This window comes from Mytilus galloprovincialis, chromosome 6 (assembly GCF_965363235.1).
Source record: "Mytilus galloprovincialis chromosome 6, xbMytGall1.hap1.1, whole genome shotgun sequence".
NCBI classification, from domain to species: Eukaryota; Metazoa; Mollusca; class Bivalvia; order Mytilida; family Mytilidae; genus Mytilus; species Mytilus galloprovincialis.
Window position 1 is genome coordinate 5,078,981 of NC_134843.1, and position 250,496 is coordinate 5,329,476.

The 250,496-nt window shown below is 32.3% G+C and overlaps 4 protein-coding genes and 2 long non-coding RNA genes across 12 annotated transcripts; 2 read left to right on the top strand and 4 right to left on the bottom strand.

Annotated features, from left to right (window-relative positions):
• Positions 1-7,724: 7,724 nt before the first annotated feature.
• On the top strand, positions 7,725-81,711 carry LOC143078774 (uncharacterized). The gene is made up of 7 exons (XM_076253736.1): positions 7,725-7,872; positions 17,542-17,786; positions 25,027-25,118; positions 40,736-40,797; positions 66,801-66,947; positions 73,181-73,387; positions 76,236-81,711. The coding sequence occupies exons 1-7, from the start codon at positions 7,776-7,778 to the stop codon at positions 76,553-76,555; spliced, it is 1,170 nt and encodes a 389-aa protein (XP_076109851.1). The 5' UTR covers positions 7,725-7,775; the 3' UTR covers positions 76,556-81,711.
• A 17,227-nt stretch (positions 81,712-98,938) lies between these two features.
• Positions 98,939-159,583, bottom strand: LOC143078775 (uncharacterized). Of its 6 annotated transcripts, XM_076253741.1 has the most exons (19): positions 156,590-156,649; positions 156,237-156,284; positions 154,151-154,265; positions 153,760-153,819; positions 148,230-148,324; positions 145,318-145,510; positions 142,577-143,193; positions 141,884-142,069; positions 141,237-141,515; positions 140,112-140,223; positions 134,900-135,081; positions 127,081-127,185; positions 126,177-126,307; positions 125,323-125,443; positions 124,018-124,147; positions 123,013-123,210; positions 122,165-122,313; positions 108,263-108,302; positions 101,183-101,319 (listed from the first exon to the last, which is right to left on the bottom strand). In XM_076253741.1, the coding sequence occupies exons 1-18, from the start codon at positions 156,632-156,634 to the stop codon at positions 108,267-108,269; spliced, it is 2,802 nt and encodes a 933-aa protein (XP_076109856.1). In that variant the 5' UTR covers positions 156,635-156,649; the 3' UTR covers positions 101,183-101,319; positions 108,263-108,266. The 6 variants fall into 6 exon arrangements, with proteins under 6 accessions (XP_076109854.1, XP_076109853.1, XP_076109855.1 ...); XM_076253739.1 differs by lacking the exons at positions 108,263-108,302; positions 156,590-156,649 and adding an exon at positions 159,475-159,583 and having other exon boundaries at positions 98,939-101,319; XM_076253738.1 differs by lacking the exons at positions 108,263-108,302; positions 156,590-156,649 and adding an exon at positions 159,464-159,583 and having other exon boundaries at positions 98,939-101,319.
• A 15,173-nt stretch (positions 159,584-174,756) lies between these two features.
• Positions 174,757-193,002, bottom strand: LOC143078777 (uncharacterized). Of its 2 annotated transcripts, XM_076253743.1 has the most exons (7): positions 192,852-193,002; positions 189,109-189,285; positions 187,887-187,964; positions 187,205-187,393; positions 186,563-186,624; positions 184,730-185,504; positions 174,757-174,958 (listed from the first exon to the last, which is right to left on the bottom strand). In XM_076253743.1, the coding sequence occupies exons 2-7, from the start codon at positions 189,281-189,283 to the stop codon at positions 174,879-174,881; spliced, it is 1,359 nt and encodes a 452-aa protein (XP_076109858.1). In that variant the 5' UTR covers positions 189,284-189,285; positions 192,852-193,002; the 3' UTR covers positions 174,757-174,878. The 2 variants fall into 2 exon arrangements, with proteins under 2 accessions (XP_076109858.1, XP_076109859.1); XM_076253744.1 differs by lacking the exon at positions 187,887-187,964.
• A 7,218-nt stretch (positions 193,003-200,220) lies between these two features.
• Positions 200,221-205,532, top strand: LOC143077961 (uncharacterized). The gene is made up of 2 exons (XR_012978965.1): positions 200,221-200,305; positions 205,162-205,532. It is a non-coding gene; the product is annotated as an uncharacterized LOC143077961 (long non-coding RNA).
• Positions 205,533-220,932: 15,400 nt separating this feature from the next.
• LOC143078778 (uncharacterized) lies at positions 220,933-222,623 on the bottom strand. Its single transcript, XR_012979267.1, has 2 exons — positions 221,996-222,623; positions 220,933-221,350 (listed from the first exon to the last, which is right to left on the bottom strand). It is a non-coding gene; the product is annotated as an uncharacterized LOC143078778 (long non-coding RNA).
• A 5,711-nt stretch (positions 222,624-228,334) lies between these two features.
• Positions 228,335-235,980, bottom strand: LOC143078779 (charged multivesicular body protein 4b-like). The gene is made up of 5 exons (XM_076253745.1): positions 235,694-235,980; positions 231,664-231,841; positions 230,228-230,342; positions 229,581-229,710; positions 228,335-228,597 (listed from the first exon to the last, which is right to left on the bottom strand). The coding sequence occupies exons 1-5, from the start codon at positions 235,878-235,880 to the stop codon at positions 228,542-228,544; spliced, it is 666 nt and encodes a 221-aa protein (XP_076109860.1). The 5' UTR covers positions 235,881-235,980; the 3' UTR covers positions 228,335-228,541.
• Positions 235,981-250,496: the final 14,516 nt, after the last annotated feature.

Below are 250,496 nucleotides of genomic sequence, written 5' to 3' on the forward strand. Positions count from 1 at the left end.
ATCGAATGAGACTCATCATCATTGAATGTGTACTTACCATAATTAACACGACGGGAGCCCTTAGTGGAGCATGATTCGCCCTTTCTTATGGTTTTTTTTCGATGTGCTTTCCCTTCCGGAACACATGCGATCACCCCAAATTGTGATGGAATTCGTGTTGCTTAGTCTTTATCTTTCTAAAGAGCAGATTTTTCTAAACAATGGACACTTAATGCTTAATCTGTAGTTACGTTTAAGTATATCTCTATTGTCATAGCTTTATATACTTCCTTTATGAACAAAAATGTTGATGTTCAGTTTAAAGGAAGGACGAAAACAAAGGTAACATCTCATTTATTTAGTTTATTAAAATATTAAATCTTTGTCCCGAACCGTGTTTTCATTTAATAAACAACCAACAATCCGCTCTTTGGTCGCCGGGTTGTTGTCTCTTCGACATATTCCCCATTCCCATTCTCAATTTTATTTAATAGCACCCAGGCACATGCCAGAGTCGACATATTTGATCATAGCGTAAAATAAAAAAATAAATGAGAGTTACGTACATGAAAGTTTAGGTTTCAAGAGAAATTGAATGTTTTAACGTCTGTATATGGGAGATGTGATGAGTTCCTAATATCACACATTCTCTCAAGTTCCTCATATATATCTTGCGCTCTCGTAAGTCCCTCGAGTCATATCACACCAGTGGCGGATCCAGAAATTTTCATAAGTGGGGGCTCACTGACTGACCTAAGAGGGGGCCCGCTCCAGTCACGCTTCAGTGATTCCCTATATAAGCAACCACATTTTTTCCCAAAAAGGGGGGGCCCGGGCCCCCTGGGCCCCCCTCTAAATCCGCCTCTGCACACTCTCTGAAGTTTGTCATAGCATGCACTCCGTGATCCCTTATACCACATGTGTACTCTTTAACGTTATAGTTACCACACTTTCCCAAGTTTCAATATAATTTAAAAAGCTAAAAAGATTATTATACCTTATAAATTCGAGTGAAATGAAACACATATAATTCCATACATTTACTAATGATGTTTAACTTGTTTTTACAAATGTAAGTGTATTTATAGGAATTATTGCATAAAATTGATGGATGCGGAACGCTTATCCCTTGGAGAAATATTTTTGGTCTATTTACACCGTGTCCTTCTGTACTTCCGTGAAATGTTAGAAGAATTTCCCCCTGGATGCAATATACCAGTTGGATTATCTAACAATACTAATCATTTAGACCGTGTTCGTTTTGTACTAGATAGATGAAACATACCAGTTGGATTATCTAACAATAATGATCACGATTTACCGTATATATATGTACAAGAACATTTATGTTTGAATTTTATTAATTATTTTTTATTGATTGTTGTTTGCTTAACCACCAGTTGCAAATATTTCAAAATACATAGAAAGGATACCAGAAATTACAAAAACAATGTCGGACAGTACAACAGACTGTTGTTTCAGACAACATTCAGCACGTCCGTTTCCTCCGAAAAACACAATAGCACTAACAAAAACATTTCAATGACCTATATTGAGAGTAATTATGAATTAAATATGTGTTTTCAGCCGTGTAACCTTCATTGGTTATTCAATCGTCAGCATAGTCTGTATTCACAATTAAGCGTGGTGAACTGCATTCATCTCTGTCGGAGTCCAGCGTTACTTTCTGTACAAGGGGTCGTTCGCTTTACACAATCAATGGGAATTATATAAAAAAAAACCAATGCTGACATAACACATCACTGGCTTACTCCTGCTTTTTCAAGGAAACTAGTGTCAGGTTTAGAAATGATGGTACACGGGAACTTTGCATAGCACTGCTTAAAGTTTTTCATATTCTCAGTTTTTAGTTTTTCAAAATTTCCAGAGACTTTCCATGTGTAAGATGTTCAAGACTTTTCGGAATACAAAATTCCTTGTGGCACTGTTCGAAGATGTTTCTATGAACAATATGTGGACTATGCAACCTCTACCTTTGGCTTGCAGAAACAAGCTTATTTTTGTCGTATAGTTTCTTTCCAACAACTATATATCCTTACATTAATTATAAGTAAGAAGATTTGGTATAAGTACCAACAAGACAACCCTGCATCCAAGTCACACGTAAAAGGTAAACAATTATAGGTAAAAGTACGACTTTCAACACGGAGAATTGGTGCGCACCGAACAGAAAGCTATGAAGGCCCACGAAAGTGACGAAATGACTAGTGTAAATCAATTCAAACAGGAAAAACAACGGTCTAAAATGTATATGAAGAAACGTGAAAACTATGAACTTCACTAACAAACAACAACCACAGTGCTGAACAACATATAGGCCTTAAGTAGGACATGTGCATACAGATGCAGCGGCTTCAAACGTTTTAACAGGCAACAATCTTCATCCTAACCCGAGACAGTAGTGTAACATTACACCTTAAAAAAGACACACCATAAAATTGCAATTGCAATTTCTCAACTTGATCAGATAGAAACAAGTATACTATAGGAAACTACACTGAACGACTAAGTTTGATCTATGACACCATATAAATACAAAATTGAAACTTAAGTGCCTATATAACATAGACGTTACAGGTATATATTAAGAAAAACACATTTCTAATAGCAAGTTATACCTAATTGTAATCAGGGATTTTACAAAATCCCTAGGTCTATTTTCAGTGATTTTGTAAAATCCCTAACAATTTCAGGGATTTTACAAAACCACTGAAACTGTTAGTGATTTTACAAAATCACTGATGTAAAATCACTGATTTCAGTGATTTTACAAATTCCCTGTTCACAAATGAGCATTTACCAACTTTCATGTGCCTAGGAAATTACATTATGAAAGGTTTAGAAATAAGATCCAGATGTAAAAAAAATATATGAAATAATATTTTATTGATATAAGATTTAATATAATAGTTACGTAAGACACATGTTGTGTTAGGCTCTGATCCTGTCCATAACGTTATAGTATGGTATTAGTTTCCTGTTTTGCTTTTTCCAATATAGCCTAGTCAATTTAGCTCTAATATGATGCCCTTTATGGGTTCTTGATTAGATTAATAAAATTCTTATCTTATCTTATCTTATTTGTGGAATACTGGAACAGGCGCTGGTCTCTAAAAAACAATTATCTATATTTTGTTAAGTATACAAGTATTTATTTTAGAGACATATTACTGAATATAGATAAAAAAAATCAGAGACAAGCTCATATTAAAGTAGAATGGTAAAAAACAATTAAAAATCTGAAATTTTTGGCACTTCCACTGCATTTAACTTTTTAAAAGAGTTCTGCATTTAGTTGGTGTCATGTACCTTTTTGTCTTTTCAAGCTTGTAATGTCTTTTCTGGTTTTTGTAGTTCTTGTTTGAAAGGTGGATCTGTTTTGAGGTTCATGGGTGCTTCGGGAATATTTGCTAGTTCTTCCTGATGTTTTCGGTTAAGAACTTCATGAAAATATTCCTTTCATCTTATGTATTCATCTCGTTCTGTTGTTAGTATATTGTCGTTTTTGTCTTTAATTGGCATCAAGCCATGTTGGTGGTTTTTTTTTAAATATTTTTCACCACTTTATTGTTTAGTTACTTGATAATTCCATTCTCCGATTTTGGAGCTGCACTTTCTGCTTCTCTTGCTCCGCTCAAGTTCGGTCTTTTATGAAATCCTCCTTGTTCTTGTATCGGGAAGTGTTGCTGTCTTCACCTTAATACTTCTGCATTATTCTGTATGTTTTAATTGTTCTAAATTTATCGTTAATTCTCTCAGAACTTGGGTTGGATATAATTTGTTGTTCACCCTTTTTCTTTCGTCTTTCAATTTTTATTTTTAAGTTTCTATGTGTACCTGTCTTCTAAATACTTGTACCTTTTTACCGACTTCAACGTAAATTGTATGTATGTTTACCAGTCTTCTAAATACTTGTACCTTTTTACCGACTTCAACGTAAATTGTATGTATGTGTACCTGTCTTCTAAATACTTGTACCTTATTACCGACTTCAACGTAACTTGTATGTATGTTTACCAGTCTTCTAAATACTTGTACCTTTTTACCGACTTCAACGTAAATTGTATGTATGTGTACCTGTCTTCTAAATACTTGTACCTTTTTACCGACTTCAACGTAAATTGTATGTATGTGTACCTGTCTTCTAAATACTTGTACCTGTTTACCGACGTCAACGTAAATTGTAGGTACGTGTACCTGTCTTCTAAATACTTGTACCTTTTTACCGACTTCAACGTAAATTGTATGTATGTGTACCTGTCTTCTAAATACTTGTACCTTTTTACCGACTTCAACGTAAATTGTAGGTATGTGTACCTGTCTTCTAAATACTTGTACCGTTTTACTGACGTCAACGTTATAAATTGTGTGCATGTGTACCTTTTTACCGACTTCAACGTAAATTGTAGGTATATATATGTGTACCTGTCTTCTAAATTCTTGTACCTTTTTACCGACTTCAACGTAAATTGTAGGTATGTGTACCTGTCTTCTAAAAACTTGTACCTTTTTACTGACGTCAACGTTATAAATTGTGTGCATGTGTACCTTTTTACCGACTTCAACGTAAATTGTATGTATGTGTACCTGTCTTCTAAATACTTGTACCTTTTTACCGACTTCAACGTAAATTGTAAGTACGTGTACCCGTCTTCTAAATACTTGTACCTTTTTACTGACGTCAACGTTATAAATTGTGTGCATGTGTACCTTTTTACCGACTTCAACGTAAATTGTATGTACGTGTACCTGTCTTCTAAATACTTGTACCTTTTTACCGACTTCAACGTAAATTGTATGTATGTTTACCAGTCTTCTAAATACTTGTACCTGTTTACCGACTTCAACGTAAATTGTAGGTGTGTGTACCTGTCTTCTAAATACTTGTACCTTTTTACTGACGTCAACGTTATAAATTGTGTGCATGTGTACCTTTTTACCGACTTCAACGTAAATTGTATGTACGTGTACCTGTCTTCTACATACTTGTACCTTTTTACCTACTTCAACGTAAATTGTATGTATGTGTACCTGTCTTCTAAATACTTGTACCTTTTTACCGACTTCAACGTAAATTGTAAGTACGTGTACCCGTCTTCTAAATACTTGTACCTTTTTACTGACGTCAACGTTATAAATTGTGTGCATGTGTACCTTTTTACCGACTTCAACGTAAATTGTATGTACGTGTACCTGTCTTCTAAATACTTGTACCTTTTTACCGACTTCAACGTAAATTGTATGTATGTTTACCAGTCTTCTAAATACTTGTACCTGTTTACCGACTTCAACGTAAATTGTAGGTGTGTGTACCTGTCTTCTAAATACTTGTACCGTTTTACTGACGTCAACGTTATAAATTGTGTGCATGTGTACCTTTTTACCGACTTCAACGTAAATTGTATGTACGTGTAACTGTCTTCTAAATACTTGTACCTTTTTACTGACGTCAACGTTATAAATTGTGTGCATGTGTACCTTTTTACCGACTTCAACGTAAATTGTATGTATGTTTACCAGTCTTCTAAATACTTGTACCTGTTTACCGACTTCAACGTAAATTGTAGGTGTGTGTACCTGTCTTCTAAATACTTTTACCTTTTTACCGACTTCAACGTAAATTGTATGCATTTGTACCTGTCTTCTAAATACTTGTACCTTTTTACCGACGTCAACGTAAATTGTAAGTACGTGTACCTGTCTTCTAAATACTTGTACCTTTTTACCGACTTCAACGTAAATTGTATGTATGTGTACCTGTCTTTAAAATACTTGTACCTTTTTACCGACTTCAACGTAAATTGTATGTATACATGTGCTGACATTTATCATCGACTGCATGATATTACATTTTTATCTGTGAGGTTTTTGTGTGAACGGAGATCCATGTGTATAAAAGTCTTTCGTGTCAGTATACAGCCTCTCCAATCCATTCATTCAATTCCACGTCTCAGTCATTACAGCTGAACGGACGTGCTGGGCCAGCTCTACTTTACCCGCTATCTTCGATGAGGGTTTACAGTTAGATATCAACGACTTACTACTTAAGATGACAGAAACCGATCCATGCCGTACAGATAGACGTAGCGGTTGGCGTACCCGCGTTAACATACACTCCAAAACCATTGTATTATGGGGAGTGTTATGCCGATTAACGTCCGAGGGCTGTATCCTAGGCTGTTGGGTGATACGACCTTCATTTCACTGCCTCACGGCTTTGGTCCTGATAATGCTTCCTGTCATCTTTCGAACTACGTCCGAGATCATCTACCAGTACTCCATCATCGAGGCTAGCGGGCTGCCAAGCTGACCAAACTGGCCCTGAAAGCAGCCGTTAGTGAAGAATAACAACAAAATAGTCAAAAACCAAAAACAACTCACCAAAACCAAGATGGCGGCCTCCATATTGCGACCTCCACTACTTGTTCCTGACCCATGGCTCCAGAATATTTAAAGCTCACCAAACGCCTTCGGGCACCGAGCCGACCGTGCGAGGGCTGAAAGGCCAGTCAAGGTCGTTAAACACCACCACATATATACAGCCTCTACATTACCAAGACTCCATCAGTAGCCTCCGAGTTGGAAACCCTGTATAAACTGACATCTCTCGAGGTCAGGCTGGACTTCTTGGGGATCTTGAAGCAAAAAGGGCCCTAGTGATGCAGTCTGAAGGCCTATCGATGTGTGGACAATATATTATAATTCCCTGAAAAATATGATGTTTACATTGAATCAAGTGCACCAGGTTAGTGTATTTTCACTATAAAAAAAAACCCAAGAGGCATTTATATATAATCTAGTAGTTTGAGCGGAGAAATCTTCAACAAAAAAAATTATTACGTAAAATTATATTGAAACCCTGGCCTTTACCAGGTGGACCCCCCTACACTGTGTAAGAATCCTAAAAAAAAATCACGTTAGTTGCACCGCAGCACCCTCCTGTTAGTGAAACATAACATGATATGATTCTAGTACTGCTTTTCCGAAGTTACTCCAATTATTATTGTTGGTTACTGTGAAGGTCCTGGTGGGCTTTCGCGTGAAGGAATGGAAAAAAATGAGCAAAACACAAGAAAAGGGGCAAAACAACTGAGTTCTAAATAGGCAACCAAAAAAAACAACAACAAAAAACTGGAGAATGAAGAGATGCTATAACGATGAGACTACTATAACACAAGCGAAACCGAATGATAAAGAAAAAACGAGGAAATTTCATAAAATTTAATTGAACAATATAGAATACTGATCAATACTCTTATTATCATGTTTAACTTCTTAAAAAACAATTAAAAATTTGTCGATTCTAGTTAACCTTTGACATCAAAATAAAAATTCAGTTAATATGAGATAGAAAAAAATTCATTGCATTTCATCTTTAAAAAAAACCAACATTTGACTAACATTTTTAAATAAAACTTCAAGAATTAATTTATTTAGTTTTGTTTAGTTTTTTTTCTTTTAAGAGAGCCCCATCCTCGTGCTAGTGCTATCTCAGTCAGCATATATTCCATCAATCAATACGATCAAGTCACTGAAAAAAATTATAAGCCTACAATCACAAAATCATTACAAATTGTAGAAAATGTTAATGAAGAAATTGTATTAAATATAGAACACCCAATCGCCCAATAATGCGTAATTGATAAGTCATGTGACGACAGGTACGAATATAACCCTATGATAGGCCTCACAGGTTGACTGTCGCACCTGTTGCATGTCCATTGTTTACAGATGGCGCTGTGCCCGGAAGTGGTTTGTTTCAGTGGTAACTCAACATGGCGTTAGGGCCAGACTGGATAAGTCAGTCATGGTTTTTAGTTTGGATTTTTACTTTACTTCTGAGTGAATCTCAAACGAAAAAAACTTCTGTCTGTAAGTACTAAACTATATCTTTATGACTGGCTAATAATTACCATTTTTTACGTTCACTGAAGCTATAATGAATTCGTTTAAATTATGCCTTATCTGACTCGAGTTTGACAATGGATGGCACATCTTTTATATCGATTTGCATTCATTAACAATGCACTGCATGTGTCATAGTGGTACCAAGCGTGTAATATGTATTATCACAAAATAGTCACAATTTTTAAAATTAAATATTTGTCATTTTAAAAAATGTGTTGATATTTATCATGTTATTTCTGTATTTTATTTTCTAAACTATATAAAAAAAAAGATGTTTTTAAAATTTTCTTTTTTATATTTTAGAAATGACAATCATTATACAGATTATTTTTTTTAGATGTAGTGGTGTTAAAAATTAGAAATTTGTATTTAAAAGAATACTCTTTTTATCATGTTTAACTTTTTCCATGAAGAAGCAATTTTAAATTTGATTCTAGCTACATGTACATGTAGTTGACCATTAACATCCAAATAAAATTTGAATAGATAGAAAAAAATGCATTGCATATATCTATTAAAATTTCACTTGACTGACATTTTTTTATATTAAAATAGAATTAATTTGTTTATTTTTGTTTTAACATTTTTATTCTTTGAAAATGTTGTGACAAAAAAGATATACAAAATGTATTTCTCTACATGCACATATATAAAGTAGGCCAAACTTATGACAAAAAAAATATTTATTTTGTATGATTTAAGGGGGAAAAAAATTGAAATTAATTTAACTTTTGTTGTAACAATGTATTATTATATGACATGTATGTTTTTTAAAAATTAAAATCTGTAATTTTGATATGCTGACAACAATTGGAAGTAAATCAATGTATTCCCCCCCCTAAAAACACTAAGTATGCATGGCTATGACAGCAGTCCCCCTAAAAACACTAAGTATGGCTATGACAGCAGTCCCCCTATAAACACTAAGTGTGGCTATGACAGCAGTCCCCCTAAAAACACCAAGTATGGCTATGACAGCAGTTCTATCAATGACAATGCTAAAACAGTATCAAAGTAAAACCAATGATAAGCTTTACATACATAAAATTCTCAATGAAAATTAAAGAATTTCATGGTTATAGCATCATTACAATTGTATGCTTTATTTTCAATTTAATAGGGTTGTATAAGCGTTTACTGTGCACACGGAAGCTCTTGATACCAAATGCACTTTTTTCCATGCTTTAACATGTACATGTACACCACAATATAATTACAATATAGCAGCCTTTAATTCTTTAAAAAATTCTTATCAAATAAACTCCGTGCACATGCATCTGGAAAACCAGAGATATATAAAACCATGAACATTGTATGTTTCTAAAAAACATAGATAATTCAAATTAAATTTTACATTGTATTATTTTGTCTACTTTTATTATCTAGAGTACTTTATGGTTCATATGATACAGTGAAAATTGAGTAATTGCATGTATAGAGATCATTATTTCACAATAAACAAGTTCCATTCAAATTCTTTGCATGTAACAATGTATATTGTAAATTAAATTAGCATCTTTTTAAATTCATTCACTATTTTCTTCAGGTTAATTAACAATGCTTTTATACCAACTGAAAACATCAAGCCCTTTAATAATAGATATATAACCTGAAAGTTTGCAGTGAGTGCTATAAAGCACAGCATCTTATAACCTGTAACTTGTTAATGAGCTTCAAATTAATACATCTGACATGGATAGAAAGTCTATTGGTGCTTAATGTGTAATTTATGTGGCATGCTTCTTTAATGTGATGTGCAAAAATAAAATGGAACACAGATGTTTTGTTGCTGACCACTGAAGCAAGCAGTTTTGTCCAATTAAATGTGTAAAACCCCAGGAAATTTGAGAAATTGTGTGACCATCATTCATTGAATAAAGGTTGGATTATGTTGTAAAGAGAACAAATTATCACATTTAACTCCCATCTTTTATGGGTATTTGGGAGGAGAAACTATTATGGAACAATCTTTTCATAAAGGAAAAATGAAGTGTCAGAATTTAAATGCTTGTAATCTGTATAAACCTTTATTTTTGTCCCCTGTAAGGTTGATTTCACAGATAATGAATAACACAAGCCTTTAAATTTTACATTCATAACTACTATGTGTGTATTAATACAAAAATGTATATAAACACATGCCAAAATAAGAAATGTTGAAGGGTGTTATACAAGTTGACTGTAGATTGTATAAATGTTAGATATCCATTGTACACATGCATAAAATGTAGTTTCACAATAAATGAACATTGCACAAACATAGTTTGGCACAGTACTATAATATTGAAAAGGGTCATTACCAATGTAATGCATTATGGTATACAAATGAACATGCATATATATACATGTATATGGGAGAAAACACACTTCCAGGCATTTGTAGGAAAAATAAATGAAATAATTAAGTAGAATAAACAAAATATGCAATCATTTATGATTTAATTATAATAATTAGAATTAAGGGGGCTCGTCGGTCTAAATCATTTTTTTTCCCTAATATAGGATTTCTCTATATTTTTTCATAAATGAACTTTATCATATTCAAATGAAATAGAAAAATGGGGTCACCGTTCATTTACATTCGTAAGCTCACAATCTGCCTCCGAAAGAAGCATATATTTTTGTTAGTGTCCTATTTCTCTGTTGAACTAATAGGTGAAATAAAGGTAAATTCGAAATAAAAAAAAACTAAATTACAGAAATCGCTAAAATTTTACAATTATTTAGTTTTTGTAAAGCTTATTTGAAAACAATAATAAAAAATATAGGTCACCGATGAGTTAAAAAAGATATTTCAATTTTAATGCCAAAAAATGGCATTTTTGCAACAAAGGGAGATAATTTGGAGCTTTTTCAATGATATAAACATTTTAAAAGTCATCTGGGGCCAAACCAAATCGATTTTTGTTGTTAATTTTTGTACCATATCATAAAGTAATAACTAATAGTGTTATAAATAAAATATGTAATGAAAAAACAAATGTTTAATTTTTTGCTGAAATTTTTGTACCTGTGAGCCTCCTTAATATAGTTTTAAATTGTTTGTCACTTGTATTAATATTAGGCAAAATTTAATATAATTTATATATTTTCATATATTTTCGAAAGAACACAATAAGTTAATTCTTATGTAAATTTTGGGTCTCCATGACATGTTTTTGACTTTAAGGTTATTCATGACTTTGACAAGTCCAAGGTCTTTACCTTTAGGAAGAAAATGAAATTCTTTAAATGTACATGTATGGTGGGAACAAAAAACAAAACTGTGGACTGGTCTAGATGTTTTCTGGTTTAAAGGTGTCCTTGATGATGACTTATCATCTTATTGTTGTCTATTCCACATCTCCTTTCTTCCACATATGTAAATTTGGTCTGTACACATGTTCCTATCACAAACAGAAATGATTGATGATTGTTGGTTGCTTAACGTCCAGTGGCAAATATTTCATGCATGTTCAGGACAAGCTAACAGAAATGAGGAATGAATAAAAGTTCATGTACATTTCTTCTTATATACAATGTATAATCAAATGTAGCAGTATTTTCTTGGGAACATTATTTTTCATGTACTGTGAATTCAGTCCACATATTCTTGGGATACAAATTTTAATGAAGTTGAATCTCTTATTTGGAAAAACCAGCTGGAAATTGAATATCTACTAAAATGCAAATATTGCTGAATCAATGAAAAATGGTACCTACAAAAATAAATGAATTCACAGTATATTCACCCCATATTCCTATTTTGTACATGCAGTTCCATAAATTGTTCTGGGGGGCCCATTATTTCTCAAGACATTTTACACCAGTGTGTTATAAAGTTAATGAATGTTATTAGGCATTGACACAGGTCTGAACAAATGTATGGGTGTACAGGGACAAAGATACTTCACCATTTTGAGGTCATTAGTGTTGTTTATGTTCCTTATTACATGTATAAAGATATCCAAAATTCATAGTTTGTTGAGGATATCACCATTAAAAATATACATGTACTTACACCTATATTTTTATAAGATCCAAACAAGTCTACATAATTATATATACAATCACAGTAGGTGACAATTGTATAATAAAGGAAAAAGATACAGACCCTTTACAGCTGGCTATGCTCATTGTTAAGGCCATATAATGACATACAGCATCATGAGTACATATGTCAATATACAGTTACTAATTATAAAACTGCAATATCATGCTACATCTTATTTTTATAAGAGCATTATACATGTAATGTGTCCTGTATCCATTCTTGTAAGTTTATGGTCAGAACTTATAAAAAAGAAGATGTGGTATGATTGCCAATGAGACAACTATCCACAAAAGACCAAAATGACACAGACATTAACAACTATAGGTCACTGTACGGCCTTCAACAATGAGCAAAGCCCATACCGCATAGTCAGCTATAAAAGGCCCCGATAAGACAATGTAAAACAATTCAAACGAGAAAACTAACTGTATGCTGTAAACTGGATTAATCATGTAAAAGTGGTTATAAATCAATAAGTACATGACCATATGCATATAAATATGTATCTGACACCAATGCTTATCACATACAGCATAATCATACATGTATACATGTCAATAATTTGGGTCTTAAAAACATAAAATAAATAAAATTGAGAATGGAAATATGTCAAAGAGACAACAACCCGACCAAAGAGCAGATAACAGTCGAAGGCTACTACTAATGGGTCTTCAATGCAGAAAGAAAATCCTGCACTCTGTGGTCACAACAGGTCCTTAGTTGGCCCCTTAATAAAATTGTGTAAATGACTAAAGATTTATGATAAAGTTATGATCAGCTGTTATAATTGTCAACCTCCACAGGTATATACAACATCTACAGTTTAATCTCATCACCAGCTTTCATCAGCATTGATTTTAAGCTCTATTGCCAATAACATGCCATGAAAGCTAATTACATGTAATACTATATTCACTGATTTGTCTTAAGAAGGTGAAATAAAGGTTGACAGAAATAAGTTTACAAGAATATTATATATTATATATAAATCAAGGACAGAACAGTTGTTTACAAGAATACTGAACATTATTGTTTTTGAATCGAGATTGCTGGATGTCAAACATGCTGAATTGGCTAAATGCATATTGTTTTTAACTAAAAGTCCATGTGTTAATTGAATAAATGTAAACTGATAATATTGGTCAATAAATCTTCTAACATTAAGGTCAATTCAGACTCAATTGCATTCAAACTTTTAGTGGGCACAATATTTGGGAGAGATCCGTTTTTGCTAAAAATGCATCCTTTTGCGCCACAAGATTTTTCCTCCAATGCTACGTTTGCGCCACCTGTTTTGAAATGACATGGCATCATTTGCGCCAAAAATAAAACATACGATTGCGCCAATTAGAAGAAAAATTACTTCCCTCCTCCTTTATTTGGACTTGGAACCGGCAGTTTACACGGCAAATGTTTCCTTTTCTAAAACATACTTTTTTCTTACTGCTGTTGCATGGGTACTTCCCCATCTAATGTATGTAGTAGCTTGTAACTTCACTTTATTGTCCAAAAAGACAAACATTGAAGGATGAATTGCATGAAACAGTTCATTATAATTCCTGTGGAATGGTTCTTATCCAATACTGGTAAGTCTTGCGGTAGGTATAGTTTCAGCCGAAACAAAGCACTGTGTCATCAACATATTGTGGCTAAAACATTACCAGCAAAAGCTTCCATTTCCTTCTCTTTTGGTATATCTTGTATTAAATATTCAGTACAGCAATAAGTTTTCTTCTCTCTCTCTGTACATGGACTGACTAACGCATCTCAAGTCATTTCTCTCCAGATGCTCATCTTCATGATGAAATATCTCCGAACATATGATACTGTTTAAGCCAAAAATAAGAAGGAATATTAATCATTAATATCTATGATGATAGATATGTGTACAGGTAAATTGGCGCAAATGAGTTCCGAATATTGGTGCAATTAATACATTTGGAAAACAAAATATGGCGCAAATGGTACCCCTGAAAAACAGTAATTGGCGCAAAAGGACTGCTGCCCAATATTTGACTACATGTACAAAGAATTTAAATATTGCTATATAGTATTAGTCCTAGACAGGTATTTGTTCAGGTCAACTTATTTATGAATATTACAGAAAATAATTATTGAATATTAGACCTAATCAGATAAAAGTAAAGAGTAGTGTCACATATGTCAACAAGAACATTAGATAAGGCCACCCTGGCTTAATGTAAACTGTCACTTATATTTGTATAGAAGTACAATTTAAACAATTATTATACATACAAAATGACATGTTAGACCTTTAAAATTCACTTAAATTACAGTTTGTATATATATATATAACAGTGGTTCAGGTCCTGATTTAAAAAAAAATGCTGTAAGACTTTTTTGAATGTATGTGTCTTTTATAAATGATTTATAAAAGGGACATGCATACATGTGCATAACGATTATTAAGTGGAAGGAACATATTGTTTTTTATCTTCAAGGGATTGGTTGCTTTTTTTTGCATTAGATCATTTGAATGAGAGCAGACAAATATACATTTATTTTTAAGTCATTGCAGTACATACACTCTGTGAAATAAAGATATTGAAAAATCAGACCTCAGTTGTTTACAAATATCATCTGCCAGGGAAATTTATAAACAATTTGAAAGTACCATTAGTATTGATATCAAACCAAAAGCAATCAAATCCAATGTTTCTCTTTGCTTCAGTACATTAACACATTACATTGAGTTTTACATCAAGGTCAACACTTTGCATTCATTCATTCCTGAAGTAATGTAACCAATTAAACTGATGTATTTATAATGAGTTAAACACAGTTAGGCAGAAGATGCACTATACAGATAGATACCCACGCTTACATTAGATCAAAGTTGATCGCAGCAATTCAACTTTTTATCAATTAAAGACCAAATTAAAACTCATTAACAAATTATTCATCTCAGCATGTGGTGTTTGAAAAAAAGATGTCTTGCAAGACATGCAAAAATAATTCTAGTACGGAATCAGAAAGCATATGGTTTATATGAAAGGAACAATTTATGATATACAAAGCTGCTTATAACAGTAGGAAAACATATTTGTAAGTTGAATAGAGAATGGAAATGGGGAATATGTTAAAGACAGCAACCCCTACCAAAGAGCAGATAACAACAGAAGCCCATAAATTGGTCTTTTATGCAGCAGGAAGTGCACATTTGGCTTTTTAACTTCTCTCCAACTGAATATATCAATGATGTCATATTATTATGTGATTATGGTTTCGCTTTTGTATGAATGCTTATGGGTTTTACTCATTGTTGAAGGTTATGTGTTGACCCATTGTTGTTAATTACGTTATACTGTGTCATTTCGTATCTTGTGGAGAGTTGTCTCATTTGTAATCATACCACAATCTTCTTAGTTTTCTATTTAAGCCCCTGTGCTGAAGATATAATCCCTTTACAAAACGTTATGTAAATTTAAAACTACCATAATACTGAACTGCCTTTTATCTCTGCAGGTGTCAGTATAATGGCTCACACAAAGGTATACATGTACATGTATATTTTATAGGGTTAATTTTACTTAATTATTATGTAAGAAAACTTGCATTCTCTTAAATTTGCTTTACCACAAAAACAACTAATGTATATTGTGTTAATCATTCTATTTTTATACGAACGCAAAGGTCCTATATTGGTATGATGTTGGCGTCGTCGTCATTGCTGTGGTCGTCGTTGTCGTCGTTGTCCGAAGACACATTGGTTTTCACACTATAACTTTAGTCATTAGGGGCCGAAAAAGGGCCCAAATAAACATTTTTCTTGGTTTTCGCACAATAACTTTAGTATCAGTAAATAGAAATCTATGAAATTTAAACACAAGGTTTATGAACACAAAAGGAAGGTTGGGATACATTTTGGGAGTTTTGGTCCCAACAGTTTAGGAATTAGGGGCCAAAAAAGGGCCCAAATAAGCATTTTTCTTGGTTTTCGCACAATAACTTTAGTATAAGTAAATAGAAATCTATGAAATTTAAACACAAGGTTTATGACCATAAAAGGAAGGTAGGGATTGATTTTTGGAGTTTTGGTCCCAACAGTTTAGGAATTAGGGTCCCAAAGGGTCAAAAATTAAACTTTGTTTGATTTCATCAAAAATTGAATAATTGGGGTTCTTTGATATGCTGAATCTAACTGTGTATGTAGATTCTTAATTGTTGGTCCCGTTTACAAATTGATCTACATTAAGGTCCAAAGGGTCCAAAATTAAACTTAGTTTGATTTTAACAAAAATTGAATTCTTTGGGTTCTTTGATATGCTGAATCTAAACATGTTCTTAGATTTTTTATTATGGGCCCAGTTTTCAAGTTGGTCTAAATCGGAGTCCAAAATTAAACTTTGTTTGATTTCAACAAAAATTGAATTCTTGGGGTTCTTTGATATGCTGAATCTAAACATGTATTTAGAATTTTGCTTATAGGCCCAGTTTTCATGTTGGTCCAAATCGGGGTCCAAAATTAAACTGTGTTTGATTTCAACAAAAATTGAATCCTTGGGGTTCTTTGATTGTTTGATTTCAACAAATATTGAATATATGGGGTTCTTTGATATATATATGCTGAATCTAACCATGTACTTAGATTTTTTATATTTGGGCCCGGTTATCAAATTGGTCCACATTGAGGTCTAAAGGGTTCAAAGTTGAACTTTATTTGATTTCATCAAAAATTGAATTCTTGGGGTTCTTTGATATGCTGAATCTAACCATGTATTTAGATTTTGGATATTGGACCATAATAGGTAAATGTCCAATTTAAAATTTTTAAGTTTAAGTTCTTAGACCACATTCAGTGTCAGAAATCTATGTTGTGTCAACTATTTAATCACAATCCAAATTCAGAGCTGTATCAAGCTTGAATGTTATATCCATACTTGCCCCAACTGTTCAAGGTTCGAACTCTGTGGTCTTATAAAGCTGTGCTCTGTTGAGCATCTGGTTACCTTAGCTCCATAGACATCTATATGAATTTCAAAGGATAAGGTGCAAGAATAATTTAACATTTATATGGTTTTGCTTGTTCAGTTTGTGTATTGTTTTTAGATAATTTGAAACTTCATTCCTTTACATATCATGCATTTAGTTTGTACATACATGGATGGAACAACACATTAAGAAAAAGTATCAAATTTAGTTCCCTTAACCCTGAGTTTGTATATACGTACATATATAGATATGAGAAGATGAGGTATGAGTGCCAAATGAGACAACTCTCTATCCAAGTCACAATTTATAAAGGTAAACCATTATAGGTCAAAGTACGGTCTTCAAGAGGGAGCCTTGGCTCACACCGAACAGCAAGCTATAAAGGGCTATATAAGACATATGTATATGGAAGGTGATGTCACCATCAATGCGTTATGAACCCCATATAAAATTACTAACCCTATGGTCTCATAGGGGGTCACGATGTGATAGCGTTAAACCAATCACAACATAATAATTTACCCACGGTGCTATTAACATGTTTATACTTGGAGTATGACTTGTTAGACTGCATGTTGCTGAACTTTATGCATCGAACAATAAAATTGTAAAAATTTGAAATACAGAATATAATTTTCTATTTTCAGATTATATGAAGAACCCAGAATGTGCAGAATTTAAATATTTAGGTGGTGCTACTGTATATTCTCACGATAAACAATACACAGAATATTACGAACATATGATCTCATGTCGAATGACTTTTAAAGCAGAAAATGAAGACTGGAAACTTGTGTTACGTTTTATCAGTCTAGATATTCCTGACAGGACAGATAGAATATGTAACGATGCTGTTTATGTTTTTGATAGTGATCAGATTTTACGTCCATTTGTAAGTATTCAAGCTACAAGTATTCATACTGTATGGGTATTAATTGAAGAAGAAAAAAGCCCAAAACAGACCTTTCAAACAAATTAGACATATAATATATTATTATTATCTTCTTGTTAAAATTTTGGGTGATAATGTAAGATTTATCTCCCCTAACAATAAAAAATATAATAGTGCTATAGGAGGCACATCATCCTATACATGTAACAGGCCTTCCATTTATTTAAATGCTAAATATGCCAATTTTGAAAAATCTCAAAAATAAAAAAAAGTATTCTCATAATGATCCTTAAATTACTTTACAAAAAGATATTGCCTTATTTATTGTAAGTGTTAAAGCCTTAAGATAAAGCACAAAAAAATATCTGCTGTGGTTTAAAGTAGAAGAAATTAGTAAGAGACCACTTAATGGAGAGAATAAAGAGAATGTATTGTGTCCTTATTACATGAATTCCTTACAGGCACAATCATTTTCTATGCTCAGAGGAGCATGCTATTGGGATGAAAACTATTATTTGGCATTTAATAAATAAGAAAGATTACATCACAGGGAACATGTGGTCTAAGTTTCAAATTGATTGGACTTCTACATCATCAAAATCTACCTTGTCCAAAAACTTTAACCTGAAGAGGGACAGAGGGAAAAAGAATTAATTGTCACTAATATTCACATATTTGAATGATCATGGTTATACATGTAAGGGTAGAATGTATAAAAGTGTATCAAAGGACGAAAGGTGTTTGCTGTGATTTAGTTGAAAGCCTGAATCTTGATAGTTCTTAATTTCATCAGTGGCGGATCCAGAACTTTTCCTAAGGGGGCCCGCTGACTGACCTAAGGGGATCCGCCTATGTTCATTCATACTTTCCCATGTTTGTTGTGTGATTCATAAATTTTTAGAATAAAATAAAGATGTAAGAGTAGAATGAAGAGCAGGAAATTTAGACCACATTTTGAAATAAGAATATGTTGGACAGGAAGAAAAACCTTGCATTGCAACAGGCCACCAGAGAAGACACAAGAGAGTTGTTTTAAAAGTTCTGTTCTGTGCTGCAGCACTCTCCCTATACATGCTATATAGAGCATAAGATTTAACATCTCTTTCCCACTGGACATGGCTGAATATTTATACATCATGCAGTCAGTACTACAGAAGACCCACTGATGTAAGTTTACTACTGGATGGGAAAAGTCCAGGGATGACCATATTTCTATACCCCAAGTCAATTGCAACCTAAAATAAGAGTTTAAAAAAAGAAGTACATGTATTAAAGAGGAATAAATAAAAAATGACATCAGTAACATATAATTTTTGTATATAGAAATGTAGTATAAGATATTCTTTAAAACATACATTGTATTTTTTTCTTCGAACCTGTCTCTGTTAACTGAAATTGACCATCAATGACCCTACATGAACATTTCTACATTTTAATTATGCATACATTAATTGTCTATGGCAGGACACATTTGAAATTCTTTAACTTTGTTAAAGTATTGTACTTTTTCAGAACAATAAACTTGTTTAAGAAAATAAATATGGATTCATTGGCTAAATGGCAATTTAAATAAATTTTTCTGTTGCATATTTATTATATAAAATGTCTTTTAGAAAGATGACAATTATCTTTTGATTATTAATCTCGTATTTTTATTCATCTTACCAAGCCTATTACAAATGAAATATGAACTTTTGTATGCTATTTGAGTTGTAAATTATACAGTGCAGTATGTGACAGGCGCTTGAGTAAACAGCTTATAAGTGTTGGTTTTATTTTTTATCTTTTATTCCAGACGTTCACTTGTCAAGCGGTGACAGCAAACTCTTGATATCGCCAATTATTGACACCATTATTGACTTTTATGTAAACTTATACAAGGTGACCTAGCACACAAAACCTCTTTCTAGTTATAAATTATAAGTTTTACATTATAAAAAGAAAAGGGAATCTTTGTCATGGAAAGTAGACAGTTTCTATTGGGTGGAAGCTAAAGAGTGTTCTTCAATTTAAAATTAAATTTTATGTTATATATATATGCTGACTCAATATTAGTAAATTATTTTTGTTAGGAATATGTAGTTTAAATATATTTATTTATAGGGGATTGGGAAACAAGTTATTACAACGTACATTTGTATATTAATCCCTTTCCACTTTGCGGGTGCGAGTGCTGCCTTGTAGCGGCATTAGCCTGCTCTTTTTCGAAATCTACAAGGGTGTCTTTTATGTGCAAGAGATATTGCTCTCTTTTTACACGCTATTCATCATCCCCTGAAATGTTCTCCCTGGAATGGGGATCTTATCAGGAACCTTTGTGTCTGTAGGTCTATGATTTAAACCACTGCACTATGGCTCTGCTCAAGGCTGTTAGGAGTATTTGGCCAAGAAAATGTAGTATTTTGCGTATTGTACAACATGCAGCAAGGCAGCATACATTTTTAGTGACCTTTACAATGAAGTTTTCAGAAATCTGGCATGTTTAGAAGAACTACCATCATTTTTCACTTTGTTTAATAGTCCTGTTAGCTAAGACAGACAGTATATATGCAGATTAGATAAACTTGAGAAATATGCACTAGCTTCACACGATAAAACATAATTTTTGAAATGATTAGACTCATTTGTTGTAAAAATCTGACATTTTTTGTTTAAAAAACTTATTAAACTTCTAAATGATAAGGTATAGCATGTGGATTTAGCTTGTAACCTGCTAAAAAAGGTGCATGCCAAAGTAAGAAAACATGATTTCATGTTGTGTAGCTAACTGTGAGGTCATTAGGTAGCAATATAAAACACACCAGATGCCAGGAGTTTTACATATTTTATTGCCAGCTGAAGGATATATGTTAAAGAGGAAGTAGTGGAATTGTTCAAGAAGGACAATAAACTTTCTGCAAGCACACTTTTAAAGTATATACATAAAATGTACACTCTCGCTGTGTTAAAGATACTGTGTTAAAGACCCATCAGTGACCTTTGGCTGTTTTCTGCTCTTTGGTCAGGTTGTTGTCTCTTTGACACACTCTAAACTAGCTAAGAAAGATGTTGCTTTTTCCACTTGCATATCAGTACCTATTAAAGATAAAGTTGAATCTTCAATGGCCATGTAGGTTGTATTTGCATTAAATAGCCAATTTGATTTTCCATGATAGGAACTGCTTTTATGCCTCTTTTACTATGAATTTTCATAAAACAATTCATACAATGCACTGTCCCTATGCCCAGGAATGCTCTAACCCCAACATTTGAAAGGCAGTGATGAATAGATCGGTTAAAATGTTAGGAGCTATATGTATAACCAAACGGTACATAAAATTAATAGATTAATACATTGAAAGTCAACCTGTCGTTTGTGACCTGTTGTGGCCACTCATTTTTTTTGTCAACTTTTTTTTACAGTGACTTGACTGTTAGTGTTGCTATCCACCAATTGCAACTCATTCAAAATTTTGACCAAATTGCAATTTGTTTTATAAAATCAAATTGTTCAACTGGTCAGAATATTGAACAAGTTGTTCAGTCAAAATGAGAAAGTGCAAGGTGATAAAATAAAATATACTTACAATCCTACAAGACTTTAACTCCACTTTAATGATGTTATAACTAGATTTGTCTATCAATCTGTATAGTTATATTATAGCCATTACCATACTAAAGGTAAAATGTTTTATTTTGAATTGCTATAAAAATGTCCAAACTAAGCTTTTATATAGTTTTTCTTTCGAAAAGGATTTTATCTTTATAAGAATCATAAATCATTTAAAATAATACATCATATATTCAGTAAAATACATGTGAAATAACAATATGCTATTGATAAGTTTCCTTGGGGAGATAACCTAAAATACTATTCTTTTGAATAAAGATTTTTTGAAACCAAAAAAGATTATCTCCCCTTCCTACAAACATATTGCAATTTCACAAATATTTTACTGAATATGAAATGTTTTTATTCACATAATGTGTGATTCTTATGAATATAGAATACTTTTCGAAAGAAAAACTATATAAAAGCTTAGTTTGGACATTTTTATAGCAATTAAAAATAAAACAGTTCACCTTTAGTATGGTAATGGCTATAATATAACTTGCACTTTCACGACTTGACTGTGGTTTTCTACAGCAGTTGGTTCAAATTTCTGACCAGTTGAACAATTTGGTTTATTAAAACAAATTGCAATTTGGTCAAAATTATGAATGAATTGCAATTGGTGGATAGCAACACTTACAGTCATGTCACTGTAAAGAATCTGGGATCCTCTAACTCTTTGAATAAAGGGTTGCATTTTGTTTTGTTGTTCAAACTTTAAATGTTTCATGTATATTGTTGTACTGAAAGATGATTACAAAATCTTTTAGGAGATTATTCACAGTTCATTACCTTATAAATTTCATATCATTACAATATGCAGGTTATCAATGAATGGGAACCTGTAAGTGTATTGTTTCAAGATACATGAAATTAGATTTGATAAATATATTGTCCAGCAAGCTAAAGTGGCCTGATACTATAATTTCTTTCATGCTATTTACATGTATAAGAATCTCTAGGCTGAGGGTACATAAACACTTTTGTACATACATGTATATAAATGTTTGCTTCAAGTATTTGTATGATAACATGTAGAGTTTATTGTTTTTTTCTGAATGTTGATACATACATCATCAGGAATCACATATTCACAACAAATAAAGGTACACTCATTAGCAATAGTAGTCAAAACATTTATGTTTGTGTTACAGGGGGGTAGCTGCCATTAGTCACTTTAGGCACGTGCCTACGCATAATTTTTTCACAAATATTTTTTTTTTATTAAAAAAATAACAAACAACATTATCTGTAGATGAAAGCCGGGGAAGTTGTCAAAACTCTAGTTATTGAATGTCATGTGTACACTAGTTTCTCATCCTTAGTGAATGGAATATTTGATAGAATTGAATGTTTTTACGATTTTACCTTATAAAGAAACTATAACCTATAACTTTGGTTCAGATCATTTAACTTCTATCAACAAAAACTTGAATGAATCTCAACTTGGAGACGCGTTTTTTAATTAGTTGTTGTAAGTTTTCAACTAGCTATCCACTTTGTCTTCACCCGACTCGCCAATGTTGGTTGTCAGTTTGGCTGTGCGGGATGTATAAATATGCAGTCACGTCTATAGTTGTAGAGAGAATGCAACTCTTTGAGTAGATCGTAGTTGGTCTACTGAAAGGCAAAATTTTTGCTCCTATCCAATCCCTCATTTTCTGATGTGTTGCATTTTTAAATTTCCAGACGGCCTTGGTCCTGGATGAGACCTATTACAGGTCCAGCTCCAAGTTGTATTTATCGTAATATTTTTTCAACGGTCCTGAACTTGCATAAATATTTGACACTGGATGTAAAAAAATCAATCAATCAACTGGCTTCCAGTAATTTGAGTACTCCCAAATCTGCGGGTAATGGCCACAATTATTCAAGATTCCTAAGCAGGTAGAAATTTTTATTTACCGTAGAGGATATAAAGAAATATGTATTTCTTGAACTTTGTTAGGCATCGACTATATCTGTATGTGTTTGTGTGGCTAGGGTGAAGGTTTATGATCAAAAGATTAATGGTTGATGTCTAGCCATAAGGATAGTTCTATTATATAGTAGTATCAGTGTTAACGGTCCTATTTTTTTTAATGAAGTATCGTCAATATGTACTATTAATTAAGTTAAACGTATATATCAATCAGAACGGAATAGATATGATAATACCAAATAGGGTGTAAGACTTTATTAAAAAGGGATACGCTGGGCAATGCATATTGTAATTTTTTTTATATTACGGATTGTACTGCACTATTTAATTCACAAGTCAGATGTTATGGTACATTATTCATAACTCTTCGAACATTTCATCATGTATATTATAATTATCATGATTTAATAACCAGTAAATTTAATATTTTTGTACATACAGTTTATAACGCTGACAACCATTTTCGTCAGGGAGCTTCGCCCCCTGAACCCCCTACCAGACCCTCTGCCGATTGGTGCCTACAGTTGACTGAATACCTAGCTACGCCCCTGGTGTATACAATTTATATGTATATGCAAACTCAAGAACTATTGCAAAAGAAAGAAAGAAAAAAAATGTAAAATATTAGAAATATCATTTCCACTAGCAAGCTCTATGAAAATTAAAAATTTTAAGATAATATTGTGCAAGTGCAAACTAATGCATATTTCATTGTGTCATCTTTTTTGTATGTTTTCCTTAATTTCTTCCTTTATTTTTCTTTCTAAATCTATTATAACCACGTCCATGATCTTTAAATAAGACCAACTTTTAACTTTGATCAGTCCTCTGACTGTTATATAATTATATCTGTTTTTTTCCAGGTTCTCTGACTGTTATATAATTATACCCCCGCTTTAAAAAAGGGGGGGTATACTGTTTTACCTCTGTCTGTCAGTCCGTCCGTCCATCAGTCCGTCCGTCAGTCAGTCAGTCAGTCCGTCCCATGAAACTTTCGTCACATTTTTCTCAGGAACTACACATCCACCCTTTCTGTAATTTGGTATCAACATTTATATATGTCAGCCATACCGTGTGATGCGTTTTCAGATTCATCACTTGACAACTTCCTGTTTACCGAACACTTGTCTGATTTTACACATGATAGCCAAGTTGAAAATTTTCGTTACATTTTTCTCAGGAACTACAATACAAGGATTTCTGAAATTTGGTTTCAGGATTTATATAAGTCAGCTATACCGTGTGATGCGTTTTCAGATTCATCACTCGACAACTTCCTGTTTACCGAACACTTGTATGATTTTACACATGATAGCCAAGTTGAAAATTTTCGTCACATTTTTCTCAGGAACTACAATACAAGGATTTCTGAAATTTGGTTTCAGGATTTATATAAGTCAGCTATACCGTGTGATGCGTTTTCAGATTCATCACTCGACTACTTCCTGTTTACCGAACACTTGTATGATTTTACACATGATCACCAAGTTAAAAATTTTCGTCACATTTTTCTCAGGAACTACAATACAAGGATTTCTGAAATTTGGTTTCAGGATTTTTATAAGTCAGCTATACCGTGTGATGCGTTTTCAGATTCATCACTCGACAACTTCCTGTTTACCGAACACTTGCATATTTTTACACTATTAATATTATCCACTTGCGGCGGGGGTATCATCAGTGAGCAGTAGCTCGCAGTTTCACTTGTTATATCTGTTTTTTTCCAGGATGAAGCAGGAGGAAACTTTGGTTTATGTGGAAATGAGGTACCAACAGAACCAATGCAGTCCAGTGGACCTTTTATAACAGTTCATTTCAGGTTAGTACCATATAGTACACAAAGTAAATATAGAAATAGTATACAAAGTAAATATAGAAATAGTATACAAAGTAAATATAGAAATAGTATACAAAGTAAATATAGAAATAGTATACAAAGTAAATATAGAAATAGTATACAAAGTAAATATAGAAATAGTATACAAAGTAAATATAGAAATAGTATACAAAGTAAATATAGAAATAGTATACAAAGTAAATATAGAAATAACACTCGCATGAATTCCACCTCAAACAAGGTTGTAAATGAAACTCCAAATCTTTTTCACTGATTTCACGTGAGTTTCATGTGAATATCAGGATTTTTTTCCACCTGACTTTTGAAATAAAGTAACATCTATTTTAAATCATGAATATAGCAATTTTTTTGTGTGATATTCATGTGTATCTCAATGACCAGAGATTCAATTATAAGCTTGTTTGAGGTTGATTTTTCATTATTTTCATGGTGAGTTTCATGTGAGCTAACTCACCATATAGTATTACTTGCAAAATGACTGTGTGTACTATGTAGGTAACATTATTGTTGAAAGTCAGTACCAGACTGTTGGTGCCAGACATGCTGCTAAAAGTATTCTTTAATTGAAATAACATGAAAATATGCATTATTTAATGTGTTCTAACCCAACAAAATAATGCATTGTAAAAAATGTACAAATTGGCCTAGAATCTTAAGTGCTGCTTTGAATCGTTATTAATAATTTGTTTAAATTTGAAAGAAATTGAAAAACATTTTACACATCAATATACAGAAACTGATTGTTTATATTTTAATTTTGCCAAATGGCTTATTTTAGCTTTGAAAATTTAATTGAAAATTTAATTGCAAAACCTAAGACAAAAACTTGATAGGAAGACACATTTTAAAAAACATGAGGATTAAATTTCCTTTGTTTTTAAAGATAGTAGAATAAAATGTTCAATAACTGTCACTTGTAGTTAGTCTTATCAACAGAATGTTATCTCGAGTGCATATTATTTGACATATAAAAATATGTGAAGATTAAGATGGGAATCTATTTTTTCTTGCTATCACCAGAAAACCAGAAAAAGATGATTTATGATATTTTTAATGCCATCATCCTGGTATTGTCAGACAAGATTTTTGAGAATTGAATTAAGTGAATCCTCTTACAGATTGTTTTGATCTTGTCAGTTGATATTTTACTGGAAACTTATGTTCTTCATGCTGCGCCCCATACAGATTACATAAACCTTAATGCATACTAATTATAAGAATGCCTTTATCTTATTCTGCAATCTCTTGCTGCAGATTTCAGTTGGGTATAGTATGTCATCACCTGTATTTTTGTCATCACTTAGTTATGATCTTTCAGCATGGATGATGCCCACCCATTGATAAGTAAGCAAAGTGCCAATCTTTCTAAAATAAAAAAAAACGGCAGATTATTAATAATAAGTTTGATACTGTTTAATGTAAAGTGATAGAGAAATCTCTCATCCTGAGTTAAAGTATTTGTATATTAACTTTTAAGTGGTTAAAAATCATAAAAATAGTATTATAGGCAACGGACCAAAAATCCTTTTAGTTCTTCTAGAATAGGATTATCTGCCCCTGTTTTCTGATTCTTCTTGAAATTTTAAAAAGATTTCATGGTGTCAAACCATATCATATGTAACCCCAAAGATATAAATTATGTTCTGACAGATAGATATTCCAAATCAAATCAAATACTGGTATTCATTGGATAAGACACATATTATAAATATGACAATGTGTAAGCCAAGAGTAATAAAGTTTTAATGTAATAACAAAGGAAAATATGAAAAATCTTATTGCTACCAATGGTTTTCCATATAGAGTTTGAGTTTGAAACTTTAAGGCTTAACTTTGAAATGAGTATATTAAACTCGTCAATAGCATTAACTGACCAGCTGAAGATCAGACAAGAGAATCGGAATTGATATTCCTAATATTCTTATTTTTTTATCTTAGCTCTCAAAGTACTTTACATATGGCACAAGTTTTGTTAATGATATAAAGTAAGCAGTACATAATAACAAGTAAATTACTTCTGACTTGTGACTAATTCTCCATGTGACATTAAGCTTGTTATAGGGCTTGCTGTCATAAATTCTACAGTAATTTGTGGTGACTTATAGCTGTCAGACTGCAGTAATGATAATGATTTTGATGGCAGATAAATTAGCAGTATAACAAGAAATCTCAATTCTTACTACTAATACTGTCAGGGTGGTATGTCAGTCTAGTATACTTTTATACCGAGTCAGTATATGTTGACACTGACAGGTATGTTAAGTCTGGCAAATGATGAATTATTAGCTAAATTTAAGTTTAGCCTTGGCTACTGTTTATACATGTGATTGCAAAAGTTATTTATATACCTGAACTGAATTTTGAAGTAAAATAGCATTTCAGAGTCCCTTATTTCTTTCAAATTTTGCTTATGTTGAAGATATCTGTTGTATATACAGGTACTGGTCTCAGAAAAAATAATTTCCTATATACCTTAATGTTATATAAAGGTATATAGGAGAACAATTCTGAGACAAGTGCCTGTGGTTGTATAGTACACTTTTATCTCAATTAAAAGGTCATATTAATCATAAATAAAATTTCGTTAATTTTCTTGGGTAGCTGGGTGACACATGTACTTATGTATGAATGGCATTTTAAAGAATGGAAATAGCAAGAATTCAGACAAGCAAAATAATTTAATGACCAGGATATAAGTTAAATCATGTATTTGTTTGTAGCCGATTGTAAATCAGAAAAATAATAAGATGTGGTATGATTGCCAATGAGATGACTATTCACCATGGACCAAAATGACGTAGTAGGTGTTGTATACTTTTTCCTTCCAATGTCCCAGACAATTCGCTAAATGTATTTCTATTTCCATTTTCGTAGATGATTCTGAAATGCATGTTGAAAAATCTAAACTTACTAATGGGAATACTATTAGAAAATGCAGGAAAACAAGGAACTGGAATGTTGAACTCTTTGCCTGATGTCTAGATTTATAAACTTTGACTCAATTCTGTGCTCCAATTAAGTTCTTATTCTATAAAGGGATATCATATTGATAGATGTATGACCCATCGATCAGTAACAAATGACCCAGAATGAAAAACTTAATGTGTTAAAGTCATGCAACATTTAATATAAATAGCAATACATGATATTAAGATCATCATTAATTAGATAGTATCACACCTCTTGTGGCTTAGTGTATGAAAACGGATGGGTCGTATTTGTTTTCTTGTCATTTGTATAAAAAATTAATTTAGTAGACCTTGATTTCGCCCATTAATTGTGATCTGATAATGAGAATAAGGTGAAATTGTTTGTTTTTGTCATTAGGGTATTGGGATAAATGTTTTTGTATAAATGAATTAGTGATTCTTGAAGATAAGCTAGAAAAACAAGTCATGTATGTGTTCTTCACATGAAAGCCATTACAATAATAATAGGAAAAAAGAAAGGATAACTAATACAGTTAAAGTAAAAGTGAGATAAACATGAAAGAGACAGCAATTAAACAACACAAAGAAACCCTAACATTTTAGTGTCCATAGACAATTGACAAGTTTCTACTCGACTATGTCAAGCTCTTAATTGTCCTGAACATAGAAATCTGGCAATAAACTTGGGTTGGGATCCCGCTAACATGTTTAACCCCGCCACATTATTTATGTATGTGCCTGTCCCAAGTCAGGAGCCTGTAATTCAGTGGTTGTCGTTTGTTTATGTGTTACATATTTGTTTTTCGTTCATTTTTAGCTCACCTGGCCCAAAGGGCCAAGTGAGCTTTTCTCAGCACTTGGCGTCCGGCGTCCGTCGTCCGTCGTCTGTCGTCCGTCGTCTGTCGTCCGTCGTCGTCTGGCGTCGTTAACTTTTACAAAAATCTTCTCCTCTGAAACTACTGGGCCAAATTTAACCAAACTTGGCCACAATCATCATTGGGGTATCTAGTTTAAAAAATGTGTCCGGTGACCCGGTCAACCAACCAAGATGGCCGCCATGGCTAAAAATAGAACATAGGGGTAAAATGCAGTTTTTGGCTTATAACTCAAAAACCAAAGCATTTAGAGCAAATCTGACATGGGGTAAAATTGTTCATCAGGTCAAGATCTATCTGCCCTGAAATTTTCAGATGAATCGGACAACCCGTTGTTGGGTTGCTGCCCCTGAATTGGTAATTTTAAGGAAATTTTACTGTTTTTGGTTATTATCTTGAATATTATTATAGATAGAGATAAACTGTAAACAGCAATAATGTTCAGCAAAGTAAGATTTACAAATAAGTCAACCTGACCCAAATGGTCAGTTGACCCCTTTAGGAGTTATTGCCCTTTATAGTCAATTTTTAACCATTTTTCGTAAATCTTAGTTATCTTTTAGAAAAATCTTCTCCTCTGAAACTACTGGGCCAAATTAAACCAAACTTGGCCACAATCATCATTGGGGTATCTAGTTTAAAAAATGTGTCCGGTGACCCGGCCAACTAAGCAAGATGGCCACCACGGCTAAAAATAGAACATAGGGGTAAAATGCAGTTTTTGGCTTATAACTCAAAAACCAAAGCATTTAGAGCAAATCTGACAGCGGAAAAATTGTTCATCAGGTCAACATCTATATGCCCTGAAATTTTCAGATGAATCGGACATTCCGTTGTTGGGTTGCTGCTCCTGAAATGGTAATTTTAAGGAAATTTTGCTGTTTTTGGTTATTATCTTGAATATTATTATAGATAGAGATAAACTGTAGACAGCAATAATGTTCAGCAAAGTAAGATCTACAAATAAGTCAACATGACCAAAATGGTCAGTTGACCACTTTAGGAGTTATTGCCCTTTATAGTCAATTTTTAACCATTTTTCGTAAATCTTAGTAATCTTTTACAAAAATCTTCTACTCTGAAACTACTGGGCCAAATTTAACCAAACTTGGCCATAATCATCATTGGGGTATCTTGTTTAAAAAATGTGTCCGGTGACCCGGCCAACCAACCAAGATGGCCGCCATGGCTAAAAATAGAACATAGGGATAAAATGCAGTTTTTGGCTTATAACTCAAAAACCAAAGCATTTAGAGCAAATCTGACAGGTAGTAAAATTGTTGATCAGGTCAAGATCTGTCTGCCCTGGAATTTTCAGATGAATCGGATAATCGGTTGTTGGGTTGTTGCCCCTGAAATGGTAATTTTAAGGAAATTTTGCTGTTTTTGGTTATTATCTTGAATATTATTATAGATAGAGATACTGTAAAAAGCAATAATGTTCAGCAAAGTAAGATCTACAAATAAGTCAACATGACCAAAATGGTCAGTTGACCACTTTAGGAGTTATTGCCCTTTATAGTCAATTTTTAACCATTTTTCGTAAATCTTAGTTATCTTTTAGAAAAATCTTCTCCTCTGAAACTACTAGGCCAAATTTAACCAAACTTAGCCATAATCATCATTGGGGTATTTTGTTAAAAAAATGTGTCCGGTAACTCGGCCAACAAACCAAGATGGCCGCCATGGCTAAAAATAGAACATGGGGGTAAAATGCAGTTTTTGGCTTATAACTCAAAAACCAAAGCATTAAGAGCAAATCTGACAGGGAGTAAAATTGTTGATCAGGTCACGATCTATCTGCCCTGGAATTTTCAGATGAATTGGATAATCGGTTGTTAGGTTGCTGCCCCTGAATTGGTAATTTTGAGGAAATTTGCTGTTTTTTTGTTATTATCTTGAATATTATTATAGATAGAGATAAACTGTAAACAGCAATAATGTACAGCAAAGTAAGAACTAAAAATAAGCCAGTATGACCAAAATAGTCAATTGACCCCCTAAGGAGTTATTACCCTTCATAGTCAATTTTTAACAATTTTCTTAAAATTTGAAGATTTTCAATAACATTTTCCACAGAAAGTACTGTTATAGATAGAGATAATTGTAAGCAGCAAGAATGTTTAGTAAAGTAAGATCTACAAACACATCACCATCACCAAAACACAATTTTGTCATGAATCCATCTGTGTCCATTGTTTAATATTCACATAGACCAAGGTGAGCGACACAGGCTCTTTAGAGCCTCTAGTTTTACATAAATAAGGCCATTAGTTTTCTCGTTTGAATTGTTTTACATTGTCTTATCAGGGCCTTTTATAGCTGACTATGCGGTATGGGCTTTGCTCATTGTTGAAGGCCGTACGGTGACCTATAGTTGTTAATGTCTGTGTCATTTTGGTCTTTTGTGGATAGTTGTCTCATTGGCAATCATACAACATCTTCTTTTTTTATATTAACAGCTCTTTAAAAAAAGCATATAAAAGATTAAAAAATCATGCTTTAACAAAATTTTCTCAATGACGATATGGGCTCTCTGCACCCTCTTAGACCACACCTTATATCAGTCTTAAAGTATATAACTAAAGAATTATTCTCAGTATTATGGGGTTACTTTTATAAAAAAAAATGAACTTAAGGGAAAAAAATGTTTTTTGTAAACAAAAATTACTGTAATTTCCAAATCTGCCATTGAAATACACCTGGTTTATAACTTTGTAATGTGTTCATCTTTTCACAAAAAGTAAATATAGATGTTGATTATATCAGTAGATTGATTTATGTGGAATCTGTACAGAATACCACCTATCCCTTCTAATAAAAGTGGATTTCAAAATAGAAATATCATGTAACAATTAACACCTTTATGTACAGGTGCTACAAATCAAAACTTTGATCAAACATCTGATATCTATTACCAGCTATAGTATAACATCAAATATAACTTAGCTGTTTATGACTGACAGACCTTTTAACCCATCATCAGACTATACAACATCATCATCACCTTATAATACTGATGAAAGTTGAGACAATTATATTAATAGATGTGATAAGGGCCAACATTAAAGTCAATCTCTGGTGATACAATAAATAAATAATTTTATTACTGTCGTTTAATGGTGCATTTTATAGATATATGTAGCTCCTGAGTAGTGCTTAATAAAATTGAAGCTTAAACAAGGGTCTGAACTCACCCTGAAGCATGAATCATAGCAGCTTCAGTGGCTGGTCACATCTACCTTTACAGATAATCAGATTGTAGTTGTTTCCTTGTTGAATAAATTTATTACATGACATTGGTGCTTACCAATTGAATATTTTGAAATCATGACAATTTGTCTTCTGAGTTTTGTCCAAGACTGGTCAAATGTCAATAGGGGTAAAACTTTGCATCACATTTCCCTTTAACGATAACATGAAAAGACATTAGACATGTAGAATTATACAAATCAGCACATAGTATTGGTACCATTTGTAACCCCCTAAAACTGAAAAATATTCCTAGCATGTACTACTAGAAAAAAATAGCGTCCTCAAAATAATTATAGGGTCACAAGAACAAAAAAGCGTCTCTAATCCATTATGGGGAGATCAATGTGTAGGTAACATTTTGTGCCCCCACCAGTTTGTGACAGGAACATACAGGTTATCCATGCTATTCCATCAATCTTTCTGAAATCAAACATTTGTCCCGAATCTTTTCATTTTGCCTGAAGTTACTTACATCAAATATTTGTTCCAAATCTTTCCTTTTGCCTGAAGATAATATAGTTGACCTGAATTTTGATACAATAGTGTCAAATGATGACATAATTATAGGTCAAATTCTTGTCACAAACAACTAATTGACAAAATTTTTGTAGAATTGTGGTTTTACAACTTTATTGAACACATTTATATTTTTTTTGCCAACATGTAATAATAATATGTTTTAGATAATTATTTATTTAAATAGAAAAGGGTCATATTTTTGTTTTACAATAAATTGATTTGAACATTGTTTTTCCATAAACTGTAGTAATCTGTGGTTAGCAAAAGCTTGTATGTACAAATTGATACGTTTGTAGATGTATGATGCTACAAAAAACTTACCTAGTTTTCCTAGGTATAAATGTAGTAAAAACATCAGGCAAATAGGAGAATATTCTGTCCTTCACTTCTTTTATAGTTTACACGCTTTTTGAAGTATAATTTGGAAATGTAGATCTATATTTTCCTAATTTATTTTTAAAAAGTACAAAGATATACGAAGAAAAAAAAAAAGAAGAAAACTCTATACAAGGAAGTAACGTGAAAGTAGACATTAAATTGGTCAGGCTAAATAAAGAAAAAAATGTTTGAATTCAATGTAAGGAAAAAGGAAAGAAATGGCAGGAAATGCTATGCCATCGACAAAAAATAATGAATGGTCTTATTTAAAAATAGTATCAATACTCTTACTGATCTCCATCTTGATGCCATTAATTTATTATGACTAAATACTAATTATAGTAATGGGCAAAATAGTGATGCATTTTTTGTACATGAAATATTGAACAGATTAATGGTGATCCATCTTTGATGAAGCTGTTTAAGTTTGCTTTGAACAGGGTTATAATAGTATGCAGCATGTTTGTAGGATCTTTTGTACTGAAAAGGAGGTTGAAGTGACCTATTTTTGTTGAGTTTGTTACAGATTCACTCAAAATTTTTAGTTTTCCAGTCTGTATGAAATCCTACCTTTATTTTATGTTCTTCCATGAGTGTTTCCCTACAGGGTTTAAGTGTGGTGGTGCTCCATTATATTTATTTAGACCTGGTCACCAATCATTTCAAATTTAAAATTTCATGTTACTATATATATAAAATTATAAACCCCAGAGTCATTCTTCAAAATTCATCATCAGCTCCCTCTAAGTCATCCCCATCTCAAAAAGAATTCTATTCCTTGTACACCTCATCTTACACTCTCTTTAGAACTTCAATCTGTATAAAAGACTATCTGTGAATGAAATGCAGTATAATTATAGAATAATGCAAGAACATTTATACTCTCATTGTTTTTTGAAAATTCAGTTCATGCAACAAGTTTTCACATGTTTAATGTGTTGCTTAGTTCTTATCAAGTGATCTCCTCAAGATGACAAATTCATCTTCAGTAGAGGTCAATGCTTCATTAACCTGGAATCTTCATCAAGTCATTACGATCTTAGATGTGAGAAATAAATGGAAGAGATAAGACATGGAAAAGAGGTTTTTTTTAACCATTTATAGCATAAACTTTTCATATTTGAACCAATTTCCTTGTACCCGTCAGATTTATCAGTCAAAGCTGTTTCAAAATTATTTTTTTTTTAAATGTTTTTTGACAATTCAGTGGTTGTCATTTGTTTAAGTGTTACATATTTCTTTTTCTTTCATTTTTAGCTCACCTGGCCCGAAGGGCCAAGTGAGCTTTTCTCATCACTTGGTGTCCGTCGTCCGTCGTCTGTCGTCGTCGTCGTCGTCGTCCGTCGTCGTTAACTTTTACAAAAATCTTCTCCTCTGAAACTACTGGGCCAAATTAAACTAAACTTGGCCACAATCATCATTGGGGTATCTAGTTTAAAAAATGTGTGGCGTGACCCGGCTAACCAACCAAGATGGCCGCCATGGCTAAAAATAGAACATAGGGGTAAAATGCAGTTTTCGGCTTATAACTCAAAAACCAAAGCATTTAGAGCAAATCTGACAGGGGTAAAATTGTTTATCAGGTCAAGATCTATCTGCCCTGAAATTTTCAGATGAATCCGACAACCCGTTGTTGTTGGGTTGCTGCCCCTGAATTGGTGATTTTAGGGAATTTTTGCTGTTTTTGGTTATTATCTTGAATATTATTATAGATAGAGATAAACTGTAAACAGCAATAATGTTCAGCAAAGTAAGATTTACAAATAAGTCAACATGACCAAAATGGTCAGTTGACCCCTTTAGGAGTTATTGCCCTTTATAGTCAATTTTTAACCATTTTTCGTAAATCTTAGTAATCTTTTACAAAAATCTTCTCCTCTGAAACTACTGGGCCAAATTAATCAAAACTTGGCCACAATCATCATTGGGGTATCTAGTTTAAAAAATGTGTCCGGTGACCCGGTCAACCAACCAAGATGGCCGCCATGGCCAAAAATAGAACATAGGGGTAAAATGCAGTATTTGGCTTATAACTCAAAAACCAAAGCATTTAGAGCAAATCTGACATTGGTAAAATTGTTTATCAGGTCAAGATCTATTTGTCCTTAAATTTTCAGATATATTGGACAACCCGTTGTTGGGTTGCTGCCCCTGAATTGATAATTTTAAGGAAATTTTGCTGTTTTTAGCTCACCTGGCCCGAAGGGCCAAGTGAGCTATTCCCATCACTTTGCGTCCGGCGTCCGTCGTCGTCGTCCGTCGTTGTCCGTCGTCGTTAACTTTTACAAAAATCTTCTCCTCTGAAACTACTGGGCCAAATCAAACCAAACTTGGCCACAATCATCATTGGGGTATCTAGTTTAAAAAATGTGTGGCGTGACCCGGTCAACCAACCAAGATGGCCGCCACGGCTAAAAATAGAACATAGGGGTAAAATGCAGTTTTTGGCTTATAACTCAAAAACCAAAGCATTTAGAGCAAATCTGACGTGGGGTAAAAATGTTTATCAGGTCAAGATCTATCTGCCCTGAAATTTTCAGATGAATCGGTCAATCGGTTGTTGGGTTACTGCCCCTGAATTGGTAATTTTGAGGAAATTTTGCTGTTTTTAAAGCAATTGCTTTTATGCCGTCGCGTATGGCCATCTTTGTGACCCAGATCAGAGACTCCGCCCAGATCAAGCCATAGTATTTTGTTTAACAGGCTCCTGGTCAGTCATTCTTTAACACCTATGTATGTTTTCTAATGCAATACATAGCTTGAAACTTTAAAAAAAAGTTAGTGGATTTAAGAAGTTTTAGAATATGTTCTTGTAGATGTATTTTTGTATTTAAAGGGTCAACCGTTTGACTATCAAATAACATAGAAGTCCGAGTGAAAAAAAAGTACATTTTTATAAATGCGATTCCGTTTTCCGCCGTTCGTACGATGTTTCAACAAAATATGGATTCATTTCAGTTGTTGATTTAGTATTGAAAATTTAACTGAATTATCTCCTAATAAATACGGTTTTTTATGTTTAATTTGTGTTTCTTTAAGAGGTCAGGTGCTCTTGTTCATTCATAAAATTATCGTTCATTCATACATTTATCGTAAAATCAAAATCACTACACAGGTTAATGCGTAGTGTCAAATTATTACCTGTAATCTAAAAATAGACAAATTTTATTGCGCAAATAATTTAGCGGAACGAAACCCTTGTTGAAAACACATAACAATAAGTTCGTTTTCCTTTTCTGTCAAAACTCCGTAATATTTATCGATCACCTTACTAATGAAATGGACCCGTCCAAACGTAGTAGATGCCAAGTCGGTCCAGATCAAGAGATATTTACAATTTGGACTTTTCTAGTTTATTAATACATAGATTGAAAAAAAGTACGTCTTTTTAAATATCATGATCAAAACTGGGTTTGCATAACAAATGTCAGATGAAACCATTATCCTCGTCTTTTCAGTGAACAAGTCTACTACGTTTGTTGACACTCGACGGTCCACCGTGTTAGCAATTTTATTTCACATGTTTTCGAAATATTGAAGATCATTTTTCGCAATGTTTCCTGAAAATTGATAAATATCAAAGCAACGTAGAGCTGTTTGTTCTTGTTCGTATAATAAAATTGAGAATGGAAATGGGGAATTTGTCAAAGAGACAACAACCCGACCATAGAAAAACATACAACAGCAGAATTAAGGTCACCAACAGGTCTTCAATGCAGCAAAAAATTCCCGCACCCGGTGGCGTCCTTCAGCTGGCCCCTATACAATATATATACTAGTTCAGTGATAACGATTTAATGTCATGTTTGTCTGTGATGACCCCCCTTTTCGGGATTGCAAGAGAATTGTAGTTATCTCGTACCCACATGCACTTGTTTCAATCCATAGGAAGGTCGACTATCCATATAAAACTATTTATATGGATAATCGACCTTCCTATGGATAGAAACAAGTGCCTGTGCTTGTACCGCATCAGAAGGACACATATCAACTGAGCAATAATGTTTGGAACTTAGTTTTAAAAATGATGACAAAGTAACATTATGAAAATATTTTTATTAAGCTGAAATATACATTTATTCTTTACATGTTTATGTCTTGTAAGATATTTTATTTCTTTCCCGTTTTTTAACATTTGCGTCTGGAAAGTTGAAATGTTTTAACTTAATCATTTGTGTTAATGGTTAAATATAAATTAATAATGAAAATTGTTAAAATTAAATCAATAAAGGAAATTATTGCCAAGGAAGTTACAAACACTACCAGGGGATAATCCATGATGATTTCTTTTTGAGTTATATGTTTCAGCACATGTATATTTGACCCCAACTTTAGCCTGGTAAACGTGTTGTCTCCTTGTGAAATATAAAACATATTAAAAATGACTTTCTGCTAAAGTCTTTTATTTATATAAAGTTAAAACCTTCTTACTTTTAACTAGACAACACTCATGTCAGGTTTAATTCTTGTATATATGTGGATGAAAAATAAAAGTCCCCAAACATTAACATGGCAGCAATTGCTTTTACAGCCTTTAAGGCTTTGATTGGTTATTATCTTGAATATTATTATAGATAGAGATAAACTGTAAAAAGCAATAATGTTCAGCAAAGTAAGATCTAAAGATCTACAAATAAGTCAACATGACCAAAATGGTCAGTTGACCCGTGTAGGAGTTATTGCCCTTTATAGTCAATTTTTAACCATTTTTTGTAAATTAAAGTAATCTTTTACAAAAATCTTCTCCTCTGAAACTACTGGGCCAAATTAATCCAAACTTGGCCACAATCATCTTTGGGGTATCTAGTTTAAAAAATGTGTGGCGTGACCTGGTCAACCAACTAAGATGGCCGCCACAGCTAAAAATAGAACATAGGGGTAAAATGCAGTTTTTGGCTTATAACTATGAAACCAAAGCATTTAGATCAAATCTGACAAGAAGTTAAATTGTTAATCAAGTCAATATCTATCTGCCCTGAAATTTTCAGTTGAATCAGTCAACCCGTTGTTGGGTTGCTGCCCCTGAATTGGTAATTTTGAGGAAATTTTGCTGTTTTTGGTTATTATCTTGAATATTATTATAGATAGAGATAAACTGTAAACAGCAATAATGTTCATCAAAGTAAGATCTACAAAAAGGTCAACATGACGAAAATGGTCAGTTGACCCGTTTAGGAGTTATTGCCCTTTATAGTAAATTTTTAACCATTTTTCGTAAGTTAAAGTAATCTTTTACAAAAATCTTCTCCTCTGAAACTACTGGGCCAAACTAATCCAAACTTGGCCACAATCATCTTTGGGGTATTTAGTTTAAAAAATGTGTGGCATGACTTGGTCAACCAACTAAGATGGCGGCCACAGCTAAAAATAAAACATAGGGGTAAAATGCAGTTTTTGGCTTATAACTATGAAACCAAAGCATTTAGAGCAAATCTGACAAGAAGTTAATTTGTTAATCAAGTCAATATCTATCTGCCCTGAATTTTTCAGATGAATTGGACAACTGGTTGTTGGGTTGCTGCCCTCCAAATGGTAATTTTTATAGAAATTTTGCCGTTTTTGGTTATCTTGAATACTATTATAGATAGCGATAAACTGTAAACAGCAATAATGTTCAGCAAAGTAAGATCTACAAATAAGTCAACATGACCTTAATGGTCAATTGACCCCTTAAGGAGTTATTGCCCTTTATAGTCAATTTTTAACAATTTTCATTAATTTGGTAAATTTATGTAAATTTTTACCAAATATAGTTCTCTGTTACTAATGGGCAAAGTTCATTGTAGATAATATTGTAAGAAGCAAAATCGTTCAGAAAGTAAGAACTTCAAACACATCACCATCACCAAAATACAATTTTGTCATGAATCCATTTGTGTCCTTTGTTTAATATGCACATAGACCAAGGTGAGCGACACAGGCTCTTTAGAGCCTCTAGTTGGTTATTATCTTGAATATTATTATAGATAGAGATAAACTGTAAAAAGCAATAAATGTCAGCAAAGTAAGATCTACAAATAAGTCAACATGACCGAAATGGTCAGTTGACCCCTTTAGGAGTTATTGCCCTTTATAGTCAATTTTTAACCATTTTTCGTAAATCTTAGTAATCTTTTACAATAATCTTCTCCTCTGAAACTACTGGGCCAAGTTCATTATAGATAGAGATAATTGTAAGCAGCAAGAATGTTCAGTAAAGTAAGATGTACAAACACATCACCATCACCAAAACAAAATTTTGTCATGAATCCATCTGCGTCCTTTGTTTAATATTCACATAGACCAATGTGAGCGACACAGGCTCTTTAGAGCCTCTAGTTTTATTTAAATAAGGCCATTTGTTTTCTTGTTTGAATTGTTTTACAATTGTCATATTGTGGTCTTTATAGCTGACTATGTGGTATGGGCCTTGCTCATTGTTGAAGGCCGTACAGTGACCTATGGTTGTTAATGTCTGTGTCATTTTTGTCTCTTGTGGACAGTTGTCTCATTGGCAATCATACCACATCTTCTTTTTTATAAAACAGCTTGATTCAGATAACTTAACATAAGATTTTCATATTCTCAGTTGATCAATTTGAGCATCTGGCATTTTTTTAAAAGTTCTTCTTTAGAATTGACCGCTTGCATGGAAATTTGCCTAACAGAAACGTGTAAAATTTCCAGAATTGTTTCAAAAGTTTGATTTATAGACTACACAGTGACACAATCATATTTCATGATACATAAGTTTATATTAAGTCTTTTTTATCAGCAAGATTATGTTTTATGACAAGGTGCCCTGAAAAGCTATATCTCATTTCCTGTGAAATATCTTTTAAAATCGGCAACTTTACAGAACAACATCAGATTTTTTTTCTCTTAAAACTTTTTGATGGAGATAAATGAAACTACAGAATGTTTGATGTTTTTCTTAATTAACTTTGTCTTTGAAATCAGTTTTTATTGATTGTGTGAATTGTGCTAAGTAAGCAGTATTTAAAATATGTGTAAAAACATTCCTTGCATTATAAATGGATGCAGGGTTAAATGGCAAAATATGAAATTGAATATATCTCAAATTATTTTAACGATTTCATCTCAATTGCAAAATAAGCAAAATTAACCCCTGATGAAAGTATACAACTTTACAGAAAGTACAGCAACCATACATTTATATACGACTTTCCTTCCAAATAACATTTTCTTGACCAAAAAGGTCACATGTTAGCATCACAAGTGTTGTCCAAAATGGCGACGGCCTATTTGTTTATTGACGCTACCGATCTTTGATTATATTGTAGTATATATAAGTATTAAATTCAGTCAGAATAGATATTCTTTAACTCTGATATGCAAGCTTCCTGAAAACCCATATATTTATTGACTTAAAGGTAGCTTTACTGGGGAAAATGTGTTCAAAGACGAAAATTATTTTTTATCACTTGATTGAAAATGCCTGAAGGCATTGTTCTGACTGGCTAAGTCGATGCCTTGAAGCATCATTAACCTTGAAAAGGATAAAATCTTTATTATTTAAGTCCTGTAGAAGGACTTATAATATAAAAATAGCACCCAAAGGAATATTTTTTCTTAAAACAGTCAACAAGATTAGTTTTATTTAAGGTATTTTATATTTCAGAACTGATGCTAAAGGACCAAGAGGGACAGGGTTTAAATTTATTGTTACAGCATTTAGTGAAGGTAGGTGTAGTAATTAACAGAACAAGGATCACACATACATGTATTTAATGTTCATTGATGCTTTGATATGCTAATTTATGGGACGTATGATGGTATACCATAATATTGGTCTGTCCATCATCAACACTTAGGACAACAATTAAAAACGCTTTCACCAATTTTCATGAAACTTTGATGAATATTTATATCTATTGATGCTTGCTCCTTTTGAAATTTTATGAATTTTGAATTTACATTATTAACATGGGAATTTGCATTTTTATGCCCTCACAGCTGTTTAGGGGGCATTAATTTATAACCATGTCTGTCCATACATCAGTACCACAGATCAAGTACAAGTTTGTATAGGGTATATACTTTATTCATAAAAAAGGGGGATTTCACAATAGCAGTTTGGGTTTAAACACTTTATATAATTTAAACAGCTATAAAAAGAAAATAATGCCGACTACACATGTTTACAGATGAGCATAATTTACTGTTAAATAAATCAGTTATTAACAGATTAGCAATTGCTTTTGTTTGTTTTGGAAACACTTGTACATGCTTACATTATGTATGATTGACAAATTTATTACAAGTAAAAAGAAGCTGGTTATCATTGATTTATATATATGTCTCTGAGGCTTATCATAAATAATAAGTTTGACATGGTTTACCGCTTTACCTGAATTTATTGGTTCACCTGAATTTATCGTGTGGTGAAAAACTCTTATTTGAATACTGGTGTCCTGTTTGTGTTTGCTGGTTTCCTATAGATCTGGCTAGTTTGGAGTGCATGGAAAACTTATTGAAATTTTTAAGTCTGAACACTGTAATTTGTCTTCTATCTAATGTTTACAATTTCAGTGCCATTGCTAGGAAAATCTCAAAATGAATCAATCCAAACTCATGTATAAGACTTTTCTAATTTTGAAGAGATGAGTGTAGAAATTCTTTTGTTGATTTAATCAGAAGAGAAGTGTACATTGCCATTGGTATTAAATGAGGCGGTATCAGGGCTCAAGCTAGCAGGTGACTGGGACAATAAAGTCATTTTCCCTTCTGTCACTTTGCTTTGCCTGACCGTCAAAAACAAAATCTAGTAGCCCTGTTGTTCACAATACTTACTAGCTGTCGCTTTCTTCATCAGCAATATTCAATATTTACCAAGTCGTTGAAACAGAAATTTTTCATTTAAGAGATCTGGTGGTATAATATATTTTACTGCTTAATACAGTTCGACAAATAAAACTATCAACATTGTTTTTAAGCTTCATTTTACTATATGGCTTAGGTCTTGAAATCTTCATTGTTTGATCTTCAAAGCAAAGAAAGGAAATCCTGAAATATATACTGATAGTAATGAACATAATAAAAGTTAAAGAACGTTACTCATCCAATAATGAAATTTATGTTATATTTTCATGATGGCAATGTTTTATTATTAGAAAAGCCCACTTTACTGATATCTTGTGAATTTTAATAGACTGTTTATAAGGTAGATGGTTGACTTCCTAATGCATTACATGTGACTATAAACAAATTCATTACCAGAAATACAATAAAATCAGTTAATTATGGAACATAGAACATAAAATGCAAATTAAACACTTTCACATTTAACCCTCATTTCAAATAATGTTTACTACTAAAAAGAACATTTGCTGGGGGTAAAACATTTTCAGATGTACATCAATCTTATGATGATAGAGAATCTTTGCTGCAGTGCTTTAGTTCTCTATTTATTCATTGAGACTTTGAGTTTTGCACTACATTATAACAGTTCAATAGAGTACACAGAAAAGTTCAAAGTGTTGAAGTTATTAAGAGGTGATATGGAAATGGGGAAAGACTGAAAAGAACTGAAAGATTGGGAAAAAACGAACAGCTTAAAGAGAAAAAAAATTGAATTAGAACCCTGCAAGTCATGATTGTTTCACAGTTTTAGCTGTTCATGTCACTCAAGTGTTACAAGTTAGGTGTATATTCATAAGCATTTTGCGTATTTGTATGTAAAAATGGAATGTCTTATTAAAAAGTGAAAACTAAATGTCAATTCTTATATCATTTCAACATTAACTTCTTCTACAATAACTACGCCCATAGACTACCCAACTCACTAATAAAAACCAAACTAAAGTTCAAATTGAATACCCACACGACAGTGCCATGTGCTGAATGTAACTGGTTCCTTTTTCTCAATTTGTGTAGCTAATCGCCGTTTTGCACCTTCTAAAACATTTTTCACAACTAAATTTTCAGTAGGAGACATTTGACCAATCATATGATGTGCCCATTGTATACTATAAAATGCTGAAATAACTGGACTAGCAGTGTGATTGTTCTGAACTATTGATGATAAATATAGTGCAACTTGCAAAGATTTTGCCGGTAAAATATCACAACGATTTATACCGTTATGAACAGCCCACTTTTTCCAACGGATAAATCCTGCATGAAAAGTTTTAACGGTACTGTCAGCTTTAGATTCGCAAAGTAAATCCATAAGAACATCAACATTGGTATGCAGAGCTGGTGGCAAAAAATTAATCTCAGATTCATAGGCCTGCAAAAACACATGTATTACAAAGCCAGTTTCTTTTGTGTGATGCTGCTGTCTTGTTGTTTTGGAAGGGGCAGTAAACTCTCCAGTGTTTGTACGACCCACAGTTGAAGCATGGTCCCCGTTGAGATTTTCCAGCGTACTGGTCCTGGTCATACGGGAAACCTCCATACCAAGACAGCTGGCCCCCTCGAAAGGGCTGTTGAGAGTTGAAGCTAGAGCTAGCGTTGGCAGAAATCTGCTGCTGTTAAGCTGCTGGTTTGCTCTTAGTCTTTTTCTTCCTAATGGTCCTGTTTTCAGCCCTGATAATCTTGGACTCATCTTCAGAATAGCTAGCAATTGGGTTTGCCTCGTACTCAGGCGAGCGGTATCCCACCCTCCATCAGAAGTATCCTCGATCTTTATGAGCTTATTTCTAAGGTTTAAGCCTATCTGTACAAGATGCAACAATGTCTCTAGCATAATCAACTTTGCCATTGTCAATAGCCCAAATAGCTTGGGTTATATCTTCAAGGTTTTCTGTATTATAATTGAACTGAATTTTGTTACCTTCTGAACGCCAATTGTACTGGGAGTCCGACTTCAACTTCTTAACTTGAGACTTCATACTCTGGTTTGTGCCATGAAATTCGTCGTGCAAACTATTTATCTTTTCACTTATCTTTGTGTCAACAAGAACTTCGATATCCTGCTTTTGATGATTAACTGCGTCTAAAACTGTCCGCAAAGATATTTCTTCATGGGGTGTATCTGAATCCATATTTACTATAGCTGAGAAACATGTCTAGTGGAGTCGGCCCTGTTGGCTGAATTTAATTTCAATCTAATTTAGTTCCTTCAAACCGTTGAAATTACATTTATTGTTATTTCATAGATATTTGCAAACATTCCAACCCCCCTCCCCCTCGAAAAAACTTTGGAAACTTTTAAGAAGGAGTGATATTAATTAATGTGGTTACATTTGTTTTATTATGAGAGGATAATGTGAGAAGCATTATACGGAGTAATTGGAAATGAAATATTGATGATACACTTGTTATAAATAAATCGTCAGGTCTAATTGTAGATTGAGCTTTCCTATACCAGTATATTGTAGGTACTTATTTCACACCTGCTGATACAAGCATCTCCTGAATCATAAAGTAATGAAAAACTAATTGGTCTCTGGACTTCACATTGATTAAATGCAATCTTTTTCATATCCATTCTCCATCATCATAATAATCTAATCTTTCTTTTATCCTTTTGTACCATCAAGTAATGACCATTCCATTAATTATTAATGGTCAGTTTTATTGTTTTTCCATGATATAACAGTATCTAGATATAAATTGGATCAGGAGGCTATCCATGAAAGGTGTCTCCATTGTTATCTGTCAGTCAATTTTTAGCCCACAGTCCTCAGAAATATATGCAGCTGAATGTTTTTAAATTGTTAAAATTAGATTTCTGTCTGACATTGAATTTTTTAGATTTGTCCAAATCTGATTATTCCTGAATCCTAAAGTCATAATTTTCATTTAAGATTCGTATACAATTTTCAATATTGTTTGTTTAGATTGACATTTACTAGACAAATTGAATTGTTTCAAGTTTCATTAAAGTAAAGTTGTAAATTTCAAATATACTATTGAAAAAAAAATCTATATTTGAGAGCAATTTAAGTTTGTTGTATAAAAACAAAACAGTGTTGGTTTTATTGGCTTAATTGTTAAAATATTGTTTTTGTTCTACAATATATACATGGAATGGGAAAATAACTCTTGTTGTATGAGAAATTAAAGAATCTGAAATCTATACAGAATCATAACAATATATATATATATATATATATATATATCCATATACAGAATCCAATCCCTAGATATATTGTATCTCTATAGCCTCTGTCGTTCAGGGAAGCCAGGCATGCTGCAGATTTAATGTCATTAATTTAGTAGATAATTAGGAGAAAATTGCTAGGTTTTATATTGTCTTTTGTTTTCATGTAAAGAATTAGCTTGGTCTGTAATAAATGTCCCCTAGAGGCTGTAAATCTATCGTTAATCAGGCCTTGTCTTATACGGTCAGGCCTTGTCTAATATGGTCAGACACTGTTTGATAGAGTTTTAATCCTAGATGTAGATGTTTTCCTTTAAAAGGCCTGTCTCAATGTAATGAGAAACATTCACAGACACAAAAAAAAAGTTAAATGAACATCTCTATATGTAAGAATGGATTTTCTCAGACTAATAAATCATCACATTTCAACTTAGACAAAAAGATTTCACTTTGTAGGCTTATTCTTTATTTAAAAGTACAAATGAAACAATCCTCTGATTTTATCATAGTGTTCTCACAACAGTAAAGTCGGTGAAATGATTTATTTTTTTCTCAGATATTCTAGGTGCTTTTTATTTCATTTCATATGAAGACTATGCAGATAACCTTTAATGCTAGATTATTAAAATTTTATAATTTATCATTACACCAATTCTGCCTTTTTATCAGATCTTATGGATTATTGGTACCATTTGAAAAAAAAAGAGCAAGGTAAAAATAGAAATTTTTGAAAATAAAAAGAAATCATTTTTTACATTGGAAAAAGTTTTATCCATTGTAACCCCTTTAATATACTACTCTTGCATATGAAATCTGTTCCTATCTAATTAAAAACTTCATTACAGAAAGTTTGATTAAATATCATAATCTTCATGACCCATTGCATGTTTTCAAGGATTTGAAATATTGACTATCTGCCATTTAGACATCATAGAGATATACATATATATATATTGAAGTTTTGTCAAGATATACCAAGAAACATGTCCTAATCTGTATAATGTCATGGTCTGATCTTGATGGGAATAATTATACCAATAATGAATATTCTTTGATCACATGATTCCCAATCATGTCTGTCAGTAGACTCAGTACTGTGAGAAAAAGTTAAAGACTTCAAACAATCAGAAAAATAGGTGGTAATCTTCTACCAGAAATTTTAGAGTTCAAACCGTCAGAAAAAAGACAGAGTAATCTTCTAGCATAGATTTTAGAGTGCAATGAAAGGACAGGCAGAAGAGCTACACAGTTATGAATTCTTGGTTTTGAAGTACAATATCCATAATTGAAAAAGGGGATATATATAGATTTGAATATTGACATTTTCTTGTTGGTTTTGTCTTTTTAATTGTTATAAATTTGTTTTCATGTCTGGGCCTTTTGTTACTTACTATATAGTATGGGTTTAAATGCTATCCTGTACTATATAGCTGTGAAACCCTTGTCCTTTGAACTCTTGTTGATAGTAGTCTTATATCAAACAGACTCATGAGTCTGATCAAAGTCAGTGGTTGTCTTGGAACTTAGCTATATATTTATACATGTGTCCTTTAGTATTTCTGATGAAAGATCTTTGATGACATTGTTTTGATTTCTTGGGTTTTTTTTGGTGCTTGGAGACTAAGTAAGTTTGTCCACTTGACTCTTTGATAAAAAGGTTATGTCATGTTTTCTAGTTTCTTTTCAATCTGTAGTGATTTAAATGCTAATTTGATGTATTTTGTTTGTGGGAGAAGATCTAAGGAAAAGGGATATGTAAACCTTTGTAGGGTTTGTTGTTTTAATTTTCTAGCATCTGTCATTCTTCACTTAGTATACCTTTGATTCTGTATTTTATCTGCCTACCTTAGAGTGATTGTTTGTTTGTGTTCAAGTTTTTTTGCACAGAAAACTTAACATGTTTATAGAAGTTATTATACAAGTTTATGATTCATTTGCAATTCTTTGATAAATTGACAGTTGATAGTTTTATTCTTTGAGGGTTTTAGTAATACAATATAGGTTAAAAGATTCTCACTAAAACCATCAATTTATCAAGAGAATTGCCTACAGCTTCCGACCAAAAAGAAAATCAGTTATTGAAAGCCATGTTAAAAGAGCTGATTCATTTCTCTACTAATACCTAATTGAGATATACTTCAAATGACTTTCTTCACTCTAGATTTAAGAATCTGAGGTTTTTTTCCTAATTAAGCCATACAAAAGAAAAGATCTATTTTATGAACTAATTGTATAGAAAAACATCTCCGCTTCCATTCCTTGTCAATTGAGTGGTTGAATTTTGATCATTAGTAAAGTGTGACTTTGCTGTAGTGAGAAAAACAACCTTAAATGTTAATGGTTTAATTTTTGTCATTTGTAACGTGTGACTTTGCTGTTGTGAGAAATCAACCTTGGCTGTTAATGGTTAAATTGTGATGATTACTGAAGTGTTAATTTGTTCTTGCTAGAAATCAACATTAGAGATTAATTGATATTAAATTTTTATTGACACTTCCAACAGATTATAAATTGTGGTTGGCAAGTAGGGGGAAATAACTGTGAATCTATTCAATAATTGGGTGTTTGTTTTGAGTTATAAGTCAAAACCTATTTAATTTAGGGTTTGCTTATTTTGTGCTCCAAACTGAATTTTAGTGATGATTTTTCAAGAAAATAATGTTCACCAAATATCAGTTGTAACCCCTAACTTATTAAACCACTTATGTATGACAATATCCTACAGCCTAGATCAAAACCATGTAAATAATTGTCACTAAAATAACAGTTGTACCCCTTAACTTATTTATGGCAATATGCTAGAGAATTGATTAAAACCTAAATAATTGTCACTTTATTGATAGATTTCAAATTGCAAAATGTATGTTAAGAGATCATAGATCTATTTTTATATGACCGCAAAAATTTTAATTTTTTGGTCGTATATTGCTATCACGTTGTCGTCGTCCTGCGTCGTCGTCGTCGTCCGAATACTTTTAGTTTTCGCACTCTAACTTTAGTAATAGTGAATAGAAATCAATGAAATTTTAACACAAGGTTTATGACCACAAAAGGAAGGTTGGGATTGATTTTGGGAGTTTTGGTCCCAACATTTTAGGAATTAGGGGCCAAAAAGGGCCCAAATAAGCATTTTCTTGGTTTTCGCACTATAACTTTAGTTTAAGTGAATAGAAATCTATGAAATTTTGACATAAGGTTTATGACCACAAAAGGACGGTTGGGATTGATTTTGGGAGTTTTGGTTCCAACAGTTTAGGAATTAAGGGCCAAAAAAGGGCCCAAATAACCATTATTCTTGGTTTTCGCACAATAACTTTAGTATAAGTAAATAGAAATCAATGAAATTTAAACACAAGGTTTATGACCACAAAAGGAAGGTTGGGATTGATTTTTGGAGTTGAGGTCACAACAGTTTATGAATTAGGGGCCAAAAAGGGGCCCAAATAAGCATTATTTTTGGTTTTTGCACCATAACTTTAGTATAAGTAAATAGAAATCTATGAAATTTAAACACAAGGTTTATGACCATAAAAGGAAGGTTGGGTTTGATTTTTGGAGTTTTGGTCCCAACAGTTTAGGAATAAGGGGCCCAAAGGGTCCAAAATTGAACTTTGTTTGATTTCATCAAAAATTGAATAAGTGGGGTTCTTTGATATGCCGAATCTAACTATGTATGTAGATTCTTAATTTTTGGTCCCGTTTTCAAATTGGTCTACATTAAGGTCCAAAGGGTCCAAAATTAAACTTAGTTTGATTTTAACAAAAATTGAATCCTTGGGGTTCTTTAATATGCTGAATTTAAAAATGTACTTAGATTTTTAATTATTGGCCTAGTTTTCAAGTTGGTCCAAATGGGGGTCCAAAATTAAACTTTGTTTGATTTCATCAAAAATTGAATAAATGGGTTCTTTGATATGCCAAATCTAACTGTGTATGTAGATTCTTAATTTTTGGTCCAGTTTTCAAATTGGTCTACATTAAGGTCCAAAGGGTCCAAAATTAAACTAAGTTTGATTTTAACAAAAATTAAATTCTTGGGCTTATTTGATATGCTTTATCTAAACATGTACTTTGATTTTTGATTATGGGCCCAGTTTTCAAGTTGGTCCAAATCAGGATTCCATATCAAGTATTGTGCAATAGCAAGAAATTTTCAATTGCACAGTATTGCACAATAGCAAGAAATATCTAATTGCACAATATTGTGCAATAGCAATTAATTTTCAATTGGAGTTATCTTTCTTTGTATAGAATAGTAGTTGATAATATATGTTGGAAATTTGCCAGACATGACTATGATGTCATTTTCTATTTTTATTTGCCAATAACTTTATGTAAATAACTTCATTGGAAATTTGCCAATATAAAATGTTGCTGATGAAGCTTTTTTCCTTATCTTATCTAAAATGTTTTTAGATAATGTATGTTGGACATTTGCCAGACATGACTATGATGTCATTTTCTATTTTTATTTGCCAATAACTTTATGTAAATAACTTCATTGGAAATTTGCCAATTAAAAATGTTGCTGATGAAGTTTTTTTTTATTGTTTTATACAGTTAGTTATTGTTGCAAACTCCATTAGAAATTTGAATTGATATCAGTTTTGGAAAAAGGGAAACGGGGATGTGAAAAAAAAAAATTGTGGGGGGGGGGTTAAATTTTTCTCATTTCAGATTTCATAAATAAAAAGAAAATTTCTTCAAACATTTTTTTGATAGGATTAATATTCAACAACATAGTGAATTGCTCAAAGGCAAAACAAATTTTTAAGTTCATTAGACCACATTCATTCTGTGTCAGAAACCTATGCTGTGTCAACTATTTAATTTTAGATTTAAATAAGTTTGAAGAAGAAATCTTTAATTGATTTGTAAAATCTTGACATTTGTTTTGTGTAAAAAAAACCATGTAATGTCAAAAATTTGATCACAATCCAAATTCAGAGCTGTATCACGCTTGAATGTTTTGTCCATACTTGCCCCAACTGTTCAGGGTTCGACCTCTGCGGTCGTATAAAGCTGCGCCCTGCGGAGCACCTGGTTAGAATATAGAAGCTGGACTTGGTAAAGACACATTGTTTTCTTAGGCTTTTGATAAAAAATTTAAAAAAAACAGCATACCAGCCATATAATTTGTTGGAACAAAACCATAAAAACAAATTTTTCCCACAGGTCTAAAGAAAATATTACATGTTGAAGATTGATCAGCTTTTAATTCATCTTGTATCAGAGGATTTGTTTCTTCCCTGTAAATATATCTGATAAATAGAGTAATATCAAAATAGATTTGGCTTCTTAATAGGATCTCACAATGTTATTTCTGTATAGCTTACTTCTAATGACTGAAATATTTTCTCTTGACACTTATCCCCTCAAATGGAGAATGTGGGAAGCAAGTGGAAATAATCCCCTCAAATAAGATATATTGGCAGCACTAAGTCATACCACGGGGGGAGGGGGGTAACTTCGATATTTTTTTGTAGGGGTGTGCCATTTTTGCTTCAAAAAACATACTCATTTTAATATAACATTCACTGAAATTCAGTACCTATAGTTATATAAATATTTAAGAAAGAATGGCCTATACTTATATACAATATTTAAAATATGACCCATGCTTATATAAGCACTAACTCATCATCACTCATAATTCATAAATATACCAGCTACCCTTAAGTTTTTATATATGAATTGACATTGTTTGGTGACTTATACCTTAGTAGAATTGCTCAGTTCATCACCTCTGCAGTGATAATCTAAAGTTGCCACAACTTTTATTTTTTCACTGTCACTGACAGATGTGACCCTTACACAGCTACTTTTGCATAGGTACTATTTCTGTACTAAAAATATGTAGTACTGGAAATTTACTTTTAATATTTAGTACTATTTCTTTACTTTAAAATTATTGTAATATTTAGGTACTTGTATTTTACAGTACTTGATTTGTACTAAATATATTGGTACAGAAATAATACAATATTCCATGTTTGAAAATCATAATTTTAAGAGATTTGAAATAGAAAAACTTTCAAAATGCTCAAAATGTAACGGTAGTAACCAAAAATCTGTTGTACCTAAATTTCAAGTACAAATTAAGTACTGTTAAATACAGGTACCTAAATATTACAATAACTTTAAAGTAACAAAATAGTACTGAATATTAAAAGTAAATTTCCAGTACTACATATTTTTAGGACAGAAATAGTACCTATGCAAAAGTAGCTGTGCAAGTGTTTTTCTTGCTTTCTTGAAATAATTCTTCCTTGCTTTGACACAAAATTGAAAAAATCCTGCACTTTTAATCCATCTTCAACAATGATTTGTCTTAATTCATATAAACAGCAATCCTCGTCAATGAATACTGCTTGGATGGGTTCACCAAACTGAATTCTGAACTCCATATTTATCTTTGTTTGTGTACTTGAACATTGATGTCATAGATTAAATGACGTCAAAACGTTATTGAAGATAAAATCAGGAGACAAATTTCCGATGTTCATTTGGGAACTTATTTCAAAGGGGAACTTTCAAATGAATTGATTTAATTTAATATAATAATTGACCATTAATAATGTAAGATTCTCAATAGCATATTTATATATGATATGTAGATCATACCCCAAATCAATATACAGTTATCAAAAGTAAATTTAGGATGTCATTAAAAAGAAAGGGTCATTTTTATATAAAATCTTGCAAAATTATGAGCCATTTTTTTGGGCACATCCCCGTACACATAATAGGAAGTTACCTCCCCCTCCCCCTGTGAGTCATCCTTCCATATGCCAGAGGCAATAAACTAAAATAACAATGAATAAAAAAAAAAAACCACATTCAACAGTTGCAGATCCAGAGTTTTTATAAGTGGGGTGCCACTGACTGCCTAAGTGGGGGACCGCTCCAGTCAAGCTTTAGTGATCCCATAAATAATCAACCAAATTTTCCCCACAAATGGGGGGGGGGGGGGGGGGCTCACCCCCTTAATCAGCCTATGATAAATACTAAGATCTAAATGTAAATGGGAATCAACTTCAGTATTTGCAGTCAAAGTGCCGGACAAGTGTTGAAAAAAGACCTGAAAATAAAACTAAAAGTTCAAATGATAAAGAGAAATGTGGAATTTCAAATGTGAACACACAAGAGATAGAATTTGGTCCACTTATCTCTTTGTATTAATGTATTAAAACAGGCAAACTTTCTTTACTGAAATTTGAGCAATAACATAATATCTGCCATTGCTATTAATACAGCCATCAGGTCAATTCTCATTCCAAAAAATTCGTTGATGACGAAATTATATGACACAGGATGACTAAACTGTTCATTTAAGACACTTTAAATTTCCGCATTATCTGAATCCAATAAAATATTGGAATTCCTCCATACTTTTTTTAAGAAAAACATGGAATGACAAACCCAGTGCATGATTGATTGTCAAATTCGTCTAATCATCAATTATAATTAAAGAAATCTGAATATTTCCCAGTGGCAATATTACACTTAATAAGATAATTGCAGACTAATTGTTTAAGCTAAAACTCCAATTTATTTAAACGCTAAAGACAGATCGGTGGTGAAGAATATTGTATTGCCTTTAATTTTGTTTAAACTTTCATGCTTTTCATCAGTACAAATCTTTTTATTTGTTGAAATATTCAGAAAAAAGAACCGGTATGGTAAAATTGATCTGTAGTCATTTTAATTGGCATATGTCTTATTATAATTTTCATCAATGCAGTCATACTTAGAATATAGTTACAAGAAAGAATTCAAATCAATTGGTAGTGTCACACTATTGTGTGTATGGATATGTGTTTGATTTTACACTAGCTGTGATTCCATGTGTCACATTTCAACCTAACCCAACTAGAATTCAACTTCAGTTGTGGAACTCATGTTGACATGCTATTACTTAACTTCAGTTTTGAAGCCTGCTCTGCTACTCATGTTTTATGCAACATACTTTTACAGTAAAATTAACATTTTGGAACTTATTTATTTTTAAAGTCTTTTCCCAAATTGATTAAATGCTGATGAGAAAAAATACTTTAAATCTTTGATTGTGTTTTGATACAATTTTTCCTGGGGAAAAACTTTTATTTACTGTAATTGCAGACTAGTATGAAAGTAATTTATCGGCTTCTACGTGAATAAAACTGGTATTGAAAGTATTTTCTTAGTAAAGTCATCAGACAGACTCATTTAGTAACAAAATAGATGAAGCCTTAAACATTTAAGTTCTCAATTGTTGAAAAATCTATCAGTAATTTCTTTTTTGTCTTTTTTGGTGAGAATGGATGTAATGAAGGTCTATAAGCATGGACTTATTCACCTATGTAGAATATCATGTAGTTCTTTGTTATTTTTGTCTTTTTATTTGGTCTAATACTGTCTTCCATCTGGTCATATTTTAACTGAGATTATAAAGTGCCTAGAAAATTAACCTAACTATGTTAGAGTAGATCTGATTCTTTACTTCCTCCCCGGGCATTTGCTGTAACCTGTACTTTTTATTTCTCACTCATACGAAAACACCCTCTAACATTGCAGAAACGCCTTATCCCCTTGTCTAACTTATATAATAGCTGATATTATATATATATTTTTTAGCTTACGCTATTTTAGTGAAGTGATCTGTTTTGTAAGCATTTTGTCTGCTTATTTGAATGTTTGTTTATGTGCAATTTGTATCCATAACTATTCCAGAGATAAAAGAATTTTTTAGAATTTTAAATATTATATTGTTTCTAGCACCTGCGTTTTAATGACTTATTATATTTTCTAACAGCAAAACATTGACTTTGTATGATTTAGAGTTTTTTCTGTCTGTTGTTTAAGGGTGTAGAAACTGTTGCCCTTCTGTTGTCTTTTGGTTAATTGTGTCTGTGAGTAACTGTATGATGATTGGCTACTTAATCTACATATCTTTTTACTTATGTGGACTTTGCTGTATCCACTTCCTTGAAGCAGTAAAACTTATATACGTTCTGACAATTTTCTGAATAATCACTTGTCCAAGATAAACATGGATTTTTAATTTTAGTTCATTTATATGTTTTGAAGTTTAGTATGAAGTCCATTATCCCTGTACCAGTACACGTTTTTGTGAACCAGCTGAAACACTTCTCAGAGTGCAGGATTGTATCACTGTATTGAAGACCCCTTAGTGGCTTTTGGTTGGTTTCCCCTCTTTGGCGGGGTGGTTGTGTCCTTGACACATTCTCAATTTTACCTTTAATAGGGCATGCAAAATTTATTACATGCTTATGGAAAGTACATTTACACTTAAACTGCAGTCTTTGGGAACTTCTGCCTTTTTTCATTTTGTATTTTAGATCTTAAACTATCAAAAAAAATTAAAATCACAAAAATACTAAACTCTCATGAAAATTCAAAACTGAAAGTCTCTAATCAAATGGCAAAATCAAAATCACAAACACATTAGAAGGTAATTTCTAGTTTCTCAATAGTTTTATTGAATTTACTTTTTTCTATAACTTTTTATCAGGCTTGTCAGGTAAAGTTATAGGTTATTTACAATTTTTATTGTGAATTGAGAGAATCCAGAAATTGTTTTTGATTTTTACAAGGATTTTAATGTACACATGGTCTTTTGGAACTTTCTATGAACCTAAAATACACATGAAGTTCCTTAAGGCATTTTCATTTACAAATTGTTATTATGAATGATAAGTTGGCAACATATGTTATTATTATTATTGTGTTATACTGATGATTGCTGATCAGAGATCCATCAGAATCTGTTCTTACTGATCAGTTAAAAGAATCTTTTATGTTGAATGCTATGTAAGAGTCTGTTCTATCTTCTTTAGAGCATAAATGTTCAGAGTATCCTACTATTTGTCACATTAAACGAAGAATTATATCTATAACATCTTAATGATTGTGAAAGGAAAAATGTCTACCAAGAAAAATAAAGAAACTGAAGAAGGCCAATGGCCGAAATGTCTTAAATAATGATTTATTACTACAATAATGTAATATATGTTCCTATTTGAATTTTTAAAACAAGAGTAATAGGTACTTTAAAATTGGAAATTATGTCTATATATATATATATATATATGATATAAATTGTACATTTCATAGTATCTATCCCTTTAGAAGAACGGTGAGAGATACCAGAGGGACATTCAAACTTACAGATCAAAAACAAACAGACATACCATGGCTTAAAAAAAAGGCAAACAGACAAATAAAAGTACACAAGACACAACATAGAAAACTAAAGACTTTAGCAACATGAACCCCTTCAAAACTTGGAGTTGATCATGATGTTTGGTGCTTCGGAAGGGTAAGCAGATCCTGCTCCACATGTCGCACCTGTCTTTGATTTAGAAATGCTGTAACCTTTTCATGCAGAAAATAAATATACATCTAGCAAGTAAAAATCATTCTTGTGTTGTTTGAATATTTGTGAAACAAGTTGATTTTGAGGTGATTTTACACCCTGATTTTTTAACTTTACATATAACATATATATTGTATGTTTATTATAGAAAGATATCCAGAGATTTTACTGTTAGGTCTAAGTCAGCACCAGAAGAGCTAAGTTGCAAATAGTGTGTCTCATCTGTCTTTTTAGTTTCCGAACATTTGAATAAACCAAGAGCTATCTTTATGTTATATATTACAACATACATAAAGACTAGCTTTTACTGTGAGGCATCAGCATTTAAAATGGTCTTTAACTGAATCACCCTGTGTGTACTGGATAACAGTTTCTGATCAACAAAGATTCACCATACTACATTACATTTGAATAATGTTTCTATAGATCAAGAAAAAAACCAGTCGTCCGACATTTATTAGAAATAAACAATTGACATCACATCTTGTTGTCTGTCTATGATAACTGCTTTAAGAATGCTCACATGTCAAATCGGCATTAATATTCATTTCTGGGTTTCAAATAAAAAGTTTCATCAAGACGAATGGATAGAAAGATTTTAGAAGACAGACATTACATAGAAAGTAAGACAAATGATACAAGAAACATGATCAATATATGTTTTTCCTGTCTTTTCACATTTTTTCATTGTTATAACTGACGCTTGTAATATGTAATTTCCTGTTAGAAAAATGATAGGTTCGCTCAATACAAAACATCCGATCTTCACTATATCACGATTTCTTAGTTCAAATAAGAACATCATGTTATTTGAAAGAAAAAAAATAGACTTTTTGTTTGATTTAGTAGGTGTTGAGCTGAGAGCAGATTGTTTAGAATAATTGAACTCAGGTAAAATGAATATAAAGGTGTCGATTCTATGTCAAAAAGTGCAAAATATGAAATGTACATAAAAGGTGTCATACAATAGTGCAAAGAAAATAGTTCTTTAATTTTTTTTCATTCATTAATTAAAATCAGGCAAATGATGCCATACTGTTGATAAAAGTGCAAAAATGAACACCAATATATTTCATGACTAACGGTACATTGCGTTGGTCAAATTGAATTTACTTAAATTTGAGATTCTAGAAAGTGTTTCAGAATGGATATTTAGTATTGATGTTTCCACATGTATAGACTAAATACAAATGTGGAGTGAAATTTCTAGCAGCTTTACTCATTTTGACTCAAACCAAGAAAAAGACATGAATAATAAAAAAAAAAAGAACTTTTTAGATTAAAATTTATGGTTGATAGGTTGTTCATTTGATTTGTCAGGGTACCCTTAAAATTGTCTTCTCCCACTTTTTTCCTAATTTACATTTTGAATGCATTTCAATTAAGCATTTTTCTAAGTCAAGTGCTGTATTTTCCTGTCAACATCTGAAAGAGTCTTTTGAAGTGTTGTTTTTATAAAAAACAAATTTTTGCTCATAATTTGCTTTTCATTAAAAAACGTTGCACAAATGATTCACATTAAAGATAACCCTCCTTTAAAATCTTCATTTACAGTATTCAATTTGAACAGGTTCTCATTATGTTATTATCAACATCTATGACTTACATCAACAAATCGATTGAAAAGTTGAACAATTTATTAAAAACTGCCGCAAGCAAGAATTGTGGTGTATTCAAATATGAACGAATGTGAATGCATTTCAAATCCCAATAGCTGCATCATGACATGTCTTAAAGATAAATTTGTGTAATTAGGAGAAAAGAGTTGATGTGATATCCTTGATGATGGTGCATGCTAACATCTATACTTCAGTCTTCCTTCGCAGCAGTTATCGTCTTTTCATTTAATTGAAATCGAAAAAATCGTGACCGCCAGCACAATACTGATTGAAAGTCTTAATTACACTTTTGATGCTTACAAAACTTTACAATCCATAAAGGTAATTAGAACAAAGTGTTCATAATCAGCTACTCAGTTAACATTGAGAATCAGCCATTAGAATTTCAAAGCTGTGTTGCTATGAAAGAGTTCACAAGAAGATACTTTGTCACTCTCTGCTTTTAGTTGTACATATTAATTTAAGCATTTGCATCATTTGGCAACAGCCATTGGTTTCATTTGAAGATAAATTCTCAGATGTATGATAATTGTCCAATATCTGTTTTATATATTTACATTATCTTTTCCATTATTTGATGGCTTTATTGTTTAAGGTTACTGAGCCATTTGGTACCATGACATATAATTTGTTTTACTGAAAGACCAAACTTTTTTTTAACTTACAAGCCATGCAAACCTAGGTTAATGATTTATTGGTTAATTTTTTTATAAGATTTATCCTAAGTGTCTGTCTAACCGTAATTCCTTAGGACCATATATACTTCTCAAAATTGGTTTCCATTCTCTAACGTTAGTTTGCCTCAACTAGATGTTATGAAACTTGTATGCAATGCTTATTTCCAGAAAACCGTGATCAAGTTTGAATTTTGGTCATCACTTTACTGTTATAGAGTTATGAACTTTTTGTTTCCATTCTCTTTCTTTAGCTTTCCTCAGCCAAATGTTATGAAACTTATACACAATGCTTATTAAAACAAAAGTGAAAATTAAATGTTGGTGGCATCATTTTTACTGTTCAAGAGTTAATGCCCCTTTACAGTTTTAAAAATACTTCACTTATCTTTAAAGTTTGATAGTAATTTTTTCTCAGCAAGGTTGACTGGAAATATCCCTTTTGTCAACAAAATTGAAGATACCTTGAGATGTTCTTTGATTAATTATTCTCATTTCTCACAATCAATTCTAATATATCAACGGTAATAAGTTATAAACAGTACTGCAAGCATATTGGTTACCTTTTGTCCTAATCAAAGGATTTTTTTTATTATAACCTTTTTATATTGAATATTAAAGGAAGATATAATCAAAGTGAATTATGATTGAAGTATAAAAGCATGTCAACAACAAGCAGAGATTTTAATAGACAATCTTGAGGTTGTCATGAAGGTTTCCTAACCACAGTAATATCTGATCATTGAAGCAATATCACTTGTAATAGAAAAGAACAGGCATGCTGAAGGCAAACAAATCTTGTTCCAGCGACACAAACATTAATGAGCTTGCATGGTAAATTAAGAACATGCAACCTGCATGGAAGTCATGCCATGTTTTCATAGTGATGAAAATATATGTAACAGTTAGTTGTTAAAATGATGTAACTGTATGTGAAATGGGAAATTAAGCATGGCGAAGGCTGTCTGCATGTCAATTATATTTCATCATTAATTTGTCATTCTCTGTGGAAAAAAAGAATCAGGTGTGAAAATAGAATTAAAACAGATCATATTTTTACAATTATATCATGTTTTTACACAGTAAAGTTTATGACCATAGAATTGTTTTTCTCCTGCATTTTTTGTCATTCTTTCGTTTATTTTAGAATTTAAATGTTTTTGCGATGTTTTTATTTGCAAAATCGGTGTCTGATAACTCCAAGCTGTTAGCTTTATTCATATATGCAGCATTTCCTGAAATTGCATTAATCAATCTCAAATTTTTGTTTTAATTGATCCATTTTTGCATAGATAAATAAATGCAATAGTTTTAAATGAGTTATAATGCATTACTTGGAGTATGTATAGAAAACAAGTTATGCATGTTCTGGGAAAAAAGAGAAATGTAAATGAATTAAAAACATCAATACAAGCAAAATTTAGAGGAAACTAGATTTTAGGCGGAAAATTGCTTTTTTTGCTATTTAGGGGTGCTGTTGTATTGATGTATATCAATAATTTTCTTCAATTTTAGTGTTGTGTATATGTAAATTAAAGGCTTCTATGCCAAAAAACTTTAACTTGTATGACTGTCTTTCAAGTATTTTGTTGAGGTAACAAAGCAAGAAAGCCACAATCTAGAACAGTGAATTAAAGCCAATTAAAATATGTTGTGCAATCAAAGATATTAAGCCAAGAGTGTCTGAGAAATTTGATTCATTGCTGTGAGCAAGCATGTTAAACTACTTGGGTGAAACATTCTGTAAATTTCGAGAGTTGGTCTATTCATGCTTTGGTCTTCCTCTAGATTGTACCCTGTGAGAACCAGAATCAATGTGTCAGTTCACCAGTACTCATTATGGTCTATCCATACTTTATCTTTACACGTTGTCATCCTGAATATAAAAGTTATATTTCCTGCTTCATGTGAATCTGTCATCATTAAGAGTATAATGTGACAAAGCACCAACAAACTGTAGCAAGTTTGATTTTTACTGGTACAAAGTAGTATGGTGTTCTAATGTGAGATTGCTAATGATCTAATTCTGTAACTATTTAGTGAAAGCACAAGACATTAGAAGTCTTCACTATCGAAGCCATACTTTTCATTTTTCTTTTCCTTTAGCTCTAATTTGATAAAAGCTTTACGCAACATGTTTCCTGCTTTAAGGGAAACATTTAACACGTTATAGTGCTCTCATATGTTTAACTTCTGTAGTTATAGCATGTTTAATAATCATAGGATTTAATATGATATTTTTAATATAGATTTTTGCAGTTCCGATTCTTAGGTAGAATTTTAATAAGGACAGAGGGTAATTTAAACTGCATGAGATGCAGTGTACATTATAACATAAAAAATTTTGTTCATAATATTTAGAACCAAAATAAACAAAGCATCCTTTGACATGATATAATCAAAGAAATTGATGAATAAATATTGCACATCTTTTATCTTTATAAACTTTAAGTGATTATCAGAGCGAAATTGAAGGATTTATCTTTAAAAAAAAAATGATTGATTGATGGGTAGTGAAGAGATTTTTATAACAACAGAAAAGTCAGGGTGATTGAGTAAGGCTTAAGACAAAAATGTACCTTGCTGTTGAGGCTACCAAAAGTTATTTCTAGCATTTTTATCTAATATTTAATAAAAAGTACAGAATGTGGAAAAATGAAAAATCACAAAAAAAACTATTTTCTGAGGAAAATTCAAAATGGAAAGTCAAAATCGATCAAACGAATGGACAACAACTGTCATATTCCTGACTTTGTACAGACTTTGGTTGTTGGTGGCAGATCTTGTCTTGTTTCAGTTGGGTTTGTTCACAGCTTGGTCAGATTACCTGTTGTAATGATGTCTGATACAGCAACCCAACAACACAAAAAGCTAAATACCACCTCATATGGATTCATTTTTCAAGTTGATTGTCCCAATGGTATTCTTCTGCCTCTTCTTTTAAAAAAAAATATTACTGACTTACTGTTAAGTGTCACTCCAAAATATAGTGATAGTTATAATTTTAAGCCAATATAAACAATATATCAAAGTAGCTTTAATTTGTATCATGCAATTATTTCTTTGATATTAGTTTGCATTTAGAATCCAGTGAAAGTTTTGTGGGAAAAACAATGAGAGATGCTTTTAAAAACTGTATGACTTCTGACGCCAGTGTATTTCTGTTGTAATTAAAGTTCTTAACCAAATAATTACTGTTACTAATTAGATTAAGCCGTCACATATTTATTCTGGATCATGTAGGGATCACACTGAGATGTAGGATTTCTTAATTTTTTAAAAGCAAAAAACTCCAAAGAAATAAGGTACAATTCCTAGATTATCATTTGATAATTGTAAGCATGATATACCATTCCTATAATTATTTTAGCATGACGGATGTAAGATTCCCCCTAACTCAGTACCCCATTTTAACACACCAATAGGTTTTGGTTTATTTGCTACTTAGAGGTCTTGAGTACAATACATTTGTAGAATAATTAACACTGATCTCTCAGCTGAGAAAACAACATAGTATCTATACAACATTATTTTCCAGCTTGCTGAAACAGATGTAGCTTATTTTTATGTAGAAAGTTAGTCAAAACAGTAATGAAGTTATAAGAAATAGGAGATTCAGAAAATTTTGTTGATGAATCGTTCAAAATTGTTTGACAGGAGTAATTTGCAACAATGGGAGCTAATGAGTTTATACAGTTGCTGGTTTTTCTCTTGTTTCAACTTTCAGTTTTCTATAGAAAGAGAGGTCATCTGTACTCTTCTACTTTATAATTACTGAAGAAGAAGGTTTGAAACTTGGAGAAACAGAACTTTTGGTTATTTGAAAAGATTGACACTCTTACTTGAAATTGCCAAGATGCCTTAATTAAGAATTTTCTGTATCTAAATATATGCCCATTGGTGGCCTTTGGCTGTTGCCTGCTCTTTGGTCGGGGTTGTTGTCTCTTTGACATGTTCCCCATTTCTATTCTCAATTTTATATGGTTAGAAAATCTCAAACATGCCATTGACGTCCTATCATTAGATGATAACCTTTTTCCATTCTTGATATCAATTTGTTGATTTGTATATTTCTATTATCTGTTAGTCTGGTTTTAGTCATGTAAGATTTTCAATGCAGTTCTATGAAAGTTTTAATAAAATTGTATTTCACTGTCTGACTATCATGTTTCTTGTTAAGGAACTAATCCTGTTATTTGTGTTATCAATAAATTGGCTGGATAGAAAGTTTCCAGACATACATTGGGTTTATATCTATAGACATATCAATGTTTCTTCTAGTCTTTTATTGTACACTATTGAGTAATACAAGCTCCAGGCTCTATAAAAGTATCAGAGGGATGCAAAAACATGAAGTTAACAGGGAAAATGATTGTAATGAATTGTATCTAAGGCCATCAGAGCATCAAAAGTTAGAGAGATGTAAGATAAAACTGGTTCTCTAAGCATATATTGACTTACTAATTCAATTGGCAGATAGACTATTTCTTCCAGTCTTGTTCTGCAAGATCAACTACATGAAAATCAATTAAATAGATCAACAATTAAATTGTTTATTCAATCATTGGAACCATATCAGTTGACAAACAAGAGAATTGTGTAAAAATGCCATTTAGACTACGATTACAGGATACAATTTTATATGTACCTTTTTCAAGTGTGATTGTACTTGTTAAATGTTCATGCCCTGCCTATGAATATGATACTAAAAAGGGCTTTATATTTTCTGGTCCCAATCAAGTTACATTTTTGGTTTAAGGTAGTTTGTTACTTAGTCCCAAAAGAGAGAAAACTTAGTACACATTATTAATTATCAGATCATTCAGATGTCAAATGTTTTAAATATATATATGTGAAAATAAGCTTTCAACCTGAATTTTTAGGTTCATTGAGCATGGAAATGTGATAATTTGAGTGGGGAGTGATGTTCTGTTTGAATGTTAAATCAAATTTCATAGTATGAATAAAGGAAGATATGAGTATACTTCAATGGAGCAGCATTACCAACACACAATAGATACACTCACTATACCATTGGTCAAGCTTTTAATTGTCCATATTAGGCAGACTCAAGTTTTGATACATTTTAATAAGAAAAGATCTGAACATGAAATTGGTTAAATACAAATCATTCCAGTAAATAAACAACTGTCATATATACTGTGGACCATTTTACTATTTTGACCTTGAGATTTTGTGACACTTGGAACCATTGACATCAATAATAATACAACACTTGTCTTTGCTTGAAGTGGCATCAGAGATAATCTCTAATAACATCTAAATATTGTATAGAAAACAAAGACATGGATTCAAGTTGACCATAAATGGATTTTTCTTTATTCGTCACTTCCATCCAATATTTGTACATCCTTGGCTGTCAAATTCTTTTGGCATGAGTTTTTCTGATAAAACCAAATCCAGATTAGCATTGAAGACGCTCCAAATTCATGATGTCTCTCTTTTTCATACAAGTACTAAAATAAAAAAAAAAACAAACAACCGTTTCAAATGATACTTCAGCAAAACCAAGTATTTTAGCAATTTGTCATAACGATACTTTAGATAAACTACATTCTAAGAAAAAAAAATGGATAAGCTAGCCACTGAATGAATAAGAAATCATTAATACTTAATGTAAAGCATTGTGATGTAAAGCAATGGATAAGCTAGCCACTCAATGAATAAGAGATCATTAAAACTTAATGTAAAGCATTGTAATGTAAAGCAACGGATAAGCTAGCCACTGAATGAATAAGAGATCATTAATACTTAATGTAAAGCATTGTAATGTAAAGCAATGGATAAGCTAGCCACTCAATGAATAAGAGATCATTAATACTTAATGTAAAGCATTGTAATGTAAAGCAATGGATAAGCTAGCCACTCAATGAATATGAGATCATTTATACTTAATGTAAAGCATTGTAATGTAAAGCAATGGATAAGCTAGCCACTGAATGAATAAGAGATCATTAATACTTAATGTAAAGCATTGTAATGTAAAGCAATGGATAAGCTAGCCACTCAATGAATATGAGATCATTTATACTTAATGTAAAGCATTGTAATGTAAAGCAATGGATAAGCTAGCCACTCAATGAATATGAGATCATTTATACTTAATGTAAAGCATTGTAATGTAAAGCAATGGATTAGCTAGCCACTCAATGAATAAGAGATCATTAATACTTAATGTAAAGCATTGTAATGTAAAGCAATGGATAAGCTAGCCACTCAATGAATATGAGATCATTTATACTTAATGTAAAGCATTGTAATGTAAAGCAATGGATTAGCTAGCCACTCAATGAATATGAGATCATTTATACTTAATGTAAAGCATTGTAATGTAAAGCAATGGATAAGCTAGCCACTGAATGAATAAGAGATCATTAATACTTAATGTAAAGCATTGTAATGTAAAGCAATGGATAAGCTAGCCACTCAATGAATAAGAGATCATTAATACTTAATGTAAAACATTGTAATGTAAAGCAATGGATAAGCTAGCCACTGAATGAATAAGAGATCATTAATACTTAATGTAAAGCATTGTAATTCAAATTTTGTTTTACTGCTGCCATAACAGATAAACTTTGAGATAAAATCTGTGTTTGGATGAGTGGAAAATATTTACACAAGGTTGCACTCCACGACTACCAATATCTAGACTGTTTTATAATCAATTGTAAATATTGCCAATTTATTTTCAAATCCAATTCCATAACATTGCATTAAATTTGCAACAAGTAAATAAACAGAAAGGATAGCCAAGTATTTTATCAATTTGTAATAATGTTTTGTTGGAATAAGTCATCTAATTGTGATTTAGAAGTTGTCATTTCATATTTGTATAGGATAAACAATTGTTTTAACGGCTGATGAATGGATTGCATTGTAAACAACATATGACCATTAAATTGAAGACTATGTCATGCATATTTCATAGTCCCTAATTGTTTAGTGAAAACTAGAGCAAATTTATGGTTAATAATATGGCATATAATATTGAAACAATCTGTTTTATTTGCCTTTCCATACTGACAGATCAATATTTGTCTTGTAATGGTTAATGGTAATTATATTCTTTGCACTAGAAGTCATGTGCAAATGAACTGAGCAGGTTTTTACATCTTAATAGAAACAGAATTATTAAAGGATTTTGAGTTATTATCAGCTATGAGTCACCATTTCTGTAATATTAGTAAAGTTTAGGTCCCAAAGATGTGGTATTACTCCTTCCTTAGGGAGTAGTGTTCACAGTTAGAGAATTATAAAGGTGCAAATTTGTATTAAACTGGATTTGTTTTCATGTTCTTCAGGTTAGAAGAATGCACCAGTCTTACAGCAATCTTTAATAGTTATCCCATGAGGACGCGGTGTGTCAGTGTAAGATCACCCTGATGGCCGGGGCCAGAGGGTGATCTAACACTGACACACCAAGTCCGAATGGATAACTATTTTACATCCCAGCTGTTTTAGATTAGACGAAAAACCATTTACAATTCATAAAATCTAGTTTAGAACGCCACACAACCATTATAATATACTTTATATATTACTATATGATGTATACCCTTAATGACCCCCGAACACGATGAGTAGATATCAAATAATGTCAACTCGCCCCACTGGCCAATCGGCCCACACTATATCAACACTTTATAAAAGAAATGCCCCACTCTTGTTTACCGACTTGCCCCAATTTGAAAAAATGTAAAATCAAATTGAACAATCAGTCTGACAACACGCTTATTAACGAAAAGGGTTAAAACCCCACTGAATACAGGTCTGCCAACTCGCCCCACTTATAAAAATATCTTGCTTCCTTCAAGTATGTTAAATTACTGATAGTTCGTATCCAGTCGTCCTGGTGTAGTGGATTGTGTCATGGCTTGATATGCTAAAGGTCTTGAGTTCGAAATCCCAGCATATACACTGGATTTTTTCTACAATGTATGTGAATTATGATAGATAGTCTTTTCCGTATGATTAATTATAAGTTTTATAGTGGATTTGGCATTCCCCCCAAAATGTTACAGAACAAAGGAAAGCATGCATAACAAAGAAACTCAAACTAGGGTGATCTGGTAGGGGTGATCCGGCTCAGATCACCCCTGTAAGAACAAAGGAGCTGGGATGTAATCTATGAAATAGATTAAACAGAATGAATATTGCATCATATAATGATAGGTCCCAGAAGATTATTTCACAAAATACACATCCATTGCCATTCTTGTAAAGCTTAAATAACTTTGTTAATGTTATATGTCCAGTTTGAATTGTTTTCATACACCGATGTACCGTAAAACCATTGTTGAATCCATTCCTTTGGGTATTGCACATGAATTTATAATACTTTAGAATATTATACAATAAAAGGATGTATTGTAAATTCAGATATTTTGCTTGGTTTATTTTTTGTGATTGTCAAACATTACAAAAATGTGACATTAGTTATTGTAATTCCAGGAAATACTACAGACATATAATGCTATCATAATTTCAAAAGGAAAGTTTTATTTTTTATGATACCTGTCGGGCAGTTAATTCTGTTGTAATTTCTGCATTCATTAATAAAACATCACAATATTTATTTACTGTACCAAATGTAATTTCTCTCTTGTCTCTCTGTTTGCATGAATTTAGATATACAAATATTTATTTATTTTTTGTGGGTGCCAATTTTCTTGGATTCAGATGAGGAAATATGATAATTTTGTGGATATTTTTCTTGGTGGTTATAAAAGTCTACATACAAACCTATAAAAAATATGCATTTTGTCATACATTCAAATTTGTGGTTTACCTGTATCCATGAATGTTTAGTGGCAAATATTACTCATATATTCAGTATGATTATGTATCTTTTATGAAGAAAATTTATGTTTATCAAAATGTAATGATCCTTTAATTAAATACTTAAACATGTATATTACAATTTTTAAATTTTTCTTTTTCAGATTATCAAAAGTTTAACTCATGTGCGAGTAGATTTACATGTAACAATAAATGGTGTATTGATGAAGATTTAGTGTGTGATGATATAGATCACTGCACAGATTCTAGTGATGAGTTAGATACTGGGCCGTCTAACTGTGGAGAAAAGGGTATGAGTTTATAAAAAGGATAGGGGCAATCATTTATTAGTATTACACTCTTTAAAAATGAATCTTGAACATAGGCATTAAATGAATAAAGTAATGTACAGCTATAATACTTTGTATACGCTTCATGCTTTTAAAAGAGGGGTTAAAGATACCAGAGGGAGAATAAAACTCATAGAGCGAAAATAAACTGACAGTGCCATGGCTAAAAAAAGAAAAAGACAGACAAATAATAATTGACAAGACACAACATAGAAAACTAAAGACTAAGCAACACAAACCCCACAAAAAACTGGGGATGATCTCAGGTGCACTGAAAGGATAAGCAGATAAGGAAGATAGTAATGACAATTAAGGGACGTGTATAATGGGATTTCAATATCTGATGGTAAAGTAACAAAATGAAAATTACAACAAAACATATATTGATCATAAATATAACACTTGTTGTGTACAATGTGCAATGATTTCACTGAAGGCTTTACTCACAATAAAATTGTTTCATAGGAAATGGTAAAAATGTATGATAAAAATTCTATTGAGATTATTTGATGAGAAATCTTTTGAGAATTGTGAATCTAAGATCAGATTTATATAGCATGAAGATCATTATATTTGCTGTTCACATGAAAACTTCAGCTTTGAAGCTTGGCTCCTGACAGCGGATATCAGCGCTTTCATCCTTCTATAGATACAATGTTATAGACCACGTCAATACAGCGATCGACTCCAGAGAAATCATGGAACTTGTTTTGTTAGATTATTAGAATGGACAAGGGATTTATAAATACACATCATATAATATCATATAGACATATTATTTTCTCTTTTTATAAGGATATTGGGAAGTGAGGCCCAGGATAGCTAGAATCAATATCGGGTGTTTGAAATTTTAAAATTAAAACAAATTAACTGTCGAGTCAGCAATTGTGAACAAGCTTTTTCAGTATGAAAACCACCCAAACTAAATATGAATAGACCTTGGACCATTCAATCTTAATTTCCCTAGGAAGTCCTTTATAATTATTGTTTTGTAAAACTAATGTTATATAGCTATAATTTGATATAATATTGTTTCCTACAATGATACAGTTATAGTTTTGATTATTGTAAGATAATGAGATTACAAGTAGTCTAGGGATTTCATTGCCAACATTAGATTCAGATTTTGTAGATAAATTGTAATATGTTGTAATTCCGTTTCCTTGCATGTAAGCTCTGATTAGTATGCACTAAAACATTTAGATGACTTTGAAGTTATACAAGGTTTCTTGATACAGATTTCAGATTTGTCAAGAATATCACTAATCTCTGTTGATTTTATTTCTCTACCTCTGAAATCTACACCTTTAATAAGGCAGATATTATGTAATTTCTTTTCAAGAAGGAAATAAATCGAAAAAAAAAAATAATGTCAAAGTTTTTCAAGTTATGGCATTTTAATTCAAATAAAAATCAAAAGTTTGGACTTGAAAACAATTACTAGTGATCATATTACACAATTTCACCAAATGCTTCCTGAATCATGCACCTTTATCTATAGACTTGAGAATAATTCACATTTAAATTATTACAGTTTTAAAGCATTAAAAGTAGATAAACACATCAATAAAATTGTCATCTTGATAAATGTGTAACTACAGTGAAGAACTCATTAAAGAAGTTGTTTGTAAAAAATCTCAACTTAACCCTTTGATATTATTGATATATTTTACTTAAAAACTTAAATAAGAAATTGAAAAAAATGATAAAAAAAAATACTGCCAATGACCTCACACTCTTAAACAGCTTACAAAAAAAAATGATAGATATTTGTACCACAAAGTGCACTAGCTAATGAGGGGCTTCAGTGTGTGTGTGTGTGTTTAGAAAGATAACAGTAAATAAAACATGAAGAAAATAAGAAATTTAAAAACTTTAAATGTTTTACATAAAAGTGTTGTTAGGATACTGATGAAAATTTTCATATTATGTAGATGTTGCTATTATTATTTTTTGAAATTGGCAAAGGAATTATGTAAAAAGATTTAGTTTTTGTTCAAAATGGACTTCAACGTAACTTAAAATATAAGTATGTTAACTCCCATTCCAATTGGAGTCCTATAGACAAAGTGAAACTTTATATTTAAGTACAACAAATCCTTGTGTCAAAATTTAAAAGATATGAATCCTGTGAAGATGTTTTACCTCGTTTGCATCAGTATCTGTGCCTCAAACAAAAAACGGGCAAGCCTGGCCCTTCCTGACATATTAGTTTTCTGGTTCATTGAACCTTGATTGAGGACACAGACAGGCAACAATAAGGAATACTATAACCATACATTATGCAACATCTTTAAGATTTTCAATTCTTTTTTTCTCTAAATTCTTATCATGAATTGACATTTGCTTGAGGACAAAGACCTATAACAGTGGGGGACACTGTAACCATGTCTGATGCCAACAATCTTTAGAGGGTGTCCTCTTTATTACACTTCCTCTTCATTCATTGAACTTTTATTGAGGACAAAAGAATAAAACACAAACTTCCAGGAGCGCAACTAGTCTTAATATCTGATGGAACTGACGTAATCTTTTATCAATAATAAAACCAGGTCTTAGAATCTTGAATAGTTATCAAAAGTTATGGTTTTTCTGAAGACTCTCAAGCAGAGAAAACAGTATTAATAAATCCTATCTGAAAATGATCTTTTGCTAATATTTTTAAAAAGATAAAAATATGTCATTTACCCAGCTTCAGTTTAAAACATATGTTTATAAAATCAATGTTTTTATCTGTTTATTGTGAAATATTGGGTAAATATTTATCTTAACTCACAACATTGCTCTTTATAAAGATTAAATTTAGCATCAATAAAAGAACTGTTTATTGTCAGTCTTCATAGCTCTTTTGTTGTTTTTGTTAGACATAAAAATGCAATTTTGTGCATTTAAAATAGATTTCTTTGATAGCATTGTTTAGGGATGTTCTTTCTCAAATCTAGACGTTCATTGTGTTTTTGACTGTGTACATGATCTAAGGAAGTAAGTTTAAAACTACTGCTAATACAGAAAACTACTGAATAATTTCATATAATGTAGACAATAGTTGGGTGTTCTAAACAATATTTGTAATTGTGATATTGTTGGAGAAGTTATAAGTGTGATCTTTATTATTGACTATTGACAAGATAATAAATATCATGTTTTATTAGCTCACCTGGACCGAAAGGCCAAGTGAGCTTTTCTCATCACTTTGTGTCTGTCGTCGTCGTCGTCGTCGTCGTCATCTGTTAACTTTTACAAAAATCTTCTCCTCTGAAACTACTGGGCCAAATTTAACCAAACTTAGCCACAATAATTATTGGGGTATCTAGTTTAAAAAATGTGTCCGGTGACCCAGCCAACCAACCAAGATGGCCGCCATGGCTAGAAATAGAACATAGGGGTAAAATGCAGTTTTTGGCTTATAACTCAAAAACCAAAGCATTGAGAGCAAATTTGACTGGCAGTGAAATTGTTTATCAGGTAAAGATCTATCTGCCCTGACATTTTCAGATGAATCGGACAACCCGTTGTTAGGTTGCTGCCCCTGAATTAGTAATTTTAAGGAAATTTTGCTGTTTTTGGTTATTATCTTGAATATTATTATTGATAGAGATAAACTGTAAACAGCAATAATGTTCAGCAAAGTAAGATTTACAAATAAGTCAACATGACGAAAATGGTCAGTTGACCCCTTTAGGAGTTATTGCCCTTTATAGTCAATCATTAACCATTTTTCCTAAATTTTAGTAATCTTTTACAAAAATCTTCTCCTCTAAAACTACTGGGCCGAATTAAACCAAACTTGGCCATAATCAACATTGGGGTATCTACATTTGTAGTATAAAAAATGTGTCAGGTAACTCAGCCAACCAACCAAGATGGCCGCCATTGCTGAAAATAGAACATAGGGGTAAAATGCAGTTTTTGGCTTATTACTCAAAAACCAAAGCATTTAGAGCAAATCTGACTGGATGTAAATTTGTTAATCAGGTAAAGATCTACCTGCCCTGGAATTTTCAGATGAATCGGATAATCAATTGTTAGGTTGCTGCCCCTAAATTGGTAATTTTAAGGAAATTTTGGTGTTTTTGGTTATTACTTTCAATACTATAATAGAGATAAACTGTAAACAACAATAATGTACAGCAAAATAAGACCTAAAAATAAGTCAACTTGACCAAAATGGTCAATTGACCCCCTAAGGAGTTATTGCCCTTCATAGTTAATTTTTAACAATTTTCATAAAATTTGTAGATTTTCACTAACATTTTCCACTGAAACTACTGGGCCAAGTTCATTATAGATAAAGATAATTGTAAGCAGCAAGAATGTTAAGTAAAGTAAGATCTAAAAACACATCACTATCACCAAAACACAATTTTGTCATGAATCCATCTGTGTCCTTTGTTGACCAAGGTGGGTGACACAGGCTCTTTAGAGCCTCTAGTTGACAAACTTTATGACCTTCAAATTGTAAAATCCATCTATTGAGCTTTTGGTTCAGGTAAAACAGTGCATCCTCATTTGAGAGATTTTTTCTAGTTACTGACCTGAGAATTTGCATATATTTAGAAAAAAATGTGGGGAGTTGGTCCTTAAATCAGGATAAAAATTCCTAAATTCCTACGAGCAACTGTGCAATATTTCAAGAAACAAAAGCTTAAATTTCACCAGAAGAATGACAAAGCAAAAAACAATTAATGAGCACATATTTATGTTTCTTTTATGAATGTAGAAGTCATTTGAATTCAAATTAATGGTACCCATATAAATGTTGATAAATTATACTACAAATAAACATTGACACCTTTGAAATAGAAATTCTGCTATTAACCAGGAATATATATTTGATGACTTTTCCTTATATGCCAGTTTATATTCTGCAATCACAAGAAAACTTTGAAATATTTTGTTAGCATAATTAAAATGTTGCTCCTATTTGTATTTCTTTTTTTTCTCAATTAAATTATCTGTCTACTTTTATTTCAGAATAAAAAGGAAAGACTAAAATTACTTTTAATTTGTATTTTACTTCCAGATCACATACATTACGTTAGTTATAAACAGAGCTATTACGGAAACATGATTTTACCTCGTAAATTGTACCGTGAATCAATTGAAATGTTAACATCTAGAAATGATTTGTCCTGCCGCTATAGATGTCTATTATATCCTCGTAGATATTCTTTAATCACATTTTCGTGCTATTGTATATTAACTTAGTTATCCTTTTATGTCGTTAATTATCTCGCCATAATTGACATGTTGAAATCGATGAAAAACAAAAACTATCTACCAGTAATCTGGTAAACGAGATAGTTTGGTAATGTTTCGGAATTTACTCAAATTCTTTTGATGATATATTTTTTCATCAGATAAATGATTTGTGATAAATTAATTAATTTCTTCTGCTTTGATTTTGAGTCTAGAATAGTCTGGATCAATAGAAACATATGATATAATGAAAAATAGTCATGCCATTACAGAGGAAAAAAATTGTTACTTTATCAGCTTGAAGACCTTTAAGTAATACCAAAGTTAATGGTGTTTTTCTCTAAGTTAGATAATTTAGTTAATTGACTAAGGTTCAGATATTTACAACAGTTAAGACATACCCTTTCATGTCTGTTTCATAGTGAACTTTCATTTCCTAGTTGTTTGTTTTTTATGAATATGATTTTCAACTTTCACACTTTGGCTTAGGGTAGAGTGTCATAATCTTATAAAAATCATATATTTTTGAACAAATTTGCAAGAGCTTTTTTCCCCTGTTTGTAAAGTTTCTCTTGATCGGGATTAGGGTCAAGTCACTTTTGCAACAGATTTTGCATGATTTCTATATCCACATATATGTGGGCTAAAAAAGTGAAAAATTTGACATTTTATACATGATATATAGAAACAAATCACTGAATATTTTGGTATGAATGCCAATGAAACAACTGTCAATCACAATTTGTAAAATAAACCATTCAATTCATTTTTTACAAGCCTATAGAGAATTTGTACTTTGTTGGTCACCTACAGGTTTACCAACAAAATTGAAAAAAAATTGGTATCATATGAATAATAATGTCTCCACTGTACAACTGTGACAATCACAATTCCATGTACACTTTTGATATACACAATGTTGCAGTGAAACCTTAAATACATTCAGAGTTTCATTTTATCTATTTAAACTTTATGGTATTTTCTATCTTTTTCAGAGAGTCATTTCCTAGAAAAGTTTTTCTCCCTCGGAATAACAGCATCAGTGACAATAACTGTTGGAAGTTTAATTGTAATTATTGTGTTTACTGTGGTAATAGCGTGTTGTTGTCGTAGAACTTTTTGTAAACCACATCAGGAAACAAGTGGCACAACTTCAACTGCCACTTCTATTGTGGCTAATGGTACACCCATACCAAATCAAGGTAAGGTTAATTATTGGTACACCTATACCAAACCAAGGTAATGTTATTTTGTAAACCTATACAAAAAAAAAGTTAACTATTGGTACACCTATACTAAACATAACTAAGGTTAACTATTGGTACACCTATACTAAACATAAATAAGGTAACTATTGGTATACCTATACTAAACATAAATAAGGTTAACATTGGTACACCTTTACTAAACATAAATAAGGTTAACTATTGGTACACCTATACTAAACATAAATAAGGTTAACTATTGATACACCTATACTAAACCAAGATAATGTTGATTATTGATACACCTATACCAAATCAAGGTAAGGTTAATTATTGATACACCTATATATACCAAATCAAGGTTTAAAAGGTTCAATGCTCTTCATTTTCGTACTTGTTTGGCTTGATAAATATTTTGATATGAGCGTCACTGATGAGTCTTATGTAGATACTGGCGTACTAAATTATAATCCTGGTACCTTTGATAGCTATTGAGTATTGGTATACCAAACTAACATAAGGTTAGCTATTGGTACACCTATACAAAATCAAGGTAAGGTTAACTATTGATACACCTATACCAAACCAAGGTAAGGTTATTTATTGGAACACTTATACCAAATCAAGGTTAGGTTAAGTATTGTTACACCTATACCAAACCAAGGTAAGGTTATTTATTGGAACACTTATACCAAATCAAGGTTAGGTTAAGTATTGGTATACCTATACCAAACAAACATAAGGTTAACTATTGGTACACCTATACCAAACAAATATTCGGTTAACTATTTGCGCACTTGAAATGGGTATTGCTAGGTATCTCACAAATAAGTTGCTTTACTTAGTCTTAGATAGGTACAAATGTATATCAAAATTAAGTTTTTATAACAAATCCAGGTAAATTCAACAAATATTACATTGACATGAATTTGTCTTGCAGTAATCCTTACACTGTAACACTGACAGTCATAGGCTTAACACAGGGTTCTGCAGCTTTAAAACAATAAATAAATCGTGCAACCCAACATGCACCAACAGAGTATTGATTTAGAGATAAGAAGATGTGGTATGAGTGCCAATGCGACAACTCTCCTTTAAAATCACAATTTGTAAAAAAAAAAACATTATAAGTCAAAGTACGGTCTTCAACATTGAGCTTTCGGTCACACCAAACAGCAAGTAAAACCATTCAAAGGAGAAAACCAACAGTCTAATCTTTATAAAAAATGGGAAACAGAAACATTTATGAACCACATCAACAGTACCTTGTAGACAACCTTATAATGACAGGATTCAGACATGCTGAAATTTGTAATATTGAAAAGAATGGCAACACAAAAATTATGTAACACATTAAAAATGTAATTGTGAGTGCCATGTAACTATCTGCCAATCTATCTCGTGAGATTTACATTGAAAAATACATCTCCTTTTATTCATATTTTCTGAAGAAAAATAGCATAATCATAAATTTTGAATTGAATAAGCTAATGAATTTGTATAAATGCATCTTGTGAGTGAAGTAGACCGATGTACAGTAGACTTTATTTGTATTTAAATACACTTGAGTATTACTTGTGTATTTGTTACATAATATCGAGAATATGTAATAAGGTACCTTTTTTTAACATTTATTAAGAATTGAATGGACTTTTTGTGTTTTATTGGCATGTAAAACCATAATCCAAGTACATTTTGTATGAAGGGTTCAAGCCAGAATTATTTGATTTTTTTTTTTTTTTTTTTTTATCTTTAATCATTATTAAAGATTAGAAAGAAAAGTAACCATTTCAAAATTCTCATGGCAATAATTTTTTTTAACAAAAATATACAAAAAATAAGAATTTCTGAACTCATTAAAAAGGTTAAGAATATAGTAAATTGGAGAATATTGAATTAATTGGAAACTTCAAAATAATTAAAAATGTACAATTTTTATTACGTTTTATTAAGAACAGATTGCAAGATATCAATAGAGTAATTACATCTACAAGGGCAGATAAATAAAAAATACTTTCTGACTTTTTAATTGATTATAAATCTGTAGTTTTACATTAAATTGAAAATGAATATTCAAAAATCTAATGAGAATTTGGTAAAATATGATCGCTATAACATATTTATGCTCGTTTTACTTTATGTACTATAAGTACCTGTAGTAAATTAAAGGTTCAAGTTTTTGATTGCCTTGATGAATTCATAGTTGATTTAATGACTTTAAAAAACATTAACCTAATTTAAAGTTTGTGATTAGGACACTAAAGGTAACCACTAATAATATGTAGATACACTTATCATAGATACCAGGACTAAATTTTACATATACGCCAGACGCGCGTTTCGTCTACAAAAGACTCAAAGTAGTATGCAGTTGTATTAGCTTTAGCACATCTCATTACATTAAGTTATACTCCCCTCCCATCAGCCATGGTTCTATGACTTTTGAATCGATGCACTCCTTAATTACATGTTTAAGTTTGTGATAAGGTTAGGTCAGTTTAAAGGGAACCACTGATGATTCATAAGTCAATGAGATTGATATGCAGTTTTGTATGTATCAAAATTTCATACTGACAAGGCATATCTCTGTGTCAACAATTTATTTAGTCAGTTTATTAATGAAATTGAGAATGGAACTGGGGAAAGTGTCAAAGAGACAACCAAAGAGCAGAAAACAGCTGAAGGCCATCAATGGGTCTTCAATACAGCGAGAAAATCCAGCACTCTGAATCGTGTTTCAGCTGGACTAAACAAAAATGTGTTCTAGTTCAGTGATAACGGACGGCAAACCAAACTCCAAAATATATAAAAGAAACTAAAACTAAAAGTCTGTTGTTTTTTTCAGGTCACCAATATCCAATACAACACCCTTATCCCCAGCAGTACCAACATACTCATCAAGGATATTTCCCGATGCAGCCAGTATATCCTACAAACAATCATACATCAATGTACACACCTTATATGAGGGAAGGAGGAGGAGGATATATAAATGCTCCTAGTGTTTACTCTTCAAATTCTCAGACTCATTCACAACCTACATCGTATCATCGGTCATACACACCGACAAGTTCCCGATCGGGGAAATCAAATAAATCTAATAATAGTACATCAGTGACGTACAGTCAAGGAACAGACAAAGTGACGTTACCTGTTAATCTGTAGCCGCCATTTCTTACATTGTTTGTTTATTCATCTGTCTCTCTCACATTTTTTAAAGTTTTTCATTAAGAAAAAAGGATAGAATAAGAAAGGTACAAAATGTATGAGTGGGATTGATAATTTCTTGTATGTAACAAATCCCAGGACATTTTAAAACATAATTAGATCTAAACTGAAGTTTCCTGTCTGCTCAAAAGGTGGATTGGGAGTTATTTGTTTTATCTTTTTGATATGGTGCTAATGATAATGTTTAGAAAAAATGACTGAGTTTCAAAATTTACAACCTAATAAAACACTTTTATTTTGCTTCTAATTTGTTATTATCTCTTACTTTTCTACAAATGTAAGGAAAAAAGAAAAGAAGGCATAAAATATATCTATAATTTATCATTAATTATACAAAAAACTGTGAGAGATTTTAATTTGAGGAGACATGCTTTTATATATATATCATACTGGTTGTGAATATTTTGAAAACTGTTATTTATTACATTTTTATAATCATATGTTTTATTGACTAAAGTACTTTAAATAATCACTTAATTATACCTTTATCAAATGTTAACTGGTTTGAGAAAAAGTTATATCAGAACTAAACAGCCAAAGAGAGATAATTCAGAATAACTGATGATAGATTTTGGCCTCAGAATACTATTTACAATTTGTTGTAATGTTCAACAACAAGAATTTAAAATTTTGGTTAAACTCTTTGATCAATTTCACAAAAATTCTTAAAAAGAACGAAAATACTCTTAAGTCATTTCAGTATAACTTATGGTCAAATTTTGTCTTAAGATTTTTTTGTGAAAATAACCCCCTATCCTTATTAAGTTTTGTATACACATGGAGTAAATTTTTTCGCTACCGTTTGATTTTAACATGTATCCATAGAATTGTATTGATAGGGTCGTATTACACACAAGTTGACAATTCCCTTGGTGGCATTTTATTATAACTTTTACCTTGAGTATTTTAGTTATTGTTATATTTTGTTGAAGGTGCAGACAATCATGTTTTATTTTATTGTTTTACAATATTTTATGTGTTATTATTATTAGCCTCACTAGGACTAGTTTTGTTGTTATTATTATACGTCTCATAAATACTGATGAAAAAAATTAATGTTGTAACCAAATACTGTTTATTCAAAAATTAATCATGTGCATTTATTATTCTGAGTCCCTGATCAATAACATGATTGAGATCTTGATTAATGCAATTCAAGTGCACGTTGTAATTAACATACTCGAGAATGTCAGTGTGATTGTTTATTAATGAAATTCTCTTTTTGTTGCATGTTTCACATTGACAAAAATTTCATGACAATTTATAAGTTTAATAGCAGTATCTATTTCAAAGTCAAATTTATTTTTATTTTTAATTTAATTCTTATGAAGTATACCTTTGAAGAAGCACTTAAATATAATTAAACAAATAATTATTAAACATATATTCTACTGTGATACAGGTATGAGAAATTCAAATAGCAAAATTAATTATTAATATAGTTTGCATTTATCAGGGTACAATTATTTTGTGAAAATATTAGTACAATATAGTTATTTATTTTATAAAGCATTCTTTTTCGATTTTTATACTTCGACAATTGATCATAATATTTTTTTTACAAATTGTTAGAATTAATGATTTCAATGTATATTTTACAATTGGTTAGAATTTAATCTTATATCTATGCCATTAGAGATTGGTTAGAATTTAATATTATATCTATGCCATTAGATATCCATAATATGGAAAGACTAGCATAACTGAAATAATTAAAGATCTCATCATCTCCAATTCTCTCCAGCTAACGACAAACTTCTTGTTGTGAAGTAATTATAAGAGGGTGGTAATGGGGGGTACCTTCATTACAAATAACAGTAAGAATTATTGCCAAATGACGTCAATGGTTATTTTCGGTGCATGACCATAAAATTTGCACTTTCTTTTGGACGATGAAAAATTTAATAATTTTGACAAATCACGTTAAACTTTTTCCAAAAATAACTGTAACGATAATTATTTGAGACCTCTGACAACGCAGGATAAGGATATTTTGACGAATCACAGTAAAATTTTAATCAATTTGACGTAAATGTTAGCCTTAACTTACCGTTTGACGCCTCATAGTAAAGGGCATTACTACCCTCACTTAACAACTTCATTATTTCGATTAGGAGTAGTTGTACTAGTATAGTTCATTGAATGAATAGAAGTGGCTTTGAAATTGCTTATCTTGCCTAAGACATCGTATATATAGCTTGACGATTATGTAATCCCACCGACATCAAACAATCTACCTCAACTTTGTAAATTAACATGATATTGTCGTTTTGTCCTTTCTATATGGATTTGTCCTGTGTAAATTCAGCTGAAACTTTGTTTATTTAATCATTTAGGTTTATATTTTTCAAAAATGAGTTTTTGTACTGACATCACAATTCCAAATTCATCAAGCAAATACTGTTATTTTATATTGCATTATAAAAAAAATTGAAGGAAAGGCATGTACTGGTTCATATATAAGTCTGTCTGTCGCAATCTGTCAATTTTCATTCTTCACATTTTCCTCAGGAACTACAAATTCCTATAAAAATCACATCGCAATTCCAAAATCATTCAGCAAATACTGTATTTTTTAATGGCATTATGCATCATATAAAACAAACAGATATACTGGTTTGCAACCTGTCTGTCTGTCACAACCTGTCAGTATCGTGAATTTTTTCACACTTTCATCAGGAACAACAAATCAGAGATTCCTTAAATCAGATATATCTAGCTTCATATGAGTATGTATTACATCTTCCTGTTTACAGAATAATTCTATATTATTACACATAATGGTTATGTATTAAATTATCTTTGCATCTTTCTTAAGGAACCCCAAATCAGGATTTTTTTTAATTCTGAATAATGCTTTATGTGAACATGCTTTATGTGTGATATATAATTTTAACACTTCCATTATGGAACAAATTATATTTACTACATTGAAATAAAAGAAGTTAAAAAGGATACAATGCCTAAAATAAACAATGTAATATATTCATCTATGTGCGTCCGTCTGTCCACTTTGATTGTTAATTCAGGAGATATTTCTTTTTGAGGATTCAATTCTAGCTTTTATCAATGCTAAGCATTGGCTTGAGTCGTGTTTCATTCGATCTATATATGATTATTTTTCTAAAATGGCTTATAAACTATTTTAAAAACATCCTTGGCATTCTAGTGTTTTGTTTTCAACATTTTTGATAAAGCTAGAAAATATAAAATAGGGGTTTAGGCATATTCAGTTTATGAAACTTTATGGTCATTTTAAAGGACACATCACATTTTATTTATTATAGTGTATCTGTTATGCTTTGTTGTAATTCCATATGTTCATATTCTTAAAGCAAAACCTCTGCTTTCAAAAATTTTTAGCATAGAAATATTTACTTAAATTCTGCAAGTCATGATTAAAAATGGTGGTAATCATTTCTTAGAATTATTGTCATATAATAAGTCCATCCATTTATATTAGCCAGGTGCTACAGTATCCATGGAAACCAAATGAGAATTGTATCATTTACTTTTTTTACCAACATATAAGATGCCAGTAGTTATCTATACAACCAAATATGTATGAATAGACCAAAAATTTCAATTTATGTCCTTCACCGAAAAAAATCATCAATTATGCGTGCCTTTATGACGTTATTTACCAGATAGAGGGGATCAGCTGCATCCCTGTACTATGAATGTTTATCTAGCGTCTAAGTGATTGTCATCATGGAGGATAAACTAGAAAGAATGTTTCTTCTGTAGGTACTTAATGACATTTACCTAATGACAGCAGTGCTGATGACAATTATAAGAATTTAATTTACCCAATAATTTGTGCAGTCGAGCATCATCTTTTTCCAACCATTTGTTCAATTGAAGTAATGATGCCCCTTAATGCATGAATGATGTTCACTAAAACCAAAGTTTTTGACAGAAATGCATGGAACTAGAAAGTTGTTTTTTGCAACAGTTTTTTGTTCAAACCACCAAGTGTCAAAGTACTTATTTTGTATGTATTTGAGGGTTAGTCAAAGGCTGGAACAATCAAAACTAAGACTTTGCTGTTTAAAAGTCTTAAACCAATGTATTCATAACCATTGCTTATTACAAGCTATAAATAAAGCACTTATTTTGTATCTATTTGAGGGTAAGTCAAAGGCTTGACAAATTGACAAATATAAGACTTTGCTGTTAACTCTTAAACCATGTATTCAAAACTATTGCTTTTTTACAAGCTATAACTTATGTACTTGTACAGTAATATACGAATGCTTTGTAGATCTGGTTAACTAATTAATCTGCAGTATGTCTTAATCATAGCTTTAAACATGCATTTTAATTATTTTAACGACGATATTTTTATAGTTGTATAAGTGAACATTGCATGTTAGGAGTGTATGTATGTATATGTTATCATTATAAAGTTAAGTTAAATGTGCAATATAACATCCTCTCTTCCCTTTTTCCCTATAATCGTGATAGCATAATTAAGATTGTGTAATAATTGTTCAGTTTCAATTGTTTTCAATGAGTTGTAAAATAGACCATTTATACACCACTCAGACTCAGATACTGTACACTATATAATGATAAGATCTGTCATGGAGTCTGGCTATGAGCAGATTTAAAATAAAAGTCACTGTGGATTCAGTTATTTTTGTGGGTTCAAATTCGCGTGGATTAAGGAAAACTTGTATGTTCGTGGATATTTAATTTCGTGGTTTTGCGGAAGTCTACATACAAGCCTATATAAAATTTTGTTTTCGTTGAACATTTAATTTCGTGGTTAACATGTTCCCACAAAATCCACAAAAATTAGTATCCACGGAATAATAATGAATCCACAGTTTGTTGTGTGAATGGTCTGTTGCAACTTAATAATGATTGAATATGTCTAAAAATAATAAATATGATCATCTCAGTGGCTAATTTCATTATGTTGGAGCTGTTTACAAATGACAAATCATGTTCACATATACTCAACTAGAAGTTTTGTATAGATAATATTGACTATTTCCATTATCATCAGATTGAATGTGCGTTGTTAAATATTTATGTAACATCAGCAATTTATTGTTTTGACTGGTAAAATAAAATTATAAAACACATGTATTGTATTGTATTTGTAAAAATGCCGTAAGATACATCTGACTGAAAAATCTTACAGGGATCAGGGATTAGGTTTGACCTTGATGACTTATCATCTTATAAATTGCAAATATCTGTTCCTCATTTACAAATAACAGTTATTTAAAAATGGATATTGAATTTTCTGTTAACACTTTTGTATTAAGATTTACAATTTTATCTCCTGCTATTACTAGATTTATTTCACTTGACTGGGCAGTGTCCAGTTATTCGTCCCATATCATACACTCAGTTCTTTTGTATATGCGTTTGGTGACACTGATAGGTGATTAGAATTCAATATTAATTATAAGGGCAATCATTCTTATCACACACATCTTCAAATAGATTGTCCTTATGCAAATTAAAACATAAGCTCCACCCGATCAGTTGAAATAACATAGGTAATAACTTTTCAAAACTTGTTTAATTGCTTTGCAAGAAATAACTTTTAAATCGTCCTAAATACGATAAACATGTATATTTTAAAAATTTCAATGCTAAGGTTAAATTCCACATCATTCCATAATTACTGCCTTTACACCAATATTGTTGCTTTCCACAATCCAATTACACGGGAGATATTTTGGAACATTATATGTGTTTGCCAATAAGCAAAAATAACCAACAGGAAATAAAGCAATGGAATCAATCCAAAGTATCACAGGTGTATCATAGTGTTTTTCAGTCAACCATTTTAACTTTGCACAACTGTTTATTAAATCTAATGTTTGCTGCACTACATTCAAGCCTGTCATAGGGACATCATTATGCCCCCGCCATGGTGGAGGAGGCATAAAGTTTTACCGTTGTCAGTATGTCCCAAAATTTGTTTCCATTCTTTAACTTAAGTTTGCCTCTACCAAATGTTATGAAACTTATACACAGTGCTTATTACCACAAAACACAGACCATATTTGAATTTTTGTGGCATCACTTTTAATGTTCTAGAGTTATGCCCTTTTACAAATGGAAAAATTGCATCTTGTTGACAAATTTTTTTATTTTAAATTTTTTTTGGTGTTAAAATGCTTTTATTTGAAGTTTTTTTGGTGTGTATATGTTTGAAAAATCCTGCAGTCAACCCTAAGTTTCAATTTTAGTTGAGGATGTGACTTTTGCTGCAGAAAGTTGGACATAGGAAGAGTTATCTGGCGTCTGCTTTAACTACTTAGTAACTTCATAAAAGATTTATATTTTAAAAAGTTGAAGACCTGAATCCTTCATACTTTGTTTAGAGATGCCTTATGTTACGAAGTTTGTCTTTCACATGTCCATTGTTCTTGACCTCATTTTTATGCAGTTAAGCTGCATTATGCGAGCACCCTAGATTTGTGTTCTACCCAATAAATGCTGAAATACTTGCCATTGTTATTATCTAGCTTGCTACTATGTTATATATAACTAATTGAACACTTTTTTAATACTTTTTATTCTGGATTACAAAAAATATGACCAGAAAAACCTTAAATGATCGTCGATTTATCCAAAAGTTTTGAAGTTACACATAGGAAGTAGTGCTTATTAAGAATCCTTGTGTAGTTCATTATGACTTGTGCTTTTGGCCAAGATGTCAAAGAACAATTGTATGAAATATTTAATCGCCGAAAATCTCTTAAGACAAGTAGTTTAGATTTCCCAAATGGCAAAAGTTGTAGGAATATTGTTTGTCATCAATACGTAGTACAACTACGTCAGTAGTCTATTATATAATAAGTTCAACTGTTCATGCTGTTGGCGGCAATTTCAAATTAGAAAAAGAAATTTTCGTATCTTTTCAATTTGGAGGCAGGTGTGCAAATTAGCGGTGGTCCGAGGTCCGCGACCTTCCACTATTGCAAGCGGAATTTCGACTAGGATAGTTAGTTTCTAGCTACGCTCGACGTAGTCACCTTCCACTGAAAGAAAATAAGAATTAACTTTGCAAACCTGACACCTTTTCACCATGTTCACAAAAGTCTCCAATTGAACGAGATAAAAACTTATTTTTATCAATATTATTCATGACAGCGATGTTCATTTTGTTCAACCGCCAGCTTTATACAGAAAATCGCCGAAAAATATTGTATAAATTCGAGTAAAATCGTATCTGATTGACAAAAACAACATTGTAAACACATAACTTCTTCTTCTCTGTATTAGCTTCCTTTAAATAGGAACACCTCTAATATATATATTATTAGAGTATTTGGGGTAAATTTTGAAAGATTTTTTTTGGTTGTATGTAGATAACTATGTACAGCACACTATGTAGGAGGTTTTCTTTCATTTATAAGTTGTTTTTATATATATATACAGACTGTTTTATTTTGTATTTATTTTTTTATTTTTTTATTATAATAAAGGAAACGTGCACTATAGCAGTATTTACATGTGAGGGTCTTATATACATGTTTTTGTTTTTTTTGTGTTTTAAAACTTAAACATACAATATTTAAAAGTTGTACAAAAACAAAATAAGTGTCTATAGTGATAGTAGTTATATATATATAATTCTATTTTTTATAAAAGGATAGAGTTATAGATTAATTTTCTAAAATGAGGTTACTTAATTATTTTAAAAGGAACAAGTATGTATTTTAAAAAGTAAAAATATATTTTGCATCAATTTTAAGATGATAAAATATCTCATAATAGTGAACATCAATTTTCTTGACTGGCGATGTGGAATTTCATTGATAAAAACTAGAATCTTTTATCTAATTAAAAAGCTAAAAATAAAAATAAGACAGTCATTAAAAACAAAGTTCTTATTCTTAGTTTCAGTATCATGTAATAAATTTACTTTGTTTTAAGTGGAAAATGTGGTTAAAAATATTTTGGCATCGTATAAAATTATCATTTATAATACAGGAGCTTGTCATTAATTTTAATTATTTTAATTATATAATAACATTTCTCATTTTATAGAAATTTTAAATTTGAATTATACTCATAATTTAGAGCTGAACTCGCATTCGGGTGATTATCAATTCAACTTGATGAATATCCTCCTTTTGTCTCCTTTACTAACACATTTATTTGAATCGTCTATCTCTAGTCCATGTAATGAGAATTTGAATATATTTGTTTCTCCATGTTTAACATTTTTAATAAAACAGTTCTTATATGTATAAACATTTATCCGTTTTTGCTTCTTCACTAACCACTAAATATTGAATATTAATACACAGTATAATTGTTCATATACCTGTACACTTTGGTTTTACACAATGTTATTTGATGTTCCGTGCATCTAATATTTCAATTCTCTTGATATGTAGTTGGAATAGTAGGTTTCTAGCTTTCTGCTCTAACTTTTCTGCCAGTTCCATTCCTATACTAAGGGATTCTTTAAAATTGCTCCAGTCTAATATCAGACGTGTAATTTCCATCTTATTGTTGCAGTATGTATTCCATTTTGCAGGACCACAGCTATCCAGAATGACTTTTTTTATATCTATAAAATATTTCTCTCTTATAGTGCTTAGTACAGGACAGGTGGTTATCATGTGTACTATGTCTTCACTTTCTGTATGGCACAGTTGACTTGTTGCTTCTGTTGAGAAATGTGTGAACTTATGTTTGTCTGATTGCAATATATAAGTTCCAGTCATCATTCTGGATTTCACAATGGATTTTCTTATCTCAATTCTGGGTTGATTTTTTAGCTTCCATACATGTGCTGTTTTTCCTATTTCCAAATTATCTATGCAGACATATTTAAGGCTGGTTTTATTGAAAGCATCAGATTTTAATTTATCATTCCAAAATTTGTGAATTTGTCTATTGATTTCTTCCTTCCATGCATTTTTTTTGGGTGTGCTATTTTGAAGTATGTTGATTGAAGGTAGACTGTATAACTCTAAAATGTTCAGTATTTTGCTGAAGAAACTTTTCTTGTTATCGAAATTGGTAGCTATCTGTCTGTTCATGACATCTTTGATTTTGGTATTGTCACATGTTATAATGGAATATAGTAGTGATAGTTGTCTCTTATGTATTTCAGCTTCTATCGGCAAGGCTCCCAAAAACAGTAGGACAGCAGCATTTGATGTCCTTTCTGGTAAGGACTGTAGGTGTCTCAAATTCTTCCTGTGAAATTTCTCTAGATCTTCAAGATTAGATTTTGTTAATGGAAGTACCTCTAATCCATATATTAATCTTGGTATAACATATGTTCTATAAATTTGGTAGGAGATTTCTGGGTTGAGTCCATTGGTGCCATGTACTCCAGATCCCATAAGAGCATACCTTGTTCTTCTTGCTGTTTGAATTCTGTCTTTTACGTTGAAGTTATTTTCTGAACCATCTGTTCTTTTTACTCCTAGATGTTCACTGCAATCAGTGGTTTTTACTTTTTTACCATCCATAGTCCAGTTGTAATCAGTTTTAACTTTTGAGCAATCGATTATTTCTGTTTTTGTAGGATGTATTTTGTAATGATGTTCCTTTGCATACCTGTCTATAACATTCAACATTATTTGGAGCTCATGCTCATTATTTGAGATGAAGGCGATATCATCGGCACAGGTTGGTGCTCCTATATAGATGTCTCCTAGATGATAACCCAAGGAATTCTGCTCTAGCTCAACTAACAAATCCTGCACAAATATTTTATATAGATGAGTAGAGAGTATCCTACCTTGTCTAACTCCTTGTTTTATTGTGAAGGATTCGCTTACCCCATCTAGCCATTTTACTTTGGAGCTAAGCCCATTATATAGTTCTGTTAGGATCTTCCAATAGGTGGGGTGAATATTCTGATCAATGGCCTTGTCCATAAGAATTATATGCTGGACAACATCAAATGCTGACTGAACATCTAGAACAGATATATAAAATTTTTCAGTTGACTTTTTGATTTCATAGCGGGCTTCAGATATAAGCAGACTTGACATTATTGGTGACAATCCTTCTGTAAATCCAAACTGTAGCAATGTTTTTGATTTTAGATTTAGTTTTCCTATAAAAGCATATTCAAAGGTTTTTCCAATAGTAGCTGTGACTGTTATACCACGATAGTTCCCCATGATAGTTGGATCTTTTTGTTTTTTCAGTACTGGAGTAAGTAGGCCAAAAGTAAATGCTGTTGGTACTGCTTTATTCAGTAGGATGTTGTTAAAAATTGATGTTAATGCAGGGGTAATAGTAGTTTTGGAGTACTTTAGATGTTCAGCTGATATCCCAAATTCATCAGCACCTTTTTTGGTATTAAGCTCATCTATTGCTTTCATGACTTCTGTATCTGTAAAAAGTTCTGGTTCCACAATACTTTGGTCCATTGCTTGTTCATATAGCTGCTGTCTGATTTTACATAGGTTGAGATAGTTATTGTCAAATAACTCTTCCTTTGGGACACTCAGGTCCTCGTAGTAGGATGCAAAACTTCTTCTTTGATCTTCTGGTATGAAATTCAATTCCCCATTGATTTTTAAGCAGTTTGTAGAAGTTTGTTGGCTGCTACGGTTCCTATTGATTAGTCTATAGAAAAGCTGGGTATTTGGGTTGTCCATTATCTGTTGATATAAACTTTGTCTACTGACAGCTTGTTCCATTCTTACTTTGCTACGCAATTTTCTCTTCTCCAGCTTAAGTGTTGTAGCTAATGGATGTTCTTTCTGTTTACCAGCTTCTTGCCACTGTTTGTATATATTTCTGCAAGATTTTATAAGTATTTGAACTTCTGGGGATGCTTTCCATTTTGGACCCTTAAGTTGCAGGAGTTTTGTTGGAATTGTAATATTTCCTGCTCTTACAAGGCTATTTGTTAGAATATCAACCTGTGTGTTAATGTTATTTTCATCCACTATTGCAGTTATATCCTGTTGTATGAGCCTGTTGTATTGGTTTGTATCCATTTGGTCCCATTGTAACTTATACTTAGCTTTTCTGTTTTTATTTGCAGATTTCACTTTTGCTGGTATGTCTATTGTTGTAATGACTCTGACTGAGGTATGCGCTGACAGATTGATACTTGATTTTTCATCTATAGTGTAGTTTAGTACTAGTTTTTTGTCTTGGACTAGTATATAGTCAATTTGTGATGAAGATGACCAAGCATGATGGAAAAATGTGTGCTTTTCGCATATATCTTGTCCTGTTGATAAACCCATTTCTGCCACAAAGTTCTTCAGCATCTTGTCATGTTTGTTACTTCTCGTAGATAGGAGTGTCCCATTCAAATCTCCACAAAGTATAACTTTATGAGTCTCCTGATACTTTTGTATGATATCATATATTATATCCAAACATTCTGTATATTCAAATTGGGAGTCTGTATTGCAAGTTGGCATGTATGCATTTATAATACATAATTCTTGTGAGGCTGTTATTAGTATTGCAATTACTCTTTCATTGCCATCTTTTAGCTTTTTAATGCTGTTAGTCCATGCATTTGGCCATAATATGGAGACTCCAGCTTTGCCTTTAGGAAGTTTAAAACTGTCTATTGGGTCATTGGTATCCGAACATCTTGTATGATTTTCCATATCTGGCAGTATGTTTTTAATTTCTCTAATTTGAAAATCCCATAGGAAGTGCTCTTGAAGACATACTATTGATTTTGACAGGTCTAAAGAATGTAAGAATGTAATATTTGTTTTTAATCCTTCAATGTTGTTTGTGATAATCTCTATTGTTGGATTAGAATCTTTACCTTTCCTGCAGCTTGTTCCTGATCTGGCGGGCGGCTTTCTTGGGCTAGTACACGAACATTTCCCTGCTCTTTATCTGTTTCACTGGTGTCATTGATTGTCTGTACTTTTAGGTTGTCAGATGTTGGATGTGTACAAGACAAGTGTTCTGTCAGGGTATTTTGATGTTTTTCAATATCCTGTGATGGTATATTTATTTCATTATGTGTATCCATCCTCTGGCTTTGGTCGAGCGTGCCAGTCAATCCTTGATTGTGTGCTCTCCTGTCAAGGGTTGTTATTTTGCTTTTTATAGAGATATCCCTATCTCTCTCTCTTTGAGTATTGATGTTCTGCTGCTTTTGTATTGTGTTAGCTCTTACTGCATTTTTTTGGTTTTGTTGACCTGTATGATTCATATTCTTGTTGAAATTTTGAGGATGTGGCAAGAGTCCTGGTTTTGTTGTCTGTTGTATAGGCTCAGGATCCAATGGATGGCTTGTTGCATTCATTCTTCGTTGATTCTGTTGCCCTATGTTTGGATTGACATGTGTATTTGACAAGTTGTGGTGTTGATATTGCCCTTGTTGTCTTTGCAGTACTTCAAATGGAGCAGTTGGTATATAAACTCCTGATGTCTGTTGCTGATTTATATATGTTGGTATAGTATATGAACTTTGCATCTGCCTCCCAGTTGGCATAGTATATGGACCTTGCATCTGCATCCCAGTTGGCATAGTATATGGATTATGCATCTCAGTTGGCATAGTATATTGATTGTACATTCCAATTGGCATATGCATTGGTATGTTTGTCGTTGGCACATATTGGTTTGTGTATGCTGTATGTGTATATTGTGGTATCCCATGATTCATCAAGTGTGGGTGAGATGGAAAATTTCCTGTACACATATATGGATTTGTAGGAGGATGGTTTTTGACCTGTAGCGCAATTTGAGTTGTGAGTGCTGTTTGAATACACATATTTTGCGTCATTTGGGCTTCAATTGCTCTTAAACGATGTTCAAGCAGCATTTCTCTCATGTTGTTATGCGCCATCCATTCTTGTTGGTTATTATCAATCCTGGTTGTATTATCAGTTCTTGTCTGGTTTTGATTTGGTTGATCATTTTGCGTTTTGATTGTCTCTATAACAGTTCTCATGTGTTTAATTTCATTTTCAAGATTCAGTATCCTGGTCTTTTGGGAGACTATAATTTCATCTTTATCTGATCTTTTTGTCCCAGTTGATGATTTGGACCCCTTTTTCTTGTCTGTGGATTGCATTGATGTTTTGTCGATGTTCTGACTATTCTCATATGATTGTCCTGATGCTTTCTTCTCTTGGGATTTTGTATTCATTTTTATTATGGGTTGAATTGGTGATATTACCCTTTTGACCAGAGTCTCATCTTCTGTTGCTTCTGGTAGCATTTTCTGATCTTCATTTTGGTCATCAGGATTCAAAGTTTTTATGGCTTCCTTTTCTTCTATCAATATTTCCTTGATGTTCTCTGTATTATTATTTTCTAGGCTCTGATCTTGAATTTCCTGTATACTCTCTATATTATGTATTTGATAAGTCTCTACATCTGTGCTTGAATCTTCTGGAGGATTATGTTGTTCTTCATCGCACTCCATGTAATTTCTGCTCTCATATAGCATGTCGTCATTGCAGAATCTGCATATGTATTCTATATGTTTTAGCTCTTCACTGCCTATATCCTTCGAGATGTTTTCACACTCATAATGGTACCAGTAGTCACACCTATCGCAGCCTATCCCATCTTCTACATATTTTCTGCAGGATGGACATATACTTGTGTCTGATTCAGCTCCTTGTACCTCTACATTCTGGTTGTTTCTATTGTATATATTCAAACTAGTTTCATTGTCTTTTTGATGACTACCCTGCCTATTGTCGCTGTTTGTTATAGACTTTTGTATCACTTTTGAAGAGTACTTCTTCATTTGAGATATGCAGGTATGAATACTGTTGTTAAGTAATTGTACCTCGCAATATTCCTTTCTAATTTTTTCACAAAGTTTATCAAAAATGTCATTGATAAATATATCTACTCTCTTTCCATTAACGTTCATTGAACAGCTGGTATGGTATAGATTAATGGAGAATTTCAATACGCTGCCGGCTTGTCCATTTTGTTTCCTGTTATATACTCGGTAGCATGAGTCAACTGTTAAACCTGCCTCCTCGACTCCATCTTGTTTTTGTACTACGGCAAGGATGTTTTCATCTGTAGAGTTCAGTATTTTGTGTATTTCTCCTTTTAGTATTTCATATGCTCCTGCACTCATTTCTACAACAAAATTATTTCCTGCCTTAAGTTCGTATTTTAAATGTTGTCTCTGGCAGGCATCTGATTTTTTTTGGAGGGATTTCTCTTTATTTAAGGTATACAGCCTGGTGTTAATTGTTGATGGTTGAAGATCTCCTGTTGAGGCTGTTTTCCTAAATTTCCTTAATTCCATACTTTCTGATATTTTTTTTGTCTATTTTATCAATATATTGTTTTGTTGTTGGATATATATTGGATTTTTTTTTATTCTCTTTAACTAATCAGTAACTCATAGAATTCAGTCTACTTTTAAAATCTATATATGGTTATCCACAGGGGTATAGTGGTGTAGCGCGGAATCCCACGCTGACCTAACCCTGATTGTGGATGGTAAGCTACTATGTATGGTGTAGCAAATTTTTAAATATTGTTATGTTCTCTGAATCCTATATCCTGACTTTTTAAATATATATTCGGATATGCTGGTTATTGCAATGGACTTTTTATTATAGGTTTCAGGACAGAGATCTAAACCAAGTTATCCAGTTGAGCCAAATGGTATAGCGCGGAGTCCCACACTGACCTGATACTCAGTTCTGGGAAACTGTAATTGTGGTATAGCGCGGAGTCCCACGCTGACCTTAAATTTTGTTGTCCTGATCACTATAATAAAATGTTATGATTTTGTTGTTTTTTTTGTTTTTTTTTATCCTCTAGTTGTTATTCAGATCCTTTTCTTTTTCTTCCCCTTGTTTTTCTGTTATCCAGCAATCTTTGATAGTCTGAAGAGTGAACTTCATTAACCAAGCACGGGCTAGATGGTAGTTAGGATGAATCCCGTCATATAACAAACTGATGTTGTAAAGGCGCCTGCTTTTGACGTCGCCGGCGTGTCTGCTACTTTCTCCTTCACCTTTATATTTTCTTGCTTGCCTGTTAGACGTTCTATACAGGTCACTGTTAAGACTAGAAGGATGATGTTGACTTTCTAAATTTATATTTTTGATGGCTTTGTTGACCTCTATGATTTGATGTTCTAATGTATGGTCTTCGTCTTGTTGTTCTTTTTCCTCCGTATCTTTCAATTTGTAATTTTGGTCCTTTTTCTTTGACTTCTGAATTTTATTCTACTCAACAATGGAAAAGAATGGGATTTCAAGGATAGTATATTTACTATGTGGAGAGAGCTTTTCGAGTTGTTTTATTATTTCCCTGTATTTTGTAGTAAGATGTTCAACAATATCCTGTGTATCTTGGTACCGTATTTTGATCTGTCTTGTTCTTTTATTCAGTTCAGTAAAATCACAGGTACCAATAAGAATGTATAACCAGATATTCCTATCTATGAGTTGTAGCTCTGTTTCTAAGTTGTCTTCTAGCCAAGACACTGCTGAGTTAACGTTGCGACCTCCTTCACACCAAAAACTAATTTCTCTATGCTGCTGATGAAATTCTTGTTTTTGTATTTTGGCCCCAATGCTGTCACTCAAAAGAACTGGTTTGTATTTTTGTGGCCCTTCTGGTGTTGGAATTGGCCTGCTAGCGCTCTTTTTCAGTTTTATCAATGACATACAGGTATGTTGTTTTCTTTTAAAGACTTTGTAATAATAATAAGCTTCCGGATTATCACCCGAAATGCGAGCCCAAACGTTTATTTTATAAATATGAAACAAGACAAAGGAAAAAATATTAATATGAACAACGGGGAAAATAAATAAGACAGAATGAAAAAAAAAATTCAAGACAAAAATCAAAAATGGCGGTCAATATGAAATATATTTATGTTTTTTTTTTGTTTTGGGAAAAACTGGAATAATACAAGTTTTGTTTTGTTTGTCTCAATGTGTATGTATGTGTGCTGTACAAGTTTTATACAATGTGCATTAAACAAGATGCCAAACTTAAAACAATTTCTCTAAATTTCTCTCGTAAAATTTTTCACTTCCACTTCTTTCAAGTCTCACTTTCACTTCAACAACATAACAATGGCGGCCGTGAAGACAAAATTTTACAATACAGGATCAGATTCCGGAAGCGGATAAGGGTAATTCCGGGTTTGGCGATCGATTACAAAATAAATCCAAGCAGGTGAAAAAATACATCTATGCATGGTAAATGAATATGAACACTAGAATTGTAAACCAAAAGATATATGTAAAAGAAAGAAAAAGCAGAAAAATATTTTATACAGAAACTCAAAATTCTTTTTGACAAATTTTAATTTAAAAATCCAATACAACGTGACAGCTGGGAATAGTATAATCTAACAATATACATGTTCATGGTCACAGTATAAATTTTCTTTATCAGTGATAAATGATGATAATGCATGTGAGATGCTTTTAAAGTGTAAACATATTACTGCAATTTCGAAGGTTTTTTTTTTTTTTTTTTTTTTATCTCAATCCTTTGGGCCACTCTACCCCTCCTGTTTAATAACTTGGAAAAGGTCGAGCTCCCCACCCTAAACCATATGAGGCGCAGATTCAGGATTTTAGGTTAGGAGGGGCCGGGTGCAAACTTAAATTTTCTCCGAGCAGGGCGAGGCTAAAAAAAATTTGAGGTAAAATTATCGGAATATTCTTTATTAAGCTGAGAACAACCCATGCTCTGCAAATTTAAGGGGGTGCACGCCCCCCCCCCCCCCTTTTTCCGACTGAATCCGCCCTGCATATATTCAAGTATAGGACAATATAATAAATAAAATGAAATATAGGGGGAGTCCCTGGAGTTACCCTACCCCTCCTGTTTGAGAATTTGGAAACGGTCGAGATCCACACCCCTTAACCATATATATTCATGTTTATGACAATACTACAGTAAAAAATCAACGAAATATAGGAAGAGTCGCTGGGGGTCACCCCAACCCCCTCCTGTTAGAGAATTTGAAACCCGTTGAGATCCCCACCCTTTAACCATATATATTCATGTACGGGACAATATAACAATTCAAATGAAAGATAGGGAAGCCCCTTGGGTCACTGTACACCCTCCTGTTTGAGAACTTGGAAATGGTCAAGATCCTCACCCCTAAACCATATATACTCATGTATGGGACAATATAAGCAAATCAAATGAAATATAGGGGAAGTCCCTGTAGTCACCCCAACCCTCCTGTTTGAGAACTTGGAAACGGTCGAGATCCCCACACCAAAACAATTTGTATTCATATATGGGCCAATATAACTAATTAAATGAAATATAGGGGGAGTGAGTCCCTGGGGTCACCCTACCCCTCCTGTTTGAGAACTTGGAAACCAATGAGATCCCCACCCCTAAACCATATATATTTATGTATGGGACAATATAACAAATAAAATGAAATGTAGTGGAAGTCCCTAGGGTCACCCTACCCCCAATGGGGGATCCAGAAATTTTCATAAGTGGGGGCCCACTGACTGACCTAAGAGGGGACCCGCTCCAGATACGCTTCAGTGATTCCCTATATAAGGTAGCACTCCACAGTTAGAAAATAAAATTAAAAATGAGCCCCAAAATGTTTTATCATCTCCTATTCCTGGATTTCTAATACATTAACCTAACTGTTTGTGTTGTACATGTGCATATGTATGTAATCAGTATCTTCCATAGATTCAATTTTCAAAGGGTAAAAGGATGAAAATTAATTCCTTTTATGTGTATCCATGGCAACATTCTGCATTTATTTACCATAAAATATTGCAAAAAGGGGGGTGAACATGTCATATATCCCCCCAAAATTTGGATCAAACTAGAATTTCAATGCCTTTGAGTGATACCTTTTTAGAAACTGTTTTCTTAAATCTTCCTAATGATCAAATAAAAAATGGGTGTCTTTCGCCTCATTTTTTTGTAAAGTCCAATCACAAAGTTCGTGCGATAAAAAGTTGGAAAAAAACATTACAAAAATTGCCGGACCAATGTATGGTATGGACATGCAAATACGGACTGTCATACAGAAAACAGCCTATATTACATACATTACATAACCTTGATGTTCATATAAACCCAATACAAAGGCTATTTTAATACTCAGCTATCCAAAAATGAATTTTATTGCACACTAGCTCTCATATTTGAAAAATCCACAGGGGCCAAAATGCGAAACTACACACCTAACTGTGGAGTGCTACCTAAGCAACCAATTTTTTTCCCAAAATCCTCTGCCTACCCCTACCTGTTTGAGAACTTGAAAACGGTTGAGATCCCCACCCCTAAATTATATATATTTATATGTATGGGACAAAATAACAAATCATTTACATTTACTATGGGTAAGTCAGTCAGACCTCACCTTTGATCCCTGTTGTAGTGAACATTTGTCTGATTCGTGTCTCATAACTTTTGTACTATAGAACACAAATTCAGTTTTCTTTCCAGGGAAACCAGTCCATTCATAGTATTACATGTTCATACTAAGTCAACTTGAACTTCTAGCATTCAAATAAAACCAAGGTTAACTACCAAGTAGAACAACTGCAATCATTGGGAACTTGTACCACTGCAGACTCACCATAAAAAATATACATTGCTATATGCATTGCTTTTGAAACCTTGATTAGATATATATTATTTGCCTTAATAAATAAATCATTAGATAAACATAAATGTACTATATATGAATGTTTAATGTTGAGGCAACTTTGCCACAGTTTTCATAATTACGGTTGCCTTGGTTTTTGGTTAACTGTCTTCAGCGCTTACAGCGCTTTGATTATGGTTCAGTGACTACTTGAATAAAAAGTTAAGATTTTTTGTAATGTTCATAATAGTCAACTATATTTGGTATGTGCATATCTAGCAAGGTCCTCATGCCAGTTAGACAGTTTTTATTTGACCTTGACCTCATTTCATGGATCAGGGAACAAGGTGTCGAGAAGACCGCGGGACCGGCAACTTCTCGGAAAAAACATTGTAACCAAGGTCGACGTCACAAGGGCGACATCACCTTATCTTTTTCTTAGTAACTAGTAAACGTCAAACTACAAAGCTGTTGTTTATTTTATCAGAGTTATATTATAAGATATCGTCCCCACATTTATGTTGCCGTGACTAATGGAGCTACCAAAGCTGAAATCAATAAGAACGGACAATCATAGTGCTGTTACCAGACTTTTAAGAAAATTTGCAGACGCAAAAGAAAGTTCGACAGAGAGGAGCTGTTAGCCACATACTAAAATTTACAACAAAAGAACAAGTTACTGGACACACTGAATGAACAAATTGTGAACGCATCGGAAACAGAGGATATAGTGACGGAAATTGTAGACACAGATGAGTATACTACAAATTTTGTTACTAAACTGAGACATTTTAGAATATTCATAGATAAACATCACAACCTATTTCCAATCAAACATCACATTCATCTTATCAAGTTTTAAATGTAGACAGTCCACCGTTCATCCCTTCTAGTTCACCTGAAATTGTTCAAACAAGTTATGCCAAGCCGTCATTACCACAGTCAAATGATGCCGCTCGAATTTTAACAGAGACAAGCCAAATTGCCGCAGACCAGAGAAGTGAAAACTGTTTCACTGACACGAAAGATTCCGCTCACAGTTGTACAAACGAAAGTACGACATCTACACCGACTGTAGTTAATCTTGTGAAGGATACCGAGATACAAGAAGACTCAACTTTATTACACTCGTCAGCACAATTTCACTCAAATCTAGTGTTGAAAACTGCTGTGGCCCATTTGGTTAGATCATTGCACAGATACTAATATTTTGTTTGATGAAGGTGCTCAAAGGTCTTTTGTAATGGAGAGTCTTGCGCGAGAATTAAACCTGCAGAGAGAAGGAGCTGAAAAAATTCAACTCTCATCATTAGGAGAAACCAACACTAATGCAAGGCGACTCAATAAAGCCACAGTTTATGTTGAAACTGAAACTGGACATAAAATCCCAATACATGCATTAATTGTTCCTATGATAGCTATGCCATTACAGAACCACATTCTTTTCATTGACAGGAACAGTAACTATTTACAAGATCTAAAGCTCGCACATCAAGTTATGCAACAGGAAACCTTCCAAATTTCACTATTAATTGGAGCTGATTTCTATTGAGAAATAGTTGCAGATAAAGTTATAGGCGGGAACAGACCCACCGCAGTCAAATCGAAACTAGGGTACTTACTTTCAGGACTGTTACATTCAGAAAAATAACACTTATCAACACTTATCAACAGCTTCAAGTATTTTCAATATACTTATTTCACATAAAACAGAGGAACACAACTTAGAAGCGTTTAGGAAGCTCGAGAAACAGAATCTACAGAAGTACATGAAAAAGATTATGCAAAGTTACCATGGAAACACGACAACGATTAAAAAGAACATTAAACTTTTTTTATGGACTTTCGAATTAAAGTGATCAAGCATATTTATTTAAAAATGTGTTACACGATGAATATGGACTGTAATGCAATTTTGTTTTATGAACTACGTTAGTTCAACTGTGAAAGAACTGTGATCTGTTTTTAATTTGAGAGACTTTAATCTTGATTTAATGTAATTTATATTTTGTATTTCAATTTTCTTTTCTAAGTAAAGTAATTTTTTTTGAGGCCCCGAGAATGTTGAGAAGACCCGGGACCGGCAATGTCTCGGAAAAAACATTGTAACCTAGGTCGACGTCACAATGGCGATGTCACCTTATCTGTTTCTTAGTAACTAGTAAGCGGCAAACAACAAACTGTTGTTTATTTTATCAGTTATATTATAAGATATCGTCCCACAGAAGGTTAAGTTTTGGTGGTCAAGTACATATTTCAGATACTATAAGCAATAGGTCTAGTATAGTTGATGTATGGGAGGATTGTAAGGTGTACATGTCCAACTTGTAGGTGTCATCTAACCTTGACCTCATTTTCATGGTTCAGTGGTTATAGTTAAGTTTTTGTGTTTTGGGTCAGTTTAATTTTATACTGTATGTAATATGTCAACTATATTTGGTATATGGAATGATTGTAAGGTGTACAACTGTTTGGTGTCATCAGACCTTTGCCTCATTTTCGTGGTTCAGTGGTTAAAGTTAAGTTTTTGAGTTTTTGTCTTTTTTCGAATACTAAATTTGGTATACAGAAATATTTTCTGATGTACATTTCAGTCTGGCAGGTTTTATTTGACTTTGCCTTAATTTTCACTGTTCATTGAACTGTTAAGTTTTTGTGTTTTGGTTGGGTTTTCTTAAACTATAAACAATAGCTAAAGGTCAACTATATTTGTTGAATGGAAGGATTGTAAGCTGCATATGTCTGTCTGGCAGGTATCATCTGATCTTGACTTCATTTTGGTCAATGTTAAGTTTGTTTCTTAGATACTATAAGCAATAGATCAACTATATTTAATGCATAGATTTATTGTAAGGTGTGCAAGTCTGTCTGGCATGGTTCATCTGACATTGACCTCATTTTCATGGTTATTTGGTCAATGTTTAGTTTTCTTGGTTACGTCCGTTTCTTAGAAACTATAAGCTGTATTTAGTGTATTGAGTGATTGTTAGGTTTATATGTACTTCTTGTTTTGTTTTAATATCGGACCTTCACCTCATTTCTTAATTCATGTTGAGTTTATATAATAGTTGTAGTAAAGCTTCATATTTAGGAATTTCAGTGGGTCTTGTTCTGTTGTTCATACCATTCTGCAATGTGCATTACTTCCCCACTTTCATCCAAAAATATACGTGATAATCCGAATATTTTATGTCAACTTATATTTCTGGTTAACCTCGATCCAATCATTAAAATTTAGTGTTGTTATAAATATGAAAATAGTTTGGAGAAACTGTCTACATACTTTGTTTTGTTCAGGGATGACTCATTGATCATAAACATAGAGCCCCATGGTGTGATTGTAATCAAGTATCCTTAAAGAGCCCCATGGTGTGATTGTAATCAAGACAAGTATCCTTAAACATAGGGCCCCATGGTGTGATTGTTATCAAGACAAGTATCCTTATTAAAGACCAAAGGACAAAGATGTCAGATATCATACAATACAAAGGAGCTGTCAGATTTCTATGAAAGATGTGTTGTTTCCATTACATTTTACAATCAATATATTTTATATTACCTCCATTAATGGGTAAAACATTGCCATGCTTTCATAGTGAAAGTGAAAAGTGTTCTGCTTAAGTGGCATTTGGTTTCTGGTAGAGTGTTGTCTCAAAGGCAATCATACTATATCTTCTTTTATTCTTATATATAGAATGGTGAATTGTACGCTACTACTATTGCTAGTTTGACAAAGTGTTTTTGGCTTTCTTCCTCTTTTTTTCTTGTCAGGTGGCATAAATACATTCACCAAAATATACCAAACATTCATTTATTTTTAAATACTCAAAATCAGCAGTATCAAGGATTGCACATTTTTCCAATAAAGGTAGTCCTATTTGTATAGCCAAAAGTTCAAGGGTTTAAATTGTGAATTAAAAAAAATGTAAAAAGAAACTAAACAAATTTTGATATTTTCTTCAAATTAATTTGAAAAATGCAAAAACATCAAACTGAATTGGACTGAAAGACCTTTATTACTTCTTTTGAAAGGTTTTTGAAACATGTACATGACCTGTTTGTACAAAGTATCAATAATCACAATTCTTGTATTCAATACTGATTTCATTCATATCACATAAGAATATACTAAACAAGAATGTGTCCCCAGTACACGAATGCCCCACTCGCACTATCATTTTCTATGTTCAGTGGACCGTGAAATTGGGTTAAACCCTCTAATTTGGTATTAAAATTAGAAAGATCATATCATAGGGAACATGTATACTAAGTTTGAAGTCGATTGGACTTCAACTTCATCAAAAACTACCTTGACCAAAAACTTTAACCTGAAGCGGGACAGACGGATGAACGGACGAACGAACGAACAGACGGACGGACGCACAGACCAGAAAACATAATGCCCCTCTACTATCGTAGGTGGGGCATAAAAATAACAATCTTGCTTGGAACTCACCTGTCCAGTACTTTAAGCCAAATAATATGTTTTATTTTCATTTGAATAATGATGTACTGTGGGATGGCAGGAGATTTGTCCCTATATTTGATTAATTGTTGAAAATTTCAATTTGTGAATCATTCTTTGATTCAAGAGTTATCTTTCTTTGCAGTTCTATTAATTTAAGACAGTTAAAAATAATGACAGTTCTCTACCATACAGCATCAATCAGCATTGATTTGTTTTCAGATGTTTTATTGAAATGGATTGACACTCACAAAATAATCATGAAAAAAGGAAATGTTATCGTCTTGTAATGAGAAAGTGAGAAAAAATCAGAAAGGCAAGAAATATTCTAATAGGTCAGTTTAAATAAAATGAGTCTTCTGTAGATGACACCCGCATCTGGCATATCAAATCATATGCCTGGTACCTTTGATAACTAGTAAATACTCTTGATATTGATAAAGAGAAAAGAAATACTAACAAGCAATAGTTTCAAAATGCACAAATTTTCTTCTTTTCCTCAAAACTAACATGAATTAAAAAAAATCAAATTCCATTGCTGACATTCAAAAAAAATCTAAGATCTACCTGTAACTACATTGTATGTAACAACTCCTTATGTTGACTAGACCCATTTTCTCCGACTAGGGTTTTATGGCAAATATTTTCATCAAGAAACATAGCTATACACTAAGTATCTTAGAAACCTTATAAAAAAATATCTACAACTAAAGTATTACATTACTTTGAAATGATAAATTTAAAAAAAAAAAATTTACACTCAAGATCAGCAAGGTAAAAAAGAATTTGTAAATCTCGTTCCTTAATTTTTGGAACTTGGCAAGTAAAGATGTGTGAACTAAATATAATGAAAGGTTCACTCCACCAAAAACAAAAACTTTAATTTTTTTGAACTCTATCATATCACAAGATTCATAACATTGTTAAAGACATCACATCACTCATAACAAAGTCACTTCGTAAATAAAAGCTTTATACATTGGTCATATCACTATTTGTTTCAATACAAGGCACATATTCATAAAGCACTAAGCACATCATTACTAATCTATCTATTTCAAGATATACATATCTTTTGTCCATATTTTGATCAACATACTTTTGTTAACGTGAAAAATAATGAAAACAAGGCAATTACAATATTCTTCAGAAAATTTGTGATAGTCTATGAAATATGAAATGACATTAAATTCTAGAAAAAAAGCAAATTTTCCAGTTAAAATGAGGATTTCTTTATCTAAATCATTGTCAACTTGATAAATATACTTTCTTTCACAGAAATTTACAAACTATACACTATATGTTTAAAATAAGGGGAATGGATTAACTGTCATAAAATTTGAAGAACTAACTTAGCTCATGAGAAAAAAAATAACAGTATATAAAAAATGAAAACAAAACGAATGTATACATCCAAATTGAACACAATATTAGTAGCTTAACCTCCACATGGAAATTTAACTGAGATTATCTTTTCTTGCAGATTAAGTGATTATAAATCAATCACTTTCTTCTAGGATATTTAGAGGCAACTGGTGTCCCCCCTTTATTTGGTGTTGACTGGTTAGGTGTGGTACTTCCTATAGGTGTACCAGTATAATTTCGAAGTGTTGGTGTACTGCTGCTATTTTTGATTGGTGTATAGGATGAACCACCGATGTTCTGCTTCAATGGAGTAGATGATTTACTTGGTGTACTGCTTCCCATATCCATCTATAAAAAAAAAATTAGATTAAATTAAATAATAGCATAAGATTGAATTTGACAGTTCTTAAATATCTTTGATTGATTGAATGCTACTTTAATAATATCCTGTGACAAATTTTACATGAATATTGGAGACATACTAATGAGATATTAATATCAATTCAACTATGTAGTAAGTTGATTTTGAATATGTTAGCTCTCAAGTTGTTTGTCTGAAGACATATCCTACTACTCTAACACAGTATTCTGACTCAGAGCTCACCAATGTAAGCTGAAACATTGCCCACGTAAAATATTGTGTGTTTTCTTCATAACGTAAACAAAGTAACCTTGATGGAAAAACTTCTCTTTGGATCATCCATTCTAGCTTCATGGTACTGAAATCACAACTTTCTTTGTTAAAAGAAAGAATTCATTTCAAGGGAATGACAAAAATACAAATCTTCTTCATAATTGTAACTGTAAGCATAACATGGAACATGTCTACTTGGTAGGACTCACAAGAACTATTCACCTTTAATACTGATGTCTTGATAACTGAATATAGATCATAACTCACAAGAATTGGCACTATCATGAAGTTTGGAATCATGAAAAGTATGATTTTGTTTTTGGTATACATGAATATTATGAAATATAAGTGAACACCCATAGAAAAAAACTCATGTCTTTAATTCAGCATGCAAACTAAACTCTATTTTTATGCAATTCAACAAATGCATGATATAATCCAAAGCAAGCATCCCACTATATATGTTTCTCTATGTTAACTAATCACATATGTACTTTCTTGGGAACTATTATAATCATTCACTTTCCAAACAAATATTGTAGTCTTAGAAATTTTGCACTTTGTTTCAACATATTTAACTAGAGGCTCTAAAGAGCCTGTGTCGCTCACCTTGGTCTATGTGAATATTAAAGGAAGCAGATGGATTCTTGACAAAATTGTGTTTTGGTGATGGTGATGTGTTTGTACATCTTACTTTACTGAACATTCTTGCTGCTTAAAATTATCTCTATCTATAATGAACTTGGCCCATTAGTTTCAGTGGAAAATGTTAGTAAAAATTTACAAATTTTATGAAAATTGTTAAAAATTGACTATAAAGAACAATAACTCCTAAGGGGGTCAATTGACCATTTCGGTCATGTTGACTTATTTGTAAATCTTACTTTGCTGAACATTATTGTTGTTTACAGTTTATCTCTATCAATAATAATATTCAAGATAATGACCAAAAACAGCAAAATTTCCTTAAAACTAACAATTCAGGGTCAGCAACCCAACAACGGGTTGTCCGATTCATCTAAAAATTTCAGAGCAGATAAATGTTGACCTGATAAACAATTTTACCCCATGTCAGATTTGCTCTAAATGCTTTGGGTTTTGAGTTATAAGCCAAAAACTGCATTTTACCCCTATGTTCTATTTTTAGCCATGGCGGCCATCTTGGTTGGATGGCCGGGTCACCGGACACATTTTTCAAACTACTAACCCAAAAGATGATTGTGGCAAAGTTTGGATTAATTTGGCCAAGCAGTTTCAGAGGAGAAGATTTTTGTAAAAGATTACTAAGATTTACGAAAAATGGTTAAAAATTGACTATAAAGGGCAATAACTCCTAAAGGGGTCAACTGACCATTTCAGTCATGTTGACTTATTTGTAAATCTTACTTTGCTGAACATAATTGCTGTTTATAGTTTATCTTTATCTATAATAATATTCAAGATAATAACCAAAAAGAGCAAAATTTCCTTAAAATGACTAATTCAGGGCCAGCAACCCAACAACGGGTTGTCCGATTCATCTGAAAATGTCAGGGCAGATAGATCTTTACCTGATAAACAATTTCACTTCGTCAGATTTGCTCTAAATGCTTTGGGTTTTGAGTTATAAGCCAAAAACTGCATTTTACCCCATGTTCTATTTTTAGCCATGGCGGCCATCTTGGTTTGATGGCCGGGTCACCGACACATTTTTCAAACTACTAACCAAAAAGATGATTGTGGCCAAGTTTGGATTAATTTGGCCCAGTAGTTTCAGAGGAGAAGATTTTTGTAAAATATTACTAAGATTTACGAAAAATGGTTAAAAATTTACTATAAAGGGCAATAACTCCTAAAGGGGTCTTCTGACCATTTCAGTCATGTTGACTTATTTGTAAATCTTACTTTGCTGAACATTATTGCTGTTTACTGTTTATCTCTATCTATAATAATATTCAAGATAATAACCAAAAAAACAGCAAAAATTCCCTAAAATTACCAATTCAGGGGCAGCAACCAAACAACGGGTTATCAGATTCATCTGAAAATTTCAGGGCAGATAGATCTTCACCTGTTTAACAATTCTACTCCTGTCAGATTTGCTCTAAATGCTTTGGTTTTTGAGTTATAAGCCAAAAACTGCATTTTACCCCTATGTTCTATTTTTAGCCATGGCGGCCATCTTGGATGGTTGGCCGGGTCACCGGACACATTTTTAAACTAGATACCCCAATGATGATTGTGGCCAAGTTTGGTTAAATTTGGCCCAGTAGTTTCAGAGGAGAAGATTTTTGTAAAAGTTAACGACGATGCCGGACGCCGGACGCTAAGTGATGAGAAAAGCTCACTTGGCCTTTTAGGCCAGGTGAGCTAAAAACTACATGAGATTTAGATGTACACAGAAACTAAACCACTCAAAGTTGTACAGGATATGTAACAGCAGAAAACACTATAGAAGTTGAAAGAAAAACCATAAAATACAAATGAATATATAAAAGAATGAGAAAATTTAACTGAAGGTTCCTTGCAAAACAGTTGTAGTTATGATAGATTGTTTGGCAAAACCATGAGGGCAAATCAACAAAAGTTCTGAACAAATTTATATACATCTGCAAAGGTAAAATCTTCCACTAAAAAAGCACAACATAAACTTGAGGCTCTAAAGAGCCTGTGTCGCTCACCTTGGTCTATGTGAATATTAAACAATGGACACAGATGGATTCATGACAAAATTGTGTTTTGGTGATGGTGATGTGTTTGTAGATCTTACTTTAGTAAACATTCTTGCTGCTTACAACTATCTCTATCTATAACAGTACTTTCTGTGGAAAATGTTATTGAAAATCTTCAAATTTTAAAAAAATTGTTAAAAATTGACTATGAAGGGCAATAACTCCTTAGGGGGTCAATTGACTATTTTGGTCATACTGACTTATTTTTAGTTCTTACTTTGCTGTACATTATTGCTGTTTACAGTTTATCTCTATCTATAATAATATTCAAGATAATAACAAAACTAGAGGCTCTAAAGAGCCTGTGTCGCTCACCTTGGTCTATGTGAATATTAAACAATGGACACAGATGGATTCATGACAAAATTGTGTTTTGGTGATGGTGATGTGTTTGTAGATCTTACTTTACTAAACATTCTTGCTGCTTACAATTATCTCTATCTATAACAGTACTTTCTGTGGAAAATGTTATTGAAAATCTTCAAATTCTAAGAAAATTGTTAAAAATTGACTATGAAGGGCAATAACTCCTTAGGGGGTCAATTGACTATTTTGGTCATAGTGACTTATTTTTAGTTCTTACTTTGCTGTACATTATTGCTGTTTACAGTTTATCTCTATCTATAATAATATTCAAGATATGACCAGATCAACAATTTTACTTCCTGTCAGATTTGCTCTTAATGCTTTGGTTTTTGAGTTATAAGCCAAAAACTACATTTTACCCCCATGTTTTATTTTTAGCCATGGCGGCCATCTTGGTTTGTTGGCCGATTTACCGGACACATTTTTTTAACTAGATACCCCAATGATGATTATGGCTAAGTTTGGTTAAATTTGGCCCAGTAGTTTCAGAGGAGAAGATTTTTCTAAAAGATTACTAAGATTTACGAAAAATGGTTAAAAATTGACTATAAAGGGCAATAACTCCTAAAGTGGTCAACTGACCATTTTGGTCTTGTTGACTTATTTGTAGATCTTACTTTGCTGAACATTATTGCTGTTTACAGTTTATCTCTATCTATAATAATATTCAAGATAATAACCATAAACAGCAAAATTTCCTTAAAATTACCATTTCAGGGGCAGCAACCCAACAACAGAATGTCCGATTCATCTGAAAATTTCAGGGCAGATAGATCTTAACCTGATGAACAATTTTACTCATCTCAGATTTGCTCTAAATGCTTTGGTTTTTGAGTTATAAGCCAAAAACTGCATTTTACCCCTATGTTCTATTTTTAGCCATGGCAGCCATCTTGGTTGGTTGGCCGGGTCACCGGACACATTTTTTAAACTAGATACCCCAATGATGATTATGGCCAAGTTTGATTAAATTTGGCCCAGTAGTTTCAGAGGAGAAGATTTTTCTACAAGATTACTAAGATTTACGAAAAATGGTTAAAAATTGACTATAAAGGGCAATAACTCCTAAAGGGGTCAACTGACCATTTCGGTCATGTTGACTTATTTGTAAATCTTACTTTGCTGAACATTATTGCTGTTTACAGTTTATCTTTATCTATAACAATATTCAAGATAATAACCAAAAACAGCAAAATTTCCTTAAAATGACATATTCAGGGGCAGCAACCCAACAACGGGTTGTCTGATTCATCTGAAAATTTCAGGGCAGATAGATCTTGAACTGATAAACAATTTTACCCCCATGTCAGATTTGCTCTAAATGCTTTGGTTTTTGAGTTATAAGCCAAAAACTGCATTTTACCCCTATGTTCTATTTTTAGCCATGGCGGCCATCTTGGTTGGTTGGCGGGGTCACGCCACACATTTTTTAAACTAGATACCCCAATGATGATTGTGGCCAAGTTTGGTTTAATTTGGCCCAGCAGTTTCAGAGGAGAAGATTTTTGTAAAAGTTAACGACGACGGACGACGGACGACGGACGACAGACGACGGACGACGACGGACGCCGGACGCAAAGTGATGGGAAAAGCTCACTTGGCCCTTCGGGCCAGGTGAGCTAAAAACAGCAAAATTTCCTCAAAATTACCAATTCAGGGGCAGCAACCTAACAACCGATTATCCGATTCATCTGAAAATTCCAGGGCAGATAGATCGTGACCTGATCAACAATTTTACTTCCTGTCAGATTTGCTCTAAATGCTTTGGTTTTTGAGTTATAAGCCAAAAACTGCATTTTACCCCCATGTTCTATTTTTAGCCATGGCGGCCATCTTGGTTTGTTGGACGAGTTACCGGACACATTTTTTTAACTAAATACCCCAATGATGATTATGGCTAAGTTTGGTTAAATTTGGCCAAGTAGTTTCGGAGGAGAAGATTTTTCTAAAAGATTACTAAGATTTACGAAAAATGGTTAAAAATTGACTATAAAGGGCAATAACTCCTAAAGTGGTCAACTGACCATTTTGGTCATGTTTGACTTATTTGTAGATCTTACTTTGCTGAACATTATTGCTGTTTACATTTTATCTCTATCTATAATAATATTCAAGATAATAACCAAAAACAGCAAAATTTCCTTAAAATTACCATTTCAGGGGCAGCAACCCAACAACGGAATGTCCGATTCATCTGAAAATTTCAGGGCAGATAGATCTTGACCTGATGAATAATTTTACCCCTGTCAGATTTGCTCTTAATGCTTTGGTTTTTGAGTTATAAGCCAAAAACTGCATTTTACCCCTATGTTCTATTTTTAGCCATGGTGGCCATCTTGGTTGGTTGGGCTGGTCACCGGACACATTTTTAAAACTACATACTCCAATTATGATTATGGCTAAGTTTGGTTAAATTTGGCCCAGTAGTTTCAGAGGAGAAGATTTTTCCAAAAGATTACTAAGATTTACAAAAAATGGTTAAAAATTGACTATAAAGGGCAATAACTCCTAAAGTGGTCAACTGACCATTTTGGTCATGTTGACTTATTTGTAGATCTTACTTTGCTGAACATTATTGCTGTTTACAGTTTATCTCTATCTATAATAATATTCAAGATAATAACCAAAAACAGCAAAATTTCCTTAAAATTACCATTTCAGGGGCAGCAACCCAACAACGAAATGTCCGATTCATCTGAAAATTTCAGGGCAGATAGATCTGGACCTGATGAACAATATATTACCGTCAGATTTGCTCTAAATGCTTTGGTTTTTGAGTTATAAGCCAAAAACTGCATTTTACCCCTATGTTCTATTTTTAGCCATGGCGGCCATATTGGTTGGTTGGCCGGGTCACCGGACACATTTTTTAAACTAGATACCCCAATGATGATTGTGGCCAAGTTTGGTTAAATTTGGCCCAGTAGTTTCAGAGGAGAAGATTTTTGTAAAAGTTAACGCAGGACGACAACGACGACGCCGGACGACGCCGGACGCCGGACGCCGGACGCCAAGTGATGAGAAAAGCTCACTTGGCCTTTCGGCCAGGTGAGCTAAAAAGGAAATGAAACACACTAAAAATCTTTTATTTTAAAGATGGAAGCCATCTCCTCAGGACCCTGCTTATATACTTCTGATTTGTAAGTTTTCGAGTTCTTTCTTCAGATACAGTGGATTCATTTATTTTTTCGTGGATTGAGAAAAAATTGTGTTACGTGGATATTTAAATTTCTGGTTTTACGAGTCTACCAACTATACTATAGAAATTTGTACTTCTTTGATCTTCAAATTTGTGTTTCTTCTGCAACTACAAAATCAACGAAATATGTATCCCAGAATAATAATCAATCCACTGTCCTAAATTTTGTTACTTAGGTCATAAGAACTGATACAAATAAAAACATTCAAATTAATTTACCATTCCATGTAAATAAAATGAAGCAAACTATATCATGACAAATATGTTTTGATAATCTATAAAAAATATCAAAATAGGAGAAAAGTTTAGATCTAAGCTACATATAAACTACAATTGGTTAAAACTAAAGCTTGCAGACAAAATCACAATGAAGTCATTCACCTGTCTATGGACTGGGGCGATATGTCCGAGATTTAACTGTCTGAAATTAAATTACACCATAACTTGTTAAATAATGTTAGTAACAAAAACCTGTGAAAATACTGAAATTATGGGCTGTGGGGATCTGGATTTATTTGAGCAAAACCAAAACTAGAGGCTCTAAAGAGCCTGTGTCGCTCACCTTGGTATATGTGAATATTTAACAAAAGAAGCAGATAGATTCATGACAAAATTGTGTTTTGGTGATGGTGATGTGTTTGTACATCTTACTTTACTGAACATTCTTGCTGCTTACAATTATCTCTATCTATAATGAACTTGGCCCAGTAGTTTCAGTGGAAAATATTAGTAAAAATTTACAAATTTTATGAAAATTGTTAAAAATTTACTATAAAGGACAATAACTCCTTAGGGGGTCAATTGACCAGTTCAGTCATGTTGACTTATTTGTAAATCTTACTTTTCTGAACATTATTGCTGTATACAGGTTATCTCTATCTATAATAGTATTCAAGATAATAACCAAAAACCGCAAAATTTCCTTAAAAATTACCAATTTAGGGGCAGCAACCCAACAATGGGTTGTCCGATTCATCTGAAAATTTAAGGGCAGATAGATCTTGACCTAATGAACAATTTTACTCCAGTCAGATTTGCTCTAAATGCTTTGGTTTTTGAGTTATAAGCAAAAAACTGCATTTTACCCCTATGTTCTATTTTTAGTCGTGGCGGCCATCTTGGTTGGATGACCGGGTCATCGGATACATTTTTTAAACTAGATACCCCAATGATGATTGTGGCCAAGTTTGGATTAATTTGGCCCGGTAGTTTCAGAGGAGAAGATTTTTGTAAAAGATTACTAAGATTTATGAACTAGAGGCTCTCAAGAGCCTGTGTCGCTCACCTTGGTCTATGTGCATATTAAACAATGGACACAGATAAATTCATGACATAATTGTGTTTTGGTGATGGTTATGTGTTTGTAGATCTTACTTTACTGAACATTCTTGTTGCTACAATTATCTTTATCTATAATGAACTTGGCCCAGTAATTACAGTGGAAATATTTTCTAAAAATTTACAAAAATTTATGAAAAATGCTAACCAGGTGCTCCGCAGGGCGCAGCTTTATACGACCGCAGAGGTCGAACCCTGAACAGTTGGGGCAAGTATGGACAAAACATTCAAGCGTGATACAGCTCTGAATTTGGATTGTGATCAAATTTTTGACATTACATGGTTTTTTTTACACAAAACAAATGTCAAGATTTTACAAATCAATTAAAGATTTCTTCTTATTTAAATCTAAAATTAAATAGTTGACACAGCATAGGTTTCTGACACAGAATGAATGTGGTCTAATGAACTTAAAAGTTTTTTTTTGCCTTTGAGCAATTGACTATGCTGTTGAATATTAATCCTCTCAAAAAAATGTTTGAAGAAATTTTCTTTTTATTTATGAAATCTGAAATGAGAAAAATTTACCCCCCCCCCTTTTTTCACATCCCCGTTTCCCTTTTTCCAAAACTGATATCAATTCAAATTTCTAATGGAGTTTGCAACAATAACTACTCTTTTAAATACATCATAAAATATTAAAATGTAAAATAAAGTGCTTGTTATCACTGAATGGTAAAGATTGGTTGGTAGTAAAAGTGAATATACATTGTTTATTGTATAAAACAATAAAAAAAACTTCATCAGCAACATTTTATATTGGCAAATTTCCAATGAAGTTATTTACATAAAGTTATTGGCAAATAAAAATAGAAAATGACATCATAGTCATGTCTGGCAAATTTCCAACATACATTATCTAAAACATTTTAGATAAGATAAGGAAAAAAAGCTTCATCAGCAACATTTTATATTGGCAAATTTCCAATGAAGTTATTTACATAAAGTTATTGGCAAATAAAAATAGAAAATGACATCATAGTCATGTCTGGCAAATTTCCAACATATATTATCAACTACTATTCTATACAAAGAAAGATAACTCCAATTGAAAATTAATTGCTATTGCACAATATTGTGCAATTAGATATTTCTTGCTATTGTGCAATACTGTGCAATTGAAAATTTCTTGCTATTGCACAATACTTGATATGGAATCCTGATTTGGACCAACTTGAAAACTGGGCCCATAATCAAAAATCAAAGTACATATTTAGATAAAGCATATCAAATAAGCCCAAGAATTTAATTTTTGTTAAAATCAAACTTAGTTTAATTTGGACCCTTTGGACCTTAATGTAGACCAATTTGAAAACTGGACCAAAAATTAAGAATCTACATACACAGTTAGATTTGGCATATCAAAGAACCCATTTATTCAATATTTGAAGAAATCAAACAAAGTTTAATTTTGGACCCCCATTTGGACCAACTTGAAAACTAGGCCAATAATTAAAAATCTAAGTACATTTTTAAATTCAGCATATCAAAGAACCCCAAGGATTCAATTTTTGTTAAAATCAAACTAAGTTTAATTTTGGACCCTTTGGACCTTAATGTAGACCAATTTGAAAACGGGACCAAAAATTAAGAATCTACATACATAGTTAGATTCGGCATATCAAAGAACCCCAATTATTCAATTTTTGATGAAATCACACAAAGTTCAATTTTGGACCCTTTGGGCCCCTTATTCCTAAACTGTTAGGACCAAAACTCCCAAAATCAAACCCAACCTTCCTTTTATGGTCATAAACCTTGTGTTTAAATTTCATAGATTTCTATTTACTTATACTAAAGTTATGGTGCAAAAACCAAAAATAATGCTTAATAGGGCCCCTTTTTGGCCCCTAATTCATAAACTGTTGTGACCTCAACTCCAAAAATCAATCCCAACCTTCCTTTTGTGGTCATAAACCTTGTGCTAAAATTTCATTGATTTCTATTTACTTATACTAAAGTTATTGTGCGAAAACCAAGAATAATGCTTATTTGGGCCCTTTTTTGGCCCTTAATTCCTAAACTGTTGGAACCAAAACCCCCAAAATCAATCCCAACCTTCCTTTTGTGGTCATAAACCTTGTGTCAAAATTTCATAGATTTCTATTCACTTAAACTAAAGTTATAGTGCGAAAACCAAGAAAATGCTTATTTGGGCCCTTTTTGGCCCCTAATTCCTAAAATGTTGGGACCAAAACTCCCAAAATCAATACCAACCTTCCTTTTGTGGTCATAAACCTTGTGTTAAAATTTCATAGATTTCCATTCACTTTTACTAAAGTTAGAGTGCGAAAACTAAAAGTATTCGGACGACGGACGACGACGCCGACGCCAACGTGATAGCAATATACGACGAAAAATTTTTCAAATTTTGCGGTCGTATAAAAATTAACTATAAAGGGCAATAACTCCTTAAGGGGTCAATTGACTATTTTGGTCATGTTGACTTATTTGTAAATCTAACTTTGCTGAACATTATTGCTTTTTACAGTTTATCTCTATCTATAATAATATTCAAGATAATAACCAAAAAACAGGAAAATTTCCTTAAAAATACCAATTCAGGGCAGCAACCCAACAACAGGTTGTCCGATTCATCTGAAAATTTCAGGACAGATAGATCTTGACCTGATAAACACTTTTAACCCATGTCAGATTTGCTCTAAATGCTTTGGTTTTTGAGTTATAAGCTAAAAACTGCATTTTACCCCTATGTTCTAATTCTAGCCATGGCAGCCATCTTGGTTGGTTGGCCGGGTCACGCCACACATTTTTTTAAACAAGATACCCCAATGATGATTGTGGCCAAGTATGGATTAATTTGGTCCAGTAGTTTCAGAGGAGAAGATTTTTGTAAAAGATTACTTAGGTTTACGAAAAAATGGTTAAAATTTGACTATAAAGGGCAATAACTCCTAAAGGGGTCAACTGACCATTTTGGTCGAGGAGAACATTTTTGTAAAAGTTAACGATGACGACGACGACGGAAGACGGATGACGGACGCCAGATGACGGACGCCAAGTGATGGGAAAAGCTCATTTGGCCCTTCGGGTCAGGTGAGCTAAAAATAGTTAAAAATTTACTATAAAGGGCAATAACTCCTAAAGGGGTCAACTGACCATTTCAGTTATGTTGACTTACTTGTAAATCTTACTTTGCTGAACATTATTGCTGTTTACAGTTTATCTCTATCTATGATAATATTCAAGATAATAAACCAAAACAGTAAAATTTCCATAAAATTACCAATTCAGGGGCAGCAACCCAACAACGGGTTGTCCGATTCATCTGAAAATTTCAGGGCAGATAGATCTTGACCTGATGAACAATTTAACCCCTGTCAGATTTGCTCTAAATGCTTTGGTTTTTGAGTTATAAGCCAATAACCGCATTTTACCCCTATGTTCTATTTTCAGCCATGGCGGCCATCTTGGTTGGTTGACCGGGTCACCGGACACATTTTTTAAACTAGATACCCCAATGATGATTGTGGCCAAGTTTGGTAAAATTTGGCATGGTAGTTTCAGAGGAGAAGATTTTTGTAAAAGTTAACAACGAAGGACGCAGAACGACGACGCCGGACGCCGGACGCCAAGTGATGGGGAAAGCTCACTTGGCCCTTTGGGCCATGTGAGCTAAAAAATGAAAATCTATAATATTTTGTCTGGCATTTTAGATCAGGATTTTGGTAAAATATAAAAATAAGTGTTTCATAATTTGCTAGACTTTCACAGTTGTACCTTATTAAGAATTTCATACATCATTACCATGTATATTAATTTTTTTTCTGAACATTGTCTCACTGTTTTAATGCCCTCAATATCTTTTGAAAGAAATGGCAACTTTTAAGAAAAGACATCTAGATTTCAATGTGTTAGCTTTAGAAAAATAATTGCCAGCCCTCAAATCCTCATTTTATAAACACATATACATGCAACTAGCAGTAATTCATTTATATGAGAGCAAAAGCAAGCTTTATGTTCAGCCTTTAAGTACAGCTATTTATAAGAACCAGGCAGAGTGCCATATACATGTGATATATGGGGGGGTTCCAGATTTTATCTTTAATTGGACTAATAGAAGCAATAAATGAATAAAGCTAAAAAAATAATTTTGAGTGTGAAAATATGAGTGGTTGCCATGGTAACGGACACACTATTTTTGGGTTGTTAAGCATTGTAAAATCATTAAAAAATCAGCTAAATCACCACATTTTAGAGCCTGATTATGAATGGAATCATTCATTTTTCATTAATGTTCATATGTAACATTTAAACCACTTGGTTTAAGCTTCATTTTAATGAAGATTGCATGTCAACCAAGTTTGTATATTTTTTGAAAAATTTTGCGAAAAAATGCATATTTTCAACATTTCTGAAATTGGGATTTTTTCGAAATTATCAAATTTTCTCAGGTGTTCTTAAAAAAAGTGCAAATGTGTACAGCATAGTTAGCACTGTAGTAATGAAGTTTGGATACTACTTTACCAAATTAAATAGAAAAATGCGTGGGATTTTTTTTAGTTTTATCACCATAGCAACCGATTTTTCCCTTGGAAACAGAGTTTTTATTTGCAGAATATTGCAGTTTTAGAGCTTAAATGTCCTGAATTGTTTTATAACCAATAAGAAAATACATAAAAGCCAACTCAAACTTTAAATTACTATCGTTAAGTGTTGTTGACTTCAATTATTACCACGGAAACACATATTATCCATAGCAACATCCACTTAAAAACTGCAAAAATAGAAATTTATGTAAAAAAATACATAAATAGAGGGTGTTTATTTTCAAATTGGAATATGGCTTCATTCTTTGCTTCACTCACAGTCTTGTCTGGTTTTTTTGAATAAAGCTCAAAAAATAATTTTGAGTGTGAAAATATGAGTGGTTGCCATGGTAACGGACACACTATTTTTGGGTTGTTAAGCATTGTAAAATCATTAAAAAATCAGCTAAATCACCACATTTTAGAGCCTGATTATGAATGGAATCATTCATTTTTCATTAATGTTCATATGTAACATTTAAACCACTTGGTTTAAGCTTCATTTTAATGAAGATTGCATGTCAACCAAGTTTGTACATTTTTTGAAAAATTTTGCGAAAAAATGCATATTTTCAACATTTCTGAAATTGGGATTTTTTCGAAATTATCAAATTTTCTCAGGTGTTCTTAAAAAAAGTGCAAATGTGTACAGCATAGTTAGCACTGTAGTAATGAAGTTTGGATACTACTTTACCAAATTAAATAGAAAAATGCGTGGGATTTTTTTTAGTTTTATCACCATAGCAACCGATTTTTCCCTTGGAAACAGAGTTTTTATTTGCAGAATATTGCAGTTTTAGAGCTTAAATGTCCTGAATTGTTTTATAACCAATAAGAAAATACATAAAAGCCAACTCAAACTTTAAATTACTATCGTTAAGTGTTGTTGACTTCAATTATTACCACGGAAACACATATTATCCATAGCAACATCCACTTAAAAACTGCAAAAATAGAAATTTATGTAAAAAAATACATAAATAGAGGGTGTTTATTTTCAAATTGGAATATGGCTTCATTCTTTGCTTCACTCACAGTCTTGTCTGGTTTTTTTGAATAAAGCTCAAAAAATAATTTTGAGTGTGAAAATATGAGTGGTTGCCATGGTAACGGACACACTATTTTTGGGTTGTTAAGCATTGTAAAATCATTAAAAAATCAGCTAAATCACCACATTTTAGAGCCTGATTATGAATGGAATCATTCATTTTTCATTAATGTTCATATGTAACATTTAAACCACTTGGTTTAAGCTTCATTTTAATGAAGATTGCATGTCAACCAAGTTTGTATATTTTTTGAAAAATTTTGCGAAAAAATGCATATTTTCAACATTTCTGAAATTGGGATTTTTTCGAAATTATCAAATTTTCTCAGGTGTTCTTAAAAAAAGTGCAAATGTGTACAGCATAGTTAGCACTGTAGTAATGAAGTTTGGATACTACTTTACCAAATTAAATAGAAAAATGCGTGGGATTTTTTTTAGTTTATCACCATAGCAACCGATTTTTCCCTTGGAAACAGAGTTTTTATTTGCAGAATATTGCAGTTTTAGAGCTTAAATGTCCTGAATTGTTTTATAACCAATAAGAGAATACATAAAAGCCAACTCAAACTTTAAATTACTATCGTTAAGTGTTGTTGACTTCAATTATTACCACGGAAACACATATTATCCATAGCAACATCCACTTAAAAACTGCAAAAATAGAAATTTATGTAAAAAAATACATAAATAGAGGGTGTTTATTTTCAAATTGGAATATGGCTTCATTCTTTGCTTCACTCACAGTCTTGTCTGGTTTTTTTTCCTTCAGATTGTTCAATAAATGTAATATATAATGTAACATTGGGGTTGGAGAGGGGGGAGGGGGTAGGGGGGTATGTTGATTTTTTTAAATGTTGCATACAAGTAGATACTTAAAAAGATAATTGCATTTGGTCGGACTTTGTTCCAAGTTCATCATCTGATTATCAATTTTTGGAAGTTAGCAGATGATGAACTTCATGGGTTTACAATAACTGGGCCAACCTGGCTTATGGCAAGCCAAGATAAATATGGCCCTAACAATTGTAAGAAAATTCTTAATTTCTTATGGCACACACCCGTCTAAGATGTTATTCCAGCATAAATCACAAAATTGACCTGTAACATAATATTAACAAACCAATAATAGATTCATTTGGTCAAAGCATTTCTAAACTGAAACTTAAGTGTGATGGACGGACAGATAGACGGACAGGCTAATTGAACACATTTTAAGTTGGTGGTGACAAAAAAAAAAAAATAATAGTCAATTGTTGATCGCTAATATCAGAAGTCCAGTATAATGGAATCATGTAGCTATTAACATATCATTAATAACTCCTTTCTTGTATTACTATCCCGCAATTAAAATTCAGGATCTCAGAGATAGACAAATAGAATACATCTGCTAAGTTGGAATTGTGCTAATCCCGGTAAAATAATTATGCTATTACCGGCAAGATTATCATATCAAAATTATCAAGCAAAATAATTGTATCAATTATGAATTATTCCTTACTATGCGTCGTTCTACATACATCTCATAAGTTCAAGATTCCGATAACATTATATCTTGTTTTGTGTGTGTGTGTCAAAAGGAAGGTTGGGATTGATTTTTGGAGTGTTGGTCACAACAGTTTAGGAATTAGGGGCCAACAAGAGCCTAAATAAGTATTTTCTTGGTTTTCGCACTATAACTTTAGTTTAAGTAAATCGAAATCTATGAAATTTTTACACAAGGTTTGTGACCACAAAATGAAGGTTGGGATTGATTTAGGGAGTTTTAGTTCCAACAGTTTAGGAATTAGGGGCCAAAAAAGGGCCCAAATAAGCATTATTCTTGGTTTTCGCATAATAATATTAGTATAAGTGAATAGAAATCAATAAAACTTAAACACAAGGTTTATGACCACAAAAGGAAGGTTGGGATTGATTTTGGGAGTTGAGGTCACAACAGTTTAGGAATAAGGGGCCAAAGAGGGGCCCAAACAAGCATTTTTCTTGGTTTTCGCACCCTAACTTCAGTATAAGTAAATAGAAATCTATGAAATTTAAACATAAAGTTTATGACCATAAAAGGAAGGTTGGGATTGATTTTGGGAGTTTTGGTCCAAACGGTTTAGGAAAAAGGGGCCCAAAGGGTCCAAAATTAAACTTTGTTTGATTTCATCAAAAATTGAATAATTGGGGTTCTTTGATATGCCGAATCTAACTGTGTATGTAGATTCTTAATTTTTGGTCCCGTTTTCAAATTGATCTACATTAAGGTCCAAAGGGTCCAAAATTAAACTAAGTTTGATTTTAACAAAAATTGAATCCTTGGGGTTCTTTGATAATTATGCTGAATCTAAACATGTACTTAGATTTTTCATTATGGGCCCATTTTTCAAGTTTGTCCAAATTGTGGTCCAAAATTTAACTTTGTTTGATATCAACAAAAATTGAATCCTTGTGGTTCTTTGATATGCTGAATCTAAACATGTACTTAGATTTTTGATTATAGGCCCAGTTTTCAAGTTGGTCCAAATTGGGGTTCAAAATTAAACTTTGTTTGATTTCAACAAAATTGTATATTTGGGGTTCTTTGATATATGCTTAATCTAATCATGTATTTAGAATTTTGATGTTTGGGACCGGTTATCAAATTGGTCCACATTGAGGTCTAAAGGGTCCAAAATTGAATTTTATTTGATTTCATAAAAAAATGAATTCTTGTGGTTCTTTGATATGCTGAATCTAACCATGTATTTTGATTTTGGATATTGGACCATAATAGGTAATGTCCAATTTAAAATTTAAAGCTTTTTAAACAAGTTTAAGTTCTGAGACCACTTTCATTATGTGTCAGAAACCTTTGTTATGTCAACTATTTAATCGCAATCCAAATTCAGAGCTGTATCAAGCTTGAATGTTGTGTCCATACTTGCCCCAATGTTCAGGGTTCGAATTCTGCGGTCGTATAAAGCTGATCCCTGCGGAGCATATTGTTTTAGGTTCAAATTTAAGAAAAAATATTTTGCTATTCTTAACGTTTTTTTAACCTTTACATGAATTACGCCCCTATTTTCTGTATCTGTCTCTGTAACCTTTATAAAAGATTGCATTAATCCCGAGATTTGGAATGAAACCACTAAGCTGAGAATATTTGCATAAATACAAGATTAATAACAGTAATAATTTGAAGACAAATTCCACACATGGTCTTATTTAATTAAATGCAACACTTGAAACAACGCAGTACATACCAATGTTATTTTTCTTTGTAATTATCAATGTTTTCTAGTCCCAACAAGTTGTAATCATTCATGAATACAAGACTTTAGTGTCCCATGTGTAAAAAAAGAATAAATTTCCAATGTCCCACGCGTTGTGCACACATTTGATCGATTCAAGGTACAATGGCAAAAACTAAAATAAACACTTTTATGGCCGCACCGCAATTTGGGAGGGGGGAGGGGGCGTTGTAGTAGGTTTAATCCATGTCCGTCAGTACATTAGTCGTCACAAAGTTGGTTTCTATTTTGCAATTATAGTTTGCCTCAATCAAATCTTATGAAACATGTATACACAATGCTTATTACCACAAAACAGAGAGCAAGTTTGAATGTTGTTGGTTAACTATAAAGAAATTTCTAAAAGTGACCATTTGATCTTAAGATGTGGTATAATTGTTAATAAGACAACTCTCTACAAGATACCAATGATCATAAGATAGTATCCAGAAGTAAATTTTGTAAAAACAAAATTCTATTTTTTTCCCGTATTTTACTTATAAATGGACTTATTTTTTTCTGCGGGGAAACATTACATTTACTCTGTGGTTAAAGTTTTTAGAATTATTAACTTTCTCAAACTATCCTGGGCATGCTGGGTTTGTATCAAACTTGGACAGAAGCTTATTTATGATCATAAGATAGTATCAAGAAGTAAATTTTGTAAAAAGATAAATCCATTTTTTCCGTATTTTACTTTTAAATGGACTTAGATTTTCTTTCAGTTAACATGACATACAGTCTGCAGTAAAAGTTTTTAAAACATTTATTAGATTCATAAACTATCCTGGATTTTTACCAAACTTGGACAGAAGCTTCTTACAATCAAAAGATGGTATTAAGAGGAATATTTTTACCGATTTGTTTCCTCATTTCTGTTGAGCCTGCGATTTACAGTAAAAGTAGGCAAGACACTGGGTTCCGCAGAACGGTTCCGCAGAACCCTTACAAATGTATTCTTGAGGTTTCCCAAAATCTGACAAAAATCCAAAAACTACAATGTACCTTAACTTAGATCTGAAGCTAAAACCAAGTTATATCAATGTTATATAAGAAATTTCTGAGAGAAAAAAATGATTCTACTTATAATCAGGCTCGCCGACCAAACGTTATCTTTTCAAAAATCTTCATGTATGATATCTTTAAACTAGAGGCTCTAAAGAGCCTGTGTCGCTCACCTTGGTCTATGTGAATATTAAACAAAGGAAGCAGATGGATTCATGACAAAATTGTGTTTTGGTGATGGTGATGTGTTTGTACATCTTACTTTACTGAACATTCTTGCTGCTTACAATTATCTCTATCTATAATGAACTTGGCCCAGTAGTTTCAGAGGAGAAGATTTTTGTAAAAGATAACTAAGATTTACGAAAAATGGTTAAAAATTGACTATAAAGGGCAATAACTCCTAAAGGGGTCAACTGACCATTTCGGTCATGTTGACTTATTTGTAGATCTTACTTTGCCGACATTTATTGCTTTTTACAGTTTATCTCTATCTATAAAAATCTTCAAGATAATAACCAAAAACAGCAAAATTTCCTTAAAATTACCAATTCAGGGGCAGCAACCCAACAACGGGTTGTCCGATTCATCTGAAAATTGCAGGGCAGATAGATCTTGACCTGATAAACAATTTTACTTCGTGTCAGATTTACTTTAAATGCTTTGGTTTTTGAGTTATATGCCAAAAACTGCATTTTACCACTATGTTCTATTTTTAGCCGTGGCGGCCATCTTGGTTGTTTGGCCGGGTCACGCCACACATTTTTTAAACTAGATATCCCAATGATGATTGTGGCCAAGTTTAGTTTAATTTGGCCCAGTAGTTTCAGAGGAGAAGATTTTTGTAAAAGATTACTAAGATTTACGAAAAATGGTTAAAAATTGACTATAAAGGGCAATAACTCCTAAAGGGGTCAACTGACCATTTCAGTCATGTTGACTTATTTGTAAATCTTACTTTGCTGAACATTATTGCTGTTTACAGTTTATCTCTATCTATACTAATATTCAAGATAATAACCAAAAACAGCAAAATTTCCTTAAAATTACCGATTCAGGGGCAGCAACCCAACAACAGGTTGTCCGATTCATCTGAAAATTTCAGGGCAGATAGATCTTGACCTGATAAACAATTTTACCCAGTGTCAGATTTGCTCTAAATGCTTTGGTTTTTGAGTTATAAGCCAAAAACTGAATTTTACCCCTATGTTCTATTTTTAGCTGTGGCGGCCATCTTGGTTGGTTGGCCGGGTCACGCCACACATTTTTTAAACTATCTATCCCAATGATGATTGTGGCCAAGTTTGGTTTAATTTGGCCCAGTAGTTTCAGAGGAGAAGATTTTTGTAAAAGATTACTAAGATTTACGAAAAATGGTTAAAAATTGACTATAAAGGGCAATAACTCCTAAAGGGGTCAACTGACCATTTCGGTCATGTTGACTTATTTGTAAATCTTACTTTGCTGAACATTATTGCTGTTTACAGTTTATCTCTATCTATAATAATATTCAAGATAATAACCAAAAACAGCAAAAATTGCCTAAAATTACCAATTCAGGGGCAGCAACCCAACAACGGGTTGTCGGATTCATCTGAAAATTTGAGGGCAGATAGATTTTGACCTGATAAACAATTTTACCCCTGTCAGATTTGCCCTAAATGCTTTGGTTTTTGAGTTATAAGCCAAAAACTGCATTTTACCCCTATGTTCTATTTTTAGCCATGGCGGCCATCTTGGTTGGTTGGCGGGGTCACGCCACACATTTTTTAAACTAAATACCCCAATGATGATTGTGGCCAAGTTTGGTTTAATTTGGCCCAGTAGTTTCAGAGGAGAAGATTTTTGTAAAAGTTAACGACGACGGACGACGACGACGACGACGACGACGGACGACGGACGACGGACGCCAAGTGATGGGAAAAGCTCACTTGGCCCTTCGGGCCAGGTGAGCTAAAAATGAACCTACCCCCCCCCTTTTTACCTTCTAACCCCAATATTACATTATATATTACATTTATTGAAAAATCTGAAGTAAAAAAATCAGACAAGACTGTGAGTGAAGCAAAGCATGCAGTCATGTTCCAATTTGAAAATAAACACCCTCTATTTATTAGTTAGATTTGAACATTAATGAAAAATGCATGATTCTATTCATAAGCAGGCTCTGAATTGTGGTGATTTAGCTGTTTTTTGAAAGATTTTACCAAGCTTAACGACCAAAAAATAGAGTGTCCGTTACCATGACAACCACTCATATTTTCCCACTTAAATTTTTTTTTTGAGCAATATTCATTTACTGCTTCTATAAAATGGTTAGGAAACAATAAATATAGCATACTAATTTGTAAAAAAAAACACTATTTTGTAATCCAAATAAATATTTCTGTATCAGAAATCTTATCATTTAACTAAGAAATAAATAGCAATTAGTAAAATATTAACAGTGATTATTGGTGAATTGAAATGAAAATGATAAAAAATGCATCTGTTTACTGCAGAAATATGAAATGGTTTAATGAAAAAGTTACATGAATGATATGATGAAAATAAATACAGAAAAAATGCAGTGTCAGTGATATATAGAATGTTTCTATTGGTACTTGAATACTGTACACATATGAATCAACAGTACTACAACAATGTGAAATATGTCCTCTTGTGTGAGGAATTTATACACAAGTAACTTTATTTACAAATATTTATCAAATTCTAACATTAAAAGTAATGTACACTTGTAATTTTTTTAAAGATCAAAGCATAAATTGCAATAGAATGAGTCATATACTGAAATAGCAGAACTTTTTGTGGAGGATTTAATTTCGTTTGATTTGTGGAAAAAATATATCCATGAAATTAAAACCATTGAAAATTTAACATACAAATAATATTTCATTCATTTTCTGGAAACTACGAAATTAAATCGCAATGTAATCTTATGTAGAGATAAAATCACGAAATATTAATCCCACGAAAATGAATGTTTCTACAGTATTTCTTAAACTACTGCAAATTTTAAGAAACAGACTTTCATTGTATAAGCATTCAAGTACATTACAGTTATGAGAAGTTTGTGTAATGACTTATATACCTCAACGTCTCCTGATTCCATCTTCTTACTAGCTTGACCTAATTCCACAGTTCTGACCCGTTGAGCAAAGTTCAAACTACATATAGTTTCAGCCACATTTTTTTCCACAGGAGCGACCTGTACTATCATTAAAGTCTTGCTATCACCACCTGTATCATAAAACAATGAGGTCATTTATAAATCAGTAAGAAGTTGCAATAAAATACATTAAGTTTGCTTTTCACTGAATAATATTCAAAACTGCATTTTTTTGCAATAACATAAACATCACAATAATTTCTAATCCTACTGTATTCAGAAATTATTTCATTTCATAATAAAATGTGAAAAACGCAACAGAATCTGATTTGCCAAAATAAAAACTTGGTCATAATTACAGTAGTGATTTCCTTCCGAAATGTTTTTGCAATTGCATTACTTTGATCTTGCAATTTACCAAATTGGCAATCATAAATGTGCACATTACTTTCTGAATTTATGCAGTATGTCATGTGAAAATTCTGGAAACTTTGCCACAATGTATGTGCAATGTAAGTATACAATTTTTAAAATTATTTTTGTGGAGTAAAATGTTGTATATTGATTTGGTCTACTGTACTGTGTAATGTTTTTGATAATTCCTGTTATTTTTACATGTATTAGGTACATTTCTTTAAAGCCCTGGATTTCTTTAATATGATTCTTTCAAAATAATGCTGCCAGTGAAACCAACACACTGTTTACATAGGTATCAAAAGAAGTTAAACCAGGTCTATCAAAGTGTAAACAAAGGTAAGCAATTCTACCAGACTAGTCACATCAAAATACTTGTATATATGTATATAATAAAAGAATTAAACACTGCCTACCTAAACTATCTTGTAACAAATATGTGAGCTTTGAGTTTCTGTAGGGTACAAAATTCTGTTTAGATCTCAAGGCATGTATAACATCTCCCAGAGAAGACAGAGATTTATTGATATTCTGAGCCTCCTTCAGTCGGGTACCATCAGCTCCTGATTTACTCACTCTCTCTGAGCCAGCTAAATCTACCAGGTTCAGTTTACCTATAATATAACAAAACATTGATATTACCTCCTGATTTACTCACTCTCTCTGAGCCTGCTAAATCTACCAGGTTCAGTTTACCTATAATATAACAAAACATTGATATTTTTGTGGTCAAATCTGAGCATAGGCTTAGCATTGTGTATGAGTTTCATAAACTCTAAATGAGACAAACTTAAGTTAGAGTACTGAAACAAACAAATAAATAGCAATTTTCAATAGAACAGTACTTAACTCACTGCTCAAATTCATAGTCTGAGAGTTTTGGTTTGTGTTTCAGTTTCGTGAAATTTGCATGAGGAAAACTTAAGTGAATAGTAAAATCACAAAAATACTAAACTCCAAGGAAAATTCAAAACGGAAAATCCATAATCAAATGGCAAAATTAAAAGCTTTTAACACATCAAACAAATGGATAACAACTATCATATTCCTGACATGGTACAGGCATTTTTTTATATAAGATTGCACCTAATGTTTCCTTCACCAAGAGTGTGTGTGTGAATTGGAAAAGGGGGGAGGGGAGACAAAAGTGTCAAAATAAGTATAAATGAAATTCAAACTGATAGAATATTAGTTAATAACCATGTAAGTTAAAGTTCAAGCATATTCCGATTTAGAAATGAGCAGGTTTACTTCATTTGGTATTTAAATAGTGAGGGTGAATTAAAATGTTGAAATTAGATTTTGAATTTTAGAGTTGTGTTTCTCAAAAGTCCTATGGTACATGTATAACTAGAATTCTTATCTTTTCATGAAAATTACAACACATATTGTCATGCACCATCATTTAACTAAAAGTTTACCAATAGTTTTAGTGTTTGTTGTCCTATTGACCCCTGTCACAGTAACACATAGTAATGCATGTGATCTGGATGAATGTTCATTCATGTTTGTTGTTGCTGTGGCTCTGTTCTTCTGACCAATAGAAAATACCTGTCAAATGTAAAGTATTGGATGAATTCTGGGTAATATTTTAATGTAGAGAAACACAGTTATAAATAATATCTGAATGCATTCATCAGTCTAATAAGAAAATAAATGAGGAATGTGTCCATGGGACACAGAAAATGCCCTTGCTTTCATATAACATTATAAAGGGACTTAACTTAAGAACTGTTAAAGTGACACTATCCAAACTTGTACTTGATCTGAGTTTTATGGTAATAAGCATTGTTTATAAGTTTAACATTTAGTTGAGGCAAACTTAAATTAGAGAACGGACGTGAAAAAAAAATCACCATTTTTTCCATTTGTAAAGGGGAATAACTCTAGAATGGTAAAAGTGACGCCACCAAAATTCAAACTTGATCTGTGTTTTGTGGTAATAAGCATTGAACATAAATTACATAACATTTGGTTGAGGAAAACTCAAGTTAGAAAAAGGAAACAAAAAATCACCATTTTTTCCATTTGTAAAGGAGCATAACTCTATAACAGTAAAAGTGAAGCCACAAAAATTAAAACATGAACTTTAGCGGTGATAAGCATGGTGGATAAGTTTCATAACATTTGGTTGAGGCAAACTTAAGTTAGAGTTCAGAAACCATTTCTGGGGTGTATGGATGTACATACGTATGTACAGAGGGACAAGGGTAAAACTTAATGCCCCCTCCACTACGGCAGGAGCATAAAAACAAAGGACTACCTTAAAATTTCAAACATTGTATCATCTTATTCTCATTTCACAATTATTTGACCATTACTTTTCTCAAGTGAGTTGTTTCATATTTTTTCATGTTGGGGCATTTAATAGCCAACCATATGGTATGGGTTATTTCTTATTGTGGAAGGTCATACATGTAAGTTGCCTATAATTTGTTACTTCCACTTCATTTGACATATGGTGGTGTCTCATTTGCAATCATTTCACATCCCTTTTATGTTTATATTAACTTTAACCCTACTTTTATAAGCAATATCAACTGTGCAGGTTATAAGAAAATGGACTCACTTAGACATAGTATGCCAATAAATACATTTCTTTTTTAATTACAAAACATAGCATATCTTATATAAAAGTGGAACTGAAGTTTTTATATGGAGTTGTATGAAAATGTACAGGATACTTTTTGGACAATACTCATTGAGTTTTATAATACATGTATTACCTCATTGACATGTGCTACTGTACTGACTTCAACAAAGGACAGACCAGGAACATATAGCCCACCTCCGTCGGGATTCATCTTCACTTCCATCTTATAGGACGGATCATCACTTAACAGATCTCTAAAAAACAAATAAAAAATATTTGATTCACATTTTTTTTCTGAGTGATCAAAATAAACTAAATTGATGCAATTTTTTTTTTGCTTTAAACCTGTAGAGAAGATTTCGATAAGTCTTCTAATAATTCAACTTGAGCTGTTCCATAAAAAACATTTGACCAATATAAGGCTATTTAAATTTTCAATTATAGGTGAATGTCATCTACAGCGGAATTCTAAATTTGCCTGTATGGTTATCGAGATTTAAAGTACCTTCTCTACGTACCATGTACCTTGTTTAAATGACACATCCTTTACTACTTTACCAGTAGAAATGCAATAAATCAAAACCTACTAACAAGATGGGTGCCACTTGTGGAGCACAAATTGCTTTCATTTTTGGGACTCAACCCTTTTTAGTAGCCTTTATAGCAGTTGATATAAAGTTATCAGTCAAATGTTTTGTTGTCAGCTACAAGTCTTCTTTTTTTTTTAAACTTTTGATTGTGATGTCTTTTGGTGTTCTGGAATTATACCTTTCATATGTTCAAAACTTAATTCACTACTAAATTTCAAATCTTTCCAAAATGCAATAAATTCAGGAGTTTATTGGCAAGTCATAAGACTTATTTAGTCAAAATGTGACATATAATGGTAAACAATTGCAGTATTCATTCAGAACTCGTGTAAGGTACATTTCAATCACAAACAGATAAAAGTGTTTTGTGGAATAAGAAAGACAAGATCTGTTTTACCTGATCATTTCATTATAGATTTCTATAGCACTGACAGTAATTGTAAACTGCCAGTCGCCTCCCCTGGTTGACGTTTCACTGAATAATTCCTTCAATGCTCGTTGATTTATACCTGGATCACTTTGTGGTCCCTACAGTGGGAAAAAATGAATTACAAAAAATTGTAATACTGTGCAAGAAAAAACACAAACAAGTTTAGGAATTGTCCTTTAATTTTTTCTTTTTGACCCAAAATAAAGTAATATATAAAGTTTATAATTATTTCCTTGTTATTTATTATTGGTTCTGGTATGTTGGGGGATTAACATCAATTCCCAAATATATATATAGCTTCAAACTAAAACTTACTCTCTTTTGATTTCAATACATAGATTTTTGTAGAGATTTACTCTAAGAATTGCACAAGATCTTCACTTCTTGTGATATTTCTATATGAAATGAACTCATTGATAGTCCAGTATCGGATGTCATGGTACTATCGAGCCTTTTTTTTTAATCTAGAATACCAGTTTTATATATGGAATGTTAATGACCTTTGGGGGCCATATTTGGGCCCATAATTGGAAACACAATCTTCTTCTATAGAGTAAAGTGCTTTTCTGTCTTTTTTTTGCATTAGTTGATGTATTCTTTTAGATTTTAAGATTGAAACAAAACATCTAAATGCATCTTGTTTTAACCTTGCCACAATTTTATGTGATTATATTATGTCAGGAGCTTTGGGGTTGTCCTTAATAACATCTTGACAGTTGTTTTAATTCTACATCACAATTATGTACATCTTATTCTTAAGTCTTCAGAGATTTTGCTTGACACATTGTATAGATATTTGTATACATGTTGAACACTGTATGTTAACCTCTAATTATCTTTTCATTTTTGTTTTTCAAGTCACATGTCTTACCTCCATAGTAAATGTTTTCCCTGAGCCTGTCTGACCATAGGCAAAGATACACACATTGTAACCATCAATGCAGGATGTTACTAAAGCCTTCACTTCATCAAACACCTAAAAACAGAACAATACATGTACAATTAAAAAACCTTGGTGACCCTACACTCTCACCAGATTCTTAAAGACTCATTACTACTACAAAAGTCAAGTTATAAATTTCTTGACGATATGCACATCTACATATTATGTCTTTCTTTATTATCTATAAAGTTTCATAAAATTCTGTTGTGTGGTTTTAGAGGAGTTGTGATAACAATCTTTTGCAGTGGTATATATGGATCAAAGTTACAAGTTCAACAGGGTATAAATTCTAGACAACAGGTTGAATTTCCCATCGGTATGAACATCTCCATACTATATCCATATAATCTACAAAGTTTCATGAAATTCTGAAATGTGGTTTCAGAGGCATTGCTATTACAACAACAGGACTGACGGACTGAACCACAGACGGACTAAACCACTGACTGACAAATAGACAGGTAAATTCATTATACCTTACACAACTTTGTTTTGGTTGTGTATAGAAATTTTTCAAACCATAAAAAGAACATTTTTACTTGATTGATTGTCCTATTAAATTTTGTGACTTTTAAGTAATAAAATCATTAATTGTCCAGTGAAAAGTTTTTAAAATGGACTAATATTTCTATTATCTTTATATGAAACAATACCCATAAGGTAATAATACAATCCCATTTCTACATAGGTTCATTAAAAGACATTTTCACTAGCCTGGAAGGGAGGGGACTGGATCATTGCTAGCCAAGATGCTTTTAACAATGGGGCCCATTTAAATAATGGACTTTTATCTAGAAAACTGTCGTAGATGCATTCCAATTTCATTTTGATAAAGAGAAAAGACCAAAAGAAACAGGATTTTTTGGGGGGATGTGGTGATGGGTAGAGATGATAAAGGAGCTATCTCATTTCTCATTTTTTATATAGATTAGACCTTCGGTTGTCCGTTTGAATGGTTTCACACTAGTAATTTTTAAGGCCTTTTATAGCTTGCTGTTTGATGTGAACCAAGACTCTGTGTTGAATATGATACTTTGACCTATAATAGTTTTCTTTTACAAATTGTGACTTGGATCTATAGAGTTGTCTCATAGGCACTCATACCACATATATCTATTTTCTATGTTACAGTAAATAACAAAGAGTTTGGATGAATTACAATTGCACTTTACAAATCAAAACAAATAAAATAACTTGATAACAGTGTTTAAGTACACTTCATTAATGTCAGGTGTACAATATAGGTCTTTTATTATCTAGATGTATTTTGAATACTTTGAACTGTATACTAAAATACTTGTACTACAATGTGAAAATTAATCATCAAATTACTAAATAAACAAATATTAATTTGAAATGATAAAATTATATCTCTTAAAATAGATATTACTAACAACTGACATCTGTTTAAGGATAGACATATTTCACCAATCTGAAGCATGGCTTTACGACAGGAACAATGTCCTATTCTTTGTCAGCTCTGTGAGGTAGATGTCAGAGTCAAATAGAAGTGTCAAAACTGTGACTTGTTGCTGTGTACAAAGTGTAAAGATACAGTGCATTCTAAATCAAAACTGAGAAAGAACACACAATCATAATTATCAACCAAGTAGTTAAACAAACTGAGAAGGTTTCCAGTAACATTGACCCCGAGAAGCAAGAAGGTCAAGCCGTAATGCAGTCATTTGGAGACCAATTTAATGTGCCACCTAAAGTTACAATAACCAATGTAACTAAATACAACACCAGACACGAGGGAAGAATTAACAAGTTAGCGATATCCTCGGATAATTCACTATGGATTGCGCAACTAGGAAAATTAGAGAAAGTCAAAATACAAGGACAAAAACTAGAGGTGCAATGTAGTTTCAGTTGTTCAAGCGATGCAATCATAGGCAGTTTAGTTGACATTACTATTACTACTAGTAATTCAAATGATCTCCTTTTATCTACACAAGATGACAAAATAAAGCAAATTAGGTGTAAAAGATTTTTTGGAAAGGTAGTTGGCACCTCGAATGAAATAGTTGACACTGACTACTATGTAGAATCAGCAAAGCTAATGCATGTTCATGCAACTAAAGATGATAAAGTTATAGTATCGGGACGCGAATCCTTTCCTGGAAAAAAGAGGTTTATAATGGTCATGGATAGGAGTTGCAAAATTCATTATAAATTGGTTGGATCTTATACATCTATAACAAGTACCAGTAATGGTAACATCTTTGTGCTGGAAGTAAATGGGGATAAAGTCAGTGTGTTGGTGTTAGGAAACACTGGTGTCATTTGGTATTATAAAGGACATCCAAGTGTCAACAATGACAAATCTCCATTTGATCCACGAGAACTAGTAACAACACCATTAGACAATGTTATTGTTGCTGACTGTTCTAACCACACCCTACATGTTCTTAACAACACCGGCAATCTACTTACCCTCATCAATACTAGGGATATAGGAATAGAATGTCCTTACTCTTTAGCTTGCACTACAGAAGGAGAATTAAGTGTGCTCTATGTGGGATGCAATTCCTGGCTTACAAGTACAATGAAGCATAATCTGTTCAAGATCAACATTACAATTTGAACTTTTTTGTGGTCAATAATATTAAACATATATCGCATAAAAATGATAAAACAATTATTCAAAGCAAAACATACATAATTGAGTGATGTTATATTAATGTATTCTTCATTTTAAAAGAAAGCTATATGGTCAGAAAGTGACATTATATTTCCTCAAAATTAAGAGGCTGACAAACTTGGACTTCGAAAATTGCATATTTTCCCTTTATAAACGAATTAAAGTGAATCAATTTCAGCTCTGAATTAGTATTTCAAATGCAATAATGGAATTCACATAGTTTGAAAGAACAGAAAATGAAGAAAAATATGTCTCACAAACTGAAACATTTTGTATCTCTCTGTGCCAAGTTTTCTTTGAAATTTAATGAAATCCGTTATTGAAGTACAGCACAACAATTCTCAATCAAAGAGCTGAAGAGCTCTGAGGGGAAAGATGGCAATTTTTTCTTCTTTTTTTTGGAGAGGGGTGTATCTTTTGATAGTCTACATACAAAGAATGAACAAAAGAACAGCTAAAACATGTAGAAAGGTTGACAATAGTGCAATCAATTGTTGTTTGATGTGATTTCCTTTCCTTAGTTAAGAATTCATCATGGAGTCAATTTGGACCAATGGAACTGAGATCTGCACCTTCTCAATCAAAACATTTTATTAAAGTTAATTATATAAAATCAACTGAATTCTACCATTTAACAACATTTTAATTGTGTACCACTAAACAGCAGGCTAGGGTCATTCTCCATTTTTTGTGACAGTACTTTAAGATTTATTATCTTTTTTCTCAAGAAAGTGAGGACTGAAAATTCTATTCAGTTTTAAATTTCCATTGATAAAGTTCCAGTTACAACTCTCATCACGGGGATACATGTACTTATAAAAACCAATATGATTGATATAAGCTGTGTGAAGCTTGTTTCCAGATCCTACATTTTGATATATTTGTAAATTTCATGAATAAATAGGTGAAAACTACACAGTAAAACATTTTTAATTTCTTATATAAACACTGATGTCATTACAATATAACAGGTTGGATATATCATGGGCCTACTTCCATTCGTCCAACTCGGGTTAGTAGAGTCTATCGACTTTACCCGACTGACAACCGAACCCCCGGAGTTTGTCCTTTTGAACCTACCTGAGTTAACTCGACATCAACCCTGGGTCGGGGCAGGTTTAATCGAGTTTCAAGATGGCGTCAAGTAGTTGCAACAAATAAAAGTGATACAAATAAACTGGTATTTGACAAAATACAGCCGAAGAATAAAGCTGACAAGGGGAATTTATTATTGCCTGTATTTCGGAATCAGCAAATATTGTTCATGTGTATATTTGGTCCTCAAATCTCTTCAACTTCGTACTTTATTTGACCTTTTATAACATTTTTAATTCGAGCGTCACTGATGAGTCTTTTGTAGACGATACGCGTGTCTGGTGTAAATGTTAAATTTTATTCCTGGTATCAATATGATGAGTTTATTATCAGCTGTCGGTGGTGGTTGGAAATAAAATAGAAATTAATTATTTTTCTTTGAACGATTTTTCAAAGTTTCATTTTTTTTTAACTCACTAACAAACTATTTTTCAAAAGCAAACAGGATCAGGACTTTTCTTTGTGAAACACTATGTAATATTATTTTTTATTTTAATGCTCAGCAAAAAACATTTTTTTTTCACCTCCATTATAATAGTCAACTCGATGGAAGAGTTTTGACTTCGATTCGGAACGGTTGCGCACATGCGCATTAGCACTGACCTTTCAACTAGAGTTAACCCGAGTTGGACGAATCGAAGTAGGCCTATGATGTAATCTATGGATATATTTAGAATATTTCGAAATATATATTTTTCCGGAGTGTAAGGGAGAGCTCAAAATACGACAATTTCACAAGAAACAGAATGGAAATGTGTGAAAAAGTGTTTAAATTCAATCTATTCATTTTTGTGTCTCATTAATCTCAGTAAGATTTTTTTTGGGGGGGGGGGTTCCAAACTATTAAAACAAAACGATTGACGTGAGGGCTTGTCACTCTGGCCAACCACATACGGGACTGGCGGCTTGAAGCCGTCTTTCCCCAAAAACCCTTACAAATTTCTGTATGTAGTCATGTATGTCGTGGTCTACACTGTCAGCAAACATGGACATTTAAAAGTGGAAGTTTTGATAAATTTTGGTAACCTTAATGGTGTCTACTTAAATTAAAGTAAAATATCACTACAAAATGTGAAAATCTAAAGTAAAAGGACTAAAAATTATTTGAAAAGCTTGACCTTGAAAAAAAGTCTAGACAAACAGAGGACATACATATCATAATGAACAAGTGTATGAGGTTTCAAGTTGATGTGACCACAACAACTTCAAAAAACCTTGAACAAAAACTGTATCTTGAAAATGCAGTGAGTTCACTTCCATAATCATTGAACCATGAAATCAAGGTCAGTACCATATTTTGGCTAATAATCTTACAGTGAGTTGCTTGTAGGTGTTATGGTAAAATTTTACCTATAGCTCAACCTGTTTTTAAAATTGTCAACACAATAGGGACATTTAAATTGACCAGTTGGTATTGTTAGATTTAAATCAACCTTGATTCTACCTGTACAGATTTTTATTCACCTAACCCAAAGTTTCAGCATGCTTTTTTCCTGAAGATTTTCTTACCTAGGATTATTCTATTAAAAATTGATAGGGAAGAAAATAATTTGGTTTTCATTGTTTTAAATCCCTGATATATTTGATTTATCTATTTTTTACCTAAAATTCTAAATCAGTAAAAGATTAAAATAAATATGTATTACTATGTTTGAAAATTTAAACTGTTTTTACACCAAAATGCTTCTTTAAAATTCGAACCCTTATACATAGTATTGTCCAGCTGCCAGTGAAACAAGAAATAGCTGTTCAGGGTGTTTACAGTTTAAATTTTCAGAGGGATATGTTGTTTTTTTCTTCACATGACCCTTCAAGATTCTCATTTTGGATTATTATTTGCAATGTTTTAAATCTTTTGGTGTCATTGTGCATACAATATTGGATTTATTTTATTTGAATTCACTACTCAGACTTTTTATAGCAATTTTGCTTCTTAAAATGTGATGTGTTTCTTTCAAGATTTTATTGTCATGAAGGACATCAAGGAGGAAATAATTCATTCAAACTGTTTTGTGGGGCTTACATATGATGTTGTACATATAAAATTCGAAATAATTTTGGAGTATACCTTGCTGTGTTTTTTCTTTGAAATCTATTATATTAGTGGGAGTTTTGTGCATAAAATGCTGTGTTCACTAAAGGAATTCAATTTTTCATACGATGGGATTTAGTTATGTCAAAGATTTAAAGATTTCAAAACTGGAATTCAAGTAGGAGATATAGTGTGAGTTCATCCAACATGTTTCTGTGGCTTTAAATGTGATTTTTGAAATATTCATTATTAATTTTGGGATCTATTACAAATTTAAGATGATTCCCTATTTAAATGGGATCTTGGAAATGAAATAAAATGTTAAAGTAATGCAGTGGATATAGTCTAATCTAGTGATAAAGTGAAAAATAAAAGTAAAATATTCTAAAATATTCCTAACGTGAGGAAATGTTTTTTAAAAGTGAATGTGAAATTGGAAATAGTCATTATAAAATTCTGAATCAAATATTGTTTGATTTGGAAATTATTATAGGAAATGAAATAAAATGTTGAAGTAATGCAGTGGATATAGTCTAATCTAGTGATAAAGTGAAAAATGAAAGTAAAATATTCTAAAATATTCCTAACATGAGGAAATGTTTTAAGTGAATGTGAAATTGGAAATAGTCATTATAAAATTCTGAATCAAATATTGTTTGATTTGGAAATTTATTATAGGAAATGAAATATAATGTTTACTGTGAATATATTAAAATCAGGTGATATATAGTAAAAATATAAATAAAATATTACAAAATATAAGTGAGGATAACTATTTGGAATATAGTAATGGAAATGATTCTGAATTATGTATAGATTCTGCACCTGTTAAATTAGGATGTATATAATTGGAAGTTAATCAGAATTTATACTATGGATTTAGAAAAAAATCTAGTGAAGTAGTGAAAAATGAATAAAATTGGGAATTATTTAAAATCATTGGAATTCTGGATGAGATGTCAAATATTAGTGTAAATAAATTAATGAAATTGTTTATTCAAATATGATTTTGAGGTTTCATTAAAGTGAGTGAAATATTACGACTGGATTATTTAGGGTATTAAACACTGCTAGTAGTGGCTATGCAAACATTTAGATGAAATGTAGTGCATTTTAGGTCATGCAATTTTAAATTACATGTAACTGCAAGAAAATAAAATATATGATATAGTCATTCTTGTTTGGCTTGATCACTCATTAGATTTTGAATGACAGTAAAATAAAGATTTCTCAATAGAATAATCCTAGGTAAGAAAAAGTTCAGGAAAAAAGCATGCTGAAACTTTTGGTTAGGTGAATAAATTTTTTTACAGGTAGCATCAAGGTAGATTTAAATCTAACAATACCAACTGGTCAATTTAAATGTCCCTATTGTGTTGACAATTTTAAAAACAGGTTGAGCTATAGGTAAAATTTTACCATAACACCTACAAGCAACTCACTGTAAAGAAGACATCATTATGAACATCAACGATTACACTGTTAACAACTATGACAAAAATCTTTCACCTGTAAAGTTGAAATATGGAATTTCAGACAAACAGATGAATGGACAAACCAGAAAAACTTAATGCCTCTCAACTATGATAGGTAGGTAACAAACTCTGTAGAATATAAGTACTGCAGTACATATGGTCATTTTGCATATATAGAATATTTCTAACGAGAACACAGTAGCAGTGTAATGTGGTTAATATTTGTATTACAAGTGGAAATACTGTAAACCAACTAATTTCACAAGTAATTTCTTTTCTCAACTTTTGCAAGTAGAAAAATAATGCAAAGAAAAATTGTCGCGAAAATTTAAAACTTAGATCTTTCCTTATCTTACTACAAGTGAATTTGAAAATTTCGAAATAAAATTTCCACAAATTGGGATAAAAAAAGTTAAAAGCCGAATAATGTGTATGCGAAAATAATTTGGTTTACAGTAAGGTGAAGGATGATTAAACTAATCCCTGTAACCTTTACATTACCTCTGGTTGAGTGCTTGTTTGTGTGAAGACTTTATCTACTTCAAATGTCTGAGTCCTGGCTTTATTGGCCACATACAGCAACCCATCATCATCTCTATCGTAATCTATGACATTATTTGCCGTAGCGCCACTACCATCCTCCTTGATTTTTGGCCTTACTCTACAGAACACTCTAATATTACCTAAAATGAAAACAATAATTCCATCAGCCTTTTTCCATGTAAATTCAAACATTACTACAAAAAGTCATCTAAGAACTTTTTTTTTGTCTGCTTCTGGTATCACAATAAACAATCCTGGTCTCAAAAGTTTTATATTCTATGAATCAAATATCAAGTACTTTTTTTATCATGAAAATATTATCAAATTTCCAAATTCAAATGAATTTTCAAGAAAAATTCCAAAAGGGAACATAGTCATTCTTTATATTAAGAAATAATTCATGGGGGCTTGAATTCCTAATGATTTAACCATGGCCCTTTATGCTAAATATATTACCTCGAGCAATAGTAAGGGGTAAAATATCAACACATTGGGCCAACCTGTGGTGAAATCAATACAAACTCAATCCCCATGAATTATTTCTATTCTAGTAGTACATAGACAGCAATCTTTTTTGATTGGAGCCCTCTAGGTGAAGTGATATGTTTGCTGTTCCCATTATTGAACACTCTATTAAACACTTTAATGACATTTCAGGCACTGGCCATCTACAGTCTATCTCTGATCTCTAAAACTACATATGAAAAACCATAAACAGATATACAGAGACATATGTGGGTAACTGAAGGTCAGTGGCCAAAATGTCTTAATCAAAGTTAAAAGATAAAAATTGTTTTAATTTATCAGCTGGAAATAAAACTAAATATTAATTGAATAAATCTTTGAATTACAATTCTGGACAAAGGGAGATAACTCAAATTTTTCAAGTTGACTTTAACAACTTCATTGATATTTTTAGAACAGGAAAAAGTCATTTTCTTGACAAGTGTAACAAAATTTTATGACTTATATATATCTGAATAAAAATTTCTTGAGATGTTCATAGATAGGATGTATAGAATGTGAAGATAAATGCACTATATTTTGTGTATCTCAATGTTAATGATAAACCTTTGAAGATTTAGATATGAAGTCAGCTCCATAGGGTTTTGATTGCATTCCATGCACCTTTACCTGAAAACCTTTTAAATGAACTTGTGGTTAAGTAAAAGACTTCTGATGATCAAATATACACATACATCTATACATTGTATAACCCACGTGTACCACTCACCTTTAAGTTCTACAAGTTCATTATGGTATTTCTTCCTTAAAAACATCTCCCTGTGACATACATCTATACATTGTATAACCCATGTGTACCACTCACCTTTAAGTTCTACAAGTTCATTATGGTATTTCTTCCTTAAAAACATCTCCCTGTGATATACATCTATACATTGTATAACCCATGTGTACCGCTCACCTTTAAGTTCTACAAGTTCATTATGGTATTTCTTCCTTAAAAACATCTCCCTGTGACATACATCTATACATTGTATAACCCACGTGTACCACTCACCTTTAAGTTCTACAAGTTCATTATGGTATTTCTTCCTTAAAAACATCTCCCTGTGATATACATCTATACATTGTATAACCCACGTGTACCACTCACCTTTAAGTTCTACAAGTTCATTATGGTATTTCTTCCTTAAAAACATCTCCCTGTGATATACATCTATACATTGTATAACCCACGTGTACCACTCACCTTTAAGTTCTACAAGTTCATTATGGTATTTCTTCCTTAAATACATCTCCCTGTGACATACATCTATACATTGTATAACCCATGTGTACCACTCACCTTTAAGTTCTACAAGTTCATTATGGTATTTCTTCCTTAAATACATCTCCCTGTGACATACATCTATACATTGTATAACCTATGTTTTTTACTCACCTTTAAGTTCTACAAGTTCATTATGGTATTTCTTCCTTAAAAACATCTCCCTGTGACATACATCTATACATTGTATAACCCATGTGTACCACTCACCTTTAAGTTCTACAAGTTCATTATGGTATTTCTTCCTTAAATACATCTCCCTGTGACATACATCTATACATTGTATAACCCACGTGTACCACTCACCTTTAAGTTCTACAAGTTCATTATGGTATTTCTTCCTTAAATACATCTCCCTGTGACATACATCTATACATTGTATAACCCACGTGTACCACTCACCTTTAAGTTCTACAAGTTCATTATGGTATTTCTTCCTTAAAAACATCTCCCTGTGACATACATCTATACATTGTATAACCCACGTGTACCACTCACCTTTAAGTTCTACAAGTTCATTATGGTATTTCTTCCTTAAAAACATCTCCCTGTGACATACATCTATACATTGTATAACCCACGTGTACCACTCACCTTTAAGTTCTACAAGTTCATTATGTTATTTCTTCCTTAAAAACATTTCCCTGTGACATACATCTATACATTGTATAACCCATGTGTACCACTCACCTTTAAGTTCTACAAGTTCATTATGGTATTTCTTCCTTAAAAACATCTCCCTGTGACATACATCTATACATTGTATAACCCATGTGTACCACTCACCTTTAAGTTCTACAAGTTCATTATGGTATTTCTTCCTTAAAAACATTTCCCTGTGATATACATCTATACATTGTATAACCCATGTGTACCGCTCACCTTTAAGTTCTACAAGTTCATTATGGTATTTCTTCCTTAAAAACATTTCCCTGTGACATACATCTATACATTGTATAACCCATGTGTACCACTCACCTTTAAGTTCTACAAGTTCATTATGGTATTTCTTCCTTAAATACATCTCCCTGTGACATACATCTATACATTGTATAACCCATGTGTACCACTCACCTTTAAGTTCTACAAGTTCATTATGGTATTTCTTCCTTAAATACATCTCCCTGTGACATACATCTATACATTGTATAACCCATGTGTACCACTCACCTTTAAGTTCTACAAGTTCATTATGGTATTTCTTCCTTAAATACATCTCCCTGTGACATACATCTATACATTGTATAACCCATGTGTACCACTCACCTTTAAGTTCTACAAGTTCATTATGGTATTTCTTCCTTAAAAACATCTCCCTGTGACATACATCTATACATTGTATAACCCATGTGTACCACTCACCTTTAAGTTCTACAAGTTCATTATGGTATTTCTTCCTTAAATACATCTCCCTGTGACATACATCTATACATTGTATAACCCATGTGTACCACTCACCTTTAAGTTCTACAAGTTCATTATGGTATTTCTTCCTTAAAAACATCTCCCTGTGACATACATCTATACATTGTATAACCCATGTGTACCACTCACCTTTAAGTTCTACAAGTTCATTATGGTATTTCTTCCTTAAATACATCTCCCTGTGACATACATCTATACATTGTATAACCCATGTGTACCACTCACCTTTAAGTTCTACAAGTTCATTATGGTATTTCTTCCTTAAAAACATTTCCCTGTGATATACATCTATACATTGTATAACCCATGTGTACCGCTCACCTTTAAGTTCTACAAGTTCATTATGGTATTTCTTCCTTAAAAACATTTCCCTGTGACATACATCTATACATTGTATAACCCATGTGTACCACTCACCTTTAAGTTCTACAAGTTCATTATGGTATTTCTTCCTTAAATACATCTCCCTGTGACATACATCTATACATTGTATAACCCATGTGTACCACTCACCTTTAAGTTCTACAAGTTCATTATGGTATTTCTTCCTTAAATACATCTCCCTGTGACATACATCTATACATTGTATAACCCATGTGTACCACTCACCTTTAAGTTCTACAAGTTCATTATGGTATTTCTTCCTTAAAAACATCTCCCTGTGACATACATCTATACATTGTATAACCCATGTGTACCACTCACCTTTAAGTTCTACAAGTTCATTATGGTATTTCTTCCTTAAATACATCTCCCTGTGACATACATCTATACATTGTATAACCCATGTGTACCACTCACCTTTAAGTTCTACAAGTTCATTATGGTATTTCTTCCTTAAAAACATCTCCCTGTGACATACATCTATACATTGTATAACCCATGTGTACCACTCACCTTTAAGTTCTACAAGTTCATTATGGTATTTCTTCCTTAAATACATCTCCCTGTGACATACATCTATACATTGTATAACCCATGTGTACCACTCACCTTTAAGTTCTACAAGTTCATTATGGTATTTCTTCCTTAAATACATCTCCCTGTGACATACATCTATACATTGTATAACCCATGTGTACCACTCACCTTTAAGTTCTACAAGTTCATTATGGTATTTCTTCCTTAAAGACATCTCCCTGTGACATACATCTATACATTGTATAACCTATGTTTTTTACTCACCTTTAAGTTCTACAAGTTCATTATGGTATTTCTTCCTTAAATACATCTCCCTGTGACATACATCTATACATTGTATAACCCATGTGTACCACTCACCTTTAAGTTCTACAAGTTCATTATGGTATTTCTTCCTTAAATACATCTCCCTGTGACATACATCTATACATTGTATAACCCACGTGTACCACTCACCTTTAAGTTCTACAAGTTCATTATGGTATTTCTTCCTTAAACACATCTCCCTGTGACATACATCTATACATTGTATAACCCACGTGTACCACTCACCTTTAAGTTCTACAAGTTCATTATGGTATTTCTTCCTTAAAGACATCTCCCTGTGACATACATCTATACATTGTATAACCTATGTTTTTTACTCACCTTTAAGTTCTACAAGTTCATTATGGTATTTCTTCCTTAAAAACATCTCCCTGTGACATACATCTATACATTGTATAACCCATGTGTACCACTCACCTTTAAGTTCTACAAGTTCATTATGGTATTTCTTCCTTAAAAACATTTCCCTGTGACATACATCTATACATTGTATAACCCATGTGTACCACTCACCTTTAAGTTCTACAAGTTCATTATGGTATTTCTTCCTTAAAAACATCTCCCTGTGACATACATCTATACATTGTATAACCCATGTGTACCACTCACCTTTAAGTTCTACAAGTTCATTATGGTATTTCTTCCTTAAAAACATCTCCCTGTGACATACATCTATACATTGTATAACCCATGTGTACCACTCACCTTTAAGTTCTACAAGTTCATTATGGTATTTCTTCCTTAAAAACATCTCCCTGTGGTATTTCTTCACCAATTCTTTATTGTATTCATTTATTTCACTTATGGCTTTTGTTGTCTGTTATATAAAAACATTACCAGTATAGCATTAGTTTTAATTATATTGTATACAGTTTTAAAAGTTTAGTAAAATATGTCAAGTTATGTAAAACAAGAGCTGTCAAAATGACAGTAAACCGTATTCTTTAACATTTATTTGTGTTCTGGCATTTATCAATATTACAAGGACCAAAACTCCTAATAGGAAATTTTAAAAGGTTTGGTTGAACGGTTCATGAGTAAATGCACGGACACAACATTTTTCAAACTTTCAAGAACCGTAACTCCTGAACGGTAAAAGTCAAAATCGTAATTATTGAACTTGACCTCCATTTTGTTGTCAGTAACAACATATTAAAATTTTAAAAGGTTTGGTTGACTGGTTCATGAGTAAATGCACAGACACAACATTTTTTAAACTTTCAAGAACAGTAACTCCTGAACGGTAAAAGTCAAAATCGTCACTATTGAACTTGACCTCCATTTTGTTGTCAGTAACAAAATTTTTTTTAAAAGGTTTGGTTGAACGCTTCATGAGTAAATGCACGGACAACATTTGGTTGTACATCCCCAAATCAATAACCGACATTTTTGACACAAAAATCTGGTTAAAAATCATCTGGACTTAAAAACAAGTAATGAAGCCGCCATATATCATCCAAAACACCAGATAAAATTATTTTTCTATCTTCTTTGACATATTTCAGATGTTCTGAACTTTCGTTTGTGTTTTAACTAGTATTAGTGCCTCAATATTCCATTTTCCATGTATATTGTATGGATTTCTAACTACAATGTATAACTATCTATTTTTCATCTTACATGTTGATGTTTTTTGTCTTAAAAAGTTAGGCAACAGGTCAAGAAAGAGATTATGATGAGTGCTTTGTTTAAAAAAATAAGCAAGAAATTATCAATGAATAAAAATTTGTTTCGACTTCCCTTCCCCTACTCTTCTATATTCATTTCTGGAAAAGCCTTGAATGAACTGTCTTATACTGTACATACTTAAAATCATATTTGGAAACATACCTGTTTTGTTACGTCAGTGACAGTTTTCTTTATGATTTTAGGAAACTGTTTAGCTTGTTTTTCTATCAGTATATATGACTCCGTCAGATCAGAATACAATGACCCTAATACACCAACTTTTTGACACATGACATCATACTGGTTCTGTAGGTTATGCATGGATGATTTCATGGCTTCTCTGACGTCTGCTACTGTCCTCTCCTTGTCTTCTGCTGCTGCCTGAAGGGCTACTTCTGATTCTGACTCTAGACTGGAATACTGATTCTGCCAATGTTGTACCTGAGGGTTTAAAACATTTATTATGAAAGTACAGCCATCAACAGTTATCAATTCAATACATGGAAACAACTTCAAATGATGTTTTCCAATGAATCAAGAAGGATATTCTTGCATTCACTGAAATTTTCAACAGTTTGTATTACTAAGGAATAAAAATAAACTATCATAAATTTGGCATGTCCACAGCAATTTTCTTCATTAACCATAACCATTAATGTTCACACCTAATACTTTTGTTCCAATACAAAATTATTATTAGCAATTTTCAAGATGTACTTACTGAACATTATATTTTTTTTAAAATTTACTAAGTATGTTTGTTTATATTTAATCCTTGGATATATATTGGTCAGATTTTTTAATTATACCTGTTCAAGTAATTGAGTATTATTGCTGTGAGACAATGTCAATTTTTGTTTACACTCTTCAATCTCTAACTGGACACTGGTCAGTTTGGACTGTAAGACATCTTTGTCTTGTTGACAGGAGATGTAAGAACTTTTTAACTGCTCTGATTCTATCTGGACTTCTACCTTCTTTATTTTTGTCACTACCTAAAAATAGAAGATAAAAAATAAGAAGATGTTGTATGATTGGTAATGAGACAAATCTACACCAGAGACCAAATGACATTGACACCATTTGAGAGTATGGTCTAGAGAAAACGATGATAGTCCTTCGGAGGGGACCATAAATGGCTGACCCGTGTTAGGAGAGAGCTATATCTCTTGCACGTTAAAGACACCCTTGTAGATTTCGAAAAAGAGCAGGCTAATGCCGCTACAAGAGAGCACTCGCACCCGCAAAGTGGAAAGAGGTTATTATAAGTTACAAAACTTGTTTCCCAATCCACTATAAATAAATATGTTTAAACTAAGACATTGAAGATAGCAACTACAGATCACTGTTAACCCTTCAACAATAAGCAAAACTTTTACCACATATAAAGCATTTGGTCCAAGTACAAAAATATACAAAAGGCAAAGAAATGACTTTATGAATAGTTTACTAAGCAACTTAATTCTGAAGAAGATTTGCAAAAATGATTTGTATAAACTTACTTCTGGACTTTTTGCCTGCAGTGACATAATCTCTGCCTGATGGTTCCTGACTTTCTGTGACAGTTCCTGATTTTGATTTTTTAAATCACTGACTTCCTCCCTGTGTCTTGCCTGTAATTTATGTAATTCACTATTCTTTTTTGTTATTTTTTCATCAAATATTTTGATTTCTGAACTAAGTTTAACAAGATCGTCCTGTAATTGTTGTTGTTCCTGAGTACTCAACTTAAACAGATCTGATGTCCGACTGTTTGTCCGTTTTAAATCCTCTATTTCTTCGTGTAACTTATCATTATCAGTCTGTAATTTGTCCACTTGTTTTTCGGTGTCAGTATGACACGGCCCTGTATTATCATTTTCATGAATTTTATATAATTTCAATTCCTGCTCTAATTTACAATTTTTATCTTCCAATCTTTCTATAACTTGTTGCAAGTCATTAATGTCGCTTGAGTTATCTCCCTTAGAAGAACAAGAATGATTTTCCATTTCTGATGTAATTGTTTCAAGTTTTGTTGTGAGTGATGTTTTCTCTATCTGAAGTCTCTTGATGTCTTCTATAAGTTTAACAGATGAAGGTTGTTTATAACTACCTGGAGGTATGGTATTCATATTACCTACAAAATCAAAACAGTGTAATCACTATCCATCTATCTCATTATAAAATTATTGCATATAGGTTTTTGAATGTATTTCATATTTTGTAATTCATTTCAAATCTACCCTATATCACAAACCTCATAAAGTATATGAATCCAGTCATATTTCATTCATACTTCTATGGAATGTTTAACAACCTTGACAACCCATTCATTATTACCATGTTTTTATATTCATCTATTTATATGAGATGTCTTTTCTCTGAATTTTATCACAAATATATACATAATGCACCTTTTTAAGATTATTTTTTGTAAAAATAGCTAATTATAAAGATTCTTTGCATTAAAACTATTGTGACCCCTGAAATTAGGGTCCAATAATAGGCTCATGCGTTCTGGTAAAAATACATCAGTGACATAAGTTGGTTATAATTTTGAAACAAATTACAATAAACTGTTTTTACTCTTAGTTTGTAAAGTTGTTATATAATTATTTCATCATAAATTCAATGATATACATACACTTTGAAATTGCAGTCCTATTTATAATAATATATAATTGAAAAAAGATTTTTTTATGTACCTATAAGAATTTTCTTACCAATCTGTAGTGTGTTTTGTTCCACAATGAAAGATATACATTCATATTTTAAAACTAACCTACCCCAAACTCTACAAACCAGTAATTATACAATAACATTTATATAGCAAGAGATTAGTACCCTTGAATCTCATTTGAAATACTAAAGCATCATTTAAATCTATATTTTATTTAACAAATAGTTCAAGTGTTTATAAAGAATGTATACTATTTTGTTAGTGAAGAATATTGTAAATACTTGGAGCACTGTTTTCATAAACTTTTCATAAATAAATATAATTAATAGTTAAACAAGAATGTCTCCATAGTACACGGATGCCCCACTCGCACTATCATTTTCTATGTTCAGTGGACTGTGAAATTGGGGTCAAAACTTTAATTAGGAATTAAAAAGATCATATCATAGGGAACATGTGTACTAAGTTTCAAGTTGATGTAACTTTAACTTCATCAAAAACTACCTTGACCAAAAACTTTAACCTGAACTTCGCACTATCATTTTCTATGTTCAGTGGACTATGAAATTGGGGTCAAAACTGTAATTTGACATTAAAATTAGAAAGATCAAATCATGGGGAACATGTGTACTAAGTTTCAAGTTGATTGGACTGGACTTCAACTTCATCAAAAACTACCTTGACCAAAAACTTTAACCTGAAGCGAACGGATGCACGGATGGACAGACGAACGAGCGGACGCAGACCAGAAAACATAATGCCCCTCTACTATCGTAGGTGGGGCATCAAAATAGATTTTCTCACAATTTATTTGTTAAAACAGCAATATTATTACTTAACCCTGTATTAATATCTTCTGCCATTTTCAGTGCTCGTCTCTAATAGAATCCCTATTAATTTTAGTGAGTTGTCTAAATACTCAGTATTCCGATTGTATCTCTCTAAATAGTATAATAAATAGGATATGATCATTATATTTTCCCCTATAGATTTTTAATCATACTCAGCATTTGCCTACATTCATAGTCTGCTGTATTCTAAAATAAGTACCAAATAACAAAGAACACTGATGAAAGATTTTATGCTAGTATACATCTACCTGAAGAATTTCTGCTTCATTTTGAAGATTTTACTTTGATGTACCATATAAATTTGGGATACTAATCAGATAAGCATTGGCTTATCATTTATTTACTTTTCAAGTAATTTCCTCTTTTTCAATAATTTGTTCCTCATGTTCCCCTATTGCTATTCAAGACTATAAAACTGAATTATTTCCCCTTAATTTTTCTACAAACCAGTAATTTTCTGTTCCATGTCAATGAGCATACAACAAATGGAAGTTTTTAATGACCTTGACTTGCTGTACAGCCCTTGCACGGTTGGTATGTCAATGAGTTATTTTTCATGTACATTTTATACTACTCAGACTATTCCATTTTAATTTCCCCCCTCCTACCATCAATTTTCTGTTCCATGTCAATCAATGAGTCGTTTTTCATTTACACTTACTACTCAGACTATTCCATTTTAATTCCCCCCCCCCCCCCCCCCCCCTTTGGCTTTTTTTATTTTACCTACCATTGATTTTGTGTTCCATGTCAATGAGTTGTTCCTCGTGTTCCTCGATAATACTTTGTAGATTACCAATGAGGTTGTCCTTCTCTTGGAGTTGTGTCTCCTGACTTTTACACAGGATCTTCATTTGTTGTCGTTTTGTCAGCTCCTCCTTCTCAAGACGTGATTTATAATGCTTGTTCTTATCTGTCAGAGTCTAGAACAAATGAAAATTAGGTAAGAGAACAGAAACTAAAATTCAGCCATTTTTCCTTTTATAAAGGGGCATAACTCATAACAGTTAAAATGACTCTACCAAAATTTACACATCTATTTGCTATATATATATCAATCTAATTAAAAACCGATCTCTCATCGCTCCTGTTTCTGATATGTCGCGTGGGAGATCTAACGAAACCCGCTTTGAGGTCACATGTGAGTGACCTCGTAGGTGTGTCTTTTTCGACCAATGAAATTGAGTCTTCCACGATCTTGGAAGTTTAACGTAAGGCAAAGGGATGTAACTCATTTTATTTACGACGAAATCGTCAGTCATAATAATTCATAAACTTTTTTGATTGGCTTATTAATAGGTCGTCAAATCATTTGCATATCTTTATAAATTCATGACTTTTAGTTCACTCGCATGTGACCTCAAAGCGGGTTTCGTTAGATCTCCCACGCGACATATCAGAAACAGGAGCGATGAGAGATCGGTTTTTAATTAGATTGTATATATATATGATATTTATATAATGTAGGAGTAACTTGCCAACTTATATTCATCAAAGTTATCAGAATATGAAAATGATGGCAGAGTGAAAGAAAATTTCAAAACATTTATAATATTTATAATTAGACTTGTCATCCAAGCCTGAGCTGAATGAAAAATCCTGAGGGGATCCGTAATTCCTTTTCCTCCTATTACACTGATGCATTTTTTCGTTATGGGTCAGACTGTTTCTCATATCAACATATTAATAACAACATCTCATAAGGAGGCTACTTAGGCATGTCCCCCACCCCCCAAACACACTGTTTTTAAAATGCCAGAAGTGTGTAGGACTAAAGCAAATTTTTGAAATAAATTCAAAAATACAAATATTGCAAACTAACAAATTTCTTTCTAAGAATATTTGATGGATGTTATTTGTTCTTTATCTATGATTTACTTTTCAAAAAACTGGTCTAAAAATGTAGAACTCTAGTTCAAGCTTAATTGTTTACTTTTTTTTATCATATATATTACCAAATACTTTCACAGTAAAACAAATAAATTAAGTCAATGTTTAAGAACAGTTGTGACAACACACCAGCCTTCATATTGTTATAAAGGGGGCCTAAAACACTCACATGATATTTTTTATTTACAATTGATGCATGAAATAATGCAACCGTTATACTTTTTCTCTAGTTTCAGAGATACAAGTCAAAAACTGCATTGCCCCCTATGCTCTATTTTTACCCATGTCTGCCATGTTGGTTGGCAGGCAGGTCATCGGACACATTTTTAACCAGGTGCTCCGCAGGGCACAGCTTTATACAACCTCAGAAGTCAACCCTGAACAGTTTGGGCCAGTATGGACACAATATTCAAGCTTGATACAGCTCTGAATTTGGATTGCCATCAAATTTTTGACATAATATGAGTTTCTGACACACAACAAATGTCAAGAGATTACAAATCTATTGCACAATATTGTGCAATTAAAGATTTCTTCTTTTAACTTTTCAAAAATTTGGAATTTGAGAAATTTGAAAGAAAAAAAATTTGAAAACAACTTCCATCCCCCTTTTTTGCAATTAGTCCAAAACCTGACATTTCTTTATACATAATATACAAGTAGTGTAAGGGAGGTAAATCAGAAACATACCCAACATTGTATGTTAAATGTTTTAGAATTACCTCCCTTACACTGCTTTTAAATTGTCTTAATTGTCAATTGACCAGAAATACTTAGTTTTCCCCTTTTTTGCCCCTAATTCTGAAACATTTTGAGCCAAAAGTCAATACTAATCATCCCTTCATGGTATGGAAACTTGTGGTTTAATTTCAGAGAGATTCATACACTTAAACATAAGTTATTGTTTGAAAACTACAAAAATAATTATGTTAGATCCCTTTTTTGGCCCCTAATTCCTAAACTGTTGGGACAATAACCCCCCAAAACCAATCCCAACCTTCCTTTAGTGGTATTGAACCTTTTTGTAAAAATTTTAAGAGATCCATGCACTTAAACACAAGTAATTGTCTGTAAATAGAAAAATGCTTCTTTTTGGCCCCTTATTCCTACATATTCGGGATAATTAACCCCAAACAGAATCCCAGCCTTCCCTGTGTTATATGGAAACTTTCGGTACAATGTCAGAGAGATCCATAGTTACACACAATTTATTGTCTTCGAACTAGAAAATGCCTGTTTTGGCCCCTTTTTGCCCCTTTATTCCCAGACTATTTGCCCAATAACCCCTTAAAATAAATCCCAACCTTCTACTTATGGTATTAAACATTGTAGTACAATTTCAGAACAATTGAAATATTAATACACAACTTTTTGTCCTGAAAATAGATATATGCTGTTTTGGCCCCTTTGAGCCCCTAATTCCTAAACCTTCGGGACCATAACCCCCAAAATCAATCCCAAGCTTCCTTTTGTGGTTATAAACATTGTGTTAAAATTTTATTGATTTCTTTTAACTTAAAGATAATAACCAAAAACTGCAAAATTTCCTCAAAACTACTAACAATGGGTTGTCCGATTCGTCTGAAAATTTCAGGACAAGTAGATCTTGACCTGATAAACTATTTTACGATGGACAAAAACACCAAGTGATGAAAAAAGTGCACTTAGCACTTTGGGTCATGTGAGCTAAAAATTATGTCACACCAGTTCATCAATGTTTTGTTTCCCATATTTTCAATGTGTGTATATTACCTTTATTTTAAACAACAGTTCATCCCTCTGTGTATTCCTTTCGTCTAATTCTTTCTGCAGTGCATGGTATTCCACTACAGAGAAATTTTCATTCTCTGCAATTAAAAAGAAGAAATATATATATATATATCTTAAAATAAAATTGAGAAAGGAAATGTATCAAATAAGGGAAAACATCAGTTATAATTGTCAAGTAGTCTTTTTCAAGATGAAAATCATTACAGAGATACATTTAAGCAAGTCTCATACTCTGCAATTAGAGGAGATAAATGTACTATCTTCAACATCAGTAATTATGTGATGGATGTACTGTTCTCAAAACCTCTCAAAAGAAATCACACTTTCAATGTTTTCTTTTTTCAAAGTTTAAAGTTATAAGACGATATGAAAAGAAAAGGAACTGGTTTCTAGGCAACAATAGTCATGACAGATGGGTAGATGTGTCAAAACATTATATTTCATCACAACTTCATAAACAAATAAGCTATTTTAATTAAATTATTCCCAAATAATTTCTGCTCCCAGATAGAGGAGAAAGTTCTTCTTGAGATAGTTTAAGATTTGATGCTTGAAGTGTGTAATTATTTTTTTTTAATATATGTCAGGCGACAAAGTTCAGGTATATGGTAAGGATAGACCTTTTAAAATACTAGTCAAGTGACGGTCAACTTATGGAATATGGTCAGTCTCAATGAAACATTTTTTAATATATATATAGCAATTTTTCAAGATCATATTTTTAAATATCAGTCAAGTGACCATTATCTTGTGGCATAAGGTCAGTATCTAAAATACATCTGCTACAATTAACAAATAAATTACTGTGGACACATACACATATATGAATGCTTGGACAACTCCAATAGCCCCTCAACTGCTTTGAAACAAATTAAAATATTAAATTTTACAACTGGAGAATCTAAAACATCATTAATCATTGGTTTTGTACATAATATGTAATACAACATAGTTATAAATATTCCAGTGGGAAATTAATGCATCATATTTCGTTTATTTATCAAGTTTTTCAAATTAAAACATGAACAGATATCTCAAAGGCACTTAAATCTTATCATGAAATTAGACGTATTGGTCCAACTAAAAACCCCCAGTAATAAGCAAGTTGAAGACAAGGGCATTGATTCAGTCATACAATAAACAGATGAAGGAATCTCAACGTTGCAGTCAAAACAAATAAATAGGGCTAGTAAAAGTGCTATTTTCATGAGAGTCCAAGACCTTTGTAAGTCTCTTGTGTAGCAGGTTAAGAAAAAGGAAACAAATGTTACTCATTCTCATACAAAAAAAACCCTAACTAAATCTGATGTTCAGTGGTTGTCGTTTGTTTATGTGGTTCATAAGTGTTTCTCATTTCTCCTTTTTTATAAAGATTAGACCATCGGTTTTCCTGTTTGAATGGTTTTACACTAGTAATTTTTGGGGCCCTTTATAGTTTGCTGTTCAGTGTGAGCCTAGTCTTTGTGTTGAAGGCCCTACCTTGACCTATAATGGTTTACTTTTATAAATTGTGACTTGGACGCAGAGTTGTCTCATTGGCACTCATACCACATCTTCCTATATCTAAATATCTGCATTCATCACACAATATATAATGATGTTATGGTAGAATGGTGGCATAACCAAAGAAATTTTATGACAATTGTGAAACCACTATTGCATTATAATTGATCACTTTCTTGTTATTTTAGAATATATTCAAATGTATACTTCAGCTGGTCATCAATTCAATTATCTATATACAGACATCCAACTTCACCATTCCTAGACTTATTTATAAGACATGATTAGAATTAGACCTGTCAATTATTAGAAACAATTCTGCTAGTAACAGAACTGAAAATTTGGTAATAAAACCTTCAATTTGCAGAAAAATCAATAACAGAATTATGTAATGGAAGTCTGATAGATAAAGAAAGCTTTGCTGTTGAACTTACAGAATTAAAAACAACATCAAAGTCACATGATTATTAGCAAAACATTTCAAAATATAAATTGATATTCTTGCATGAACACCATAGATATCATTACAGTGTTTCACGAAAAACAGTTTTAATGCCTTCTAATAGAATCCATTGTGTAATAAGAATTATACATTGTTGCTAAATATTAAAAAAAAAAAATTATATCAAAATCATACATTGGTTAACCATTTTGTTTGCAAGTTGTCTCTTTCATTTCATATCAATCAAAAGATAGTATAAAGTATTTCTGGAATTGAAGTCAAAGTTGCTAAGGTGCTTGCACAGACACCTACGAAAAGCCACCTAAATCAACTATTTTACATCTTGGCCATCCTATTTTCTATACCATACATTTTTTTTAAAAAGCACTAGGATATTTTAAGCAGTAGCAAGAAAACTGTTTAACACACAAACGAATTCATTTATAAAAAAAAATTTGTTGAAAAGATCCTTTCTCTCACCTTTTTTACACGAACATTTTGACGGGGAAATGTAAACTTTTCGTAATGTTGTTACATCTTGGTGACAACAACTATATCTAGCCGTGACAAACATAGTGTGTTTACATTCGGTGTGACTTTATTACTAAACTTTTCCATACATATAGTTTACTTTGACTTTGTACATTATTGTCCACAATCAAATACTGTGTCAAATGTTTAAAGCCACTGTTTGTTAAAACCACAAGGTCAATGAACACATCCTGAGGCTATTTAATTTCATTTTCTCTCTTTTCAATAAAAATCACAAATAAGTGTTAGCTGTGAATGGACATAAAATATTTTAACCTAATATTATCCGTCAATCCACTGAATATTGTACGTCTCAATTAGAAATTCAACAGATGTAATCCTAATTTTCTTCTCTAGATACAACATTTACACTTTAATTCCTTTTTTACTTGTTTGAATATTAATCATTTCTTTACATTTTTTACACACCACAGTAATAATCCATCATTTAATAACCACAATTAACGCTATATATTGTAGACTTGTAGACATATTAGTCGCAATGGACAGCTATTACGTAACTGAACTTTATTCACAACCATAAAAGATGCACAAATTCCAATATGCAATTATCTGGGTTTTTTTTAGAAAATCAGAGTGCAGCACTCAACCTCCATTGATTACTTATCAATAAGGATATGTTCTCAATTGTGAAATTTACATTATTTTCCATTTCCTTATTTTACTGCAAATGTTTTTGTTCCAAGGCATCTGTATAACAATCCTATTATCTAATAGCTACTAAAATATTTATTCCTTTCAGATATATGTTGAACATAAATAAAACTGGTGTAAGTTTCCTTTCAAACTGATGACTTCAAAAATGTGACTATGAAAATTGCTGAATGAATTATATACTTGTTTTATTCCAGTTAGTAAAATGTTTTAACATCATCAATATAACAGTACTCAACACTCCAGCAATTTTCAAAAGACTGTCATTGATAAAAGTTTCAAAGTTTACAACACATAATTACAAATTACATGCTTCAGGTATTAAACACAGATTATCTCCCATGAAAATCATTAAATGTCTTTTAGATTTATTTTTTTTTATCTCTTCTTCATATATGATCAGATGCTTTGATGATTAAGATCACACACATTTACATTAAAATTAGTCAAAATCTTCTAAAACTTTATATCAAGCCCGAAAATTTACAATTTGTATTTGTGACATACTGTAAGGAGGCACAGACAGAATTAATGTATTTAAGTCCAACTCTAAAATGCAGTTTAATCCCCTAGTCTATGGCAGACTTAATTCAGATTAGCTTTTCTGCACTTTTTCTAACGCCAACTGATCACAATATTCTTGATGATTTTTGACCAATTCATAAGCATACCTATATTGTGAGATAAAAACCTATTACATTTTGTACTTCTGTTCTTAAAATGATCTTTTTTAAATTAAATATTAAATTGTGTGGGTTGTTAGTTGTGGGTGGCTACCTAGCATATCTTGATTGCATTTCTAAACTGTTAAAACTATCTTTTTGTTTGAAAGGAAATATTTTGATCTCGGTAAAGGGTAGCCAATTTTTATTGATCTATTGTCACTTTTTAGATAAAATAAATCTCCATGTACACTCATTATACCCCAATATAAACAAGGGTGTGACTGTACTCCTGACAGGTGATTTATTGTTGCCAAAGTCAGCATAAAGACAGGAATAAATCTGCTGATCTCTATTAAATACAGGACATATTATTTCAAGTTATAAGTATTTATGATCATTTATTGCGGCAGCATTTTAGATTTATAATTTGAAGATTGTGTGTGAATATGCAATCAGAACAATAAAAAGCAGTTTCTAAAAACCAACTAAAAAAAATCAAAAAAATCTGTAGACTTTTTCAAATGAACTATTTTTTTTTAAATTCTATGAAAAGAATCTAGACAGCCTGTACAAGAAAGACAATGCACATTTATAGTAATGCAGCTTTTGTTACAAAATCAATCTTTGAACATTGAAGTGTATTGGATTGATTCCAAGAACTGTCTAGACCAATCATTTATTAACATTTTATTGAACGTCCAAAGAAAATGTTGCTAGTGTTTATAAGTGCATCAATCTCTTGTTGATATCACTAAGGACATACAAGTTAAACTTCATCCCCATTAAAGTAGTGAGGAAAGAATAAGCTCTGCTGCATCACTAAAAATTAATTGTCATATCATATTTGATCTCTTAGAACAATCTTCAATAGGTTACAGTCTACTGGCATCTTTCAGCAAAGACTTAGACTTAAAGGATTTTGGTGTTGCGTGTGGCCTGCATTTTTACACAACATTTACCATTATGTTTGTGAAAGGTGTAAAGTTAATACACATCCCAATGAACCATTTTTTTAAAATAATAAACCATTTTAAACATAACTTCAAGGGCTGGATACAGACATTTTAAAACAGGGAGTGTTCCCAAGCCAGGATGGATAAAAAGGGGGGGGGGGGGGTTCCAACCATAGGCCAAATACATTGATTGTCCAAAAAAAAAGGGGAGTTATGATCACAATACTCATTGGGAAAGAAGAACTGGATCCACAAGAGAAAAGGCAATATGTCAAAAAATATTTAGTTAGTATGCATCTGCTAATTATTTGGAAGAACTAAGTTATCTCACTTATTTCAAAAATAAACAACATTTGTTGAACAGTGCGCTAGTGTTTGCTGGAATCTTGAACTTTCTGTAAAAATGTCTTGTAGTTCAGGGGTTGAAGTCATAAAACTTTGCTCAGTGCTTGGAGCACAAAAATCATGCTCGAAACATGAAATCCAGTATTTTGATTGGTTGATTCTTGAGTCTGAGTACAAAAATCGTGCTTGAAAGTTTTATGACCGCAAGGCCAGAAATTTCAACCCACTTAATATTAAAAATCAAAAATATTTTTTTCAATTTCAAATTATACAAAATACAAAATAATTGTTATTCTGCTAAACAATGATTTTTACAATTCATATCTTAAAAGAAAGAAATTCTTATCTAATTAATTTCATGACAAAATTTCAAAGTATTAAAATTAAGAAGTTTTTACCTTTGTTACGTGTTTCATCTTCTGATTCTGAATCGGTTGTCTCCCCTTCTTCTGGATCAACTAAAACAAAAATTGTTAAAGTCATTACACTTTAAATTAAAAGACTATTCAATCTTTCAAAATATTTTTTTCTGACACCAATAATTTATGGTATAAAAAAATAGGCATGGAGACTTTGGCATGTCTAATACTTCTGAATGTCTAATTTGTGAGCTAAGCTATCACGTTCTGAAGGCGGCTTGACAAAGGGCAGTAACTGTTCAGAAGTTTAAAAATAACTGCTACTGTTGTAGAAAATACAGCTTAACAACCTAATATTCAATTCTAATGGATACTCTAGATTTGGGTGGTGAATGTCATCAAACTTTTTTAATCAATGTTAAGTATTTACCATCAAATCCTAACTGTTGCTTCCATATCTCTGCCCTTGATGGTGAAGGAACTGGCTTGTTGCCAACAATCCTAGGGCTGTAAGTCATGGGAGTCTTAAACACAGGCTCTGCTCTCTGTCAAAGTATTTAATAAAAATATAAGTAACAATTCTTATACATAATCAAAATACTACCGTAGTTATAATTTAGAAAATAATATAAAAAAGCAACTAACACAACTATTTGTGTTTTTTTTTCAATAAAAAAACACTTATTATCTATTCTGCTTTAAACATTATTATGAACTTAATCTGTAAATGAGTAACATTGATTTACATGTAAATTCAGAAATTTTATAGAATCAGTACAAGGGAAATAACTCTATCTTTACAATTGGTAATTCAAGGTATGAAAGAATTCAGTCTCGCTTCATATAACTCTTCCTTTGTTAAAAGTTTTATCATGTAATTATGGAAATTTCTTTCAGAAAATTATTGTCCCAAAATGCATTCATATACATCTATCTGGGATATCTATCATTGGAATTGCATTTGACTGCAGGGAAGTTTAAAAAGAAATAGTATTTAGCTGGTGTTAACATTAAGAAAACATTTTTAATCTGTTTGTAACAACCAGGAAAGTACATAATTATATACATAACAAAATTATTACTAATTTTTTTGGGGCAATCTAAGAAACTTTAATTTAACAAGAGTGCACACACTGAAATGTCTCGCCATCTTTACTAATCATTGATATTATGTTGATAGTCCTAAGTATAAAGCGTTATTACAACTGTCACATAAACTTAACATTAAACAAGATAGTTAAATAAAGACCAATGAACCATGAAAATGAGGTCAAGGTCAGATGAACCATGCCAGGCAGACATGTACAGCTAACAATGCTTCCATACAACAAATATAGTTGACCTATTACTTATAGTTTAAGAAAAATAGACCAAAACACAAAAACTTAACACTGTCCAATGAACCGTGCAATTGAGGTCATGGTCAAATAAAACCTGCGGGACTGACATATAGATCATAATATATTTCCATACACCAAATATAGTTGACCTTTGGCATATAATATTAGATAAAAAGATCAAAACTTAAAAACTTAACTTTGACCACTGAACCATGAAAATGAGGTCAAGGTCAGATGACATCTGCCCGTTAGACATGTACACCTTACAATCATTCCATACAACAAATATAGTAGACCTATTGCATAAAGTATGAGAAAAATAGACCAAAACACAAAAACTTAACTATAACCACTGAACCATGAAAATGAGGTCAAGGTCAGATGACACCTGCCAGTTAGACATGTACACCTTCCAGTCCTTCCATACACCAAATATACTAGCCCTATTGCTTATAGTATATGAGATATGGACTTGACCACCAAAACTTAACCTTGTTCACTGATCCATGAAATGAGGTCGAGGTCAAGTGAAAACTGTCTGACAGGCATGAGGACCTTGCAAGGTACGCACATACCAAATATAGTTATCCTATTACTTATAATAAGAGAGAATTCAACGTTACAAAAATTCTGAACTTTTTTTTCAAGTGGTCACTGAACCATGAAAATGAGGTCAAGGACATTGAACATGTGACTGACGGAAACTTCGTAACATGAGGCATCTATATACAAAATATGAAGCATCCAGGTCTTCCACCTTCTAAAATATATAGCTTTTAAGAAGTGAGCTAACACCGCCGCCGCCGCCGCCGTAGCCGCCGGATCACTATCCCTATGTCGAGCTTTCTGCAACAAAAGTTGCAGGCTCGACAAAAATTACATTACAAATTCGAAGATCTGTAAACAAAATAATATCAATATTTTTTACAAAACAGGTCTTGATATCCCAACAAACTTTACAGCAAAATGCATTCATTGTGTAGGCAAAGGTAATATCTTTGACTAGCTTGCTTGCTAGCTGAACTTGAACTGTGAAGTCAATACTAGGTTAGGTATACTACCCTCCTTTTGGAGTAGTCTATTCCTACAGACAGATAGATTAGTTATCTCTCAGACAAGTCTACCTACATACTCAATACATTTTGCTGTAACTTGTGAATAAACTAATTTTCTTACCTTAATCTTAGGTGTTTTATTCATCTTCAAAACTGTGTCTTTTTCGAACTGTAAGAAACATTATGTAAATATAAACAAAATTAAATGGGTGTGTTTATCACTCTATATACCATTCTCTTAACATTTACAATATATACTTCAGTTTAAAAAATAAAGGCCTTGGAAAATAAATCTGGAAAGAAGATTTGATTTAATATTCTTAAATATTTTTTCTAAGAGAAAACTGGGAAACTGGTCTGCCACACTTGACCCATGATAAGCATAAGGTGTATTCATTTCATATAATAAAGCTAGAGATTTATTTCAAAATGTCATATTATAAATTCTTGTGTCTCTTAAACAAGTGCACAAACCTTGATATATTTTTCTGATATTTGGATGTGTTGTTTATAATACATGTATATCAACTGAAAAAGATGTTTTTATCTGGAAATGTTATTATTTTTAATGTCAGAATTGTACATCCTTAAGTAAGCCAACAATAGTTTATATTCTAGTGCCTGAAATATGCCATTTGTTTGTTTGTAAGAGAAGTTTTGAATTATTTCATTGATTTCCAATAATATAATCATTGTTACTCAGGATCAACTTAAGAACTAAACTTGTTTAGAAAATTTCTACTGATAATAAAATGAAGAAAGAATTTGTTTTAACAAAGTTTTTATACAAGTTTTGTTTTCGAAAAAACAAAAGAAAATTCTTCATCTATAAAATTTTGGGAACAAATATCAATTTGAAATATTTCATAAATGATGAGATTTAACTGACATAAAATAAAAATTCATTTACCACAAACTAATCTGATTCATTATTCATGTAACTGTATCCTTTTCATTATAACTTGACGGAATATTTTAGATCAGAGAAAATTATAAGGAAGTTTTATGTCAATTGGACATGTTGACAAGAAAAGGTTACAATGTGACAAGAAAAACATATTAACATACAAAAGAATGAACAATTATATTATTAACAGAAAACCCCAGGAGAACTTAGTCTTTGTAATTTTCAGAAACAGGCTAAACAAATTATGGACTTGACAATGGTATAATAACTGTGTATAACAAGACACTAGTACGACGTAGTTGTAATAAAGTAAAACCTATTGTATATACCCATCAAATCAATATAACAAATAAAGCTAGTTAAATACACTTCTCCAGTTGTTTAAATAAACATAATTTATATTGTTTGACATAGAATTGAGATTTTAAATATATGTACCCTATGATGTTACTTAGTAATTCACAAATCTTAAATTTCCTTTGATGTTTTTTTGACATTTTGATACTAATGTGTTAATCTTAATTACTAGACACTCTAGATTTGGCAATATTTATATATCGTAAACAATCTTGATTTCACCATTTTTGCTAATAGAAAAATCATGCAAAAATAAATCATCCTGAATATCATAAATATGAAAAACTCAGATCTTTTCACAAAGTTAATTAGAAAAACACGAAATAAAATAGCGGTGAAGGGGATTGTATACTGTTAACTATTCTTTATTTCTTGAAATAATTTGGTTTACAGTATACTGTACAAGTACACATTTTTGTTAAGGGCCAGCTGGAGCCTACCTCCAAGTGCAGAATTTTCTTGCTGTATTGAAGACTCATTGGTGACCTTGGGCTTTTTTCAGCTCTTTTTCTTTGGGTAGTTATCTCTTTAAAACATTCCCCATTTCCATTATTAATTTAATGTAACATCTTAATTAATTTATAAATAACCATAATTCCCGGATATTTAAACACATTTTTTTAACAGAAAGATGTGCTTACTCCTCAGCAATCTTCTATATTAACATGTGCAGATAGATGGACATCATACCAGGAATCAATGAATGGGACAGCAACACAACAACTCAATGGTCAACAAAGTACTTACAAAAATAAATGAATCCAAGGTAAATAAATAGTTGCACCATGAGTGCATGATAATCCTGACGTCTTGTGTGGAAGTTTTATGCAATAACCATAAGGAGTTTCTGAGAAAGTTTTAAGCAATAACCATATCTTGTTTTTTAGACACAGCGGGACATGTGAAACCCCCAACCCTGTTTTTTTTACAAAAAACTAAATATCACTACAATAAAATTTTGAATCAAAACCAAAAATTATACATATCTTTAGATTAATATAACAAAGAAGTGTGTAAAGTTTTTAAGCAAAAATTATAAATTATTTTTGAGATACGGCGTGACATGTAAAAAAATCCTCCCCTGTTTAACAAAATACTCAATAACTCAAAAATAAAAATTTTGAATCATCACCAAAAAGTATACAGATCTTTAGATTAATATAACAAAGAAGTGTGTAAAGTTTTAAGCAATAATCATAAACTGTTTTTGAGAAACGGCACAACATTTAAAAAAACCCTCCCCCTTTTTTACAAAACACTGAATAACTCAAAAATGAAAATTTGAATCATCACCAAAAAGTATACAGATCTTTAGATTAATTTAACAAAGACATGTGTAAACTTTTAAGTAGTAATCATAAATCATTTTTGAGATATGGTGTGACATGTAAAAAAAACCCTCCCCTTTTTTACAAAATACTCAATAACTCAAAAATGAAATTTTGAATCATCACCAAAAAGTATACAGATATTAAGATTGATCTAACTAAGAAGTCTTTAAAGTTTTAAGCCATAATCAAAAATCGTTTTTGAGATACGGTGCGACATGTGAAAAAAACACACCCCTGTTTTAGTTACAAAGTGCCGTAACTCAAAAAGTTTAAATCATATTTTCACCAAAAAGTATACAGATCATTTGACCATCATAAGAAACAACTATATGAAGTTTCATGAAATTTGGATAAGTCGTTCTCAAGTTACGGTGCAACATGTTTACGCCAGCCAGACAGACGGACGGACACCGAACATTTGTATACCATAATACGTCCCGTCAAAATTTTGACGGGCATATAAAAATTACATTGAATGTAACAATAAACATGAAGGGTTTCAGTGTGTGTCCCCAAGGTCTTTTAGAACAATGGTTATGACCATGTTTACCAATCACCACAACCACCTTAAACCAAAACTATAACTTAATTAAGGTCAGAGAAACAAATGGTCTGATGCGTAGTCAGGAAAACATAAACACAGTAAAACTATTGTAATGCATTAAATCATTTGTTTTGCAAAAAAAAAAAAAACATACCCAGGTCATAATACTTAGCATATAAACTAATTTATAAATAGAAATATATATATACCTTTTACTTACTGGAAAACAATAATCCAAAAAAACCTCACAGTTAATCCAGAAAGCCACAAGTTAATCTGGATATTAATCTCTTTCTACCTTAATCTTCTTAACGCATATCCCTGTTGTTGAAATTGAAATTGAAGAGATTGAAATAAATACATATTGTACATATACAGTGTAACCTGCCTAATCTGACACCTGAGTATTCCAACATCCTGCTTTAACGACATATTTTCATGGTCCCAAAATAAGACTATCCTACAGAAAATAAACTTGGGTATTTCGACACCCTGCTTAATCTGGCATTTTTTTCTGGTCCACCAGTGTGTCGGATAGCACAGGTTACACTATAATACCAAGGTGACACAATACTGCAGTTCTGTGTCTGATAGCACTGGTTACACTGTAGTGTCAAGGTGAGACAATAATGTCAATAAGACAATAGAATGCTTACTTGCATAAGATTCTGATGTATAAGCTTTACAAGATATATATCCCTATCATAATTGTGCAATAATTTCAAGGCATCTATTGTTTTGAGGTAAATGCTTAAAAAGTGACATGCATTTATTTATTGACACATATAATTTTATTATAGTAAAGTTAACTCTAATGTCCTCAATTTTATATTCACATATGTATTAATGCTAGCACTCTGTCATATTCAGAAATTATGTGGTTCTTGATTGGTGTGTGACGCCACTTCCAATACTACATGTATAGTGCTGTTTGGTTGCAGGCAGTTTTTATTTGTGGAGGAAGCCAAAGTGTCCAGAGAGAACCAGAGACCTTTGGTAGGAACTCTGATAATACTAGTCCATAAATAAAGGAGTTGAGTGCACCTGCCCTGTGTGGGGATGCACAAATTAATGAAATATTTGCGACTGAGCATTAAGAAAATGAAGATAAATTAACTCATCAATCAATCAAATCTTACAAAATATACATGGTACACTATCATTCATATACATGTCTAATATATATATACAGAAATAGTTCTGACATTTGCGCAAAAATATAAACACAAACTTTGGAAGACAAAACTAAGGAAACACACAATAATAAGCAAAAAATCTAAAAAAATACATTATAAGCTTCTTTAAACTCAACCAGTCCCTATCCTTAGATTTTTTTTATTTTGTAATTCTCAACAATTAAATTCCTAAGTTGTTCGAGTCAGTATGTGTCCCAATATGTATGTTTTGTAAAACTAGCTCAATCTTTTAACAACTTCAAATTTTTATTGTTGGAACAATCTTTATTTTAGCTTACCTTTAAAAGAATAAGTAATGTTCCAAGTCAAATAAATCAATTTTCTGCTAGCACTTACCAGATTTAAACAAATTAGGATTTTTTCCATAGATTGTCCTCACTTATATATATCACCTAGACAAGTATAATAAAGAAGAATTACCTCTATTCTAATGGAGACATAATCCATATACCACCTAATTTTCCATTTATCACTTAATATTCCATTTACCACCTAATAAATTTCACCTTCTTCCTAAAATTGGCTTCAACCATAAATATACCCTATTTTATTAACATATATATACAATTAAAATATGATAAAACCAACCCCATTTAACATGTCAATTCATTCTACTGGGTTAAAATCTACACCTCATTCTAGATTGATTAAATAAATAAATTGACATATTAAACAGTAATTTAATAACTTTATTTTAGATCTTTATCATTTTACACTCATGAATGTAAATAAACCACAATGAAGACCACATTACTTCAGAAATTCTAAGTTAAAAAAGGTAATTTAATAGATGAGTGTTGAAAAAATCAAACTTTAAAAATCTTTAGTTCTTAAATAGACGAGTTTAAGTAAAGGTCCTTGAAAGCTTTTGAGTCAAAAATCACTAGAAAGGTTGCATTCATTATTTAAATATAATTGATGATAAAAAAATAATCCCCCAAAGTACTCTCATTCAATTTATGTGGGATGGCACTTTGAAATTCCTAACAAAAATATTTTAAATCTATCATCAAGACAATACAAAGAATGTAGTATATTTTTTTAAAGATGGTCCAAGGACACAGTTATCGTCCTTTGGTTTTCGTTGTCTATGAATATAGTCCCTGGTGTAAACAGTGTATAACTTGCATGTTTTATTTGATACACTTTTTTATTTCTTGATATTAAATGCATAAAATATTTAGTAGGGGGGATGTTATTACATGTTAAAACAATTTGGGTGCTGAATCTTTGTGTTGAGTAGTGATTTAGTCCAGTTCAAAAAGGTCAAATTTTATCACGTATGAAGCTGTCAAACTGAATTTTACACCCCTTAACACAGAATTGTCAATATTTTGAGTTAGAGCTGGTAGAAGTTTCTATAATTTGAATATTATTTGTCTCACTGGTAGTACACTACGCTGTAAAATCTTTTTGAGAAAGAGCAGGTGCGAGTTTTTTAATTTGAATTTATTGTCTAAAAGAAATGTACTACGAAATAACTGTGTTCTCGGGCCAGATTGCACTACCAATTGTTACTATAAAACAAGATGTCTGACAAATCATTTCAGATGGCATAATGCTGAAGACAATACATCTAGGCTTATTTTGCTATTTTTGAGTTGTAGTGTTGCTGTCCCCATTCATTGATAGTGATACCCCATTTTTATACAAAAAGTACCTGGCCTGATATTGTATTCATATGGTACACTTAACATCTGTCAATGGTTCAAGATGCCAATCCTTTTTTGCTAATATTCTAGTCATTTTACACTGAAGCCAAAATAGGCAAATCAATGAGAGAAGTAAAGTAACCACAGCAATAGGGTGCCTATTACAGATGTATATCCTAATTTATTGTTTTACACACAAACATCTGATAATCTTATCTATGATGATGTTTACGCTGTCCGTGAAGATCTTTTTTTTTTTGTTCTGCATTCATTTCACCTGCACTGATTTGTTAATTATCAAGATGTATTCAACTTGATAAAGTAGATAATTATTATACTGTACTATTTGTTTGATATGTTCTTTTTGTTATTATTTTGCTTTCTGTTTTCATTTATATTATGTCGCTTACTATACTATATATGTTGTTGATGCTATAGCATTATTTTATATGTTGAGTTGCAATAAACTTATTACGATTACAACTAAAGCTAAGCTTTACCATATGTAAGAAAAGTCATGACATTAGTAATAATATTTCTATAGATTTTTGACTGATAGATATAAGAAGATGTGGTATGAGTGCCAATGAGACAACTCTCCGTCCAAGTCACAATTTATAAAAGTAAACCATTTTAGGTTTCAACAAGCCTATTTTTTACAAGGAGCCTAGGCTCACACCAAACAGCAAATTATAAAGGGCCCCAAAATGAGCTTGTTTGCCACTGTTTACCACCAAAAAAATCTGGATTTAAAATCATAAATCCAAATCATGTGCCACCAAAGTTTTTGTCCAACAAATAGTTTCTTTGGTAAAATATTTGTATGGTTTACAAATAATGTTTGAGTGTATCAAAATATTTTGTTCAGACATCATTTTCCTTAAGCATAAAACTGGCTTGAAAAATTTGCTTAAAACATTCATCTTGTAAAATTAAATTGCAGTTGATACCGAATATTTACTATGTGGACATAAATACAATTAAAAAAAAACAGTCCTTCATATTATGCAAAATACATCTATTTGAACAAACAAAATGTATCTACAAACATGTATAATGTATTTAAGTTTAAGGTTTTAGAGGATAAAGTATGTACAAATGGAATTTTACTAAACAAAACAAAGACCATTTTACAATTCATGTAATTATATTCAAACAACGAATACCTTACTTGAATAATATCTCCCAAACAACCACTTAAGAATCCTGTTTCCCTTCTTTCTATACAAATCACAATTTGACAGATTTAAACTTATTCTGATATTGATCTGCAGATTAGCCCTGATCCAATAGATAAATTTTTACCTACGTTTTCTTGTGAATTTGTAAATCCTTGTCATATGCACTCAAACAATTATGTCAACTCATTCCATATTATTCCTCATGGGATCTGTGTTGATATTACAAAACCTACAATGAAACAATAGATTGTATATGAACCATGAAATATTTAAATATCTTATCATTTTAACATTGATTATACCTTTTTTAAAACACAATGCGTGCAGATTGTCAACATTAAACCATGAGTCAGGCTTTTGCAACAAATTCTAACATGTGCAAATATATAATATAAACATTCTATATATATTATAATATAAACATTCAAATAACTTTTCTGATTTAATCTAAAATGTACATGTATACAATATGTTGATCTATTAAAAAATTCAAACATCAAATAAAATTACACCTATTTAATAAATAAATATAAAGCATATATGATTAAAATGCAATTATATTTTTATATAAAATATTTTAAGCACAATCATAAATGTACTATAAGCTAAAGCAAAATATACCTGGTAAGAACTTTAAGACAGGCTATAGTATACATCGTATAAATGCAAAATCTGAGTAGAAAATCCGCTTTAAAACTTGACAATCCACGTTCAATGAATATAAAGACAATTAAACCAAATGAAAACAAAAACACAGATGGTAACCTAATCTAAAAGTTTAATTACTTCCAACAACTTACGATCAATAAAAAATCGACAATATTGACATTTACGTAAGTCTATCTTACCTATATGTCCAGCAAAAGTTCATCTAAATACCAATAAAATCCTACATTTTTGTGCCATATCAAAAATATTGAATTATCCATGCATAGAGATTTTAAATGATATTAAGTAACACAATACAAAGTATTTAAACAAGATTTACAACACCACATGCTTTTAATGGTTACATTAAATCTTATTTATTTTAGAACTTTAATTCAACAATGACAGGAAATGTTCTGATTTAATAGACATTAGAGTTGTTGATCTGCTCGTGAAAAAATAAGAGTAAACAAAGGTAAATTTCAAACAAGCAGGACCAGTACCAATCCTAATAACTACTTTGTAGATGACTGTAGTCCTAAGAATGATCTTTGTACATATTAATTTCAAAATTAGTTTTTCGAACACTGAGTCAAGACACTGAATCTCAAAGATCCATATACAATGTTACTATATATAATTTAGTCAAGTTTGTCAATATACAAGTAATAAAATGGGCCATATATTTTAATGTTCAACCCCTTAAAAAAGTGATCAGTTTATAAGCAAAAAAAGTTATACATTTTTTCTACAGGGAGTTTAATATAAATTCATTGGGTCGACATACACCAAAGAATGTGATGGGATATACATTGTTCATAGATATACAATTTGGCTTATAGAAAGCCACTTATAAATATTTACGAGAGAGAAAAAAAACTCAGTTCAAAGTACATGTACAGAAAGCTTAAACATTACTTACCTTGAAAGAAATATTATGTAGCCTTTATTTTTAATGTTAACTGTATCTGACAATCATGTTAACCAGAATCAATATCTTCTCCTTAGAGACAGTTTACAAATTCAGGTAAAACACATTAAAGTAAACGGGAGAAATCAGATAGTGTTTCCCTAACATCAATACATTAATTAAAGTAGCATAATTGACTTGTATTCTTTGGCTATAAAATTTTCAATTATAAAACTTTCAATCAAAATTATGCAATAAAAACTGAATGTGTATTGAAACTGGATTGTATTATTGTTGCATAATCTTGATTTTGAATAGCATTTGATTACAAATCACTAAACGTTTTATGCATTGCTAAATTCTATAATGTGGGATTATATCAAATCTACCCTGATCATGAATAAAACAAAATGACTCCTCCTAGAAACTTTTTAGATGATGAAATTTATTCACACGGCCAGTAAACATATTTAAATTCCTTTCAAGTTTTATAGAGATTTTACCAATTCACAATGTTGGTGTTTGCATAAATATTTAGCAAAAATTCAATTTATTTGAAACTTTATTCAACATATGCTATTGGGGTAAATTCAGTAAATAAATATACGTCATCAGGGACCGCCCATTTGGGGGAGAGCTTTCTGTCTAAAAGTGAAGTCATGTGCTCTTCTGATTGGTAGATAATGTTTGTAATAAATATTTTTTGGTAGATGGATCAAAACTAGAGTTGAAAAAAAATAAAAAATAAATGCTGAATGTACTAATTTTTTTCCCTACAGGGTTGAAAAGTAATGGGGGTCAGTATAGGAATTCAGTGTGAATCTACATTGTTTGTAAACAAGGCCATGTGAATGCCCAAAAATGCCGCATGACCCTATGTTTTTATTGTTGCAAAAGATAGGGCTACATTTGTACTTTCATGAATGATATATGAAAGTTTTTAATTTCTAAAGGTAAATCAGGTATAAATTTATTTCCACACATAGATTAGCAATGGGAGATTTTTTACTGAATTTACCCCTATTATGATTGAAAATGAGGTGCTTTTCAGATGTTTAATGTATACAACTAAAGGACTTTAGAACTTTGATAACATTTTGAATATACCAGAAAGGTACAGCAATTACTATTTATTCTAACAGTAAGAGATTTATGTCACTATAATTATCTGAGAACAAATGACATAAAGTTAAAGGGAGAGAAGTCATGCTACCTTTAGGAAACCTGACAGTACAGAGAAATTAAAAAAATATATAAAACAGCTAAAAATAACCAATTTGCATTCCTGTTTTAAAAAAATACCCACTGTTTCTAAAGAAAATTCTATAGGTTTTTACAACAACAAAAACAGGGGACTTGAATGTGCAATAGCCACTTTAAACATTGTACAGCATCAGATTTGATTGTCAACAAATGATCTACATTATAAAACAAAAACATAAAAAAAACAGCCCCACTTGCTCAATAGATAAGCTAACAATTAAGATTTTAAATACATGCTTGTTTATGTAATAATTTGGTGATTTAGTATTCATAAGCAACTCAATGCTCAAATTCAAATAAAATATTGATGAGTTCAGATCTCAAATAATCATGATAATCTGACTATATATTAAATGGCAGGATACAACATGTATTTCTTTGTATTGAGCTGATAACAAAAAATAGAAACAATAAATCTTCTTCAGAATATACATTTGTAAATACATAATCAGTATCCAATAGAAAATGTTATCACACTGGCTAGACATAATGACATATGATTCTCATACAGTACTATCTCCAATCTGATTGTATTAAGTATCCTATGTCCCTGATTCAAGAAAAAAGGATCTGTCTAGGCTTCACTAGTTCTACATTTTGTACTAATAATTATCATGTCAATCAATGAAATTTAATTACATCAGGGGGATTCAGGCCTTTTAATAAAAAAATATGTACACACAAGTATAAGGATGAAAATATAATTTTATCAAGAAGGCACACACTGAAATGTGTCACTTTCTTTAATAACAATTGATATTATGTTGATAGTCCTTAATAGAAAGCTTTACTTTAACTATCACATAAACTTAACATAAAAAGAGGTAGCTAGTCCACACTCCAAAGGTTTTCAACTTTTGTCCATCAAAATTTTGCAAGGACCAACACAATATCGGAATTTTGCGATCAAAACTATGGTATTTAGGACATGCAGGTTTTCTTCAAAGACCCGTAATAAGATTTCAATAAATCTACTTGTAGAAGTAAAGGAGTATGTCCGGTAAGGGCAGATTTTGGCCTCAATTTTCAAGATCATCTAACGAAAGATTTTAGACACTTTATAAACACTTAAGTGTCTATTTCGATTGATTTGATTAGTTTAGTGAAAGATTTTAACTGATTTAGTCATTAAAAAGCTTGGATTCAAGTTTAAATATGAAAAATCTACCAAATATATGTCAAAAAACTTCACTTTTCAAATTTTTTTTTTGTAGAAAATGAAAGTGACCGCATCTGTGTTCATCCTCAACTTTATATATATTATGTATTATCATCAAATACAACTTGCATTTCAATATTATGAATGAACACGAATGCGGCCACTTTCATTTCAGACGGACACCATCTAAAATTTAACTAAAATGCTAAAATTGTGAAGATTTCAGTAATTAAGCATGACTTACTGATGCTACTAACTGATATATGTGCATTGTATTGTCAAAAACAGCCCATATTTATCTAGCTGAAGCATTCTACTTTCTATTAAATAGCTTAAAGATTACATTTTCACAATATTGTAAAACTGCTATATTTTGGGGCCAATAAGGGGTCTTACTGAACCTACTCCTTTGTATGATTTTCATGTTCATCTCAAGATTTGATTTATCTCCCTTTTACCTTCTCCAAAAGTATACATTGTACTTTACAAGTAATTTATATTCACAACTTAAATTCTCAACTTTTTTTTAGGTCAATACATATACCTATATTATGTCCTATATATTTTTTCTGGTTTATTATTGTATCACTAAAACTTTTTTAATGAGAGTTCAACTTTAACTCATGATCAAGGAAAAATAAAGATATATATTTATGGATGTAAAGTTGCTGTGCAAGGCCTTCAAAATTTGCTCCTTGGGTGTTTGGAAATGATATCATAAGTGTACATATAGAAGACAAGTATGTTCTTTGTCCATGAAATTATACATTTATGAATAGTATATTGACATCTACATGTGTATTACGGTAATTACAGAAAATCACTCTGACATTTACAGCAATGCAGTCAAAAGAAATTGAAACAAGAAGAAAATATGATTTTTTTTTACTTATATGACAAAACAGCCCTTTTTCCAAACTGATTATAGACTATTTAAAGAGAACAAGGTGATTTCTAGATCTAGCAAGCCTGAATCCCAATCCCGGACGTTAAAAATATATACCAAAGGACTGTGAGAAATACATAAGCACCAGATTAAGATGAAATCAATACATTGTAGTACTATATGACAAGTTTTAACTGAAGGAATTCACCTGTAAAGGTAAATATTTACCACTTGCATAAGTATTATGCCTGACTTTGTCTGAGATACATGTATATCAGAGACATATAAACTTGTGCATGATGTGTTCATATGCCTCTGGGTAAGAGAGGATTGCTTGATTTCCAGACGCAATAGTCACATTTAAATGACATTCATAGGATGTGTAGGCAATACAGCCACAACATGTGACTTCATTCTAAATATCACATAAAATGCATACCAATGCAAGGATACAGTGTCTATTTCATCATACCTATTTTTAGATATTTTGCTATTTTGTTACCAAACAGAATATATATATTGTGTAAGTTTTGCATTTCTTTATCAGCCACAAGAATGTGTCTCTGTAAAAAAATACATTTGGATAGTCGACCTGTCCTTCTCATGGATATCATAGAAACAAGTACCTCTAGTTTATTGTAGTAGTGTATACAGTCAAATAATTTATAGACATTTACATGACAAGAAACAAGTGTCTGTTCACACCCATCTGAAGTACAGTATACTTCTTTCGACAGCACCCAATAGGTGTTCTCATCTTATCGAAACATTATTTAGTATTATCGTAAACTGACAGTCTTACCAAGATATTATTCAAAATTGCTTGCAAACCAGATATCAAATTTCCCGGAAATTTTAAAACTTTTACGTCACCAAATATTGTGTACAAAGAAATCTTCCGCTCGTATCGGTAAAGATTAGAATAAAATGCGGGAATTGGATTTTGGGGATTTTTAGAGTTATTCTTCGTAGTCCACACTTTTGTTCAGTTTAAACCAGGGACTTTCTATACTATATCTATAGATGATATATTAGTATAGAAAAGTCCAACGTTTGGTAGAATATATAAATCTGATTGATGTTTCGAAATTTTGAAATATGTTATTGATGCCCTACATCATGAAGAAAAAAATGATTGTTTCTGATGCTGATCTGGGAACAGTATAAAGTTAATATGTTCCTGTGCTGATATAGAAACAAATTTAAGTCATCTCTATAGTAGTGGAGACGTATCTAATCTATACATATCTCTAAAATCAAAAGTAAGGGAGCTACCGTTTGATTTTTATAAAGGGAGGTTTGGGGTTGGGGGTTGAGGGGGTTCTAGGGTGAAATTTGAAAATGTCAGGCTAATTATGCCCTCAAAAACGGAAGAATGCCGATGATAATTTATGTTACAAAAATGTCAGGATAAACCAAGGACCCTCACTATACAAATCCTTGGATAAACTAATAAAAAAAAAGAAGGCAGGACAAAATCATGAGAATGAAAAATGAAAACGGGCTTGAAAGAGATTACAACTATAAAAAAAAAAAATGCAGGACAAAATTTATCACCCACTTGCGCATATTGTCTTTATCCTGAAATTTGCATCCAACATCGAAGTCATTGTCTCTAATTCTAACAGAAATCGACATAGTTTAAATCCGTGAAATCTAATTGAAATATACATCTCTGATTTCGTTATGCTACATATGAAATCAAATATCTTTATTCCAAATTAAAGGTAAAAAAAAAGAAGATGTGGTATGATTGCCAATGAGACAATTTTACTCTCCACAAGAGACCAAAATGACACAGAAATTAACAACTATAGGTCACCGTACGGCCTTCAACAATAAGCAAAGCCCATACCTCATAGTCGGCTATAAAATGCCCCGAAATGACAATGTAAAACAGTAGGCCCATATATAGCATATAAATGAACACAAATCACATATCATACAATATCCGAACAAACAACACATGTATTATTACATACATACTGATTGTTAATAATTAAATATGATTTAGAACAAATATGAACTGTGACATGATTATATATAAAATATATAAAAAAGAAGATGTGGTATGATTGCCAATGAGACAACTGTCCACGAGAGACCAAAATGACAGACATTAACAACTATAGGTCACCGTGCGGCCCTCAACAATGAGCAAAGCCCATACCGCATAGTCAGCTATAAAAGGCCCCGATATGATAATGTAAAACAATTCAAACGAGAAAACTAACGGCCTTATTTATATTAAAAAAAATGAACATGATTGGAGAGAGGCAGTACAAAAAATTAAAGGAATAACTCCATTTCTTTTTTTGACTTTTGTCTCTCAAGATTTTTCCTGTCTGATCTTGCATTTTTAAGTTTAGGTACAAACTAAAATCTGTATCAAAAACTAAATCTTCATTTGTCATTATCCAGATAAAGAGATTTTCTAAATTTATTTTTCTCAGATTTGGAAACTTTCGAAATAAATTGTGTAAGAATTTTAATCCTTGTGATCGAACTATAAAGTGAGCAATATATAAAAAATTACAGCCTGTTTCTATCAAGTTTAAATGAACAGTGTTGACAGAGCCTTTCACATCTGGACAAAATTTCAAGATTTCTTGAAATTATTCACGTTTTAGTTTTCGTTCAATCTTCCATTTTCTATTCTCAAACTGTGGTTACTCAGTCTAAATGACAGTTATTCTGCTGTTATTTTTATGCCCCATTTATGGGCATTATGTTTTCTGGTCTGTACGACCGTTCGTCCGTCCGTCTGTCTGTTCGTCCGTTCGTCTGTCCCTCTTCAGGTTAAAGTTTTTGGTCGAGGTAGTTTTTGATGAAGTTGAAGTCCAATCAAATTGAAACTTAGTACATATGTTTCCTATGATATGATCTTTCTAATTTTATTGCTAAATTAGAGATTTTCCCTCATTTTCACGGTCCACTGAACATAGAAAATGAGTAATGCGGATGGGGCATCCGTGTACTGGGAACACATTCTTGTTTTTTCATATTTAAGTAACTTTCGAATTTAACGTGAAAGGCAATTCGAATCTAAAATATGTGCTCAGTTTCCCAGTATCTTTTGAATGACTATTTCTTATGTCTAGCAATGTCTGAATAAAGTTCTTCTGGAGACATTTTTTCAAATACAATTTGATTTCATCAAGGATTTTTTAATACTATACATATCCTTGAATTCATTTTTAGTAAGTTTTTTTGAAGATAGATAGATTAATATCCACTTTTTCACTGAAAAACAGTATACAGTGCATGTATTAGAATACAATAGGGTTATTGCATGAATAATGGGGAATATTGTCCCGAGTACAATTTTATATTGCACGAGCTTGCATGTGCAATATATGTTCTACGATGGACAATATTCCCCAATATTCATGCAATAACCCTTTTATTATATGGCAATATAATATAATTGAAAGTAAAAATTGGGTTTAAATATTTTGTCGTTGATGACGTCATGAATTTTGAAGATTTATTGCACGCTACATTTTGGTTACTTTCTGTGGGAAATATTATATTGCTATGCAATACCATGAGTTATTTGACAGGTTCTTGTTAAATGTATATTAATTATATGCTCTGTTCAACAGATCAGATGGAGAGTGGTCAGGCCTATACCATAGTGAAAACGCGGACCGCAAACAGGACCCAAAAATGAACTGTTACGCAAAAAGAAATATCCACATTACCGCTTGCTCCGACCGTTGACAAATAAAGCAAAAATTATGTGTGTACCTGCATGTTCACTCGTTATTCGAAGAATAGTTGGCTGATTGCAGGATAAATATGTGAAGGTAATTTACATATTGATTTAGAAAAGTTTGTTTTCAATCAGTTTCATGATGCCGATCAGCATGTCGTTCCGGTACTATAGGACGACCCGGTCAATACTTTAAGTCGATCTCTATTAGAAATTATACACATATGCGAATAACAATCAAAAAGAGGGTCGAAATATACCAGAGGGACATACAAACTCATATGTCGAAAATAAACAGACAAACGGTTGTGATGTTACACTATTATTTCAGATAAGGTTGAAGGTTCGGTTCCATGGAGAATTGTCTCATACCACATCTTCTTATATCTAACGACATGGCTAAAAAAACAATATAAAAACAATGGTACACAATAACAACATAGAAAACTAAGACTGAGCAACACGAACTCCACCAAAAAACTGGGGGTGTTCTTAGGTGCTCTGGAAGATTAAGCAGATCCTGCTCCACATGCGACACCCAACGAAGATTTCCACCGAATGATCGGTGGATTCTCTCTATAATCACGACGGCTTCCTCCACCAACCCGACAAAGCAGTGACCGCCATAATAATACTTAAACAATCAAGTGGTAAATTCTATAGAAGTTAATTATGATCAAGACATACAAAACATTTACAAATTATAAATTCCCGTAAAAAGCAGGAGCCACTCCTAAAAGAGTTATGAAGTACATTTGTACTATATATACCTTTGGAAGAACCTATATTTAATGAACCATATTGAAAATATTGACGATACTTAAAATACTGTATACTGTGCTATCATCGATCATGTAATATAGCAAACGTGTCACTTACGAGGACATCAAAACCGGGATTTAAGCCAATTTCTACATGAAAAAATGCCTGTACCAAATCAGGAATATGACATTTGTTATTTATTCGTTTGATATGTTTGAGCTTTTGATTTGCCGTAAGCTTATGGACTTTCATTTTGAATTTTCCGCGGAGTTTGGTATTTTTTTTATTTTACTTTTTTTTTAAATTTGGAATTTTTTTAATTGTTGTTTTTAGATTCCAGATCATTTAATTTAAACTGAATCAAATATCAAAATCCGAAGTTTTTCAAAACAACTTTCCGTATCATTATATTTACCCACTGATGTCAAATGAAATGAAAATGTACTGTGATGTCCATGCATTAGAAAATGTACTGTGATGTCCCATTAGAAAATGTACTGTGATGTCCCCATCCCATTAGAAAATGTACTGTGATGTCCCATTAGAAAATGTACTGTGATATCCCATTAGAAAATGTACTGTGATGTCCCCATCCCATTAGAAAATGTACTGTGATGTCCCATTAGAAAATGTACTGTGATGTCCTCATCCCATTAGAAAATGTACTGTGATGTCCTGTGATATCCCATTAGAAAATGTACTGTGATGTCCCATTAGAAAATGCACTGTGATATCCCATTAGAAAATGTACTGTGATGTCCCCATCCCATTAGAAAATGTACTGTGATATCCCATCAGAAAATGTACTGTGATATCCCATTAGAAAATGTACTATGATGTCCCATTAGAAAATGTACTGTGATGTCCCATTAGAAAAAGTACTGCGATTAGAAAATGTACTGTGATGTCCCATTAGAAAATGTACTGTGATGTCCCATTAGAAAAAGTACTGTGATGTCCCATTAGAAAATGTACTGTGATATCCCATTAGAAAATGTACTGTGATGTCCCATTAGAAAATGTACTGTGATGTCCCATTAGAACATGTACTGTGATATCCCATTAGAACATGTACTGTGATATCCCATTAGAAGATGTACTGTGATGTCCCATTAGAAAATGTACTGTGATGTCCCATTAGAAAATGTACTGTGATATCCCATTAGAAAATGTACTGTGATATCCCATTAGAAATGTACTGTGATTTCCCATTAGAACATGTACTGTGATATCCCATTAGAACATGTAATGTGATGTACCATTAGAAAATGTACTGTGATATCTCATTAGAAAATGTACTGTGATATCCCATTAGAAAATGTACTGTGATATCCCATTAGAAAAAGTACTGTGATGTCCCCATCCCATTAGAAAATGTACTGTGATGTCCCATTAGAAAAGGTACTGTGATGTCCCATTAGAAAATGTACTGTGATATCCCATTAGAAAATGTACTGTGATATCCCATTAGAAAAAGTACTGTGATATCCCATTTGAAAATGTACTGTGATATCCCATTAGAAAACGTAGTTTCATCATTTTTAATCATCACCAACCAATAAAAAAATATATACCTTGAAGGCCAAACAAAAGGCATTTCTATAGTTGCCTCGAAAGAGCAAGTATTTAAAATAGTAATCAACTGGCAATGATGGTCGAGATTTTAAATGTCACCATACAATGTCAAATCAAATATTTCTTGTCTATAGGTATATATATATATATATAACTCGTCTAAACATCAACCCAACAATGTAAGATCTGTAAATTTGCTTTCGCATTTTTTTTTTATTCTTCCCTCGCCAGGATTCGAACCCATGCTACTGAGATATCGTGACACCAAATCTCCTGCACTGTAGCCGTCCTGCTAGACCACACGACCACCTGGGCTTCACAACAAAAAAAACTTTCGGTGGCCATGTGTTACCTTTCCTATATCAGGTAAACATGAGAGCATGCCAATGTGGATTGCCTATACTCCAAACTCAATTGGACTTGGCGCAGATTAAAGCATCTCAGATTCACCTATTATAAACGCAAAACATTTATTAAACAAAAATCTCATAGGAAAAAACAAAATCATAAAAAAAAACCAAAGGCCAGAAATATATAATCATAAACAAACAAAAAAAGCAAGAAATAATTATTCATAAATAAACAAAGGCAAAAAATAAAAATATTCATAAATAAACAATAAAAAATAAATGTAACTGTTCAACAAATATAATTGGGGCAGGGTTTGACTGAAGTTTTTAATATCTGTTCCGAATGAATCCAACAAGGCTTCTGACAAAATCCATCAGCTTAGGTTTATTCACTGGTTTTGCCTCCCCTACAAAATAAATATATAAAAATAAGTATTAATAGCAACGTAGTCAAATGTTTTCTTAATTATCACAAAAATTTCCTGAATATTTGAAACGAGCTATTCATATTACTATATTTCGTTTGAAGTCGATTTGAAAATAGCGATAATTGGCAGCAATGTTGTCAATAAATGTTGTTCAAAGTCACAACTATTTCAAAAAATACAATTTACAGCCGATTGCATTGAGTGTGTAATCAAAATTATTGTCTTTAGATAGCTTGCTTGTGAAGTCATTATTAGTAGTGCGGTGACAGAAGTGTAAAAAGTCGTCTAGATCGCGAGTTTAATCTCCCCAAATAACACACGGCTAAAAATGGTCTTAACTTAAAGACAAATATGTCTTCTTTAGTTTTTTCCCTGTCGTCAGAATTTCGTACGGTCACTTTTTTTTAAAAAGTCGTTTTAATGACTGGTAGTATATTGGAGAGTTTCAACCCCCCTTTTTCAAAATGAAAAAAATGGGTACGTTTGCTTACATTTAATTGAAATAGTTTTTCCTGAAGCTATTTTTACATGTCAAAATATGCTATTCAGTATTTTATTTTCTTCTAATCTATAAAATTTGTGAAGTTTAGACTATTTAAAATTGAGGTAATTTTAATTGCAAATTCAGACTCAAACTTTAGTTTCTTCTTCATAGTAGTAATAAAAATTATCCCATAATATTTTAAGCATATAGTATTTAATAAAACTAATAAGTGATTAAAATTTCGGAACCAAAATATGAAAAAAACCTTAAGAAATCAATGGAAAAAGAATGGAGTAAAAATCTTCAATTTCAACACGGAACTCAATCACTTGCCTTCCGTCCCATTTTGTGTATTAGTCAATAATTTGCTCTCAAATGATATATGAAATTACTACCTTTTTCGCTATTATATACACATATTTTCAATCAAAGTGCACTGATATATGCCACATACTTTGTTTGTATATGTTTATATTCTATGTTTTTCCGTTATAAAACATCAAATGTACTTTGTCAGAAAAGTCTTATTGTAAAATGAAAATAATTGACGGATAGTTTCAGTAAATATTCCGTGATATGTCAAGTCCTTTGCAACTTGCTCGATTAAGTCCAAAGAACAGACAAAAGTCTTTAAATTTTACTCAGTGAATAAAAAATATGCTAAAAAAACCTCGATTGAAATTTTGAGTCAATTTACCAGTTTAGGGAAGTCGACTTTTGTATCTGCATTGCATAACAGATTGGATGAGGGGAACATCAAGATGTTTCATGCGATAGCTGTTAATTTGAAGAACTCCGTGCAGGAAGTTTGACGACATACAATTATCTGACTGTTGTCCCTCAGTTTCGGGTATTCAGTGTACACGTTCTAGAATGCAGTCGTTCATCTGGAGCGCTTGTATATTTTGTTGCAACAAAATATTTTAGAAAGATAAAAAATTTCCCCCACCTTAGTAGCAACATACCAACTTCACCTGCATATGGAATATACATTTCCCAACTTATTCGGTATTCAAGAGCTTGCAGCTCCTACTCAGACTTTGTAAAACGTCACCAGTGTCTGAGCAGAAAGTTGATGAACCAGGGGTATGTCAAAGAACGTCTCGTCCTTTTTCTAAAAAAGTTCATCGGAAGGTACCCAGAACTTGTTGATAAATATTCCGTATCAACTTCACAAATAATACACGATGGTCTTGAAGTATAGATTTTGCGTACTGACGTTGTTTATCATCTTAATTACGTGTTATATTATTCTTTTATTTGTCTTTATTAATTATATTACTTTTACTGTTGTCTGTTTTTTGAGATATCCTTTTGACGTAACTCTGTGCTTATGTATCCCATCATACTTTGAACGACAAAATTATTTTATGATGTGACTCTGTACCTATGTATCTTGTCATACTTTAAATGACAAAATTATTTTATGATGTGACTCTGTACCTATGTATCTTGTCATACTTTGAATGACAAAATTATTTTATTCATTAATATTACTTTTACTGTTAACCAACTTTTTTTGTGATATACATTTTACATGACTCTGTACTTATGTATCCCGTCATACTTTGAACCACACTATTATTTTATCTATTATTATTACTTTAACTGCTAAGTCAGTGTTTGTTATATCTATTTTGCGTGACTGTATTTATGCATCCCGACATACTTTGAACGACAAAATTATTTCATGTCTACCTGTGCGAATTTCAAACGCGCAATTTTACACCAGTACCCATACCCTCCTTCCTTGATGGGTGCATTTTACATAGACAAATATAATCATATAATATAATCAAAATGAGGATGTTAATTTGATGTATGCCTTTTTGTGCTTCTTCGTTACATTTGTTGTTTTTATAGTGATTAAGATGATAACACAATGTTGACTGCTGTACCCCTATTTTTGACATTTTTACCTATTATGTCTGTTTGTTTTGTTCACGCATCGGTGACTATATAATGGAATTTGATGCGACTGTCATACAAGTGAGAGGTTTAGCTAGCTATAAAACCAGGTTCAATCCACCATTTTCTACATTTGAAAATGCCTGTACCAAGTCAGGAATATGACAGTTCTTGTCCATTCGTTTTTGATGCGTTTTGTTATTTGATTTTGCCATGTGATTATGGACTTTCCGAATTGATTTTCCTCTTAGTTCAGTATTTTTGTGATTTTACTTTTTACTACAACCAAGTCGATGTCAAGTTTCTTCACAGAAGAAACTTTACTGCTGGTGGATTATTCCCCGAGGGCATCATTAACTTGGTAGCTTTATGCATGATGAATACAAATAATACGAAGAACAAACCGGCTGGGACGTCGCCCGGGTTACCAAGGTCCTCTTTTGCTGCACGGAACACTGTAGCATTTGATTTGTGTGTTCCACGAAATATCCTCCGGGATACCCCTGATTTGACATATGTTCAGCCAGAAGGTAATTACTATTTCAAAAATTCAGATACCTTTCATAAGTTAAAGCCATGTTGTGTCAATATTTTTGACTGTTTAAAGACACCTGCTACAAGTGAATCAGCACCTATTATTTCTTCTTGTAAACATAAAAAAGGAAAAAGGAGCACATGTAAGACATGTGATATGTTAATCACGACTCCTGATTTCACTAGTAATTTAACATCTAAAACTTATTATACTAAATCTTTCGAGCCTCTGGACTGTTCCACGGACAATGTCGTGTACGGAATCGAATGTACTTTGTGTGGACTACTTTATGTTGGTGAAACTCGTCAAACTTTGCGTAAAAGAATGAATCAACACCGGTCTGATAATAAAGATCCTCAATTTAGAGTTCTTTATAACCATTTTAATCAACCGGACCATGATCCTTCTTTATCTATGAAAGTACGCATCATTGAGAAAATTTATCACCACACAAATAGCCCTGTACTAAGTACTCCTTTCCGCAAAGATAGAGAACATTTCTGGATAAGGGAGTTAGGGACTGCAATGCCATATGGTTGCAATGACAATATTAAAGGAGTAGGAAATTTATCAAGTCCTGCCTGCAGTGATATTAATGTAATGAGTTTATTTAATACTACCTTACGACAACAACGTAGTCATGGGCAAAAACATTACCATCGGCTTAATGTTAAAAAGTCTTCCAAATCTAGATCACTCTCTGGGAGCTTTGATGACCTTCTTTCACATCTTCATCATCCACTAGGGTTACATTACATAAGAACTATTCTCTTTTCACTGCCAGTTAATTTTCTAAAACGTTTGAGAGATTATGCACTTGACAAAGGAGGCACCAATACATTTTCTGCAATATACAGACTAGTCAGTATTATTTGTGATGTAGCTCTTTTCCGACTTTTCAAACCAGTAAGATCGGAACCTTTACATGAGGAAAAGAGGAAATTCCTTCCTGTTGATTTTGCCAATAGAGGAATTGATGCAATCAATCTCGGCAACGTTCTACATCACAAGGAGGTAACATCTAAGATTCCTATTTATTTTCAAAATCAATCTGTTCCTATTGTATCCTACAGTTACACCAAAACCATTGCACCTAAAATATTTAACTATAAACAAGCATTGCAGGACCTTGACTTAGAACAATACTTAAAAAGCCCTCCAACATGTAACTGTTCCCACTCGCCTTATAATTACAGCCCCTCTGGTCATGTTATAACTGGAGATCTAAACATAATTCAACATGAAAATCTCCGAAAGGTGATTTCTCATGGTCCTAAGTTTAGAGAACCCCAACACATCAATTGGAACCATAACTTCAAAATAATTATGGATTCCATTGAGGACTACGCCAGAGCATGGGCTAAACGAGAAGAAGTTGAACTGGACACTTTGTCAGAATGGGTTAAAACCATCAGGTCTCTGATAAAACGTCGCATTCACAAGTTAAAAAACTGTGTTAACGATCGACCAAAGTCCATTTTCAGAGACAAAGAGGCCATGAAATGTCTATCATCTCTTCATGATACGTATGTTGTTGTTCCTGCGGACAAAGCTTCAAATAATATTGTCTTTGTATGTAAATCGTATTACTACGAATGTCTTGTAAAAGAATTGGGTATAAATGAGCACTCAGGTAATCCCACATACAAAGACATATCATTTGACAAGGATGAGATTTTAGCAAATCATAAGTCCTTCATGGCTTCCATAAACATTACATTGAACACCAAATCGGAGGACTTACCTTGTTTGTATTGGATACCAAAGCTTCATAAAATTCCGTACAAACAACGGTATATTGCTGGCTCATCTTCATGTTCCACTAAAGAATTGTCCATTAGATTGACTAAAATTTTATCCGCAGTGAAAGAGGGTCTTCAGAAATACTGTGAAACTGTTTACTCGCGTAGTGGTATTAACCATATGTGGATTCTTAAAAATTCTAAAGAACTTCTAGACAATTTTAAATCTCGGTCTATTTCTGAAATTAGTTCTATCAAAACTTTTGATTTTTCAACCCTGTATACCACCATTCCCCATGTGAAATTGAAAAATCGCCTAAAAGAAATAATCCACAATGCCTTTCAACATAAAAATGGTAGCATACGCTATAAATTTATTACTTTGGGATTTCATAAGGCATATTTCGTTAATAGTGACAAACAAAAAGGTAAAACCTGCTACACAAAAGAACAAGTGGTCAGTATGCTGGAGTTTCTTATCGACAACATATTTGTTGAGTTTGGAGGTAGACTTTTTCAACAAACTGTCGGCATTCCTATGGGAACGAACTGCGCGCCTCTCCTTGCTGACCTCTTCTTGTTTTCATATGAATCGGAGTTCCTTCAGACACTTGTCAAAAACAAGAAGATCAAAGAAGCCAGGTTATTTAATTTCACTTTCAGATATATTGATGATGTTCTTTCCATTAACAATCCTAACTTTTCTGATTGGGTTCCATTAATATATCCACCAGAACTAGAAATTAAAGAGACAACAGACACGGCTTCATCCGCCTCATTTTTAGACTTATACCTCGAATTTGACATACACAGTCATCTTAGTACCAGAATCTATGACAAACGAGACGATTTTGATTTTGAAATTATCAATTTCCCCCACCTTAGTAGCAACATACCAACTTCACCTGCATATGGAATATACATTTCCCAACTTATTCGGTATTCAAGAGCTTGCAGCTCCTACTCAGACTTTGTAAAACGTCACCAGTGTCTGAGCAGAAAGTTGATGAACCAGGGGTATGTCAAAGAACGTCTCGTCCTTTTTCTAAAAAAGTTCATCGGAAGGTACCCAGAACTTGTTGATAAATATTCCGTATCAACTTCACAAATAATACACGATGGTCTTGAAGTATAGATTTTGCGTACTGACGTTGTTTATCATCTTAATTACGTGTTATATTATTCTTTTATTTGTCTTTATTAATTATATTACTTTTACTGTTGTCTGTTTTTTGAGATATCCTTTTGACGTAACTCTGTGCTTATGTATCCCATCATACTTTGAACGACAAAATTATTTTATGATGTGACTCTGTACCTATGTATCTTGTCATACTTTAAATGACAAAATTATTTTATGATGTGACTCTGTACCTATGTATCTTGTCATACTTTGAATGACAAAATTATTTTATTCATTAATATTACTTTTACTGTTAACCAACTTTTTTTGTGATATACATTTTACATGACTCTGTACTTATGTATCCCGTCATACTTTGAACCACACTATTATTTTATCTATTATTATTACTTTAACTGCTAAGTCAGTGTTTGTTATATCTATTTTGCGTGACTGTATTTATGCATCCCGACATACTTTGAACGACAAAATTATTTCATGTCTACCTGTGCGAATTTCAAACGCGCAATTTTACACCAGTACCCATACCCTCCTTCCTTGATGGGTGCATTTTACATAGACAAATATAATCATATAATATAATCAAAATGAGGATGTTAATTTGATGTATGCCTTTTTGTGCTTCTTCGTTACATTTGTTGTTTTTATAGTGATTAAGATGATAACACAATGTTGACTGCTGTACCCCTATTTTTGACATTTTTACCTATTATGTCTGTTTGTTTTGTTCACGCATCGGTGACTATATAATGGAATTTGATGCGACTGTCATACAAGTGAGAGGTTTAGCTAGCTATAAAACCAGGTTCAATCCACCATTTTCTACATTTGAAAATGCCTGTACCAAGTCAGGAATATGACAGTTCTTGTCCATTCGTTTTTGATGCGTTTTGTTATTTGATTTTGCCATGTGATTATGGACTTTCCGAATTGATTTTCCTCTTAGTTCAGTATTTTTGTGATTTTACTTTTTACTCAAGTTTGAATCAGATGAGCGCATTAAAAATGTTTTATCCGTGTCAGATAAAGTTAAAGTTGAAATAGTTTCCCGTCCATCTTTTAAACTTCAAGCACTCTGTCATTTTGGTTGCATTACAAAATATTTGCTAAAAACGAAAAAAAAGAAATCCAAACCCGTGGAAGCAGATATTTCAGAACACGATACTGCTTTTACTAATTCTATTTTGGCTATGGACAACGATTTAATGGTCATTCCTCATGGCACCGTTACTTGATAAATATAGATCATTTCTTCAGGCTGATTCTAATTTAAAATAGTCTACATGTAAAATGCATTCTAAACTCATTTATTTCTGTAGAAATTCAGTTGTCAAACAACTTTAACAAGTTCAAGGCAAATATAACATATTATTTAGTAGCAAATTAACTATTTTAGATGCCATATAAGCTTTTAGTCAATTGAAAACTGACCTCAAAATCTCAATGTCAACTGTAATAGACACAAAAAACAGACAGATATTTAATTCCGCTGCAAGTTTACTTAGAAAAGACATCGAAACTCTAAAGAAGACTACCCAACTTTGGATGAATTGTTTCTTCCTTCTTAATACAGTCAATGCCTTCGTATTTATGGCAATTCATTCTATAGTTACTCAATGAAACTGCATACAGCCAAGACTATTCTCAGGAAATGGCACCAGAGAAATTGTGGAAATGCTAAGCAATTGTTGAGGCAATCATTTTTGTTTTACTCCTTTTCATTTAGGATTGGCTTTACAAATGTACCGTGAGTTTGGTTCAAAACACCTTGTTGAAACATTGAATGCCAATGGATTTTATGCTTCTTAAAATAAAGTGCGACGCTATATAAAGTGTTACCATGAAATTGAGCGAATTCAAGAGAGTGTGTACTTCTCGTATGATGTTTCCCCAGCATCTTTGCAGACAAGCATGTGGATGTCATCACACCTTCCTAAACCCCCTTATAGATCTCTGTTAAATCTTGGATGAATTGATAGAGTAAAGGGGGAGGGTTGAGATCTCACAAACATGTTAAACCCCGCCGCATTTTTGCGCCTGTCCCAAGTCAGGAGCCTCTGGCCTTTGTAAGTCTTGTATTATTTTAATTTCAGTTTCTTGTGTACAATTTGGAAATTAGTATGGCGTTCATTATCACTGATGAACTAGTATATATTTATTTAGGGGCCAGTTGAAGGACGCCTCCGGGTGCGGGAATTTCTCGCTACATTGAAGACCTGTTGGTGACCTTCTGCTGTTGTTTTTTTCTATGGTCGGGATGTGGTCTCTTTGGCACATTCCCCATTTCCATTCTCAATTTTATAGGAATGGTTTGAAGCTGGTATTTTTTAGGAACAAATGTCTTCGGACTCCTACAATACCTTGTCTGTACTTGTAAAGAAAAACTCAAAGTAACGTGTTTGCTTTGAGCAGAACCTTTCATGTGCAGACCTGTGGCCATGAGTGAAATGTGTAGAAATATTAAAACATGTCAAAATGTTAGAAATTATCATAAATTAAGGAATGTATCTCCCTCATGCAAAGCTCTGATTCATTTCACGGATTTGGCTATACTTTTTGGAACTTTTGGATTATAGCTCTTCATCTTTAATATAAGCTTTGGATTTCACATATTTTGGCCACGAGCATCACTGAAGAGACATGTATTGTCGAAATGCGCATCTGGTGCAGAAAAAATGGTACCGTTATTGTTATTGTGACAGTTGATGAAAATGAACATGATGGAGATTGTTGTTGTTTGTTTTACATTATTCGTTTCGGGAATTGAAGACTTTGCAGTATGACTTTTACTCATTGTTGAAACCCGTACGGGACCTATAATTGTTTTGTGTCTCATTTGGTCTCATTTGGAGAGTTGTCTCATTTGTAATCATATCACATCTTCTTTTTTTATATGGAATACTTTTGAAGTTTGTGGTACGTTGCAAGGGAAAAAAGGGGGGATAAAGTTACAAAACCTATAATGTAATAGATATTAACCAGAGTTAAATACACAACAAAAGATAATACTATGGTAGCAGTAATAATTGTGAAACAAAAACAAAAAGCAACGAGTAGTCTATAAAAAACCTGAAGTATCCGCAAATTCAATTTGAGGTCATATTTGACTGTAGTATTCTATGGCTTTGGTTTGATACCTCACCCAATATGATAGTTTAAAAAATAATTTTAAAGTATTGTCCTGCATGACACTTGATTTTTACCTGAAATTGATATTTTTCATAAGGTTAAGGTGCTCTTAACATTTTATAGGTTGAAAACTTGATTTTTGAAGTTTTGTTTATATAACGTCGTTTTAGGATTTTTTTTGATAAAAAAAATCTCAATGATTAAGGTTTATGTATAATAACAAACGTTACTAAAGCAAAAACAGTATCATTTGTATTTAGGTAGAGTTTAGAAATAGAAATAAATGTCAAAATTGAAACCCACCCAAATTTTCACAAATTTTTACAAATGACCTTTGACCTCAATTTAAAAAAAATGTGACCATATCAAGTCCTGACGACAGGCATATTATTATAGTACACGATTTCCTCTTTCCAATGATATATTATGTAGGTGTGTGTTCGTTGGGGAGATTAAATTCCAAAAAATCTGCCTTCAGTCACCGCACTATAGGTAACGTATACTACTCTCCTTTCAAAGTAGCCTAGTTCTACAGACATATATTTATATATATAGATAAGTTATCTGTTGGACTAGTCTATTCTTAAAGGAGAGTAGTTCACCTAACTTCACGGTTCAGTGATGTCACCTAGAAAACGTAGTTTCATCATTTCTAATCATCACCAACCAATAAAAAAAATATATATCTTGAAGATATATATATATCTTTTTTTGATATATATCTTTTTTTGTCCAAAAATATTACCTTTGCCTACACACTCAACACAATCTGCTGTAAAATACTGTATTTCACAGTTTTATATATTACCTGTAACAATTTTCTCTTTAAATTCCTTTGATTTACGTTTTTCGTTTAGCTTAGTTTCTTTTGCTCCAGATTTGCCCTTCCCATCAAATTCACTGGCTTCAGCTAATCTTTTCTCATGTAATTTGTTTGTTTTCATCTTTCCTTTCTCTGTGGATATTTGAGACTTCAGTTCTTTTTTCTCCTTTACTACCTTGCCATTTCGTTCCTTTATTTCAATTATAAGTTTATCTCGAATAGATTTATGTTCTTCTTTTTCTTTTTTATCGTTTGTTTCTGGTTTTCTTTTTTCTTTAGATTCATTTTGTCCAATTTTCTTTTTCAACTTAGATTGCTTAGCCTCTGATATAATTTTTTCCTGTGACGATTTTGCTTCTTCTTTTTTTCTTTGCTTTGAGTCGTATTCTTCTCCCTTTGATACACATTTTTCGTATTTCTTCTGGTTCTTAGCTTTCTTTTTTTCCATCTTTCTTTTTTTCTTAATTTCCTTTTCTTCTCGTGTTTTTTTCTCCTTAGATTCCTGAGCCTCCATTTTCATTTTCCTTTTTGATTCAATTTCTTCTAGTTTTCTTTTCCTTTCAGTCTCCCGGGCTTCAATTTTTCGTTTCTTCTTCAATTCTTTTTCTTTCAGTTTTCTTTTCTTCTCAGATTCCTTTGCTTCCATTTTTGCTGTTTTCTTTGCTGCTTTGAAGAGAGCGCTAATTCCAACCTTGTAACCATTTTCAGAAGATACGTTTTTGGGATCAGTTTCATTTATTTCAAGTTTTTCTTCTGTCAACTGAAACCAATAAAGCATCACTGAATTGTTACTAACAGTATGCTGTATCAAACATAATGCAACTTACATAAAAAGTTAAAAACGTTTTCATAATAGACTAAAATGCAAATACAAATCCTGAACAGTTGTTTTATAATTTGTCTGTGTTCAATTAATTGACAAGGAATGACATACAAGCATAGAGAAACTAGAATAATGTCAACATGTTCATATGAAAGCACTAAAACATGTGTTAGGATAAAGTATATGAAAGTAAAAAAAATCCCAGTATTGGCATCATTTTCTTCAACATGAACATAGACTGAACACTTCTTTAAAGTAGTTTGGGAGTTGAGGACAGATCTTTGGTAGTCTCTATAAATTATGAAAAAGGAGATGTGGTATGATTACCAATGAGACGTAATATGATTGCACATGAGACAACTCTCAACAAGAGATCAAATGACACAGAAATTAACAACTATAGGTCCCCGTACGGCCTTCAACAATGAGTAAAGCCCATACCGCATAGTTATCTATAAAAGGCCCCGAAATGACACATGTTAAACAATTCAAACAAGAAAACTAACGGCCTAATTTTCGTACAAAAAAATGATCGAAAAAACAAATGTGTAACACATCAACAAACGACAACCCCTGAATTACAGGCTCCTGACTTTGGACAGGCAGATACATAATACAGAATGTGGCGGGGTTAAACATTAGCGGGATCCCAATCCCTCCCCTTTTAACCGGGGACAATGGTGTTACAGAACAAGATAAGATTAAGAACGAACTATAACAACCGAAGAAAAAAGGCTGAACTAATCAGAGGAGTCCATACCTATCTATCATGACCGAAGACGAATAAGACACACATTTTATCAATTGTAAATATTAGTCCCTATTGAAGATTGCTTCTTATAGATATGTGACAACTATCGATCAGAGATAAAAGAGCAAAGATGTAAACAATTATAAGGCACTGTATTGATTTCAATAATGAGCAACCCATTTGGTTTTTTAATGTGTTGTGGGGACCTTCAGCTCACATCTCAGTTTATAACCATATTACATACCTGTAAAGCTCCCAGTCCATTGTCATCTTCATTTTCAAATAAATTGATCAGGGATTCACATTCTTTAAAAAAAGATACAACTATATTAAGAAAGACGATTGTACATGGATTTTTTAACATTAAGGTTAAATTATCACTTATAAATAATAGCATACCATTCGACACTCACAGAAATATAATGATATGCTCTTCAAATTGTTATGATAATATAGTATTAATGAATGGGTATTTTAATAATGGCCCTGTTATATGTCCAAGGTCTGTAATAATGGTCGAGGAAGTCTGTAATGGCCCGAGGCAACGCCGAGTGCCATTACAGACATCCGAGGCCATTATAACTGACCAAGGACAAATAACAGGGCCATTATAAAAACACCCATTTTTTGATACATTTATTAACCAACTGAAAAAAGTGTATGTGTTGCTGCCAACTTGATGCTCTTACTCTTTTAATGACAGTTTAGTTTGAAAAAAAATAATTTGTACTTCACCATGATCAAGCTTTAAATATACCAAATATCCAAGATATTAAGTTGAAAGAAGTTATGTGTTGAAAAACAGGATGAACAGTGATGTTTGTTATTCCAGTTATTTTCTGTATCAGTATTACATAAATTGTTATCGTTTGTTTCTATAACTTACTGGTAGCGTTATGATTGAAGTCATGCTCCATGCCATCATTCTGGAATATAAAATCCTTTTGAGGCAAAGGTTTATCATCCCCTGCTCCATGTTCCATCTCAGGTATTTGGAATGTAACTGCATGTTCTTTTAAACTCTTTTCTTCGTCTGCTCTTTCGCCGGCAGCTGACTTCTCTTGTTTTGTTTCTTCTAAATATAAAACAAATGTTTATGATACTTATACTGAACAGAAAACAAACAAAAGAACACAAAATTCTGGCAACCAGTAATTTGTTTTTATAGTTATTTATACACTGTCTTTCTGTCGTTTTTTTCCATGATGTTGTTTGATTGTCTTCAAATTAAACGAATTCGTATTTCCTTGTTTGTGTCTTCAGAAACCTATTTCAAAAAAATAAGACTTTTGAGTAATGGGAGAAAATTGTTTTACAACCCATAAAATATAAAAGAAACGGTCAACATTCTAAATATTATATATATATACATGATCATAAACATTCAACTGGTCATTCAAGCTTTTCAATACCTGCACTTTTATCGAAAACAACGGATTTGATGTACATGTATTATTCAGGACACAAAATTACTACATGTACATAAAAAGAAAAAAAAGAAAAACAATTCATTGCCGCTCTTCATCTGAAAATCACGCATTTCTCTTAATGAATTATTGTGTACATACCATCTGAAGCTGTATCTGGTACCTTTTCATCTGTTTTCTTGTCTTTATTCAGATTCTCTCCGTCGACTTGCTCTTCGTCTGTAAATATTTTTGACATAACAATAATAAGGTTAAGTAATACCTACTTATCTGTGCGTTTGAAATTAATATTAGTTCATTTAAAATATATATATGTTCCGGACCATATGAGTATCTGGACCATACGCGTATGGTCATGGCCATATGGTATTGGGTATATACTCATATGGTCTGACACACAGTTAATTTTACTTACTTGTCAAAACTATAATAAACACATTTTATACCGATGGTCATTACTGATGGTCATTATCGATTTGTTATTACGAGTGAATGGCAACATGTCGACTTAAAAAAAAAATCGAAAAATTTCTTAATGAACTGTTACACAAGAAGTCATTGGAAAGTAACATAGTCTATTCAAGTTATCTTGTGAGTATGGGGTATTGCAGTTGTGCTACGATATTTGAGATCTAGAGCTTCTTAAAAACACCGTAGACACATTGGAATGGCCCAAGACCTCGGTATCCCTGTACGCAACTACAAAAAGGCTAGCTTTTCACTCGCAAACAAAAGGTGTAAATGAAAAGGATCGTGCACAACCAAGACTTGCAAATGCAAAAAAGCTATGATACCGTGTGGAAGTAAATGTCACCCCAAGCCTACATGCAAGAATGTAATTAACGGTGAAAACTAACTATGGCATCAATATTTGATTTTTACGTAGTATTTGAATTATAAAAATAATACATTGTCATGTAACCCTCATTGTTTTTTTAGAAAAAGTTTTTGCATTATTGAAACTTTTATAATGTAATTTAAAAAAAATACCTATATGGTCCAATACTCATGTAGTCCGGCCCGTCAATAACCAAACGAGTATTATACTCATATGATTCGACCATATGAGTATACGCATATGGTCATGACCATACGCGTATGGTCCAAATACTCATATGGTCCGGAACATATATATTTAATAAAATAAAATAAAAGAAGGAAATACAAATAATACTGGTACAATTACAAGTACGCCTGAACAACCAAGTACGACATTTTTGTGAGTAACGGTTGTATTAATTGCCCTTTTTGTATTCCATTTATGAAAAATTAAAAAAAAAAGTGGTAAAATTACCATTAAGTTACCAAAGACTATTAACAAAGACCTCTACTCCATGTACTTTGTTTTCTTTACTCAACACACCTGTCGTATCTCCTGATGAACTGTCCTCTTGTAAATTTGGATAATTATCTCTTACAATTTCCATTCTATTCCAAAATTCTAATTCTTGGGCGGACTTTGCATTTTCTTTAAATTCCATAATAAGCTGCTTTTTGGCAGCCTCTAACTGCTGGAACGGATTATCCACGTCACCCATAGCTACAATAAAGGTTTAGCACGTGTGAATTATTAAAGGAGATGAATAATACATACAAGTGGAACAAGATTCCCTTTTCTTTTTTGTTTTTAAGTTCCGTTGTTATTGTTTGAAAACGTGTAGGCTTTATACAACGAATGCGCACGCTGAATCACGTATATATATATATATATAACGCGATGAATTCGAACAACGTTGAAATCAATTCGTATAGTTTCAATGTTTAACAACTATTGCTTTACTTTCTTATTGTCTTCTGATGTAATGCAATTAGTATCGAATTCATAACAGTGTGGCTATGGACATTGATTGGCGCACTTTAATATCCCACTGACTGGGACAGATTAGGTGAACGTTCGTCTATAACGCCCATTGCTCACGACGTCCTTAATATAAACATTTTAAACCGTGGGGTCACCAAAGGTTCTCAACGCCTATATAAAATAATTCGAAATACTAATCAGGAATTTGTGTTTTGATTTATATTGATTGATTAAACGTCCTTTACTTGTGTTTTTGTTATGTTTCGACAATCAATTTTCATAATAAGATATCGCAAAGCCATGTTCTTTCAGAAAAAAGAATGACTTACTGAATGCATGTATTGATTGATTATCTTTTTCGGATTTAACAATTGCGATTGTCGAGTTATGTAATCTTTTAACTTTTATCTGGTCTAATTTTATTTTAGAACGAATGCATAATCCACTTTCAAAAGTTGTGCAAATACGAAACATAAAGACAAAATATACTTCTGCCCTGTCTTTTTCGTACTTGAAAGTTATTGGATAGTAAGAAAGCTATTTGGATTAAACCTTGTGAAATTTGCATGCATTTACGTTATTGTATTGGCAAAATGTATCATTTGGTGTATATAGGAAACTTAAACCGTTCTGCTATACTGCTACTATACTTGTGAAAAACACTTGGCAACAGAAACGCATTCATCTTATCTATATAAAAAAATCGACCCAATTTACATAGAAATGGACGTATTCGTGCATTTGTGATCGCAAATAAAATATGTTCCGGACCTTATGAGTATTTGGACCATACGTGTATGGTTGGACCATATTAGTATACCCTTATGGTCATGATATATGCGTATGGTCCAAATACTCATATGGTCCGGAACACATACATGATATTCTGTGCGTTGTCGGTCGTCTATTAATTTTTTTCTTTTATTGATGGATTTGACGTCTTTCTGTGAGTGATTATTTGTTCATGACTTAAAACTTACTTGCAAATAATTTAAAAACAAGACTTGATTTATAAAAATGTCCAAACAAACCATGATTTTTTTTTAAACATACATCACATCCATTGCAAAAGGCTAAAATTCGCCAGGTCTTTAATTTCAACTAAGTGAGTTGACTAAATTAATGTTGCGGACCATTTTCCAATTTCCATGCGGTATCCCTATTTTTTTTCTCGCTCATCTTTTATGTTTGTTTTTTTCATCCCAAGACCTCTTGGAGCTTTCATTCTATAAAGTGTGTATTTTGCTAATGGTCGAAGGCCATACGGGGACCTATAGCTTGATAACGCCTGTTGGTCCCTGGAAAGAATGTGTCTGATTGTCTATCACACTTCATATTCTTATTTTAACATGCAGTTATATCTATGATAAGAATGAAAATTGAATTGTCATTGAGACAAAAACCCAACCAAAGAGCAAAAAAAAAGAAAAAAAAAAAGCCCAAGGCAACATGTAGATCTTTCGTATCAAGGGAATTGCTATAAATATATTTATTTCAGGTTAATAGTATTAGGCCATACTCAAGTTATAAAATAGATCTTGTCGTCAACTTTTGCAACCAGCTTCTATGTTTCTATAATGCACTGTTCATCTTTTTTGGGCTTCGACTTTTCCATTGGACAGACAATTTTGTTTTCGACTGTTTTAAAAAGATGCATTTTTTTACAAAATCATACAAGTAAGGAGTCTCTGGCCTTTGGTAGTGTTGTATGTTAATTAATTAATGTTTGTTTATTTATTTGTTTAGGAAATAAGTATGACGTACATTTTCACTGAACTAGGACACTTTTTATAATAGTTTTTCGATATCGCTCGGGCAAAAATAATCACGAATATAATGCCTACCCATGTTAAAACTACAATAAAGTATAGTTTGCATCAATTATTTCTTGAACCTACCATTTTTTTGTCTGTGTTGGATTTGTGTGGCATTGAAAAAAAAACGGGTATAAACTACACAGTGCAGCTTCCAACAAGAATACAAGATTTATTGATTTTCAAAATGCGACCAAAATTAAAAATTTGCTCGCAGCGGAAAAAATTCAACAGTTTGATTTTCATTGAAATAAAATAATTGTTATGATTTACACACCGTTACTTTTTCCAATATAAATATTCGAACTATTTTGTTTGTTGTTTCCTTTATAAATTTACATCATTTTTAAAAAGACCACGCGTCTTCGATATTTAGAAGACTATAAAAGCGATGTTCATTATCGTCATTATCTTTCTTCTGCTGTAAGTTTAATTTAGTTATTTTGTGTCATAATTGCCATCTCGTATGTTTTAAATTTGAATAAAGAAGATTCAGGTTGTCTTATACGTCAATGATACACACAAAAAAAAAACGATAACAAATAAAATAAGGTGCAACATTCATTCTCCATGAAAAGAATACATCACATGGATGTAATTTTTGTAAGAAAAATACCAATTTCGTGAGAAGTTGTGTGTTGGACTTGAAGAGCCAAGGCAAACTGACAAATATCTGAATGAACGAATCGATTTATGGTATATATAAAAAAAAACAAAGCCCACATGGTTAGCATTGAATAAATAGAAGGCCACTCTTAAATGATCACAACGTAGAAGTTTTTGTTCTCTTAATCAATAAGATATTTTCTGAAATAACGCGGGTCCCTATTAACTTAAAAGTTTTTTTGTTTTTTTTTACCATGAAATAAACTTTTTTTTTTTATTATTATTATTTATTGATATCAGCTCTGGACATTAATATTGTTAAAAGTGAAACTGTTGTAAGTGATGATATAACAATTATTTAAAATAAATTCCTTAAATGATTTGTAAAAAGAAAGTTTCATTTTATGTATCAAAATTTGTAACAAATGATTATTTAAATCCCCACTTGAAGGCCTCCGATAGACTGAGTGAGCATAAAATCATCGCCCACGACAAACAAGTTAAAGGTAAACTTTTCAGTACAATTACTAATAAACGTTTTTCTGTCGACCACACTGTTATGAATTTCGTTCTAAATATTGACTGAATTAGCGTTAGAAAAATATTGCATGGACAACACTAAAGATCACTATTAAAATATACAGAACCAAAAAAAAAAAAAAAACAAGCTAAACCCTTTTATGCATTTCACTTTTAGTACACAATTCATTTTCAAAGTAACATCATATTGAAATTAAAATAGTGTTTCGTAAATTCTCCTTTCCGTCGTATTTATACAAAACCATGAGATTGCGATGTAATAAAAATATATATAATCTTTAACTTTATACACCATATTTTATACAGTAAAATCGAGTGAAAAAATAGTTTTATTCGTTTTCTTACCTTACTCGGCTAATTCTCTCTTCAATTCTATTTATTTTATAAACAAGACTGAAAAACTTCTTCGATTGTCTATATATCGCTAGATGTGAGTATGTCGATGAGATTCTTTCCTCAACGACGATCTGTAGTTAACGGGCGAACCGTGACGTCGTCATCATTGTTACAGCGGTACCGTGACTTCCGGTTTTTTCGATCCCTCACTAAAATCCGAATATCCCAAATTACCAATAACTGTACAGTTAGTGGTAAAAACCTGTTTAATGTCCTTATGTATTTCAAAATGTAATAGTAATATATAAAGACGCAGGGTATCATTCGACAACCGTGAGACAGCAACTCAACAACAAAAATACCCCAAATGCACCGAAGACCTACAATAGGAAAATGTCCATACATTTCATTTAAAAAACACTTTTTAAAAATAATATTTTCGTAAAAATTATCATAGACAACAAGGGACTTTATATCAAACGTACTTGGTGATTTCCAAAAAAAAACTCGACAAAGCCATACCAGACTTATAATTGTGTACGCCTGATGCGCGTTTCGTCTTCATAGTACTCATCAGTGGTTCTCGTTTTACTATACATATTAAATTTGCATAAACTCAAATTGGATGAGACACAAGTCAAACAGACTTATGAAGTCTTCTTCGTGGTTCTCGTTTGAATCATTAGCGAAAATATATGTTCAAAAGTAGATAAACATATTTTATATTGAAATGAGGAGGTGTCGAATAATTGCTTATGATACAACTATCCATCAGAGATTAGAGAAGATGTATTCTAAAAAACAAAACAATGAACACAAATTAATAAGGCAGACAGCTACCAACGACAAACACTGACTATAGGCTCTAGAATTGAGACATGTATACGAAAAATGTTGTGGTTTTTAATATGTTTCTGAGCGCTAAAGGATCCGGATCTAAAATGGAACAGTGGTGTAACACCACAACATAAGAACAAACTATATATATATACACATACACGAAAACATCAGTTGAGACAAGCTTTAATCGTCAGATCAGCACAATGCAAAAAAAAATCGTAGTTATTGAAAACTAGTTAAAATGATTGATCACTGGCCATTTTTTGTGATAGCACGGCATTCATGAAAACAACAAAACACAAAATATGTTATGTTTAGTATATCATAAAACAGGAACTACTAGCTGTATCATTATGAGAAATGTTCAGTCTGACATGTATGACTCTTGTTTGCCGTATACAACAAATGCTGCAAATGAAAGTTTTGTGAGGAAATATTTCAAATAAATCTTGTGAAACTTTTGTCATTGTGGGTCCTTCACATATATTTAAATTGAATCTGAAACATATATTAGAAAGCTCCCTTCATGTTTAATAAGATATTGGACGAATATTAACAATATGGTGACTATTCTTTTGACATAAGATGCATCACGTGTTCTGGCATATACAATTTAAGCCTTCTCTTTCGTTAACATAACATAAGTGTAAATAGTATAGTATAATACACAATTAGATAAAATACACTGGATCATTTGAGCAGTATCAGTCCAGTAATCAGCACTTTTGTGTTGGTATAAATTAATTATCATTGATATGGTCTATGGTCATAAATAAAAAAAAATAACTGTTTAGAAAATATGAAGTTTTCGAAGTTCTAAGGATTTTCCACCTAGGGAATAGATTACCTTAGCTGTTTGGCAAAGATTTTCAGTACTGATTTTGCATTCTCTGTGCTATTTATAAACTTCGTACTTTATTTGTCGTTTCCAGATCTTTAAAAATCCTGTTAAAATTCCGAGAAAAAAATTACTTATTCATAAAAATGCACGTCACACAGTACATAAATATAACAGTACATATTACCACAGGTAAAGACATAACCGTTGAAACACAAACAGGGATCTGCATGTCACAAACAAGTATGATATATCATTTGACAGAAGCCTTTGGATAAGTTTGAAATAAAACAGGAGAGAGAAAAAAAATAGTATTTTATGTGCAATACATAATGTGTATTTTGAGTTCATTTCTTTTTATGAAACTTTCATGCGACAGTACTATTTAAGCACTATGAATATTACTGACATAGAATACAACTTTTTCCCTGATGAGACAGGGGCATATAGATCTAGATACCGTAATGCACTATAGGCCTTATTTCAACCCCTCAAAAAATATAAAAAAAATAAAAAATAAAAATAAAAAACGTTAATAAGAAATAACGACAACGCATGAGATTATCATGATTTTCCCAAACTTGATAATCATTGCACTTTTCAACTATCAAATGTTTTGCATTTCCCTGAGATTATCAAGCATGTTACAAAATAGTAATAAGATCTGGAAATTTAAAAAAAATATATTTCGTAATTTCTTTTATCTAAAATAACACATTGATTTAGTGTTATAAGATTTTATAATAAAATTAACGGTTCCAATTTTCTTGCGCATTTCGACAATACATGTCTCTTCAGTGATACTCGTGGCCAAAATATTATAATTGACGTATTACAAGACAAATATACATCATTATGCAAATAGTTTTTACTTGCTCTATTTGTTATGTTTTTTTTTCTAGTCAATATGAATAAACAGAACCTTGTTCTAGTTTTTATAATGAGGATAAACAGTGTACTTTAAACATGTCTGTTTTTTGTTAGCTTGTGCTTGCGGGTTTCTATATAGATTAGTAGCATAAACTGTATAATCCTTACTAGTGTTGAGGGTGTTTTTTTAGCTTGTCCTTGCAGGTTTCTATATAGGTTAGTAGTATATACTGTATAATCCTTACTAGTGTTGAGGGTGTTTTTTTCAGCTTGTCCTGCCAGATTTCTATATAGATTAGTATATACTGTATACACCTGACTAGTGTTGAGAGTGGTTTTGTCAGTTTCTTTTTTTACCAAAAAGCAAAGTGTGTTTGTCTTTGTCTATAGATTTTAATCGCCCCTTCTTTTTTTTATAAAATATAATTAAACTGTAGAATCCACGTGAATTTGTGGAGAATGAAAATGAAACCAAACAAGTTAGAGATAATCATAAATTAAGAGACACGAAAGCTCAGAGAAGGACTATTCAGTATAACAATGGAAAGTTTCAGTTTATCATATCGTCTTCTAAGGAGGATTATGGTTCTTTGCTGTCGAAGAAGTCACCTACAAGCAAATAAAAAAATGTTTTACTGTAACTGTGGAAGGGAGCAACAATGTTTTAGTTCTTTATTAAAAAAAAAATAACACTATAAGGTACAGGGGAAAGTTCGGATTCATAATAATTTTTTTTGTCATCTGCTTAACCATAATAATTTTGTGTCGTCAAATTTTGGATCAGTATATTATTTTCAGGGGGAAAACATTACCCTCCACCCCCACCCCATCCCCTTTAAAAAAGATAAATGGTAATCCCTTATCAATCATGCAATTGTATTATCTAGATATGCTACGACATTATTGTGCTTATTTCAATTAGAGTAGACAGAAGATACCAATGTGACACAAGGTGATACAAGAGTGTTATAATTTTCATTAAATACTGTTTATCTGACAATCAGTATATGATTCATGTAAAATGATTTTGTTTACAATTGTCATACAAATGAGAGGTTTATCTAACTATAAAACGAGGTTTAATTCACAATTTTCAGCATAAAAAAATGCTTGTACCAAGTCTGGAATATGACAGTTGTTATCCATTCGTTTGTTGAGTTTGAGCGTTTGATTTGGAAATTTCCGTTTTGGGTTGTCCTCGGAGGTCGATATGTTTGTTATTTTTACTTTTTACCATTACATTGAGTGTGCATCGCTGTATTGCATTCATGTAATATATTTCCGAGCCTGGTTAAACTTTTTATATAACAAATAGACTACCACAACATGTATTAACAAAGATATACATACATAATGGCATATTCACAGCACAGAACTTAAAAAAAAACCCAATAATTGAATATACTAGTAAGGTTCAAAAATACAATACAATAATTATACAATAATAATTTATTAACGTCTCACCATCAATAATACAGTATACACATTTCACATTATAAAAGTAAACCTTTTTAAAATTATAAATGCCATTCTTAAAGAATTATGAGAGATGGATCACCAGCCCAGTAGTCAGCACTTTGCTGACATGATTTATCATTGATATGGTCATATTTATAAATTAAATGTTTACAAAACTTTTGAATTTTTGAAATCTTAAGGTTTTTCTTCCTCAGGAATAAATTAACTTAGCTGTATTTGGGAAAACTTTTAGGAATTTTGATCGTCAATACTCTTCAACTTCGTATTTTATTTGGCCTTTTTTAACCTTTTTAGGATTCGAGCGTCACTGATGAGTCTTTTGAAGACAAAAAGCGCGTCTGGCGTAAATACAAAATTTAATCCTGTGTAGCGGGGTTGCTTCCCCTTAGTACATGTAGAACATATATAGCCAGTCTTAATCAACTGAGCTGGGGAATCGATTCTTTGGCTCAGTGGGTTAACGCACTGACTGTCACGCAAACAACCGGGGTTCGAATCCCGGTGGTGATGATACAAATTAGTAGAGTATATTAGTAGCGTATATACGTGCTCTCCGGTTACATTTGGCGCCCGACTAAAAAAAACACGATGGTTATCTGGAGTATAGCCAGGGTTTGTGTTGTTAAGAGTCATATATTAAAATATGATGACTCTTGTGGTGGGGGAATAGTGTAGCAGGGTTGCTTCCCCTTAGTACAGGTAGAACATATATAGCCAGTCTTAATCAACTGAGCTAGGGAATCAATTCTTTGGCTCAGTTAGTTAACGCACTGACTGTCACACAGACGACCGGGGTTCGAATCCCGGTGGTGATGATACAAAGTAGTAGAGTAGATACGTGCTCTCCGGTTACACCTGGTATCTATGATGAGTTTATTTGATATGGAAAGGCAGTTTAATGTTATTCATTTCAAAAATGCAGTTGTTTTGTGCATGCCAGAGACTGGAGACCATATGATTGCTCCAAAATAGATGTTCTATGGTATCATGTTCTTTTTTTGTAGAATTTACATATATTGCTACTATTTATTTGTATCTTGTAAAGAATTGTATTAGTTCACACAATTCTATGGATAGTTCTATATTGGAACTAGCCAAGCTTAGTGCTTCTAGTATATTTTGTACGCGAAGCATCTATTTTTTCCAGTTAATCCAGTCAGATTAAGATGGTTTTATCATTTTTCCTTTGCAGCAAAATTAAATAGATTTCTCATTCAATACTTTGTACATTTCCTCTCAACCATTATTTGATTCATTGAATATACTTATATTGAAAGGTCGCATTGCTATGGCAAGCCGTTCTCGTCAAAACTATGTTTAAACCATTTTTCGAGAAATTTACACACTGAGAATTACAAAAAAACACACTGAGATTTAAAAACTTCAAAACACACACTGAGAATTAAAATTTACACACTGAGAATTAAAAATTACACACTGAGATTTCATAAAGACGCACTGAGATTACAAAAATGAAAAACACACACTGAGAATTGAAAATTACACACTGAGAATAGAAAATTACACACTGAGAATTGAAAATAACACACTGAGATTTCAAAAAGACACACTGAGAATAAATAAACTGAAAAACACACACTGAGAATTGTTAATTACACACTGAGATTTCAAAAATACACACTGAGATTAATATGCAAATTACTAATGAATATTCATGAGATGAATAATTCAACAGATTAATATCTTGATCTCAAAAACTCTTGTCATTATAGTGAAATGCGATTCCTTCAACCAATTAACATTTCGTAATAAATTTCATGACTTAACATCGCTCATATTCACAAGTTTGTTGCCTATAATTCATATCATTACTACCAGTGTATCGGGACTTAAAACCGTTTTAGCATGGGTCCCTTTTAAAAAGTCTTCCAACTGTTACCCTGATTTCGCAAGTTAATCTTTTATATTTTTGTTACGTTTATATGCTATTATAGACACTTGAGTAAAAACTTCACTGCATTATATGTTTTTCAGTGCAAATTGTTCCAAGTTTTCTTATAATTTTAATATAATGTTTTCACCATTTGGTATAAATATTTTGTAATAAGAATAAGCGAGTATTTTTCTTGTCCTTGTATTTCTAAAGTTTTTTTATGAATAATTTGGAACCAAATCGAAGGACTAACGAGTTCTGTCCCCTAGTTGCTTTAAGCTTGTAATAGATTCAGATTAAGTATGCTAATTAGATATGTGCGCATAAAAAGTGCGCACAAATCTCAGTGTGTCATTTTAAATTTTCAGTGTGTAATTTCAAATTCTCAGTGTGTGTTTTCAATTTATTTATTCTCAGTGTGTTTTTTTGAAATCTCAGTGTGTTATTTTCAATTCTCAGTGTGTTATTTTCAATTCTCAGTGTGTAATTTTCAATTCTCAGTGTGTGTTTTTCATTTTTGTAATCTCAGTGCGTCGTTATGAAATCTCAGTGTGTAATTTTTAATTCTCAGTGTGTAATTTTTAATTCTCAGTGTGTGTTTTGAAGTTTTTAAATCTCAGTGTGTTTTTTTTATAATTCTCAGTGTGTAAATTTCTCGAAAAATGGTTTAAACATAGTTTTGACGAGAACGGCTTGCCATACATTGCCTAGTCAAACTTGGTATGGCAACATTTTTGCCAATATGGGACTTTCAAGTTAATCTGAATGGAATCAAAATAATACAAAATGCTTGCCCTCAGTTTATGCATGACTGTCAGTGTGTGACCCCTTCGGTTTTAAGGGAATATAAGAAAAACGGATGCATCTTCTTTTGACATAAGATACATCACTTGTTCTGCCATATACTAGTCCTTTGGTTGACAAAATATATAAATAGTACAAGAAACAATTGAATTAAATCGACTTCATAGTTCGCGTTTATTTTTCAATCTTAATGAAAATGATATTAAAAAGTCGTTTCCAGATCTTTTAAAATTGTGTAAAATTTTTGGTTGTTATATCTATCTGATGGTATAAATTCTTAGAAACAATTACTTTATCATAAGAATACACGTCACGCGGTACATATTACCACATGTTAAGAAATAAAGAGCACAAAAAGGATGTACATATGACAGTAAATAACGGTAAATAATTTGACAGCTACTGATTGCATTGAAAAGTTTGAAATAGCCACGAATGAAAATAAAATGGGAAGATGTACAGCCAATTTTCAAGATGCATGACACGTATAGTTTCGTGTTTAATATTTCTAACTAATTGGCATTTTTCTGACATTAATTGAACATTTTTAATTGCCTCAAGCTATATAAAAATGTAAAATTATACATAATGTCCATAACAAGTTTCAATGAAATAACTGGATTTATCTTCTGTAATAATGTCAGAATGAGAACTATATCAGAATGAGAATACTGTCATTTTATCGACTTACACTTGCATCGTTGTTATTAGTCTTATGCTATTCACAAATATACACAGGTAAGAACTATTGCGAAATATTTGTTTTTAAAGAGAGTTTATCAAAAAAATGTTGAAAATATGATTTTTTACTTAAACGGCTAAGTTTTACCATATAACACAGGTACACATACTAAAATCTTTATCTGAAATAAAAATCATAGATATTTCATCCAAAGCTTTAGCGATCGGCTTCCTGTACTCTAGTTCACCGACTGCTTTGTATTGCCGCACTAGACGTTTGACGCTTTTTGAAAGGATATTTGCACTGTTCATAATTGAGCATCAAATAAAAAGGACATAAATTTTGCTCTTATTATCTAGTTTGTTGTTCCTTAATCGTTGTTTGGACTTGAGACCAGCAGTTAATAAGGTAAAATATTACATGCGATATGTCCTACATATATGCAATCATTAGATGTATATTTGTAATATTAAGTTAATCGAATATTCTTAAGGATTTGTGATTCGTTAAAACTTGATCACATGTACATTTGTATTTACTCAGATTGCACGCCAATACTGTTAAGCTTTTCGTAGGTCAAAAACAGCATATTGCACAGGGCATACAGCATGTTACTAAAAATACATTCTAGAAATCCCCAATTTTACATTGTTCATGCAATAGTTGTTGATTAATAAAATAAAAATTGCAGCCTTTGGTAGAGGTCAATACGATGTTATATCGACTTAGAGAAGCATATCGACCTCGGACTTTGTCCTCAGTCAATATACTTCTCTTATGTCGATATAACCTCGTATCGACCTCATACAGAGACCAGCAGTTAATAAGGTAAACTATCGTACGACATGTCCTACATATATGCAATCATTAGATGTATATTTGGTAATATCTATCATGGTTTTAATTGATAGGGTATAGACCTGCAAAATTATTGAATTAATAAATGAATTGGATGAAGACGTAGCAACAGTTTTAAAATAGAAAATAGAGCATAATTTTAGTGGTTCTAGTTTGCGGATATGCAATCATTTTTTTTTTACGAATAAGTGAAACTGCGATATAACAAAATATGCAGAAATGAAATACGCCCGAATTTATATCTGCAATAGATATAGGATTGGAAGATGTGGCGTGAGTGCCAATGAGATCGTGAACTCTAAACGTAAATTAATACACTATTAATGAATAAATTTGATCTGCGATATATCTGAATGCAAATGCACAGTTAATAAAATATTAGAGACAAACATTCAAGGCCAAAAAGCAAACAAACAAGTCCAAACAAAGCCATTGCAAGACACCACTGCGAAATATTTAACCCTTCGAAAATAATCACTTTTGAAAAAAAACCAGTTTTAATAATACAGGTAAATCTTGAAGTTTGTACAAATGTAGTAAGAAGAAGTGAAAATTAGAAGATATACCAGTATTAAAGACAAAAATATGGATATTTTATTTTATGTTGAAATCTTTCCAGTTAAAGAAAGTAATCAAACTTTAAATTGTTAACTTTTTACATACTACCATTTTATATTTAGAACTATAAATGAACGTTCCCGATACGAGTTTAACACTATAAAGATCCTAAAACCAAAGATACTTAAAAAAATATTTCATTGGTTAACATATCAAAATGGAAAGGTTAAGGGCATACGATACAGTTTTGATCCCGTATTTACAGTTTGATGAAAATTTCCATATAGGCTATTTTTTGCCTGATTAAATCAAATATGTAATAAAAATTCTCTTAAATGGTTAGGGCCTGTTATCTAACTCCCACGTGAATAGATATTTTTCGTATCACACCGTACGGAGTGTGATATGAAAAAGTGATTTCAAAATTAGTTAATTTGATTGGCTTATCTCGTAAATTTCCAATATTTTCATTGGCCGTAGATCAGGTCATTATTCACTGGAAAAGGTCATGCCGGGACTACTTTTTTTTCTTGACAACTGATTGTTTACTTCCGGTTTTGCACAGATGACACCCGTAGCAACAACTCTCGCCACGAAAATAATCATAAAAACATTAGTTTTCTACCATACGTTTTACAGCTTGTGATAATTCAATATCGTTTGAATTAAACTGAGTCATCTCATTTTTAAATATATAAAATCAGCCTTGAGCGAATAAAATAAAACCCAAGGATTTGTATTGTAAAACCATATTAGTTCAAAAAGTATACAGATCAGTACGCGTTGCAAAGAAAAACGGCCGTAGCAACACAACTCGCAACAAATAGGCCACGCACATACAACTTTTTGCCATAAGAGAAATAGATTTAACAGGCTCGTTTATTATTATTGAAATTAAATAACTCGTGTTGATATCAATCGATATCTAATTCTCACTCGTTATGAAACCTATAAATATAGTTTTACCTTCATGTGCTACTCTTTGAGTTAAATGAGGTGGAAATTTTTTATATTTGCTAAAAATTCGGATTTGTGGTCGTATTGTCCATTTCGAAAGAAAGCCATAACTTTTATGTTTTAAAAGGTAAACACAAATTGTTAAATAATTTGTAATTTCTGTATTTTATAAGTATTCTAAATTAATTCAGAAATAGCTCATTTTTATCAAATGATCATGAATTGAGAAAAAAACGTAATTTTTGGCTGTATATTTATCAACATTAAAAAAAATGCATTATTTACAGTTTTGTAAAATTTGATTCACATAATCTCCCAGCAAAATGAAACAAAATGTCGTTTTAGAAAAATAGGGGTCCATGCACTCGTTTTTAAATTACATATTTACATTATTAACATTTTACGTTAGCAATGTCAGTACCTCCCCTGTAACTGTATTGTATGCCCTTAAGTAATCACGACATAACTCATGACCCAATACAGTAGAACAAAATAAATCTGGACTAATATTCAATGTCCATACCATACATAAGTCAGGCTCTAAAATCGACTCTACGCAAGAATATTCAACATAAACTACGTATAGATAAACACTAACGATATATGGACATTTTTTTTTACATAAATAAGGCCGTGAGTTTTCTGGTTTGAATTGTTTTACATTGTCTTATCGGGGCCTTTTATAGCTCACTATGCGGTATGGGCTTTGCTCATTGTTGAAGGCCGTACGGTGACCTATAGTTGTTAATGTCTGTGTCATTTTGGTCTTTTGTGGTTAGTTGTCTCATTGGCAATCATACCACATCGTCTTTTTTATACGGTATATATATATAGTATAGTTAGGTATTATAGGTCCCCTTTATGGCCCTTGAATTTAAAAGTAAAATCACAACAATACTGACCTCCACAGAAAATTAAAAACCATAAAGTCCCTAATGAAATGGCAAAAACAGAAGCTCAAACACATCAAACGAATGGATAACAACTTTCATATTCCTGACTAGGTACAGGCATTTTCTGATGTAGAAAATTGTGGATTGAACCTGGTTTTATAGCTAGCTAAACCTTTCACTTGTATGACAGTCACCTCTCAAATTCCATTATATAGACAACAGTATGTGAACAAAACAAAAATGCACAATAGGTAAAAATGTCACAATCAGGGGTAAAGCAGTCAACATTGTGTTATAATCTTATTCACTATAAAAACAAACAAATATAGAAGAAGCACAAAAATTATCACGAAGATCTACAAGTTGACAATATGATTTACTAGTATGTTCAAATCTGATAAATCCATTTAGTATATAATCAACTTATAGAATGGCATGAACTCCGATAGGAACGACACCGAATATGTTTACTGGGTAAATAGTTAAGTTAAGGAGCTACCATTTGATTTTTATGGGGGGGGGGGGGGTAAACTAATTAAAAAAGGCAGGACCAAATAGAGTAAAAATTAAGAAAGCAGGACAGAGATTTAAAAAAAAAATGCAGGACAACATTTTTCATCATAATTTAAACAATATAACAGAATTCGATGTTTTTCTTTTAAAATACTTTTCAAAAATATGAGTCAAGTACAACTGCGAAACTAGTCATGTCACAGGAATTAGGTTCTAGTTTTCATCAATGCTAGTCTCACCAGACTCTAAACATGAGGCACCATCTGATAGGCCTTTAAACTCATTGGATTTGCATTCTGGTTTTTTTTTAAGTTGAAAAAAGTTTATTCAAATGTTCAAATGCAATCAATAATTAAGAAGAAGATAAGCCATCATGTAAGGTCTGATTGTCAATGAGACAACTCTCTGCAAGAGACCAAATGACACAGAAATTAACAACTATAGGTCACCATATTGCAAGTATTGTTTTTTTTTTCTACTTGTGATCAAATATGATTTTGTGAATTTTATGGTAAATAAAAAAAAATATTTTTGTGAAAAAAGTACGGTATGGTATTTTTTATAAGGAACAAAATAACCTAGCAAAATGAGGAACTGATTTGTCTTGGTCCCGAAATGTCTCCTGCCTTGTCAAACTGTCTAAAATCATGTCTACTAAATATGTCGCCTATGGTGCCAAACTGTCTATTAAACTTGGAGCTGAATCTTTTGAGGTGACGAACTGTCCTGTAAAGTTACATTATCTACAAAGCGCATCATTGATTCGGATCAGTAAGACTGGTTTCCGAGAATAGTATATCTTTTACCTGTTAAAAAGTACCTGACAAAGAACCAGTTAAAAATTATCGATTGCCAGTAAACATGTTGAAGGAATGAATAAACAGAATACAGAAACATGTCAACTTAATATTTGTTTTCTGTTTTTATTTGTTTATAATAAATTACTTTGTTCATCAAAGTTCGATTAAATTTATTTTCTGCAGAATAATTGTACTTGTCCCGACGGACAAGCTTGATAGAGGTTTTACTTGTCCGACCTTTTTTCCTTCTGGTACCGGACAATCGGACAAGCGGTATTGTCGAGTCCTGATTATTAACGTACAATATGAATGAATACAAGATTGTTGTTTCAGAAAGAATCAAACTACTCAGTAAACCTGCCAAGCCAGAAAATCACAGAAAAATGTCTGCTGAATTGACAAACATGTTGTGTGCTATGTGCCGCATTAAGAAGGACACGGAAAAGGAGAAATGCATCCCGAAATTCTGTTTATAGAATACATTGGCTTTTTAACGGCATTCAAAAGGGATTGAAAAAAACAACAGGACTGCAGTTACAAAATGTAACAGCTTAAAGTCTGCATTTGAGACTATTTTTGATATAACTTATTCATGATGTTTTAATAAAAAAGTGGAGTTTTTGTTCATTAGCAAAATTGAAATAATATCAAAACCTAGCAATAACATTACATTAATTTCATATATTATATAAGTACAAATTATAGCTTCTGTTGTTTTATAATCGCCATTGAGACAACTCTTCCTGACTTGGGACAGGCACATACAGAATGTAGTGGGATACATGTTTACGGGCACCCAACCATTCCCCTAACCTTGGACAGTGGTGTAGCAGTATATCAGAAGGATAAACTATAAAAACGGGCGTTGTTTGTCAATTTTTAACGTGTTATAGTGTTCAGCAATTCACCAACATTCCAACTGACTCCATTTTAAAAAAACGACATCTGTAACAAACATTAACTTTTAGCTACCGCTTTACAAGCAGAACCAAAAACAATATAAGTCCCAACTATATATTGGCTTCCGAAGCTACACAAAACACCTTACAAATATAGATTTATTTCGTCTTCAAGCCATTGTTCCACTTCTAAATTATCTATTCTGATAATAAATTGTTCAAATAAGGCCTTCGAAAATAGTGGAATTAATTTCTTTTGGAGTGTCAAAAACTCGTTGGAAGTACTTGATAAATTGCATGCTTATATTGGTGATTTTAAATCTGTTCAAAGTTTTGATTTTTCTACCCTATATACCACATTGCCTCACATTCTTATTGAGAAAAAAAATCACACACCTAATTAAATGGGCATTTAAAAAGTCAGAATGTGAATATATATGTTCAAACACTTTTAGGTCATTTTTTTAGTAGCAATAAACAAAAAAACTATGTCAATTGCTTTGATACTATATCTGCCCTTGAATTTTTATTAGATACCATTTTTGATCGCTTTGGAGATTCCGTATATCGTCAGGTTATCGGAATTCCAATGGGGAATGACTGTGCACCACTTATATATTGCGGACAAAAATCAGCAAAGACCCATCGAAACAACATCTGATACACAATGATTTAATAATACTTTTAGATATTTGGATGATATTTTGGCTCTCAATAATGACGACTTCAGTATGTATATTAAAGAAATGTATCCTGTTGAACTTACTTTAAATAAAGCTTATACTAACAATGACCACTGCCCTTTCCTCGATCTTGATATCTATATCATTAACGGAAAGCTTAATACTAAAATTTATGATAAAAGAGATGATTTCTCATTTCCTATCGTTAATTATCCATTTTTAGATGGTGACGTTCCCTTGTCACCATCTTACGGTGTTTATATATATCAACTTGTACGATTCGCTCGTGTATGTAACAATGTTTTAGATTTTAACTAGAGAAATTTATGTATTACTGAAAAATTATTACACCAAGGTTTTCGATATCATAAACTAGTCAAAACATTTACTAAATTTTATCATCGGTATAAGGACATCATTCGTAAATATAGCTCAACATGCAGACTTCTTATACGTTCAGGTATTTCCCATCCAATATTTTATGGAAATATTATTTTTAAAGCACAAAAATGTCAGTATTCACCTCAGAAGCTAACAAAACCTTTAAATAGACTTATTAAGAAGGGATACAGTTACGATACTGTTGTCAGGTCATCAAAGATTGCATATTTTGCCGTTAATATTGATTCACTTATAGGGTCTTTGCATCGGAACTAAACACATTTATTTAAAAACCAGTTGTTGGCATGACACGGGTTATGTTCTTCTCATATATTTTATGATGGTATGATACTTAATCCCTCACGGGGAGGCCATGATTGTGCCCCATTTAATTGAAGTCTGGAGCTCATGCATGTCAGTTAACTGCTAGTAGTCTGATGTTATTTATGTATTATTGTCATTTTGTTTATTTTCTTTGGTTACATCTTCTGACATCAGACTCGGACTTCTCTTGAACTGAATTTTACATGCGTATTGTTATGCGTTTACTTTTCTGCATTGGCTAGAGGTATAGGGGGAGGGAAGAGATCTCACAAACATGTTTAACCCCACCGCATGTTTGCGCCTGTCCCAAGTTGGAAGCCTCTGGCCTTTGTAAGTCTTGTATTATTTTAACTTTTAGTTTCTTGTGTACAATTTGGACTTTAGTATGGCGTTCATTATCACTGAATTAGTATATATTTGTTTAGGGACCAGCTGAAAGACGCCTCCGGGTGCGGGAATTTCTCGTTGCATTGAAGACCTGTTCGTGACCTTCTGCTGTTGTCTGCTATATGGTCGGATTGTTGTCTCTTTGGCACATTCCCCATTTCCATTTTCAATTTTATTCTTTTTATTAGTCTTAGAATATTTTTAACCTTTACTCTTTAGTCCATATTTGTTAATATAATTTTAACTTGGTTCTGTAGTTATAACTCACACCATTGTGTTATTGTTTTATGATCAATTTTTGGCCTATGTCTATTTGCGCCCAAAATGAATTCTTTTGGGACAAAGCTAATTTTGCGCCCGTAACTTCAGATTTTGAGAACAGTGTGGTGACGAAATGCATATCATTTAAGAGGGCGCACATATAACATATCATTTGCATTTTGTCTGCACGTTGTTCTTAAAATCTGTCTTTCCAGTGTCTGAGTATTGTTTTCAGTATATGGTATAATTTCTCATTCAAAATAACTGTACAATATTCATCTGTTAATCTATATTAATCTGTTACGAATAAAGACACTTTTCTTTGTTTCATCGATTTTCAAAAGGCGTTCGACTCCGTAGATCACAACCTACTTTTTCAAAAACTTTTGTCGATTGGAATTCATGGAAATATGTACAAAGCGATCAAGTCAACTTATGAAAAACTTCAAGCAGCGGTACGTTTAAACGGATCTCTAACAGACTGGTTTTCAGTAGAAGCAGGCGTCCGTCAAGGTGACAATTTAGCATCGACACTGTTCGCAGTGTTTGTTGACGATCTAGTGACGGAGATAAACCGCATAGGTAAAGGAATTAACATTGGAACAGATTCATTAAGCTGTCTTCTCTACGCCGACGACATTGTACTGATCTCAGATACAGTAGATGGATTACAATCATTACTTCACTGTGTAACCGATTGGTCAAAGACATGGCGACTTAAAGTGAATACGGACAAAACTAAGATAATGCACGTACGGAAAGCTTCGAAACCTAAGAATGATTATGAGTTCCAGCTAAACAATATGACTCTCGAAACAGTCTCGAAATACAGATATCTTGGACTTGTAATTACTGAAAATTTGGATTATAAGGAAACAACAAACGAACTAGTTTCCAGTGGAAGCAGATCTTTAGGTTCACTTGTGTCAAAATACTATGCAATGGATGGAATGGACTTTGATACATATACGAAGATTTTTGACTCGACAATTTTACCTATACTAGAGTATGGATCCGGTGTGTGGGGACATAAGCGCTATGATTCATTAGAAAGACTACAATATAGAGCTATACGTACTTTTCTCGGTGTAAGTCTAACAACGCCGATACCCGCAATCACTGGAGATATGGGATGGTATCCGGTTCATCATAGAATTCAGGTCAATATTGTGCGTCTTTATTGTAGACTAGTTAAATTACCTGACACTAGAATATGTCGTAAAGTTTTCGTCTGGGATCAAAATATATCTACCAGATATCGTGATACGTGGTTCAATCACGCAAAGAAACTGTTTGATTCATGCGGACTCAGCGATGTATTTTTCTAGAAACGCATTTAGAAAACGAACATAAACAATCTTGGTTAGACAATATTCAGCAAATGCCTAAACTGAGAACGTACAAACTATTTAAAACAGAATTTGAAACAGAAACCTTTCTAAAACGTTGCTTAACTAGAAGTCAGCGATCTTCTATTTCACGTATGCGTTGTGGGACATTTCCTTTAGAAATCGAAAAGGACGAGTTAGAAACATTCCAGTAGAACGCAGAACTTGTAAAATGTGCGATACAAACTCCGTTGAGGACGAAATACACTTTTTGATCCACTGTCCAAAATATACAGAGAAAAGAAACCAACTGTTTGAAAATATTTGTGTAACATTCCGTAATATATCTGGTCTTTCTGACACTGATAAACTGTGTGAGCTTCTTTCTAACCACAAACTTAGCAAACTCGTGGCAAATTTTATAGCAGACTGTTATCATATCAGAACTTTAACACTATGATCATTTGATTTGAAATTATTTATCTTATCTGTTTTGCAATTCGCTTATATATATAACATGACACTTAATTTTATGAACAATGATAAAGTCTCTTTAATTAATTATATGTATGTTAAATAACGATTCAAACAGTGCATCATAAGCCTATTTGGCCGGCTGAAGTTTTATATTATGTATTTAATGTAACGATATACTTTATATTCAGGTTGCACTATAATAAACAATTCTTCTTCTTCTTCTTCTTCTTCTTCTTCTTCTTCTTCTTCTTCTTCTTCTTCTTCTTCTTCTTCTTCTTCTTCTTCTTCTTCTTCTTCTTCTTCTTCTTCTTCTTCTTCTTCTTCTTCTTCTTCTTCTTCTTCTTCTTCTTCTTCTTCTTCTTCTTCTTCTTCTTCTTCTTCTTCTTCTTCTTCTTCTTCTTCTTCTTCTTCTTCTTCTTCTTCTTCTTCTTCTTCTTCTTCTTCTTCTTCTTCTTCTTCTTCTTCTTCTTCTTCTTCTTCTTCTTCTTCTTCTTCTTCTTCTTCTTCTTCTTCTTCTTCTTCTTCTTCTTCTTCTTCTTCTTCTTCTTCTTCTTCTTCTTCTTCTTCTTCTTCTTCTTCTTCTTCTTCTTCTTCTATAATATTATAATACAACTCTATTATAATACAACAGGACTTCAAAAGGGTGGGGGGGGGGGGGTCTTCAATGCACAATAAATACACCTTTTTTATTTCCGTGTCAGTACATATATACAAATAAATTTTAGTAATATCTTTAAATGCAATCAATGCCCAGCAAAACAGTACACTTATGGTACACTTTTACTACACATGCATAGATATACTGAGAAGATGTGGCATGAGTGCCAATGAGACAACCCTCTCATCCAGGTCACAATTTGTAAAAGTAACCCATTATAAGTCATATTTACATATATACATCTATAAAATAGTTATCCCACTCGGACTTGGTGTGTCAGTGCATTACTAAAATCACCCCCCCCCCCTCACTCCCCGACCGCATCTTCTAGACTAAATGAAAGAAAAAAACATGTTCGCTTCACAACATCTAGTTCAAAATACAATACAATAAATATGATATACTTTATACATTAGTACATAGTATATACCCTTTATGAGCCCCCATTACGCTGTTTAAATATTTTAAATTTACAGTAAATTTGTATCCAGTCGTCGTGGTGTAGGAGTTTGAATCGTGGCTTCTTGAGTTCGATTCTGGCAAACACTGGAAATTTAGTGGATTTTTTTCTACATACATTTTATAAGTTAAGTCTTTTTTCCTGTGACTTCTGTCCTATATCAAAATATATAAATGTTGCGCAATTTGATTTCCATGGATTGGCGCAATTGATACATTTAAAAATCTATGTAATTGGCGTAAATTGATTCCGACGTCTATTTGCGCCAAAAATCAATCCATTGGCGCCACAAACATATGTTTTGTCTTTTTGTCTTTCATCTTAGCTTACATGCTATTTTGTTTTTTCTTTGTTGTCATATGTGTTTGTTTTATAATGATTAAGATTATAATTCAATGTTGACTGCTGTACCCCAATTTTTGACACTTTTATCTGTTATATCTCAGGGGCGGATCCAGGATTTTGGAAACGGGGGGGGGGGGGGGGGAGTTTGGGACCTTTTAGGGGATAAAAACATAAAATAAGTGTAATATGCACTTTTCAAACGGTTCCTGGCGTGGGGCATGTATATATTTTTCTGATGCTGTAAAGTGTATGGGTTGGACATTGTCAATGCTGTATTCTCTCTATTAATTGTCTATCATAGTCTGGTTAAAATGATAGTATGGATCCAAAGCTATGTACTGTTTTATTTCATGTGGGACTTGATAGTAAAAAATAGACATGGAAAATTCTCGCCGTTTTGTTGTAAGTTGAGTTATCATAACCGTACAGATTTCTTGTTGTAAACAATATAAACGCCGGGGTATTTAATGAAATTTCCAATACGACCGACACTATATAGTTAAAAAAGACAAACAAGCAATTTTTATCCAAATGTTTAGTTGATATGTTTCACCCAACAAAATTAAGGGACGGGAGTGTTCCAAATCAACGAAAGGCTATGAATGAGTCTGAAATGACGACGAATTTATGAGTGACGGTCGACAAATGAAGACATAAAGGCCACACCCAGCAGGCAGGTTTCAGTCTGGTCTTGAAAAAAAGGAGGATTTGTTTTGGATCGGTTATTTATTTTTGTAAACTAAGAGGACAGATTATCTCTTTTCTGCACTATTGAAGCAAGATTTTTCATTTTCATTAAAGCAGGGGACTGATAATTTATTTTTCACAACTTTAAAACATACAATTTTTAAATTATTTATTTATTATAAATAATACATGTATAGTCAAGTCATTATCAGTGTACCATTTAATCTGCATTAAGCATCATCCTCTGCAGAATTGAATATTTTTAAGTTTCCAACTGCATATATATATATACATGTATTGCATACATAAACAGTATTAAAGTTTGGTTGTAAATAGCCTCTTTAAAATGTATTGGCAATCATGTTTCGCCGAGCGGAGCGGAGCAACATTTTTTTGGAGAGTTTTGGAACTGCTAAAGGCCCAAGAAGCTATGGATTAAATGATGCAAAATCATGCTTTCTGTGTGTTCCCCAGACCCTTTCTTAATCTGAAAATGCAATTTCTGTTTTATTAAGATTTTGACAATATTTTGGTCTCAAAGCAAAATGTATAGATTCAGTGTAAGACTTAAGTTTCTAGGGACAACATCAGAAGACCAATATGCATGATAAAGGAAAAATGTTATTCACATATACATTTTTACATGTAGTTAAGTCTGTGGCTGCTAGTTTGTTTTTTTACTCATGATTAAGTTAATAAAAAAATCACTAAATTACAAAATGAATGCAACACTAACAGAATACAGAAGGGTAATCAATGAATAAAAGACAAATAAATAAAGAAACATTGATCCCGACAAATCAGGGCTACATCTGAGGGAGGACAGAACTTGCTTCTAGCAAAGCCCTCGCCATGACCTCAATTTGATATGGAGACAAGCGTTTGGTTTTGAAATTTCCTACATGAGGCATTTGCCTCAATGTAGTTACAACCCTGTAATAAAAGTGTGGTAAATATTCCTGAAACAATATACCTCAAATTAAATGAAACCAATTTTCAGACATTTCAAGTATATCTAAATATTACGTCAGACGCGCGTTTTGTCTTCAAAAGATTCACCAGTGACGCTCGAATCATAAAATGTTGAAAAGGCCAAATAAAGTACGAAGTTGAAGAGCATTGAGGACCAAACATTCCTTAAAGTTTAGTCAAATACAGCTAAGGTGACACCTATAGTACGAGAATTTATAATAACAGATTTAGTTGTTGTAATACAGAAAAACATAATAGTAAAAACAAAATAATTTATCCGTGAATCAAAAACAAACTACGGTGGCAGAATGCGGCCATGAAAGAAAAACCCACACTGCATGTATGGTCGGCTATAAAATGCCCCGATATGAAAAATATGAAACAATTTAATTGAGAAAACTAACGGTCTAACATCCCGAACAACAAAATAGTTAAAAAGTGACACTAATGTCAGTTTATAGATACAAATGTCCTAGAAACATAATTAAGCTTCACCCCTTCCCCTGAAAGCACCAACAGGACCCCACCCAAACAAATCTCTATAGTTGAAATATTTTATATGAAATTAAGACCATATGTCAATCGAATGTACACATTCAAAATTAATACACACACGTTTTTGTTGTAGAAATAAGCAAACAGTTGAATTATGTCAAACTCCAGAAAGATGTTACGAATTGGAAAAAGATTATTGGTTCAGAATTAGTCATTCCAATTTTATTAGACATGGCATGTCAAGCATGTAGCAAAATTTCTGACACAAATAAACGAAAACAGTGCACGAAGAAATTTTGTTAGTCGACCGGAAACCAGAAAGCACCAATGTCGGCTGCTGCATCAGCTAACAAAGCTTCAAAACGAGCTGTTCGGAGACAAAAAAGATATTCTAATAATCCAAATCTTGGTATTTTAGAAGAAATAACAAACATGATGTGTTCGTTGTGTAGCAACATGTCGGATCCAGTAAAAAAGAAGAAATGCATCACGAAATTTTGTTACAGAACAAAAATGACTGAAAAAAACATCAGGACTAGGGTTGACACCTAAACGTCATTATTGAATATCTATTTTTAATATCCAAGAATCTATAAACTGTAATTCGGGTTCAAATACTTTTTACAAATTATGACTTGGATGGAGAGTTTTTTCACTGGCACTCGTACCATACAGTCAATTTATGACGATTGGATCTCAGTTGGTCACAAGAGGTTAATCTTTTTTTTTCTAAAGCGCTCACCGGGTGATATACATTAAGGTGCTAATCCTGTCAATATAACACTTCCACGGCTCTCTTGACCACGATATCTGTTCTCTTATAGACCAACAAACTTTAATCATAGTAATATATGACTATTTTATTATATAATATATTTTATAGATCATTTGCCTAATTATATCATCGTTACTGCAATACTGCTATGTTATAAACAGACTTTCAGGGACACCCAATAACAAATAGCATTTACCAAAGACAAAAATGTGCATATGGAAGCCGTGAAAGATTATTAAATATTGTTTTTATTAGTATTAATATTGGTTTTGTTATCAGTAAATTAAAAGCAGGCTAAATATTATTGTTATATATATACACACATTCATGGATCTACAATCTCCGTCTCTATACTAAACCTATTAAATGGTGGATTTTTACTGATTGATAATTTAGTCTTAGATGCATGATTTTTCTTATTAGTTGTTAGTGGCTTTGAACTAGATGTCAGTAACTGTGAGTACTCTCGGATCTGTACTTAAGGTCTTTTTTGTTGTTGTGATTTACAAGTATCCGACCACGTCCACTCTGTGTTTTTGTTAGATGTATTTCTATTTGTACTTATCTGATGAGCAATTTCAACTGATTTTTATAGTTCGTTCTAATGTAGTACTGTTACACCACTGTCCCAGTTTAGGGGAGGGTTGTGATCCTGCTTACATGTTTAACCACACCACATTCCGTATGTATGTGTCCCAAGTCAAGAGCCTGTAGTTCAGTGGTTGTCGTTTGTTGTTGTATTTTTTTTTCGTTCATTTTTTTTAACATACATAAGGCCGTTAGTTTTCTCGTTTGAATTGTTTTACATTCATTTTGGGGCCTTTTATAGCTGACTATGCGGTATGGCCTTTGTTTATTGTTGAATGCCGTAAGGGCCCATAGGAATACATACAATCTGCATATAAAATTAATACTGTAATCATATCATCACAGTCCTGGTAAGTATATCTAGCATATTTACCTTTTATCAAGGGGTCAGCTGAGGTCCACCGCCGAGTGCTGGATCTACTCGCTGCGTTGTGGCCCTCGGCTGTTATCTGCTACTCGGCCGGGTTGTTGTTATATTTCCTATTTTATTTATATGAGTTGCAGGAAATAAATCTGCAATCTGATTTTCCAAACGACCGTTTCAATAAATAAGAGAATTTTTGTTTGATAAGATTGTGAGGAAATGTAACCGAATTAAACAGGCCACCAACAGCATGTAGCTTATCTAAAACAACCAAAGAGTTTTGACACTCCTAAAAAAATAACTCCATTACTTTCCAATACACTTTATTTTCATATCCTTTATTACAAAATTAAACCCTTTTCTTTAATAGAATGAACTAGTTACAAAGTAAAATTAGTAGTTATTAGTCGTAGATAGATTAAGAAGTGGTATGAGTGCCAATGAGACAACACTTACTGGAAGACGGGACGAAACTATATATTTGAAGTGTTTTAATCGTAAAAACCGTTAAAATTTTAATGTAAAATGTAAAAGAGCAGTAATATAAAGTAAAGCGTGTTTTCTAATTACATAATTTGTTTAGTTGTGTACATGTACAAATATCAAAAAAGTAACTAAGGTTAAATGTATCTGTCATGATTGTTTACCACAAGTATTATCGCATTGTTTGTAACAAGACTTATAGTTTTGACATATTAAAGAACCAACATTGTACGAATCTGCTGGATACTAGAGTTGTTAATGCGTTTGATGGGCATTATTGTCTAACTTGACATGACATTAAATAACACTCCATTGTATTATAGACACTATCCCTAGTACCATGGAAGTGGAATGAAAATAACCGCATAAACAATAACTTTTAATCGCTTCTACATGTCCTAACTTAATGTATAAATTAATTGTATACAAACGCTAGCAATAAGAAAGACCGCAGAAGAAAAAGTAAAAGATAGCTAAAGAAAATAGCGAAAGGACCAAACTTGAAAGCCGATCTAATGAAACTTCCAGAAATAAATGAGGAAAATAAGCATTAAGAAAAGAGTAAATTTTAAAGTTGTGAATGAAAAAGTGTTAGACGGCAATCGCCCAGTGTTGCTACCCGTGAAAGAAAGAATTTATTACAGATGGAAAACGTAAGAGACCAGGAAAAAAGTAAACTTTCTGTGTCAAAGGTAGCATCACCGAGTAGAACAAGTATTACACGAAGATATTCGGCTGCATCCAATCTAGATCAAAGAAAAAGTTCTTTAGTTGCGCCTGCTTCAGTTAATCGGTGTGCAAGATCTAAATCAACGTCGATAATTACTACACGGAATAATGCTGACAACCAACAGTCTGTTCTAAAAAGCACTTTATTGGCTCCATTGGCAGCTGTGAAATTGCAAAAGAATTCAAAATCTTCATCCCATTCACGTTTTAGTGTTAAAGAAAATGGGAATAGACGGAGAGCTAGCGAGCCTACACTTGAATGTTATAGTAGACCTTCTGGTTCAATGGAATCAGCCCAGAATAATTTTCTGTTTGTGCCGGTAAATATCGGCAAGTGGCGATCTAAATCAAAATCACCGATCAGAAGGCAGACAGCAGCTCATAGAAACACCGATGAAGCATCATCTACAGTGTTCGGTAAAAGAAATGCATGTGCAGATGTATTTTCCACTAAGGAAATTTCTATGGCGACTTTGGCAACAATAAAACGTAAAGGCAAATCGAAACAGCTACACTTACGAAAGAATGGACTAAATGAACAAAGTGAAAAGATACCTGAAATCCCAGAGACTCCATATGAAGATATTAGTTCTGTTTTAAACAATGGATTTTCAAGTGATTTTGAAAACACTTTGAAGTCACTAAGGGATGATATTAATTTTCATTACTGACATATGTGATGTTCAAACCAAAAATGAATATATGTCAAAACTGTAGAAAAAGATAAGATTGTTTATCCGGGAGTGATATTCCTCAACCAATGTATTTACTTTCACTCCCGTGAATAGATATTCCTCAATCAAATTGTTTACCTTCACTCCCGTAATAGATATTCCTCAACCAACTCATTTACCTTCACTCCCGTAATAGATATTCCTCAATCAACTTATTTACCTTCACTCCCGTAATAGATATTCCTCAACCAACGTATTTACCTTCACTCCAGTAATAGATATTCCTTAACCAACTTATTAACCTTCACTCCCGTGAATAGATCTTCCCCAATCAAATTATTTACCTTCACTCCCGTAATAGATATTCCTCAATCAACTTATTTACCTTCACTCCAGTAATAGATATTCCTTAACCAACTTATTAACCTTCACTCCCGTGAATAGATCTTCCCCAATCAAATTATTTACCTTCACTCCCGTAATAGATATTCCTCAATCAACTTATTTACCTTCACTCCCGTAATAGATATTCCACAATCAAATTATTTACCTTCACTCCCGTAATAGATATCCCGCAATCAACTTATTTACCTTCACTCCCGTAATAAATTGCGACAAATAATTGCGAGAAAACTATGATTACCATTTCTTTATTTAATATTGTATTTTTGATTGACTTGCGATATAATACTTCATTTATCAGCATGTGGTTTAAGCTTATTTATTACCCTGTTGGTGTATCTTTATATTGTATTACTGTTCGTCAAATTGTATGGATATGTGACTGGGTGTGTATTTGTCGTACGGTGACCTATAGTTGTTAATTTTGGTCTCTTTTGGAGAGTTATCTCATTGGGAATAATACCACTTTTTTTTTTATAAATACGACTAAAAATATTTTTGTAAAAATATTTTTTGAAATATGAATATTCATGCGGTAAAATTTAGATACATGTGCGTAGCTCTCTGTCGTGGCTTTTATGTAATTGTTATATGTGCTTTGATATTTCTCTATCTTTATGTATTTATATGTGCTTGTTAACATTACTATTGGTATCCTTTACAGTTACATGAATAAATATTATTCTTCAAAGTGCTTCCACAGCCTTTAACAAGATTAAAAGCACGTGTCTAATGTTGAAGGCTATACTCCGCCACATTCTGTATGTATGTGTCTGTCCTAAGTCCTGAGCCTGTAAGCCACATTCTATATGTACATGTATGTGCCTGTCCTAATTCCTGAGCCTGTAAGCCACATTCTGTATGTATGTGCCTGTCCTAAGTCAGGAGCCTGTAAGCCACATTCTGTATGTATGTGCCTGTCCTAAGTCATGAGCTTGTAAGCCACATTCGATATGTATGTGCCTGTCCCAAGTCAGGAGCCTGTAAGCCACATTCTATATGTATGTGCCTGTCCTAAGTCCTGAGCCTGTAAGCCACATTTTGTGTGTATGTGCCTGTCCTAAGTCGGGAGCTTGTAAGCCACATTATGTGTGTATGATCCTGTCCTAAGTCAGGCGCCTGTAAGCAGCATTCTGTGTGTATGTGCCTGTAAGCCACATTCTGTATGTATGTGCCTGTCCTAAGTCCTGAGCCTGTAAGCCACATTTTGTGTGTATGTGCCTGTCCTAAGTCGGGAGCTTGTAAGCCACATTCTGTGTGTATGATCCTGTCCTAAGTAAGGCGCCTGTAAGCAGCATTCTGTATGTATGTGCCTGTAAGCCACATTCTGTATGTATGTGCCTGTCCTAAGTCAGGAACCTGTATTCAGTGGTTGTCGTTTGTTGACGTGTAACATACATGTTTTTCGTTCATTTTTTGTACATAAATTAAGCTGTTAATAGTTTTCACGTTTGAAAAGTTTTGCATTTTCCATTTCCGGGACCTTTATAGCTGACTATGTCGTATGGTCTTTGCTCATTGTTGATGGTCGTATGGTGACCTATAGCTGATAATTTATGTGTCTTTTGTCTCTAGTGGAGAGTTGTCTCATTGGCAATCATACCACATCTTCTTTTTAGCTCAACTGGCCCAAAGGGCCAAGTGAGCTTTTCTTATCACTTGGCGTCTGTCGTCGTTAACTCTAAAAATATTCTCCTCTGAAACTACTGGGCCAATTTTAACCAAACTTGGCCACAAGCATCATTGGGGTATCTTGTTTAAATCAAAGCGCGAAAGCGCTGTAAAGGCAGTTAATTACAGGTTGTGTGTATTTCTAGTCCAGTTATATCATTATCTTCCATAGAACAGAGGTGGTTTGTAGAATTTAAGATTTAGAGTTCTTTTGTACCTAGTTCACCTATATCTATAGTCTACTGTTTACAGTATATTTTCTGTGCCTCGCCATGAAATGCATTTTTAGCCATGGCCTTGTCAGTTTGCTTTTTAATTTATGAGTTTGACTGTCCCTTTGGGGTCTTTCGTCCCTCTTCTTTAGACATATAAGAACTTTTCCTTTTCAATATAAATAGACTATTTTTAATTATTGATTGTATACGCATATTCTATGACTCCCATAAAAATAGTTCACAAAGATTGACTAGTCTCTGTACTGTGTGTATAGCAAGAACATCAAGTAACATAATGGTAAATGTACATAGTAACACATCAACTTTTTTGATGACCATACCTGCCAACTGTCAGTATTTGCAGAGTATTTCCCCCATCGAGCTCGAGGCTCCCAAATGGAAATTTTGTAAGAGCAATTTTGTCGACTATTTTAAAGAAAACAATTAATTCAACAATGGCAATGAGCTTGTTTATGCACGAAGAAGCCAAAAACCACATTAGAATATATTTGAAGGGAATCCATGACAAATCGCCCCATTAGCAAATAGCCCCACTTTTTCACTAACTCGCCCCACTTTAAAAAAAAACTGCCCCAACCTGGATAACCAAATCGCCCCACTTGTGAAATGTGTTATATCCCTTAATATTACTCCTGCCAACTTGCCCCACCTAATAGAAAACAATAATATCTAGATAAATATATTATTAACCAGGAAGAATTTACTAATGTCAACTCGCCCCACTCATGTAAAAAGATGTTATCCCGTTGTATATAAGTTAAATTCCGTTAATATTACTCCTGCTAACTGGTCCCCCCTTATGGAAATCGGTGAAATCTAGATAAATATATTATTAACCAGGATGAATTTAGTAATGCCAACTCTCCCCACTTATGGAAAAAGATGTTATCCCGTTGAATACAAGTTAAATTCCTTATATTGCATTATGATACAATTAACAGGTTTCTTTTCAATTGTTATGCAAATAACTAAGCTTCAAAACTTGTTATTCTTCAACAATACATTTTTTTTTAGAATTATAATTTCAGTATATCAATAATAGTAATTAAATAAATTTTCGGTTTGTTTGTATTCTGTGTAGATTAGTTTTCATTAAAGTGGTGCGAGTTTTTATTTTTAATTATATATATATATATATATATTAATCTAAATATTACCGTTTTTTTTATAAGTAGGGCGGGTTGGCAGGAGTAATATTTAACATGATATAACCAATCTCACATGTGGGGCGATTTGATAAATCAGTTTGTGGCAGTTTTTTTAAAAGTAGGCGATTAGCCAGTGGGGCAAATTGTCCTGCTTCCATTTGAAGGCCCCCTTGAAGGTTTTGTATGACTATATGAACCATCTTTCACGTAAAACCCCCATGTGCATTTTGAAAAGTTGGCAGATATGTTTCTACCTCCAGGCAAAATCTACCGGTATGAATGAAAAAGAAGTTTTCAATTAAGGCTCTGTGGCCATAACAGCTGTCTCATTAGCATTATAACCACTTCCCATATTTGCAATTAAAACAATAAAAGAAAATTATTCAGCGCAAAAACAAAACTTACTTGTAAATATGAAATTCTCTTTACAGTATGAGTTTTTCTCATTGTTTGAGATTGTACAGTAGTACCTGTAACTGCTTATACCTATTTCTTATTCACTTTTGTTTGATAAACTCACTAAATTTCATGTATATACATTGTACCACATCTCCTTATTTTTATATGCATTCCAATAACATGAACAATTGTAATTCAATTCTATATACCAAAGCAAAATGAACTGCACCACTTTCATTCACTAGTATGCATCTTTTGGCAAAATACAAGTTCTTAAATGACACAAGATATATTTATTGATAAAAAAATAAAATTTAGTATACAACTCTTTAACAGGTATAAAAAAAAAGCACAGCTGTGTCATAACTTGTGAAATCTGTGCTGAAAACATAGACATTGATGGTATTTGAGTAATTCCATATGTGAAGCTCAACATTAGCTCGTCAGTTGGTGGTGGACAGTTATAGTTCCTTTCTGCAGGCTAGGATGAATGACTTTTCAGGAAAACCAATTTCACAAATCAAAACTTTCCTCTAGATTTCTCCTACAATATTCATCCAGTTTAGTTCTTTTGGTTTAATTGGACACCGTCCTGATTTTTAATTTTGCAAACCATTCAGTCTCTTGCTTGCAAATGGTGCATGAAAATAGGATGGGTATGGCAGTAGACAAGTCTCTTTAAAGTGGGTTTGTGCCCTGAAAAAAAGTTTTATAACTTAAGTTTTTTTGAAACTTGTGCAACACACATACCTAAATAACTATAACATAGAAGAGAGCATCATTCGTGTCAATGTTTTGTTCCTGTTTACATTGTCATTGATATTTTTTCAGAAAGCCTGAGGCATAGCTCATGAATTCCTGTCATTACATCCTAAATTAACATAATTACTGCTAGAATAATTATCAGTATGATATACGTACACTATCATTGTACAGCCCAAGTCTTCAGTATATATAATTGTTGCATTCATTCACTCCTGTGTTCAGTCGTTCAAAAATATTTAAACATCAACAACAAATGAACTTTAATAAGGACAAGAAAACACTAGAAAAGATACGTACATACAACCCGTGTTTAAGTGTATTTGAAAGAGAAATATATCTGGTTAAACGATGTATAAAGGAGGAAAAAATTGTAGATATTGCATTACGATGCTTTCTACCTAATAGCACGTGGATATGTTTACATATTTAGACTTGACCCAGTATGACCCGTACCTTGTAGGTCACCGCCGTCGTTTAAACACCAGACTACAGTCGTGTATAAGACAATAAAATGCTTAAGCCTGTACTATTTGTGTGAAGTAAATGTGTTTTTTCTGTACATTTAAATTGTTTTACCTGATAGCAAGGACGTATATCTATCCGTTTCCGTCTCAATTCACTTTGTCAATTTCTTAGAGCTTCTTCAAAACATACGTATTACTGCGCCCGGAAGTGAAAAAAATATTAGAAATCCTCGTAAAATAATGCTATTTTCAATTGTGTGGAATCCATTTTGTTATATTTATTATATAAAGATAAAAAAAGTTACGATTAATTATGAATTTGCATATCATTATACGGAACGTTTATGAACTATTTTTCCATAGCTGTAAGTCGGTCATTTTGGCGGGAAATCATGTACACATACACACGTAGATTGGCTGGCACCTGATCGTAATGTTACACATCAGATATATCAAATAGCTAATACCCGGAACGTAGTACCGGGAACCAGGATAATACGTAGACAACATACATAACTAATACCGAAATTGAAAACGCTTTACGGTTTCTCGTTTATAAACCGAATTCCGCTTTGAATTATAGAAGATGCAATATTAATCATGTTCAGTCGACTTTTCATTGTTATATCAACGTCTGAACTAATTAAAAAAATCTTTAGATGTCAGATAACACTCGAAATTGACCCGACCTCTTTCCACACGGAATACAAATAATGATAGTTTGTAGTCAGGTTGACTGCTTATAACGCAAAATACACATTAATAACAAGTTCTATAAAACGAACAATACACACTGATAGTTTCTTTAGTCCCCAATGTAAATGAAAGAAACAAAAACCATATCATACCATAAAAAGAAGAGGAGAAATTCGAACATTTCCGGATCTATTCCTGGCCAAAAGACCCCCTGCATAAATTGCGTATGAAAAGATGAACCTCATGACTTGAAAGTCAGGCCTTAAAGCACTGCCTTTAAAAATGTGTCCGGTGACCCGGCTCACCAATCAAGATGGCCGCCATGGCTAAAAATAGAACATAGGGGTAAAATGTATATTTTGGCTTATATCTCCGAAACCAAAACATTTATAGCAAATCTGACATAGGGTAAAATGTTAATCAGGTCAAGATCTATCTGCCCTGAAATGTTCAGACCAATCAAGCAACCTTTTGTTGGGTTACTGCCCCTGAATTGGTGATTTTAAGAAAATTATGCAGCTTTGGTGGCTGTTATATTTGTGACTGTTTTGAATTAAGGAGATCAGGTATGAACACTGACACAAAGTCAAGTAAATAATTTGAGAATAAATACATATATAATGTAATTTTATTATTCTTTGATTCACAATATATACCCGGTATGTGGTTTTTAGCTTTGATTCTGACCAATTGCTTATATTCCAAATATATACGTATATGCCGCTATTATTGTTGTTATTACCAATTATGTAAATCAATTGTCTCTGATTTTATACCCTTTATGGGCCCTGTAATTTGGGAAATGATAATATTCTATTCTATTCTATTCTATTTATCTTGAATATTATTATAGATAGAGATAAACTGTAAACAGCAATAATATACAGCAAAGTAAATCCTACAAATAAGTCAACATGACCAAAATGGTCAATTGACCCCTTAAGGAGTTAATGCCCTTTATAGTCAATTTCTAACAATTTTTATAAATTTTGTAATTTTTTGTAAATTTTTACAAAATATTTTCCACTGTAATTACTGGGCCAAGTTCATTATAGATTGAGATAATTGTAAGCAGCAAGAATGTTCAGTGAAGTAAGATCTACAAACACATCACCATCACCAAACACAATTCTGTCATGAATCCATCTGTGTCCTTTGTTTAATATGCACAAAGACCAAGGTGAGTGACATATATATACCTTTCGTATGATTTTTCTTTGTTGATTTTGCTGCGCTTTATTGTCTGATAGATGATTACCCACATCTTTTAGAATATGAGTGAAAGAAGATGCGGTCTGATTGCCAATGAGACAACTATCCAACAAAATCTTAACGGCGTAGGTGTAAGAAACAAAAGTAAAGCCTTCAACGATGATCAAATTCAATACCAAATTGATAGTCATAAAAGGCCTGACAAGACATTATGTAAAACAATTCAAATGAGAAAACCAACTGTCTGGTACCAGTGTAACAAAACAATAAACTACACACAAATACAAAGAAAAACATGCTTGATAGACAGTGATTAACTACTGAATTAAGTCAAAAGACTCAGGACAGGCACACAGAGAACGTGGCGGATTGAACGTATTTGTGTGGACTAACCTTCTCGTAACATGGGAAAGTGATGTAATGGAAAAAGCACAACATAAAAAAAAAAATAAACACAACATTGGGTCTACCAAGGCTTTACTTGAAGGATCTACACAGAACACTGAATCACAAAACCACAACTACTAAACCAAAGTACCGTTTATTGCGTACTCTGTAGCTGAAAGCTAGTTCAAATTCAATTACAATGATATGTATATAAATCCTATCTTCTTTTTAGACAGGTGTGCACATGCTAAAATGTCTCATCTGTTTTGCTCATAATTGAATTCATATTGAAAGTTTGTAATATAAAGTTTTTACTACAAGTAGCACATTTACTAAACATTATCAATGTTCTATGAAATTGTGGTCATGGTCAGATGAACCATGCCAGACAGAAATTTATGCCTTACAAAATATGGTGGTCTGATTGCTAATAGTACTTGAGAAACGAATCAACCCACAAAATTTTAATATGACCAATGGAACATGAAAATGAGATTCGTGAAGGTCATATGAACCCTGCCATACAGAAATGTACACCTCACAATTATTGCTTATAATATCTGAGAAATATACCAAACCACAAGACAAAAACATAAAATTTTCTAAGGTCATATGAAAGTGTCTGTTAGAACTTTACCTTTGACAATCATTCCATAACCATGAACCCAACTCCCAGACATGTAGACGGCTGCAAGGAACACATATACCAAATATAGTTATCATATCACTCTTCATATAAAGTGAGTGTTTAACCATACAAAAAAACACCCTGAAATTTGTTAACAAGCAGTCACTAGTAAACGAAAATGAGATAAGGACAATGGACATATGAGATTGAAACTTTGTAACATAAGGAAGCAACCATTTAACATAAACAGGGGGTTACATTTTTTTGTCCAAGTCAGAAAATTATTTTCGCAATAAGCGCTAACATTTTTTTTTTACACGCTATCAATCAAGTTTTTTTTTTAATTTTAAATTTAATGCTATAAGGTAGGGTGAAAATCTGGATTCAGAATATTTGTTTTGTCATCTGATTGACAATATTTTTTACATTAAATTGGGGATCAAAATATTTTTAAAGAAATAACAATAACCCCCCTTTTAGAAGTTGAATGGTCGTTTCACAAGAGTCTGCATAGAAAGTACCAAGTTTGACAAAAAGTTCATACTGTCACTGCAGGATTGTCATAACTATGTCTCACATACTGCCACTTTCATCATTCTTTAAACTAGTTTTTGAGGTAAATGCTGTTGAAATTAATAGCATTATGTGTGCCAAAAGTCAAGAGTATACAGTTAAAGTCATCAAAATCTGCAGGTACTTTGACATCATCATGTTATTTCTTTTCATTTCTTTTCTGTTATTCAGATTGGATCCACAATGGTTCAAATAATAGACATGAAAATTGGTATTTGTTGCTTTCTGCATTTAGACACACAGGTTTGCCTCAAGTCAAAATAAATTTGTCCTTGTTGGGTGTCTTCCACTGTACTGTTACCTTGTGAAATGGCAAATTACATATCTAGCTTAGATTCAATGCTTGTCAGTTTAGTACACAGCAAGGTTCATATTTATAAAACATCATAAAATGTAGGTACTGGTTATCAAAACTGCATATATTTTATCATATCTTTATGCAGAAAACCTAAAAAATAATGTGTCAGAATGTCATTTTTAGCCTTATAAAATAAGAAGATTTGGTATGATTGCCAATGTGACAACACTCCACAAGAGACAAAATGACACAAAAATTAACAACTATAGGTCAAGCTACTATAATGTACTTTCAACATGGAGCAAATTCCATATTTAAGGTTTTTCAGCTAGGTTTTCCTTCCAAATTAGATATGGGCCCTTGGTCACAAAACTTTTCTCAGTACTTGGGAGTACAAATTTTGAGCTTGAAACATCAAATCCATTATTTTGTTTGACTGATTTCTGAGTCGGAGTATAATAATCATGTTTGAAATTTTGCAACATTTAAGAGAAGTTCTTGTCTCTTTTGTTTGAGTCATACTTTGCCCTAGTATCACAGTCATGTGTGATAGGAAAATTACGGAATCACTTAGCACTGGAATAAAAGAAACTATTCAAAAGAATAAAATTTCACATGTTTTGTTTTAGGATGTTAACAATGTTTTATATAAGATGCACATACTTAAGGTTAACAGGTTGTATACATTTTATCAGCTTACATAACCACACTTATGCAAAATCATTACATTAAATATTTACATATACCAAGAGGTTACCGAAAAAATCAATTTATATAATACTGTGAAATTATCGAACTGACATAATGTACCAAAGTTATATGTGCACATAGATATTATAATAGTAACCATAGAAACTAAACACAAAACAAGCAATTCTTATTTTAAATACACATTAAAAGTTTGAAATACTGTAAATTCATAAATTATTACAGAGCATTTTTTTGGTGATTTTATCATGACCAACCACAAGTCAACATTTCTTAAGGATATTTTAGGAAAACTACATACAGATATATATGTATCAGATACCAGAATGCATTCACCCAAATGCATTTTCTGCAATATTAAAAAGTTAATAGTATTTAATAAGTTCAACATTTCGTACCTATGAATTATGCTGTCCAGCATTTTCTTTCACCTAAAATGTGATTCTGAAATGAATAAGATTTGTTACACTAGCATCACTCATTATATGTATTTCTAATTCACAGTTTTTCTTCTTGACTTGAAGAATAAAAGTTTGCAAATCATTCTGAAGAAAAAATAACATTTAGATTTATATTTCATCATAAAATAGAGAAAAAAACAACAGCTATGGTTTACTCAAAACAGAAAATTTAAAAAATGATGAATTTAATTTACACAAACAAAAACAAAAAATGTAAAAGATATGAAATAGTATACAAGACATATATACAGAGTTTTAGTTATTAAAAACTTTTAACTAAAATCACCATTTACAAGATAAAATCTTTGACCAAGAAATAAATCAGGTAAGACTGGCCTCAATGTTTTAGAATTTTCAACACATAGCAGTTCTATTTTTTTTTCATTAGTTATGTTTCAAGAAATTAAAAAAAGATAATTTTCATATTTCAACACAACATTATCTAAGAATAAAAATAAACTTTAAAGTAGCTTTGCTTAATATCTTCCTTAAGGTCAGTTTATGGGAACATTTTTGCAGTTTATCACAAATGGAAATATTTGAGTAAAAATATTTTTTGCCTAATCAATATGGATATGTTTTCGTATATGCAATACATTTCTCTTGTATTTTCACAATTTGAAATATATATTCTTTGTTCAATGCCCTATTTTTAGTTCACATACATGAAAGACATTTATCAACAAATATATAAAAAATAATTCAAAGCATTCTTCTGTATCAGATGGTGAATTGCTGATATTAATAGCTTTGGCACTTTAACACTTTTATGCTTCAGACTAACCCAGTTTTAAGGACAAGACTTTATGCAAAAAGAGTTCAAAATCAGAACTACCTTATAAATACAAACAGCAAATGTATATTCAAAATTGTTCAGCACTGCAATGTATTACAACCGTCTACATATTTCATTGTTGATCACATTAAATTACTGTGGCAATTCCTAAAGTGCACATTGAGGCAAATTAAGAGCCCCCCCCCCCCCCTATTTGTGAAAAATTTTGTTGATTATGTAGGGGATCACTGAAGCATGACTGTAATGGGCCTGCCCCCTCTTAGGCAGTCAGTTGCCCATCCCATTGTATGAAAAAGCTCCCACTATCACATTTTATGTATTTTTAACACTGCATTCAGATTCCAAAGGTATCCAATTTTATTGAAGATTTAACAGGCATGGATTAACTGCTGTTTGTGATTTAAAAAAATATTCATACAGCAACAAGTACAAACATATTTTCAAATATGCTTATCACTAATAGGTTATAATCAAGACAATACAAGTACATGTGTATAAGTCAAATACAAAGTTGTTTTCTGGTTATTGAAACCCCCTTCTATTGCTTGTCTCCCCATTAAGAGAGGCTACATTATTATGTAACATATGAACATCCTTTCTAATAGGTTACCATCTTTACTAAAGACAACTAGCTTAAAGAAAAGAAAAATCAGTCCGATATTTCCCAATTTTTCAATATAATCATAAACATGTAAGTTGGATAATATATGTTTTATTTTTTTTACAGAGAAAAAGACAAATCTAAAATGAAATTAAACAAATTCAATTTGTTTTCAAATCTGTCAGTAAATAATCAATAAATAAGCAACCATACAAAAATTGGTATAAAAACCTGATAACAATGAACTTATAACAGTAAATATTACACTACTACAGTACAGATAGATTGTCAGATGTCTTTAACTTGCCCAGGCTTCTAATTCCTTTAATTCATCATCGTCATGTTGAGGTTTGCCTACAAAAAGTAATTTATTACATATACAACTAAACAACTATATATATAACAATAATGCACATATAACTATTTGTACATGTATGAAAAGCAGAAAGATTTTTTATTCAAAACTGAATTCATTTAGTATACATATAATATAATATGCATGTACATGTAGACTTCAGTAAAGACCATAGACCCAAATAAGATTGTACTTTTGACCACTCTTTCACATGTTTCTATTTCATTTATAAGATTTACAGATGTTCTATCAAGTCACATGATTTACAGATGTTCTATCAAGTCACATGATTTACAGATGTCCTATCAAGTCACATGATTTACAGATGTTCTATGAAGTCACATGATTTACAGATGTTCTATCAAGTCACATGATCTTTAGTTTAGTTAACCCTACACATGCCCAAGTGTCTGTGGATTGAGGAAAACTTGCATTTTCTTGGGTATTTATTTCAAGGTTTTACTAATCGCTGCATACACATCCTATAGAAAATGCATACTTCGTTGAACATTTGAATTCATGGTTCACCTGTACCCACGAAAAACCATGAAGGGTCAATTTAAAGCTTGACATTTTGTATAAGCACCCATCTATTGCTGATCTCATAGATGGTTTGTCTTTTTTATGTGATTTTTACTTGATGTCTCATTGATGAGTAGCCCATATCTCCTTTAACCCATTTTGCATACAGCATCTGTTGACCGTTAACTGACAATACATATAATATACATTTGTATGCATATGGGAGCAAATAGTAAAATCACACATGGATCTATAATTAGTATTTAGTGAACCTCCAATGGTTCTTCTAATCATGGTGTAGAACCTAGATAAGATAAATGTATTTCTGTACTTGACATGAGTCTGTCCAATGAAACATCAAGATAAAGAATTGATGTACTTAAACTATAACTTTAATATGCAGTTTAGAAGAAACTATTTTATTTTAATCCGTATAAAATTCTACCGCTTTGTGTCTTACTTTTGGAAGCAGCTACAGGCACAGGTTCACTGGGTACTGCTGGGAGGTTATCTACCATTGGACCAACATCCAGTAATTTCTGATCAAGTTCCTCCTGTTCAAGTTCTTCTAATTCTGCCATCAAGTCGTCCTGTAAAATAAATATGAGAAACTTTTGTAAATCTTCATACATATTCCAGTACTCAAAATGTTTTATCTATGACAATCATAAATTAAACCACAATTCCTTTGCAAAAAAAAATAATTATATACTCAAGACAGTTTACGAGTAAAATTGAGAATGGAAATGAGGAATATTTCAAAGAGACATAACTTCATCAAAGAGCAGACAACAGCCGAAGGCCAATAATGGGTACTCAACGCAGCTCAGCTAGCCCCTAAACAAAATTTTGTACTAGTTCAGTGAAAATGGACCTCACACTAAACTCCTAAACATATAAAAGAACTGAAATTTAAAAAAAAAACATAAAGACTAACAAAGGCCAGAGGCTCCTGACTGGGGACAGGCTAAAAAATGTGGCATGCATGTAATAAGCTATTCTGAGTTCTAGATTTACAGGAAACCAAGAAATTCACAAAATTACATGTACATGAGGTTTCCCAAGCCTAAAACTACTTTTACTATAATACATTATAATATATCTTACCTCGTCAGCATCTTGTCCAAAACCAACCGGATTAGAGATGGCTTCTGATATTTCATTGGCTATTTCTTGTTGTTCTGCTACATCATCCATTAAATCATGGACTTTATCAACATCCCTAGAAAATTTTATAAGAATTTATCATAAATGAATCGTACCAGTAATTGAACAAAAGAGACATCTATTCGCTTCGGTATTTTCACCTCTTGTTTTCTTAAATGCATTGATTATGTATATCCATATTCCATAATATTCCTAGATGTATTTTTTACAAACTACATAAAAGATGTGTATGTTTTGACTTTTGATTGAATATACATGTTACTAAATTGAACAAAGCAATCTGGAATAATGTGTCAGAATGTCATTTTTAAATTTCTAAACCTCAATTTGAAAAAGAATGCATGCATATTGTTATATTGTTGTGCTAAGCATATATAAAATTGAGAATGGAAATGGGGAATGTGCCAAAGAGACAACAACCCGACCATAGAAAAAAATAACAGCAGAAGGTCACCAACAGGTCTTCAATGTAGCGAGAAATTCCCGCACCCGGAGGAGTCCTTCAACTGGCCCCTAAACAAATATATACTAGTTCAGTGATAATGAACGCCATACTAATTCCAAATTGTACACAAGAAACTAAAATTAAAATAATACAAGACTAACAAAGGCCAGAGGCTCCTGACTTGGGACAGGCGCAAAAATGCGGCGGGGTTAAACATGTTTGTGAGATCTCAACCCTCCCCCTATACCTCTAGCCAATGTAGAAAAGTAAACACATAACAATACGCACATTAAAATTCAGTTCAAGAGAAGTCCGAGTCTGATGTCAGAAGATGTAACCAAAGAAAATAAACAAAATGACAATAATACATAAATAACAACAGACTACTAGCAGTTAACTGACATGCCAGCTCCAGACTTCAATTAAACTGACTGAAAGATTATGATTTCATCATATGAACATCAGGCACAATCCTTCCCGTTAGGGGTTTAATATCATACCATCATAACATATAATGAGAAGAACATAACCTGTGTCATGCCAACAACTGGTTTTTGAATAAATGTGTTTAGTTCTGATGCAAAGACCCTATACGTGAATCAATATTAACGCCAAAATATGCAATCTTTAATGACCTGACAACAGTATCGTAACTATGTCCCTTCTTAATAAGTCTATTTAAAGGTTTTGTTAGCTTCTGAGGTGAATACTGACATTTTTGTGCTTTAAAAGAATATTTCCATAAAATATTGGATGTGAAATACCTGAACGTATAAGAAGTCTGCATGTTGAGCTATATTTAGGATTGATGTCCTTATACCGATGATAAAATTTAGTAAATGTTTTGACTAGTATCTATATTCTAACCCGCAATTAGAACTTCAAAGTATCCTAAATCTGGAAGTACAAATGTAGATTTTTTATAACTTACATGTTTTGATGAGCAGCTTTAAGAGCTTTGGCTGCATTGCCCATTACATTGAGTACTTCTGTATTTGTACTAGCATTTTCTAGAGCTTCTCTTTGGAATTCTATTGTAGATAATGTTCCATCTATTTGTTGCAGTTGTTTTTCATATCTCTTCTTTCTTTTTAATGCTTGTAAGGCAGCTGCAATACACCAAAATATGAATAAATGTAATCAATGTAAGTGCTTTTTGCAATTATTCTTATAATTCTGAAATAACTATTAACTGGACCTACATTGTATTCCCCCAAAATATGGTACCAATTGCATTATTGGCTATGAAAATTGGACTCCAAGCAGGGGCGGATCCAGAACCTTGATATTTGGGGGGCACTTATTATGTTAAAAATTATTATGTTAAAAATAAAATTTGTGACCTGGATTGGGGTGGGGGGCACATGCCCCTGGTAAATCTGCCACTGCTAAGTGGCATATATAATTATCAATTTTGATGGTGACTGGCCGTATCATGTACATTTAAGTACAATCTATTTAATTTTTGAAGAGAGACGCATGGAAATGAAAGGCAGTGACAGTGGGTGAACAAGTTGGGAACAAACCCTCTATATGGTGATTATCCCTCTATAGAGAGGTATTTCTGTTTAGACTGGATTTAAATCAAAATAGGGCAGAATGGCATTTTCTACTTATAATGACAGTAACCTGCAACAGGTGATGCACCAATTGATGTACAGTGTACTTAGTTTAATATACACATGCCCAGTTTGCTGCTTATCCGACTGAATATACATTTATGTACAATCTATTGTTCACCATGATTGAAAGCTGTGATGATCATTAATAGTTATCCCACAAGGACGCAGTGTATCAGTGTAAGATCACCCCGATGGCAGGAGCCAGAGGGTGATCTCACACTGACACACCAAGTCCGAATGGGATAACTATTTTACATCTCAGCTGTTTTAGATTAGACCAAAAACCATTTACAATTCATAAAATCTAGTTTAGAACGCCACACAACCATTATAATATACTTTATATATTACTTTATGATGTACACCCTTAATGACCCCCGAACACGATGAGTAGATATCAAATAATGTCAACTTGCCCCACTGGCCAATCGGCCCACACTATATCGCCACTTTATAAAAAAAAATGCCCCACTCTTATTTACCGACTCGCCCCAATTTGAAAAAGTGTAAAATCAAATTGAAAAATCAGTCTGACAACTCACTTATTAACGAAAAGGGTTTAAACCCCACTGAATACAGGTCTGCCAACTCGCCCCACTTATAAAAATATTTTGCTTCCTTCAAGTACATTGTACATTGTATGTTAAATTACTGATAGTTCGTATCCAGTCATCCTGGTGCCATTCTGCCCTATTTTGCTTTAAATCCAGTATAGAGGGATAATTTTATCCCTCTAAAGAAGGATTATCCCTCTATACAGGTATAATCACCATACAGGGGGTTTGTTCCCAACCTGGTGAATGGACTCTGGGAAGCAGTAATCAACATCAACAACACAAAAGGAGAACTATTTAAAACACATACAGGATTACCACAAGGTTCAGTCTTATCCCCTATTTTGTTCAACATCTTTATAGCAGATATTTTTCAAACCGTTCTGGCACAGAAATGTAAATTTGCAGATGATGCAACCATATGGCACACAGGTGAGGACATCAATATTCTACAACAAGATCTTCAAACAGATATTGACAAGGTGAATGAATGGAGCAACAAATGGAGGATGAAATTGAGTTTAGAAAAAACAGAATATTGTATTTTCAGTAAAAGTATACAAAATACTACATCCGTTCTACTTAAGCTTGGTAATGGAACTTTAAAACACAACAACAATCCTAAAATTCTTGGAGTTACACTTGACCAAAAACTGACTTTCAATACTCATATAGATAATGTACTGAAAACAGCAAAAAGATCATTAGGAATAATTAGAGAAATTAAGGGTATTGCTAATATTCCAACAAAAAGACTAATAGAAATTTACCAAAGTCTTGTTTGTTCAACCATCACATATGCAAGCTGTGTTTGGCAGATTGGAAATTCAACAAACCTACACAAGTTGGATGAGGTTCAAAGACATGGCCTTGCCTTATGCCTTAATATGCCTTCAACTTCCAGCCTTGAAGTTCTTCAGATAATTGGTGGAGTCTTACCTTTAGAACTGAGAAGAGAAGAAATAGCAATTAGAGAATTGGCAAAAATTACCTCATCTTTTACAACAGTCCCAATTAAGAAAAAGCTAGAAAACTGGAAAACAGAATCTATTCCGGAAACTTACATCTCTCCAATTGGAAAAATGATACTACAGGCAGATGATATGAAGAAGGAAACATCAATTGAAGTAAATAATATTGAACAGCAATATGAATGTCGTGGCATGTGTGCAATTAGAAGGGCACCGGAGTACTGGACCACATTGGGAAGTTCCAAAACAAGAACCAGTGAACAAGCCATTGAAGGACAAAGACTTATAAAACAACAATTAGAAGAACTTCCTCCAAATACAACAGTGGCATTCACAGATGGCTCATGCATGGGAAATCCTGGGCCTTGTGGTGCAGGAGCCATTATATACAATAATGAAGAGGAGGAAACAATACAGTACCCTGTATCAAACAGAGGATCAATACTACTAGCAGAGCTAGTAGCCATTAAACTTGTGCTGGAAAAAATAGACAATTATAATTACCGCAATGTTAAACAACTTAACATATACTCTGACAGCCAATCCGCCATAGGCATTATAACCTTAAATTGGAAATCAGAAAACTATCACAAAACCATACAAGAAATCAAAAACAGGAAAATAAAATTGGAACAAAAGGGTTTTAGTATCAACATCATTTGGACACCGGGGCACTCTAATATACAGGGAAATGAACAGGCTGACCGTCTGGCAAAAGCAGCGGCAAAAGAGGCAGATAATAGGGAGGAAATGTCTTCAATCACGACAAAACAAGACATCAAACAAGCGGCGAAAACATCAGTCATTAAAAAATGGAAGACACAATGGGAATCTAGTGAGGTTGGGAGAAGATTTTTTAATCATCACCCAGATGCATCAAAAAGAATCAAACTCGACTTCCCATCAAAAAAACACTTCAATATACTAAACAGTCTCAGATCAGGATACTCCAAACTAAAGGGGTATCAACATTTCATTAACAGACATGTAGAAGAAAACAAATGTACTTGCGGAGAAATAGAATCTGTAGAACATTTTTTATTATTTTGTGACAATTACAGTTTGGATAGAGAAAAACTCCGCCAGTCAATATATTTCAAAACAGGAACACTTAATCTAGATCTAGAAGAATTACTTAACACAGAAGCCAGTGCAGACATACAATATGCAGTTTCCGAGTTTATAGACGATACTCGAAGATTTGATCATATGTTTTTATAAATCAGTATCAACAGCGCCTACCTAAATTAAAGTGAAAGTACAAAGAGAAAATACAAACGTGATTAATGTATTCAAACGCGCAAGTGACCAAAGTACATGTACATATGAGAAAATCAGTGTCAAGATGACGCATACTAAAGACTAAAGACTAAAGACTCTGGGAGAAAGAACAAGATTCTCCAGTAATGATGAATAAATGAAAATAGCAATAAGGTGAATTATATGTACATGTAGTTGTATGTAGGTGATTGACCAGCTGTAATCCTTTAGCTGTAAATAACTTCTGACAAAGGATCTCAGAGAACAGCTAAGATGTTAAATGTGTACCTAAGGATGTCTTCTATATGTATATCTCCAGACCTAGTCCAAATAATTATGACGTCCTGAAAATCTATTATATTTAAAATAATTATGATGTCTTGAAAGGCCATTATATTTTAAAAAAATATAAAAATATAGCCTTTCAAGACATCATAATTATTTGGACTACCCCAGACCATGATCTAGAATTTATAGATCATGTAGATATTGCAGTCACAAAATTATTCTAAAAAATTATAAAGATGATCCTGGTCAGTTGGACTAGACTTTACCTCTTTTATTTTTAGCCGCATTCTTTTTAGCTGTTCCTACTTCTTGGTCTATTTTCTTTTCTAGAAAAGCTTGTTTTTTCTCTAACATCTCTTCAGTCTCTCTAAGTTTTTGTATCGCTTCTTGGGGCGTTGGGGCTTTATTTTTTCCTTTACCGCCGCCAAACATTTTTGATATTAAACCACTCATAATGTGCTGTGTATGGTGTTGTTCGTTCGATATAAATAAAGATTTTACAATGTTTATGATATCAAAACAGTCTGATCTTGAGTCACAAAAAATCTACTTCCGGAAAGGTTGAATATTACGAAATAGTGAAAACAAAACGAACAAAACTAAGTATATCTAAATACCAAAATTGTGAATTAAAATAAAGTGATACCAGAAGTCCCGTAATGGACTTCAGATGATACAAATAACCGGTACAACGATTTCCACAGAACTTCAATCAACTCAATATAAAACAGAGAACCGATAAATGAGACCATGAACCAGCACATTATTTAAACCTTTGAACGTACAACATCAGAAATATGTAGCGAAAAACAAAAGTCATCCACCACGTTTTTTTTTTCTCCTTGTCCGACATAGGGAAGGTATCCGGTCGTTCCGGCCCCAAACCGATCCGGCCCCAAGTCAATCCGGCCCCAAGTCGATCCGGCCCAAGTCGATCCGTCCCACGTCGATCCGGCCCCAAGTCGATCCGGCCCCATAATAAAATATGAATAAACTGTATTGATTTTGGAGGAATTTGTGACACATTTCAACAGTATAAATGGAATTTTTAAAAAGTGTCCGATGATGGGTGACAAAAGGTAAGTATTGAAGTACCAGTTAACGAACTATTTTAAATCGATACGAAAATGAGAGTTAATGTGTCGTTGGTTGTATAGCACTTTCAACATATTTTAAAATATGAAGTTATTTTCAATGATAACTTTAACTTTGAATGTCTTGGCGATTTCATTTTGTTTAGTTCATACACAGAATATCTAAATACATATTTACTGGAACCTATAAAAATTAACTAATCATAATGACTTGATGGTACTATGCGGTATTGGTTATGCTCAATGTCAAAGGCAGTACAGTAATAATTAAATATATTAAATTTATGAATTGTTCTACATTTATTATATTTAACGATTTTGCTTGATGTTTTCTTTTTTATATAAATAATTCTTACCTCAAAAGTCAGATCTTTAGGTTCCTCTGGACGCAATTTCTCTCGAAGTCTGTTTACTGAACGCTCCACATAGCCTCGGCTGGGTAGGTTGAAGTCGTCGTCGCTTACTACTTCCATTGCTGTGTCGACGATGTCACCAGCTGATACATACGGCTGTTCTTCTGCTGCTTTAAGAGCCTAAAATATAAACATAGATTATAATATTTACCTAAAAAAAGAACTATTAATCTGTATCTATTTTTTATCATTCTAGTTAGGGAATGGTCATTATTTATCAGCTGAAGGGGTCGGTTAAAATTTTTGATATAAAATTTTATGTTGGGAACCCCCCCATTCTTTTATAAAACCACATAATGACCCCCCCCTAAGAACATAATTTCAAAAGTTTGACCCCCCCCCCCCAAAAAAAAAAATAAAAAAATAAAGAATTCCCAGTTGTGTTGAGGAGATGATGACCAGCTACATAGTAACCGGCTTTGAGAAGCTCTGAGTATAACAAACAGCTTGTCTTCTTGTTTTTTTTTTCAAAAAGGAATATATGATACATGCATGTAGAAAAATAGAAAAAAATATACAGAAAATTGTATGTTCCAATTTATTAATTTATTTTACTGCAACCTATAATTCTACAAATTTTATCAGTATACTGGTAGATAAACTTTCAATACTGACTGTTATTTTAATCCCAATCACAGGCCCTTGTATCTGATTTTTTTTTAACCTTTGAACTTTAAAATATCTAGTTATGAATGGAGGGGGGGGGTTCAGGATTCCAATGTACAAATGATTTAGGAAGTGCAAATAAAATAACACTGATAAAATGGTTCTTGTACTTTCTTGTCCTTTCTTGATTAAATATGTAAATGATTTATTTGAGATAATGAAATATACAACCAAGCCAGGAACCTCTGGCCTTTCTTTGTTTTGTACAGATGTATGTTTTAAGAGCTTAGTGTGTTATCAATTTTCTCTGAACAAGTACACATTTTTGTTTAGGGGCCCCAGCTGAATATATTTGTTTTTTTTCCAAATCATATAGTGTATATTGTTGAGTGTGTGTGAATACCATGGTGCCCATCCCATCAAGTTTTTTTGTTATTAAGGTCTGAAATATGGATAGGATATCTGAGAATGGATAAAATTTACAGAAAAATGGACCAAATATGAATAAAAGGAGAAAAGGGCAAAAAATACTAACGAATAGAAAAATATTACCTTAATAAAAATTAAAGAATACAGAAGGGATATACCTATAAATCGAGATCTATCATCTTTTATTCTTATTTGATATCTTTGTAATAATTTCATAAAATAAGTATACGTATTACCACGTGACTAACTCGAATAATTCAAGCCCTTTCCGTGTCCGATTTTCTCCCACACGAGGGCTTGAACTCCTTGTGATCATTGGCCGCGTCGCCTGCTCTCTGTGAGAGAGAGCCAATCAGCGGCGATCAGGATATGAGTCTGCGCAACTCTCTTGAAATTGTCTTACCAAACACGTGTGTTCAATTAACACAAATCCGAAAATAATTAATTAACATCAATTAACATCAGTTTACATCATTTATCATCAATTAACATCCGGAACTCCTCCTTCTTTAGCTGCCAATTTAAATCAAAATTCCCATATTGCAAAGCGGTGTGAATTTTCCGGTTGACGGTCTTGATCGAGGAAGACGTTCAGGCGATAATGTAGCCTTCGTAGATCAGCGGAATATAACGACTGAATTATTCGGGTTACCACGTGACGGACATATAACTAACATGCATCCTTGCTTTCATCAAAATAATTATATATACACACCCATTTCATCTCAAGAATCACATCAAAATGATTTAAACACTATCATGACTATAGAAAGTTAATTATGCATGTCCAGAAACCTTTCCAACTCACTGTTTCCTGTGGTCAAAACTAGGGGGAAACGTTTCATAGAGTTGTTAATTTATTGATTGTAAATTTACACAACTGTGATAAGGAGTGATCAGATTCAGTGCCCTTGAGAAATTAGGCATATCCTGCTGCACGGTGCTTTACATTTTACACTATCAAAGATTTAATAAATAGATATAAAAAAGAAGATGTGGTATGATTGCCAATGAGACAACTATCCACAGAAGACCAAAATGACAGACATTAACAACTATAGGTCACTGTACGCCTTATTTCACAGATCGCACACTCACTTCAATTTTGTCAACATTTATATACAAGTCAGACATAAAAACCTTTATTGTGTGACCCCCCCCCCCCCCCTAGTTAAAATATTTTAGGATTCATTATCAAATAATAATAATAATTAAATTATTTCCTTGCTACATGCGATTAAATAATATTACTAATAAAGATGTTAAAAAAAAATTTCTTTTCATGGAGAATAGTTTACTTAAATACAATATATATATTTTAGTAGTATTTTCTAATACAATTCTATTAACTTACAGCTTCTGGTTCAGGTTCAGGTGCAGCTTCAGGTTCAGCTTCAGGTTCAGGTTCTGGTTCAGGAGCTACATCTGGCTCAGCTGGCATACACTCGATGCACCTGAAGATTACATCTATTTCTGCATTTACCATGCGTCTGTATTCCAGTTGAGATACTCCTATAAATGAAATAAAGGATAATAAAAATCTGTCTTTATAATGTAGAATGAAAATAATACAAATTCATGATGCAAAAATGTAACATAAATATTTCATGCAAACATATAATACAAATATATGATGTAAATATATGATTCAAATTTTTGAACTAATTGAACTCTTTTTCTATTCAGCTTTTTACCATTTTACACATGAAAAACACGCAAATTAACATTCTGAAATTTGAAACAAAACTATATAGTATACTGTATAAAAACTTATATACAAAATTACAGTTTGATGATATTAAAGAAAAAAGGCAAATTAGAAACTTACCAGTATTGCATAGACGGTGTTGCCACTTTGAACATCCCTCACACTGAAGTGCATGCTGTCGAGGTCTAACAGGTTGGAGACAAACCACACAAGGAAACGCCATTGTGATATTAAAAATAAAAGCATTCTGTCTTCTCTTTTATAGATAGGATTCGGCAAATCAAACAAAATTTCTCAATTTGAGAAATTTTAAGAACTTAAAAGAAAAACAAAGTTTGTATGTATCAGCTTGGGGATCGGCTTGTACCGTTGTGTATGTAACTATTTGTTATTACACAAGATGAAAGACTTGTTAGAATCAAAGTCAATTGAAAGAAATTGCTAATTACTGCTGATTAATGTTGATGTTTGAATTGTTTTAATTATAATTATACCCGATAATCTTGAAAACTTGTAATAAAAACATAATCAATCTAGTTGTTTTATACTCATCTGAAGATTTACAACTATTACATTATAATAAAAATCATAAACATTTTTTAATAACATCATTTATATATCTTTATTTCTGTTCCCTATAAATATATTTTTTATTGGGGCCGGATCGACTTTACATATGGGCCGGATCGACGTGGGGCCGGATCGACGTGGGACGGATCGACTTGGGCCGGATCGACGTGGGGCCGGATCGACCCGAAAGCCATAGGGAAGCCCTATACGGAACAAATCTACTGTGAAAATAAAACAATTACTGTTTAATCTTTTCCATATTGCAACAATTTGACTTAATACAGTTTGTATAAAACATATATGTCGGTGACAAAAATATTGAAAGAAAGGAAGAAGTTTTACTCAAAAATTAGAGGTACGGCGTTAGACCGAGAAACATACCTTTTTACTGATAGTAAAGGAGTTGGATTACAAGAATTTACACCGAATTCCGTTAAAGGAAATTTCAAAGTAATATACAAAAGAGGGGCAACCATAGAAAATAAACATCATATTGGAGACCTACTTCAAAAACTAAAATCGTCACCATCAGATAACCCAATAGTTTACATATGGTTAGGCACTTGTGAAATTACAAGGAAAGTAAATAGAATAATAGAAACAAGAAAATACCCATACCAAAGCATAGAATTCTTTCTGACCAAATACAGAGAAGTAAAAAAACAAATTCAAGATTTAAAACCAGGCAGCACAGTATTGTTTATAGACTGTCCATATTATTCTATAACTAGAGCAAACAATAAATATGCAATTAGAAGAGAAGGCAATGAAAGACCGAAACCAAATAAAAAACCATCTCTAGTGATAAATAAATTTAAAAAGAACAGATTAGTACAGTTATCAACAGAAATTGACAATCAAGTATGCAATCAAGTTGATTACTACAATCGTCAGATAAAACTAATCAACAGAAATACAGCAACTCCTAGGCTATCACAAGATTTAATAATATCAAATAAATCAAAAAAGGACAGAAGGGTAAGATATAGGAAAAACTATAATCTGCTACAAGACGGTGTACATCCAACACGAACTATAGCAAAGCTATGGATTTATAAACTCATTGATCTAGCGCTAGAACTATCAGAAGATAGGTGTTAGACAAACTTATTATAAGGAAGCCTTATTATAAGCTGAATGACTCTTATAGGGAAGCCCTAAATGAGTTGGATATATATAGCAAATGTAACAATTTAGAATAAATAGGGAAGCCCTGTTTGTCTATATTTAGAATTCAAGGAAATAAATTATAGGGAAGCCCTATAAAATAAACAAAGGTGACCCATACTGGAAAGAGTACAAATGAGAGTGGAAAATATTTTTTTATTTAGGATAGGGAAGCCCTATACTATAAATAAAGGTGTCCCAGTCTGGAAAAAGTACAAGTAAGAGTTGAAAATATTTAATTTAGGATAGGGAAGCCCTATACTACAAGCTCAAGGGTAAATCAATAAAGGATAACATAAGATAACAGTAATAGTTAGGGAAGCCCTACTACACATACAAGGACAGTTATTTTAATCTTAAGAGTAAGATAGAGAAGCTCTATCATACAACGAAAGCAAATAGGTAATAATTAGATTTTTAGGGAAGCCCTAGAATCATATTATCACTGTCTCAACTAGATAATAGATAGAGAAGCTCTATCAACTATCAAGAGAAGGCGTAATGACGAGACGTAACAGAGGTACATCAGTAGATGTAATGAACGAAGAACCATGGGAATGTAAAATCTGCTCAACAATATATAAAGACCCAAATGCTAAACTTCTAGAATGCCAGAGATGCAAGGACCACTTCTGTATCAAGTGCCTTAATAAATCAAAACCAGAATATGACCTTCTAAGCAAAACAGACTCAATGTGGTTCTGCGTCCCATGTAGGAAAACAGTAGAAGAACACATAGTTACTGATCTAAAGATAGAGGCGAGATGTAAGGAGATAATGGCAAATTATGAGCAGAGAATACAATTTTTAGAATTAGCTGTTGACACTAAATGTGACGAGACAAGAGTTAGGGAAATAGTAGAAGAATCAATAATTAAAAATAGCTGTGATAAAGAAATGATCAGAGAAATAGCTAAAGATGAAGCTACTAAAACAGAGGACGCTGTACATAAAAAAATGGAGGAAGCTGAAAATAAGGGAACAGGGCCGCAAAAGAAAGCAACAGTTACAACAGTGATAGAAGAGATGAATGAAAGAAAAGCAAGAGAGAAAAACCTGATTATATTTGGCATTACAGAAAATCAATCCGAGGTTAAACAAGAAAGAATAGACCATGATACAGAGAAAATAAATGAACTTTTTTATGATGCAAAAATACACCTGGAGGAAGGAAATATAATGAAAGCCAAAAGGCTAGGGAAGTACGATAGTAAGAAAGATAGTAGACCCTTATTGGTTAATCTTAAAAGCATAGACTCGAAACTCACTCTATTCAAAAATATGCATTATATCAGAGGTATACCAAAATATGAGAAAGTCAACGTTAGTAATGACCTGACACAAAGTGAAAGAGAACAGGAGAAAGTACTATGGGCAGAGGCAAAAAAGCTACAAGAACAATGCATATCGGGGGAATACCAATACAAAGTAAGAGGACCACCCTGGGCCAGAAAAGTGATAAGAATAAAGAAGTAGTGAAAAAAAGTTCAAAGGATGTAAATAAAACTGTAAAAAATAGGGAAAAGGTTTTTAACGGCGAAAATGTAAATAGTTTTGCAGTTCTACCCAAATTGAACTGTTTTTATACAAATGCAGACCAGCTATTCAACAAATTATCCGAATTAATAGTAAGAGCAAGGGATAATAAACCAAATATAATTGGAATAACAGAAGTTAAACCAAAGGTTAATATGTACAAACCATCCAAGGCAGAATACTCATTACCAGAGGTGGGAAACTATAAAATGTATGAGAAAAATCTAGAAACGGATGAAGGAAGAGGACTACTATTATATATAGACTCAAATCTTGAATCGACAGAAGTAAATATGGAAGCCCAATTCCAAGAAAACATATTTATTAAGATCAAACTTAACCAGAATGACAAATTATTGATAGGCCTAATATACAGATCACCATCTAACAACACAAAGGAATATAATGATAAACTAACGGAACTAATATCGGAAGCAACTCAGAAAGGTTTTTCGCATATACTTATTATGGGAGACTTTAATTACCCAGCAATAGATTGGGAGATATGGAACACAAAAGGAGAAAATGAAAATAGCATCGAAAACAGATTTTTAGATTCGATACAAGAAAATTTCCTATTCCAACATACAATCAAACCAACAAGATGGAGAGGTACAGATACTCCGCATACCTTAGATTTGATATTGACGAACGAAGAAGAAATGATTAGTAATCTAGAATACATGAGCCCTCTAGGGAAAAGTGACCACTGTGTATTGTCCTTTGACTACAACTGTTATATAAACATTAAGAACAAACCAAGAATAGCTAAGCTGTATGACCATGGGAACTACCATGATTTTAAACTAGAATTGGATAAGATAAATTGGCAGGAAGAAATTAAAGATGACTTTTCTGTCGACACAAACTGGAAATACTTTTTAACCACTCTAAATGAATTAGAACAAAGATTCGTACCAACAAAAAAAATGACACAAATTGGAAAGAAGAAAAACGCTTTCCCAGTAGACAAAAAAACCAGAGAATTAATTAAGAGGAAAAATATACTGTCAAAGAAAATTGTAACCAATCAAGACCCGGAAATTAGAGCTGAGTATAACAGAGTAAGGAATAAAACAAAATCATCAGTTAATAAACTTAAGAAGAAATTTGAGAAGGGATTATCAGAAAATGCAAAAGCAAACCCAAAAGCTATTTGGAGTTACGTAAAATCAAAGTCCAAGACAAGGGAAGGTATTGGTGATCTACACACTGATCCCGACGATACTAAATCTCCAAAAACAGATGACGATAAAGAAAAAGCGGAAATATTATCAGAATACTTTGCAAGTGTATTTACACAAGAACCAGATGGCGAAATCCCTGTACCAAATTCAATAAATATTGCAAATGAATTAACTGAATTAAAAATCAACAAAGATATGATAATGAAACACTTAAAAAAGCTAAAGATTGATAAATCACCAGGTCCTGATAAATTACACCCCAGACTGCTTCGGGAAACAATGGAAAGTATAGCTGAACCCTTGAGCTTGATCTTTAACCAATCATTGAATGAAAAGACAGTACCAAAAGAATGGAAGAATGCACTTGTTAGCGCTATATTTAAAAAAGGAAACAAATCGCAAGCAAAAAATTACCGCCCAGTGAGTCTAACATCAGTTGTTTGTAAGATATTGGAGAAAATCATAAGAGAACACATAATACAGCATATGAAGCTAAACAGGTTATTCTCAAATAAGCAGTACGGTTTTATCTCGGGGAGATCAACATCATTGCAATTACTGGAGGTAATTGACAAATGGACAGAGGCTATAGACGATGGGTATGAGGTAGATTGTGTATATACAGACTTTGTGAAAGCATTTGATACAGTACCACACAAAAGGCTACTAAAGAAAATTGAAAATTATGGAATAAAAAACCCTATACTAGATTGGATACAAGATTTTCTATCAAATAGGCAACAAAGAGTCTCAATAAATGGTGAAGCATCAGAATGGAAGGATGTTACCTCAGGAATACCGCAAGGCTCGGTACTAGGACCACTCTTATTTGTACTCTACATCAATGACTTACCGGAAGGAGTTAACTCAGATGCTTACTTATTTGCTGATGATACAAAAATCTTTAAAATAATAAAGGAAGACGGAGACCATGAAACATTACAAAAGGATTTAGACAAATTAGAAAAATGGAGTGATACATGGTTACTCAAGTTTCATCCAGAAAAATGTAAACATATAAACATTAGCAAAAAATCAAAGCAATATATTGAAAAATATAATCTACTAGGAAAAGAAATAAGCAGATGCAAAGAAGAGAAGGATATAGGGGTAGTCATTGATGAAGAATTATCCTTTGAAAAGCATATATGTGAGAAAGTAAATAAAGCAAATTCAATTTTTGCGGCATTAAGAAGATCATTCAAAAATCTAAATGCAGAAATCTTTATTCCATTATATAAAACACTAGTAAGAACACATCTAGATTATGCAAGTTCAGTATGGGCACCTTTTAAGAAAAAATATATCGATAAAATTGAAAGTGTACAAAAGAGAGCTACAAAACAAATACCGGGACTTAAAAACCTAAGCTACGAAGAAAGGCTAAAGAAATTAAAATTACCGACACTAGCGTACAGAAGAATAAGAGGGGACATGATTGAAACCTATAAGATCATACACAATAAATATGACCCGGAAACTAGTACTTTCCTAAAACTGATGTCGAGCACAGAGAATAGGCACAGTACTAGAACTAATAGCAGTAAAATCGTTCATCAAAGGTTTAATACTAATCTTAGGAAAAATAGTTTTACGGTGAGAATATCAAAAACCTGGAACAAACTACCAGAAAAAGTGGTTAAGGCACCGTCTGTTAATGCCTTTAAAAACAGACTTGACAATCACTGGAAAAACGAGGAATTATATTATTCTGATTACCGCGCAGTTATAACCGGAAGCAGCAGTAACAGTAATAATTACGACATAATATATGAGTCTGGTGAAGAGGAGCCGTGAGGATCTTGTACCGGAAAACATCTTTAAGTATCTTTAAGTAAGTAAGTAATGGCATCCAAGTCAAAATCAGACCATAAACCAACAGTTACCACTGCAATGGCAATGGCAATGGCAGCTGAATGCCAGTCACTATCCGATCTTAAGGATGTTTGCTCCTCTATTTTTTGAATTTTTGGCAGATTTTCGGAATCCTCTGGTTTTATCCATGTATTAACATAAAAAAAAATTGCCCACTAATCCCCACTTTTCTTTTCACATTTTTATTACATAAAATTTAAGAAGCCATTTTTCAAAATTTTATAAAATTCTTGTTATTTTTTCATAGTTTTTGAAACAAATTAGGTGCCAATGTTAAATATATGAAAAATCTAGAGAGAATTATTTCCCGCCAAATTTTCAATGGCTTATATCTCGAAAATGAGCACACGGACCCTCCATTTTTTTCTACTTTTTGAGTTTCTTTATTAATATACTATCAATTCATAATAGTCTTTTAAAAAGCTTGTTATTTTTTAACAGAGTAGCGAACATCCTTAAATATTTTTAGAGAACAGTTGACACCTACTGTTCTCTACAATATAGAACAGTAAATCTAGTAGTTATGTAAATAGTTTTAACCACATGTCATGTTAGTATTTGTTTATTTTTGGCACTATTCTTTTGTAAATATTTATTTATTATTATCCTACGCATGCGCAGCAGTCAGTAATCATCAAAAATCTGATGGATAACTGGATACCATAAGAAGAAGAACAAAGACCATAAACCAGCAATGGCATCCAAGTCAATACCTGACCATAAACCAACAATGCCATCCAAATCAGTACCTGACCATAAACCAACAATTACCGTTGCAATGGCATCCACGTCAGTACCAGACCATGAACAAGCAATGGCATCCAAGTCAGTACCAGACCATAAACCAACAATTACCGTTGCAATGGCATCCACGTCAGTACCAGACCATGAACAAGCAATGGCATCCAAGTCAGTACCAGACCATAAACCAGCAATGCAATACAAATCAGTATCAGATCATAAACCAACAATTACCACTGCAATGGCATCCACGTCAGTACCGGAATAATAAACCTTATTAAAGAGAAAACATCTGTTTTCAGACACAGAATTAACAAAAACTAGGTCACACTATACACTCTGTTGATGGCTTTCTACACAAAGACAAGCTTAAAAACACCGACAAATTGACCATCACACGTATTCAGTGACACTTTAAATGACTCACAATATAGAAAACCTGGGAATCAGTATCCAGAAGGCAATTTGAGATACCATTAAGGTCCTCTACTAAAAACATGTACTACACGACAACTCAACACCAGATTTGATTGGACCCAGCATTGAATTACCAGTAAATGTCGACCTTGGGTTTACAGACTCAAGTCAAGAAAAATACACGTTGAATTGAATACCTTATACACAAGTTACAACTCCACACGTGATATTTACCACATACTAGTCCCCAGCAGTCAAGTAAAAATACTAGCTTTATAACAGACCCCGCTTCTTCAATGTAGTTACGAGGTTACAGACAACAGAACAATCAACACATGAATATACCCACCCGTTTCATCAACAACTTTGTTTAATTGTCACACATAACTCAGCAGCATCACTGCAAACCCAATCAGCCAAACAATCAACTCAAAACTCAATGATCACCAACTCAACATCAAATATGTAAGGATTTAGATCTGAGGGAGTAGCAGTTTTTATTGTCAGCAAAACAGGGGTGTGCTAGTGCTACTGTACATAACTTAATGCACAGTATCCAAACCTACTGACTGTCCATTTCAAGTAGAGGCCAATAACTTCCATTTGCATGTAAGGATCATTTAACAATATCACACACAAGAAGTAAGTCGATCAAGTATTGGAAACCTTGTTAAAGTATTACAAAAACAGTTGCAAAAACAACGAAAGCCTCAATTAGGTGTTCGGAAAAGAAGTGGATAATAATGTGAAGTGTTGTGTGTAATTGCCTTGTACACATGTGCTCATATCCCTGAGTAATGCTGAGTTGATACCTTTGCTGGTTGACTACTTGTTTCCGAGTGTATCATCAGCTCACATGAATTGAAACATAACTTTTTTTTTAAATTGTCCGTTTATATTTAAAGTCAAATATTAATAGGAAACATACTTTGATGATTTTTTTTTTGGGGGGGGGGGGGGGGGAATCCCTAAAAGTTAACCGGGGATGAATTGAACATTTATTTCTAGGTCATCTAGCTCTCCATGTGTTACCGATTCATATACTTATAAAAAAAGATATTTATCTTTGAGCGTTCCTGATGAAGGGAAAAAAATCGCTTCAGACGTTTACAATATACTAAGGTGTATTTTTTTCGTTTTTCTATGACACTGGGTCGATCTCTCTTCTGGTGGATCATTAGTTTCTGAGTGTGTCATCAACTTTAACGTGCATGCCTGGATTTAGACCTGGTTTAAAACCTACCTTTCTTGAAATAGGATTAAGATACTGAAGTTTTAACTTTCTCAGAAAAAGCTGAGCTGAGATGGATTTGTCTATCATTTTAAAGTTCCTTTTTTTTTCACAGAACTCTTCTCGTACTTCGGTATTTATAAATCAGTGGCTTTCAGATGAAAACAAATCCAGACAAGCTGTTACTAGTTATAAATATTTTATTTTTCGCTTTAGTATGTAGGAAACCATGAAAATGATTCTGATAAATTAGCAACACAAAGCTCACAAAAAGCTGGGGTTGCTCGCAAGTGCTCTGGAAGGGTGAAAAGATCCTGCTCCATATGTGGCACCCGTCGTGTTGCTCATGGCAGTACAAACGCGGAAACAAGTCTAATTCAATAGGTCATGTTCGTGAAAAAGGGACGAGATTGTAGTTACGACAATAGGAACATGTTCGCTATTATCTATGAAACGGATATTCCACAATTGTCAAACAAGCGTCCGTAAAATTTACGAAGTAACGATTTCAACTTCACCACTTGGAACTCTTGGTTTATTAATATCTTCCTTGTAAGTAGCAACCTTCTATCAAGGCAATCATGATAGGAAATACAAGCTCTGTAATATCGTATCAAATTGATGATATATGCTCCGTATGCAGGCTCTGCTGTGATGATTCTAAATAGAAATGGAAAGTTCACAATTGGGAAGCAGAATCGTCTCTTTTGTCGTAAAATTTTGTTTTCAACCGAACCTCATTGTCAATTTATAGATGTTTGTCAATAAATGATGGAGACTTAACGACATCTGTTGAATCCTACATCTCAAGTTCGATTGGATAGATGCGTTCACCATAGTCAGCAAATTTTGAATTATCAAGTGAGAGAACAACATCTTATATCTAAAAGAAAAATCATAGGATACTGCTTACTCCTTTTCTTGTATGAAGTCAACCTCATAAGAATAAAAAAAAATCGATAAGAAGAGTTTGTTCCCAAGAGAAAGCCGATAGAAGATGTACAATAACTTTATGATTGTTAAAAGTGTCTGCGCAGAAAATTGTTTAACCAAGATAATGTCAAAAGATCGTCTCTTTCCAAAGTAAATCAGCGGAAGGTACCAAGACCTTGTTGATAAAATTCCGTATCAACTTCACAAATATTACACGAAGTTCTTGAAGTTTAGATTCAAGGTACTGACGTTGTTTATCATCTTTATTTCGTGTTATAGTGTTCTTTTATTTGTCTTTGTAAAGTACTGCTTTTACTGTTTAGCCTATTTTTCAAATCCGTTCTTTGTTTGCCCTTTTTAACTTTTTTTTTATTCGAACGTCACTGAAGCGTCTTTTGTAGACGAAATTCGCGTCTTGCGCAAATACAAAATTTCAACCCTGGTACCGGTATTTATGTATGATGAGTTAATTGGTAATTTTCATTTGACGTGGCTCGGTACTTATACATCCCGACATTGTGCTATACCGTAATGCAATGCTAAATTTTTGTATTAATTTCTTTTCTTTCGTTTTTTCTAATGTGCTTTGTTTATATGCCTTTTTATTTTTTATTGTTGACATATTTGTTTGTTCTTATAGTGATTAAGATTAAAACACAAGGTATACTGCTGTGCTCCTATTTTTGACATTTATACCTATTATGTCTGTTTGTCAATGTAATGGAATTGTATGCGATTGTCATACAAGTGAGAGGTTTAAGTAGATATACAACCAAGTTCAATCAGCCATTCTCTACATAGAAAAATGCCTGTACAAAATCAGGAATATGACAGTTGTCAACAAAACAAAACTTTACGACAAAAGATCCCAATTGTGAACTTTCCATTTCTATGTAGCAACATTCCAGCAGCGCCTGCATACGGAGTATATATCTCCCAATAGATACGATATTCCTTGGCTTGTATTTCCTATCATGATTTCCTTGATAGAGGGTTGCTGTCAACTAGAAAGCTATTTAACCAAGCGTTTTAAATTGTGAAGTTGAAATCATCCCTTCGTTAATTTTACGGACGCCAACACCGTTATGGAATAACCGTTTCACAGACGGCTTATGTCGTAACAATAATCCCGTTCCCTTTTCACGAATATGACATACCGAAT

What these genes read in the sequence shown, in the direction of transcription:
- LOC143078774 (XM_076253736.1), top strand. Translation starts at nt 7,776, where the DNA reads ATGGCGTTAGGGCCAGACTGGATAAGTCAGTCATGGTTTTTAGTTTGG. An exon ending in AACGAAAAAAACTTCTGTCT is followed by an intron (nt 7,873 to 17,541) that starts GTAAGTACTAAA and finishes TTCTATTTTCAG; the next exon opens with ATTATATGAAGAACCCAGAA. An exon ending in TACACCCATACCAAATCAAG is followed by an intron (nt 73,388 to 76,235) that starts GTAAGGTTAATT and finishes TGTTTTTTTCAG; the next exon opens with GTCACCAATATCCAATACAA.
- LOC143078775 (XM_076253737.1), bottom strand. Translation starts at nt 156,634, where the DNA reads ATGTATTATAAACAACACATCCAAATATCAGAAAAATATATCAAG. An exon ending in AACAAACACTAAAACTATTG is followed by an intron (nt 123,211 to 124,017) that starts GTAAACTTTTAG and finishes GTTATATTATAG; the next exon opens with GTAAACTGAACCTGGTAGAT. An exon ending in TGGAATCAGGAGACGTTGAG is followed by an intron (nt 101,320 to 122,164) that starts GTATATAAGTCA and finishes TTTTTTTTATAG; the next exon opens with ATGGATATGGGAAGCAGTAC.
- LOC143078777 (XM_076253743.1), bottom strand. Translation starts at nt 189,283, where the DNA reads ATGGGTGACGTGGATAATCCGTTCCAGCAGTTAGAGGCTGCCAAAAAG. An exon ending in TTCATCAGGAGATACGACAG is followed by an intron (nt 187,965 to 189,108) that starts GTGTGTTGAGTA and finishes AAATATTTACAG; the next exon opens with ACGAAGAGCAAGTCGACGGA. An exon ending in CTTCAATCATAACGCTACCA is followed by an intron (nt 186,625 to 187,204) that starts GTAAGTTATAGA and finishes CTTTTTTTAAAG; the next exon opens with AATGTGAATCCCTGATCAAT.
- LOC143078779 (XM_076253745.1), bottom strand. Translation starts at nt 235,880, where the DNA reads ATGAGTGGTTTAATATCAAAAATGTTTGGCGGCGGTAAAGGAAAAAAT. An exon ending in TGCGGCTAAAAATAAAAGAG is followed by an intron (nt 231,842 to 235,693) that starts GTAAAGTCTAGT and finishes GGTGTATTGCAG; the next exon opens with CTGCCTTACAAGCATTAAAA. An exon ending in GCCTGTAGCTGCTTCCAAAA is followed by an intron (nt 228,598 to 229,580) that starts GTAAGACACAAA and finishes TACTTTTTGTAG; the next exon opens with GCAAACCTCAACATGACGAT.